Source organism: Miniopterus natalensis, chromosome 14 (assembly GCF_054644295.1).
Source record: "Miniopterus natalensis isolate mMinNat1 chromosome 14, mMinNat1.hap1, whole genome shotgun sequence".
Taxonomy (NCBI): Eukaryota; Metazoa; Chordata; class Mammalia; order Chiroptera; family Miniopteridae; genus Miniopterus; species Miniopterus natalensis.
In genome coordinates this window covers 9,866,814-10,145,387 of record NC_142094.1, presented here as the reverse complement: position 1 = coordinate 10,145,387, position 278,574 = coordinate 9,866,814, and the positions used below count along the sequence as shown (strand labels likewise).

At 40.2% G+C, this 278,574-nt stretch overlaps 3 protein-coding genes, 1 non-coding gene and 5 pseudogenes across 7 annotated transcripts; 4 read left to right on the top strand and 5 right to left on the bottom strand.

Annotated features, from left to right (window-relative positions):
• Nucleotides 1-5,466: 5,466 nt before the first annotated feature.
• LOC107527937 (enhancer of rudimentary homolog pseudogene) lies at nucleotides 5,467-5,778 on the bottom strand (annotated as a pseudogene).
• A 12,789-nt stretch (nucleotides 5,779-18,567) lies between these two features.
• On the top strand, nucleotides 18,568-19,406 carry LOC148091496 (uS5 assembly chaperone PDCD2 pseudogene; annotated as a pseudogene).
• Nucleotides 19,407-24,550: 5,144 nt separating this feature from the next.
• On the bottom strand, nucleotides 24,551-25,192 carry LOC107527936 (type 2 lactosamine alpha-2,3-sialyltransferase pseudogene; annotated as a pseudogene).
• A 32,345-nt stretch (nucleotides 25,193-57,537) lies between these two features.
• On the top strand, nucleotides 57,538-78,303 carry NCOA4 (nuclear receptor coactivator 4). 2 transcript variants are annotated; one of them, XM_016200866.2, is made up of 10 exons: nucleotides 57,538-57,624; nucleotides 69,763-69,914; nucleotides 71,128-71,268; nucleotides 71,406-71,494; nucleotides 71,796-71,904; nucleotides 72,879-72,968; nucleotides 73,499-73,645; nucleotides 74,674-75,687; nucleotides 76,075-76,215; nucleotides 76,497-78,303. In XM_016200866.2, exons 2-10 carry the CDS (start codon nucleotides 69,777-69,779, stop codon nucleotides 76,500-76,502), a joined length of 1,875 nt encoding a protein of 624 aa, XP_016056352.2. In that variant the 5' UTR covers nucleotides 57,538-57,624; nucleotides 69,763-69,776; the 3' UTR covers nucleotides 76,503-78,303. The 2 variants fall into 2 exon arrangements, with proteins under 2 accessions (XP_016056352.2, XP_016056353.2); XM_016200867.2 differs by having other exon boundaries at nucleotides 57,542-57,624; nucleotides 73,502-73,645.
• Nucleotides 77,882-109,353, bottom strand: LOC107527965 (mitochondrial import inner membrane translocase subunit Tim23). Of its 2 annotated transcripts, none has more exons than XM_016200864.2 (7): nucleotides 109,112-109,343; nucleotides 107,332-107,390; nucleotides 95,948-96,041; nucleotides 95,649-95,733; nucleotides 92,940-92,998; nucleotides 90,828-90,938; nucleotides 77,882-79,512 (listed from the first exon to the last, which is right to left on the bottom strand). In XM_016200864.2, the coding sequence occupies exons 1-7, from the start codon at nucleotides 109,215-109,217 to the stop codon at nucleotides 79,397-79,399; spliced, it is 630 nt and encodes a 209-aa protein (XP_016056350.1). In that variant the 5' UTR covers nucleotides 109,218-109,343; the 3' UTR covers nucleotides 77,882-79,396. The 2 variants fall into 2 exon arrangements, with proteins under 2 accessions (XP_016056350.1, XP_016056351.1); XM_016200865.2 differs by lacking the exon at nucleotides 77,882-79,512 and adding an exon at nucleotides 79,815-81,421 and having other exon boundaries at nucleotides 109,112-109,353.
• On the bottom strand, nucleotides 93,517-93,720 carry LOC148091495 (small nucleolar RNA SNORA74). Its single transcript, XR_015715662.1, has one exon. It is a non-coding gene; the product is annotated as a small nucleolar RNA SNORA74 (small nucleolar RNA).
• Nucleotides 109,354-109,616: 263 nt separating the features above from the next.
• On the top strand, nucleotides 109,617-252,228 carry PARG (poly(ADP-ribose) glycohydrolase). Of its 2 annotated transcripts, none has more exons than XM_087824258.1 (18): nucleotides 109,617-109,628; nucleotides 115,167-115,233; nucleotides 116,229-117,203; nucleotides 118,290-118,477; nucleotides 124,002-124,120; nucleotides 124,230-124,313; nucleotides 132,285-132,359; nucleotides 176,139-176,231; nucleotides 181,093-181,250; nucleotides 191,489-191,568; nucleotides 196,928-196,988; nucleotides 202,306-202,381; nucleotides 207,818-207,965; nucleotides 223,392-223,470; nucleotides 226,185-226,293; nucleotides 236,757-236,862; nucleotides 250,165-250,293; nucleotides 251,054-252,228. In XM_087824258.1, the coding sequence occupies exons 2-18, from the start codon at nucleotides 115,196-115,198 to the stop codon at nucleotides 251,221-251,223; spliced, it is 2,688 nt and encodes an 895-aa protein (XP_087680384.1). In that variant the 5' UTR covers nucleotides 109,617-109,628; nucleotides 115,167-115,195; the 3' UTR covers nucleotides 251,224-252,228. The 2 variants fall into 2 exon arrangements, with proteins under 2 accessions (XP_087680384.1, XP_087680383.1); XM_087824257.1 differs by lacking the exon at nucleotides 109,617-109,628 and adding an exon at nucleotides 109,654-109,908.
• LOC107527964 (RNA-splicing ligase RTCB pseudogene) lies at nucleotides 126,453-128,051 on the bottom strand (annotated as a pseudogene).
• On the top strand, nucleotides 192,533-194,708 carry LOC107527963 (calcium/calmodulin-dependent protein kinase type II subunit gamma pseudogene; annotated as a pseudogene).
• Nucleotides 252,229-278,574: the final 26,346 nt, after the last annotated feature.

Here is a 278,574-nt window from a genome sequence, read left to right as displayed (position 1 = left end):
TTCTTTTTTGTATCAAAGATTTTATCCAAGTGAGCTGGGTAGTCACCTGTCCCCCCTTTAAGCCACTCAGTATCCTTCCCTTCCCTACTGTGCGCTCCGGGGAGCTGAGCTCTACAGGCATCATTCTGGTTGCCCCTCCCCTGCCCCCTGGCTGGGTTTGGGTGGCGGAGGTAGCAGCAGCCACAGGTGTAGGAGAAGAGAGAGCCCCGAGTAGGAGTCGCTATTCCCCTGGCTCCTTCCGTGCCATAGCTGTGCCCCTTCACAAAAGGCTTCTCTCCCAGGTTCTGGTGATAGCACCCCCCCCCCCAGGCCTAGGGGGTGAGAACGCCTCCTGTTACTGCTAGTCTCCTGCAAGCTGCCCACACCCCTGTAAACAGTCACTTTGCTAAATGTCACACCTCAAGTGTGTATTTTTCTCAGCAGGACTCTGACTGATATACTAAGAAAAAAAGAAAAAAAAGTGAGGGAGAGGACACGCTGGGAAAAGGAGAATCTCTGTGCTCCAGGCACTGTTAGTTTTGCATCTTAGCTCATGTAATCCACAGCCTTGTGTGAAGATTCTGTCTTCTTTACTGCCTGAGAGATTAAACAGTTTCTTCAGATCCCTCAAAGAGTGAACAGAAGAGTTGGGGTTTAAACCAGGTCTTCCTAAAACAAAACCCATGTTCTGTCCCCCATAAATGCTGAAGGCATTATGGGAGATTCACTTCTATCTGTGCTGCAAAATCGTAATGCATTACATCAGTCGGTATCTGCAGTGGAAAGTTCCACACGAGACATTTATTTTATTTTATTAATTTTGGATTTCATTAATTACTTAAAAAAATAATTTTGTTATTTTAATGTTTTCGGAATCTAAGGGGTGGAGTGGGATGTATCTTGGTTAAGAATCTGGACTACTTCTCTCTTTCTGGGAACTAGGGGACTGACTTGTTTTGTTTTTTTAATATATCTTTATTGATTTCAATGAGACGAAGGGAGAGGGAGAGAGAGAGCCAGAGGGAGGGAGAGAGCCAGAAACGTCAATGATGAGAGAGTCATTGATCAGCTGCAGCCCGCAACCCGGGCCTGTGCCCTGACCGGGAATCGAACCCCGATCGCCTGGGTCCCAGGTCGACGCTCAGCCGCTGAGCCACGCCCAGCCGGGCTGACTTTTTTTACTTCCCTGGAGACCAGGAACCTCCTGCCCGAGTCCTGAGGGCAGCTACCTGCCCCTTCGCTGCCATGAATTCTGCCCTCTTACTTACCCTGATCTGCCATTTCTCCTTATCAGCCTCATTGTCTGAGCTTTGTTTCAGCTTTATTTAGAATTCTTTTGGGAAAAGGCACAAAATTCATCATATACGGCACTTTGCCCTGTCCGGGTTATATTGAAGGCCCTGCCTAACATCAAGGCTGGCACTCGGAGGGCAAAGCTGGCTGTAGATCATGCTGGCCGAGCAAGGAGCAGGGCGACCTGCCCCACAGCAGGAAACCAGCGACACGTGTGGACAGCGACAACGCATGCCATTGTTAATATGGACTTCAATTAAGGAAGGAACTAATATGTACACTCCGTGATTAAAATCTAAAATATAAACATCCAATGAGTAAGAAGAATTTCCTTCTCCTTTATCAAACCTTGTTTGCCCAATGCTGCTCAGATAAGGACACTCAAGAAGCCCCAAAGCTAATATTGTGGCTGACAGGTTGGTAAGATGCCAGCAATTACACGTCACCGTCTGCTCGTATTTTAGCTACAGGACAATGGAAGTTGGTTTATGGGAAATGCAAATACAAATTACTATTTCTAATGTATAGGTTTCTTTTAATAATGCCAGTTCATTCTTTGAAATCAAAGCACTGTGTGAATTTCTGGCTCCAAAATTTTGCAGAATCTGACATCTGAAAAGGCAATACTTTTTTCCTTTATAATCCTCACCCGAGGATACTTTTTTCATTGTTTCTCAGAGAGAGTGGAAGGGGGAAGAGAGAGAGAGAGAGAGACATCGATGTGAGAGAGACACATCGATTGGCTGCCCCCAGCACTTGCCCTGACCAGAGCTGGGAACTGAGCCTGTAACCGAGCTACATGCCCTTGGCCGGAATAGAACCTGGGACCTTTCAGTCCAAGGGCTGACACTCCAACCACTGAGCCAAACTGGCCAGGGTACTTTTTCTTGTGTGTGTGGGGGGGGGGGGGGGGGGGGCTTGGGTGCCCTTGTGTGTTTTTAAGAAATTTGTTTGTAGTTGGCAAAAAGTGGAAGCTGCTAGCCTGCACAGGAACTGTCCGCCACAACTGCAGATGAACTCAACAGTGGGCCAAAGGGATATAGGACAGGCATCAATAGCATCTGCCATAATACTGTTTTTAAAAAAGTAGTTATGATGCATGGAACAGACTGACAGATCTCAGAGGGGCGGGGATGAGGGGGTGGGCATAGCCCACAGACACAGACAATAGTGTGGGGAAGGCCTGGGCTGGGGTGGGGGCTGGGTGGAGGGAGGGAAAATGGGGGGCATCTGTAATACCATCACCAATAAATTTTCAAAAAAGAAAGAAAAAGTTGTTGACCTAGGGAACAATGTTTTGGGGGTTTTCAAGAACCTGGGTTGAGGTCCAAGGTTGACATGGAATTTTTCTGTCTATTATATCCCCCAAATCCCCTCCGTCCTCCCTGCCACACCCCACCCCCATCATGGAGGAACTGGCTGCCTAGTTGCAGGGTAGATGGTCAGTGGATGGCCTACAGCTGTCAGCTCTTTCAGGGTCCTTGGTTTTCAGAGTGAGCTTGGGTCCCTTTGAGGTGGCTGCCTTCCTCCAGCAACTGGGTGAAGCAGAGTGTAAAGGCCTGGCAAGTCCAGTCTGGTGGGTACTGGCTCCTCCAGGGTGCCCCCAGTAGGCTGAGGCTTTGCAGGGCCTGCATCACAGTTCAGTCTCTTCCTCTGCTCCATCCGCTTTCTTCCCCTTCCTTTCACAGGTCTAAACTCTAATAAATGTCATGCACCTCAAATTTCATCTCAGTGGTTGCTCTTGGAGAACTCAGTCCTTGACAAGGCCCCCCATATACCTCTCCCTGTCTTTATACAGAGCTCAAGGAAGGGCAACTTCCCCCAAAAGACCTTCCTGCTTATAGCACTTGACTTCTCCAAGACCAGACACTTGGCTAATTGCATTCTTCCACCCACCCCTTTTAAATGATCTGGAGTTTTTTTAATTGCTTTGGTTTTCTATTTTTTTATTTATTTATTTTTTAATATATCTTTATTGATTTCAAAGAGATGAAAGGAGAGGGAGAGAGAGAGCCAGAAACATCAGTCATTGATCGGCTGCAGCCCGCAACCCGGGCATGTGCCCTGACCAGGAATCGAACCCTGATCGCCTGGATCCTAGGTCAATGCTTAACCGCTGAGCCATGCCAGCCGTGCTTTGGTTTTTTAAATTGTGGTGAGATACACATAACATAAAATGTAACATTGTAACCATTTTTAAGTATATAGTTCAATGGCACTAAGTACATTCACACTGTTGTGCGACCATCCCCACCGTTCACCTCCAGAACTCTTTCATCTTGCAAAACTGAAACTCTGTGCTCAGCAGACACCTCCCTGTTCCCCCTCCCCTCAGCCCTGGCAACCATTCTACTTTTTGTCTGTATGAATTTGACTACTCCAGGTACGTCAGATGGGTAGAATCAGACAGCATTTCTGTTTTTGTGACTGGCTTATTTCACTCAGCATAATGTCCTCAAGGTTCATCCATGCTGCCACAGGTGCCAGAGCTTCCTTCCTTTTTAAGGCTGAGTAACATTCCACCGCGCGGCCCTGGGACGGTTTGTTTTCCGTTGCCCCACCAGGGGGCACTAGCGTTGCTTCCCCGTTGGCCATTGTGACTGTGCTGCTATGGACGTGGCTGCTCTGCTGTCTTTCGGTAAGGCACCCTAATTTTAATAATCCTTTGATACAGCGATGACATTAATAGAGTGATTACTCTGTAGAAAAAGTGAGCACATGTAAATACTAACTTAGAACTTGGTCCTGCCCAAAACAAGAAAAATAGTTCTGGCCCTAATGTAGAAGCGGGGCGGGGGCGAGGGGAATGCAGAGGCACTCCTGCAACTCCCGCAGGGCGAGTGAGGCACTTAGGCTTTCTGGCCGCCTGCCCACACGCAAGGCCGCAGTCCCGTAACTGTGACACAGCAGAGTCCTAACAGATGCGTCTCAGTTGACTGATGTCTGACCCTTGTTGGCTGAGAGCCACTATTGCCCTGGCTCCTATAAGACTGGCCCGGGACTTTCCGAGGTGTGGTTTGTTGTCCCAGGGAGTGAGTTTGAGGTTTGTCCCCGGGGGCCCGGTCTGTCCCGGCTGCGGGTTTGCCCGTGTATGCCCGCTGGCCGCCACCGGGCGAGAGCGTGGGTTTGTGTATCTTGTGCGTTCGGCCTGCCCAGGCCAAGTGAAGTCAATGTCTCATCCTCAGGCTCCACGCTTTTCTGCGGATTGTCCGCATCCAGAGTGAACCTCCCTGGCCCTGAGTGGCCACTACAGCTGGCGCAGTCTTTGGCATTATACCTCCAAAAAAACCCTGCCAAACTTATAGCACATAAAGATATTATTGGTTATCAGTCATAACAGCAGAATCAAGAACTGTCCACATACTTGATTTCTGGAGGAACAATACAGTGTATGTTCAAGTCACAGTGTGACCGCACTTCACATTAAAGCGTCACCTTTACTTTTCTGTGGCCTTTCCCTCGCCCTTATGGTGCCATACAAGAGTGGTAATCAGCATTCAATGGCTAAAGGCCAGGAGAAGGGCACGGGCTTCCCACGGACAGTACGCCACCAACGCCAAGCAACTAGCCAGGCTGCTGCTACAGACAAGCCATGTCACCGGGAAGTCTTTCATAATGTTTTCGTCCACAGTAGGTACAAACCTGGATCTACAAATGAGATTCACTTACAAGGCTAGAAAAACAAGGTAAAACCTTGCTAGTTTCACATAAATCATAGCAAAATTAAAATTCTGTAGAAGTCTGTTGGTTTTGACACTGATAATGCTTTGCAAGAAAATTGAATGTTCAGAAACCAAAAATATTAATCGGGGGTGGGGTGGGGAGGGAATATAACTAAAGAACATTTATTTGTTTTTCACTAAAATTTTATTTTAGGACATAATTAAACTGTGTCACCACCTCCCACCCCAACTTGAAGAAGGGTTATAGTGAATATTATAAAGCAGATATGAAGTTTTTAAAGGATTGGAACCAAGAGTAAATGACAAGGAAAACCTTCCTTCTAAATCATAACAATGTTTAAGTAAAAAAAAGAGAGGAGGAAAAGGGGGGTGGTTCAGATTGAACAAAATCCTCACATTTCATCTAACACATTTGGTCCTGCTAGAGTGTAACAACATGGAAACTTCCACTACAGATGGCTCTGCACACCTGCGTTCCAAGCCCACCCCAACCCCAGTGCTTCCACCACAACTAATTCCCAGCCTGTTGGGCCTGCCGATGAAGCACGTAGATCTTCTCTTAAATCCAATCTTTGTTATAAGGCTGGCATGTCTGGGTATCAGCTCAGTAAACAAGACAGCTGAGGTCTGCCAGATCATCAATAAAGTCAAACAACTGGCTGATAACATATGTGACAGACGGGCTGTTGGGATTCATTCTCTTCAGATGTTCTTCATACGTTTTACTAAGGCCTTCCATGCACTCATTCACTGATTCATAGTCAGCCTAAGTTCTGCCTTCTGGCCCCGTGGTAGGCTGTACCAGTAAAATGGTGTGAGACATCGTGCCAAGCTCTTGAGCTGCAGCCGCCTGGGACACCACCGCCACAGGCAAGCTTAACCACAACGCCGCCAACAGCCAGCGCCCAGCAGAGGAGCCGCCAGAAGCCCATGGCTGCTCTTTTCAAGATGCTTTTGACCTGCTTGTATTTTTTATATTTTTTATTGAATTTATTGGTGTGACATTGGTTAATAAAATTATATAGGTTTCAGGTGTGCAGTTCTGTAATACATCATCTGTGTGTTCACCACCCCAAGTCAAGTCTCCTTCCATCACCATTTATCCCCCTACGTGCATTCTAAGTTAGCAGGTACCACTGGTATTTGGCTTATAGACTCAGTCATTAGCCCTGATGCTCCTCAGTGGTCATGGGCTGGCCCCTCAACGCATTAACTGTGTCAGTGTAAGAACCACCAAACCTTAGAGCATTTTTACAAGATTTTATTTGAGCCAAACTGATGAATGGCGGAGAAGCAAGATCTCAAATGCTCCAGCGAATAACAGTTTGCAGCTTGTTTACACATTTGGAATTAAGGAGGGAACATAAGGAAGATTACGTGAAGGTGGGAGGGAACCAGGCAGAGATTGGATTGCAGGATAGTTAACAAGATTATGTGCTCTCCTGAGTGTGGCTAAGCTTTCGAGAGGTCTGAAAAAGAGGCATTTCAAAGGCCTAGGTGCACAAGAACAATGGACAGGGCTGGCTTAACCTTTGACTAAAGAAGTCACAGGCCTGAGGCTGCCTACCCACCATGACCTGCCCAGGTAGGAATTTATGATCAGAACACACCCTGTGAGGTTACTTTTGATCACTGAACTTGCATACTCCCATTTTTGTCCAAGACTGCACAATGGTAAGAAGTTACCCCACCTAGAAATATCCCAGGGGGTCTCTCTTCTGGGAACCTGGTGCTCTGCGGGGCAGGCCTCCCTGCAGCCTCTGTAAGAACTGGACTGTTCTCCAGCTATTGATTGAAACCTAGCTCCAGCTGGAGAATGTTCCTGGTACTCGCTGCTGAAGACGACTCCTGTGGGGCACAAGGCACGGAACATAAGCACAGGCATGGTGCTCCGGTGCTGCGCACTCGGAACTCACTGCATAAAATAGGAGCAAGATCCAGATGTCTAGCAGCAGTTCTTCTTACCCTCGGAAACTACACACTAACGCAGGCGCGATAGGATCTGATGGAAAGAACTGCGCAATAGCTCTGGTCACACTTCTTGCTCCTGGATAGTAGAACTCAGTAGACTTCAGATGGCCCCTCACTAGCTCCATGACCTAGAGTCAGCTACTTAATCTTTTTGAGAATTTGTCTCTCCATGTAATTCGGGGCTAGTGATGCCTGCCTTATAGGTCTGCGGGGAGGCTGACATGAGGCAATTATTTGAATGCCTGGTACCGATTCGGACAAATTCCAGGCATTCCAACAAGGGTAGCTGCGATATTGTAAGTTATAAAATATTTGGTCTTCATTCACAGTTTCTGGCTCCCGGAATTTCTTAAGAGTGATAAAGGTGTTTTTTCTTATACTAATAAGGTGATGTTGGGACCTCACCCAAGTGTGGGGCCTGTGGCCGGGGAAAATCAACCACGTGATTAGAAGACCAGAACTTCCAGTCCCATGGGAGCTTGACTCAACCAATTCCAGTGACTTAGTCATGACTACACAAGGACGCCTCCATAAAACCCGGGAGGACAGCCTCTTGGTGAGGGGGAGCTTCCACCTCCGGGAACCAGAACACTTTGATGTGCCGCCGAGCCCTGGTTCCCGACCTTGTCCAATGTGCCTCTCCATGTAGCTGTTGAATTTTATCTTTCAATATCCTTTGTAATAAATTCATATTCTAGTGAGTAAGCAGGTTTTCTTGAGTTCTCTGAGACATTCTAGCAAATTAGTTGAGGTGGGAGAGGGCAGATTTATAGGACTGAAAATCCTAACCTGTGGAATCTGATGCCATTTTCAGGTAGAGAGTGTTAGAATTTGTTAGAACACCCTACTAGTATCCAAGAATTGTTTGTAGCGTGTGGGGAACTACCCCCTACCCCCCTCCCCTGTTAGAAACTGGGTCCGGGAACCCCATTCAATAGCTATTATGACCCTGATAGTTATTGTTACCAGTAACTGTTAACAGCCCTTGCCTCTTTAGGGTATTTGATAACTAAGAGAGTATCTGCATACCGAGGTCACAAAATCTTGGGGAGCTTCATTGGCCTTATTATGTCCACCCACTTTATGGCGAAGGGGGAACAGCTCACGGGAATAAGCATTCCTGAAGGTTCATGTGAGAATCTGCCCGCCCAGACCACAACATCTTCCCCAGCCTTGGCTGGTCTCCCTCCATCACCTTGACAGCCCACATGCCAGAGATAAGCAGGTGGGACAGTTATCAAGAGAGACGGAAAGGGAACCTTTGCTGTTTTCTTCTTGGCTCTTTCTTTGTCTTGTGGATACTTGTCACTTTGTGGTTTCAGGCACTTGCCGGGGAGCTTTCTAAGAGTTTCCCGTGGGGCCAAGTGTTCAAAAACTCCAAGTAAGTTTCTTTAAATGCCACGTAAATCCCCATGCTTTTCCCGGTCTTCGAGTGCAGCTAAAACAAGTGCTCCTTTATGTATATCCTACATAGGCAAGAAGCACAACAGCTGTAGTTATTTGCATAGGCTCTAAACCCAAAAACAGGCTCTAGTGTCCCAAGGCACAAGGGAAATAGGAATGTGGACAGGACAGGAGGATGTTGCCCACAGATGGCGTCATAAAGAAACTTTATAAGAACAAAGGGCCCAGGCATAACCAGACAGGTGGCTTATAAGTGCTCCCCACTCTCAGCATGAGCCTTTGGAGAGCTGGAGAACAGGGACAAATACAGGGCCTGGCAGGGGACAGCAGATTTCTGGCACTTAGGAGGCCCGGTGTTATGTCAGTTCCATTTTAGCATCTACTTTTAAGAGCATATTCACCAGTGATCATGTACCTGACTATTCCTATTTTTGGTGTTTCCCATATGACAGAGGGCTAGAAATCCAGTGGACCAAATGCATGCTAGTATTATTTGTTTCCTCCCAAGTTTTTACTTTTCATTTTAAACAGCAGACATATGTCATCTGATTCAGTAGCTGTTAGTATTTTGCCACATTTGCTTTGTGTCTCTGTCTTTTGGCAGGAAGCAATTTGATGCAAATATCATGTCACTTTATGACAACATGCCAAAAACAAGAATAATCCCCCACAGAAATATAATGTAGTTATCACACTCAGGAAATTCAATACTGATACATTACTAATTCTTAGCATATTGCCCATAGTCAAAATCATCCAATTGTCCCAATAACATTCTTTCTAGCATTTCCCCCCTAATCCTGTATATAATCAAACTCCATGAGTTGCAGTTGTGTGCCGTGATTCCTGGTAGTGACTTGCTTGGTTTCCAACTTCAGAGCTGAACCACATACACTGCCTGATGACAACTGCATTTCCCATGTGCTGCATTTCCCCTTTTCCACCTGGGTCCCTGTGATCAGCCCTGATCCTGCATCTTCAAGCCAAACCCATCACTCCCCTTTGCACTTCACCAGCCCCACTCCCACTCCCACTCATAGCCAACCAAGGAAAGCCCCAAACAGCCCAGAGTCCTCTGCAGCTGTTACTTGGGGCTTTCCTCACTTTTGCCCAGCCTGCTCCAGTTCCACCCCTACCAATCATGAATTACATTTCTGAGTTTGGAACCAGTTTTAAGGCCCCTGAGCTTGGTGTGATTCTTGGTTTCCTTGTCTTTGACCATTGACAAAATACTTTGACTCAGAGTCTCTGCTCTGATTTTTCTCTAATTTGGTTGAACCATATGAAACTATTTTTTTTTAAATATATCTTTATTGATTTCAGAGAGAGGAAGGGAGAGGGAGAGAGAGATAGAGACATCAGTGATGAGAGTCATTGATCAGCTGCCTCCTGCACGCCCCCGACTGGGGATCGAGCCCGCAACCCGGGCCTGTGCCCTGACCGGGAATCGAACCCTGATCTCCTGGATCCTAGGTCAATGCTCAACAGCTGAGCCACGCCCAGCCGGGCTGAAACTGCAGTTTTTGTAGGTCAAAAAACAGACACATATTTCAATGGTTCAACAACAACAAAAAATTACTTTTTTGGGTGATTCAAACATCTAGAGACCCAAAAGCTGGCCCGAGCCCACTTGGCTAGCACTGCAGCAGGCTGGTTCCAACTCAGTATGCATTCTGTTTCAGCTTTGCTTTTCCAAAGGTCTAATTACTTTATTATACTCTCTTTTGATGCCTTGTAAGTACCTTCTTGTCCTTTTTCAGAATTATTTGGGCTCCTGTTGCTTGTTTTCCTTTTTCTTGTGTACATTAGAATCAGCTTGTCTGTACCAAAAATATACTGTAGGTGTTTTAAAAATAGATTTATAGATCAACTTAGGAAGAATTGACGTCTTTGTGTTTTTGAATGTTCCTATTCAAGAATAGAACACACCTCTCCAATTACTCAATTTAGCTATTTATTCCTTGGTAGAACTAATTCTTAGTAAAAACTTTATTGAGATATAATTGAAATATCACGAGATATACCACCTTAAACTGGACAAATCACTGGTTTTTAGTATATGTCACAGAGTTGTCTAATTATTGCCACAATCAACTTTAGAACTTTCCAACACCTCAAAAAAACAAAAAAAGAAAGAAAAGAAGGAAGGAAGGAGGAAGGGAGGGAGGGAAGAAGGAAAGAAAAGGGGCCACACACTAAACATGAAAAATTCAGGGCAGGCCTCCATGGTGGCCTTGCAAACTCAGAGACCTAAAATAACCACACAGGATGGTCTGAATTTAAAACTTTTTAAAATATATATTTTATTGATTTCAGAGAGAGGAGGAGAGAGGGAGAGATATAGAAACATCAATGATGAGAGAATCATTGATCAGCTGCCTCCTGCACGCCCCCGACTGGGGATCAAGCCTGCAACCTGGGCACGTGCCCTGACCGGGAATCGAATCTCAATCTCCTGGATCCTAGGTCAATGCTCAACCACTGAGCCACACTGGCCAGGCTGAGATGAAAACTTTGAAAAAAATAAACATAAGCAGTGTGTGGTTGGTAGCCCTGTCCTGAGGCAGTACTTTTCCCAGGCAAAGGTTAATATTCACCTTAACTAAGCCTAGGTTGTGTTTCGCATCTGAGGTAACATTCCTGTTTAACCTGCCTTTGCGAAACAAAAGCTTTTCCCCTTTTTCTGGGCTCTCAATGCACCAGGGCAGAGACCACAAATCCTCTGTCATTAACTGTTGACTGTTAACTATCCCGTACACACCCGTGTAAAAGAAGTGTGTGTCCATCATTTTACTTTTTATCCAGTCCGGAGGTTTCCCCTCTTGGCTTTCTCCCGCCTCCCTAATCTGTCACCAGTGGATTTCATGTACCCACTTACGTCTCCTCTTTTGACTGTCATGTATAAAGCGAGGTGCAAAACTGCCGTACTCCGGAGTATTCTCTCAGTCCCTTGAGATTCTGCTCCCCGGCATGTGTCGACAGTTTGACTCAAATGAACTCACAAAAAATTCTTCACAGGTTTTCAATGAATTTTTATTTTAACAAAAGAGAAAGAAAACCCACGCCCTGGCCAGGTGGCTCAGCTGGTTCGAGCGTCTTCCCCTACACCAAAAAGTTTGTGGGTTCGATTCCTGGTCAGGACACATATCTAGGTTTCGGGTTTGATCCCTGGTAGGGGCCTGTAGGGGAGGCAACTAATTGACATTTCTCTTTCACATAGAGGTTTCTCTCTCTCCCTCCCTTTCTCTCTCTCAAATCAATAAAAACATATCCTTGGGTGAGTATTAGAAAGAAAAAAGAAAACCCATACCCTTTAGCCCTTACTCCTCGGTCCCAGATTCTCCTGCCTCCTAGCAACCACTAATCTACTTTCTGTCTCTGTGAATTTGCTTACTTTAAATATTCCATAAATGGAATTACACATGGCCATTGTGATTGGCAACTGGATGAGTACTTTTGAAACCGCAGAGATGACTTGTGGTCAGGCCTGGACTGCCTGTTGCAAGAAAGCCTAACTCGGGAGGCATGTGTTCCGACTGCCAGCAAGTGGGCAGATGGGAAACTTCCCTTCTCCTCAAAAACCCCTCAGTGCAGGCCGGGGGCTTTTATGAAGGGGGAGAGTGAAATCAAAACAAAGAGATCAGGGGAGGGGTGCGGGCGAGCCTTCTCTCTGGGCTGTGAAGGCTGGGGGCCTGCCTGGGAATGAAAAGCGCTCCTCCTCCTGAGAAGGGGCGCTCCGGAGGAGAGGGGGCTGCGGAGTGTCGCTCCCCAAGCTTTCCTCTCCTGGTCTGGCTCCTGGCATTATCTTGCTCTTCAAACAGGGCTCTGTAGTTTTTATTGCGGACATCTGTGGATTTTCTGTCGATTTTCGTGGCTGGCACGGGGCATTCCCTCCTTCCCCAAAACAGCCTTCTTTGGAGCTGTAAAAAGAAGCCAGATAAGCAGGAATAACAGAGGGTTTTATTTACACTCTGTAGATACCAGAAGGTCAGCTGCAGCCTTAAAACAAATGGAATGCATAGCCTGTTTATTGCTTAATTGGAATGTTAATTTGTGGCTATACTTTATTCCTTTTTATTGATTAATTATATTTTATTTAATGGATATGTCACATCTTTTTTATCCATTCATAGTTGATGGACATTGGATTGTTTCTGCTTTTTAGCTATCACGAATTGTGTCTAGTAATTTGTTGTAGGCAGTGAGATCAGGACCAGGTGTCTGCCCGGGAGTCAGAGTGGGCCTGGGTTCAGCAACCTCGGTACTTGAGTTCTGGCTAAGAAAGAATTCAGAGCCAGAACTCCAACTGGCTAGAGAAGATTTGTTGGGAAAGCACAGAGAAAGTACACCCTGAAGAGCAATTTCTAGTGGGGGGAGGGCTAGGGCTCCTTTTAAGCTCTCAGATGGGGGGTTAACTGCTTTCTTCTTCAAACTGACCATTCAGGCCTGTCCGGTCGTCTTCTGTCCTTGTATGGAGGTTGGGTAGGCCTTTCCTCCCGCCGTCTTGTTCTCACCTAAGGGTGGGGGTCTACCATATGACTAACCATGTGCCAGGGGAGAAAAGACCTGGAGAATCTGACCTGCATGACCAGAGGCATTCTAGGGTGGAGAAGGGGTTTTGGGGGCAAGGTCTTGAATATTTCCAATATCTGCTCTACCAGTTCTTTGTCATTGCTAGGTGTCCGGGCCTTTTGGCCCCGGTGACCTTCTGTAACTGGCCCATCGTCCTTGCTCTGCTCACATCTATCTAATGCCTACTACACTTTCGCTGTGCATAGCATTTTTGCTGCAAAGATTTTCACTGCATAACTAACTAGCTGTAAGGCAAGTTTGCTGTAAACAAGATAAAATATCTGGTTGACTTTTTTCTTTTGGTTGGTTGGTTAATTTCATTTCTTCATTGACAAACCAAATAGCTGCCATAAAAGATAAACTAACTGGCTTATGCTTGGAAAGTTTTTTTTGTTTGGTTGGTTTCATTTCTCCATGACAAATCAACAACCTTCTGCAGACAAATGTACTTAAGGGAGTTTCAGTTCGGTTTCATTTCTCCTTTGATGAAGTTCTTGCAGTAACTCCCATTTTTATATCGTATATAAATTTTATGTAGTCCTCACTGTGGTCATTACAGTGATGAGCAGACGTGGCAGTGGTGAGCATTCCTTCGAGGTGCCTATGATTGGCCCCAAGAGTCTTTCTTTCTTTCTTTCTTTCTTTCTTTCTTTCTTTCTTTCTTTCTTTCTTTCTTTCTTTCTTTCTTTCTTTCTTTCTTTCTTTCTTTCTTTCTTTCCTTCTTTCCTTCTTTCCTTCTTTCTTTCCTTCTTTCTTTCCTTCTTTCTTTCCTTCTTTCTTTTCTTCTTTTCTCCCCCCCCCTTTCTTTTCAGTTAATTCTCACCAGAGGATATTTTTCCATTGATTTTTTTAGGGGAGGGGAGGGAGAGAGAGAAACCTTGCTTTGTTGTTCCACTAAGTTACAAATTCACTGGTTGTTTCTTTTTTTCTTTTTGATCCTCACCTAAGGATATTTTTCCATTCAATTTTTTTAGAGCGAGTGGAGGGGAAGGAAGAGGGAGAGAGGGAGAGAAACATCAATGTGACAGAGACACATCAATTGGTTGCCTCCCACCCGCATGCCAACCATGGCCAGGGATCGAGGCTGCAACCGAAGGACGTCCCCTTGACCGGGAATTGAACCTGGGGCCCTTCAGTCTGTGGGCCAGCACTCTAACCACTGAGCCAAACCCGCCAGGGCTTGGTTGTTTCTTTTTTTTTAATATATCTTTATTGATTTCAGAGAAAGGAAAGGAGAAGGAGAGAGAGAGAGATAGAAACATCAATGATGAGAGTCATTGCTCGGCTGCCTCCTGCATGCCCTGACCGGGAATCGAACCCCGATCGCCTGGATCCTAGGTGGACACTCAACCGCTGAGCCACGCCCGGCCGGGCTGGTTGTTTCTTATACATACCCTCACCCGGGGCGGAACCAGCAACCTTGGTGCATCAGGACTGTGGACGAAAAGGGGCCACACACTAAACCTGACAAGCTCAGGGGAGGCCAGCATGGTGGCCTTGCAAACTCAGAGACCGAAAGTAACCACATAGAGTGCTCTGAAATGAAAATGTTCTAACTAAAAGCAGTTCAGGGCCTGTAATCATGTTCTAGGCTGGTATTTTTCCCTAACAAAGATGAATTTCCACCTTAACTAAGCCGTAGTTGTCTTTCTGCATCTGAGATAATATTCCTGATTAACATGCCTTTGCAAAACAAAGTAATTTCTCTTTTCCTGTCCCTCAAAGCACAGAGCTGAGACCACAAACCCCTCATTATCATTGTAATCATGTTAATTGCTGACTGTTAACTCTCCTGCACCCACTTGAAAGAAGTGTGTGTCTATCATTTTACTTTTTATCCAGTCCGGAGGTTTCCCCTCTTGGCTTTCTCCCGCCTCCCTAATCTGTCACCAATGGATTTCATGTACCCACTTACGGCTCCTCTTTTGACTGTCATGTATAAAGCGAGGTGCAAAACTGCCTTTCTCCAGGGCATTCTCTCAGTCCCTTGAGATTCTGCTTCCCGCATGTGTTGACAGTTTGGCTCAAATGAACTCACAAAAAATTCTTCACAGGTTTAAATGTGTCCTTTTTTTTTTTTTTTAATATTTATGACTTCAGAGAGAGGAATCAATGATGAGAGAGTCATTGATCAAGCCCGCAAACCCAGGCATGTGCCCTGACCAGGAATCGAACCCTGATCGCCTGGATCCTAGGTTAATGCTCCACCGCTGAGCCACGCCGGGCAGGGCTGAATGTTTCCTACATTAACAGAACAAAGCTCTAACCAACTGGACTACCCAGCCAGGGCTGTATATAATATGTTTTTAAGTGGGGGAAGCTTGAGACCTCCAATTCATTCTTCTGTTTCAAGATTGTTGGCTATTCTGTGTGAAAATTTGGTGAAATTGCCATCTGAACAATATTAAGTATCTTGACCCATGAACATGGGATGGCTTTCAGTTTATTTACATCTTCTTTAATTTCTTTCAACAATATTTTATAGTTTTAGAGTATAGTTTTACATTCCCTTGTTAAATTTATTGCTAAGTATTAATTCTTTTCGATGCTATTGTAATTTTTTTTCAGTTTGCTCATTGCTACTGTACAGAAATGATGGGTTTCTGTATAGTCATCTTGTGTCTTGCAAGATGAACTTTTTTCCCAGTTCTAATGCTTTTTAGTGTTGCCCTAAAGTTTTCAATATACATTCACAAGTAATCCAAGTCCACTTTCAAACAACATAGGGAGTGCAAGTGCCTTATAGCAGAGTGCTCCCACAATCTTCTTCCTACCCTTTATAACATTGTCATTTATTTCACTTACCTAAGCTATAATCACAGAACACACAGTTGCTGTTATTATTTTGAACAAACTATTATCTGATAAATTAAAATTAAGAAAATTCCAGGATTTTATTCTACTGCTCTTTTATTCTTTATGTAGATCCAACTTTCTAACCTATATGTCATTTTTCCTCTCTTGAAAGGAAAGAGAGGCAGGTCTACTAGTGACAAATTCAATTTTGTTTGTTTGAAAAAGTCTTTATCTACTCTCCAATTTTGAAGGATAACTTTACTGAATACAGAATTTCAGGTTGGTTTTTCCATTTGTTTGTTTGAACAATTAAATATTTCTTTCCGCTCTGTTTTTGCTTGCCTGGTTTCTGAAGATAAGTCCAATGTAATTCTTATCTTTGTTTCCTTATAGGTTAAATGCCCCACTGCTCAGCTTTTTTCAAGGTTTTTTCTTTGTCTTTGATTTTCCAAAGGTTGAATACAATATGCTAACTATATATATCTATATCTATATATGTGTGTGTGTGTGTGTGTGTTACTTATCCTACTTGGTGTTGTCTGAGATTTCTAGATCTTTGGTTTGGTGTATGCCATTAATTTTGGTAAATTATTATCCATTGTTATTTCAAATATTTCTCTGTTCATTTCTCTCTCTTTCCTTCTGGTAGTCTGATTAAGCATGTATTATTCTTTTTGTAATTTTCCCATAGTTCTTGAAAATTCTGTTACATTTTTTTCTTTACTTTTTCTCTTTGCATTATGGGTTTGACATGTCTGGTGACATATCTTGGAGCTCAGAGATTCTTTTTTTTCTGTGTTCAAGCTGCTGCTGAGCCCATTAAAGGCATTCTTCATTTCCTTTAGTGTTTTGATTTCTAATACTTCCCTTTGATTCTTTTTCCGTATTTCCATCTCCCTGCTTACATTGTCCATCTGTTCCTGCATGCTGTCTGCTTTTCCCATTAGAGCCCTTAGCGTATTACTCAGTGTCATTTCAGATGCCAGTCTGACAATTCCGAAATCTCTGCCACGAGTGGGTCGGTTCTGATGCTTGCTTTGTTTCTTCAGACTGTGAATTTTGTTTTAACAGAACTTGTAATTTTTTTGTTGAAAGCATGGCATGACATATCAGTAAAAGGAACCAGGGTAGGTAAGCCTTTAGCGTGAGATTTTATGTTTATCTGGCTAGGAGGTAAGCTATGTTTACTGTTTTGCCGAAGCTGTATGTGAGAGAGGCTAAACTTCTCTCCAGTGTCCTTGTATTTGTCTTTCTTTTGTCTCTGGGTTTTCCTAGAGGAGCCCTACTGATATGGTGGCAAGGTGCGGGGGGTGGGGAAGCATTCTATAATCCTCTGATCTGGTTTCAGTCTTTCAGTGAGCCTGAGCTGGACATTTCCCTTCTGTGTCAGGCTCTGGTAAAATAGTTTCCCTTTAAGAGCATGCCTTGTGAAAGGAGGGCAGAGAGCTCTCGCTGATCTCAGAATAGTTACCTTTCCTCTCCGTCTGCCACGAGGAGAGGGATTTTTTCTCTAATCTTCACAGTGAGCACCTGACACCATTGTAATTTAATCTGGTTATTAAATAACTGGAGAGGAGAAAAGGGAGGGCCAAATAGTATAGGCATTCATTTGTGCAGCTTTGCCAGGAAGCTGCGGTTTAGACCCAAGCCCAGTAAAGTCCGGGTGACACAGGGAGGTACTTGCCTGTCAGTCACACCTGGGAACAGGCCACTGGCCAGAGTGTGGGTGACCACTGCGAGCGCAGAAGATTTGAGATACTTAAGCTCCTACCCAAAGGCGTTTGCTCCTTGCCAGCTTGCACTCTTGTGCTCATTTTCCTGGGACTCTTGTTGCAGGGGGTGCGCTCTCACGCTGCTGCACTTGCCCACGTGGCCCACAGCCACGTGGACCCACACAGCGGACTGACGGACTGCAGCTAGCCTAATGCTAACCCGGACCCAGCTCTACCGTGCAATGGAAACTCTGGACACTGGCTTTGCTTCCAGCTCTACTGAATCCCAGCTGCACCTCTCCCAGGACTGGATTAAGGGAAATGGGATTTTTAAAATCGAGGGATGTAATTCCATTAAAATAAAGCTTCTACTATATCTCGTCCTCCCGTGGAGGCCTCCAGATAAGCCTATTCCAATGGGACCCCAAGAACCTTACTCCCACTAGCAACAGAGAAAGGCCATCCATGCATTTCTCTGATAACAAACCCACTGGGGCTCCTGGAGATAAAACTCTTAAAAAGCACTGGGGCCTCCCTAAGGCTGGGCCTGCTTAGAGTTTTTAACTCTCAGGCTGGTCTACACTGAGCCTTCAGCAATTTATCAGCTACAGTTTAAAGTGTCCCTACCCACACTGGCTCCAACTGAAGGCCTCTGCTGTGAGGCTGATGCTCCCAGTTGGCTGCGATTCTCTGTATGTGCTTTCTGTCTCTACGGTTTTCAAGGCAGTAGTTTATCCTGTGACCTCAATATAATATGAATATGAGAAAAGTTGATTTTTTAAAAAATTTAAAATATATCTTTATTGATTTCAGAGACAGGAAGGGAGAGAGAGAGAGTTAGAAACATCAATGATGAGAGAGTCCTCATTGATCGGCTCCCTCCTACACGCCCCCACTGGGGATCGAGCCCACAACCTCGGCATGTGCCCTGACCAGGGATCCAACCTCAGTCTTCTGGATAATAGGTCAATGCTCAACCACTGAGCCATGCTGGCCAGGCGAGAACAGTTGATTTTTAGTTCATTTAGTTTTTTTCTTGTGAAAACAAAGAGTGCTGGCTTTGAAGCTCTTTATATATTGAAATGTATTGAACCAGAAAGCAGAAGTTTCAACTTTTAATCTTAATATTGTCCTGCAGTGAGATGAATCACTTCATCATGTCTCTGGGTGCTTTTAAGATTCTTTGGGACAGTTCTGTCCACCATACCCCTAGAGCGGCATGCAAGCTGCAGGGGCAAAGAGGGGCTTGGAAGAGGCGGTGCCACATCGGGGCTGTGCAGCAAACAGTCCCCAGCGAGTTGTGCGCTGGTCGCTGGCCTTCCTGCTGCAGCTCCAGGCACCCCTGCTTTGCCCCTGCCCTGCCCTGCCCGGCCAGTGCCTCCCAAGACGCCTGTTCCTTTGCTGCTGCTGCAGGCTGCTTGGGCCTGAGCCTTCTCAGAAATCAGCTACCCAGGAAAAATGACTTTTACTCATATGAACTAGACTCGGGGGATCCCCCCAGAGACAGGAGAATCACTGCACCTCCAGCTCAGGCTGGGGCTCATCTCTGGAATGTTTGCGGTTCCTTAGGCCACAGAACATGCTCCGGATGTCACAAGGCGCATTACTGCAATAAGGAGCACCAGGCTCTGGATAGGGATAAAAGTAGGCTGTACACGATTAAGTAATTTGGACAATACAGTTCCAGACCACAACTTCTTTTTCCAGAATTTGAAATCATGATAAAAAGAGAAGATGAGATAACACCAGAAGTTTCGATAAAAGAGTGTGAATCAGAGGTTACAGGGAGCACTGGTGGAGCCCCTGAGGAAGGATTAGACTCCATGGCAAAACACAAATCCAGGGAAGGTACAATTTTCCAGAAGTTTAAAACCAAAATAGCCCTAGAACCAGAACAGTTTCCTAGATATGACAGAGGGATTGCCCCATCTGGATCTCTGCTGGAAACATCCTCAAGCCTGGCAGGCATGGCTCAGTGGTTGACATCAACCAATGAACCAGGAGGTCACATTTCGATACCCAGTCTGGGCACTTGCCCAGGTTGCTGGCTCTATCTGCAGGAGGGGGACATGCAGGAGGCAGCCGATCAATGACTCTCTCATCATTATTCTTTCTATCCCTCTTTCCCTCTCCCTTCCTCTCTCTGAAATCAATAAAACATGTTTTTGTGTTTTGTTTTGTTTTTAAAAAGACATCCCTCAAGGATATCACAGATTGCCCTGTGGTGCCAAGAGGATATTTGAATTCTAGATCGTACCAGATATTAGGAAGAAAGCCAAAGGAATCAGACACTGAATCTGTGTGTTTCACCAGAAAGCTACAGCTTCACACACACCCCAGGGAAATACAGCAGTGTCCCTCCAAGGGGACTGACACCCCTCCCTTCCCCTCCAGTAAGGACTGGGGTGGGGGTGGGGGAGGAGGGGTAGATAAAGACAGGTGGAATAGGGCAGGGGAAGGTGCTTGACCATAGAGGCCTGTCAGTGTGCCTGGGAAAGGGATCCTTGGTTGGGGTGAACCCAATGGAAGCCCAGCAAAGCTTGTGAAGCTGATTGGTTATTTAGGAAAACTCCTGGTTATAGCCCCAGGTGAGTAAGGAAGCTTGCTCTCTTCCTCTCCTGCCTTCCCTAAGAGGGAAATTCATAGCATTAAAGGTTACCTCAAGAAAAAAGAAAAAGCTCTAATAAACAATCAAACTGTACACTTGAAGGAACTTGAAAAAAAACAACAAATAAAGCCCAGAGTGGGTAGAAGGAAGGAAATAATACAGATCAGAGCAGAAATAAATGACATAGAGACTAAAAGAAAATACAGAAGATCAATAAAACCAAGAGCTGGTTCTTTGAGAAGATAAATAACATTGAGGAACCTTCAGCCAGAGTCATCAAGAAGCAAAGAGAGAGGACCCAAATAAATAAAATCAAAAATGAAAGAGGTGAAGTAACAACTTACCCAACAGAAATACAAAGGATTGTAAGAAAATACTATGAACAACTATATGCCACCAAGCTGGACAACCTGGATGAAATGGAGAAATTCCTAGAAAAATACAACCTTCCAAAACTCAGGAGTCAGGGCATCTGAATAGACAGATAACAACTTGTGAAGTTGAGGCAGGAATAAAAAAACTCCCAACAGACAGAAGCCCTGGCCTGGACAGCTTCACAGTTTTTCTTCAAACATTCGAAGAAAAACTAACACCTATCCTTCCCAAACTATTCAAAAATATTCAAGAGGAGGAAGACTCCCACGCTCATTTTACGAGACCAGCCTTATCCCAATTCCAAAAACAGATAAAGACACTACAAAGAAAGAAAATTATAGACCAATATCCCTGATGAACATAGATGCTAAAATCCTCCACAAAATATTAGCAAATCAGATCCAGCAGTACATGAAAAGGTTCACACACCATGACCAAGTGGGATTTATTCCAGAGATGCAAGGTTGGCACAGTATCTGCAAAACAATGAACGTGATACATCACGTAAACAAATGAAGAATAAAAACCACATGATCATATCAATAGATGCAGAAAAAGCATTTGATAAAACCCAGCACCCATGTATGATAAAAACTCTCAACAAAGTGGGAATAGAGGGAACATTTCTAAATAGAGGGTTAAATAGAGAGAAAATTTCTAAAGAACTTAGAAGACTCAACACCAAAGAAACAATCCAATTAAAAACTGGGCAGAATACCTGAATAGACACTTCTCCAAAGAGGACGCACTGATGGCCAATCAACATATGAAAAGATGTTCAAAGTCACTAATCATGAGAGAGATGGAAATTAAAGCTACAATGAGATACCACCTCACACCTGTCAGAATGGCTACGTCAACAAATCAACAGACACGAGTGTCGGCGTGGATATAGAGAAAAGGGAATGCCGGTGGGAATGCAGACCGGTGCAGCCAATACTGTGGGAAGCAGCATGGAGTTACCTCAAAAAATTAAAAATGGAACTGCCTTATGGCCCAGCAATTCTACTTCTGGGAACTTATCCAAAGAAACCCAAAACACTAATTTGAAAGAATACATGCACCCCTATATTCGTTGCCGCATTACTTACAATAGCCAAGATTTGGAAGCAGCCCATCAGTAGATGAGTGGATAAAACAGCTACGGTACATTTGCACAATGGAATACTTCTCAGCTGCAAAAAGGAAAAAAATTTTACCCTTTGCGACAGCATGGATGGACCTGGAGAGTGTTATGAGAAGTGAAATAAGCCCGTCAGAGAAAGACAGGCACCATATGATCTCACTCATATGTGGGATAACAAGGAAAATAGAGGCAGACTCACAGATAGAGAGCAAGCAGACAGCTCTGGTGCGGGGGGGGGGGGAATGTCAGGGGTGGTGGTGGAGGACCTGAGCAAAAAAGAAGAGAGAAGAGAAAGGACTCATGGACACAGACGGCAGTGTGGTGGTTGCAGGGGGGAGGTTGGTGGGTGGAGGTGGAAGACAGTATACAGGAGATAAATGATGATTGGGGGAAAAAATAGAATTTAAAAATTTTTTTAAAGAATTAAAAGCCCTAGCCGGTTTGCCTCAGTGATTAGAGCATCGGCCTGCGGACTGAAGGGTCCCCAGGTCAATTCCGGCTGGCAGCATGTAGCTCGGTTGCAGGCTCGGGTGCATGCAGGAGGCAGCCAATTGATGTATCTCTCTCCCATCGATGCTTTACTCTCACTCCTCCTCCCTTCTACCTTCTCTGAAAAGCAATGGAAAAATTAAAGAAAATTATTTGTATAAAGTACTTAGCATAGTACCTGGCACAGAGTAAGCACTCAATAGGTGTTGGCCAGTATTAGTTGAAATTATTATTATTAATGCTTTCCCCCCCTTCTTTATTTCTTCATGCTAGAAGGGACAGGCTTTCTATTCTCTGCAGAAACTTCTCCTGTTACATATCCTCAGTATTTTTCTACTGCAAAGCCAAAATTCTATAATCAAGTCAGACTTGTTGTTTTTTTTAAAGTAAGCTCATTTATTTTATTTTTTAAATGTATATTTATTGATTTCAGAGAAAGGAAGGGAGAGAGAGAGAGAAACAATGATGAGAGAGTCATTGATCGGCTGCCTCCGGCATGCCCCTGACTGGGGATCGAACCCCGATCTGCTGGATCCTAGGTCGATGCTCAACCGCTGAGCCACGCCTGGCCGGCTAGACTTGTTTTTTAATTGTACGTAAAGCTCAAGTAGGGTGAACATACAATTTATTATACAAACTGGAGCAGTTTGTAAAACGAAAGAGAGCACTTTTTTTTATAACTTTATTGTGATAGAATTCACATATCATACAATTCAACTATTTAAAGTGTGTAATACAATCATTTTTATTATATTTAGTTCAATTTTAGAACATTTTATCAACCCCAAAAGGACACCCTGTACCTTTAGCTATAACTTTCCAGTCTTCCATCCCTCTAATCCTTGGCCCTCACTATTTTACATCTGCCTTTATATATGTCTATTCTGGATATTTCATACAAATGGAGTCATATAATATATGGTCTTTTGTGACTGGCTTCTTCCACTTAGCATAATGTTTTCAACATTCATCCATGTTCTATTAACATAGCAATACTTCATTTTTTCATTGCTGAATAATATTCCATTGTATGGATATATTACATTTTGTTTATCCGTTCATCCATTTATGAACATTTAGTCAGTTGACACCTTTTGGCCTTTGTAAATGACGCTGCTATAAACATTTATGTACAAGTGTGTATTTGAGTGATTGATTTGAATTTTCTTGAGTATGTACTGTCAAAGAACAAAATTCAACAGAGCAAATTTGAAGATCTAATTGACTTTAATAAGCGATTTATGAATTGGACAGCATCCCATCTAGCAACTAGAAGGTTTGTGCAAAATGGAAGGTTTTTATAGGCATAAGAGTGGGGCAAGGGAGAAAAAAAACGAAAGAATTATTTGGAAACCAGGACATCTTCTTTTTGCTGAAGGGATTGGCAAGGGTTTCTGTTATGCTTCTTCTTTCTGGCGGGGGAGGGAAGGAATGGAGAGGTCCACCTGACAGATGACCTCACTGGTGTTGACCAGAAAATTCCAGACCTGTTGAGTAAGATTGTTTCTGGGAGAAATTGAAACAGCAGTTAGGTTTGGTATTTAATCTTGTTTTGGTATCAGGGGCTTTAGCACAAAGACACCATTTGGGGCCTGTGGTTTTCTCTTTAACAGTACCCAGCGGTGGATCGCTGGTCTAAATGGTAACTGTGATTAACTTTTTAAGGCCTTTTAAGGCGCTGCCATCCAGTTCCTGTATTTCTTCATCCTTGGCAACAGTTGCTATTATGTCTTTTTGATTATAGCCATCCTAGTGGGTTATAAGTGGGTATCTCACTGTTTTGTGGTTTAAAAAAATTTTTTTTCTTAGTATAAATGTTTTTATTTCTTTAAAATAATGCAATCACCAGATTTTAGTAATTACAGTCTTTGGTTATTTACTCATCTAGAATTTCATGTTTAGCCTATTTCCTTTAACTTAAAAACAAAAAATACCATCTTCATACTACCTAATTATGCATCATAATCGTGGTTTACTTAATTGCAGGGGAAGGGAAGCCTAATTATACCAGTATGATCTTAGGTTTCCATAACCATCCACGCTGTCCACGCTGCTCTGTTCAGGGCTGGTTTAAAATTTAAATCAGGCTCCTTAAATAGAACAAAAAGAAACTAAAGTCAGCCAGGCATGGACCTGAAGGGCTGCCAGTTTGCCACATCAAGGCACAACCACATGCCAATTCCCCACCAATTTATACAGCCAAATGTGTCATTTTGTATTCAAGTCTGTTGCAGTGAACATAAATCCCCTTACTTATTGGGAAGTTACATCCCTTCAAAAGTCTAAAATGAAATAACTAAAAATATATTTAAAAAAACAATACAATTAAAACTTTACTCACTTCCCTGACATGGTAACTAAATATATCTTGATTTTAATAAATTAAATATATTCACAGAAATTAAGCTGGTGGTTATGAATCACCAGGCAGCTTAATATACATAATTTCTTGAGAAGTACATCCAATTTTAAAAAACAAACTAAAAATTGCAGTATAAAAATAAATCTAATACTGTCGGCATTATCTTCTCTGTCTGTAGGGTCAATCTTGAGTCAAGTTGATTACAAAGTTCTTTTCTATAATGTCCAAAAAGAGCGGCTCTGCAGTCACGTTGCGATATGTGTTGTAATTCATCAACAGCATGGGGGCTTTCCCATAATAGTGTACAGGACTCAGAAAACTTGAATCTAAAGCCAGCAAGGTGGGCTTCGTGGCATATGTGAAAGGCCATGTGGCAACGGGATGGAATAATTCCTGTCGTCGGGTGTTTGTGTTTCTAATTTCTGGGAAACACTTTAGGGAAATTAAGCAGTTCATGAAGCTGCCTTTCTGATGATGATCTAATATTCTGATTTGATATGGTGCATAAATCAGGTTTAAGGCTGGTTTGTCCCAAAAGCCATTAGTGTTTATTTTGCCACCCGTCAACAATTTCCACAGCCACTTTTAACCACGGGGCCTAAGAGCAGTGAGAATGGCCTGCTGTCAGATCACTGTGCCGCGCATCTGAAAACCCATCGTGGATACGAAAGTCGGAAGGTTGTCCTTTCTCCCAGCTTCCCCTTCGTGCCCTGAAACAGGACCGTTATTCATTCTTATTATTATATCATAGGAGTCCGTTTTTCCTCCTAATGCCTTATTCTTCAAAGCTCCGTTACCAACCCCCACGCGCCCTTTACGCGGCACCGTGTCGGCTCACCTAAGAAAACCCGCCTGCTCTGTGACCAGTGGATGTTTTGACAAATGTGTAGAGTCACGTAACTGTTGATATAAGAAATGCCCAAACCCGTACATAGTTTTTATAAGAGTTTGAGCCCAAACTGACAGGGAGCAAGATCTCAAATGCTTTTGAGAACAACAATTTTGCAATTTCTTTTATGCATTTGCAGTTCGGGAGGGAGCATAAGGAAGGTTCCGTGTAGGCGGGAGAAGGCGAGGAGGGATTGCATTGCAGGGCAGTTAAGATTATGGGCTCTCTTGGAAGGTGTGTTAACCCAGATGCGGGGAAGCAATGGACAGGGTTTCCTTAAGGGAGAGATATCTAAGCCTTTTATTAAAGAAGTGACAGAATGTGCTTAGGGCGTAATTATCCACCATGACCTGCCCAGTTAGGAATTTACGATCAGCTCACCCTGTGAGGTTACTTTCCACAGAGCCCCCTTTTCATCCACATAACCACCACCATAATAAAATTTAGAACATTTCTATCACTCCGAAAAGGTCAAAAAGGGGCCCTTCTTAATAATGTGGGACCACCCTACCCACTTTGGATCAATGGTTAGAGCATCAGCCCTTGGACTGAAGGGTCCCTGGTTCAATTTCTTCCAAGGGCGTGTACCTCAGTTGCAGGCTCCATCCCCACCCCAGTGCGGGAGGCAACCAGTCAATGTGTTTCTCTCACATCAATGTTTTTTTCTCTCTCTCTCCCTTCACTCTCTCTGAAAGCAATGGGGGAAAAATAACCTCAGGTGAGGATTAAAATAACAATAATAATAATAGTAATGATTACAATAATAATAATGTGGGACCACGGGAGCATTTGAGATCTTGCTTCCTGGCATGTCATCAGTTTGGCCAAATAAACTCATAAAGATTTAAAAAATAATGATAATGTGAGACACAGACATGGGCTAACCTAATCTTCAGGAACTTTGCACCTCTTTCTGAACAGGCCTGACCTTCAAGATCATTGTCTTGGTAGGAACCTAAAACAGAAGCCAACTTTGAGGCCAAAGCAAAACAATAGTTCCTTTGTTCAAGGTGGCACCCGCCTCCTCTCTGACTCAATGGGTGGGAGAACTTGAGGCTACAGGACTTACAGAGCATGACAACAGATCTGCAAATGCCCCCAGAGTATCCCTCCACACACTGGCTTCTTGCTTGTCCTCACTGCAGAGGGACACTTTTAGAAGTGCTCCCTCACCACCCAGGACCAGGAGACAGAGAAGCTGTGGCTCCACACGGCTGCTGTCACCACGCCCTGCAGGACAGGCATGGGCAAAGACCTCTCTTGCTCTCCCTGGGCCCCACAGGAAATAAGCACAGCTCTTCTTTCCCTGCCTGAAAATCCTTTCACTTACTGGGGGCTCTATTATCTCCACCCTCTCCTCTGCTGCCCACCCTGGGTGGGGCGATGGGTAGGACAGAGAGCTCCCTTTCAGGGGCCCACCTCACTGACTCACCCTATTGCTCCCCTCTCCAACTCTCTCTTTTCCTCAGGCCTGTGGGATCTCCATCTAGTCTGAGCAGGTGCTAAGTATTTTTTAACACTAAGTGTTCAACCTAAGAATTGGATTTGTTGGTGCCCACCACAAATCCTTTCACTCCTAAAGCTATTGTCTCTGCCTGAGCTGTGAAAGTCTATTCTGAAATTAAAAGTTGAGCATTGAGCCCGGCCGGACGTGGCTCAGTGGTAGAGCATCGACCTAGGATCCAGGCAATCAGGATTCGATTCCCGGTCAGGGCACATGCCTGGGTTGCGGGCTAGCTGATCAATGACTCTCATCATTGATGTTTCTATCCCTCTCTCTCCCTCTCCTTTCCTCTCTCTGAGATCAATAAAGGTATATTTTTAAAAATAATAATTAAAAAAAAAAAAAGTTAAGCATTGAGTCGCTTCTTGCTGAATTATTGAAGGAGGCACCCTACTCTCAGCACACGGATACCAGAAGTAGAGTAGGGTGAGAGCAAAGGGCAAACCTCATTGGCTTATATTTTCAATACCGTTCCATTAGTGTACAGTTGATTTGGGGAAATAAACACAGGACTTCATGTTTATCTCCCTTAAACATTATCATCATTTATCTATCTTAGTGCCTCCTCTTTTTGACTGTAGGGCAAATGAAATACTTATTAAATATTTATGTGCATTAGGACTTCAGGACAAACCAAATAAGGAAATAACCTTATTTACTTTTTATTTTCTGGCATTGTAGCAGGTAGGAGGGAGTCAAAGATAGAGATGAGTAGAAAGCAGCGAGAGATCAGATCCTGTGATGGGACATGGGTCTCAGCTTTGTGAAGGGCCTTTCCCAGCAGTGGGGGAGATGACGCATGTGCTGACCAATGTGTGGATCGAACTGGGAGAAAAGGAGCTGTGTCTTCCAACTTCGTATCAACCTAGGTGTGTTCATTGTACAACAGATACAACACTTGTATAAGTACATAATAATAATATTTCCACTTGTCCGAGCATCTTGGGCAGCTTCTCGGTGTTCATCCCAGACCTTAGGAATGTGGGCTTGGTTCTAGTGATTCTAGAGACTGTGCCGCCTTCACTCCTGGTGCTGAGGTCTGGGGTGTTGCTTTAAAGTGTGTGAGTTTGGAAAGGGATCTCCGTGCCCTTGGATAGAATAGATGAGCGGCAGCATGGGATATAGGAGATCTAATTTTGTCAAAAATTAGAACTGGATTTGAGTCCCTAATTAGCTCGGTCCCTTAAAGGTCCTTCAGCACGCCACCCTGCAGAATGAGTATGATTGGACCACAGGAAAAAGACAGAAGGGCAATTTAAAGAAAACCATAAAGCACTGTATAGACTGAACTCTAATTCTATTTAAGCCAGAACTAGTTTAAATGCTCCACATGCTTGCTTCCCTTTCTATACTTAAAATTCTGCTTTAGATTGCATACAACCTGGAAAGAGAACATTACCTCCGGCTGCCTCTTGGGTACTCTTACCTACACAAAGACGCACACCCCTGTTTTTATAACTTTTTTTTTAACCCTCACCAGAGGATATTTTTTCCTTTGCTTTTCAGAGAGAGTGGAAGGGACACAGAAAGAGAACTATCGATGTGAGAGAGACACATCGATTGGCTGCCCCCCGCACAGCCCTGAGGGCCATGAGATCGAGCCTGCACCTGAGGCACATGCCCTTGGCCAGAATCGAACCCGGCACCCTTCAGTCTGCAGGGCAGTGCTCTAACCACAGAGCCAAACTTTTATATTCGTGTTAAAGGCACTTGGCGTTGTTTCCCAGCTATTGACATACACAAGCTTCCATTTGAGCTTCCATTTGGTGGAATCTGCTATACACATCCCTAAGAGGGGCCCCTTGATACTCTGAGAAAGACACTGGACTTCCAGTTAGAAGGAAAGAAAAGAAATGTAACATTTATTGGGTGGAGGGTGGTAATGAGGGGAAAATGGGGAACATCTGTAATACTCTCTGTTACAAGCAGTTAGGCAGACACGAGCAGAGCAAGGACGGTGGGCCAGGTACAGAAACTCACCAGGGCAGGAAGCCCCAGATGCCTAGCAGGGGGCAAAACTGGGAAAACAAGAACCTTGTCCCCAGGGTAACCTCTCCTCCCCTAGCGTATCCCTGGTCATGCGGGTTAGAATCCCTGACCTTTCATAGAGCTGGGCCTGTGGTTTAGACACCCTGACTTTTCCTCCCTAGAGATAACATCTAGGCCTCAGTTGTGTTTCAGCTCCAGGCCCAGAAAAACAGCAAAACCAGACAGGTGACACCATGGCTGCCTCAGGACCAGCTACAGTGACTAATGACCCCCTGCCCTGGCACCAACCAAGCAGTGGAGACCACCACCCTGAAAGAGCCCATCTGGAAAGCTGCTGAATATTCTATTGAGACCCTCCCCTGACACCTCCCCTAAGATTCCCACCTGCAAGAGAGAGATAAATATGCTCTGGACAAAGGAAAGACCCAGGTGCTCTCTCTTCCCCCAGAGGAGCAACCCTGAGCCATCTTCATCCCCCTTCCTCCCTCTGAGGGGACCCCATGAGACTTGCAACCAGAGGAGCAATGGGCAGAGGCAGCTCATCCCGGACAAACCCCCCGACCCTGTCTCCAAGGCCCCTTCTCTCTCCGACTCATCAGTGAGCCAGAGCAGCCCCCCAGGCTCTCCTGTTGCTTCTTCCATGTACCTCCTTGTTTAACTGCCCTACGTATATTTTTGCTGTGGTCAATAAACTCTTGCTTACTTTGCTCCACTTTGACTCTTGCTTGAAATCTTTCCCTCAAGAAGACAAGAATGGAGGTCTTGTTGTCTCCCAGGTGACACTCTCAACAATAAAGATCAATTTTAAAAAATTAATGTAACATTTATGAGGTACAATGAGTAAAAGTTTTATCTGTATTATCTTAACCTTCCCAATAACCCTGAGGAATAGTCATAAATGCACATTGTCCTAGAACATATATGGCAGAGCCAAGATTTGAGTCCAGTTGTGTCTGGTGCACTTTTGCCTGTTCTCTTTATACTTCTGAATGCTGACTAGCTAAATCACTAAGCTTGGGTAAGTTATACTTTTTTCCAAGACTATTTACTTCTCAGGAAAATAATAGCTTCCTGGGTGTTGAGGGTGGGGTGAGTGGAGGGATTGAGCTAAAAAGAGAGAGAGCTCACGGACATGGAGAACAGTGTGGCGGTTACGGGAGCGGGGTGGGGAAGGGGGAGTGTAGGTGGAAGGGAGCACAGAGTGCATAAACGGCGATGAGAAAGAAAGAAATAAAGTTTAAAAAACAACAAAACTTCCTGAGAGAATTTAAGGTCTTGCTTCCCAGCATATCCGTTTGGCTCAAATAAATTCTTATAAAAATTCAAAAAAATAAAAATAAAATAATACTGCCCGACCGGCATGGCTCAGTGATTGAGCATCAGCCTAGGATCCAGGAGATCGAGGTTCGATTCCCAGCCAGGGCACAGGCCCGGGTTGCAGGCTCGATCCCCAGCAGGGGGGTGCAGAAGGCAGCCGATCAATGGCTCTCTCATTACTGATGCTTTTCTCTCTCTCTCCCTCTCCCTTCCTCTCTCTGAAATCCATAAAGACATATTTAAATAATAAATAAATAAATACATAAATAAATAATGAATAAAATAATACCTCCCCCCAATCTGTCCATTTTGGTATGAGACTCAATAAGCAAGTTACGAACTCTCTAATTATGCTCTTAAAAGATTCCCAACCAATATCTAACAAGTCTAAGGAAATTTCTTCAAGCAACATGAAAGGGGAAATTGGGTAGGCAGACATTCTTCACTGGCTTGCGGGCTGCCTCCCAGCTCTGCTCCCCAGGGCGGGTGCACTGGCGACGGGAGGCCCCCCGCTGCACCCCTCCCACCCCGAGGCCAGCCCAGGTTTTGGAGCAGGGAAGGCCCAGCACCCGAGCGGGCACCCAGGAGGGGTGGAGGCAGACACCCTGAGGAAGGGCCTCTGCCATCGCGTGATGGCGGGACCGTGGCAGAGCCAACAAAGGCGAAGCGCAGTCTACGGACTCATCAAGAAGCAGCCTTACCGGTGAGAAAGGAGGCCTCGGCTCTTGTCTTCTTGAGGGAAGGTTCAATCCAGAGACAGAGTGCAGGAAAGCCCGCAGGAATTTACTAACCGTGGCAAAAACATCAGGGGGTCCCTTAGAGGTTAAGGGTACGTGTCTGTGGGGGGCGGGGGGAGTGGCATGGGCAAGGCTGGGTGTTTGGGGGAGGTCTTAGGGGAGAATCAGTAGAATATTCATCAGCTTTATGCTGATGAGACAAAATGAGATTTATTCTCTTAATTTGTCCTATCCTGGGGCGTGTTGGCAAATGGCACTGATTGGATTTCTGCTGTCTCCCTGAGTGGGGTGATTTAAGGGGTTTACCCTCTATTTGGGGAGGAGTGCAAACCATTTCCTCTTAAGTCACCTTGGTTTAGGGAAGAAAGGGTTTACTAGGTGGCTGCAAGCTGCTGTTTAACTGCCTGACTCAGTTTCCCTATCCTGGAATTTTCCTAGCTTCTTACTGTTCTACTAAGTTCATAGGTGGCTATGAACTTGGTCAGTGAGAGAGTTTAAATACTGACTCCATCACAGACTAGCTGCATGTCCTTAGGCAAACTGTGCCTCAGTCTTCCTGTCTGTAAAGCGATTATAATGTGGTGTTCTGTGCTCTTTGAAAACAAAACAAACAATACATTCAATCTTAAGAAAGAATTAATAAAAGAATATCATAAAGCATATTAGTTGTGCCCAACATTACTTTTATTTAGGTACTATGTGTACATCACCTTTCCTAGTGGATATAGAATATTTAAGTCCAGGAAGCTAAGCTGAAAGTTCATATCTGCTAACTAATCAAGTTGAGACAAGGCTCAAGTAAGGCTAAACTTGACTCTGGTCTATTATAAATGACAGCTTTTCCCCTGTTGTATTTTTCTGCCGTTTGATGTAAAAAGACAAAAACTTTCTAAAATCAAAACCTAATATTTGTTAGGAATTATGAACATGACCAGCTAATTAAGAGAAAGCATAAAATATGACTGTGTAGGAGATTTTAATGGTTCATAAAGTGTTAATTACTTTCAATATGAATAGAGCTTAAAAATGGACATATTGCATTTGGATTTTTTCTTCCCCGTTGTCTTAGTCTGCTTGAGCTGCCATAACAAAACATCACAGACTGGGTGACTTAAAGTTTATATCTCAGTTCTATAGGCTGGAAAGTTCAAGATCAAGGTGTCGGCAGGGTTGGTTTCATTTGGAAGCCTCTTCTCTTGGCTGATAGACAGCCACCATGTGCTGTGTGCTCAAGTGAGCTCTCTCATGTCCCTTCTATAAGGGCACTAATCCCATCATGGAGTTCCCTCCTTCGTGACCTCATTTAACCTTAATTACTTCCATAAAGGCCTATCTAAGTTGGGGGATAAGGGCTTCAACACATACTGGGAGGTGGGAGAGGGGAGCAAAACATTTAGTCTGTAACACAGGTCTAAAACCAGTCCCTTTTGTTTTGCAATATTATAACACCCCCCCTACCCCCCCCCCCCCCCCCCCCCCCGCACCTAGGACCTCCCAGTATTTGCAAACAGCTGAGATGTATTGTCTTCCTTCTATTGGAGTTCACAATGAGCCTAAAAAAGTTAAAATGCTTTTTGCCATCTCAAAAGCAAAAGACAGTGGGAAGCTATAATTATACCTCAACAGAATTGTCCCCCTCCCACATCTAGTGCCCCTAACACTTACCTAGAACCTGGTGTTCTTCAGAAAGTTCTGCATATAGGAACTTTGTTGGAAAGAGGGAAGATAGCATTTAAATTCTAGGCCCTCTTGTCTCCATTTTTAAAAATACTGTTTATTAACATTCTTAAAAGTATAGAAATACGCAGAGAAAATAATTTAATCCCAAATCCCACTTCCCAATAACCCATGTTTTTTAAAGTAATATATACATGAGATTTGAAAAATTCAGGTGGTACAGAAAGTGAAAAGTAAAGTCTTCATCTCTGACTGTTCTAACCCTTCACCCCAAAAGTAACCATTGCTAATAAACATTCATTCATTCATTCATTCACTCATTTTAAAATACTTGCTGAGCACCTACTATGTACTGAGCCCTGTCCTGGGTGCTGGGAATACAGTGGTGGGCAAGCTATGTCATGTCTCTGCCTCTGGTGCTTGCATTTTAGTGGATAAAGCAGGTGATAAATAAATACGTATTCTGAAACTAATACAGAACAATATTGAATGTAAAATAGTGCCAGGAGTGGGCAATGGTGTGAATAAAAAGCAGGTGAAGGAAAGAGCCCTGGAGCAGGGACTTTTCTGAGCTGTGGCCTGAAGGAGGGAGTGAGGGAGCGAGCCTGTGAAACCGGGGGAAGCACATTCCAGAAAGGGAGAACACAAGGAAACAGGTGGGTGAGTTTTCTTGGTCTGAGGAACACCAAGAAGGCCAAAGTGGCCAAATCAGTAATGAAGGGGCCAGCGACAGGAGCTGAAATCCGAGAGCAAGCTGCGGGCCAGTGAGACCGAGGAGGGCGAGCACCTGGGACTGCGGTCCAGCGTGACCGAGAGCCGGGAGGGCTTGGTCGCAGGAGCCCCTGGCCGGGTCTCACCTTAGATGTCCTTTCTGGTGCCGCCAGGCAATAAGCAGCAGCAGGGTGAGAGTGCAAGCGGACTGGCCAGTTTTGAGCTATTGCCGCAGCTCAGGTGAAAGGTTCTGGGCTTCAGCTGAGGATGGGAGAAGAGGTTGGATTCGAGACATTGCAAAAACCAGTGAGCAAAGATTGCTGCTGAATTGGATGTGTGGAGTGAGAAGTAAACGGGTCCAGGATGAGTTCAAGTACTTTGGCCTGAGCAGCTCAAGGGGCCCCGTTTCCTAAACTTAGGGGACCCTGGAGCAGGTCTTTCTTTGGAGAGACTCCCAGAAATGTTTTAATGTGTATATTAGCATATAAATCCTTGTCTTCTAAAAGTATGCAAATAGGATCAAATTATACACAGGGTTACAGCTATCTGTTGCTGTGTAATAAACCACCCCAGTAGTTAGTGGCTCAAAATGACAGTTATTATTTCTCTCAACTGTGTGGGTTAACTGAGCTCAGCTGAGGGGTTGCTTCTTGGGGGCATCACTCATGCCGCTGCAAACCGGTGGCAGGGAGGTCAGGCCAGGAGGCTTGGGCTGGCGTGCACTCAGTCCCCTGGGAGCTCAGCTAAGTTGACAGAAAGGAATATCGCCAGATGGTCTCTTATGAAGCTTGTATAGCATGGCCAGTGGGTTCTGAGGAGGAGTGTCCCAAGCGTGACAAAGGCAGACGCTGCAAGTTTTTTTATGATCTAGTCTTGGAAGATCCAGCTGCCATGTTCTGTTGGCTAAGCAAGTTATTTTGCCAGTCCAGATGCAAGGGAGGGGACACAGATTTTTTCCTTGGTGGTGGGCAGAGAAGATTACATTGCAGAAGAGCAGATATTATAGCCATCTTTGGAAAGTACACTTTACCACACAGTGTTTGGCATCTTGCTTTTGAGTCTTAAAAGTATACTTGGGCCCAGCTGGCGTGGCTCAGCAGCTGAGCATCGACCTAGGATCCAGGAGATCACTGTTTGATTCCCGGTCAGGGCACGTGCAGGGTTGGGGGCTCGATCCCCAGCAGGGGGTGTGCAGGAGGCAGCCGATCAAAGACTCTCATCATTGATGTTTCTCTCTCTCTCTCCCTTTCCCTTCTTCTCTCTGAAATCAATAAAGACACATTTTTTTAAAAGTGTACCTGGAATTCTTTTATATATCAGTACATAGAGAACTGCCTCATTCTTTTTAAACATCTCTGTGGTGTCCTTTATATCTACGATAATTTCTTTAAAGAGTTCCCTGTAGATTCTCATTCTTTCTGTCTTTCTCTTTTAATAGAAGCAGTGCCCCAATGACCATTCTATTGCTTATATATTTGGCAGACTTTTGCCAATGTATCCAAAGATTAAATGCATGCATTTAGAAAGTTTTTTAGTTATTGCCTATGGATTCATTTACAAACAATAATAATATCATAAAATATCAGAAATCAGGCTTGGCCAGTGTGGCTCAGTTGGTTGGGTGTCGTCCCATGCACCAAAATGTTGCCAATTCAATTCCTGGTCGGGGTACATGCCCAGGTTGCAGACTTGGTCCCAGGTCCCCAGTCAGGGTGTATACGGGAAGCAATTGATGGGTGTTTCTCTCTCACATTGATGTTTCTTTCTCTCTCTCCCTCTACTTTTCTCTCTCTCTAAAAAATCCATTAAAAAGTATTTTAAAAATCAGCAATCAAAGATATTGTAGGCCAATATTTCTTACATGGACCTCCTGTGTCAGAATCCAGTGAGAGGCCTAGCTATAAGTGCAGATTCCCATGCTCAGACCTATGAGATTAGACTCTCCAAGGTAGGGTTCTAAGAATCTGTATTTTTAGAGATTCCTCAGTGATTTTTTAAAAAATTATTTTGGTTTTTTGTTTAGATTGTTTTATCAGAAGCATTTTATTTATTATTTAGGCATGATAACTTATTAAATTGTTTCTTTAGTTTTTAGGATAAGCAGTTTAAGAACCTAACTTTATTGTCCCTTCCATCACCAGTTATTCCCCCTTTACTCTCTTCTACCTTCCCCACCCTCCCCTTGGTGATTCTTATGCACTCTAAAGTTTCAGGATAATGATTTTGTCCAACCACCTCACTGCATAAGTGGGAAAACTGAAAGTAGATTGATGGCTATTTTGTACCTTTCTTATGTTCCTGTCATATTCTTTTACACAAAATATTCTTTTCAAAAAATGGAGTTATTGCCTGGCTGGTGTGGCTCAGTGGTTGATTATCGACCTATGAACCAGGAGTTCACTGTTTGATTCCCAGTCAGGGCACGTGCCCAGTAGTGGGAGGTGCGCAGGAGGCAGCTGATCAATGACTCTCATCACTGATGTTTCTATATCTCTTTCCCTCTCCCTTCTTCTCTCTGAAATCAATAAAAACATATTTTTTAAAAATAGAGTTATTCACGAGAGGACAGTATTAAGTATCTCAATAATCCCAGAATTTAGCACCATGCTGAGCTCAATATGGATTTGCTGGATGTCAAAATCAATTGACCACATATATAGGGTTTATTTCTGAACTCTCAGTTCTATTTCCTTGATCTGTAAGTTTCTCCTTAGGCCACTACCACACTGTCTTGATTACTGTGGCTTTTTAGTGACAAAGATTCTCTCCTTGACTAAACTAGTCAGCTGCCTCTGAGCCCTCTTTTCGACTAGGCTTCAACCTTGGCTTATGAGAACTGCAGACTCTCAGCACAACAATTCTGTCCACCACAAACACCAGCATAATTTCTAACAGCTCAAGGCTGCATACCTGAGACAAGCCAGTCAGCCAGGACAAGCAGAATAGGGAAACTGAGGCAGACAGCTGAAAAAACTGACAGAGCAATTTACAGCAGATACAGGTCACCTCCCTAGAAGGGGGTCTCAGTTGTGTTTCAGCTCCAGATCCAGAAAAGCAGCAAAAGCAGGTGGGCAACACTAGGACCAGGTGCAATGACTGATGACCCCCTGTCCTGACACTGACCAATCAGTGAAGACCACGACCCTGGAGGAGCGCACCTGGAAAACTGGAGAATATTCTGTTGAAACCATCCCCTGAGATTCCTGTCTGCAAGAGAGAAATAAAAGCCTCAAGACAAAGGAGCCGGCTCGTGCTCTCCCTTTGGGGAGCACCCCCCCTATTCCCTTTCACCTCTTCTTCCCCCTTTCTTCCCCCACAGGCAGGCATCTCCTAAACTCTAAGAATCCCCGTGAGATTGCAACCAGGGAAGCAATGGGCAGAGGCAGCTTGTCGCGGGCTAGTCCCCTGAACTTGACCCCAAGGCCTCCTTTTCTCTGACTTCCCAGAGAGCCAGGGCCGCCCAGCCTAGGCTCCCCTGTTGCTTCTCCTGTGCCAAGCCCTTTCTTGTTTTACTGTCCCCAGCTTTAATAAATGTTCCCTCATAGTCTTCAGGAGAAGGCAACCTTCACAAACCTAACAACTCTCTGAGGACCCTTGGAGCATTCGCTCCAGCCTTGGCAAGGCCTTTTTCCTAGTGGTGATGAACTGCATAGCGGCCTTGAAAGATCAGCATGCCTGCCAACACTGGAGTCTTCTTTTCCTAAAGGTTTTTTTTTAAATTTTAAGTGTTTTTATTGATTTTAGAGAGAGGAAGGGAGAAGGAGAGAGAGGTAGAAACATCAATGATGAGAGAGCCGTCATTGATCGGCTGCCTCCTGCACACTCCCTGCTGGGGATCAAGCCTGAAACCCAGGCCTGTGCCCTGACCGGGAACTGAACTGTGACCTCCTGGTTCATAGGTCGGTGCTCAGCGCTGAGCCACGCCGGCCGGGCAGCAGTAGTCTTTATTCCCTAGCAACAGGGGCCTATGGCTATTGCCCGGGCAACTGGAAACCAGCATTTTGGTTGGTAACCCACCGTCCCAAGTGCCTCCTGGTATAAAACAGTACAACTCTTATTAAATTTGGACTTTATTCCTTTACCTCCCCTTGCCTGGAACAACAGTGTGATTAACCTGTCATTGGTTTGGAGTCATTATTTCTTTATTGGGCTTATTAAGAGATATTATCCTGTATGCTCTTGGCTTATAAATTTATTATAATTCTACAGTGAACCTGTGCTAAATAAATTGCTGGCAAAGACAATTCAGGCTCTGAGCATAACTTCTGCTGCCTCCCAACCAACACTGCCGCTCGCCCCCTGCCTCAGCTCTCAGCCCCGAGGGACCTCTGGAAGGCTTGGCTCCTGGTAAGACCTCCAAGGTTGCTGACTGACCTTCTCTCCTTTCTGGTGGCCACGTTTTCTTTGCAGGTATTCTGTGATGTGGCGAGAAAGAATTGGGGCTGCTGGTGCTGGTGTGCTCCAGTTCAGAGGTGCTGGTGGACACATGGCTACTGCCCAGAGACTCCTGCATGTCCCCACTGCTGTGCTGAGTGTCCTGACCCCTCCCCACCTCGCTATGTTTTAGCATAGTAAAAGCTAGGAAAATTCGAGGACAAGTGGAATAGGGAAACTGAGACAGATCGTTAAACAGCAGTTTGCAGCCACCTAGTAAATCCTATCTTCCCTAAACCAAGGACACTTGAAAGTAATGGTTTGTGTTAGATGGTCCAGGTACCAGAAACCCAAGGTACAGAAATTAGGATACAGAAACCAAGGCAGGAAGCCCCAGGTGCCTAGCAAGGCACAAAACTGGGAAAATAAGAACCTTGTCCCCAGGGTAATCTACCCTCCCCCAGCATGTCGCTGGTCATGCAGCTTAGACTCCCCTGAGCATTTCCTCCTTTGAAAACATCTAAGCCTCACTTGTATTTCAGCTCCAGGCCCAGATAAGCAGCAAAACCAGACAGATGACACTGTGGTTACCTCAGGACCAGCTACACCGACGAATGACCCCCTGCCCTGGCACTGACCAAGCAATGGAGACCAGGACCCTGAAAGTGCACACCTGGAAAGCTGCTGAATATTCTATTGAGACCCTCCCTTGAGACCTCCCCTAAGATTCCCACCTGCAAGATATATATATATATATATACACTCAGGACAAAGGACCCAGTGCGTGCGCTCCTCCCCCGACTCCCCACCAGGGGAGCATGCACTGCCATCTCCTTCTCTCTTCTTCCATCTAAGGGACGCCATGAGACTTGCAACCAGGGCAGCAATGGGCAGTGGCAGCTCGCCCTGGCTTACCCCTGACCCTGTCTCCAAGGCCCCTTCTCTCTCTGACCTCTCAGTTGGCCAGAGCAGCACAGCCTAAGTTCTTCTGTTACTTTTAGGCCCTTCCTTGTTTCGCCATCCTAAGTATAGTTTTGCTGCGGCCAATAAATTCTTGCTGGCTTTTCTACACTTTGCCTCTTGATTGAAATCTTTCCCTCAAGAAGACAAGAACCGAGGTGTCCTCGTTGTCTCCCTGGTAACAGCTAGACACAGAAACCAAACAGGTGACACTGACACAGCAGAGTCCCCACACAGACTGCTGGCAGCTGTACTGATGGGTCGGTGATGGAGTCATGCTGGTTGTTCAACATTTTGAATTCCACCCCAGGAAGAAGGAAGAGACTATCTGTCACCAACCAAAGGCGTATTGTCATCACCTTATCTTCAAAAGAAGGCAGGCATTCACTTCACAAGGCTTAATGGCGTTGGGTTTGGGTTCTTTGTACAGTTGCTCTAAGCTGTAGACACACGACCCTTGACCAGATACTATGCTTCTGGGCCTCCTCGGGGAGGCCTGAGCCTGCCCTTCTCTGGAGCAAAATATGGCTGAGTTTCTCAGAGCTTAACCCAGGCTGTTGGCTTTGGCTCCAGCTCTGTCTGTTTTATCTGCTCTCATTGTCTTCTAGATAAGCTTTCCAATCGCCTCAAGGGGCAAACAAATATTTACCCACAGTCTTCCTGGTCCCAGGCTTCTTAACTTCAAGAACATTCTTTCGGCACCTCCCCAGGGTAGACGGGGCTCATGGCATTCCCAGTGTCCCTGGATGGAGCTGGAAAACCTATACCTGCCACAGCTCTTGCTGTTCTACTAGTGGCTTCACAGTCTTACTGCAGAATCTGTGTCTCATTGTCACCCTTGCCCAGTGCGGGGTGTTCGCCTTACAGCATCCCTGATGGTGTGGAAGACCCGCTGCTGTGTTGTTTGGCACATGGACTTGGATTTGTCTTATTGTATTAAGTAGATGGAAATACTCATTTTACATAAATGAGTACATGTAATAACATTGGCCCCTGGAGAGTGAAACCTCTATCATAAGGACTGACGTAGTCTCAATCCCTAAATCTAGAAGCTAGCTCACCTCTGGACTGAACACTTGAACCCAAAACCTTCCCTTTTGCCCATTTGAGTTCATTTTTCCAACAAGGCTGACAATATCCTAACAACTGCAGCCTCTGGCCCTGCCATGCGACATCATGAGTTTCAGACTCTAAAATGAAAAATTGGTAGGGGGTGGATCGCCCTTCAGCGAGGGTCGCTGTTTGTCTGGTTGGGAACTCGACAATTCACACATGCGGGATACTTTCCACCTGCCCCTGTAAGCCCACCGGTCACCAGGGAGGCTGAAGGAAGTCCCTGCAAAGGTGTGTGTGTGGTGGGGGTGGGGGTGCAGATCCAGGGGTCCTGACTGGCACAGGGAAGGGACCCAGAGGGGAAGTTTAAAGAGTAGGAGAAAGTGCAGGTCAAGGCCAAAGTGTAGGGGACAGGGACGGGCAGGGCAGTTCTCACCTCTGCTCCCTGTGAGATAAGCAGTGAGATTATCTTTGGGGCATGAAGGAGGCACAGGTGGGTGGGAGGTTTAAGAGACTGATAGCCGCCTGGGAAGGCCCTGGAGGACTGGAGCATGACAGGCAAGTAATCAGTTTGAAGACTGGTGAGAGGAGGCCCCACCGACCCTGGGCACCCAGCCTGGCAGCAGCCTCAGCCTGAGCAGCTCTATGGGGGCAGGGCTGGGGCGCAGGTGGCACAGTGGAGATGGGGCGCTGCGGAGTTCACACTCTGGCTGATAGCCTACAGGAGTCCAAGCTCCTTTGTGTGGCAAACTGCAGTGAGGTGAGGTAGCACCTCTTACCGCAGGAGCCAAGTTTCCCAAAGACAGCAACTTAAAAGGGATGAGTGTGCCTTCACCATTCTCGCCTGGCCTTATAGGTTCTGTGGCAAATGACCAACAGGAGCAGCGTCCATCATGAAGATTCCATTTCAAGGCCTGGCTCCCAAAGGCCACTGTACAGCAGCCTCGTAGGTTTTAGGCGGGGATCGAGGACGGCAGGCTCTCTCCCCTGCCCCCTGCTCAGTCACGTGTCCTCAGGTCTGAGCTGCTGCAGCCAAAACAGTGTTTCCCATTTCAAAGACAGCTCATCCCAAGAGATTAAAATTAGGTCAATAGTGTCCACCAACTCCTGGACATTCTTTGTTATAATTAGAGCAAGAAAAGCCTAGTTTAGAAAGAAAAGCCTAATCTTCTCAATAGCGGTGGAGGGAAACCTTCTCACTCTTCATTCGTCCTTTGCCCTGCTCCCTCACACCGTTTCCCCGGGCAGTATGTGGAACTCTGCAGTTTACTAGCCAGGACTGGATTCCCTCAATCACAGTCCTTAAAGCCAGAGCACAGTCCTCACAGGGCCTCTCCAGCTCTGAGATGCTACTGATTACAATGGCTGCTGTTTAATAGATATAATAGTTAGTTACAGTGAAACATTTTATTTTATTTATTTATTATTATTATTTTTTAAATATATCTTTATAGATTTCAGAGAGAGGAAAAGAGAGGGAGAGAGAGAGAAACATCAATGATGAGAGTCATTGGTCGGCTGCCTCCTGCACGCCCCCTACTGAGGATCCAGCCTACAGCCTGGGCATGGGCCCTGACCAGGAATCGAACCCCAAAAGCCTGGATCCTAGGTCGATGCTCAACTGCTGAGCCACGCCCGGTTGGGCCAGTGAAACATTTTAAAGGCTCATTTGTAAAATGAACTCTGCAAACAGAATAGGTACACATAAAGGTCGAGCAATATATATATTTTCCCTGTAGCATCTGTCTCCCATGGGAGGCAGAAATCTGTTAATTCCGGCCACCTATCAATTTAGCAAAAGTGAATACTCTAGGTTAAGTTAAGGAAAGTTATATTTCTGAAAATAAGAAAATCCTGGATTGGGACTTAAAAGGAAGGACTTGCTGTGCAATCAGAAGGTACTGAAGGCACCCAACAAATATTTATCAAGCGAATGCATCAAAACTCTTGCATATGCCAATACTTTCTCAAAGGCCCACCTGTGAGTTACAGAAGAGAACCAAACTACAGAAGCGAGGTGTGCAGATCATCAGAAAAGGTGGTTTACCCAGCAGATACAATGGGATGTCACAAGGTATCTTATAAGAAGGGAAATTGAGAGGAAATTTGCCTCTGAGAGGAAATCAGCAAGTAAACACCGCAGGTTCCAAGATCGCCCACCTATGCAAGACAGCTGCTCTCCCCTTTTGTCTTCCCAGGTCACCAGCTACAGACCACACGATGGGAAGGTGTGCTCCAGCTGAAGTGTGGCCTCATATGTGTGGCTTGTAGAACTGTCCCCAATTGTCCCCAGTGGAAGGCAGGTGGCACACCACAGAGACAGAACTGAGCCGGGCATCACTAACACTTCCTAGAGAAGAGGGGGCTTCGGCCAAACTCCCAGGGCAGAAGGATGCAGCAAACTGTTGCTGCCTGAAGGTGCTGCCATAATAAAAACGATGGCATCCCCCTTTATCTGGCACTGGGCTGAATGCTTTAGGCACATTGCTGATGTATTTTTATGCCAACCCTTTGGGGGAGAGATCATCACCCCTATTTAATAAATGAGTAAAATAAAGGCCAGAGGTGTTAGGAAATTTGCCCAGGGTCACACAGCTATGTGGGGGCAGAACTTGGGTTAGAATCTACTTCTGTTCTGACCTCTACCCTGAGTCTCCTTGCTCTGGCCGAGCGTGCCCTGCCTTCTCAGGCAGTGTTTCCTAAAGAGGAGACTGACCAAGACGCAAGGAGGCACAGGAAAGAGTGAGGGTGGGGAGCCGGCAGACTTAGTTCCAGTGCAGGCACTCTCGTTTATGAGCCATGGGATCAGGGGAAGGTCTTCAGTTTGCCCAGCTGTAGAGCAAGGATACTTAGAGGCTTCGCAGGGCAGACCCTTCTTCCAGGCTGCTGCAGGGCGGCCTCTCCACACGTGCTGTTCCTTTCCCTCCCCCTCCCCAGTGTGATGAAGGTACCTTGTTGGGTTGACATTTATATATGGGCTTCTTGAGTGTTTGGTACAACCCCGTAGGGTCACACAGCAGAACAAGCAGTGATTTTGTCCATATACTTAGGTGCCAAGCATCGCAGCCTAGAACACTGTGACCCAACCAGGACTATTCCTCATAAAGACCTGGCGGCCAAGCGAGCCAACCGCCCAGGAGACTTTCTTTACTTTGTCCTTTCTAAATACAGCAACATTCAATACACTGGCACAATACTCATTGCCTTGAGGGTCCATTTCAGAGCAGAGCAATGGAATATTTTCTGTCTTGAGTTAGAGCCTGGGATGGTGTGGTAAATGCTCTAGAGGCCAGTAGTAACTCAAGTGGAGGGAGAGACTGGCAAAGAGGGCACAGATTGGTGGGGCTAGGTGGAGAGGACACATGCTCCTCCAACAGCATTTATTTTATTTTATTTTTGGGTCCTCACCTGAGAACATGGTTATTTTTTAAAAATATCTTATTTATTGATTTAAGAGAGAGAAGAAGGGAGAGGGAGAGAGACAGAGAGAGAAATATCAATGAGAGAGAGTCATTGATCAGCTGCCTCCTGCATGCCCCCTGCTGGGGGTCGATCCTGCAATCAGGGCATGTGCCCTGACCAGGAATCGAACAGTGATCTCCTGGATCCTAGGTCAACTCTCAGGTGCTGAGCCACACCAGCTGGGCAGAATATGCTTATTGATTTTAGAGAGAGGGGGAGGGGACAGAGAGAGAGAGAGACCAATTCAAGAGCGAGCACTGATCGGCAGCCATCCGCATGTACTCTGACTGGACTGGGGATCAAGCCTGCAACCCTTTGCAACCAGGGACGGCACTCCAGCCAACTGAGCCGCCCGGCCAGGGCCTTCCAGCAGCAGTTACAGCGGCAAGCTGGTCGGGCAGACCACGGAGCAGAGATTTGTGTCCTGTCTGGGACAGTCTGAGTGGTTATTCCGTAACAGGCTGAGAGCTCTGTTGAGATGCAGGGACTAATCTAAACAATGAACAAAGTCTTGAGTGAGTAAAAAGGTTACCAACAAACAGCCTTGTAATAATACCTCTTGTCTCCTGTTTGTATGGCACTTTACAGTCTGCACAGCCCCTTCCACATACACGGTTCCACTTAAAGCTCACTGCAGGCCCGGCATCTGTTCCCATGTTCTCAGTGTAAACAACAGCAGCAGCCCGGCGACAGCGGCTGTCTACAGAGCATAGTATAGAGACTGTGCCTGTACATTTTGGTCACTCATTCAACAAATCCTTTTTGAGCCCCTCCCCTGTGCCAGGCACTTTTTTGAGTATTGGGCCTGAAGCCACCAACAAAAGAATCAAAGTGCTGCCCGGCTGGTGTGGCTCAGTGGTTGAGCATCAACCTAGGATCCAGGAGACCTCGGTTCAGTTCCGGGCCAGGGCACATGCCCGGGTTTTGGGCTTGATCCCCAGGAGGGGCGTGCAGGAGGCAGCCGATCAATGACTCTCTCATCATTGATGTTTCTCTCCCTTCCTCTGTCTGAAATCAATGAAGATTTTTTTGTTTTAAAAGAAGGAATCAAAGTGCCTTCTGCAAAGGAGATGACATTTTAGTTGGTGGACTGGGACAGACAATGACAATCAACAGGCAACTATGTCTTAGGAAGGGTGAAGATCACAGCCTTGTAGAAACAGAGCAGGGAAGGGGGAGAGGGAGTGTGGGGCAGGCATGTGGGTCAGGTGTCATGTAGTAGCTCAGAGAGGGATCTACTGAGAGGGTGACATTTGAGTAAAGATGTCTGAGGGCCAAAAGGAGGTGTGACAGCAGCTGGGATGGAGCGTGTAGGGGAGATAAGGCCAGAGGGGCAAGAGGGTTGAGGGTCATGCAGGAGCTGATGGGCCTGGGAAGGACTCCTGCTTGGACTGTGAGCAAGATTAGAAGCCTCTGGAGGAGAGGCCTGGTTTGACTTTATTTTTAGCAGGTTTTATCTCATTTAATTTTCAGAACAACTTCGCAAGGTAGGTACTATTACAACGCCCATAGTAGGTGAATAATTAGGCACAGAGAGGTTAAATAACTGGCCAAGATCATGTGGTAAATATTTTGGAAACAGGATCCCAGTTCTGGTCTGTCTGCCTGCACAGCCCACAGGCCTAAGCCTTGCCTAAGGGCTATCGACTTTCAAGTACGCGGAAACCACCACTCCTTTCAAGTACGTCGCCCGGGGTCACACACCCAGTAGGCCATGGAGTAGGTGGACTCACTGAAATCTTTTTTTTTCTTGGACTGATGATCTCTTATATTTGTTAATATTTTATAATTTACAATTTTATGGGAAAATGTATGGAACAAGTATGTAAAATATTTTTTAAATGGTATGAATCCTAGACTTTTCCTATGACACCAGATTAGCACACACACACACACACACACACATACACACTCACACAGAGCCACAGAAATAAATAGAATTATATCGAGGACCTTTATGAAAGCTATCTAGTGGAGTTGTCAATTATGAAGAGATTAGGCCATGTCCAATGTTACTTTGGGCAAGTGACAGAGCCAGTGTGAGGTGTCATGTGTCAGTGTGCCTCCACTTACTTAACCCTGCTTCGAAAGTAACATGGGCAGAAAAGGCCCAGAAAGCCTAGTGGGATGGTGCTAAATGGGAACTGGACACACCAAAAAGTGCATATAGAAACTAATGATCCTGGCCGGAGTGGCTCGCTCAGTTGGTTGAGTGTCGGCCAGTGTGCCTAACGGTTGCTGGTTTGATTCCCAGTCAGAGCACATACCCAGGTTACGGGTTTGATCCCCAGTTGGGGCCTGTATGAGAGGCAACTGATCGATGTTTCTCTCTCACATGATGTTCCTCTCTCTCTCTCTCTCTCTCTTCTTCTTCTTCTTCTTCTTTCTAAGCATGTTCCCAGGTGAGGATTGAAAAAAAACACACACAAAAAACTGATGAAATCAGAATAAAGTCTAAAGTTTAGATACAGTGTTGCACTATTTTACTAATGCCATCTTCTTGGTTTTGAAAATGCACTGCGGTTATTTAAGATGTTACCATGGCAGAAGATGGTACACAGGAACTCTGCACTATTTTTGCAGAGTCTTAAGTTATTTTAAGATAATAAGGTGGTTTTTTTAAAAAAATTTATTTATAGAGAGAGAGGAAGGAAGAGAGAGAAACATTGATGCGTTGTTCCACTTATTATGCATTATTGACGGATTCTGGTATGTGCCCTGACCGGGAATTGAACCCGAAACCTTGGCTTATCGGGATGATGCTCTAACCAACTTGAGCTATCCAACCAGGGCAAGATAAAAAGTTTTTTAAAAATGGGAATTTGGATCAAAGGCATGTGAACACATATTTGTAGCAGCATGATTGGTAACAGCAAAACTTGGAATCAACTTGAATAGCCCTCTCAATGACAGGAGACTGGTTATCTAAATTTTGGAACATCCATGCAGTAAGATATTAGGCAGCCATCAGAAAGAACAGAGCACTGAGAGAAGAGTGCACGGAGCAAGACACTGCGACACACTAAGAGCTGTGTGCAGCAAGCATGCGTTCTAGAGGGAGGAACTGCGAGGCTGGGAGACAGATAAGAGAGAGGCTTTTTTTTTTTTTTAAAGCAATTTTAAATAAATGTGCGTGCATTACCTATCAAAAATAAAATGTTTTAAAATGTGATGAACCTCAAAAGAAGCCTCAAGACCTTTCTAGCTATTAACCATATGTAAATAAAGGCAAGAAACCGTATAATAAATACTTGATAGATCTAAGTAAAAATTTTAAATCTTTATATGTTAAAGTCACTTTAAAGGTAAAAGCAGAAATGAGGAAAATTTCTCATTTCTTAGGTCTAAATCCAGAGTCAGTGTTCCGACTGTACCAGGCACTGTGCCAGTCACTGGGAAGGACACAGACAGGAATGAGTTATGGTCACTGTCTTGGTCACGGAGTTCTTAGTTATGAGCAACAGGACCTGCTCCAGTGTGAGCAGGAGAGGACTTTATGAAAGATGTCAGTCAGCTCATAGGCTTTGTGCAAGGCCAGAGACAGGCTTCATTGCCACAAGGCCAGATGAGTCACCCAAACCCCACTGCTGATGGCTCCAGCAAGGCCTCACTGCTCCTGCTCATAGCTGCTGCCCCTCACTGGCTGACACTGCACGCTGGACTGCAGAGCCCCTCGCCCTGGGAGCCGCACCCTCCACCATCATTCCCAGGGGCTCTACATGATGCCAGTATCCATGAATCCTCTCTGAGGGGCACCTGCTCCGTGCATCTGACTGTGGAACTCAGGTCACATGCCTGGGACAAAGAAGACCGGATGCAAACTCCCAGCTACAACATAAGTATGGTGGGACTCACACCGTGAGAAATGCTTCAAACTTGGAGCTTCAAAAGAAGCTGAGGGGCCACCAGCCACGATGAATGTGTTCCTGACTTCCAGGGCTTCGAGTCCACAGGCGGTTTAAATGTATGCAGGTGAAAACAGAAGTGTGCAGGAGCCTGTGGCAGCCCTGGTGAGTGGGGAAGCAGCTAACTCATGAGATATTGGGAGGTGGCGACACTGGTTTTAGGGGTGGTGGGGATGGCACAGGATAGAACCACTGAGGCCAGCTCCAAAGAGCTTGGAGAAACAATGGACGTTAAGAGGCCTGAGCTCTCATCTGTGGGTAGAAGGAACCCAGAGTGGGATTTTAGGCACTGTAGCAAGATATGGGGGAAACATTTGGGGATAAAATGGTGTCATGGACTGAATTGTGTCCCCCTAAGTTCATGTCGAAGTCCTAACCCCCGGTACTTCAGAATGTGACTGTATTGGAGATAGGCCCTTTAAAGAGGTAATTAAGTTTAAATGAGGCCGTTAGTTTGGGCTCTAATCCAATATGACTAGTGTCCTCATGAAAAAGGAGATAGGACACAGATGCACACAGAGGGAAGACCCTGTCAAGACACAGGGCGAAGGGGGCCATCTGCAAATTAAGGAGAGAGGCCTCAGAAGAAACCAACACTGCCAGCACCTTAATCTCAGGCTTCTGTCCTCCAGGACTGTGAGAAAATGAATTTCTGTCGTTTAAGCTGCCCAGTCTGGCGTATTTTGTTATGGCAGCCCGAGCTGACTCACGCAAATGGTGGGCCCCTTAAATATACCAGGAGGTTCTGCTTGGTGCCGCTCCCCAGAGCCATCCTGAGCATAGTGAGGGCGAGCAGGGGTTTATGAAGATCTCTGCTGAACGGAGAGAAGGCTGGCTTGGTGCGGCAGAGAGTAAAGACTTCAGGTTCAAGTTCCAGCTGCTTGAGCCCAAGAGGCTGGTCAAAGGACACGGGGCTGCAGGGTCGCTTCCTTAATCCACAGGGGCCATGTCTGCTCCTTCAGAATGGATCCTAAGGGTGCCCTGGTGGGCTGGGGGCTGACCCGCTGGACTATTCTATTGCCTCTTTGAAGTCCAGCGTCCCCGCCTGGCTGTGCGATCGGTGCCCCTGAACCTCTGTTTCCGTGTGAGATCAAATGCATGTCATGTGCCTTGCCACCCCCCAGCACAGGGGGAAGGCGCAGCAGAGGGGAGTTCTCTCCTTCCCTGCTCTGGCATGTCAAGGGCAAACGAATATCAGGGGTGGAGATGGCAAGAGTAAACACATAATTAGGGGGGAGACCTGATTTATGAATAACTCATAAATAATCTGAAAGCAGTCTACTGTTGACAGTCAACCCTCTGTAAACACCAAACATGTACTTGGCACGTTTTCCTTCCGAGGGACGCCAGGGCGCGGCAGGCCTCTGCTCTATAAGTGTGGCTCTCCCCGCGCGTACAGGCCTAGGCGGACTCTTGCTCATCACAATGGTAGATAGCTGGTTTCATACGTAAAGGTCAGAAAAAGAAAAAAACATGTACAGTATATTCCTTACTTTATTTATTTTTTATTTTTTTAATCCTGACCCGAGGATACTTTTTCCATTGCTTTTCAGAGAGAGTAGAAGGGAGAGACAGAACCGTCGATGGGAGAGAGACCCATCAATTGGTTGTCTCCCTCATGTGCCCTGACCGGGGCCAGGGATCGAGTCTGAAACCGAGGTACGTGCCCTTGGCCTGAATTGAACAGGGACCCTGTAGTCCACAGTTTGACGCTCTAACCACTGAGCCAAACCAGCCAGGACAGTATATTCTTTATTTTAAGGTGCTGTGAGGTGTCTTTCTACTGGATACAACTTAATGGTAAATGTGAGCTAATCATGACTCTTTTATTTGCAATTCAATGTGTAAAGTGTAATAAGAGGCTGGGGGCTTGAGAAAATCTTAATGAATTTAGCAATATTTATATTCTCTAAGATCAAAGCTGTTGTTTTTTCTAGTAATTTTGGGATTCAATTAGGTTTCATATGTGTCTCTAATTCTTGGGGCCTAAGTGAGTGATTGTGAGTTAAATACAATTTCAGAGCTACAGTTCTGTATCATTTTACAGATGAGAAGCGGTGCCCAAGAGGGAAGAAGCCATCCTGGAGTCTCGCTGCTGTCCTGTGGGCAGCTGAGACAGGAATCCAGGTGTCCCTCTCTCTAGGCCAGTGGCTCCCAACCGGGCTGCCCTGGGAGTCACCTGGGGTCTTTGATAAATACTGATAATTGACTCCCACACCACACGCTCTGAGTTGATTGGTTTGCAGTGTGTTCTTGGTAATTGGGGGGCGGGGGGGGGGGTGTTAAAAGCTTCCCAGGTGATTTCAATATTCTGCAAAATTTGGGAACCATCACCATAGGGCCTTTTCAATGTGTCATGTTGTATTAGGAAAAAATTCCCATCAAAATCTATAAAAACTCATCTAGCCCTCCTCTCTGTCTTCAATTCAAATTTGATCTTTCAAAAGCATCCTTTGCTAGAGCCAGTGAAAGGGAATGGACTGGGCTGCTCTTGGGGAGGGAGGAAGTGGCCAATGGGGGAGCAGAAGAGGGAGGTCGCAGGATCCTCCAAACGGACTCTGGCCTCCCTCAGCCCCACCTCAGAAACGGTCTCGGAAAGATGCTGCTAGGACTAGCAGGAAAAAGGGGGGTGGGGTCCTCCTGCTCCATGCAGACCCCTCCTCCAGCCTCAGCCTGCACTTTATAAGCTGCAGACCTGGCAACGTCCCGTCCTGCTCAGGACCCTTAAAGATGCCTGATTCCTAATCATGCGGGGAAGACCCAAGGAGCAGCAGCTTACCTGCAGGGACACTATTTCTAGGGGCACTGCCGGCCTGCTTCACTCTAAGGCTGGCATGAAGCCACACCATCTAGAAAGTCTAACTAGTGCTTTCCTCGAGGCTGCACCAGCTCCTGTGCCTGCACGTGACAGGTGCTCATCTTTACCTAACTCAGGAAAGGAAGCAAAGAAGCGAGGGAAGGGAGGCAGGGGAACAGGAAAGGACCTTGGGTCCTCTCTGCTCGCCTGGTCCTCAGCCCAGCAGCAGGGATATCACCTGGGCGCTTGCTAGAAATTAGGGCTCTTTGAGTCCCACCAAAGCAGAATCTGCATTTTATTTTATAAAATTTCCCAGGGATTCATATCCACATTAAGCAGCACTGTTTTTTTGTTTGTTTGTTTTTTAAAAAAATATGTCTTTATTGATTTCAGAGAGAGGAAGGGAGAGGGAGAGAGAGAGAAACATCAATGATGAGAGAGCCATTGATCGGCTGCCTCCTGCAGCCCCCACTGGGGATCGAGCCCGCAACCCGGGCATGTGCCCTGACTGGGAATCGAACCCCAGTCTCCTGGATCCTAGGTCGATGCTCAACCGCTGAGCCAAGCCCGGCCAGGCAGCACCGCTGGTTTTGATGTTTCTTGTGCTTCTCCCCAGGGGACTTGGTAAAGATGCAAAGGCCTTGGCCCTGTTCTTCTCCAATGAGCTTGAGACTGTGTTCCTTATTAGCAACCTGGGTTACTTTGATGCCCACCCAAGTGGGACAACCGCTGTTTTCCCAGGAGAGGAAACTGAGGGGATAGGGTGTGAAATGGGGGCTATATGTGAGATATTGTCAACTGGTTAATCTCAAAACTGAATATTTTGCTCTCTCTGGTCACCATGTTTGGACTCCATCCATGAGTCATTCGATTGGGTGCCTTTGCTCAGAGCAGCAGGAGATCTGGGCATTCGGCATCCGTCACTCACCCTGGGTTGCAGTCCTGGCTTGTGCCCACTGGTGCCTCTGTCCTCGGACTAAATAAAACTCTCATTTCCTGTGATCTCCAGATTCCTGTGATCACCAGCACATCCCAGGAACCCCCTTTCTGGACGAAGGGAGCAGAAATTCTGTCAATAAGGCTGGCTTTTTACTTTGTTTTTTGTTTGTTTTTGAGAAAAAAATTCAGGTTTACACAATGATCTTAAACTGAAGATTATGCAAAAGGATGAACCAGAGCCAGCAGGTGCAACCTCCAGTGCTGATGTGAGCTAAGTACACTGAGGGTTTACTGTAGGGATTGATTTGTTTCTTTTGGTTATAAAACCAATGCGCTTCATTATAAACAACTTAGAAAATAAGAGGAAAAGCCCAAAGAAAAATCCCACAGCTCAAAAATCACTTGTTAAAATTGGGTGCAAACATTTTAATCTCTTTCTGAGCATCTCCCTCTCCATGCATCTTTTTCACTCATAGGAATAATACCATGCACACTTTTTTGTAAACTGCCTTATTTCACTCAGTCATAATAGTGATTATTTATGTCATTTCCTATTCCCTTACCTCTTAAGTGTACCGGTGCTTTTTTTTGGAATCCCCATGTTCTCGAACAGCCCTGCTAGGGGGTGTTTGGTTGTTCCCACTTCCCGGCTGCAGTGAGCATTCCTGGGGAGAAGTCTGCCTCTGTCTCTGTGTCATCCTTCTTAGGATCAAGCCTTAGAAGCAAAAGGTAAAGTCAAATGTTGTAAACAGGTTTTTGTTGTTGTTGTTGTTTTTAAAATATGTTTTTATTGATTTTAGAGAGAGAGAAACATCAGTGTTTTGCTTCTCGCACGCCCCCTACTGGGGATCAAGCCCGCAACCGGGGCGTGTGCCCTGACCTGGAACGGAACCGGTGACCTTTTGGTGCATGGGACGCTCAACCCGCTGAGCCACACCAGGCTGGGCTGCTGATCAGTGTTAAGAGTATGGATATACACTCTCAAGTTGTGCTCCATAAAGATTATTCCACTCTAGTGGGTTTGGCTCAGTGGTTAGAGCGTCAGCCCATGGACTGAAGGGTCCTGGGTTCAATTCTGGCCAAGGGCATGTACCTCGGTTACAGGCTCGATTCCTGGCCCTGGTTGGGGCATGTGTGGGAGGCAGCCCATCAATGTGTCCCTCTCACATCGATGTTTCTCTTTCTCTCTTCCATTTTCTCTGAAAAGCAAAGGAAAAAATATCCTCGGATAAGGATTGAAAAAAGAAAAGAAAACAGATTATTCCAACATAACCCAGGCTCAGCCTTGTGCATTTCACTTCCCAGATATGCCCACATTTCCCTCCGGATATTAGAAATGAAGTAATTATTTTTGTCATCCCATTACAGTTCTGTTTTATGTACATATTTACATTTCTGATCATCAGTAAGTTGAACTTTTCCATGTGTTTGTTCATCATTTTTATTTGTGTATGTGTGTTATTTTCTTTGTCATTTTTCTATGAGGATGTTTTTCTTTTTCTTCTTGATACAGAAATTCTTCATATGATGATATTGTTCTCTAAATCTGGTAATTGCTTTTTAATTTTGTTAATGGACTTATAACTTTCATATTTTCAAATCTATTTCTTTTTCTTTTTTTTTTTAATTCCCACCCAAGGATATTTTTTCCTTTGCTTTTTCGGAGAGAGTGGAAAGGAGAGAGAGAGAGAGAGAGGGAGAAACACTGATGTGAGAGAGACACATTGGCTGCCTCCGGACACCCCGACTGGGATGGAGCCCACAATCGAGGTACGTTTTCTTGGTTAGAATTGAACCCAAGGCCCTCAGTCCACAGGCTGACACTCTAACCACTGAGCCACACTGGCTAGGGCTCTTTTTAAATATATACTTAGAATAAGATAAATGCTTATATTTTCTGTGATTAGTTTATGATCTTAAAATTTTTTTATTAAAGTATAGTTGACATACAATATTATATTAGTTTCAGGTGTATCTGTCATCGTACAAAGTTAGTTTATGATCTTATTGTAAAAATTTAACCTTAAATCCTTTTAGAATTTATTTGTGAGAGCTAAAGTAGAAAAGTAACTTTGTTTCCTTTCAAAATAGCCCACCACTTGTCCTAATACAATTTATTGAATAATCATTCTCTACAGATTTCAAAGACTAAGTGTATTTTATAAAAAACTTTTATATGTAATTATAAATATACCTTTTGGGGTTTCAAATGCTATTCCCTCTACTTCTCTTTCTATTCTTATATCAGTTACACACTACTTCAGGTAGCATCAGTTCATAATTAATTTTAGATATCATACAGAACAAGTACCCTCACCCCCACTTCTTTTTAAAAAGGTTCTTGGCAATTCCCAAGTAATGTTTGTTTATTTGGCTGGCTCATCTCAAAATGATGACAAAAGCAACTTGATACTTTTCTTAGTCCTGAAGACCCAGTGTCAGCTAGATGAACTCATATGTTCATGCAGCCGTCAATGATGACTTTATCATCTGGAAAATAAAGTTCTTAGCCTCATGGTCTAAGAACTCCAACTAGCCCAGTTAGCTCCATCAAGTCTCCTACTGTGTTTTCTTCATCTTTTTATCAATGTTTTATCTTCCTAAAAATCTCTTCCACTCCCTCATTTCTTATTTATTTCTTATTTATTTTTAACATTTTTTATTAAAAATATGTCTTTATTGATTTCAGAGAGAGGGAGAGAGGGGGGAGAGAGAGAGAAATATCGATGATAAGAGTCATTGATCGGCTGCCTCCTGCACGCCCCCCATTGGGGATCAAACCCGACACCCAGACATGTGCCCTGACCGGGATTAGAACTGCAGTCTCCTGGATCCTAGATCGATGCTCAACCACTGAACCACGCTGGCCGGGCTACTCCCTCATTTCTGTCCTTTAAATTATACACACTCTGCAAAGCAGCTAAAAATCAGCTACCTGAAAGGGTTCTGCAAACCTCCTTGGTACTAAAATAGCATACTACGCCCTGGCCGGTTGGCTCAGTCGGTCGGAGCATCGTCTCATACACCAAAAGGTCGCAGGTTCGTTTCTGGTCAGGACACATACCTAGGTCGTGGGTTCGGTCTTGGGTGTCTGGGCATGTACAAGGGGCAAACTGATCAATGTTTCTCTCTCACATCGTTTCTCTCTCTCTCCCCCTTCCTCTCTCTTGGCCCCAGAGTAGCTCAGACCTGCTTTTGGGCCTCTCAGAACTTACTTCTGTCCTGTGCATGCAGGATGGAACTTAGGAACGAGGTCAGGGGTGGGCTATGTGTTCACAGACCAGGTTCTATGTGTTCAAATCCAGGTTCCTGAAGGCAGCACTTTGGGGTTGCAAGCTAAGGGATGACCTTAAGTTGGTGAGGGGCATCCCAGACAGCCGGAGTGTGGGCTACCCTTCTAATAGGCCTTGCTCTTGTCTCAATGACAGGGTTCCTTTTCCTGTGCGTTATGACCTAGGCAAGTGCATGAAAGTCTTCCACCCCAAGACCTGCAGCTATACGGTGGTGAGGCGAAATAATCCAAAAGACATTTGTCCTGTTGAACAATGGATGACATAATGTGCTTCTGGTGGGCCCAGGGCTCCCAGCCGAGGCGCCCAGTCCTCCCAGGCCAGGCCTCATTCTCCTATGGCCTCTAAACAGCCTATGATCTTATAACACTACCTATCAGTAAAAAAACAAAAATAAAAAATACTTGAGCAAGCACTTGAATATGTGTATACTTGTAATTTATAAATTATGTGTGCATTGATTTTTATACGCATTATAAAGCATTCAAACATTTATTGGAGGGAACAAAAAATAAATATGCATAAAAGTGATATTTTTCCTGTACTCCAGTAATCGCTGTACGCCCCACTGCCGCCCGGCTGCTTCCGCGCTCCTCGTGCAGCCCTGCGCTCCGCTCCCGCTGCCCCACTACCTGGCGAATAATTCAAAACCCGATGCGTCTTCAAAGTGAAATCAGATCCCTTATTTCTGTTGAGTTTTTCATGTTTATCCTCCCTTCCTCTTCTTGGGAGAGTGTCCTGCACGCTGTGTCCCTCATGCTCCTCTGTGTTTGCCTGAGGCTGGAGCGGGTTGGACAGAACAGAACGGCCTGGAAGCAGTAGCTCTGAGACCACGTGCAGCCTGACGGGACCGCAAGGCCCAGGGCTCTGGCTTGGGACAATGGCTCAGGTGCAGGGCTTCCGGGTGGGTCCGCTGTGTCTAGCTGCATACAGACCACGGCAAAATTTAGGGACTTAAACAGTGACAATGCTGCCCTGGTCAGTGTGGCTCGGTTGGCTATCATCCCATGCCCCGAGAGGTCACCAGTTTGATTCGGGTCAGCCCTTGGCGGGGTCGCAGGCTCGACCCCAATAGGGAGCATGCAGGAGGGAGCAGATTGATCTCTCTCTCTCTCTCTCTCCCTCTGCCTTCCTCCCTCTCTAAAATCAATAAAAACATAAAAAAACAACAACCTACTAAACATCTTAATTTACAAAGGTATAATTTTAAAAAATTTAAAAAAACAACAGTGACGATGTTGATCATCTCTTGCTTCTGTGTTAGAGGGCATGTGTTCACTCAACAGGTCTTTACTAAGTGCCTAGGCCAGGAAGTGCTATGGGCCTGGGGATGCAGCAATGAACCGGAGAGACCAGGTCCCTGCTTTCCTGGGGCTTGGAGTCCGTTGTGTGCGTATGTGACAGATCACAAGCAAGCAAGCAAGCAGTCGTTGGTTGAACAATCTGTGGGCAATCGGTAAAGAGCTTTATTTTTCCTTTGCTCCCTAACCTTTTCTGTTCAAACATGTCATTGGACTGGTTGAACAATCCTAGGCAGGCCCCTTAGGTTTTTTTTGGAGTCACCCTAAGATAATAAAAGAAAGTGCTTTGGTCACTTTCAGTGAATCTGCATCTGAACTGAAAAGGGAAGGGGGGAGGGGGGAGTTAAGGGTCTGATGCAGTCTTGGCTCCCCGGTGGTGGTGCTTAGGGTGAGCACTTCCTCAAGGGGCTTCTGAGGCCTCTCTGACACTCCCTACTTACTGCTCCTTTTCCTCCATAGCTCCCCTTCCACTTAAAGGCTGTGACTACGCCTTCTTAGCTTCTGCATATGAATCTACGTTTCCTGTTGCTTTCTGCTCAGATTGCCCTGGCTCTCGAAGGAGTCACTCTTGGGTGGGATCCGTAAAACCCTATCATGGTCATTTCCTTTGTAAATCCTACTAGATGGCCCTTCACCTTTCTGGGAAAGGTGGGGCAGAGTTAGCACCAAGTATTGGGGACCTCTGTCAAAAGAGAGACAGAAAGATTCCTATTTTAACATCTGGTCACAAGTAAATAAACAAAAAGTTCCAATGTGGCTAATGCCACACTGAGCAGATTGTGAGGGGTTGTGCAGAGTGGAGGGATGTGGAGGGTAGAAAACTGTGGTGTGACAAGGTGCAAACAAATATATGCTTTGGAGTCAGATGATGTGGCTTAGAATGTGGGCTCTGACATTTACTTATTTATTTACTGAATTAAAAAAATTTTAACCATTTTAACCATTAAGTGCACAACTGAGTAGTGTTAACTACATTCACATTGTTATGCAAACATCACCACTATTCCAAACTGCCGAACTTCCCATCATCCCAATCTGAAACTTTGTACCCATTAAACAAAAATTCACCTTTCCCAAGCCTGTGGCAACCACCCTTCTGTGGTAGGCAGTTAGAGGAGAGCAGAGCAGAGCAAGGTGGGTTAGGTACAGAAGGTCTTCAGGGTGGAAAGCCCCAGGTGCCTAGCAACAAACAACTGTAGGGTGGGACTCTGCCCCCAGGGTAGCTTTTCCTTCCCTAGCATATTGTGGGTTTGGACCCCCTGACCTTTCCTCCCTAGAGATAACATCTAGGCCTCAGTTGTATTTCAGCTCCAGGCCCCCCAAAGCAACAAAACCAGGCACAGCTGACCTCAGGACCAGCTGCATTGGACAAGGACCCCGCGCTGGCAAGCCAGTCAGTGGAGACCACAACCCTGAAAGGACACACCTGGAAAGCTGCTGAATATTATAATGAGATCGTCCCCTGGGACCTCCCCTAAAATCTCCACCCTTGAAATCATTAAGACTCAGGCTCCACTGGCTCTCTCCTGGGAGCAGCCCTCCCCCCAATAAGCCAGCTGCTTATGTTGGGTAGAAGGAGGAAGGTTACATGGGAAAGTGGGAATTACAGGCCTGGGGAAGTGGGCGAGATATAATGCTGGACTGCAGGCACTGCCGCCGGGTCGAAAAGGGCGGGGGGCCTCCAGGACTCCATTGTGTGGGGAACGAGGCTGTTGCTCCTTCCGGAGGAGGGGAGGCCTCGGGAGAGAGAGAGGGCGGCCTCCCAGGGCCAGCTCCCCGGCGCACACCCTCGGCCGGGCCAGAACGCGCCCATCAGAGCCGAGCAATCTCGGTTCACAGAGCATGATCAATATTTCTTTTAACTATAGCTACTCCGCACTGTTCTACTTCTGCCCCTAACACGACTATTCTATTTCTGCCCTAAGGATACAAGTAGAATCACACACTATTTACCCTTTCGTGTCTTCTGCCATTTATTGTATCTGTACGCTAAGGCTAAATAATATCCACCTGTGAGGGCATCTGCTAGGACAGGGTCACGCAGTATATTACTTGGTACAAAGTTTGTCTTCAACAAATGTTTTTCATTTGACCTGATTATTCTGGAAGGGCGAAAGGACGGGGCCCCAGCGCACAGGCAACACCGCGCCTGCGCTCCGCCCTCTGCCGGGCACGTGAGGGCTTTGGGCCGACCGGAGCGCTCTCGCGAGACTGTCAGATGTGCGCGGTGAGGCGTGAGAGGAAGGTTGTGCTACCGCGAGAACTCCGCCTTTCGGCCCTCGGCTGGTGCCCGGCAGCTTGTGTTCACGGAAGGTCCCCTCGGATCGCCCGGAGTTCCGTTTGTAGCCGGTAAGAACGGAGTGGCGGGCGCGTCTCCTTCGGCCTCCCCGCGGCAGGCTGGTCCGGGCGCCCTGACCGCTTGCCTGACGGGCTTGGGCCTGCCCTGCGGGGCCGGCCCCCTTCTCGACGCGCCCGCCGGGGCCGCCTCCCGCCGCCTCCCCGGGCCGGGCCTGCCTTCCTCTCCCGGCCAGCGAGGCCCGCCGCGGCCGCCGCCTCCCGCCCGCCTCCCCGGGCCGGGCCTGCCTTCCTCTCCCGGCCAGCGAGGCCCTCCGCGGCCGCCGCCTCCCGCCCGCCTCCCCGGGCCGGGCCTGCCTTCCTCTCCCGGCCAGCGACGCCCGCCGGGGCCGCCGCCTCCCTGTCTCCCCGTCTCCCCGGCCTAGACGGCGCCTAGTTTTTCTTGCTCTCCCCGGCGACCCTCGGAGCAGGGGGGTTGGGAGGGGGTGTTTTCCAGAGAGTGCCCAGAATATATGTATTCCTAACCTGTTGGGAGGAAACGTGAAGAAGACAATGTTTTTATTGTATGCCAACACAACGTTACTTACTGCCTCGGGCAATTCTCCCCACGATCCCTGGGCGTAGCTTGATTATCTCCTTTTTACGGAGGAGAAGAGCCAGGCTTGCTCATTCATTGATTCATTCCACCAATAATCGTTTACTCAGTGTCTCTATGTTCGGGTGTTCAGGATACAGCAATGATAAAATAGACACAGCCCTTATTTTCGTGGAACTAAATTCTTGTGACAGGGACAGCAATAATCGTAAGTAGCCTTATTGTGTGACCTAACCGGTGATGTGGTCAAGAAGGGCAGAAGTCAGAGTGCCAGGGTCTATCTGACAGCAAAGAGCTTTTTTCACCATACCATTTTGTGTTGTTTTCTAATTGGGGTAAGGTTCATCATAACATAAAATTTTGCACCGCCCACTTGGTAATTTGGAAATATGGTTGAGTGAGCATGGGCAGGTAATCATACGTGGCTTATTTTTGCACTGCGATCCTAGTGTGACATTTCTGAGTTTTAAAAGATGTGAGATGCCTGGCCGTGTGGTTCAGTGATTGAGCTTCAACACAGGAACCAGGAGGTCTCAGTTGGATTCCTGATCAGAGCACATTCCTGGGTTGTGGATCCCCAGTAGAGGGCGTGCAGGAGGCAGCCCATCCATGATTCTCTATCATCTCTCTCTCTCTCTCTCCCTCTCTCTCTAAAAAAAAAAAAATCAATAAAAACATTTTTCAACAAAACCAAAAAGCCCCTATCAGACCCTTTGAGGAAGACTTCCCCAGATGCTGCAGTGGGGGTGGGTTGGGGGTGCATGTATCTTGTGGTTTAGGAAAGTTACTTGGTTTGCACTTTACAAGGTTTGCTAGCTTGCAAATTTGTGAAGATGATTGAGATAATATTTGTAAAGCCTAGCCCTGCTGGCGTGGCTCAGCGGTTGGGATCTCCGTTTGATTCCTGGTCAGGGCACATGCCTGGGTTGTGGGCTAGATCCCCAGTAGGGGGTGTGTAGGAGGCAGCTGATCAATGACTCATCATTGATGTTTCTCTCTCCCCCCTGTCTGTTCCTCTCTCAGAAATCAATAAACCTAAATTTAAAATATATATGTATATGTAAAGTCTAGCACGATAACATTTTATTTCTCCTTCCCCCTCTTCTATGGAACTGTTCTTTGGGTCCCTAGGGAAAATCCTAGCGGTTTCAAGTTTATGATATTTTGTGTTCAATTAAACCTTTACAATTACATTATTAATTTTAGGCAAACAGGTATTTCAAAAGTGGGAAAGCATGGGAATCTGTGTAAGGAAAGGAAGATGTGATTCTCAAAGTGGAGGAGAGATCTTATTTTAGGACTCCCCATCCCCACCCGCATTTTATTAAATCAGCTTAGCTGTTCCAGAATCTCAGGAACCTGTGTATGGGCTTCATAAAATTGCACAGGATATTTTGACACATATCCTTCCCCCCGTTGGCTAGTGCTTTATAATAATTTCCCTCATAGAGTAAGTGTGAGCATACTGGAAGACATTCATTGCTGTTTATTGCTGCTGATGGGCTTTTAAATCTTAGTCTCTTGTTCCATAGAATTAGTATTTTCTGCTTAGTTTTTGGTGAATCAGTGGCACAGTTTCTCTAGAAGGCAAGTTCACCATTATTTCCTCAGGAACTATCACTATGTGTCAGCTTAGGCACTCAATACATGTATGTTGAATGAAAACATAAAATCTTAATAACTAAATGTAACAATTCTGTTCGGTGAAGGAATGAATAACTGACAAAATAGGTTAAAACTTTTTGCATGTCTATTTGGTCATAGATAAGTAAGTCTTTTAGTACTTTGATGATTACAGGTTTCATGAGAACATAATCTTGGGTATATATTGAGTTTTATTCTGGCATTATTGCTAATCTCACAGGCTTTAGAGGAAGGAAAATATTTTATCACTTGTTTACTTATGTGGGGAAAACCACAAGATGTTTACCGTAGAAAATCAGGGATAATAGATACATAACATGTTTTTCTATCCTTGACTATATTATGGTAAGAAGTTTCAAGTTGAAGTTAGGGCACAGCCCCAGTTCTGAAAGCCTACTAAAACTTCTGTGGTGTCCACTGGAATGTTTGTGGCACTGCAAAATCTGAGAAGAAAAATCCGGAGTTGGCTGTAAGTACAGTAATGTTTCTCCTTTAACTGACAAACCTGCTGGTGCTTGTGGATCTGTTTATCTGAGCTTTGATGGGTCTGGCATCAGAAAAGACACTTTATCTCAGTGTCTGTCCTAGAATCATGGTTTCAGTGGCAGTACCCTTGCCAGTTTTATCTTGTTTGAAAGCAAACTAAAAGTAATAGAAACATTTCCACTTCTGAAAAACCTTCTTGAACCTAATGAAGGCCTTAGTGGGGCACCAAGTTGATTATCTATCTTTAAAGCAGAACTGTGCCATACTTATTATAACTGGTCTGAATTTAAGCATTTGTTCATCATTTATTCATCCGTCCACTTATCAAACATGTATTAAGCCTCCGCTGAGTTTAGGGCCACAGCATTGCACAGCTCCAGGGACACTATACTCTTTCTGTCAATTCAAAAGTGCACATAGAATGTGAAAGGAGTTGGTAATGCCAGGGTACTGATACCAGGCTATCTATTCAGCATTAGGGTGTACAAAGCCAGGTAAGACATGGTCTCTTCTCTAGACCTCTCAGGCTGTAGAGGCAGACATGTAACAATAAAGGTAACATGTTACAGGTATCATGCTGTAAACCTGTGGAGATTACAGTGGGCCCAGAGGAAGCAGCAGCTAACTCTATTGACCAAAACTATTGAGGAATGGGGTGTTTGGTCAGGAAAGATTTAGTAGTGACTATGACTTGAGCATAGTCAGAAAAATGGACAGGAAGGAACTGGCATTGGTGGCAGAGTGTGGGAGAGCCAAGCTGGACAAAGCTCAATTAGCCTGGACTATGCATGGAACGAACTGGCAGATGATGGTGTAGGGGTTGCTCTGGGGAGACTGCAGGAGAGTCAGGCTGAAGCCAGAAAATAGAGAATTTTATTGCCTTTATAAGAAATTTGGACTTTAAATGTTTTTATTTTATTTTATGATTTTAGACAGACAGGAAGGGAGAGGGAGAGAGAGACAGAAACATCGATGAGAACCTGGGACCAAGCCTGCAACCCAGGCACATGCCCCAACCTGGGATTGAATCAGCAACTTCCCCGTGCATGGGTGAAGCCACTGGAGAGTTATAGTTTATGTTCTCTCTAGATGAGCTGATCTACTAGGAAATGAGACAGTATAAAAATCTTGAAGCAGAAGAGAAGTAAAATGCTTTATGAATTTTTTCCCTTTAGAACCTAAAAATTTCATAAAGATCCAAGGGCAAGTAATGCAGTTTAAGGGAGTGAAGACGTGCTTGCAAATTGGTCTAACTGCAGAATTCTAATAGATCTTTATGATTCCCCCCCCAGTCTTTTTATGTTTATGTAATATTTAAAAAAATCACATCATTATAGTAACAGTTGAAGCTGGCATGAGCTGACAGAATAAACACTGAATCTCAGTAATTGTGTAATTCAGTGGGAATTCAAGTGAGGTTGAGCTGGAGCATTTAGGGAAGCATTGGTCATAGAGACCAATCTTTTAGAAAGGGCATAGAGATCATTGGTTATGTAGGTGATAGTCAACATTGTGACTATAGGGGCACATAGAAGAGAGATGAAAGTTCTTGGCATCAGTTACATTTTAATAGACTGAAAAAGTCCTCCTTTCTAGCCATTGACTGAAAGTACAAAGGGCCATAAAATTTTAACTTTTCATTCAGAGGTATTTCTAGTTTTTTTTTCTTGTGCCTTCACAAAATGTTATCAAATGAAAGTATTTTGAATTAAGAGAGAAATTGTTTTCTCATTATTTTTGGTAATGAATGCCTGAAATGGGATCCAAGAAACTATGCATCACAGATAAAGCAGGCTCCTCCACAAACTGTTCATCTGAAATCTGAGGGATGCTTAATTGAGGGTGATGGCCTTTAGCATTCCCTCTCCCTCCCCTTTTTTTTTAAATTCCCCACTTGAGGATGTTTTCATTGACTTAGAGAGGAATGGGAGAGCAAGAGAGCCACAACCTAGTTTTGTGCCCTGACTAGGAATTGAACCTATAGCCTTTTGGTGTTTGGGAGGACAGACACTCCAAGCAACTGAGCTATCCAGCCAGGGTTAGTTAGGGTTCCCTGTTTGGTCATGTGATTTTTTTTTTTCTCTTACTGTTTACAAAAGTAGTTTTATATGTATAGACAAAAGCAAGTATTTTACATTAAAAAAAGTTAATTGAAAGGGAATGGCTGTGCTGTCTAGATTTTGTCTTCTGGCGAGTTTGGAATACCATGCACATGATTATCATAAGACAGGAAGTACTTAATGTGTGCCAGGCACTGTCCTAAACACTTTACACATATTAATTCATGTAATTCTCATTGAGTTGGTTCCATTATTGTCCTCATTTTACAGATGGGAAACTGAGGCACAGATTGGTTAAGTGACTTGCCTAAGGTTACTTTGTATCTAAGTGGCAGGGCCAGGTTTGTACCAAAACAGGTCCATCTTCATGACGACTGTGTATTGTATTATTGCGTTTCCAGGCAGGGCTCTCAATTTCACTTCTGTAGTCACAACACCTAGAATAGTGCTCAGCATCTGGAAAGTGCTCAGTCAACTTTTGTTCAATGAAAACCATCCATGAGTGTTAAAGCAGTGCTGCACTGAGGCCGTGTAGGAGTGTGGAGTGTACGAGAGAGAGAATGATCCAGAGGGACACGTGTGTGCATGTGGCAATGGGAGGGGTGGATTACATGTACAGATGTGTCAGAGATGTGAGGAGATGTCTGAAAGCCTGAAATAAAAGCCGGGCTGACTGATAACCTGAGAGGGAGTCTTAAGCTCTTGGCCAGGAACATTCCAATAACTCGGTAAGCCTCTGATTGTCCCAAGTTTGTTATTTCTCTGTAATGATTAGCAGTAAAATCCTTAAATCATAGATGTCTTGAAGATTTGGGGCGAAGAGGGGTGGGTGGATATGTAGGAGGCGGGAATGGGACCAGGTGTTAGAACGGTGGGGTCACCAGGGACCTGGTTCAGCAACCTCACTATTTGAATTCTGGCTAGGGAAGAATTCAGAGCCAAGACTTAAACTATAAGATAACATTTATTTGGAAAATTTCAGAGGTGGAAGAAGTAATTCCTAGAAGAAATAGGCTTAGGAAACAAGTTAGAGAGGTTAAGGAAAGGCCCTTGGAGCTTGGGAGTAAGAAAGGTGATGGTTAGGTGCCTGGGGGAAGGCGCAGGGGAAAAGGCAAAGGCTGCACCAGGGGTGGGAAAGCCACTGGGTCCTCTGTCCTAAGGGTTTTAAGGGTGGAGATTTTAGGGGAGGTCCCAGGATAAGATCTTAATAGAATATTCAGCAGTTTTCCAGGTGTCCTTTCAGGGTCTAGGTCTCCACTGATTAATTGGTCGGATGGGGGGGCGGTCAGTCAATTCAATTGGTCCTGAGGCAGCCATGGGGCCACTGGTCTGGTTTTGTTGCTCTTCTGGGCCTGGAGCTGAAATACAACTGAGGCCACGATGTTATCTCTAGGGAGGTAAGGTCAGGGGGTCTAAACCACAGGACCAGTGATATGCTAGGGGAGGGAAGGTCACCCAGGGGGGGAGGTCCCACCCTACAATTGTCCTTTGTTAGGCACCCTGGGCTTTTTGCCCTGGTGACCCGTCCCTAGGCCACGGCCTAGCTCTGCTCACGCATAACTGCCTACCACACACAGGCCCGCCGCTGGAGCAGGTGGATCGGAGAGGCCGGATAGGAGCCCCTGGCGCCGGTGGGGGCTCTGCCATCCGGCTTTGCCCAAAACAGCTGGGCCGGGATGGAGATGCCCAGCCGGGGACCTAGGCGTTGTTGCAGCGACGCCGGAGCCTCTCAGGAGGCTTCGGGCCCCTCCGGCTGCCCGTAGGACCCGGCCGCCCCTGCGGCGCCGTGCGCTCCAGCCAGTCACGCGAGCGGGGCGGGGCGGGATCCTCCGCTCCGGCTCTTCCTCCCCCGGGTCCGGGTAAGGCAGCCTTGGGCTCCGCGCAGCTCGTGGCTCTCGAGGTACGTGTGCCGGCTGCGGCTCTCCAGGGGAGCCCTGGGGCGGCTGGCCTTTGCTGCTGAGCCGCGACGGGCCCCGGGACGCGGGGGTGAGCGCGGGGCTGCGGCGAGAGGCCGCGGGTCTTACAGTGTTGGGGAACCTGGGGAGCTGCGTGAGCCACTCTTGCTTTTGAGCTAGATAAGCCTTTTTGGAGTTGGATGGTAAAGACCAATTTTGTGGTCAGTTTTCAGTAACCGTTCCCGGAAGTTGATTAGCTGGGATCGATTGCTCATAATAGCTTGTATCAAGGCAGGCCAGTCTGAGTTCAGTAAGCTCTGAAATGTTAACCTTAAAATACGGTCTTGTGAATTTATTATTACCTTATTTTATGTAAGACATTAACCTTTGTGTGGTTTTAAAAAATTATGGGGAAACATTCTGAATTTCAGAAACAACTTGTCTTAATAAAGAATTAAAAGTGGGCTGGCTCTAGGATAAGATATAGAGATAAAGCCTTTTATTTTTTTTAACTGAAGGAAAGTGTGAAGTAAAGAACTGTCTCAAGGTAAAATTGAATGTGGAATATTATTGTTTTATAATTTTTCCCCCAGAAATTTTGTACCTACGGTCAAATATATGGTGGGCAAAAGTAGGTTTACAGTTGTGAGTACTCAGTTTAATTCTTGTATTATTAATTAAAATTGTATTATTTGTATTACAACTGTATACCTACTTTTGCCTACCCCTGTATGTATATTGTCTCATCAAAGATAACCAAACTGGCAGTTTTTTGAATTTATTAATCCATAGAACAGTAGGTATCTTGTGGATTGTGCTTTAAGGGGTTGTGCTTCTAGCAATGATTCGGATACCAGGAAAATAAATAAAAAGTGGAATTTTTTTAAATTTTTTTTTTTGAAAGGGATAGGTGGGAAGTGGGACAAATGGCTGGAAGCTGCAGTTATAGAGGTGATCCCTTCCAGGCCTTCATTCAGACAAACAAGTGGAACTCTGAGTGGTTGTGATACAGGTGTGGGATCAGAACCCAGGGCTCTTGCTCCTGTCCTTCGTACATGTTTGAAGTGTGTTTGGTGTGCACTGGTGTTTGGCAGTGTTTTGATTGTTTTGACATGCAAAGGTACTATTTATTTGCTAGCATTATTCAGGGAAGAAGGTTCTGAAAAATTGTCATAATTTATTGAGGGCTATGAAAATGGACTGAGAATCTTAATGGAAGTATAAATGTTACTATTTCAATGGTAATTGGAATGATAATTTTGGAATATTAATTTTAAATTCTAGTGTTGGTAAATAAAAATAGTTTATGGGTAATAATACACTAAAGGAAGAACAAGCTGGTCAGAGGGACACAATCCAGGACTAGACCTTGGAAACCCGTATCTCCCGTTTATGGCTGGCTATGGTCCTTCAGTGGGTCATTTAAACTGTCTGGGCCTTTGTGGCTTCATCTTTAAAATGACAGTAGTGTGCTAAAGTGATGGTGAAGTTTTTTCCAACTTCAAATTGTGGTTTGTGTCAGTTACACATGGGTCACAACTCTGGAAACTTTATGGTTAAACCATATGATAATGACTCAGCTTCATTAGTGGTTAGTTGCTCAATTTTGGTTCCCTGGTCTTTGGACTTGATAACTTGATTTGTGCAAAGCATTGTGCAAATATGGCATATATAGCTTGAAGAAGTCCTCTTTTGTTTTTAGGATATATGTGTGTCTTCCTCCTTCCCCCTCCCCCAAAACCTAGGAATCCTAGAGGCAGGGGAATTTTAGAAAGCACTTAAACTTTTACCTTTGTCTCAAAAACTGTATGTTTAAGGCAGTCTTCTTTGGAAGGTGGTGGTAGGGCAGTAGTTTGGATTATAAAGGTTGGAATATGAAAAGACATTTTTAGTAGTCATTCATTGATTTGAATTTTAGAATTAGAGCTGATTTGGTCCATTCTTTTTACAGGTTAGAAAGTAGGCAAACATGTGCATACTTAGACTATTGAGTTAATAAATGGCTAAATGATTATAAGTCAGGGCCTCCTCACTTCAAAGCCTTTTCTAGCATCAGTGCTGCTTTCTATAGTCAGTCCAAAGGCGGAGGTTCCTAAAGTTCCCATAACTCAGGTAAATATAATAATAACAATAAATGCAGTATTAAAAAATACAGTATGCAGGGTCTGGGTTAATGCTTATAGGCAGATAATGTCTCACTTTAACTTTACTGCAGCCCTTTGTAGCTGTTGTCATTTTCTCCATTTTTTTTTTTCCTCCAGAGGAAATTGAGGCCAGAGAAGTTAAGTAAATAAGTTCATGGGTCTCAAGCTTGCAAATGCAGCTGGAATTTTGGTTTGTCCGACCCCAGAGTAACCTGTTAACCATTACCCTTGCTTCACTGGCACTCGAACCTGAAAGAAATGGTGAATTGTTGAAAATGGCTATATGAACTAGTTACCTCAAACAAGTCTTTTTTGATGTGGCATTTCATAAACCTGGTTGAGGCTTCACCTCATTGTGATTTGAGCTCCCCTGTGTAGTGGGGTTTTGATTTCAGCTCTGAGGGCTTTTCCTCACTGCAGTACAAGAGGGCAAGCATTACACAGCTCCCCTCTTGGGATTGGGCTGTGGAAGCTGACTGCCCCATAGGGAGGAGGGGCAGAGCCAAGGGCAGCAAAGGGACATACACCCTGGGACTGGCCATAAAGAAATGAAACAGGTTTTCTTAGTGGCTGACAAATGGGCTCTAAAGACCTTGTTCTAACAAGATGATTGTTTTGAAGAGTAACACTTATTTTAATTTGAAAACTTAATAAGTATTGGGGAAAACTAGTTTTATAACTTTTAAATCTCATCCTACCTTCTGTTTACAAATGATAAAAGAAAAATCCAACTTGAGTACTTTTGCCATATTCTACTCTTATCAGGCAGTTGTATAGTGTTTGTGATTCAGTGAGAAGACTGACTTTGGGGATCTAGTGATACAGTCAGCACTGTATGCATTTGAATTTGTCTCCCATATGGCCTAGAGCTCAGGTTTTTTTGACATCTTGAAGCAGCATTTTAATTTTATTGATTAAATTTTGCACTGTGCCTGGCATTATCGCATTTCACACAAATGGTGAGGACCTAGGAGTGGGAAATTTGGCACATGTGAAATTTGGTTAATACATTTGAAAGACGGCTAAACATGCCTTGCATATAACTAACCTAAGTGCATAGTGAACCAACTTGTGCTAACGTGGGGGCACTCCAGCTCTCCAAAGCTTAGCTGACATTTCACTTGTGTTATGCAGGCCTTTTCAAAGTCCCTACAGTGTGTGCCAAGTGTACACTAATGTCTGTGCTTAAAATAGGACAGCTTATAGTATGAAAAATGAAGGCAGCAAAGTAGGTACAGCTTGGTGTTTGAAGGGTTGGAAAAAATTTCAAGGAGATTGAGGTAACAAAATAACATGGTGAAGTTAGAAAGTTTCCTGTATCTTTCAGTTTCTTATAGGAAGTCTACTTCCTGAATGTGAATCTTTTGCTGAGATGGTCAAAAGAAAGCCTACTGGGCTTCTTCCTCTCACTATTCTATTTCTGAGGATGGGGAACACAATGCCTTTCTTCCTTCCCAGCTTCTAGCTAGCCACCTGGCCCTAAACCTAGGCCTGAAGATGCAGCACAAGCCAAAGCTGCCTTTGTTCCAGGCGAGCAGTCAGCCACGTCAGGGACTACCTTGGGTAGGCTGCTGCTCAGTTGAAAGCTGGCTTCTCTGAGGTCATTGCCTTCAGGCCTGTTGGGAAGTTCTTTCATATGTTGCCTCAGATGTCTCCTTAATCCCTCCTCCCCCACTTTAGGTTATTTTGAGCAAGCTTAATTCTTCTCTTTGACATGTCTCCAAATGTTTGAGAAGAGACTTCTCTTATCAAGGTTAAACAGCTTCCCTTCTGTAGAAATTTGTCATGGGTTTGAGGCCTCTTTCCCTTTCCTAAATGCTTCTTTCTAAAGTGTGTTATTCAGAAAGAAATTTCAAATATAGTCTAATAAACATGAAACAGATTAGTCCTCTGACAAACACTGTACTTTTGATGAATTCAGTCAAATAGTGTGTTGGTTATCTCCCCTCAGGCCCAGTGCACTGCTACCTCATATAGGGCTCACTTTCAGTTTAAAATCTCCACCCTTTAAAAAATTTATGCTCTTACTTTGTCCTACCCGATTCAAGTTCAAAAAATTTACATTTTGTTTTATAAGATTTAACAGCTCTGTGGAGATTGTTTTGGAATTTGTTGCTCTCACAGTCCCATGCTATCTCCAGCTTGAATGGCTGCCTTCTGTTTTCACCCAAGGCATTAGGAAAGTGGTTGAGAAATTAGGGAAAACAGGGCCACACCTCTGAAAACTTCACAGCTGGCTTCAGTCCGTTATCCTGTGAGTACTTTGTAAAAAATTATCTTATGATTTAACCTGATTGTATTTCTGTTTAGCCCATATTCACTTTGTCCACAAAGGTAGCATACAACCTTGTCACAGATCTTACTGTTGGCCAGGCATATTGTGTCTACTACATTGACTGGCCAGCTTAATGAAACTATCCAAGGACATAACTTTGGTGTCCTAGGGCTTAGTGAACCTGAGCTGGGCTACAGCTATCATTACTTTCTTTTTCTAAGTGTTTAGAAACCATGTTTGATTCTAGATCTATCCAGGATAGACACCAGTGGCTTCTGTCAAGCCCTGCTTCATTGAATTTTTGGCTCTTCTGTCCCAGTCTTGCCTCATTGTATCATTGGTTATGTGCTATTCTTTCCACTTCTATTTCATAACTCTCGTAAACCTAAGCTTATTAGAGAACTCTGTAGCTTGCCACAGTAATTTCTGTAAGTACCTCCCTTATGTCAGAATCCTGTGAAATTAATTTGTTAGACTTAAGTTCTTGGGAGCTTCCTAGCTATGAAGCCATTCCTAAGTTGTTCCTAAATTTAAAAAAATATGTAAAAAAGAAAAGAGAATTTTAAATTCAGTCCTCTCAGTAAATTTAGGTAAATGCCAGATCTAAACAGTGTTCTAAGCTGGTTATCAAGGTTTTTTTGCAGCTTTTTTTCGAAGTACTGTAATTATGATCCTTCTAGAGCTTTTAGACTTCATCTCTAAATCTGTAAAACAAGAGCACATGCCCCTTATGACTTCATGTGGGTTATAAATAGAAACTTACACTCTATGTTCTTTTAACTTTTTGGAGGCTGTATGCCCTATTGATTCAGAAAAATTGGTGTATTTTTTCAGAAATAATCTGTTCATATGTAAAGTGTCACTAAAGTAGATGCATAGAATTTTACGGCAGGAATACAATAGTGGTGGGCAGGGAGAGGAGGCAGTATTTATTAAGAGTTTGCCATGTGCCCGGTCCTGTGATGGAAGAAATCTAAGCAGTTAGTAACTGGGAGTTGGTTGGAATGATCATTTGGGGGAGGTTTGAAAGGTGGTTTCTGGTTGTAATTATGGTGCAATTTGGATTGTTCTTTTGTTTTGTTTTCTTTTAAAGGAACAGTGAGCAGAATGAGTACCTCACAGGACCAGAATGGCTCCAGTAAGAGAGAACCCCTTTCGAGGTGTCGTGATGCACAGAGGGATTTGGATCTTGCTATTGGTGGAGTTCTCCGGGCTGAACAGCAAATAAAAGATAACTTGCGAGAGGTATGATGTGTGCTTTTCTCTTGCTGTGTCTGGATTCAGCATAGTCATGGTTAAGAGCATGGCCAAGGGTTGGCTTCTCAGTGCCAACCAAGAAGCTTCACCTCATGCCTCGCATGGTCTGCCAGAAGTGTCGATGTCTTTGATTCCAAAGGGAAATAAAGCAGATGTTAGAAGAGTCTGGAAAACCTTGTACCACTTCAGGGAATTAGCTCAGCATGCATTTTTGATTGCTTTTCCATATGGTCCCTGTGCCAAGTACTGCCATCAATAAAAAAAATAACAAAATGAATGAGCAGTGTGCTGCTTGTCTGTGTCCTTGGTGCCTAAAGGATGGCACTGGATCCTGTCCCCTACCATCTTTTAACTTGGTGGTAGCATGGTTTTGGTGGTGGCATGGCTTTGTAAATGACTGTATCAGAGCAAGCCAGAATGAAATATGTTTGCTCTGTTGTCTTAATGGTATTCTCTTGGTGAGTGGGTAGACAAAGTAATATTCTATGACTTTGAAATACAACTTTATTTTGCAGAAAAATGTGTTTGAAAGACAGTTTTTAAAAATGTGGGTTCTCATTGATGATTTATAACTGTTTTGATTTTTCCTTAGGATTTTTATATATATTCCTCTTTGAATCACTGTTTATGCTTCCAGAAACATTTAATTTACAATTTTACTTAAACTGTCCACCCTAGTGGTCTCTGGCTATTGACAGGTAGTGGCATATCTCTTTATTAAATTGGCCTACTTTCAATGGATTGCTCATTTGTAGGGTGAAAAAAGAGATAAAGGCTAGCTGTTAAGTCAGTACTCTTGTCTTATTCCAGTTATAAATTTATAAAACTATAGGTTTTCAAATTACATGAAAAAACTGAGGGGGATCAGTATTACCTGACATATTCATTAATTTTCTCTTGATTATTTTATGACACCCAAAATAAACCTGATCCTCTTAGTACTGTGGGAGAATTTTAGAGCTTAGGTATGCTTTTATGGCTGGAATTCTTAAACTGGATCCTTGGGCCTTTGGGACACTGAACCCAGAAATTACAGGCGCAATTTTGAACATATGCATTTTTCTGGGGAGGTGCTTGATAGATGTCATTCGATATCCAAAAGGATTTGTGACTCCCAAAAGTTTAAGAACCTTACTGTTCAGGGGAAATACATTTTTTGGGCTTATAACACTAGTGAAGCTACTGTGTATGTGTTTCCTAGATCAAAGCCCAGATTCACAGCTGCATAAGCCGTCACTTGGAATGCCTTCGAAGCCGCGAGGTGTGGTTGTATGAACAGGTAGATCTCATCTATCAGCTTAAAGAGGAGACACTTCAGCAGCAGGCCCAACAGCTTTCCTGGGTAAGGTGGCTGATTTCTAGAGAATGTCTTTCCTGTATTGTAGCGTGAATATAGATCCTCTGAAGTGCTATTTGTAACTTGGATATACTTGGTGCCTTTAGTATCATTGTGGCTAGATGATTTCCTCCTTCTTTCAGTTACTGGGCCAGTTCAATTGTCTTATTCATCAGCTGGAGTGCACCCAAAGCAAAGATCTGGCCAATCAAGTCTCCGTGTGCCTGGAGAGGTAAAGACTATTTTTGCTTCTTTTGAGTTTTGGCTCTTTGACTTTGGTGTATTTAAAAAAGGTCAGTTGTGTAACTTACTGCTGCACCTGTTGGATTTGACTTGACTTCTCTGTTCCTGTGATAAGATCATCTTTATATATTTAATATTATACTTGGTGCATGGTTAAGTCATCTACCTTTGGTTGAGAGTCTTAGAAAAGTACAATCACTTCAAATAATTCACAGTTTGGCTTTTGTTTTGAATGAAGTTGAAATAGATAGTCCTTAAAAATAGCCAGGTTTTATTTACTTTTTCTCCAGACTGGGCAATTTGACCCTCAAACCTGAAGATTCGACTGTCCTACTCTTTGAAGCAGACACAACTGCACTGCGCCAGGCCATCACCACGTTTGGGTCCCTCAAGACCATCGTGAGTAATACTGATCTCAGATGGTTCATAGGGTACTTCTTAGGTCTGTGAACTCACACATGGTCTTAAAAACATCACATTTTTACTATGAATAGTGGCTTTCTTGAGAATTTGGTGAACTTCAGAAATTTCACATTCTTGATTAAGTTGACAGAGCATTAGGCTGGTAGTTCTTGGGATGTGGTATTGACTCATGGATAATCTCAAGAATTCATCTGGTATCTCTTAAAACCTTTGATGTATTTCTTATAAAATTTATGGCTTGGTCTTTCATATAAAGAACTAAACATTGTCTCATTTGGGTCTTGTTAAAAGTAGTGATACTACCAGTTCTGGTTAAATTTCTTATAGTTATGTAGTAGAGAATTCTCAGATTTGATAACTACTTTGTAGGTCATTGAATTAATTAATTAAAATATATCTTTATTGATTTCAGAGAGAGGAAAGGAGAGGGAGAGAGAGAGATAGAAACACCAATGATGAGAGTCATTGATCGGCTGCCTCCTGCATGCCCCCGACTGGGGATTGAGCCCACAACCCAGGCATGTACCCTGACCGGGAATCGAACCCCAAATGCCTGGATCCTGGGTTGACGCTCAACCACTGAGCCATGCCCGGCCAGGCTGTAGGTCATTGAATTTAGTGTAAAGAATATTTATTCTATAGAAGTGGTAATGCTGCCCTGGCCAGTTTGGCTCAGTGGTTAGAGTGTTGGCCCGTGGATTGAAGGGATTCTGGCCAAGGGCATGTACTTCAGTTGCAGGCTCAGTTCCCTGTGGGAGGCAGCCAATTGATATGTCTCTCTCACATTGATGTTTCTCTCTCTCCCCTTTCCACTCTCTCTGAAAAGCAATGGGAAAAAAAAAAGGTAATGCTTTGCTTAATACTTTGGAAATTTAAGAATGACAATTTCCCCTTTTTTTGGTATGAAAGTGCAACATTAACAAACAGATTATTTTGCTTTTATATTATAGCAAATCCCTGAGCACTTGATGACTCATACTAATCCATCAAATATTGGGCCCTTCATGGAGAAAAGAGGCTATATCCCATTGCTAGAACAGGTAAAATGTAATTTTGTTTCTGATAACTGAGTTATTACTTGGCTAATATTTCTTTTGAGTTTTAACTAAATCACTTTTTTTTTTTGGCTGCCATTTATTTGTAATAAGGCACCAGTGGTAATGAGTTAGTTTATACAATTAAGTGCTTCCCTTGAGACTAATGCAAATAGAAATTTAGATGTTTTATAGGTATTAAGAGAAAGTTACTGTTATCAATTACTTCATAAGAAGTTGTCATCAGCTCTCTGTTTGGGTTGGTTCTCTCTTAAGGATCCTTTTCTTTATAATTCATAGAGATTATTTACTTCTAAAGGCAATTCAAATACAGGTTTCTAGACATTTTGAGTTGAGAACCTTGGAGTTCAGCCGTACTCCTTTTATAATTGTGAAAGTGTAGCTTAGGGAAGTCATGTAATTTCTGATGGGTCAGTGGCAAGCCAGGACTAGAGCTTAGGTCTCCTGCTTTTCCGGTGTTCTTTCTACTGCACTTGACATTGCCTCATTTAAGCAGCAAAGTATTATGTGATTAGCAGAAGTCAGCATCCATCACCACAGCTGTCCCTCTCAGTGAATGGCTCCTTGGAAGCAAACCTGCCAATGGTCATCAGGCTCCTTACATACCCAGCACCAATCTCCAGGACTGGCTGACCCAAAAGCAGACCTTCGAGAACAGTCAGGTGTGTTGCTGCTTTATTGTTTCTGAGGTAGATGTAGAAGATGGGGTTAGTTACTAACAGTATGTCTTTGTTGAAACATGTATGTTTAATAATTTGTAATTACAATAGTGACACCTCTTCACCATAAAGTTTAGAAAGAGCTATATAAAGAAATACAAACCCATAATACCAACATGCAGAGACTACTGCTGTTAACATTTTTATTTATATATTTTATTTTTGTATGCATACATATACTTTAAAAAATTATCCTGTAAGCCCTGTTTTGGCTAGCAGATTTTTTTCACTAAGAGAGCATGAATATATTTTTCTGTTATTTAGTTTCTTCCATAAAATCCTTAATAGAATATAATGTTTCATCGATTGGCTACAACTTTAATCTCCAGTTTTTAAGGATATAAACAAAGTTCCTGTAAACATCCAGGAGCTATTTGTATAAGTTCTTTTTTAGTTCCAAATTACTAGAAATTGAATGCCTAGATTACAGTTTTAGATACATATTACCAACTTGGCTTTCTAGGAAATTGGTATCAGTTTATATTCCCACCAGCAGAATATTGACTGTTCCTGCTTCCCTGAAACTTGTCTAATAGTGGTAGTTATTTATAAGTTTTTTTTCTGAATTTGACACAATTCAGAGTTTCTTTCATTTAATTAAGGAAGTTGAATAATTTTCCTGTTTATTAGCCTTTATGATTTGCCTAATTATCTTTTGCTTATTTTGCCTTCTTTATTCATAAAGGTATATTATGTAGAATTAACTTCTTTTCTATCTATGCTACAAATGCTTTCTCCTAGTTTGCATTTAATATTTTTCACTTTGCTAAATTGCAGGAATTGGTATTTTTTATGTACACAAATATATATTTTAATATTGCAACAGAGAAATTCCTTGTCTCTGTATCTTAAATTTAGAAACATTGGGCAATGCAGGGAATAGGCAAATGGAACTCTTTTATCATTGAATCATTGAATCCCAAAGCACTCCTAATATTCAGGTGAACTAATACTGCATACTTTTTGCTTAGACTTCTGCCAGAGCCTGCAATTTCTTTAATGATGTCTGGGGTAACCTAAAGAGCTTGGAAAACTGGCTCAATAAGAGTCAGCAACAAGAAGTTCCTGAAAAACCAAGTTACCAAAAGGGTAACAGCTATTCTACCACCAGTTCTTACTCCGTTGATACTGAAAAGGTTGAAGATCTAGAGCGTCTTGATGAAGATGAAATGGATCTTTCTGATTGGCTGTTGACTCCCCAGGAATCCCCAAAGCTGGAGAAGCCTGGGAATGGCAGCTGTGAAACCAGTGAGAAGTTTAAGCTCTTGTTCCAGGCGTTCCAGGAGTCCTATAGTGTGAATGATTGGCTTGTCAAGCCTGATACCTGTACCAATTGCCGGGGCAACCAGCCCAAAGGTGTGGAGATTGAAAACCTGGGCAATCTGAAGTGCTTGAATGACCACATCGAGGCCAAGAAACCCTTGTCCACTCCCAGCATGGTTATTGAGGATTGGCTTGTCCAGAACCATCAGGACCCATATAAAGTAGAGGAGGTCTGCAAAGCCAATGAGCCCTGTACAAGCTTTGCAGAGTGTGTGTGTGATGAAAATTGTGAGAGGGAAGCGGTGTGTAAGTGGCTGCTGGAGAAAGAAGGAAAGGATAAAAATGGCGTGCCTGTGGAACCAAAACCTGAGTCAGAGAAGCGCATGGATTCCCTGAGTCTGTGGCTCTGTCCTTCCAGAAGAGAGGCAACAGAACAAGCGAAGAGATCAAAGGCAGGGGCTCCTAGAATTGCTGATGCGTTCACGGCGATAAGGAACAGTCCCTTGTCAGAGTGGCTTGTCCTACCATCGTGCAAAGGAGGACATCCCAAGGAAGTGCCCAGTCCTGAGGACACAGCTGGCAAACAAAAGCTTGTGAGTCCCGTGGCCGCTTCCTGGTGTCCCTTTAACACAGCTGACTGGGTCTTGCCAGGAAAGAAGACAGGAAACCTCAGCGAGTTATCCTCGGGAGAAGACAAGTGGCTACTTCGAAAGAAGGCCAAGGTAAGCAGGTATCAAAATAGCACCATTTGAAATATATTTAATAGATTTTTACTGTCTTAATCCCAAACCTTGCAAATGGCCCAGCTCCTTAAACATGTTAAATTTGGCTTCATTATTAATTTTGGTGCAATGGTAGCAACAGAATGGAGGATTTGTGGTTCCTGAAGTTTCTGTGCATCTTCCAGGTTCACAATCCCCATCCTTCGGGGGTGGGGACACACACACACGCCCTGCCAGCCTGTTTTATTGCTATTAATGGAAAAGATTTAGGAGCAAACAGTTGTCACCTTTGTTCTTCTTAGAATGCCTAACATTTACATTATTCTTCGTAGACACTGTTACTGGGACGGTTACTTTTAGCAACTCGCTCTTTTTGTCTTCTTGCAGGAAGTATTACTTCATTCACCCCTACAGGAGGAACCTAACTTCCCCCAAGACTGTTATGACCTCCCAGCAGTCTGTGATCTCTTTGCCTGTATGCGGCTTAAAGTTGATAAAGAGAAGTGGTTGTATCGAACTCCTCTACAGGTAGGTAAACGCCACTAGTGCAAATATTACAGATTTTACTGCTTATGTTGTCTTATGAACTTTGCCCATTGAACCATGTTAATGGAATATTAGGCAAGTGAGGGTGGGAGAGAGGGAGATCATAAAATTTAATGTATTTCACTTGAACTTGCTTTATGAAATAACTAGGCCATATGTGAAAATGACATATTGAGAAATGAACATGCCAATGCTTTAAGGTGGGGAGAAATGTTTTCATGCTACAGTGAAGTGACTCTTTCTATGTGGACTTTTCTTTACAGATGTGAAGGAATGGAGTAGTGGAGTCAAGCAACTTTTTTGCAAATTATCACATTTCCATGAGCCGAGTGACTGCAGCTTGCCAAATCATTGTTTCTGGGTGTGACCAGCTAGTTTAGTTCCCTTCCTGCCTAATTTTGAACTAGTGAAGAGAAGTCATCACATTATGCGTTACTGTGTAAAAGAAAAAGGCTGTTTGTTGATGCTAAGGTGATTCAGTTCCTTCTTATTAACTTAATTTCCCCTACACTAGAAAGAAACACAGCATCTTGGTGGATATTTCTTTCATAAGCCTCCACTGCTCTTTAGATTGGGTTATTAGTACATTAAAACACTGTATTTTAAAAAATGAAATAGATCTATAATTGGGGTGTTGATTAAAGCTAGTCAACTTCCTTCACCTTTTGATTACCCTATTTGATGCTTCCCTTGCTGTGGTTTTTTCCCCATTAGTGGTGGAAGCTATTATTTTTTCTGTTTAATATATAGCATATTTCACACAAATAACCTTGAGAATATAGTGATTTTTTTTTTTTAAAACCAAAATGTGTATCAACATCTTAGCAATTTTTTTTTTTTTAATCCTCTCCTGAGGATATTTTTTCCATTGCTTTTCAGAGAGAGTGGAAGGGAAAGAGAGACACATCAATCAGGGAGACACATCAATTGGTTGCCTCCTGCACGCACCCCAACCAGGGCTGGGGATCGAGCCTGCAACTGAGGTATGTGCCCTTGGCCGGAATTGAACCCTGGACCCTTCAGTCCGCTAGCTGATGCTCTAAGCACGGAGCCAAACCAGCTGGGGCCATCTTGGCAATTTTTGACATTAATTACAAAACATTTAGCCCATACATCAGAGTCTACATTTTCTTTTGGGAGAAATTCAGCTACTGCAAATTTTGTCTTTATTTCCTTCTTTAAGTGTTATTAAATTATGTAGTGAGCTATTTTAGAAGGGCTCTGAATTGCTTCAAAATATCCTGGGTAGTTCTAACCTCTGAAAATATTCTGAAGAAATGCAGGCAAAAGATTCCCAGTGCTGCCTAACCCAGTGGCAAAAGGCAAGACATGTTAGAAATGTAGTACTCGAACCCTTCATTGTCCTAAGGGTTGGTTATTGGTGCATCCTGGAAGTTGAGCTTGACATTGACACCTGGTGCTTTTAACTAGGGAGAAGTTAAATGTTCTCTTACTGCAAGCACAGTGTACCTTTACCTCTAAAAGTACAATGCAGTGACATTTTAGTGCAGAGGCCATTCTGAACACTTGTGCCTTGAGGTGTTTATTGAAGCTTTATGAAAACTGATGTTTTCTCAAGATTCTTAAAGTCACGTCCATGCTTTAAAAAGTTTCTCTGCAGGACAGAAATGGGAATTATGTTTTTAAATTCTCTGATATAGCTGCTTCCCAGGCCTTTATTGAGCCACTCAACTTGCCTTGGTATATGATATTGGAAATACTTTTAAAGTTTGTGATGTCATCACCTAGAAAGCCCTTTTGGGGAAATTTCAGTCTGACAGTGTTGTTTGCCATAGAGCTTCATTGGAATTCTTGAACCACAGCTGGAAAAAGCAAGCCCTCTTTTTATTTTTAGTCTCCTCCAGACACCATTTAGAACTTTAATAAAGGTGGTGGGTAAAACCTTTTAAGGAGCCTTTTCGTTATCTTAGGTTGCAGGAAACTGTAGTTTTTGAGGTTGAACACTGTGTATTACTAAATTTACATTAATAATCCCTTTGCTAATGAGTATGTCAGTCTTTTGCATTGATGCATTTTGTACACCCTCCATTAAAAGTCTTAAGAGCCGTAGTCGTGTGTATTTGTAATTTGTAAAAGTACCTTGTAACAATATGTTCTAGCACATGTAAATGTGGTAAACTGTTGGTTGGTAGTTCAGCTGATAAACAACAAAAAAATTTTATATTCAATAAAATATCAATGTTGTTTATGAATCTTAAATTAGGAAGAACAGATATGTTGTTACTAACTTCCATTTTTGGTCTGTTGCTGCAAACTCTTCATGTTACTCCTTTTAATTTTTATTCTGCTAAAGTTCAGTGCTTTTCTGCCAAATCCCTCCTTACCAGAGGCATCCAAAAAGGCCCTATTTTTCCAATCAGAACCACCAGTTGTTTAGTATTTATTATGTGTATGTATATAACCTGCAGTGCAGTTTTATTTTTTCATAGATATATTTCACAGAAATAAGTTGCCCTTATTTCCTTTAGCTTTCCCAAGGCTTCCTTAAAAACTTAGAGCTCTTGTTGTGGATGAGTTAATACATACAGAATTAAGCATGATCACTGGACAGGTTGTTCTAGCACACTACTCTAACGGTATAATGTTTAATCTGAAATATCTTGAGGTTATTTAGTGTCGGCTCTGTTGGAGGAAAATCTTAACCTAGCTGTTAATACTGCCAATAACCCTTCAACAAACATGAAAACATGTTTAGCCTAGTTGGGGCACAGAAAAAAAAGCCAAGAGTAGATTTCACTTTAAACCCAGAAAGATGCTTTTAAATGGAGACACCCACTATGTTTACATTGGAGCGGACTTTGGTTCTGTTTTCACCCTTTATTGGGAATACAGGGCATTAGTTTTGGATCATTAAATGAACAAACGTGGTGACATAGTATTGACAACAAGAATGACCTGAATGATGGGAGTAAGTGGTTTTCCAGTTTAGGGGGTAACAAAGCAGGTGCAAGATCTTCAAAGAGAACCATATTACTCAGCCACCAAACTCACTAATGGCTGGAAGAAGAGCCAGTCTGGTCAACCATCTTCATCACAGCAAATCTGAATCTGCACAATTTTTCAAACTAATTGTAGATGTGAGAGAGAACTCCACATAAATTGATCTGGATGACTACTAAAGTGTCCTCTGTTCACAAGATCTTCAGAGTGACTGTTGCAGCAAGGAGCCTTTCATGTGCTCCCAGTTATTATACAGTGCATAGAGGCTAGTGAGTGTTAGTCCTGCTAGACCACCGCGTGCTACCCCTCGAAGACCACCTGGGAGAGAGAAAAAAACAGATTTGTATTTGCATAGTGTCCTAGCATCAAAGGATTAAATAAGAGTATCATAAAATTGAGACAGACCACTCATGTTTATAGATACTCCATCCCAAACAGGAGAGTGGAAGTTTTAGAAGTAATATGAGAAACCAATCAGGAGATAAATGCCCCCTAAATGACCTGTTTAATAGACATACTATATTTCATATTTAAAATCTTTTAGTGTCACAATTTTTACCTAAGATAATCAGCCTTAATTTTTTGACTTTTCTCAATCTGACTTGTTTTTATAATACTTTTAGAAAAGATCTTATGCTTATTATCACTGAAGTCTCAGCCAGATAAGTATTTCCTGCTAGTTGTACAGTTTACAGACTTCAATGACTTCAGGCTATAATAAACACAAGGCGACGCTCTCTTTGGAAACAGAGCCTTTGGACTCGGCACAGGTTCTCAAAATACTGATGATTTAAGTAGTGGTGATAAGATGGCTACAATGAAGCTTTGAGTTAGGTGCTGATGAAGCACCACTCCCCGCCCCCCATTCCCACCCCCACCCATTCCTACACTGATGTGTCAGACAATCGACGACTACTGAGCAATAAGGCTCAGCATCACGCTAGTTGAAAACATTCAAGGATTAGACTGAATTATTTTTGCTTAAAATATTTTTCATGTTGAAAATGATTAACAATAGATTATTTTGTTTGAAATGCAGAAACAAAAATGTTTCTACCAGTAATCTGAAAAAAGCCAGGTCTACTTAGACAAAGTTAAGAAACTTAAGAAGTACCTGATGTTCTCTTATAGTTTCATAAACAAGTAGGGACCATAAACTTTAGGCAGCTAATATATCATACCTACGGAGTATTTTTTTCCAGTTGTGTCAGAAAAGCAAAGGGAATGGAGCTGTGGTCCAGTGATTACCTTACTGGAGGTATGAGAGTAAATTCTGTGAAATTCAGTGATGTTGCCAAGTTCACTTCAACCATTTCTGCAATGAATGTCCTGCCAGATGGCTTCAGCTGATAGATTAAATGGCCACTCCTTCCAGAAGCCTCTCTAGTCTGAAGAGTTCTGATAGCTGACCTGCTTAGGTTTCCACTATTAAACGCCCTAATTATCTCTCTTAAACAGACCCAAACTGCATATACCACCTATAAATAGATGTCAAATACGGGGAGGGGAGAATCCAAAACATAACAAAAATAGGAGGTATCTCCTGAAGTCCAGATCTCTTTATATCAGCTTGCTATAGTTAGACTAGATATTGCAGTTGAATTTGCAACTGCATTAACGTGGCTGAAATATAAAAGTAATGTACAATCTGATCTAATTTAAAACAATCTCAGTTTAGTAAGGACCTACTTCATATCTTTGATCAGTAAGTCAATAAAAAGTTCTATGGGCTGAAAGTAAATTAGGCCAATTTCCTAAAATGGAAAAAAACCTACAAAGTACAGGAATTTAAAAGCTAAGCTATCTCCAAGAACATCACTATGGCTCAGTTATTAAACCTAAACTTTGAGTGTAATGAGGGTTCTCTCAAGCAGGAAACAAAAATGTAATGCTCTAACCCATTCTGAGTCAACACAAAGCAAAAGCTAAGGTAGCATCACTGCTGTTCATTAGGAAAACGATGGAAGGCAGGTAATTAAAAGCACAGTAATTTCTTCAGAAACTATTTCCTGGGATCAAACATTCAGACTGACTCCCCTGGACCTTTAGTTTAGTAGATTACAGATCCACAGAGCTCTGAAGTTTACCTGCGGGCTTGGAAATGGCTGCAAACTGTTTCTGCCAGTTGGCCCTTTGCTTTGAGTATCAACATCATTTCTACTTGGCCCTTTCGGAAGGATTTTCACACTAGTTTTCAGTGATCAAATAAGCCTCCTGGGCATAGGCACTGGGGTAACATAAGGAAACGGAAATGATACGGCTTTCAGATCTTTGGGACATTAATGGCATAATAAGTACTCATTAAGAACAGTATCTCCCAGAAAGCTTTCTACTTTCTGATAAAAATGAAACAAACTTAGTTCAAATCAACTAAGTTACTACTTTGAATACTAGAAAAAAATTATTTCCAGTAAGAAAACACCAAAAATATGCAGTGTTTGATTTATTAAGCACAGTTAATCCTGACTCAAGGGTAGCCTTTATCACATACCAGCCATGTTTTAGCTTTAACTCTTTAATTTCAGAGTTTTCCAACTGGTCAATCTGTTAAAAGTTTGAGGACCTTGGCTTTAGGCTTTCTGTAATCAAACAACTTCTGGCTAACTAAGCACAGGAAGTTGATTAGCAAATACAGTTGTTTTGAACACAGAGTAATAAAACAAGGCCAACGGTCAGTGTCTACAAAGCACAGCAAACAGGAGATGTGTGTTCCTTTCTATCTGGATCCTTACACAGCTCTCCAGAAAGGGCAAATACTACTTTTTCCAAACATGGGGAAACGAGGCCCAGAATATTTAAGTGCCTTTGTGAGGCAGACAGCCGGCAATTGGCAGAGCTTATACATTGAATTGCCAATTACTTTAGAGCAGGAACTGGCAAATTTTTCTTAAAATGGCCAGAAAATAAGCACTTTAGGCTTTGAGGGACCAAAGGCTATTATGTAGTACTTATATAAGCATTTAAAATGTAGCTTACAAAAAAATATAAAAAACGGGACAGGCATCTGGCAAACAGGAACTGGTGGCCCCTGCTTTAGAGGAACAGCCTTACCTATATACACACTGAGATGGCTACTAAACACCATTCCAAAAATTTTTGCATTAACTTAAAAAACTTTTGGTTAAATTTATTATTTTTAAAAATTGTGGTGAAATACACATAAAATGGCATTTACCATAAGTGCCCAGTTCAGTAGCACCAAGTACACTGGCACTGCTGTGCTACCATCATCATCCATCTCCAGAGAACCTTCATTTTGCAAAACTGAAATTGTGAACCGACTAAACAGTATCTCCCCACTTTCCCTTCCAGTCTAACGGCTAATTAAAATTTTCTGTTGACACATCTTCACTCACTTTTCTTTTTATCAAAGTAGCCCAATACGTAATTTTAGGTCAAGATAGCACCAGAAGATTTTCGTTATGCACAATAGTCTGGTGCAGTCCCTAACTCCCTGTTCCCTAATTCTCTGCTCTTTACCTTCATGGTTCTCAAGAACATGACCATCTTGCTGTATCTTGATTTTTCAATTTTAGATACTGTCTATTGACTTACTACTATGAAAACTGTTCAATCTTGTAAGAACTGTACAAAGTGTGCTTACAGCAGAAAGGAAGTCACTTGCTTTATAGAGGTACCTCATTTACAAGTCTATGAAGGGAACAGAGGTCACTCTTGTTTCATAAACAAAGAAACTGAAACTCAGACCAGACAAGATGTTTAGTGATCTAGTGATAGTCAAACCCAGTCTGACTCCAAAGTCCATAGTCTTTTTCACCATACAGAGAAAGGAGCAATCACAGCTGAGCTGGGCCTTAAGGATGAACTGGGTGTCAAATTTATCTGTATGGTCATGTGATATGTATAAGGAAGGTATGGGAGAAAAGTCTGGAAAGACAGGTTAGGATCAGAGCATGAAGGACTAGAGTGAGAAGTTTCAATTTAGCTGAAAGGCAATGTGTGGACATCTAGGGTTTCTGGATAGGAAGTGCTAGTGGCCACCTTGAGGAACATTAAGCCAGAAATGCTGAGGAGATAAGATGGAATCAGGGTAGAAGCCTACTGAGAAAGGTCAATGAAAAATCCTGTTACCGAAGTCCTTGTGATAAGGACCTCAACTCAGCAGACAGGTGGTGCGCTTCACAGCTGATGAAATGAGGGGATGGAAGAAAAAGGTGACTGGCTCACTAGAAGGCCGTTTCCTGCTTCCCTGTTTTTCTCTGCTTTGTTGTACAGTGGAAGCAGCGTGTGACTGAACACAGTGGCTGACACTTTGCTGTGCTTCCCTCAGCACAGTCCCATACATCTCTTCCATGCAATCCCAGTTTTTGTTTTTTTAAAAATGTCTTTATTGATTTCAGAGAGAGGAAGGGAGAGGGAGAGAGAGAAACATCAATGTTGAGTTATTGATCGGCTGCCTCCTGTATGCCCTCTACTGGGGATCGAGCCCACAACCCAACATGTGCCCTGACCAGGAATTGAACCTCGATCTCCTGGATCCTAGGTCGACGCTCAACCACTGAGCCATGCCAGCTGGGCCAATCCCAGGTCTTCCATGCAAACCTACATGCACTGAAGTGGCTCAGTTGTTTTTGACTCCCCACATTATTGTTCTTTTAGGACTATTTTCACCAGAGTCTTAGTTTTTTTTTTTAAACCTGCCCATAGGATATTTTTTCCATTGCTTTTCAGAGAGAGTAGAAGGGGGAGAGGGAGGGAAGGAGGGAGGGACGCAGACAGGGGGAGAGAGGGAAGGGGGGGGGATAGAAACATCGATGTGAGAGAGAGAAACACATCTATTGACTGATTCCCATATGAGCCCCGACTAGGGCCAGGGATCAAGCCTGCAATGGAGATACATGCCCTTGACCAGAATTGAACCCAAGACCTTTAGTCTGCAGGCCGACACTAACCACTGAGCTGAACCAGCTGGGGTGATCCTTAGCCTTTTTGGTGGTGGATTTTCTGTGGGTGGTAGGGAATGCCCAGACCTTTTGAGAATCTTATGGAAGTTTTAGAAGGTTTGTCAACCCTGAGTGAACATCTCCTGGTATAAACTTTGTACTCAGGAGAAGGGTGAAAGTTTAACTCTGGAAGTTACAAATACACCATTTAAGGTTTATAAGTAAAAAGAAATGCTCGTACTTAGAAGGTAAGATTAACTGATGTCCAGTTAAGCCCAATTCTTTACTGTGGCCCATGAAGCTCTATCTTCTCCATGACTTGGTCCCGTGGCGCCTTTATGACTCAATTTAACTCCTCTTCCCAATGCCTCTGAACCCACGCCTCAGGGCCTTCGAGCGTGCTGTTACCTTTACCTAAGTCACTACCTCCAGAGACCCACCTCCCATGCTCCCTCTATGCCAGTCTTTGTTCGAACAGCACCTTGTCTTGAAGTAAATCTCAAAAGCCGTGGTACACAGTTTTGCATGTAAGCCTTAGTTTGCTGCAGAATAAACTGCTGAATGTTAGATTACTTGAGCAGAGGATCCACATATTTCAAATAGTAATAATTTGAAACTGCCCTTCAAAGCACTTGCTTATCTTTTGCCAATGTTAAATGTCATCTACCATCACCTTATTTAAGCCAGTTGGTGCAAAATACTATCTTAATGTTTTATTTTGCTTTTCCTGGCTGCTTATAAGACTGAATAACTTCTATTGTTTAGCAGTCATTTGTTTTTTCCCCTGACGTGTCTGTCATATCCTCACTCCATTTTTTATTGGGTTGTTGATGTAGTGATTTGTTGAAATGTCTTATATATTATGGCAGTTAGCCCTTTGCCTATTTTATATGTTACATGCATTTTTATTTACTGGAACAATGTTGATGCCAGTAATAGAAATAAAGAAGTCATCAAGAGGCTCCTTTTGACATGAAGAATTTAATTTCGAACTCCTGGCATTCATGGATAAATACCACCTTTTAACAGCAACACTGACGATAATCACTTAATTTGATAAACTGGATTTGTGTATCTTTTTACTTTTACTTAGCTTGCCTTTTTTTTTTTTAAATATATCTTTATTGATTTTAAAGAGAGGAAAAGATAAGGAGAGAGAGATAGAAACATCAATGATGACAGAGTCACTGATCGGCTGCCTAGCCTGCAACCCGAGCATATGCCCTGACCAGGAATCGAACCCCGATAGCCTGGATCCTAGGTCGACGCTCAACCGCTGAGCCACGCCCAGCAGGGCTAGCTTGTTTTTTTAAGAGGACTTTCTTATGGGAAGAACAGAATTAACAGATCAGGGATTTTTTGTGAGTGGAAAGGGGGGACCCTCTCTTGGTTTCTGAGGCCTTGCTTCCTGAAAATAAGTAACCAGGCCTCTTAAACATTCCTAGACTTATGGATGGTAGCAAAACTATAGCTGTTCTTGTTCTGGTAGAACACTGGTCATTAAACACTTTCATGTGCCATAGGAAATCTAATAATGACATTTCATGCCCTCTGAAAAATATTTACATAATTCATTAAGTAAACATTAGGCCTGAACAAACTGAACTACCAAGCAAAATACACTCATACACAGCAGGCAGACAGCTTGGGGGTGGGGGGTGGAAGACACCATAGAGGGGATAGTGATGGAAAAAATAAAATTGCCCTGGCTGGTGTTGCTCAGTGGTTAGAGTGTGGCCTGTGCTCCAAAGGGTTGCAGGTTTGATCCCTGGCCCTGGTCAGGGCATGTGGGGGAGGCAACCAATCAATGTCCCCCCCCCCCCTTCTGCTCTAAAAATCACTGGAAAAAAATATCCTTGGGTGAGGATTAACAAAAAGTAAAATAAAATCATATCATCAGAATTATTCCTTTAAAAATTAGCGTCTCACCCCTGCCGGGTGGCTCAGTTAGTTAGAGCTTCATCCCATACCCCAAAAGGCTGCGGGTTGGAACTCCAGTAGGGACAGGTATGGGAGGCAACCAACAGATGTTTCTTTCTCCTTTCCTTTCTCTCTAAAATCAATAAACATATCCTTGGGTGAGGATTGAAAAAAATTAGCCTCTTTCTGGTCTGATAACACATTTTCTCATACAGTATTTTTCCTCATAATTTTTCTTTCTACTAAGAAGCTGCAAAAGCACTACTACTTTTGTACTAAAGTGGCTACATTGAATCATACTGCTTTCATTCTAAACTCCTTTTTTAAAAAGAATTTCTACTTTTTTTTTTTTAAAGGATGGCTGAATTAATGACTTTGAGAATTGTGTTTTTAAATATATCTTTATTGATTTCAGAGAGAGGAAAGGAGAGGGAGAGAGAGAGATAGAAACATCAATGATGAGAGAGTCATTGATCGAGCCAGCAGCCCAGGCATGTGCCCTGACCGGGAATCGAACCCTGATCGCCTGGATCCTAGGTCGATGCTTCAACCGCTGAGCTATGCCCAGTCGGGCAAGAATTTCTACTTTTGAAGAGTATACTGGGGATTGGAAATATTTTAGGTAAGCAGGAATTAGCCATTCCCTAAATGTAAAATTCTTCCCCTAACAGTTTATGCTGGCTCTAGACTAAGAGTGCCCAAACTCTTTTCCAAATCTGAAAGTAGACGTTACCTGTGTATGCCTGCCACACAAAATCAGTAAGAGACACTGATCTGCCTTTGTTAGAGTGGTGTGATGTGCTGAGCCAGGAACTGGACAGTAATGCTGGAATTCTGGTTCAGCGGATCATTTATTTTCTCTATGCTCCACAAATGAAAGGGAACTACAGCCAACACATCACCTGATAGAATTAATGGATAATGATTTTTTTGGTATAGATACCTTTTAAAAAGAATGTGTCTTTACTGATTTCAGAGAGAGGAAGTGAGAGAGAAAGAGAGACAAACATCAATGATGACAGTCATTGATTGGCTGCCTCTTACAAGCTCCCTACTGGGGATCGAGCCCGAAACCCATGCATGTGCCCTGACCGGGAATCGAACCATGATCTCCTGGATCCTAGGTCGATGCTCAACAGCTGAGCTACGCCAGAGCTGGGCAATGGATAATCTTTTTTGCTTTTTCTCTTCTGAGCCAAGGGCTTTCTATTCTATAATTTGAAACAGTTGAAGCTGTCCCAAGCTATTACTTACTGCAGGGAAGTCCTTGACACAGAAAACAAGGCTCTCATTTCTTTTGATAATATAAAGTATTCAGCCTTTCCCTTTTTATTTCTTAAATATGCATGCCTTAAATTAGATAATTTGCATTCTTATATTCTGAACTGCCCCTAACACAGGAAATGCCATAATGGCTTACTCTAAGTAGGAAAACGGAATGGTGGGAACTCAGCTGGAGTTTCAATGCCCACCCACTGGGGTAGAAGCAGCTCCTCACTCTGTTCCAGCCATTTGCTACCATACAGTGTGAGCTTGGTGTTTTCCATTTATTCAAAAGTAGCTGGAATCCCAGATTTTTGTGAAATTTCCATATATATATATATATATATATATATATATATTTTTTAATGGTATAATCTGTGATTTAAAAACCCTTGCTGGCTGCCCTAGCTGGTTTGGCTCCGTGGTTAGAACCTTGGCCCACAGACTAAAGAGTCCAGGGTTTGTACCTCAGTTGCAAGCTAGATCCCTGGCATGTACCTCAGTTGCAAGCTAGATCCCTGGCACTGGTTGGGACGTGTGGGAGGGGAACCAATTGATGTTTTTTTCTCTCTCCCTTCCACGCTCTCTGAAAAGCAATGGAAAAAAATATCCTTGTGTGAGGATTAAAAAAAAAAAAGAAATTAAAACCCTTGCTGGCTGAGTGCCACCTTTGTGCTGCCAAATAAAATTTAAAATTCTTTCGTCTGACCCTACAGATTTTCAATGTGAAAGTATTTTTAGTTTTTTTTTTTTTTTTAACCAACCAACCTAATGTATTTTCTATAGCAATAACAGAAAGGCTTCCTTGTAAGTAGAACAAGTCAATTTTAATTTTAAAATAATTTTAGTTGTTACGAATATCCTACCTGTTAAATCCCTCCCATGTTTATTTTTTACTTTTTAATCCCCTCCACCCCACCCCCAGGCCTTCCCCATACCAATGTCTGTGTCCATGGGTTATGCTTATAAACAAAACACATAGGTTCTTTGATTAATCTCTCCCCACCCACTCCCCCACCTTCCCTCTGAGATCCCTCAGTCTGTTCCATACTTCTATGTCTCTGGATCCACTTTGTTGATCAGTTTATTTTGTTTATTAAACATGTAAGTGAGATCATGTGGTGCTTGTCTTTCTCTGACTGGCTTATTTCACTTAGCATAATACTCTCCAGGTCCATCCATGCTGTCCCAAAGGATAAGAGATCCTTCTTTTTACAGCTGCGTAGTACTCCATGTGTGTGAATATCCCACATCTTTTTTATCCACTCATCTACTGATGGGCACTTGGGCTGTTTCCAGATCTTAGCTATTGTAAATTGTGCTGCTATGAACAGAGGGGTGCATAAGTTCTTTGTGATTGGTGTTTCGGTTTTCTTAGGATTTATTCCTAGAAGTGGGATCATTGGTCAAATGGCAGTTCAATTTTTCATTTTTTAAGGAACCTCCATACTGCTTTCCACAGTGGCTGCACCAGTCTGCATTCCCACCAGCAGTGGATGAGGGTTCCCTTTTCTCCACACCCTCACCAGCACTTGTCATTCGTTGATTTATTGATGGAGCCCTTTGATTACTGCTTCAACTTCATCAGCAGTTATCAGCCTATTCAGGCTTTCTAATTCTTCTTAATTGAGTTTTGGAAGGTTGTATTTTTCTAGGAATGTATCCATTTCATCCAGGTTGTCCAGCTTCGTGGCATATAGTTGTTCATAGTATTTTCTTACAATCCTTTGTATTTCTGTTGGGTAAGTTATTTCACCTCTTTCGTTTCTGATTTTATTTGGGCCCTTTCTCTTTGTTTCTTGATGAGTCTGGCTAAAGGTTCATCAATTTGTTTATCTTTTCAAAGAACCAGCTCTTGGTTTCACTGATCTTTTGTTTGTTTTTTTTAGTCCCTATGTCATTTATTTCTGCTCTGATCTGTATTATTTCCTTCCTTCTACTCTCTGGACTTTTCTTGTTGTTCTAAGTTTTTAAGCTGTAGGGTTAGAGAGCCCAGAAGTTTCTCTTGTTTTCTGAGGTAGGTCTGTAGTGCTATGAACTTCCCTCTCAGGACTGCTTTCATTGTGTCCCATAGATTTGGAGTTGTGTGTTCATTTTCATTTGTTTCCCGGAAGTTTCTGATTTCTTTCTTGATCTCTTTGGTAACTCGTTCATTAATAACATGCTATTTAGCCTCCGTGTTTGACTGTTTTTTAGTGTTTTTATTGTAGCTGATTTCTAATTTCATACCATTATTAGGTTTTTAATAAGATTTTTCTATGCCAAGGCAACATTTCATGGGCATATTCTACCTGGAAACTCTGTGTGTAAACACACCATATGTACTGCAAGAAGTTTTGTGGGCTCTTAGAAATAAAATTCCAAATCTAATCTATTTTTCAATATAGAAAAGCCTCTTACTCTAAGATATGTTAGGAAAACTTGGGACTTTATAATCATGTGAGACTTCTCTCATTTCTTTCTAGGAAAAAATGAGCAAAAATACTACCTAATATATGTGATGGAGGAATTCCTAATAAACAGAATTACTGAGTTAATCAAGTGTCTAATACATAATAAAGCAATCAACAAGTAACAGTGCTTTTCAGGGGCAGGAGTATAGAACTTATGCAGTTTAATTAAACCATTTAAAAATGAGATGATGAAAAACTTGGGGCTGTCACTGCTTATACAGGACATATTGAAAATGGTCCTTTCAATATGCTCATTATAAAGCTGGGGTGTGATTACCACTTCACAGAGTTTTGAATGAAACAAATTATTACGTGTTCATTACTGAGACTATAATCATAATTGAGTGAATGTTAATCATTTTTCCATTTTAGAGGAGAATTTGACATTTGATCTTCACCCATACCATTTTGGTTCAACTCTTAGGACTTTATCTTTTCAAAGTTGAATGGTATTTAGTTTATCCGATGTTCATTCATAACAGTATTATTCAAGGTAGCCAAAGTTGGAAGCAACCAAGTGTCCATTGAGAGATGAATGGATAAATAAAATGTGATCTATATGTACAATGGAGTACCAGTCAGCCTTAGAATGGAAAATAATTGTGACACATACTACAACATGGATGAACCTTGAGGATATTAAAGTAAATGAAATAAGCCAGTCACAAAATGACAAATACTGTATGATTCCACTTACATGAGGTAGCTAAAGTAGTCAATTTCATAGATAGAAAGAAAAAAGGTAGTTTTCAGGGGCTGAAGGGAGAAATGGGGTTGTTTAATGACTAGAGTTTCAGTTTTGCAAAATGAAGAAAAGTTCTGGAGATTGGTTGCACAACAATGTAAATATACTTAACATTACTGAATTGTAGATTTATAATATGGTTCAGATGGTTAATTTTATATGTATTTTACCAAAACTAAAAACAAAAAACACACAAAACAATCACCAGGTTTCTTAGAACACTAGATTATACTGGGGGGGGGGGGGAGAATATATATATATATATATATAAAGTTTCCTTTGAAAACTATGAATAAAAAACATACTTCAAGTGTATTAAGAGACAGTTCTCTATTCAAAATTTCCTACCTGTACATTTATACAACATGCCCGTCATAGTTCCAGCTGCTATTGTATTGAGGTCATCTTCTGCACCTCGTGTCTTCTCAATGATGACACCAAATGCACTATAAAGCAAAGCTACAGGAGAAACAAAACTGATCAGTAATAAAAAAGTGATTAAAAATCAGTATAAAATCGATATTTAGATAAATGTATCCTACATACATCATTCTGTAAGTATTCAAAAGTACATAAAAAGTGATCACTTGAACACTGTAATAGCAAAAGCCTGGGAACAAGTAAAATGCTGATCAGGAAAAGACTGATGCAGAAAGGGCTTTTCCATACGATGGATACTCTATATACTCACTTAAAAACAGAAAGGAGGATGAGCTGCGTTCACTAATACGTAATGCAGGCACGTGACTACGACTCTGGATGTGCAAAGATGTTTGAAAAGATTCATAAGAAATATTAATAGAAGCTATTTATGGAAAATACCACTGGGGAGTCCCATGAATAACATCTTTAGTTTTCACTTGTATTTTTATTTATAGTAGCTATACTTTGGATTTAGAAACAAAAACACATGTATTTCTATTATAAAAAAAATAAAACTTGAAAAAAGGTGAAGTTTGTTTCCTGCACATGTAAAAACTATAAAACTAGCACAATTTAGTTTTAACAGGATCTACTCCCTGTGCTTGTAAAGATTCCTATTAGCCATGAATGCATTAATCCAGTGATTTCCAACCATTTTCATCTTACGGCATATAATTACTGAAATTCTCTGGCACACCAAAAAAATATATTTTTTACCAATCTGACCAAAAAAATAGGTATGATTTTGATTTATTCATACCAGACGGCTATTGTTGTTGGCTGTTGTCATTTTTTTTTAAAATTGACAGTCTACGGGAACAGAGGTCAGTGCCCCTGACCAAATACTCAGATATTGCATGTTTTGAAAATTCTTGTGGTAAATCAGTTGAAAATCACATTAACCCCTTTCCTTACCCATTCTCAAAATTGCCACATTTGACCCGTCAACATTACTATACCAAGATCAGCTTTATAACTCCTTTGTTGTGATGTTTTTATAGTTTTATAAAGGCTCTTCCTGTTTCAACTTATTTATCTGAAACTAAACTTGAGCGGAACACTGTGATTGATCATATTAAAAGGGAACACAGGGTGACTGGCCATCCCCATCTGCCCAAGACTGAGAATTTCCTGGTACATGGGACCTTTGGTGCTAAAACTAAGAAAGTCCTGGTTAGAACAGAATGGCTGAGTACATATACAATCAATCAAACAGCGCAAAGGCAGGGGACTGTGTATGGGGGTGGGGGCAATGAGGACATGAGCAAAATATGGCAGCAGCTGTTTACTAGGACCCCAAATACAAGCCTGACTTTATAGTGTGAAGATGTACCACTTACAGATTTTATGAGAAGGCTGGGTTCTCACTGTGTCAAAGGCCTTTTCTACCCTTCATGAGATACCTATGTTTTTCCTACTCTATCTGTCACATTTAAAAGATTTTCAGCCTTTTACCTAAGTTATAAAGAAAACCTTGGATGTTAGGGCATAAGTGCCACCAAGAGGTTTATTTTAAGTCATGAATAAAGAGTCAATCACTCGTAAACAATATAGTAGGAATGCAGGGGGTCCTAAGTACTATAAAACTACCCCTTGTTAGAACTGCAAATGTTTTCATTATCTAAAGGCCCTACTGCAACTCTGGCAATTAAGTCTGGGAAAACTACTCAGCTAAACAGAATGTTGGACCAGCCTTAGGCAACCAGAGCAGGAGGACTGGATGAAACTATCATATCTAATTACAGCACCTTGAACCTTTCCTAACATACAAAGCCATTTGCCTTGGACCTAAATTATTTGATTTCATTTAGTTGAAACATGATTTTATTTGGTGGTATGCTTGGATAGGAGAGTGTTTAGTCTTAAAAGATTTAAAACATTCAGAAATGGTATACAAGTTAGCACCTTGGGATTATTTTATGTTGCTCCCAGTCATTTCCTAGGATACTAAAAATTTTAATTGCTCAAACTGTTCATGGTATGTGTACATTCTTTCTTTGCATTAATAATTAATTATCAAGTGAAATCTCTACTTACCTAGAGAACCTAGAGTATTAGCCCAAAGTGCCCCTTGCCTAGTCACCATGTTCAAAATCCTACAAGGGCAGAAAGACAAAGAATCTGTACTTAGAATCATTATTTCTCTAGTAATGGGAAAACCCATAATTGCAGTTATTTTAAAAGTATAAACCCAATTCCCAGTTTTCTTCATTAAAAAACTTAACACCGCTTTAGAATTCAATTAAGAATGGCTTTTACTTTATAGAAATATAAATGAAGGTAGGCTAAAAACACCAACCTTTTTGAGAAACAAGTAAATGTCTTATTAAATATATAGAGTTACTAAATATATATCAAACACATAAAGGCTTTGGATGACAGCCTGAAATATATTTTATAAGTTTAAAGGAACTTATCTGTATTTTAAAAAGGCTATGATAATGAACAAACTAGCTTACAATTAAGTGGTTTTTTTGGTGGGGGGCAGTGTATATATATTGAGAATATTAAGTAGAATCAAAGCATGGAATATTATAGAATATAAAGCAGAATTAAAAATAAATACATACTCGAAGAGAAGGAAAAAGCAAACCAGGACACATGGAGAAAGCACTGTGTCTGCTCCCACACTAGAACTAAGCAGCCAAAGTGGGCGCTTAGCACACTCTCAAGGGAGCACAGTTCTGCCTTGCACCAGTGCCTGATGCCGCCAGAACAGTGACAGAGGCAACTGGAGGAAGAAGGCAGGACATTCCTCTCCCAGCAGTGTAACACCATCACAGGAACGGTTCTGTCCGGACAGCTGACTACTGCTGGAGATTATGGAATTACAGTAACAAACAAAGAAAGGACTCATTTAAATTAATGCTTAATAATAAAAATTTGTATTACTTATAAAAGGTTGTTTATGGAGAAGTATATTGTTTTAATTATTTACTAGTATATTTAAAGTTTAGCATATTATTTTTACATTTGTCACAAGTGTTTTTGTGTTTTTTTTTTAAATTCTGTGAAAAAGAGCCACTCTTTTTTTTAATTGATTTTTAGAGAGAGAGGAAAGGAGAAGGGGAGAGAGATAGAAACATCAATGCGAGATAGAAACATCAATTGGTTGTCCCCATTACTCACCCGACCAGGGATCAAACCTGCAACCTGGGTATGTGCCCTGACCAGGAAATGAACTGGTGACCTTTCCGTGCATGGGACAACGCTCAACCAACTGAGCCACACCAGCGAGGGCTGTCACAAGCTTTTAAAACTATTAATTTTCACAGTACTATATTGCTGATAGTACTGCAAACTGGTAAAATTCTTTGGGATGCAACTGGGCAACATACCTCCACTTATTGGGCCTTTACCTACTTCTCACTTTAATCATCTCTCAACAATCCTTAAAGGCAGAAAGTATAGAAAGCTTACCTAAGATCACAAAATAGTAAGTAATAAAACTAAGCCTTTGAAGCTACAAAGGTCTGTCTAGCCCGAAACCCTACCTTCTTTCCATTTTAAAAAGCTGTCTCCCTATCTAAGAGGAGCAGCACGATTATGTAAAAAATGGTGTATAAGGTTTTTTAAAAATGCAAGCTAATCTGATTGTCTAAAAAATTAATAATTATTACTGTTTAAAAAAACAAAGGTTATCTTTTCTAGAGCTTCCAAACTGTTATTTAATGATGAAACACTGGGGATATGTTTCATAATAATATGGAAGGGGAGGAGATAGGACACAATTGGTTTTGGCTGATAGTTGTTGAACATAAGTTATGGTTCATAGATGTTCACTGTACTATTTTATCTACTTTTGTATACATTCCAAATTCTCCACAATATAAAAAGTAAAAACTTTACTGGAGTAAGGGACAAATATTAAGAATATAAATATAAGACTAGTCAAGAATCTGGGCTAGTAAAACAAGGGCAATGATCCGCACAGTAACAGGAATATGCCTTCAGGATTCCCAAGGTCTAATTCTAGCAGACACCTGCTGCCATCTGCTGGCTAAGCTAAACAACAAATGAAGACTGCATTTCAAGTGTCCTAAAACACAACCATGTGCCATTGAAGAATATATGCATACTGTGATTCTACTCACATAAAGTATAAAAACATGCAAAACTAAACAATATATTAAGGGAATATCAACAGGGACTGGTAATGTTTATTTCCTAAGGTGGGTGAAGATATACACTATATATACTTTCTTACCTTTTAAATTGCACTTTCCCTTCTCCGCAAATCAATTTTCCTAGAAGACTGTCGTATTCCTTTTGGAACTATCTCTAAATTCTAGGGATTTCACTTAAAATTTCTGCAGCTTTCCATTTAAGAAACGGAGAGTGAAGTTAAATTCAAGTCAATAGCAGATCTAGTAATTACTCTCATGTGCTTTTTATTTCTTCGCTACCATGTCCTACGGTTCTGCACACCCTTGAACAATCCAAATAATGTACTAATGATTCAATAGTTTGAAAAGCAGGTTTTATAGCCCTGCAGAATGAAACAGGTGCAGCTGAGAAGTTAGGCTGGGATAGCACCAGCTGATTGAGGGACATGGTTAAAAAATCATTCCTTTTAAAAGCTTACGAGTCAGTTACACAATTCCTTAGTTCCTTTGAGTAAGAAAAAAAATTGACCAAAAACTTATCAATACTCTCAACATTTGTAATCTCAAGGTATTGTTCATCAAGCCAACAGAGTAGAGGTTAATATTCAATCACCACATCAGATGATTATATGAGACTTACTGTACGTTTCTTGGTTTGGACCAGGCCATGTTCTGGGTTTCTTTCAATCCTAGCCGTAGACCGTTCATTGCCCCAAATGCAGCCCCTAGTAAATCATAGTAACAATTCATCCAAATAATACATCTTTATATTAAAAAACAACTACACTTCTGATTCTTTTTCATTTTTTATATAATAGAAAATGATGAAAAATGTAAATGATTTTTAAAACAACGTAAAACAATATTCTAATTGCTTTTGATCTTAAGCATCTTTGAGTACTTAGATTGAGAATATTTAAAAAAAATTATTATACTCACCTGTCATACAACATCCTCCAATGGTAAAGAAGGCCAGTTCAAATCTGCCCCGGGTTTTATTAGCTCCAGTTGGTAAAATAAACTCATCTGTATCCTAAAAGGGTAATAATGAAAACCAAGCTAAGCTCCCCTCAAGACAGAGTACTTGCAAAGTCTTTTTTAACTTGTTAAAGTAGTTTTTCACAGAAAATAACATCTTAAATTAACTAAAACTCAACTGTACTTACACAGAAATAAAACTTTCTGCAACAACATCAACACCTAAATCAAAGTAAATGGAATATACAACATATACAGTTATGCTCATTAGTTCTTAGGAGGGATTAGTTCTTAAGAGGGATTCTTGTTCAGAACCGTGCTTCTCAATGTAAATTTTACAGATTGCATGTAATCTGCTTTATGTAATAATAAATTTGAAGCAACACTGCAACAAAGTTTAGGAAGACAGCCCTAGAGAAAGGTAAACTGAAAGCTATGAGAAGTAACAGGTGACAGAATAACAATCTGGAAGGAGAAATTAACTTTCATTCCATAGCTACTATTTATCAAACACTACTTTATAATGTGTAAGACCAACTGATCATTTAAAAAAAAAAAAATAGAAACTATTAAAGCACAACAGTTTGGGTCAGTTATGCAAAGGCAAAATTTCTGTCTTATTAATTAATTATTCCTTTGATAATCTTAGAAAGCTAAAGACCCTTTTTCCAATAAATGCATAAATAAAATTCGGTATGAATCCTTGAAGATGTTATCCAAGAACCTGAGGTTGAGAAATACTACTGTAAGAGCACAGTATGAGTAATTGTGCAATACAATACACTCTTATGAAGCACACGTTCAATACACTTTTGCCAAGCTTTCCACACAAAAATGGTTGGAAAAAGACCCTGAAGGACAGCACACACATACTTGGCAACACGCCCCTTTGTGAAATACCTTTGTTTAGTCAATGCATTCCGGATTAGGAAAACCATAGTTCTGCACTGGTTTCTGATTTCTGGCTTGTGCAAACATTCTCAGCAAAAATTGCACAAATAAGCATGGACATATACTCTTATCACAAAGAAATGGTTTGTTGGGCAATAATAAGCAAACTCTGAATAGATGCCATGCTATGATTATTTATCATACATAGTTTTGTAAATTTGGGATGCTTCCTGACTTTTCAATTAATGATAATTTTAAATTGTGCTTCTGGTTTGAGCTTTGTAGAAATGCAGTATTTGATTTGATGAGGTAAATAATTCTCTTTCAATGTGGAAATGGGTCACTAATTAAAAATAGGAAATTAAAAATATGGTTCTGATGAACATTAGTAAGCACATGTGTATGTCATTACCAACTTACTCTTTGTTAGGGTCAACTATAATAAAAATACCATGAGGATTGAAAGCAAATATACATCAATTTACATAGTCACTTGAAAACAATGTGATGGTTACTTGTCACTGGGGCTTTTCAAGTTAATAAAAAGATACTGTTTTCAAGTTAATAAAAAGGCATTGGCTGGTGTGGCTCAGTTGGTTGGAGCATCATCCTGTACACTGAAAGGTCGTGGGTTTGATCGCCAGTTGGGGTGCATACAGGAGAGGACCAATCGATGTTCTCTCACATGCCTGTTTCTCTCCCCCTTCCCTTCTCTCTAAAAATCAATGAACATATCCTCAGGTGAGGATACTGTTCCATGTAACAAAAGTTTTCAAAGATCTTGAAGGAAGAAACCCTGGTCAAATTACATTAATTTGGGGTGGGGGAGGAATTCAGGAAATGAAAACTCTTGGTTTCTATAAAAATATGACTACCAATTTCCCCTACTTGTCTTCAACCCTTGTTGAAAATCTACTGACTATAAATGTGAAGTTTATTTCTGGCCTCTCAATTTTATTTTGTTGATCTATATTTAGATCTAACCATGTGCCAGCACCACAATGTCTTAATTACTATAGCTTGGGAGTAAGTTTTGAATTGGGAAGTGTGTGTGCTCCAATTTGTTCTTCTTTTCAAGATTGTTGGCTATTTCGTATCTTTGAATTTTCATACGAATTTTAAAATCAGCCAATTTATGTAAAAAAGCCTGAGATTTTGATAAGGGCTGTTGAATCTGCAGGTCGATTTGGAAATTGTTATTTCAACAATATTAAATCTTCCAAGAAACTGAAATACCTTCCAATTTATTTGTCTTAAGTTTTTTCAATAACTTTTGTAGTTTTCAGAGTGCAAGTTTTGCATTTTTATTGAAGTTAGTCCTAAATATTTTATTCTTTTTGATGTTATTATAAATGGAATTGTTTTTGCACTTTCATTTTTATGGAGTCCATTGCTATTATATAGAGAAATAATTATGTATACTGATCTTGTATCTTTCAAGATACAAGATTCTCTTTCAATGTGGAAACAGTATTTGCTGAAATTGTATTAAACTAAGTTTTTTGTGGTTTCCTTAGGATTTTCTATACACAAGATCATGATACCTGTAAATAGTTTTATTTCTTCCTTTATAAATCTGGATGCCATTCATTCTCTTGCCTAATAGCCCTGGTTAGACAATGCTGAATAGAAGTGGAGAGCAGACATCCTTGTCTTGCTCCTTCTTAGTGGGAAATATTGAGACTTTCACCACTAAGTACAACCCTAGCTTTGGACTTTCCCCAACCATGAGTTCCTTCTCTTTGGATTTTTTTAAAAACTTCATTTTTATTGTTGACACTATTACAGATATCCCCATTCCCTACTCTGCCCCGTTTGCCCACCTCCACTCAATCCCCATAGCTTTGGAAATGTTGATTAAAAAATTTATCAGATTGAAGAAGTTCCCTTTTATTCCTAGTTTATTGAGGTTTTTGTTTGCTTGTTTTTTATAAATCACAAAGGAATGTTGAATTTGATCAAAATCCTTTTCTGCATCTACTGAGCTAATCATATAGCTTCTCTCCTTTTCTGATACAGTACAGTACAATGATTTTCAAATGTTAAATCCAACCTTGCATTCCTGAGATATTCAACAAAACTCTTTGAAGTTTCTTGATCAGTTTAGTCCAGTATCCTAATAAAAAATTAAACCACCAAAAAATCAACCACAAAAAAACACACACCCCAGCCAGGCAGGAGTGGCTCAGTTGGCTGACTGTTGTCCTGAGCACCAAAGGGTTGCTGGTTTGATTCCTGGTCAGGGCACCTGGTTTGCAGTTTGATCCCCAGTGGGGGAGCATGTGGGAAGCAGCCAATCAATGTTTCTCTCTCACAAGGATGTTTCTCTCTCTCTTTCTAAGCATGTCCTCAGGTGAGGATTTAAAAAAAAAAAAAGAACAAAGCAAAACAATACTGGGCTCAATGTATAAACCTTAAAATGCATAACCCTAATTTCAATCGTTTATCCACAGACTTCTGAATAATGTTAATAATCTGATCTAATAAAATAAACTCAAGCCCAGCCGGGCGTGGCTCAGCGGTTGAGCGTCCACCTAGGATCCAGGCGATCGGGGCACATGCCCAGGTTGTGGGCTCGATCAATGACTCTCTCATCATTGATGTTTCTGTCTCTCTCTCTCCCTCTCCTTTCCTCTCCCTGAAATCAATAAAGATATATTTAAAAAACAAACAAACAAAAAACTCAAGTAATTAAGTACATTTCTATTTTAATATGTAAGGATTTGGTTCAAGATTTCGTTTAAAAAAAGATTACCAAGCTATACTTCATTTATGTTTAACTTACTATTAATGATTTCTCATAACTTTGTACTAAATCACTCCAATATTTTTACTGGAATTCTATTTAACTTGTTTTTCCATCACCATTTATCCCCCCATACCCTTATACCCCCACACCACAATGTTGTCTATGTCCATGAGGGGTTTTTTTCCGCTCAATCACTCCACCCCCACTCCCACCAGAACTATCTGCCTGCTCTCTATTAGTCTGACTCTGTTATGCTTCTTAATTCAGTTTGTTCATTAAATTCCACATGAGTAAAATCATATGGTACCTGGGTTATTTCACTTAGCATCATGTTCTCCAGGTCCATCCATGCTGTTGCAAAGGGTAAAATTTTCTTCCTTTTACAGGCGAGTAGTAGTCCACTGTGCAAATGTACCATAGCTGTTTTATCTGCTCATCTACTGATGGGCACTTGGGCTGCTTCTAAAGCTTGGCTATTATAAATAATGCTGCAATGAACACAGGGGTGCATGTATTCTTTCCAATTAGTGTTCTGGGTTTCTATGGATAAATTCCCAGAAGTGGAATTGCTGGGTCATAAGACAGTTCCATTTTTAATTTTTTGAGGTAACTCCATACTGCTTTCCACAGTGGCTGCACTAGTCAGCATTCTCATTAACAGTGCACAAGGGTTCCCCTTTCTCCACACCCTCGCCAGCACGAGTCATTTGTTGATTTGTTGATGGTAGCCATTCTGAAAGGTGTGAGGTGGTATCTCATTGTGGTTTTAATTTGCATCTCTGATGAATAGTGACTTTGTACATATTTTCATATGTTTATCGGCCAGCTGTATGTCCTCTTTGGAAAAGTATCTATTCAGGTCCGTTGCCCATTTTTTAATTGTTGGTGTGTTTTTTTGGTGTTGAGTTTTATAAGTTTTTTTATAAATTTTGGATATTAACCCCTTACCAGATATATTGGCAAATATGCTGTCCAATTCAGTGGGTTGTCTTTTCATTTTGTTGAAGGTGGAAGTCTAATTAATTCCTTGTTTCTTTTAAAAATAAATCTTTAACCTGTGCTCTGATCACTGCCTGTTGCTTATGATCACAGAGCTGCAGACAAATAAGAGCGCAACCATTGTTGTTGCATGCCCCACCTGCCGCTAAGTGACTTCCAGAAGATTTAAAGTAGAGCGGTCACATTTTTGTTTTTCCTTCTTTAGGAGCCAGACATTAAAGACTAGGATATTCAAAAGCAGCTGCATATAAAGGGAAAATTAAAAAGTGGGATGCCCAGAAAAAAGTACAGGCTCAGAAAACAACTGAGAAGAGCTTAAGTTTACACCTCAGGCTGGTTCCCAGAACAGAGACAGTCTATAATTATTTATGTACCAAAACAGTAACAACAACAATGAAAAAGCAAAACTTGGGAAAGGGGGTGAATCTGATTTCCAGTGTGTCCAGTTTTCAACAAAATCACAAGGCATACAGAAGAAATAGGAAAGTATGGCCCATTCAAAGTGAAAAAATCAACAGATATGTCCCTGAAAATAAGCTGGTGGAGACTCTATTAGGCAAAGACTTCAAAAACAACTGTATTTAATGAAGCTCTAAGAACTAAAGGAGATGTAGAGAAAGTCAAAACAATGTACAAACAAAATAGAAACAGCAAATCAATAAAGAGATGGAATACTTAATGATTGAAAACGTCCCAAATTTGATGAAAGAGATGAGTAAGAACATCCAGGGCTCAATGAACATCAAGATAATTTCAGAGGCCTACAATGAGACACATTACAATTTTTAAAAGCCAAAGACAAGGAGAGAATCATGAAAGCAGTGAGAGAAGCAACTCATCACATTTAAAGGGTCCTCAGTAAAATTACTAGCAGATTTCTCAAGAGAAACTTTAAAGGTCACAAGGCTGTGGGTCAATATATTTAAAGTGCTAAGAGGAAAAAAAATGTCACCCAAGAATCCTATATCTACTAGAACTGTCCTCCAAAAGTGAGGGAGACATTAAGACATTACTGACATTACCAGAAAAACAAAAGCCGAGGAAGTTCATGACCACTAGACCCGAGCACTACAGCCTGGCTGGTGTGGTTCAGTTGGTTGGGCATCGTCCAGTGTACTGCAAGGCTGCTGGTTTGATTCCCGGTCAGGGTACATGCCTGGGTTGTGGGCTCAATCCCCGGACAGGGGCATGCAGGAGGCAGCCAATCGATGTTTCTCTCTCCTTTACTCTTTCTCTAAAAATCAATAAAAAATCTTTTTAAAAAAAGGGGAGGGAGTACTGCAAAGTGAAATGAAAGGCCATTAGACAGTAACTCAAAGCTTTACGAAGAGAGATGATCTCAGCAAAAGCAAATACATAGGGCAGTTACAAAAGTTAGTATTATTATAACTTTGGTTTGCCACTCCACATTTTGTTTTCTATACAATTTTAGAGACGAAAGCATTTAAAAGAATTATTAGATATGTTTTTGGGGACAGAATGTATGAAGATACAATTCTGTGACATTAATTAAAGGAGGGTAGACAGAGATATAAAGGAACAAAATTTTTTATATGTTATTGAAGTTAAGCTGGTATAAATTCAAATTCGTGGTATAACTTTAGGATGTAAAATGTAATCCCCATGTTAACCACACACACAAAACAATCTATAGGTGCTCTCCAAAGCACCCTCTCCCAGGAAATAAATAAAAAACAGAACCAAAAAAACCACCTATAGATTATGTACAAAAGGAGATAAGAAAAAAACAAATATTTTACTACCAAAAAAAAAGTCAAACAAACACAAAAGACAGTAACGAAGAAAATAAGGGACAAAAAGCTAGAAGGCATATAGAAAACAGATAGCAAAATGACAAAAATCTCTCCTTACCAGCAATCACTTTTAACGTAAATGGATTAGCTCTATAACCAAAAGATAGAGAGTGGCATACTGGATTAAAAAAAACATGACCTGACTATCCAAAGACACAAAAAGATTGAAAGTCAAAGGATGGAAGAAGACATTCCATGCAAATAATAATTCAAAGAGAGCAGGGTGGCTATTCTAATATCAGAAAATATAGACTATAAATAAAAAAAAGTTACAACGCACAAGGTAGTACTTTACATTAATAAAGTAATTCGATACAGCAAGAAGATATAACAATTATAAACATTTACTTACCCAATAACAGACCATCAAAATATAATTAAGTAAAAAGTGACAGAATTAAAGGTAGATATAAAAAGTTCTACAATAATAATAGCTGGAGCCAATAGTTCACTCTCAAAAGATAGCAACCATTATAACGCGACAGAAGGAAATATAGGACTTAACACAGTAAACCTACTAGATCTAAGAGACATACACTCTATCCAATATATTGTTCTCAAGTGCATGTGAGACATTTTCCAGGATAGACCATATGTGAGGCCACAAATTAAGTGTCAACAGATATGGGAAACTTCACAAATTTGTGAAAATTAAACACCCCCTTAATCAACAAAGAAGAAATCAAAAGGGAAATTAGAAAATCCTTTAGAGGTAAGTAAAAAATGAAAAATATACCAAAACTTATGAGACTCAGCAAAAAAGGTGCTAAGGGGGAAATTTATAGTTATAGTTGCTTACATTAAAAAACAGGAAAAATCTCAAATGAACAATCTAATTTTACAACTTAAAGAATTAGAAAAAGAAAAAACTAGCCCAGCCAGTGTGGCTCAGCAGTTGAGCATTAACCTATGATCCAGGAGATCAAGGTTCAATTCCCGGTCAGGGCACATGCCTGGGTTTCTGGTTTAATCCCCAGTAGGGGGCATGCAGGAGGCAGCTGATCAATGATTCTCTCATCATTGATGTTTCTACTCTCTCTCTCCCCCTGTCCCTCGCCCTTCCTCTCTTCAAAATCAATAAAAAGACATGAAACCCCCCCCACAAAAACCAAAACCAAAAACTAAGCCCAGTGTTAGCAGAATGAAGGACATAATGAAGATCAGAGCAGAGATAAATGAAATAGAGAATAAGAAAAGAAAAAAAATCAATGAAATCCAAAGTTGCTTCTTTTAAATACCGTTAGCTAGATGGACTAAGAAAAAAAAAAGATTCAAATTATTAAAATCAGAAACAAAGGTGAGGATATCATTATCGATTCTACAGAATTAAAATAGATTATAGGTACTCTGAACAATTGTATGCCAAGAACTGGGATGAGTTTGATGAAATGTACCAATTTCTAGATACAAAAAACTCAGCAAGAAACAGAAAACCTGGATAGAGCTATAATTAGTTAGGTAACTGAATCAATAACAAAAAAATTTCACAACAAAGCAAAGCAAAGCCCTGGACCTAATGGCTTCACTGGTGAATTCTACCAAACATTTAAAGAACAACAAACTTTCTCAAACTTTTCCAAAAAACTGAAGTGCAGGAAAATACCTGGAACACTTCATAACTCTTTGCATGAGGCCAGCATTACCCTGATAATAAAGCCAGACAAAGACACTCTAAGAAAGACAACCACAGACCAATATCCCTTTTATGAACACTGACGCGAAATCCTCAACAAAATACTAGGAAACCAAATTCAGCAGTATATTAAAAGAATTATACAACACAACCAAGTGAGATTTATTCCTGGAATGCAGGATGGTCCACCATAGAAAAACTGATCAATGTTAACATACCACATCAACAAGAATGAAGGAAAGAAAAACACACAATCACCTCAATTGATGCAGAAAAAGCATTTGACAAAACCCAACACTTTTATCATAAAGGCAACTCAACAAACTAGGAATAGAAGTAAACTGCCTTAACATAATAAATACCGTATATGGAAAAGCCAGTGAACATCATACTCAAAAGTTTTCAAGACTGCCCAGCCAGGCATGGCTCAGCGGTTGAGCATCGACCTAGGATCCAGGAGATCATGGTTCGACTCTCGGTCAGGGCTCTTGTCCGGGTTGCGGGCTCGATCCCCAGTTGGGGTGTGCAGGAGGCAGCTGATCAATGACAACTCTCATCACTGATGTTTCTATTTCTTCCTCTCCCTCTTCCTTCCTCTCTCTAAAATCAATAAAGGTATATTAAAAATAAAAATTAAAAAAAAGTTTTCAAGACTCAAAGCTTTTCCTTGGAATCAGTAACAAGGCAAGGATGCCTGTCTTTGCCACTTCTATTCAACACAGTACTAGGCAAGAAGAAACAAAAGGCATCCAAATCAGAAAGAGAGAAGTAAATTTCCTTTCTTCAGAGATGACGTAGAAAATCCTAATGACTACACAAAGAAACCTCTTAGAACTAATAAAATAAGATGCATTTCTACCTAACAATGAACAATCTGAGAAAGGAATTATGAAAACAATTCTATGTACTATAAAATAAAAGATAAAATAAAGACATGAAAACATATCCCATGTTCATGGATTGGAAGACTTAATACTGTTAAGATGTCAACACTATCCAAAGCAACTGACAGATTAAATGCAATGCCTATCAAAATACCAAAGATGTTTTTGCAAAAATAGGAAAATTGATCCTAAAACTCATATGGAATCTGAGTGAACTCCTAACAGGCAAGCAATATTGAAAAAGAACAATGCTGGTGGACTCACACTTTCTGATATCAAAGCTTACTAGAAAACTACAGTAATCAAATAGTGTGGCATTAGCATAAAGACAGACATAAAGGCCAAAGAAATAGAATAGGGAGCCCAGAAATAAACCCTCACACACGGTCAAGGGATTTTAACAAATGCCAAAACTATTCCACGGGGAAAAGATAAAACTGGATATCCACATGAAAAAGTGAAGCTGGACCCTATGTAACACCATATACAAAGGTTAACTCAAAATAGATGAACGATCTAAATGTAAAACCTAAAACTATGAAACTCTTAAAAGAAAAGAGAGGAAAAGCTTCATGACACTGGATTTAACAATTATATCTCTACACAAAAGACAAAGGGAACAAAAGAAAAAATAGAAAAATTGGCCATCATGCAAATTTTAAAATTTTGTGCAAAAGAAGACAATTATTGACAGAGTAAAACAGCAACTCACAGACTGGAAGAAAATATTTTCAAATCATGCATTCGATAAGGGGTTAATATTCAGAATATATAGATAACTCAACAAAAAAAGACCTAATTCAGAGGACTTGAACAGACATTTCTCCATAGAAGACAGATAAATGGCCAATAAATAGATTTGGGGTTTCAGTAGATGCCTGAAACCCTGAATAGTACTGAACTCTATACATACTATGTTTTTCACTAACCATTAGGGAAATGCAAATCAAAACTACAATGATTCACCACCTCATACTCGTTAGAACAGCTATGATAAAAAAAAAAAACCAACCTAGAAAATAACAAGTGTTGACGAGGACGCACGGAAAGTGGAGCCCTTGCTCACTGTTGGTTGGAATGTAAAAGTAGCATAGCTGCTGTGGAACACAATATGGCAATTTCTCAGAAAATAATAGAATTACCATATGATCCAGCAATTCCACTTGTGGCTATATAACCAAAAAAACTGAAAGGGTCTGAAAGAGCTATTTATATTTGTACACCAATGTCTACAGTAGCACTAATCACAACAGCTAAAAGATGGGAGCAATTCAATGTCATGCAAAGATGAATGGATAAGCAAAATGTAGTATTATTCAATGGAATGAGATGAACCTTAAGGAAATTAGCTAAATAAAATAAGCCAGTCACAAAAAGACAAATACTATATGATTCAATTTATTTGAGATACTTACACAATATCAGAGACAGAAAGCAGGAGGGTGGTTGTCAAGGGTGGGGGAAGGGAGGAATGAGGAGTTATTCTGTAATGAGTATAGCAGTCCTCCCTTATCCATGGGTAATACGTTCCAAGACCCCCAGCAGATGCCTGAAACCCTGAATAGTACTGAATTCCATACATACTATGTTTTTTCCTATACATTTATATTTATGATAGTTTAATTTATAAATTAGGCACAGTAATAGATTAACAGCACTAACTAATAATAAAACAGGACAATTTTAACAATATACTATACTAAGTTATGTGAATGTGATGGGTCTCTCTCTCGCTCTCTCTCTGGTAACAGAGAGGGCTACTAAGTGACTAAGGGGAGAGTAGCGTATACAGTGTGGATCTGCTGGATGATTTATGTCCTGTGCGGGAGGAAGGGGGAGATTTCATCACATTACTTAGAATGGCATGTGATTTAAAATTTATGAATTGTTTATTTCTGGAATTTTCAAATTTAATATTTTAAGAGCAATGCTGACCATGGGTAACTGAAGCCATGGAGTGTGAAACTGCGGGTAAAGGTGGACTACTGTTTAGTTTCAGTTTTACAAGATGAAAGAGTTATGGATATAGTAGGTGCTGATGGTTGTACAAATGTATTTAGTAACAGTGAACATAACACTTAAAAATGGTTATCTAGTAAATTTTGTTAGTGTATTTTACCACAATTTAAAAAATATGTGGGGAAAAACCAAACCCCAAAATCCTTTAAAGAGATTTAATCAACTAGTGTCAGGGAAGAGGTGCAAGCCAAATGCCCAGGTTTGTGAGGGAAAAAAAGGGTGAATGTAGACCAGAGAACTGGTGCCTCCAAAAGTACATATTACAGATCAGGTGAACATAAATACCTGGCATTTAAAATTTTTTTAATGTAAGCAACTAACTAGTAAACTCATAAAAGGGCTAGTCTTAATCTTACCTGCACAAGATACCGTGGGTCCACATTTAAGTAAGGAGACAGAGGATTCATACCAGTCACTAGAGAGAAAACAAAGCATCATATTGCAACAAAAATTTTAAAGTTATTTTATTTAGCGTTAATTCTGGTAGTTTCATGTCTTACAATTTTGATTTACAGAAATGTGAAAATTTCTCCCACATTTCTATGCTTATTCTTCTTATTTGGCAGTTTTGGGGTTGCCTCCTCCTGCTGCCTTCAATCCCAAACCAGGTCTTGCAGGGGGGCTCAGGCTCCCACACAAAGATATTGAGAGTAACATGTACTGAATAATCAAAGTACATATAAAGAAGCATAGCTCAGGTCAATTATAATAAATGTAATTTCTTTCTATTTTGCTGCAAGAGTGCTTGCCAACTGTACAAATTGCAAAATAAGTCTGACAAGAAACCAATCAATTCCATGGAAAAAACAGCATTTGGGCTATGTGTTACGTATAAATATTTTATGGCAGTTCCATGTTAACAGTTGCTGACAGAGTTGATTTACTGTGGCGGGGTAGAGAATTTTTGGGCCATCACCACAGGGTTGGAGGTCCAGGCAAAAGAAAATGGAAACTCAAGAAGGCCAGACTTGAATCCCACTAACTGAAGTTAGGAAAACTTCACCCTTGAGCTGCTGTCCCTGACCCACTGTAAAATGGCCTCCTGCTCCCAGCACCACTGCCGTTCACACACTTTCCACTAACTGAAGTGTCTTTGTTACTTGGCTCACTTCAATAGAATGTAAACTCTATGAAAACAGCAGGCTTTTCTTCTTGTTTTTTTATTTTAACTGCTGAGTCCTGCACCCATAAAAGTCACTGGCTCACTGTAGGTGCTCAATCTCTCACTTTACCTACAATCTTGATAAAATTAATGTAACAATGCTTTGCCACATTAAGGCAGTGCCCTCTGTGCTCTAAAACTTACTATAAACTGTGTTCTAGGTTCAATTTTGACACAGGTGACACTAGGAAGTTGAAAGGACTTTTTTGTTCTTGAGCATAAAGGACCTAGCAAAATAATACAAGAATTTTCAAAGAAGTTTTATAAAGCCCTTATCCTCCACCAACTTCCTACTCTCTCTCAGTCCAAGTTCGGTTCATCCAGTCGAATGCCCACCCGCAGCGTCCGAAAGGTCTGGAATACACATTCCCAGAACTGAGGCAAGGGCAAAGGCAGGACATTCATGCCTCTGCATCCTCGATCCTGTACAGTGCCTTTCCTGACATTCTTTCTTCAGTCTGGAAGTGACCTTTAACGTGCAGCTCACTCCCCAGCTCCGCCAGTTGTCTCGACTCACGTTTCTTTGCGGCCGACACGTATTACTGAGTGTTCCGACCTCACGGCTACTTCGTGGTTGGGGACGACGCGGCTTTAAGCTAAAACGTTTTCTACGGAATCCTACTTGGAATACATTTACGTGTAAAGCTGGGCTCTCCCCTTAACGTAGGGCCAAACACACAGCCCACCACACAAGCAAATAAATGTGTGGGAGGAAAGAAAAGGCACAAAGCTCGGATATAAAGGGAAGGAAGCATGCAACATCTGAGCCCAGATCAACCACAGAGAGCGTGTCCGGGGTCCATGGCTCCAAAAACTCCTTCATGCTTGACGAAGCGACAGCGAGACACACCAAACGCACCCCTGACAGTGCAGACTGTGAACACCAACAGAAAACAGACCGCAGGGCGCGCCGCACGCCCCGCGTAGTCGCAAGAATCAGTCAGAAAAGATCGGAAGCTGCGGCCGATACTTACGCGGGACGCCGGCCAAATCCGCGTGCGAGTAACCAGCTCCGCCGGCGCCAAAAAAGCCGGCCAACCCCCCGGTGGTTTTGTTGCCGCTCCCTCCGCCGCCGTCCATGGCTCGCAGCAAACTGCCCGTCGGCCCCTCGCCACTGCCTCAGGCCGCGGTCGTCCGCTTGGCCGTCGCGCCTCAGTAACCGCGGGGAAAGCCGCGTTACTACCGACTCCTTCACACGCTGACCTTCCGGGCGCCGGTGTCCGCTAAGCATCACACTTCCGCTTTGCGACGTAGTACGACCCGGAAGCCGGGCGCGCCTAACGGCAGCTTTCCGGTGGTGGGAAAGTGAACGGAGCCAGAATCAGGGCGGCGCGTCCTGAGGCAGGCGGGTTACCTGTGGAAGAGGGAAGGCAGGCGACTGGGTAGGGCCTGGCTCGAGCAGCCGGCGGAGCAGCGCTGCAGAAGCAGGCAGCAGCAGAGAGGGAATGGTGCCCGGAGGCGCCGAGGAGGAGGCGCAGTCCGTCCCCCAGGGTTAGTGAATGAGGCTCTCCGCCCGGGCCGGCCCGGGGGCTGTGCGGTGCGGGTCCCAGCATGAGTGCGGGCCCCGGCTGTGAGCCCTGCACCAAGCGGCCCCGCTGGGGCGCCTCTGCAACTCCTCCGCCGGCCGCCTCGGACGCCCGGAGCTTCCCCCGCGGGCAGAGGCGCGCCCGCGATCCCAAGGACGCTCCGGTGCAGTTCAGGGTCCCACCTTCCGCGTCAGGCTGCGGCCCGGGGTGGGCGGGACCGCTCCGAGGCAGCACCACCTCGCTTGGTACGTGGGGAAATAAACATCCTTGCCCTTTGTCTCGGCCCAAACCTTGGTCTCTGTGTGAGGACACAGGGGCTCCAGTCACTCCTGGTCTAGTGTGCACCACTCTTGAGGTCCCTTTGCTGAGCCACGAAAGCCACTTGTGGGGAAATGGAGCCACATTTTTCCCGTTGTGGTGAGAAACCCTGATGAGCAGTCACAGGGCGGAAAATGGGAGGCTCCCCCTGTTTTCTTTACTCAGGTTTGACTGAGGAATTGTCTTAGTCATTAGGGAAATCTAATTGTGTATGTGAAACTTCAGCCTCTTGATTGAAAGAAACTACAAGGCAACTTCCGTCTATTAAGGTTCTGGTTCCCTAGGTGCAGAGCTGTTAGCCTTAGCTGGCGCTGTACTTGACTCTGGTGTATAGGGTTGAACGAGCGAGACTCATTTGGCCTCTGTCTTTAGATCCTAAAATTTACGAGGAGAGTTAGTTACATAAGTCAGCATAATAAAAGGTAATGGATGTTTTGATATCTGGTAGGAGTACCTAATCCAGTCTGGAATCAAAGATAATCTCCTAGAAGATGAGATGCTTAATCTGAGGACTGAAGAATGATGAGTGCGCTAGGTGAAAAGGATGCTTGCTGTCAGGGGAGAGCAGTGAGAGATGGGACTGAGAGCTAGGCAAAGACCAGATCCTATTGGGACTTGTAGGGTTATGCACTTCATATATAAGGGCAAAGAGAGGCTGATAAAGAGTTTTCAGTAAGGGAGTGGCTTGATCAAAGGGATATATATAATCTTTTGGGGGGTGGGGATAAAGATCTCTGTGCCTGGTGTGTGGAAAATGAAGAATGGATTGAAAGGGAGCAGAAGTGCAGGCCCAAGACTGGTTAAGGAGTTAGTCTAGGTGGAAAATAAGATCATTTTTACTTAGCTGTGGGCAATAGGGAAGGGGTGAAGTGGTTTCATGTAGGAGAGAATGGGGTATGTGGGTCTGTACTCATAAGAAGTATATCTGTGCTGTAAATGAAGGTTTGGGAGTTTTTGGCATAAACATGGTAATTGACGCTATGGAAGTTAGATCATATGAAGCATGTAGAGGAAATAAAGGTGACCTAGGATGGAAACTTTAGGAACACTACCATTTAAGAGTAGACTGACGAGAAGCAGCCAGAGAAGTAGGAGGAAAGCCTGGCTTTTGTTATGTCATGGGGGAAAGATAGCATTTCAAAAAGGAGGTCATGCAGTCCTCTGGTGAGTGGTGTACACTTTTCTCAGGATTTAGAGGCAGTGGGGAGCAGACCTAAACTAAGTTGAAATATGAGCAGGATTTGCTGCATAAATCAGAGAGAGAGCAAATTATATAGGCAGAGAGAACAGCATGTGCAGGAGGTGGTAGGACTGGAGTGCAGAATGACAGTATCAAATGACACTGGAAAAGTGGGCAAGAGCTTATCATGGACAAACTCGAGTGCCATTTCACAGTTTTTGGTTTTTATTCTGTGGCTAATGGGGAGCCACTAAAAAGCTTTTAAGAGATATCATTTGGTTAATATTCTAGAGAAGATTGCTTAGACAGTGGCCTTTGGACTTTTTAAACTGTAATCCAGTTTAAATTTCACCTAGTACACAGAGCAAGGAATATATGTCATATTTATAACAAATAAATTTTTTGTGAAATAATACTCTTACTATGTTTGATACATTTTTATGTTGTCTGAATTATTTCATTAAAAAATGTTGGTCATTTGTAGTTTATAAAACACAGAGAAAGGGAAGACTATAGGCAAAGAGACCAGTTGCAAGAAACAAGTGTAGTTGTCCAATAAGTGATGTACCTGTTCTTCTAATGTTGGTGCTGTTTTGAAGATGGAGGGGAAAGGATGGGTTTAAGACTTCAGATATAGATTTTAGAGGACTTGGTGAAGGAGAGTGGAGGGGAGGGGGAACTGAGGGTGACCTCCAGGTATTGTATCTGGCCTACATGACAAGCTAATTTGTGGTCCGATTAACTTTATTTGCAGATAAAAGAGGAAAAGTTAGTTGCAGGTGGTAGGGGGCAGTCAGTCCTCACCGGTTGGATTTTCTGCAGAAATACTTTCTGCAGAAGATGAACCAAATTAATACTTAGGCTGTACTTTATGTGTATAGATGTTTTCAGTATACCGTCACAGGATGCCAATTAACAAAACATTCAAAGTCTAAATCTACCAAGAACTGTTATTGTTTTCAAATTTTTGAATTTTTTTTAGGAACTTGGTATTTAAAATTTTTATGTATAGTTACCCTAGGAGAAGTAGGAGGGATAAGGAGGTGAATATTTTTTTCAGTATCTTTAAATTTTGTGTTATTTATCTTCCTGGGCATATTTCTTACATTGATTGAAATGTTCATATTCTGCATATAGGCAGAATCTAGCTTGCCATTCATATTCTGATCTGATAGCTATGGAATGATTTTTCCAGTTGTGTTGCTGTGGGTGCTACCTTTTTCTGCCTGTTACAGCTACCTAGAGTTTCTCTCCCCACTCCAGAAGTGGCCCAAGTGTAGGTTAGTGGTTGGTGAAAGGGGGCCTGGAGCTGGCTTGTCCACTATTCCCCATCCTTTCAGCCTTAGGGCTGTCAAAAGCATCTTCAGATCTCTTTCCTCATCTCAAAAACTCCACTACCCATTGCCCTTTGGTCTCACCACATCCTTCCTTCCCATACCTCATCTTGCTGCTGCTGGAGGAAAGAGACTTTTTGTGGAGATGCAGTGTTCCTTTGATATGCAAGCGAATTTTACAGATTTTGTACCTTTTGCCTGATACCTGTAGCACCTGAGTGATTTGCTCAGTGAAATGTGCTGATTACTGAGTGATGTTACTGATCAGGTTATGTGTAAATGGTGTGAAGTCAGAATAAAGTTGGATGACTACTGATCTCAGTGAGAAAAGTGATTGGGTGGAAGTACTGGAAGAGAATACATTTGTTGAGTTTCTGCTCTGTGAGACTGGACACTTAATATTTTCTCTCATTGATCTACATAAACCTTGGAAGTAGGTATGTTAACCACATTTTATAGATCAGAAATTAGAAGCTCAAAGAAATGATGTACTACTAAGTGACTGAGCAAAGATCACAATATAAAATCTGTTTGACTCCAGACCTTGTATTTCATCACCTGTTGCCTCCCTTTTTGTTTGCTGTGATTATTTCTAGTTAAAAGGAAGAAATTCCCAGGAAACCTGGGACGCATCATTTCATGCTTGCTTTGGAAGCCAAAAGGAGTGGTATTAGAAAGAGAAGTAGGCAAACCTTTCTATGGGGCCCCCAGAAGGACTGAGGAATGTTTTACTGGCAGGAAATATCCATCCCTCACCTGTTGCTTCTCCTCCTTCATCCTGTTCTCGGGTTTCAGGAATGGAACCATAATAGGGAGCCTGAAGCTAGAGAGGGAACCTAGGCTCAGTTGCCAGAGCTTTAGGAGAGAGCCCTGCCCTTCAACTGCGCTGGAACACTTCATAGTTTCTATGGAGTGATGTAGGCAGTCTTTAGGGTTTATAACTTGTTGCAGAGCTGTTTCACGTGTATTTAGGAACCTAGCCATTGCACGCCATTAGTGCTTACATTTATGGAAAAAAGGTGTTTTAAATATTACACTGACAAAAAGTGAAGTTTTGTCGGTTCATTGCTGGCTTATAATTTGAGGATTTTCTATACTTGCTGTATTTAATACAATGAAATTAAGTAAGCGAAAATGGAACTACAGAAAAAGTCTCAGAATCAATTGATTCATCTCTTACTCCTTTCTGACTGAAACTGATTTTTTTTGAAGCCTGATCTGCTGTAGAAGTACTAACTTAATTAAATCACTAAAGAAAAGATATTTAACAAGAAATACCAACTATATATGTAATTGCTTTTTTGAAAGAAACTTTTAAAAATGCTGAACAGATTTTTACTAGTTAGAATGTTAGTATTTTGTGGAAGGTACAAATAATGTGACACTCAATTACAGTGATAAATTGTTGATTTTCATATATTTGGGACAGCATCTGTTTTGCTCATGTTGTGTTTATGGAGACATAAGTAGATGAGAATGAATCTATGATTTAAGATGCCTAGATTCTTACATTGCAATTTAGATACTAGTTGAGACTGTTCAAGATTTTGTGTCTTTATACTAAAATATTATATACATTTAATCTACATGAAGCACATTAAATTTTGAAAGCATGCTTATTTCTGATGCTTATATAAGTTGTGGCATACATTTATTTATGTTGCATCTCTCTACTGAGTCACTGATTTTACTTTTGCTACTACTGTCTGCTGGTCATTTCTATCTAGTTATCTTACTGGCAACTCAAATTTAGTATGTTCAAAGTTGACTTAATCATAGTTCTCCCCAAGTCCAGATTCCCTCCCATATTTCTATTTAATGCTTTCGCCATCTTTTAAGTCTCTCAAGCTTAATACTTAGTGTTACCTTTAACTCCTATGATTATGAAATCTTGAATGACTTACTTCTCAACTTTTCCTCTCTGTTCTCACAAGGATTACTTCTAGTCCTTGGCCAGTAGTTCTCCAACCTAATTGGTCATCAAAATCACTTTTTGAAAAAAATACAGATTTCAGCTCCTTTCACATCTCCATCATCACACATAGATTCTGATTCAGTAGCGCTGAGTGTGGTCCTGGGACCTATTTATTAGCAGCCTCCTGATGATTCAGATACTTTGGGAACCCCTGACATAGATCAGTAGCTTTCTTGCTGGTTTCTACCAGTGGGTTTTCTTCTTGCACCTTCAGGTTTGCCCTCCAGGCTACATGTATTATGCATTACTGGGAGCTTCCTTAATTTGAATTCTGGAATTTCAGCTCTGAGTGTGACTTTTGACACTTTATTGTCATCCCAGGAGAGATACTATTAATTTGCATGTTTACAAGGTAAGGAATCTGAGACACAGAGAAAGGACTCTTCAAAATCCAGTGAGAGAGTCAGGATTTGAATGCAGGTGGTCTGATTCTAGAGCCTATACTCTCATCCATTAGGCCATACCAGCTGTTTTAGAGGCTGGTTGCTTTCTACTCTATGACAAATGTATTTATATTTATGTTCCTGTATTACCTCCCATTGCTTGAGTGTGAAAGGAGTGATTAATCTTTTTAACCCACAGAGCTTAGCATAATGCCTTACATGTATATATGCTGCTATAAGTATTGTCTCTTTGAAGGCATGTATGCATAATACATTAATGTTTTCGATGTTTTTTTGTTGTTGTTTTTAACAGTTTTCAAACAAAAGGCTATTACCAGTTGGATGGATACTAAAGGAATCAAGACAGCTGAATCAAAAAGGTACGGAAACAGAGAGAAATGAATAATATGATATGTGGGTGTTTTATCTTTTTAAAAAATAGTATGTTTTTATTGATTTTAGAAAGAGAAGAAAGGAGAGAGAGAGGAAGATACTGATGTGAGAGAGCAACATCAATTGGTTGCTTCCCATATGCACCCCAACAGGGGATCGAACCCTCAACCTGGGTATGTGCCCTGACCTGGAATTGAACTGGCGCCCATTTGGTGCATGGGATGACGCTCAGCCAGTTGAGCCACACCAGCCAGGGCTGGATCTTTTATCTTGCTTCATGTTATTTTCTCTCCTTGCTCTCTCAGTTTTTTAAATCCACAACTTTTTTTGAGTCTCCTATATGCCAAGGACTGTCCTATATACTTGAGATACAGAGTTGAAGGAGAAATAATTCTGTCTTTAAGATACTTGTGGTGGTAACAGATACAGAAACACATGATTGCAGTAAGTCCTCGCTTAACACTGTCAATAGGTTTTGCATTTTTAAGCAAAATCACATATAATGAAACCAGTTTTGCTATAGGCTAGTTGGTATAAACAAGAGTTAAGTTTGTATTGCATTTTATCAACATTATAACAAAATGACATTGAATGAAATGATGTTGTTCGAGGACCTGCTAATATTACTTTGTGTGATAAATGCAATAGTAAATGTTTAAACAAGGTACAGTAGTAGTTAGCATATAGAACAAACAATCCACTTTACCTTTGTAGGAAAGACTGCACAGGAAGTGAGTGAAGTTTAACACTTCATTCTGGAAGGTATTTACTAGGCATGTAGTTGGGGAAAGGGCATTATAGACATATGTGCAAAGCCATGGCGTCATGAAAGAATGCTGTATGCTCAGGTAATCACAAGCAATTTAATAATTGTTGTGACATTGTTGGAATATGGTTGGGTAAGTGGTTTTTTTGTATCATAAGTTCTTTCTATTATAACGTAAGTTTTATTTTGTCATTACTTCTTTCTATTTTCTTATAGTTTGCATAGTAAAGAAAACAACAATACAAGAGTAGAATCCATGATGAGTTCTGTACAAAAAGATAACTTTTATCAACATAACATGGAAAAATTAGAAAATGTTTCTCAGCTAAGTATTGATAAATCACCAGTTGAAAAAAGTACACAATATTTGAACCAGCAGCAGGCTGCCACTATGTGTAAGTGGCAAAATGAAGGAAAACACACAGAGCAGCTTTTGGAAGGTGAACCTCCAACAGTAACTCTGGTATCAGAACAGTTCAGTAATGCTAACGTTGATCAGTCACCTCAAAATGATGATCACAGTGACACATATAGTGAGGAAAGTAGAGACAATCAACAATTTTTAATACCTGTAAAGCTTGCAAATGCAAAGCAGACTACAGGTGAACAGGCCAGAGAGGCCAGAAGCCACCAGAAATGCCAGTCCTGCCACCTTGTGGAAGACTGTGCAGGTTGTCGACAGGAGGAGAGAGATGTGCCAGAGAGTCCCTTGTCAGACATTGGCTCAGAGGATGTCAGTACTGGACTGAGAAATGCCAACAAATTGAGTAGACAAGAAAGTAGCCTAGGAAATTCTCCTCCGTTTGAGAAAGAAGGCGAACTCGAGTCACCAATGGATGTAGATAATTCCAAAAATAGTTGTCAGGACTCCGAAGCAGATGAGGAGACAAGTCCAGGATTTGATGAACAAGAAGAGAGCAGTTCCTCCCAAACAGCAAGCAAACCTTCAAAGTTCCAAGCAAAAGAAGCTGACACGGAATTGAGGAAACGGTCCCCTGCTAAGGGAGGTGAAATCCGGTTGCATTTCCAATTTGAAGGAGACAGTTGTGCTGGAATGAATGATTTAAATGCTAGACTGCCTGGAAGTACTTGTAGCCTGAATGTAGAATGCAGAAATTCCAAGCAACATGGGAAAAAGGGTTCTAAGATCACAGATCATTTCATGAGAATTCCCAAAGCAGAAGACAAAAGGTAATTTTCCCATTAGGAGTATCTCCAATAGTGTAATGCGTTTTGTAATTTTTTAAGAGAGGTTTAGCAAAGGTATGGTTTACTCTGAAGCAAAAGAAACACTTGTTTCTTGTTATCTATTTATGCTAAACTTAAACTTAGACTCAAAATTTTTAATTCTAAAAAGGCCAGAAACGGGAAGGAAGGTGTAAATAAGTATTATTAATCAGATTTTTAGTTTCATGAAATTTATGTGAGTTATCAGGACATAAAAATATTTGATTGATAGCAGCTACTGTTTATTTAACCATTTCCCTATGCCATTGTATACTACATTTTTCTCTGATGCTCTGACGGGCAGTCAGGTGGTATTGTACTTGCTTCGTAAATGAGGAAATTGAAATTTGGGTTAGAGAATTCACTGAAATTATGTAATTTGTGGGTGGTAACACGGAGTTAAATCCCAGTCTGTCGAATTACAAAAAAATACTAAAAATTACATTTTTGCAGTTATTCCACATGGAACCTTAAAGCCCACTCTCTATTATTTCTGTAATTTTTTTTCTGTCAAAGTTCACTTCAGTGAAGACTACTGTCTAGTGTCCTGAGAAGTAGCTGATACTAAGAACCATGACTTATTTGGCAGTGTCCATTTTCTTAATGGTCCTTTTTTTAGAAAGTGATTTACCTGTGTTTGGAAATTCCTCCCACAGACTATTGAAAGTGAAATCTTGAGTTTTACTGTGAGCTTTATAAGTTTTTTCTTTTTTAAAAATATCTTTATTGATTTCAGAGAGAGGGAGAGGGAGAGAGAGAGAGAAAAACCTCAGTGATGAGAGAGAGTCATTGATCAGCTGCCTCCTGCACGCCCCCAGCTGGGGATCCAGCCCACAACCCGGGCATGTGTCCTGAGCGGGAATTGAACCTTGATCATAGGTCGATGCTCAACCGCTGAGCCACGCCAGATTAAGTTTTTCTCTTAATTGCCAAGGAGAAAGAACAGGTTTGGCACATTTTAAACAGTAACATTCTAGGTAAGTTTTGTACTGTGTATCCAAGTGAATTTAAACAGTGCTTTGTGACTGAATACATTTGTTTTGACCTTAGAAAAGAACAATGTGAAATCAAACATCAAAGGACAGACAGGAGGATCCCTAAATACGTTCCACCTCACCTTTCTCCAGATAAGAAATGGCTTGGAACTCCTATTGAGGAGATGAGAAGAATGCCTGGGTGTGGGATCCAGCTGCCTCTCTTGAGACCATCTGCCAGTCACACAGTAACTATTCGGGTAGGTATTACCTCTCACCTATATAGAGAGAAGGCTCTAAGTCTTGATTTCTTGCGTTACTTATTGTGTAAGACAGACCAAGGCATTGAAAGTGATTCTCTTTTGTGCTTATAAAGTACTGAGAAGTCTACAGAATGTAGAAACATCATGATAGCTTAATACAGTACTTAACAAATCTGTAAGATGAATCATTGTCAACTGATGAGTAAATTGAAATTTTTTATATTTTTAAGAAAATTTATTAGATTAGAAAATATGTATATATATTTAATTGACAATATTTATGGAGCACCCACTACATGTTAGGTACTGAATTAGTTCCTAAAATTCAAAGTTATGGTTCAGAATCTTCAAATTATTCTTCAGTTTGCCCTCTTTTCTGAGTGTTAGATCCTTCTAGACACCTCCATCACTCACTGTCCACTGGTATGTCACACTCAACATGTCTAAAACCAATCTCATTTTAAAAATTGTTAAATATATATAATATAAAATTTACCATTTTAAACATTTTAAAATGTATGTTTCATCGGCATTTAGTACATTCACAGTGCTAAACAACCATTACCGCTATCCATTTTCAGAAAGATTTCATCATCCCATACATAAAGTTGGTACCTACTAAACAATAACTTCCCATTCCTTGCAAGCCCTTGGTAGTCTCTTTCATACTTTTTGTGAGTTCCTTTATAAAAAATACATCATATTGAGATATATAAAATTGACCCATTTTAAGTGGTCTATTCAGTAATATTTAATGAATTTACTGAGTTAGACAACCACCACCACAACCCAATTTTTGAAGATTTCTATCACTCATTGGATAGTTTTAAATAGTAATCTTATTTATTAGTCAGTCTCTGTTACTAGATTTTATAGGTACTGCTTTTAAAAAATCCCTTTTATGGTACAGCTTAGTCTAGATGTGATTAAATATTTCAAAGTACAGAATTCTTTAGCATGGTTAGAGGTGGAAGCAACATTTAACAGGGTGGTGGGGTTTGAGCTGAGCTCCAAAAGATGAGCAAAAATTTCTGAGGTGGAGTTAGTAAGGCAAGAGAATCCCAAACAGAGGCATAACCTTTATAAGAAAAGCATGTGTAGTTAAAAAATATTTCTTTTAGGAATGGAAAACAGTTGGTTTACAAGAGCTTAGAATTTGGCTGGGAAATGGTAGTGGAGAAGACTTGAAAAGTGTACTGGGTTCATGCCATGGAAACTGGGCCTGACTCTGTAGGTAATGGAGATCACTAAAATGCCTGTGTAGACAGTAGTAGTGTTGTAGCAAGATTAATCAAACAGCTGTATGTAAAAAAATAAAAATAAAAAATTGGAATGAGGCTGCACTGGAAACAGGGAAAAGAAATAAGAGATGAAAAGTAAGGAGATAGTAATTATCAAAATGTGCTGCACTGAAGTGGTTTGGGGTTCTTTTGAAATTTGACTCGTTTCTTTTCTAAATTATATTTTTAACTATGAAAAACTGATAATAAAAGAACTAACAAACAATTTGAAATTGTGTTTATTAGTTTAGATTTGAAAATGCTTAATACCGTATTTAACTAATAGATTTACCAAGAGAACTCATTTTTGTACAGACAATAGAATTAAGATTCTCTTGCTACTGCTGTTTAACTGAAGTTTTTTTTAAACATCAAAATAACAGTTAAATTAGCATTTGCAACTATTTAGGTGTGTGAGTAGGATTTTCTTAATGTGTAGGAGATATAAAAAAGTAAATAGGAGCTTAAGCTGTCATCCCTAACTCCCAATTTCAAATATTTGCATTTCATAAAACAGTTATTCTCATTTATTGATGTTAGAGTAAGGAAAAGTTATTATAAAAATTATATTTATAAAAGGTTTTTATTTTCTTTTAATGATTTCATGTCAGATTTCTTAAAGAGGTATGCTATTTTAAAAAGTTTGAAGATCACTGAGATAAGGTAATAACTGTGGAGATAAAAAAGAGAAAATAGCCCAGCTGGGCGTGGCTCAGTGGTTGAGCGTCGACCTAGGATCCAGGCAATTGGGGTTTGATTCCCGGTCCGGGCACATGCCCGGGTTGTGGGCTCACAGCCGATCAATGACTGTCTCATCATTGATGTTTCTATCCCTCCCTCTCCCTCTTCCTTCCTCTCTCTGAAATCAGTAAAGATATATTTTTTTTAAAAAAGAGAGAAAATAGGTGGTCACATTATTTTGAGATAAAATTGATAGGACATGGTGAATTCTTAAAGATTGGGTGGTAAGGGAAAAGGAGGCATGGATAATGCCTGTAATATTAAGAAAAGGGTAGATGACTGAGAATATGTTAATAGTGAAGATTTGGAGAAAAGATTGGCCGGGGAGGTGATATTGTGACTTTTTCTCCCTTTACACTGTCCACAAAGAAAACCTAAAGCATCCTATACCATAATTATTTAATCTCTGTAATTATTATGTATGTATTTGTTAGATATCCAATGACCCATGAATTTTAAACATCTTAAAAAATTTTTTAAATATTATTACAAAAGTAATGCAGGGTCATTGAAAAAAATGCAACTATTATATGAAGGTATATAACATGAAATCCTTAAAATCAAAACCTAAATCTCTCTGCCCTATTCCAAGAGTTTAACATTTTGGTGTATTTTCTAATAGATTCTTTTTTCTGAATATGGTAATACAGCATATGTGTAATTAATAGTTATTAAATAAACATTTCTTAGTTGTATTTCTAAGATGCCAAATATTAATAAAGATTTTGAAGTAATAAAATAAAGCTGATATTTAGCATTAGAAATATAAGGCAGTCTGAAATTTCATGGACATGACACTCAGTGCTTGATTACCTAATACATGGATGAACACACACATAAACATACACACAAACATATGCACGTAGAGGCACACACATACACACATGCATGCACACACACAAAGCATATTCCAAAGCAAATTCTCATGTATGTATTTCCTGTGTGGAAGCTGGACTGGTACCTCTTCTGTCACCACAGATTACATGGACCATCTTTACAAAATCACCTTTGGGGTCTCCATCTGGAGGTGAAGATAATTTCAGCATAGTTGATGACTTTTTGCTCCTGACTATTCTTTCCTTCTTGGAATATGCTCATCCTTTGGCTTCAATGTCACCATATAATCCTAGCTTTCTTCCTACCTCCTTATTTACTTCTTGTGTTCCTTTAGCTCTTCTTCTCTATGTGGCTATTCCTCAAGGTTTATTCACAGGTCCTCTTCTCACTCTCTCTCTAGGTGTTCATCCACAGTTAGGATTTAAAAAAGAAAAAAAGTATGTTTTTATTGATTTTTTTTTTTTTTTTAAGAGAGAAAGGAAGGGAGAGGGATAGAGAGAAACATCAGTGAGAGAGGAACAGTGGTTGGCTGCCTCCCACACGCCCTCTACTGGAGATTGGCTCTCAGCTCAGGCATGTGCTCTGACTGGCATCAAACTGGTGACCTCTTGGGTCATGGATTGACGCTCAACCACTGAGCCACACCGACTGGGCCAGTTAGGGTTTTAGTGATTACTTATATAGGTGGCCTACAAATTTATTTCTCTTGAGTTGCAGACTTTTCGTGAAGCTGCCTATTTTTTTTTTTTTTTTTTAATTCTTACCCAGGACATGCTTAGAGAGAGGAAGGGAGAGAGATAGAAACTTTGATATGAGAGAGAAACATCAATTAGTTACCTTCTGTATGTGTCCCAACCGGGGATCAAACCTGCAACCCAGGTATGTTCCCTGACCAGGAACTGAACCTGCAACATTTCAGTGCTCAACCAACTGAGCCAGTCCAGCCAGACATGAAGCTGCCTATTTTATGGTCTTTTTTCCCATGAGCTATTCCCTTTTAGAGGAACAGTTTTTCGTTTCCTGGTTACCTTCTTTTTATCCGTTGGAGTTCAGCTCGGTTGCCGGTTCCTCAAGGCAGCCTTCTCTACACACAGTTAAGCTGAAGTTATGTAGAGTTCTTAATGCCACAGATCTCTTCTTTATAGCATATTACAGTTGAAGTTTTACATTTATTTATGTGGTTATTTGATTATCTGCAATGAAGTACCAATTTATGCTACAACATGGATGAACCTTGAAAACATATGGAAAGTGAAAGAGGCCAGACACAAAAGGCCACATATTGTATTATTCTGTTTATATGAAATGTTCAGAATAGGAAAAATGTAAAACTTTTGTGTTTTATCTATTTTTAATTTTTTTTGTTAAAATATAACAAGATTTTTTTTCATTGATTTTTAGAGAGAATGGAAGGGTGGAAGGGGAAGGGGGTAGAGAGAGAGAGAAAGAGAAACATACATCATTGTGAGAGAGACACGTCAATTGGTTGCCTCCTGCATGCACCCTGACCAGGACTGGGGATTGAACCTGTAGCCCAGGTATGTGCCTTTGACTGGGAATTGAACCCATGACCCTTCTTGCTCAGGCCAATGCTTTAACCACTGGGTGACACTGGCCAGGGCAAAACTTTTGTGTTTTAAAATATCTCCTTCCTCAATCATTTACTGAATGCTTATTATAAATAGTGTGTGTGTGTATATGCATACACACACATGTAAATGTATATATAAATGTGTATATTTACATATATGTGTATACACTATACATACAAAAACACATGCCCAGCCGGTGTGGCTTAGCAGTTGAGCATCGACCTATGATCCAGAAGATCGGGGTTCGATTCCCAGTCAGGGCACATGCCTGGGTTGCAGGCTGGATCCCCAGTGGGCGGCATGCAGGAGGCAGCCGATCAGAGTGACTCTCTCTCATCATTGATGTTTCTATCTCTCTCCTCCCCCTCCCTTTTCTGAAATCAATAAAAATATATTAAAAAAATTTAAAACAAAATAAAAACACACATGCCATTCACTTTAGTAAATATTCAGAATACAAAGTTAATATGTTTGTTATTCTCAAGTTTAGAGTCAAGCAGGGGAAGGAAAAAACTGTGCTCTAGTATGATAGTGATCTAATAAAACAAGGGAATAAAGTAGCTACCTATTTAAAGTTTCTGAAGACTTCTTAGGGGAAATAAAAATTGGGCTGAGTGTTAAAGGTCAGAATAGATATTTAACCAGATAGTGTTTGGATAAAAGAAGATGTTAAAAACTGGAAACATCATTTGGAAGTATATGCAGAGAGGAGCCATTGTAAGATTAGAAGCCTGGGAATACTTGAGAAAGATGATGTCATCCCCAAGTGAGCATGAGATGTGAAGGGGAATGAAGTCTCTGGGAACAGCTGGAGTGAGGGAAAGGGGTAGCAGGCTGTTGGCAGCAATTTAGGCAAGGAAGAGTGAGGATGGGGCCTAGGTGGCACAGGGATGCGTGCCCAGGCCTGGTGAAAGGCTGGTGAAAGGGAGGCAAGGAGTGCACGCAGCTGAAGATTTCTCAAATAGGAGCTGGTCTGTACTTTATAGCATTTGCTTTGGCTGCTTTTTTGAATTCTGGATGATACAGCTAGTTTTTATGCACTTACAGTTTTCTTGTTCATCTCTATTTCAGGTAGATCTTCTGCGAGCAGGAGAAGTTCCTAAACCTTTTCCAACACATTTTAAAGATTTGTGGGACAATAAGCATGTAAAGATGCCTTGTTCAGAACAAAACTTGTACCCTGTGGAAAATGAGGTGAAAACAAAACTGATGGTCTTTTAGCCTCTGGTAGTTTAGTACATACTTATGTTTCTGTGATGCAAAAAAACTTAGAGTAGTTTTTGTTTTTTGTTTTTCTTCAAAGAATGGTGAGCGAACAGCAGGGAGCAGGTGGGAGCTCATTCAGACTGCACTTCTTAACAAATTCACGCGACCCCAAAACCTGAAGGTATGTTCTTTTTGCTGTTCTTGCCTCTTACATGTAGTTCCTAGAGATGGGCCCTATGTCTCCTCCCTCAAAGACATTTTTTGATCTTTAACGTACTCAAGTAACAGCATTATTTATATGTAACGTGCTTGCTTCCTGAGGAACTCTACTTAGGGACATTCTTGGTTTCCATTCCATCACTAAGAAATCAGTAGAAATATTAAGAGTTATAAATGACTTGCCTGGAGCCATACAGAATAATTTGGAGAACCAGGAATTAGACCTCTGTTTCTTGATTCCCCATCCAATTTCCTTCTGTCCAAGCTTCTCTTTTATTTGTGTTTTAGAATTATCATGTTTCCAAAATGTCTTCAAAAGTAAATGAGGAAAGAATTATGATTTCAGCAATACTTGCCCAAAGGGAAGCTCAGTTTCCTAATGATTAAAGTATACATTAAACATTCTGTTTTTTATTGCTTGTAATATAGCTTCTAGTAGTTTAATAATTTATTAATCTAATAATTTATTAATCTAATATTTTGGCAATAATTTATTTGCTGATTTTTAAAAATATTTTATTTAAGATTGTAAGGGCTCTATTTCATTAGCTTGCTTTTCTAATAGCCAAAATGTGGGTGAGTACAAGTTTATTTTTGGCACTATGTAAACTTTGAAGTTTTTATAACTATAAACAGTAAGATATTTCTATACTTCTGTGTAAATGGGTTTCATTTTCTTTGAGAGACTTAATTTGTTGTGTATAGTTTCTCAGGTTTTATACTGTTTTTCCATTTATTCTTGCAAGTTATTCTTAAATTTTCTTCACCTTTCTGTAGCTCCTGTTTTTTTAAATTAACACGAAAAAACATTGATATATTGTGCCCTAATGTATTTTAAAAATTTTATTTCTTAAGGACAGTGTGTTTCAATCTTGTACTCCTTTTAAATGGAAGAAATTCTCCAGGTCTGCCACAGTTTACTTACTTTTAGTATAATGTTAATTACATACGTACAAACAAAAATCAAAATCTAAATTCTTTATAAATATAATGTAGAGCTATGTCAATTTGATTTTTTTCCATGTGAAGTGTTATGAAACATCATTTGAATTGTGTTCATTATCACAGTAAAGACAATTTGTAGTCAGTATTTCCTTTTTGCAGAGAAGTTTTTTTTGTTTTTTGTTTTTTAACAGCATACTGCAACTTTCTTAAATTTTTCTACTTCACTGGCTATTTGGGCTCAACTGAGGCCTTAGTTACCTATAACGAACATTTTCAAGGTGTCACAGTACATAACATGATGTCTAATTGGGTGGCACAAGATTAGTCAACTTGTCAACACAGAGCAATCATTAAAATCACAGATGTTAATGGTTTGATCACCCATATAAAGATATTGCTGCTGTTGTGCAAGTTATTATCCAAGAAAAGTTTGCCAGACCAGGTCTAATTAATAACAGGTACCAGTGGATGCCATTTTGCAAGTTAAGTCAAAACTCTGAGTTATATTTAGAATAAGAAAGGTAGAAAGCCTATGAAAAATTACTTTTTCTTTTGGGTCCCTATTCCTACACTCCCACACATTGCCTCCTCAGTGTGTCCCATTATCCAGTCATCTAACATCCTGACATGACCCCAAGGATATTCTCCAAATAAGAGTGGTATTTAGGATTTTGCTCAGTGCAGAGGAAGAGGGTAGATGGTGGGTGAATGGACAAAGTGACAAAAGGTGGGCAGAAAGGAAACATTCTAAAACTTTCTCATTTAATAAAATGTACTTTGTGACACCTCTCAGGATGTAAAGAGAGCTTGGTGAAAAGAAGTTCATTCTGATGACTAAAGACTTGTGTGACTGAGTAAGGCAGTTTCTTGAACTATCCCCAACCCCTAATAGATCTCCCTAAAACTCTGTGGGACAACCAGGGAGGAAGCATATGCATCCCTTTCCAAATGGGGGCCATGTGACTCCTCCCAGAAGGTAATTTTACAACACCAGCTCCTGAAGCAAGCGTCCTCCTCGTCAGCCACTTTGCAATGGGCATTTACAGCCGCATACTTTGGAACCTGTCAGGTCTCTGAGTGTTGATGTCTGAAGAGCATTTCAGTCCACTTCCACTTCAGTAAGGGTCATTGGAGTCTCGTGGCCACAGTCAGGGATCTACCCTTTGATAACAGCAATTGGTCTCAGTTTAACGGCCTTCTTGCTGATTCCAGCATCATAGCAGGTGTTCACCACATTCGTCACATTCTTATGGGACTCAAGAGCCTCTTCCATAATAACTTTGGGTGAGGCAACATGAATTGCAATTCCCGTATCTGCCAATTTGTCTGAGACATCCTGGAAATCTAACTTATATCGAGATTTTGCTGGGGACAGTGCATGGCCCACTCCATGACAGGCTGTTCCAAAGGTGTCAGTCGTGCTCTGTTCAGTGCCAGTAAGAACAGGCTACCGTGGTGCCACCAGTGAGCACTGGTTGTCCAGTGAGTTGGCAATCAACAGCAATGAGGCGATGATGAGGAGGGAAAGCTTGTGTTGATCCCTTCCTTTCCGTCCACATGCTGTTCCACTTTGGCGATATTGTGAGAGACATCATAGATCATGTGTAGGTTCAGGTCATCAGGGGTTGTGTTGAAGACCTTGCCAAAAGCCTAACAGGTCAAGAAGGTCATGGAGGAGCTGTTGACCCAGGCATAGTTAGTTCCCTGCTGCTTTCGATCCCTTCAGGTAGTCCTGACCCTCTGGAGAAGCGATTCAAACACAAGCCAATGGATGGTTATTGACTATAATATTGTCTCTCTTCCTGGCCTTTTCCATAGCAACCAGGGCATCTGTGGCTGCTTTGTGCCCTAGGTCTCTGCTTCCACTGTGGATCATCACACACAGCTGTCCTTTATGGTCAATACCCATCTTCTTAGCAGCATACTCATTGAAAATCTCATCTACAGCCTGGGTTTCTGCATAGTGGTTTCCTGCTCCCAGGAAGTGAAGAAGGCCTCTTTTTTAAAGCCCTCGCGGAGACCTTATTGGGGTCAGTTTGAAGCATTTTTCCATAATTCTCACAGTGCTCCTTGTCTTCAGCCCAGGCATGGCCTTCTCATAGCAACCAGTCCACACCCATCTCTCCAAGGCCTCTTCCAAGTCTTTGGCATTCATTAGGATAACACCTTTTGACCCCACCCCAACAGAAATGTGGTCAAACATAGCTTGGGCAAGTTGCTCCTTCACAGGCTGGACATCACTTTCATCTAAATTGGTTCTTAGCTAATGAACACCCCAGTTATTGTCAAATCTTATGCCACCTGGGAACACCACTGCTTCAAGGTCATTCATATTAAAGGCTACCATATTCCCAACAGCAAACTCATAACGTGGGACAGGCATTCCTTAATTTCTCAGACATTAATTTTTCTAGAGCATCATTCACATAGAAAACTCCTTTAACCCTCATGTTGTGTTCTCCAGCAGTTTTGTGGGTTTTTTAAAAAATCTTTTTTTAAATTGATTTTTGGAGAGAGGAAGGGAGAGAGAGAAACATTGATGTGAGATCGAAACATCGATCACCTGCCTCCCACATGCCTCCTACTGGAGATCGAGCCCATAACCCAGGCATGTACCCTGACTGGGAATTGAACTGGCTACTTTTTGGTGCACAGGACATTGCCCAGCCAGCTGAGCCACACCAGACAGTGCTCTCCAGCATTTGTTATTGATCTTTTCTAAGAACTGCAGCCCATCATTGTAGTTGTGACTCATGGCAGCAACCACATTAGCAACTCCTGGCTCCGTTGTGAAGAGCTTCAACATTGTCCTGTTGCCTGAAGTGCCACCTTCTGCACAGAAGTGTTTTAACCACTGATTTGAACCCCAAAGTAGTATGCCGAGAAACTTTAGAACGGGTGGGGAACCTTTTTTCTGCCAAGGACCATTTGTATATTTATAACATTATTTGTGGGCCATACAAAATTATCAATTTTAGAATTAGCTATGAAAAAAGCTTCTAGATTTATTGAATTTTGAGTCTCGCCTGTGGTTGCCATGGCTGGGCCAGACCAAATGATATACTGCCCATGGGCTGGACATTCCCCACCCCTGCTTTAGAAAACATGGTATAAAGAAAAATTTTTCATTTTGTATTTACTACTTTTCGTGCTAATCACAGATGCAAACTTGGGATCTGTATGCAGAACATCAGCTTGCAAATAAATATGATAGTGACCACTTTGGTCCAGATTCTTTAGAGTTTGACATCCTGTACTGCAGTGTATCTTAGGATGGCTCAATCTTTTGATCGTTGTAATCTGTTTAAAGTACCAGCCTCCATTCCTACAGTGTGTTGTGTTTTGGTCTTTGTATTCTAAAACCACAATTTAATAATGTAAACTCACAAACACTGAAACAGGCCACCCAAGAGTACTATCCAAACTCCTTCTGGGGAACACTTTCTTAAGCCTTTATGGCCTTAAAAACAGGATATTGAAGAATTTTCCTATTTTTTTAAAGCTTAAACACGGAATAATCATAGTATTCTAAAATTACATTTTCCACTCACCTTTTTAGCAATTCCTTAGTGTGCCATGAGTACTTTAGGAAGGATAACTGCTTGAATCTGAATTTCTCTTTCTTGTTTATTTTACAGTAGATTCAACAGAACATAGTAATCCATCGAGATTTTCTTCCATGACTTTTCCTTTGCTGGAAGAACAATATGAAAGGGCGGGGCAAAAGTAGGGTTACAGTTGTGAGTGTGCAAAACTTTAGAACAGAGGTGTTTGTTCTTGTATTATTATTTATTAATTACTATATTTTCCATATGAACAACTGTAAACCTACCTTGGTTGCACCTTTTGCCCATACTCTTTTTGCTGTTTTTGTGCATTTGGTGTTGATTTAAGAGACATTCGAGATGTTAAAATTTTTAAAAAGGAGCAATGTCCTCAAAAATTGACTTACACAGTAATATTTCTGTAAGTAATGTGTCTAATAATTTGCAAGGAGTGGACTTTTTTATGCTTTATCTGACTGTGCTAGTATGAATTATGAACTAAAAACTCACTTAGGAGTTGATAGCTATGAATACAGGATAGCATCCAGCTTTTCTAATGATAAGAGACCTCATGGTAGACTACTTTTGAGACCTGAAGACTGAAGTAAAAGTATTAGTTAGGAGTTAATGCTAATTATAAAACCCCATCAAGAGTGTAAATGCTACTTAAAGTGTTTTTTCTTACCAACTTTGAGGAATAATTTTTATATAAGAAAGTGCATCCTTTTATAGTATGTAGTTTGATGAGGTTTGACACTTGCATATATCTGTTAAGCCCCCACTACAGTCGATACAGTCAATCCCTGTCACTGCCAAAGATTCCTGTTACCCCTTTGTGGTTGATTCTCCTCTCTGCACTGGTACCAGGCAACTATTGATCTGGTTTGTGTGTTTTTTTGCTACAGATTAGTTTACATTTTTACATGAATAGAATCACATAGTATATACAATGAAGATTTTTGAGATTCATCGATGTTGTTGAGTGTATCAGTTGTTTGTCCCAGTATATGCATTTTTTGTCCATTCACCTGTTGATAGAAACTGCTCTTTAATACTTTGTGTGAGGTTCTGAAATCAGTTACAAGTGATTTGACAAAAATCCTTAAAATCTTTTTATTTCCTGATGGAAAATCTTGTACATGGTGTCCTGAAAAAAATGTATGTGCACTGTAACAGCTGATAGCTCAATTTTGAAAATGAAATGTAGTTTAGTAAACACTGCCTTTATAATTATTCAAAGTGTGTGTATACATTTTGTGGGACACCCTATATTACGACTGAGAAAAAGAAAACCTTTTTTTGGCCATGTTATTTTATGGTTGATGCTTTTCCACCTCCCTTTTTGAAGGAACTTGAATATCCCCCGATTCCAAGTAAATAATGTACATTTTGTTGGCTCATTTTTTAACCTAGATAGATGCTTGGTGATCTTTTATATGGCATGAAGTATTTTTCAGGAAGCTCTTTGGCAGAGTGTTACTTTTTAAAAACTTTAATGATGAAGAAGTTTGGAAGATTTATAGTAATAATCTGACAGTGTTTTTCAGATGTACCTATTAGGGTTTGCCTGTGATGAGGGCTGTGAGAGGATTCAAAACTAAAAGAAGAGATAGAGAGAGGAAGTTTACTTTACTTTCCAAGAGAGGAAAGGGCAAAGTATTGTTACTCAGTACAGGGAACAAAGGGTGGCCTGCTCTTTTAAGTAGTGGCTGTTACCTAGCCACAAGGAAGGGAGGAGATTCTGTTGAAGTTGAACAGATATCGGGGTTTTCTTGAAAAGTTAAAATTTGTTTGCTTTCCAGAAGACAGTCAGGCAGATGTCCTAAGGAGGTATTTTATTAGTATTTTCCCAAGCCTGTAAAACATGCTTAGAAGAAAAGTTATTTTCTATTCAAAAGAGGCTCGTTTGAAGGGGATGGGGGAAGGAAACTTTCCACTAATTAGAGACTCCTTGGTGTGAATTATTCCTGAGTTGTGAAAACAGCAGGGAAGAGGCGGGGATGCAAAAATGTTGCCTTGAGAGTAGCTTATCTTGCCTCACACTTTCAACAGAGGGGCTGTTTCAATCAGAGGAGCCAACAATCTTGGGGTTTAATTACCAGGTGCTTCTCATAAATTGTGGAAGGCCACAGCAAAGAAAGAGAGAGGCCTTTTTCCTGTCCTTACATCTATGCCTTCAGTAAAAAAAATTGGGGTGTGTATTTATATTAGTAGGTTTTTTATAAATTCTGCATATTTATTACTTTATTAATATATGCACATTATAAAATATAATCAAAGTAGAAATTTTAAAGGATGAGGTAAAATATAATTGTAAAAAATAGTTCTCTCTGCATAACTAGTGGGTTATCTTATCCATACCCCACTCTGGTATTAAACAAAATTCAGCTGAGTAAACTTTAAAGATCTTAATGGCTTTATTCAACAATTCATGAATTTGGGCAGCATCCTATCTAGCAGATAGAAAGGAGCTCTGAGGAACTGTACAAAATAAAGACTTTGAGGAGGAAGAAGGGAGTGGGAACAAGGAAGTTATACTAGCAAAAAGTGGATTGCTTGTTACAAGGTCACTTTCCTTCAGGGAATGGCAAGGGTTTATCAGGCAGATTACCTCACTGTTGCCAACCAGGTGATTCCTGATTGACTAGTTTAAGGATCTGTTTCTGGGAGAGCCAAAACTGTAATTAAGTTTTCAGTTTGGTGATGTGGGGCTCAGCATAAGTGACTCCATTTGGGGCCTATTGTCTTTTTTGGGTGGTGACATTGTCTTGTTTTTAATAAAACTTGGTAACTAGATTACTGCCTATTTAGACAGTTAACTGTTATACCAGTAGATGGCGGACTATTTTAACTTTTCATTGTACATAAATATGTAGTTTGTGTGAACTGCAGGGGGGGGGGATATAACTATTAATATGTAGCTTATAAAAATAGCTGATAATAAAGGGGAAATGCCATTTTATGCTTTAGGGCAATGTCAATTATTTTTTATTACTCCCCTCTCCACCAGGGATCCTTTTCAGGCATTTGTTTCCTAATTTACTGTCCCCATGAAATTTTAATGCTATAAATATGCTGTATATCTGTGTACGTAGTGTGACCCTTTCAATGGCCAGAAATCATAATATTTAATGTTTTTAAATCCCCAATATCTGATTTTTGTCTACTTGGATTGTATTACCTCACTTAGAGTGTATGCTTTAGACTAATTGTGATGTTTTTCCTGTTACTTGACCTATCTAATCTTATATTTCTTAAGTAAATAATAAATTAGTGTGCATTCTCTTTGTTCATAGCTACTGATGTGGAGTAGTTGATGGTAGTAGGAGGAAGTTTGCTCAGCATTAAGAAATTTACTGGAAGTAGTTCATAAAGGAGACAGGCTATTCATAGATAATTCACTTTACTATATCACAAGGTCTTTGTTTATGCTTTTTCCATAGGATGCTATTCTGAAATACAATGTGGCATATTCTAAGAAATGGGACTTTACAGCTTTGGTTGATTTCTGGGATAAGGTAAGAGTATGCTTATTTCTTTAACTATGAAAGTAATATGACAACTATAAAAAAGGTTAAGAAAAATATCAGTAATTCTGTTACACTAACACAATTATCATCGTTTATTTGTATGAAAAACATTTCCTGTTATTATATATGCACGTTTAGGAACTAATTTGTTTTATTCTCTTTTTCTGTTATATTGTTGTACCATTATCAGCATTATCCATGGCTGCATATTTCATGTCTAGTTTTTGAGAATTTAATAATTCCCATATTCTCAGACATCTAGGTACACACACACACACACACACACACACACACACACACACACACACACAGAGTCATGTGCCGCTTAACAAATGGCATGTGTTCTAAGAGATGCATCTTTTGGTGATTTTGTCATCATATGACCATCACAGATGTTTTGCACTTATACTAACCTGGATAGCATAGCCTACTACACACCCAGGCTCTATTGTGTAGCCTATTGCTCTTAGGCTACAAGCCTGTGCAACATATTATTGTACAAAACAAGACAGCATGAGATTAAATCAAGTAGAAGAGAAAATGTTACAATCAAGAGATGTAAACACAAAGTTATGAGGGGCTGCTGGCGGCATTTACAGACCCTTTTTTTAATCCTCACCTGAGGATACTTTTCCCATTGCTTTTTCAGAGGGAGTGGAAGGGAGAGAGAGAGTAACATCGATGTGAGAGAGACACATCAATTGGTTGCCTCCTGCACGTGCCCTGACTGGGGCTGGGGATCGAGCCTGCAACCGAGGTACGTGCCCTTGACTGGAATTGAACCCTGGACCCTTCAGTCCTCTGTCAATGCTCTAACCACTGAGCCAGACCGGCTAGGGCTACAGCACATTTTTTAGTGAGTACAAAGAGTATACACTAACGATAAGAAGTACAGTATGATAAATACATAAACCAGTAATATAGTCATTTATCACGAAGTATTGTGTTTGGTACAGAATTGTATGCACTATACTTTCATATGAATGGCAGTGCAGTAGGTTTGTTTATACCTATGTTACCATAAACACAGGAGCAATGTGTTGCTCTATATCACGATGTCACTAGGTGATAGGAATTTTTTGGCTCCATTATAATTCTTATGGGACCACCATCATATATGTAGTCTGTCGTTGACTGAAACTGTGTATGTTTTTCCAAATTTGATATTGTTTCTTTAGGTGATATCCAGAAATTATATGACTAGGTCAAAGGGCACAAAATTTGGTGCCATGGATTTATGCTATAAAATCATTTTCTGCAGGAGACTAGCAATTTAGCATGCCATCAGCAATGGGTAAAAATACTACTTTCATAGGTTGTACTTTTGGAGGAAAGGGCATCATCCATTTTGAAAAAATGGCAGTGTACCTTTTTTTTAACACTTTAAGTTGAAATAATGATAGATTCACAAGAAATTATGAAGAAATGTACAGGGAGGTTCTATACATGCTTTATGTTGATCGCTTAAGTAAGTATAATACAGTATCAGAATCGGGAAATTCACATAAAAGCTTATTTAGATTATACCAGTTACTTATGTTAAGTGCAGCTTCATGTAACCACACCATAGTCAAGATAGATAACTGTTGCATCACCACAGTGCTCACTGCTACTGCCCATTATAGCCACACCAACCCTCTTCTAACTTCTGGCAACCATTGATCTGTTCTCCATCTATAATTTTGTTATTTCAAAAAGGTTACAGTGTGTAACTTTTTAAAACTGCCTTTTCTCATTCTCTTAAATACACAAATAGTTTGTTCCTTTTTATTGCTGAGTAGTATTCCATGATGTAGATGTATCATAATTTGTTTAGTCATAGTCATATTTGAGAACATTGGGTTGTTTCCAGTTTTTGGCTGTTACAACAGATCTATATCATATACTGTCATGTGCAGGTTTTTGCATGAACGTAAGTTTTTATTTCTCTGAGATAAATAACAAAGAGTGTGATTTTAAAATTGTTTGATAAGTGTATTTTCAGTTTGCAAGGTTAGTAAGCCTCCCAAAGAAAGATACTTCATATACAATCTTTTAAAAAAATTTTTTAATAACTTTTGTTTTACATTATTTTTAGTCATTCATATTATGTATGTTTCATTTACTAGTGATATAAATTGTAAGTAATTTTTGAAATGGAAACATTTTAAATTGGAGTATTTTCAATATTACATACTTTGATTTACCTAATAGAGAATAATTATTGAACTTTGGACATGTCCTATTTTTTTTAAATTGGGGCTATTCCCTCTCCAGCCTCTTTTTCAGATAACTCTATGAGATCGAATAAGACTATTATTATCTCTATCATAAATAAGTATTTGTGAATTAGAGATGGACTTTCTTGGCCAGAGTGATGTAGATTGTCCCTGGCAGAGCAGTGTAACCCAGTCAATGTTCTTTCTACTGTTGCCTGCAATTGCAGTATGTTGTCCCTCTGCACACACCCTTGATGCCTTATTTTCTCTGCAATAACAGGCTGATATGCCCCCTTCCTCCACTTTTCTCTATTGAAATTCTATCTCCCATACTCACATTTTCCTGTCTGTTCCCTCCAAAATGAGATGTCACTTTTCTTGGAATTCCCTTGACAAATGTTTAAATATACCATGTGGCACTCTGCTCTTTGCCTGTTTTATTCTTTTTAAAAATATGTTTTTATTGATTTTTAGAGAGAGGAAGGGAGAGGGATAGAGATATAGAAACACTGATGAAGATCGTCGATCTGCTGCCTCCTGCATACTCCCTACTGGGGATCGAGTCTGCAACCCAGGCATGTGTCCTGACCAGGAATCAAACCAGTGACCTCTTGGTTCGTGGGTTCATGCTTAGCTACTGAGCCACACCAGCCAGGCTTGTTTTATTCTTGATGAAATGTTGACATCTTCTAGTACATTAAGTTTCATGGACAGAGACTATCTTTCTCAGCTTTGTGTTTCCTGTAGCACCTGTGCAATGCTTTACATATACTGACTACTTTATAAGTAGTTATGGACTGGATTTCACAGATCAGGTAGTCATATTGGTGTTCAGGGTTATGAAGGTCAGGAGAATGTTATCTAGAAGTAACGGTGCAAGTTAACAATTTTTTATGCTTCAGATTCCTGCCCCACCCCCCACCCCCCAGTCCCGCTCCCTGATCATGCTGCAAAACACACCTAAGTATAACAGCCTTCTTCTCTGAGCATTTTTAGGTAGTGACATTCTAGTGTTCTAGTCAGCTCATTTCCTCTGACATTATTGTACCTGATTTGTTTGTCCTCTGGACTGCTAGTGGTAATCCAAAAGAAAATGGTTGGTTAATTACATGGTCAGGAATCAGACATTAAGATTCTTGTGAATCCTTATAGTTACTTCCTGTTAAATAGGAAGAGCCTGAACATGTGCAAATGCCATTGACAGTAGTATATATAACACCACCACCCACTTTTTTCTGGAAGTGTTTTGACTGTCACAAACTATTTGTTGAGGCAGTATGAGGCACAGCTGTGGTTCTCAGATTTATTGTGTTTCTGAATGCTGTGGAGGGCATGTTAAAACGGATTGCTGATCACCATCTTCTTGAGTTTCTGATTACACAGGTCTGAGGTAGGACCTGAAACTTTGCATTTCTTTTTTTTTTAAAATTTGTTGCGGTGACATTGGTTAATAAAATTGTATATTGTATATTGTATATTGCATTGTGTGTTCACCACCAAAAGTCAAATCTCCTTTCAGCACTATATATTTCACTCCCATTAGCTTCCCCCCACACCCCTTTCCCTTGGGTGTGGGGGGAACTACACTGTTCTCTGTGTCTTTGAGTTTGTTTGTTTGTCTTGTTCATTTGTTGCTTTCAGTTTTATATCCCACATATGAGTGAAATCATGGCTCTTGACACTGTCCGTCTGATTTATTTCACATAGCATGATATTCTCAAAATCTGTCCATGTTGTTGCAAATAGCAGTATTTCATCTTCTCTTATGGCTGAGTAGTATTCCAATGTATATGTGCCACATCTTCTTTATCCTGTTCTCTATCAAAGGACACTTCAGTTGTTTCCATGTCTTGGCCACTGTGAATAATGCTGCAATGACCATAGGGGTACATATATCTTTGCAAATAAATGTTTTCAAATATTTGGGGGTATATACCAGAAGAGGGATTGCTGGATCATATGGTAGCTCTATTCTTAGTTTTCTGAGGAATCACCCTAATGTGTTCCATAGTGGCTGCCCCAGTCTACCTTCCCACCAGCGGTGAAGGAGGGCTCCCTTTTCTCCACAGCCTCTCCAACACTTGTTTTAACCTGTCTTCTTGATAATAGTCATTCTAATGGGTGTGAGGTGGTATCTCATTGTAGTTTTGATTTTCATTTCCCTAATAGCGAGTGAAGTTGAGCATCTTTTCATATATATGCTGGCCTTTTATATGTCTTTTTGGGAGAGGTGTCTCTTTAGGTCCTCTGCCCATGCTTTTTAAAAAAAATTTTTTTTAATATGTTTTTATTAATTTCAGAGAGGAAGGGAGAGGGAGAGAGAGATAAACATCAATAATGAGAGAGAATCTTCGACTGGCTGCCACCTGCACGCCCCCTACTGTGGATCGAGCCTGAAACCTTGGCTTGTGCCCTGAACAGGAATCGAATGGTGATCTCCTGGATCATGACAGACGCTCAACCACTGAGCAACACCAGCTGGGCCCATTTTTAAATTGGATTGTTCGTTTGCTTGGTGTTGAGTTGTATGAGTTCTTAATATATTTTGGATATTAACCCTTTGTTGAAACTGTTGTTTGCAAACATCATTTCTCATTTAGTTGGTTGCTTTTTTGTTTTGTTGTCGATTTCTTTTCCTGTGCAAAAGTTTTTTCGTTTCGTATAGTCCCATTCACTTATTTTTGCCTTTACTTCCCTTTCCTTTGGTGTCAAATTCATAAAATGTTCTCTACAGCCAAGGTCCATAAGTATAGTACCTGTGTTTTCATCTATGTAACTTATTGTTTCACATTTTATATTTAGGTCTTTGATCCATTTAGAATTAATCCTTGTACAAGGGGACAAACCGTAGTCTAGTTTCATTATTTTGTATGTGGCTTTTCAATTTTCCCAGTAGCATTTATTGAAGAGGGTTTCTTTTCTTCATTGTGTGTTTTTGGCTCCTTCGTTGAAAATTATCTACCTATATATATGTGGCTTTATGTCAGGGCTCTAAATTCTGTTCCATTGACCTATGTGTATGTTTTTCTGCCAGTATCATGATGTTTTGATTATTGTAGCTCTGTATTATAATTTGAAGTCGGGTAGTGCTGTTGCTATTTGGGGTCTTTTGTAGTTCCATACAAATCTGATGATACTTTGATCTATTGCTTTTAAAAAATGCCATTGGGATTTTGAATGGGATTGCATTAAATCTGTATATTGTTTGGGTAATATGGCCATTTTTAACTAGGTTGATTCTTCCAATCCATGAACACAGAGTATCTTTCCACTTTGTGTCTTTTTAAATCTCTTTTCATAATGCTTTGCAGTTTCCAGTTTATAGGTTCTTCACATCCTTTGTTAAGTTTATTCCTAGGTATCTTATTCTTTTTGTTGCAATTGAATTTGTTGCAAAAGAATTTTGCAGTTTCATTGTTAGTATATACAAATGCAGTGGATTTTTGCACATTGATTTTGTATCCTGCAACTTTACTGTATTTGTTTATTGTTTCTAATAGTTTTTTCAGTGGAAACTTTAGGGTTTTCTTTGTAAAGAATCATATCTGCAAAAAGTGACAATTTTATTTGTTCATTTCTAATTTGGATGCCTTTCATTTCTTACACTTGTCTGATGGCTGTGGCCAGGACTTCCAGAACTATGCTGAATAAGTGGTGAGAGTGGGCATCCTTGTCTTGTTCCTGATCTTAGAGGAAAAAGCCTTCAGTTTCAATACTGAGTGTGATATTATCCAAGGTTTTGTCACATATGACCTTTATGTTGAAGTGCTTTCCGTCTATACCCATTATGTTGAGTGTTTTAATCATAAATGGATGTTGTATTTTTGCAAATGCTTTTTCTGCATCTATTGATATGACCATATGATTTTTATCCTTTATGTTGTTAATGTGGTGCATCCCATCAGTCGATTTGTGTATGTTGAACCATCCTTGTGCCCCTGGGATGAACCCCACTTGATCATGATGTATTATCTTTTTAATATATTTGATTTGCTAGTTTTTTTGAAAAAGATTTTTGCATCTTAATCATGAGATATTGGTCTGTAGTGTTCTTTTTTATTTTTTTATTTTGGAGTGTTCTTTTTTACATTATCTTTTCCAGGTTTTGGTATCAAGGTAATTTGCCCTCATAAAACATGTTAGGAAATATTGCTTCTTCTCAGTTTTTTGGAACAGTTTGAGAAGGGCAGATATTAAGTGTTCTTTGAATGTTCGGTAGAATTCCCTGTTAAAGCCACATGGTCCTGGACTTTTCCTTTTGGGGAGGTTTTTGATGGCTTTTGAAATTTCCTCACTGATGGTAGGTGTATTTAGATTTTCTAGTTCTTTGTAATTTAGTTCTTCAGTAATGTATGTATTTCTAAGAACGTGTCCCTTTCTTCTGGGTTATTGAATTTGGTGACATACAATCTTTCACATTATTCTTTTATGATCCTTTGCATTTCTGAGTCCTTAGCAACTTCTCTTTCATTTCTGATTCTGATCTTTTCTCCTTTTTTCTTAGTGAGTTTAGCCAGACTTTTGTCAACTTTATTAATGTTTTTGAAGAACCAGCTCTTTGTTGCATTAATTTTTTTGTTTAATTCTGTTTTATTTAATTCTGCTCTAATTTTTATTACTTCCTTTCTTCTGCTTACTTCAGACTGCTTTTTTTTTTTCTAGTTCTTTAAGATGTAATGTTAGGTTGTTTACTTGGTATTTTTCTTGTTTCTTGAGATAGACTTGTAATGGTATATACTTCCCTCTTATTATTGCTTTTGCTGTATCCCAGAAGTTTTTATACGTCCTGTTGTCATTCTCAATTGTCTCTGTGTATCTTTTGATCTCTCCTTTTATTTCCTCTTTGACCCAGTCGCTCTTTAGTTGCATGTTTAATCTCCACATATTTGTGGGTTTTCCTGCTTTCTTTTTGCAGTTGATTTCCAGTTTCAAAGCATTGTGGTCAGAGAACATTCTTGGTATGACTTCAACCTTCTTAAATTTGTTGAGGCTAGTTTTGTGTTCCAATATATGGTCTCTCTTTGAGAATGTTCCATGTGCACTAGAGAAGACTGTGTAATCTGATGTTCTGGGATGAAAGGCTCTGTAATGTCAATTATGTCTGTTTGGTCTAATGTGTAATTTAAGACCAATAATTTTTTATTGACTTTCTGTTTGGATGATCTATCTACAGCTCTCAGTAGGTCCCCAACTCTGATTGTGTTTTTGTCAGTTTCTCTATTTAGTTCTGTTAGTAGTTGCTTTATATATTTCGGTGCTTCCCTGATTGGGTGCATATATATTGAGAAGTGTTATCTCTTCTTGAGGTAGTGTCCCCTTTATCATTATTAAATGTCCATCTGTGTCTCTTCTTACTTTTTTTATCTTGAAATCTGTTTTGTCAGGTGTAAGTATGGCCACACCTGCTTTTCTCTGGGTGCCATTTGCACGGAGAATCATTTTCCACTCTTTCACTTTGAGTCTAACCTTGTCTTTGTAGCTGAGATGTGTCTCCTGAACACAAAATATGGTTGGGTTTTGTTTTTTGATCCAGTCTGCTACTCTGTGCCTTTTTATTGGTGAATTCAGTCCACTTACATTTAGGGTGATTATTGATGTATGAGGATTTCCTATAACCATTTTATCTTTTGTTTTCTGGTAGCTCTGTGCCTTTATTGGTCTTTTCCCTTGTGTTTCTGTCTGTTGTTTTGGCTTGGTGGTATTCTATGATTTTTTTTCCCGTTTTTTTCTTTTTTTGTGTTACGTGTCTCAGTTCTGGATTTTTTGTGCATGGTTACCATTAGGTTTATGTAAAAGAAAGTTTACTATATACAGTAGTCCCTTTTCTTCTGAATTCATCATATCTCCATTACCCTTTGCAAATTCAGACCTTTACTTCCTCCTATTTTATGTTTTTGTTGTCACAAATTATCCCTATTTATGCTGTGTGCATTTTCAAATTGCAGTAGCTAATTGTCTTCTCTTTTTTTAATGTTTTTACCTCCTTTAACCTTTATGTTGTATTTAAGTGTATTATACCCTGTTCTGAAGAAAAAGAGTTGCAATTCCCTGCTCCTGTCTGTTAGTCTTACTCATATAGTTTTGTATTCTTTTGTCTCGTCTTGTTTAAGGTGAAATTTCCCCCTTCAGTATTTACTGTGTTGGAGGTATTGTGGTCGTAAATTTCCTCAGCTTCTGTATGTCTGGAAAAATCTTTATTTCTCATTCATATCTAAAGGATAACTTTGGTGGATATATTTTTCTTGTTTGGTAATTTCTCTTTTTTCAATAGTCTGAATATTTGATTCTCCTTTCTCCTAGCTTATAGATTTTCTGTTGAAAAATCCAATGATAATCTAATGGGATTTCCATTATGTCTGTGTTGCCATCTTTTTTTCCTGGTTGGCTTAATAATTTTTTCTTTGTCATTAATTTTGACAGTTTTAGTGTAATGTGTCATGGAGAAGGCCTTTTTGGATTGAGATATTTAGGTGTTTTGTTCGCTTCTTGGTTTTGACAATCCAGCTCTTTCCATAGGTTTTGGATGTTCTCTTCAGATCTTTGTTTGAATAGGCTCTCTGTTCCATTCTCCCTCTCTTCTCCTCCTGGAATACCCATAATTCTTGTATTGTTCTTTCTTATAGAGTCAGATAGTTCTTGTAGAGTTCTTTCTTTTCTTCTTTTTGTTTTACTCCCAAGTCTCCCTCTCGTCTTCCATCTGTGTCATTTCTAGATTTCTATTTTTCTCTCTTCGATATTGCCAATTCTTTCCTCCATCTGGGCAGCTCTATTTTCTGTGCTCACTAGTTCATTTGTCACCTCTTTTTTTGAGTCCTTCACCTTCAGAATTTCTGTTTGGTTCTTTTTTTCAAGTTTCAGTCTCTTTGGTGAAGTACTCCTTTTGTGTTTTGATTTTATTTCTGAGCTCATTAAACTGTGTTTTTTTGTATCTTGTTTAGTTTTTTCAGAACTGCAATCTTGAATTCTCTGTCTTTTAAATCACATATTTCCACCCTGACCTGGTTGCTCAATTAGTTTGAGCATTGTCCAGTACACCAAAAGGTTGTGGGTTAGATTCCCAGTTTGGGCACATACCTAGGTTGTGGTTTGATCCCATTCGGGGCTTGTACAGGAGGCAACTGATCAATATTTCTCACTCATATCTATGTCTCTCTCTCTCAAATCAATAAAAGCATATTCTTGGGTGAGGATTAAAAAAAATAAATAGCCCTGACTGCTGTTGCTCAGTGGTTAGAGCTTCAACCCACACACCTACTGGTCTCGAGCCCAATCTCCGGCCCCAGTCAGGGCACGTGCAGGAGGCAACCAGTTGATGTGTCTCTCTCACATCGATGATTCTCTCTCCCTGTCCCGCCCTCCTACTCTCTATAAATCGATGGGAAAATATCCTTGGGTGAGGATTTACAGCAACATCAATCAATCAATCAATCAATCAATCAATCACATATTTCTGTGTCTTTAAGTTTACTTTTTGGAGATTTTTCATTCTCTTTTTGAGCTTCCCCATTACTGTGGTTATTCATGGTATTTGATGGATTCTTTCTTCGCCTATATATCTATGGGAATGATATCTGCTCTTTTTTATCTTTTTAAGAGGGACCTCTATTTAGTAGGTCGCTTAAGAAGTGTTTCTTTTGTTTTCCAGTAGGTGGCATGGAAGCACAAGTTTTTATTTCTTTTGCACTGCTCTGGCTTCTCAGATCTGTTCTGGGCTGTGGAAAATATGGTCCCCTGTATTCCCTGGGCAGGTCAGCATCTCCTCTGTGACCAGGTCTCCTCCGTCTTGGCACCACTGCTGTGGGAAAATGTGGTGAGCGATGGGGTCTCTAGCCTGTGAAATTCCAGCACTGTCCCCTGCAACCAGATGTTGCTAGCAGCATTGCACTGTCAGAGGTGACCCAGGTGCTCCTACTGGGCTCAGACCAGATGGGTGGTGACTGGGTGAGCTGGGTGAAGCTGGCGGGTGCATTTCTGGCATTGTTTTCCTCCCACTAAGGGCAACTGCCAGACCTCAGCTGTCTGACCTCTTTGTCTCTACCCGTCACAGGGATTAGTTGCAGCGTGCTGCCTCTGCTGCTCAGGGTAAAATGCGTCTGGCTCTTCAGTTCTCAGGGCTGCAGATAATATGCTCTGTTGTCCGTCACTCACTGCTACAGCTTCTTCTGGGGCCCGCTTCTGGCTTTGGGAGGGTGAGGGGAGGTGGCCAGGATCTCTCCCCAACACACACTTTGTTTTTTTACTTGGCATTGGCAATGACCACGACCACAGCCCTTCGGCTCCATTTCAGCCACTGGGCTTGCCTGAAAAATGTACCGAACACTCAGGAAGGCTTACACTCACTGTATCTCTCTGCTCCTTGGGATTGTAAGCAGTAACCTGATTCCTCCCCATAAAGAGATCTGCTGTAAGTTCAGGGTAGGCTGCATGAGACGTCATATTCTGATAGATTCCTAGATTCTGCTTCTGCTGCTGGTAGTTCGGGGACCACACATTGCGAACTCCTGGTGGAGAAAAGAACATATAGAAATGAGAATCATGGGTTCTTAGTCTCAATTCTGTGTGTCTTTGGACAAACCACATGACCCCGTTTAGTTTTATTATTTGTTAAATTGGCAGAATAACTACGTTATCCACCTTATGGCATGTTTTAAAGATCCAGCTAACTAATGTATCTGAAATCGCTTTTAAAATTCTAGAGTGATAATCAAATATGTTGTTATTTTCTTACCTCTAAAAACAGTTTGTTTTGCCATTTAAAAAGTGTCCTTTATTGTTAACATATCTAAATTGCCGAAAACTTGGAAAATACAAAAAAGTAAGACAATAAAAATTGCCCATGATTTTGCTACTCAGAAACAATTACTCTTTAACATTTTTAAAAAAAGTAATTGTATCTACCTATGCATATTGAATATGGATTTTAAAAAATGTTACTGTTTCACAGTGAATATCTTGATGCCTGAATCTTTTACATTATTGATTATTTCCTCAGAATAGATTCCTAGGAATATAATTATTGGATCAAAAGGTATGTTGGTTTTAAGGCCTTTGATACATACTGCCAATTTAGCTTCCTAGAAGGTTGTACTAGTTTTCAGTTCTCATCAGCAGTGTGTGAGAGACTCTCATCACCATGCCCTCCTCACTATAATTACTTGCAAAGTATGCTAATACATAAAACACACTGTAAGGGCTTCTGCAGAGTAAGGGCTTAATATGTTTGTTAAATTTGTTGCCTAGGAAGATGTGCCTGTAACATTCAAGCTTCTTGGCAAAGCCAATTCGAAGTAATTTTCTAGCAATTATATCATATCAATGTGGGATACTATATTTTAATGATATTACTTCTCAGACTCTGAATAAATAATTTATTTTTTATTGATTTTTAGAGAGAGGAAGGGGGAGAGAGAGAAACATAGATTGGTTGCCCCCCTCCCCATGTACCTGACTGGGGATGGAACCCAAAACCTGGATGTGTCCTGACTGGGAATTGAACCCGCCACTTTCTGGTGTATGGACGACACTCCAGCCAACTGAGCCACATCGGCCAGGGCTGAATAAATAATTTTACTAATGAAGTGTGGGGTTTATAATATAAATTAAAAATTTGAAGTTATTCACTTTAAAAGTTTGGGATTATTTTTCTCTTGGATATATCCTCTGTTTTTTTTTTACAAACCTAAAGAAATGTGTTCAGTTACTTTTGAGGAAAGGAGAGAAAAAAGAAAATGGCATTTATTGAGGACATACGTGTATCTAAAGGAATATATTACTGAATTTAGTCTTCAAACACTTTTGTGAGGTATAGGTAGCACATTCAATTGAGAGGAAAATAGGTTAAATAACTGTTCAACATTAAACGGATGACTCTAGATTTAAGCCCAGTTTAGTTCTAGCACAAAATAGGTCACCAGTAACTTCGTTAAATACATGAAGGACTATTATTTTTTGTAATGATGTTTATCCCTTAAAGAACACTGAGCACATTTACATATAAGGCATTGAACTATGAGAGATACAGAAGTGATCGACAGTCTTATCCTTGGAAAGCAGGTGCGCTCACGTGTCCACGGATGACTGTAATCATTAGAGTGGGAGAAATGTCCTGTGAGAGTCTTCTTACCTTTCTATTGCTGAGTAATACTCCGTTGTGTGCATATACCACATGTTGTTTACCCGTTCATCAGTTAATGGACATTTGGGTTTCCACTTTCTGGCTCTTAGCAGTGCTGCTGCTATGAACTTTCATGTGCAGGTTTTGTTTGGGCATGTGTACTTAGGAATTACTGGGTTATGCAGGAACTCTGTCTAACATTTTCAGAAACTGCCAAATTGTTTTCCAAAGTGGATGCATCATTTTACCATCCTACCAGCAATGCGCAGGGTTTCAGTTTCTCACGGCCTCTGTTAATGTGCCCTTTTTATTTTAACCATCCTACTTGGTGTGAAGTAGTATCTCATTGTGGTTTGAATTGCATTTCAAATGACAAATGTTGAGCACTTTTCATGTGCTCATTGACCGTTTGTATATCATCTTTTGAGAAATATGCATTCAAATACATTGTCCTTTTAAAAAATTGAGTTAGGTGTCCTTTTATTATTGAGTTACAAGTGTTCTTCATATGTTCTGAATGCAAGTTCCTTATTAGATATACGATTTCCAGATATTTTCTCCCATTTTGTGGGTTGTCTTTTCATTTTCTTTGTGGTGGTCTTTGAAGCACAAAAGTTTTTAATGTTGATGAAGTCTAATTTATTTATTTTTTTCTTTTGTTTCTGTTTTTGGTGTTACAATCTAAGAAACTAATTCAAGGTTGCAGAGATTTGCTTCTATGTTTTCTTCTAAGAATTTTATGGTTTTAGCTCTTACACTTAGGTCCATAACCCATTTTGAGTTAATTTTTATATATGGTTTAAATTAGGGGTCCAATTTTATTGTTTTTCATGTGAATAGTCATTTGGTGTTCATTTTTATATATGGTGTGAGGTAGAGGTCCAATTTCATTATTTTGCATGTGGATCTCTGGTTGTCCAACACCATTTATTGAAAAAACTATTCTATCCCTATTGAGTTGTCCTGGCACCCTTTCAAGAACCAATTGACCATAAACATGAGGGTTTATTTCTGGCCTCTCAGTTTTATGTCAATGATCTGTGTGTCTTTGTTTATGCCCCTACTGTTATCAGAGAGTCAAATTTCTCCTTTGCTTGTGGGACTGGGGTGACTCTTGGGGTACAGCTGAAATGAGCACCTTCAGAAGCCCCCACTGGAGAATGAGGTGTGGTAAAAGGCTTTATTTGCATGAAGTTACATTTCTCAGGTTGCAAAGCCCCATGCCCCTTAAAGCAGTCCTGAAAAAGGTGCAGCTGGGGTTACAGTAGAGCCAAAAGCAAGGCCAGTGTCCAGAGCTTCCGTTCCATGTTACAGCTGGGTCCAGTTCAGCATTCAGGCTAATTAAAGAACATCAGTCCATTATGTGGGCTCCCCATGGCCATGAGCCACATGGGCGAATGCAGGGGAGCGCACCCCTGCAACAGAAGTCACAGGAGCACAGGCAAGCAGGAGAGGCAAGAGCCAAGAGAGCATACTCCTTTGTTCAGAAGTTTAAATATTCAGGTTTGGTGTCCTTGCAGTGGCCACGCCTATTCTGACCACTTATTTGTTCCCAGGTGTGAGTGTCAGACAGGTAGGCACTTTCCCATGTCACTCAGACCTTACTGAACATGCCTCTAAACTGCTGTTGTGCAGTCCCTTTCCCCATTTGATCTGTGGGGAACAGACTTGGAGAGTGTTATATTAGCAAAGCTGTATAAATGGCGTTCCTATAATATCTAGTCTTCCTTCTACTCCTTTCCTGTTAAATAATAACCAGATTATTACAACGGTGTCACTACCACACAGTCTTAATTGCTATAGTTTTATAGTAAGTTTTAAGTTGGGAAGTGTGAGTCCTCTAACTTTGTTCTTTTTCTAGTTTATTTTGGTAATGTAGGATCTTTTGCACTTCTGTGTGAATTTTAGGGTCAGCTAGTTAATTTCTGCAAAAAGTTAATTTCTGCAAAAAGTTAGCTGTGAAGAGCAATTTTAATAGTCATATACATAGAATCCAAACTAATTCTGCATGTTGAGATAGGACCAGTGATTTCAGGGCACCTTTTTGAGCTTTTGACCCATGTGATGTTTAGAGGCAGCCTCTGCCTGTATCAGAATACCCTCCACTCTAGGTACCTCTCACTCTTAAAGAGATGTAATTTTTGATGCAATGAAAAGTTGACCAAACTGATATAATCTTTTGTCACCTGAATTATAAGCAAAAGTGTTTCATTTGCATTATGTAATTTTCTAGGATTAAACTGGACACAGTTGTTAATTTTGGTAAGAAGTAATGTTAAATTTGATACCTTGTGATAGCAGTAAAACATGCCATTGGCTAAAATACTTCTGTCACTTTGCTATGAGGTAAAGTAGTCATTCCCCCTCTCCCTCTTCTTAATCAGACTACTCAGATAGGACCTTGTTTCCCCTTTATCTGGTGACCTTGTCCAGAAGTGTTCCTGTAAGGGTAATATATAGCAAGTTTTGGTATGTTTAGTGTAGATCATAAATATGAGATGATTACCAGGGTGCTGATGATAGTTTTACAGTTCTTTAGAGAGATAAGTCATTGCATTTTTGACCTTCTGATTTTTATTTATTTTGTAAACATACAGAGGGCTAGAGGAGTCCCTACACTGTAATTTATTCATTTGTTATTATTTCATTTAAGTTTTGCTCATATATATAATATTTTATAGTTACATCTAGATATAAAAATATTTTAAAATATTTCTGATATTTTATAAAATCCGTGTTACATAGCTTTATTTTTAATCTTAATGGTTGCATAATATTCCATCAAATTGATATATCATTTGCTTAGCCATTCCAGTATTAGAGATTTAAGGAAATTTATTTGTGAAAGAATACCTAGAGATTCAAGGATTTTCTTCCCTGTGACTTTTTTATTCTGTCATTGTCAGTGTACTTAACAGAAGACCTCAGATGTGTAATACATTTGCTTTTCTGTCCATTAAATCTCTAAAGGTATTATATAGAACTTACCATCTCCTGGCTCACAGGAATAGCATTGCCCAAGCTGCGGTGGTTAGTGAGAAGTAATATTAGACATATATGTGGGAAGGATTGGAGGAAGACAATATCTTCAGTGTAAGGGAAACAATTATTTGGCTAGATTTTGAATTATGAATGAATTCTATTTGTTTTACATTATCTATGTCCACATTTTGGAGTCAGAGTACTTCTTTAAAAGGGTTTCTTAAATGCTGCTTATTAACAATATTTGGAAATTCTTTACTTAAATATCACATTGAGCTCTAAGTGGCTTGCTTTGCTAAGGGAAAAAAAGTTCAAATTAGACATCATCAATTTAAATATTTTACAGTTAAGTTTATTTTGGGGCTGTTAATAGTTTCCTCTTTAAAGTCTTGCTTTGACTAATTCTGGGAGTAATAGATTGTGTACCCTGAACTACCTAAAACAGGAAGCTACCTAATATCAACTGTCATTTAGTGTGATTCCATGTTACAGTTATTGTCTGTCTATACACTAGTATCTAGTACAAGAAGTAAGAGACCCAGAACCCTGATAATCGTGCTGTGTGAGCATCCTTCTTTGGGGTGGAAGTGAAGAGTAGCGCCTACACTTTTATTATGTTGTCAGAGCCCAGCAAAGATCACAGAGATCAGTCTGTTATTTTGTAATTTATAGTTAAATATTTAGTTGCTACTGAGTCAAAATGGCCATTATTTAGTGTTTTTCCCATCTTGAGTGCTAACATTGGTTTTCATTGCCAGCTGTTAGAAGTGTTAGGAACAAATAATCTGTGTTTTATGGCTCTCCTGTGTGGTGTTCCACAAAATTAAATTCAAACACTTCAATAATTTGAATTCTAAATGGATCGATACACTTATTGCTGGCATTTTCCACAGGGAAGTTTAACAAAATGTCCTATATTTTAGAAAAGGTTCCCTATTAATATATTTTATGGGTATTTTAAATACTTCCATCTTACAACACCAGTGAGACTATTTTTATTCTCAGTGAATTAACTTGTAAAATTTACAGAGCACATTGAAGCCACAGTGATTAAAGATGGGTGTGGGAGTATGTTCAAGAGAGGTTACGTCTGTTTCTGTAATCCTGGCTTCTGTTTCTGGACTTGGATGATAGTTTAAAAAAGGATGTTTGCTTTATAATTGTTCATTAGGTCATGCATATAGATTTTATGTGCTTTTTGAATATATATATTTCACAATAAATGTAAATGTTAATTTATTCAGTATAGAGAGCAAACTCTATATGTATAGCAAACTTTTTTCAGTAGGTATAGCAAACTTTTACAACAAATGTCTTAGTCAAAGGAAACTGAAGGTTTTTAGTGACTTTTATTTTTCTTTCCATGTTTAGCTTTATGTCTGGGATAGAAAAGATAGGAATGAATAGACCTCTTATTTCCTCAGTTCTGTTGATTTATCAATAATGTTGCCATAAATAACAAAATGAGGGTTTTTGTTGTTTGTTTTTGTTTGTTTTAAAATAGATCTTTATTGATTTCAGAGAGAGGAAGGTAGAGAGAGAGAGAGAGAGAGACATCAATAACGAGAGTCATTGATTGGCTGCCCCCTTCACCACAGCCCCCAAGTAGGGATTGGACCCACAACCTGGGCATGTGCCCTGACTAGGAATTGAACTGTGATCTCCTGGATCCTAGGTCGATGCTCAACCACTGAGCCATGCTGGCCTGCCGTTTGTTTTGTTTTTAAATAATATCTGTGGCTGTCACAAGTGAAGAGTGAGATTTGGGAGTACAGGAATGAGAGGGCATTTCAAAATAAAATATGGAAACATTTACAGTTTAAAGTAGAAAGGCTTTGTTGCCATTGTTAGGCTATTAATATATTCCTCTTTGGAAGCCACAATTTTTTTTGTACATACATGAAATTTATACCTCAAGTCATACATAAACAGTAAATTCTTTATTGTAACTTATACATTGTGTATCTTTTGCTATAGTCACTAAAATATTGAGTATATGTTGTTCTATGACTTAACAGAGAAAGGCTGTGTAAACTGTCTTTCCCTGTAAATGAGAGTGTATGAATCTCTGTAATGACTTGCACTCTTGCTTATGTGCTAATATATTTTGAAAGGTAAATGCAGGTCATACTGAGGATGCAAATTAAGTGCAGCTGATTTTCCCTAAGTCATCTTTTCCTTCAGAGTTCATATGAAGTTTTGAATTTTATTTTTACTTTATTTTATTTTTTAAATATATCTTTATTGATTTCAGAGAGAGGAAGGAAGAGGGAGAGAGAGATCGAAACATCAATGATGAGAGAGAATCATTGATTGACTGCTTCCTGCATGCCCCCGACTGGAGACCAAGCCCGAAACCTGGGCACGTGCCCTGACTGGGAATCAAACCGTGATTTCCTGGATCCTAGGTCAATGCTCAACTGCTCAGCCATACCTGGCCAGGCAAAGTTTTGAATTTTAAAAACAGTTCATCATATTTTATTGACCCTGAAATTGAGGTGTTATTGTATACATGTGTTTAACTAAAATAACATTTTTTGAACTCATGTGACCATGAGAAATTTAAAAATTATCATTATTGACAGAACATCAGTAGAAACTCACAAAAAAACAAATATAAGCTTGTATTAAAATAGATTACCAAGTCATTCACATATATAAAGTAATGGTTAGAAGAAATTTTCAAGTTTTGATTCATATCTTTATTATATGTTAAAAGTTAAAATATAAGGTGTTGAAATTATTGGGAAAAAATTGTAGCATAAGTCACCTGTCATTAAATAGCATAAAGTACAATAGTTGTATGTTTATGCATCACTTGACCGTCAGTGCTCTCATACATCAGTGGTGTCTGTGGACTTCCTGGCCTTTGGGGAGGAGCATACAATCATGGACAGCTTATCCAATAACTATATCAAATATAGTTTTGGGAGTATTAAAAATTTTAGAACAAAAATATTATAGTATTATTTCTTTTTTCTCTCGCCAATCCCCTTCTTATCTCCATGCCTGAATCTCTGTAAACATTTCATGAAACATCAGTCGTTTTTAGAAGAGTTTGGGAAAAGCTGATGTAAGGTAATAGGTGGTTGTAACCACTGTTTCAAATCAGAACAAATTTCTTTAATAACCAGTAAAGACTGTGGTCTTCCACAGTAGCCTTTTGTTTTTTCAGTAATGCAGAAGTAAGTTTCTGAATGTATATAAACACATTACTCCTTAGCTTCCAGTTCCAAATTGAATTTCTTCATAGCTAATCTGTTTTCTGGATCTTTCTTCAAAGCTTAAAAGATTTAAAGTATCCTTGTTAAATTTGTCATAAAGAGCCTGTAGCAAATTCCTAATAAAATGAAAGCAGCCTAGCAGCCTTGAATGTTTCATAAGACTACAGCTAATGTCTTTATCTCTCTAGCTTTTGAACCTCTGGTTTGGAGGTCAGTGGAAATTTAACCTTTTTGGACTCCTTCCATTGGTGACTCACAATCTCTAGAATCAGTAAGGTCTGCATTGCTTTACAGCTTGACTTAATTTAATTCATGAGAACTGTAGGAGCCAAAAGAGAGCTAATTTGAGCCACTAAAATATTAAATGATAGATTTATATGAGATAAGTGGATTCCCCGCCCACTCGGTTTGGTTAATGTATGCTTTCGAATTGGAGCTTGCATTGACGGTCTCATGTTCATGATTTTTTGTAAGTCCTGCATATCCCATAGGACTAATTGCTCCAAATAAAAGTAGGCACCTTGCTTGATAAACTTGCTAAGTTATAATGAACGACCAATCTTAGTTAAGCTCTCCATGCACTAGATCATTGATAAAATTAGAGTTGTTATTTTGTGTTTGTGAAACACTGAGTTGTATTTATGTCTGTGGAGGACAGGGGAATGGAAATTACAGATACCCCAAAGTGGAAATCCATTCAGCATAATTCCTCCTACATTCTAATAATGAAATTAAGCTGGTACATTAATGTCCTTTAACTTCAGCCGTATTCATTTGGTTCAGATGGCTGTGAAGACATTACTTTAAATACTGCTGTGGCACTGATTATCCAGAAATCTGCTCTGTGAGAGGGGAGATAGTAATTTTATGTTTAATCTTTCCCATGACTTATATCTCTATCAACTGAGGTGGGGTTTTGTTTGTTTTTACACAATTTGACATGATATCTTTTTTTTTTAATCCTCACAGGAAGACATTTTTGCCATTGCTTTTCAGAGAGAGTGGAAGGGAGGGAGGAAGGGAAAGAGAGAAAAAGAGAGAAGGGTTGATGTGAGGCAGACACATCGGTTGGTTGGTTGTCTCCTGCACATGTCAGCCCTGACTGGGGCTGAGGTTCGAGCCTGCCACCGAGGTCTGTGCCTTTGACCGGACTCAAACCCAAAACCCTTCAGTTCACCAGCCGATGTGCTATGCTCTAACTACTGAGCAAAACCAGCAAGGGCTTGGCATGATACCTTGATTTATAATTCCTGCTACATTAATTTACATTTATTTTTCTTATGCTTCTACTTATTAAAAATAAATCCTGTATTGCTTTCGGGTAAGCTTCTAATACTTTCATCTACATATAAGATCTCATTTCACACTACAAGGATTTTTGTAGTATATATTATTTAAAGATAAAAATAAGAGGAAATAAAAACAATATAAATCTGTCTTTCAAATTTATATACTGTTGTAGTGTGTAGCCTAAATAAACAATACAGTAAACTTGGTCATAAAGACTAAACAGGTCCATTGTCCTCTTGGTGCACCATTAGCTGAATCTACTGAGGACTGAGCCAAAAGTCTTCTCCATATTTTACTGTTGGTGTTAGTGGAATTTTCTAGCCATGGTAATGATTAACTGCAGAAGGCAGTCAGGTTCTAATCTGCCTGAGCAGTTATACTTGACAGTGTTGAAGTATTTAATAAGCTGAGTGGCATAGTACCTTGTTGCCTCAGATGCTCTTTGACACATGAAAAGCACTATAAAAAGACATTTGCTGCAACAAGAACCATTTCCAGCATAGTGAAATATGGAATATTTTCAAATGAACTCCCAAATGATGCTATTGGTCTAATCTGCCTCAGCCTTGGGAAGCCCAGCTCAAAGATACACAAGGTGTTTTAATCCACTCAGATTGCTATAACAGAATACGATAGTCTGGGTGGTGGATAAACAACATGCATTTATTTCTCATAGTTCTGGAGGATAGCAAAGTCCAAGATGAAGGCCTTGGCAGATACAGTCTCTGCTCTCTTTTAGAAGGGCACTTATCCCAGTCATGAGGACTCCATGCTCATGACATCTTCCAAAAGATCCACCTCCTAATACCCTTCCATTGGGGATTAGGTTTCAACATATGAGTGTTGGGGGGACACAATCATTCAGTCTGTAGCGCAAGGGCATTTCCATCAGGAGTGGAATGTTCAGAGTGCTTACTGTCATAGCTCACTGGATCGAGCAGCCTTATACAGTCTCTTTCCCCATGGTTGACTTCTGACTCCCCTTACAAACTTTTCTTTCTTCCCGGCCTGCTGCTTAAGTTGCAGACCATTTTAGCTTCAATTCACTTGCAACTCTTATTCATTGAGAACTTAGCTCTATCTCCTCCCAGACTTCTTCTGTCCTTGTAGGTAATCTTAGTGCTTGCTGGAATATCCTATTTGATCATCTGTGGTAGAGACTGTGGTGCTTATTAATGGGAGGTTTGCTATGTACTAAGTACAGGGAAAGCAGTATATTTTATCATTTCCTCATTAGGAAGATACTATTAATATTTCCATTTTACAAGTGAACTAAATACCAAAGCTTAGAGAATTTAAGTAACTTGCTTGTGATGAAGCCAAAGATTTCAACCCAAGTGCCTCTCACTCCAGAGTGTTAGCTCTTAACTACCATGCTGTGTTATGGTAGTCCACATCTGAGTGATTCTGCTTCCCAGGAGACATTTGGCAATGCCTGGAGACATTTATGGTTCTCACAACTGGGAGGGAGTGCCACTGGCTTCTGGTGGGTAGAGGCCATGGATGCCACTAAACATCCTACAATTGTCAGCATAAGAAACGTTCAAACCTGTAAGAATTTTTTTGTGAGCTTATTTGAGCCAAACTGGTGACAATTTCGGGGAAGCAAATTTTAATGGATTGAGAAAATGCTAGTTTTGCACTTTATTTTATTCGTTACAGTCAAAGGAGGCGGCGTTAAGGGGGTTACTTGAAAGTCATTGGTGATAGGTTAGGGAGCCAGGAGAGAGTAGAGCAGGGAATCTCTGGGGTTGGATAAAAAGTAAAACAAATGACCTGTACTTCTTTTATGTAGGTAGGTGTAGGATAATTTACAATTAACATGATAATAATAACAATGAGGGGACTTGTGGTCTCTGTTCTGGTGTGGTGCTTGTGCCTTGAGGGGTGCGTAAAAAGATGACAGGCTCAGTTAAGGTAAAGATTGACCTTTGTTAGGGAAAAATACCGGCCTAGGACATGACTACCCTCCATGACTCGCTTTTAGTTAGGAAGTTTTCATTTCAGGCCATCCTGTGTGGTTACTTTCCATCTCTGAGTTTGTAAGGCCGCCATGTAGGCCTCCCCTGAGCGTGTCGGGTTTAGCATGCGGCCCCTTTTTTGTCCACACAGTGAAGAGTATACAATCCCTGTGACAGAACTACTCAGCTGCGGTGTCAGTGCCAAGACCAAGAAGCCCGGCTGTATTGCAGCGGTTCTCAGGTGTGGTTCCTGAGCCAGCGGCAACATCATCACCTGGGAACTTGTTAGAAATGTAAATTCTCCTGCTGCACCCTAGACCTACCGAATTGGAAACTCGGGGGTGAGGCCCAGCCTTCTGTGCTTTCATAAGCCCCTGGGTGGGTTTGTTATTGGAGAATTGCATGAGTGGAGTTTCTCCGTTGCTAGTGGGAATGGGGTTCTTAAAGCTATCTTGAGAAAAAGAATTTTCTAAGACTTACACCGGAGAATGAGTGATTTTTATTCAAGTGAAGTTAATCCCTTAGTTTCCAAAGCCTATTTTCCCTTAAACCAGTCCTGGAAAATATGCAGCTGGGGCTTCAAGCAGAGCCAGAAGCAGGGCCTGTATCCAAAGTTTTCATTCCGTGGCAGAGTTGAGTCTGGCACAGCATCGGCTCTTTTTTGTCCATCAGTCTATTGTGTGGAGCCCACATGACTGTGGGTCATATAGGCGAATGCAGGGGAGCGCTCCCCCTGCAACAGGAGTCCCACGAGAGGAAGAGGGCCAAGAGGGGGAATTCCCTTTGTTTCGAAACTTTGTCTCAGATTTCGCTTCCTTGCGGTGGCTACACCTATTCTGGCTAATGCTCTGTTCCCAGGTATGACTGACAAGGAAGCACCCTCTATGTCATTCATACCTTACTGGGCATGCGTCTAAATTGCAGCTTCCCTTTGCTCCTCTCCAGTTATTAATTCATAACCAGGTCATTGCAATGGTATCATTTCTGATCCCAGCCTTCTCAGTTTTTACAAACCCCCCAGGTAGTTCGAACCACTGCTCTACTCTGTCACCTTTCTCAAAGTTCTTAAATAGTATCTGTCCCACAGTTTTTTATCTTAGCCGAAGGAGCTTTTTCTATTGTCAGCTTTTCCTTCTTAAATGGAACTTATTAGAATGAAAAGTTGTTTTTCTCCTCAGCCTCTACTGCTGATTCCTGTCCAAAATTGAATTATTTGACCCTGTTCCAGCTCTGTGAAAGCCTAGGGTGATACTTGTAGACCTGGGCTCAGTTTTATTTGTGCTCTGTGGTGCATGCCATCAGAGCCAGCCTTTGACTTAGCACTCAGAGAGGAACTGAGTCATACTGTCCAAATATTAGGTCTGCTGGACGGGGCAGAATCATCATAGAAACCAATTGAAGGAAGCTAGGGAGGCCCAGTAGTCCAAAGATTTGACTTCTAGGTAGAAAGAAGAAGCCCTCAGAAAAATTCTCTAGAAAAGGTGGCGTCAGTGGCCTTTGGCCTTAGACCTGGCATCATTTAAAAGCACTGATTTAGGAAGGGTACCTGCCAAATCCAGCAGCCTTTGTTGCTTTGAAACCTTCGCCATCTGGTTATGTCCATCTTCTCATTCTTACCGCCCGTCTTTGACACTTTTTCCTCATAGCCCCTGACATCAGCTTGGCCAACTTTGGTTGGTATTCATGTTGGTGACCCTGTGCTAGTGTGACTCAGGACTGTATGTGAGACCCTCTGCTGTATTAACCCGTATGAACATGTGATCACAAGCTGGGCCTGCGTATTCTCTGGGCCAGTGCCTTCTCTAAGATTGTGAGTTCTGGATTTCCTACCATAGCCTCCGGGTTTTCTACTTTCTTATTCCTTCTCTACTTTGTTTTTAAGACTACTGCTTCTATCCCTTTTCTTCTGGGCCACTGTTTCCCAGGCTGTGTTGCTCAAATACTTTGTAAATAAAGGGTCGAATGGTCAGGTTATTATGTTGTGTGTTACAATCCTGGGAATAATCCTGAGGAGTCTTATAGTAAGGAAGCCTGCTTAGTTTTGGTTAACTAAACATTTTCCCAAGCTTATTTATGAGCAGAACCCCTTTCTGTGTAACGGCTTATGGTTTCCCTTGTAGCTAGTAGTCTGTGGAACATACCTTGCAAAACAGTTTTTGGTTCTCCTCTGCCTTCCTATCTCTAACTGCCCAATCCAATATGTGTAATCTGCCTTTTCAACTAGATCCTCCTTGACCTTTGGTATCTGCTAGCATCCAGCCACTCTGCTAGCATTCAACCACTCTGATAGCATCCAGCTACATGCTTCCTTTGCTCTTAACAAGTAGGATATATTTGTTAAAGGAGAGAGGAACGGAAGAAGGCAGGAAATAAGTTATACATTTTATTGATAGGCCTGACTGAGAGGCAGTATTACTGAACTTTAACCTGGCCTTTGGTTCTCTCTGTCATCTTTCCTGTCTTTATTACTCTATGGTTCTGCTTTTTTTCTTTGTTCCTTAATCTTTGCCAAAACTCTGCTACCCATCTGCTCCTGTCTCACAGATTCAAGACTGTCTGAAAAGGCCAATTCTTTGAGTTTCTTCATTTCATTTTAGGTTTTCAGTATTTTTCATCCCTTTCTTTGTATCTCAAGGGAAAAGCTAGTCTTACTCCATTCCTCAAACTCAGCATGTCCAAAACAGAATTAAACTTTCGGATGCACATATCACGGTATGTTTTCTGGCCTCATCCTCTCCCCAAAGGCTGGTTAACGCCTGCTTGTCCTTTAGTGTTCAGTATAGCTGTCACTTCTGTTACCGACTTTTTACTTGCTCATCCCTGTGTCTTCTTTCTTATGTCCTATCACTTAACATAGTGTCACGAGCTTTACTACTCTGTGCTTAGCACATTCAAATCTTTTATCTTCAGCTCTTTCTCTCTGTCAGCTTCTTATATAAGGACACAATAATTTTACCTCCTAAATACTTCTCAGGCCTCCCCTGTATTTCTGTTACACTTGTGTGATTTATGCCGTCATCATGACTCAGGTGGTATATTGGAACAGTTATCCGGATAGCTGACCCCTGTGTTCAGTGTTGCTCCCTTCAAATCCATCCTTCATGCTGTTCACCCACAGTGAGCTATCTGCAACATGTATCTTCAAACCTTATGTGACACCTTATCTATTTTCAGCTCTTCTAAGTGATGTTTATGATATTCCATGGCTTTGTCTCTGCCCACTTCTCCAACATCATTTTTTGCCATTTTCCTACTTCAAGCTTGATATTCTAGTGACTCTGAATTGCTTGTGGTTCTTTGACATGCAGTTTGCTTGCTCTTAATTCATTCTTTCAGATTCAGTTCAATCGTTGTCTTCCAGAGTGCTTTTCTGTCCTTCTAGCCTTTTCTAAAAACTGTGCTCGCAGTAGTACTTGTGCACGCCTCCATGAATGATAGGCAGTTAGACAGACATTAGCAGAGCAAGGAGGATGGGCAAGGTACAGAAGGTCACTAGTGCAGAAAGCCCTGGGTGCCTAGCAGTGGGTAAAACTGAAAGAACAAGGACCTCGCCTCAGGGTGACCTTTCCTCCCCGAGCATATCTCTGGTCATGCGGTTTAGAACCCCTGATCTTTCATATCGTTGATCATATGGTTTGGCCCTCCCCTGACCTTTCCTCTTAGACCCTCTTAGAGGGAGAGTGAACAAGGGGGCCGGGGAATAGTCCTTAAGCATTAAACCCCGAGGACAGTGAGGTTCTGACCCACATCAAATACATCTAGCCTCAGTTGTGTTTCAGCTCCAAGCCCAGAAAAGCAGCAAAACCAGACAAGCGAGGCCATGGCTGACCTCAGGACCAGCTGCACTGACCAGTGACCCCCTGGCACCAACCAGTTACCTGGAATGCTGATGAATATGCTATTGAGATCCTCCCCTGGGACCTCCCCTAAAATCCCTTAAAATACCTGCCCTTAAAAGCTCTTAGGAGGGAGGAACCAGTGCACTCCTTCCCAGGAGCACCCCCTCACACACACATTTTCCTTTTTTTCTCTTTCCTAAACTCCAAGGTCCCTTCTTTTGCCTCTGTAACATGTTTCCTGAGCCCATTTCTTCTACTGCTCACTTCTACTTCTGTGACTTTCTAAGTCAACTTTCTCTTATATTTTGAATCTTGACTCTGAATTCTTTCCTAGCCAGAATTCAAGTACCCAGGTCTGGTCTGACACCACTGGTCTAACTCCTGGTGCCATTCAGATGCTCAGTCGATGCAGTTGGCTGGTGGTTACCATCTTGGACAGTACAGAAGTTTTATTTTGCACTGCACTAGGTCATCTCTGAGATTCCTTCTGTTTCTGACACTGCTCTTACTACCTGGAAGCTGCTGGTGGTCAGATCTCCTCATGGGGAACTTTAGAGGCTTATCAACATTCTTTGGTCACATTTTGAATTTTTCTAGTTGGATATTACCTGAAATAATTGAGTGGCTGAGCAGAACTTGGTCAATATTTTAAAAAGATATTTTCACTGTAATAGCATTTCTTTTAATTACTAGTGCATTTGTATTTTTTTCTCCGAAGAATCTGCCACCAGGTGGTGCCCTCAAACCTTTTGGAAAATTACATTTGTTTTAGCCTTATTAATAAGAGTGAAGTTCAGACTGTAATATTGATTATTAATTCATACTGGATAATTTAAGAATTAAATTAAGAATTAAGCACTACAATATGTCTGTATGCCTATCATTTGGTTTGTATGGCAAATTATTTTCCTAGTTATGTGAATGTGAGAAGCTGTCATCGAACTATCTTAAAGATTACTTAAAAGTAAAACTAAGTACTTTAAAAGTATTTTTTATAGTTCAAAGATATACTTATTAAATTTAAAAGTATAATAAAAGATTGAAGTTGTTGATCACTCTTATATTTCTTGGACAAATTAAGTCCATTTTGCTTCTAGGACTAGAAAAGTTACATTACCATTATCTATTTCTCTGAAATCTTGTCATGTTGAATTTGATTGCCTGTCTATAAAAGATGAATAATAGTGTGACTTTATGGTATTGAAAATATCTGTTGGCTTGTATGTAATAGCATTGTGGTTTGGTGGTGTTTGCTAAAGTGATTGATGGATACGGCCATGTAGTCACAATAATGGAAATGAGAGATGAGAAAGACCTGTCAAAGCATCTTGTGCTAGTGTGGGATTATTCCCTAAGATAATCATTTACTGTAACAGTATTGAGAAGTAAATTCTTCTGTTCAGACAGCAGATAATGAGGGTGTATTTTGTTTTGTCCTTTCCAAGATAAGAATGCTCTGTGAATTTTTTTATTAGCATAAGAAAGAGATAGTGATTATCAGTAAATACTGTTTAGAGAAGAGCATCCTTCATGTTTCATAAACCTACATAACTGTTCTTCATGTATAACCTAATGAAATTTGTGTAGGTAATAGTGTGGCTGTTTTTGATTAGATGCATATTGTTTCAAGAATTGGACGAAGACGTTCTTTCTAAATTACTTGTGTTCTCAGATTAGTTGTTAATTATTTGGTGTTAGGAGTGCATGATGGTAAGATTTCTACATCTGTCTACAAAAGCCTGTAAACTTTACGCCACTGATGGCTTGTTTCTGATTGAAGTGAGAAACCAATGCATAGTTATGTCATGAGAAACAACAGTGATTGGGAGAGGCTGGATGTGGAGTTGTGAGGATTAGCAGGAGGGCTTTCTCACTTCATTCCTCCTTCCTCTTTCCTGTACTGGCTAATCAGAGCCTGGCTATGGGACGGGAAATTAATAAGAAAAGGAGATTCCATCACAGCGCACTTTCCTCCCCCTTCTGCTGGCAACCAGTGATGGAGCAGTGTCTATAGGAGCCTGATTTCTCCCATATTAAACAACTATCCAATTAATATAATGACAAAGATGATTTCCAGTGTAAGTTATAGGACAAATGCTTTAAAGCCTCTTTTGTATTTTCCTTAAAATTATTTTAGATACTTATAATGAACTGTGATTTTTATCATTGCTTCCCAGATTTGAGTCATAGGACTTTGAAAATTCATAGGGAAACTCAATAGCTATTTGAAGACGAAAATCAAACTAACCAAAAGAGGAGAGGGAGGATGGCTTCCCTGCCCAGTCTTTTTTCCTGTGGCATCACTGCTGACCCCTGTTAGCATTCAGCCTTTCATATCACCTTGACCTCTGTACCACATTCATTTTGTACCATTTTTGATGCCATAAAATAAAATATTTGGATTATTTTATTTAGGTCCACAAATTAGTTCAATAATTTGTGAAATATGCCTTCTTAAATATGAAAATATTAGGCTGACTATTTCTTAAAAACCAATTGGACTTTATTAAAATTTGGAGAACATTTTTAATGAAGCCTTAATTGTCATGGCTGATACACATGAGAGATCACTCTGTGTCTGGCCTGTCAGACTTGCATGAGTCTTCAGAAATTACGGGGAATGAGTGAGTTTGTTGTCTTGTAAGCTGTCACATTCTTTTCAGAGTGTCAGCCTGAGTCGTGAACAGATAAATGTTAGAAACATTCACCTTCTCCAGTTGATTTTTTACTCTTACATAATTTAGTACTAAAATTGTTTGTTTTCTCTGTTTAATTTTTGTAGCCTAAAAACATGCCTGAAGAATAAGTGGATCTGAAGGATCTTAATAGTTCTGACTTATGTTATTTCTTTTTAATTTTTGAAACATGAACCTGTCTGTTGTACTTTAGAAGCTCTAGAGGTAACTCCAGTAAGTTTAAGGTATATTATAGAAAGCTCAGTCCGTATGCAGTTTAACGTAATTTTTCTTTTAAAAACCAACCAACAAACAAACAACTCTAGTATTTATCCTGAGCAATAGAGATTCTGATAGGCAGTAGAGAGGAGAAAGAGAAAGGAGCTTTGTAAAATTACTTAACTGTGATAGAAAGTGTCAGCTAATTTAACAAATATTTTTATTACGAATGTTACCGATGAACATCACTGTTCTAGGTATATATAAATCTTGCCTCAAAGGAACTTCTAGTAAGCACTAGAAGGCAATCCATAAATAACTGCAACATAAAGCAAGAAGTCTTAATTGTCTTGTGAAAAGAAGTACAGATAAATTACAAGAGGGAGAGTTACCTTCTAGTTGGAAGTCAATTTGGATAGACTTTGAGCAAAACATTAAAATGTAAGTTTTAGAGCTGAGTATGAAAGATATTCCAGGTGTGATGCAAATTTTATCTTTGGAAACACAGGTAGGTGCTAGAAAAGAGTAAATTGCTGAATTGCCTAGTATGTAAAATGTACAGAAGGTAGTGTGTATGTGTGTGAGTGCGCACACATACACTTGGTAAGACTAGACAAGCATCTAGAGCCAGATCGCTTGATTATTAGCTTACTGAGTTTGTACTGTATTGAAAATGCAGTGAAAGGCCATTGAAAGCTTTCAAGTGGAGCAGGAACACACCAGGTGTACGGGGCAGAAACTGAAGGTGGGCTAGCAGCAGGGCAGCAGTTAGATTATTGTAGTGATCTTGGTGAAATTGGATGAGGAGCTATCAGGGTAGTTTGGTGGTGATTAAAAAGAGGTAATGAATGTGTAGGCCCCTGCTGGGTCAGTCGGTGGGACTCGGCAGTTAATTGATGTGGGGGCAATGGAGGAAGGAGGCGGCTCCAAACGGTGGTGAATTACTGGCCCGTTAGATAGTAATACTTTGTGTTTGTATGTGGAGCTTTAGAATTTAGAAAACACAGTAATATCTGAACTTTGTATGTGGAGCTTTAGAATTTATAAAACAGTAATATCTGAACTTTCATAACTCTAAGTTAAACAGTTAGAATTATCTTTATGGATAAAGAAATAAAGAATTCTGGGATTTTTCTGTGTTAATACAGAGAGTAAATGCAGATCTGGTCCTCTGACTGTAGTCTTCCAGTTTCTGGGCCTGTGCTCTGTTTTCTAAAATACCCTTCCTGTGGACCTGGGAAGAAAAACCCTGGCATCTGGTCCCAATGTATGCCACTGAGTTTGAATATGGGAAATTGCTTTACCTTCTTCAAGCTTCAGTTTCCTTATGCTTTTTACTTTGCAGGGATATTTTCAGGATAAAAGGTAAGGTTTTTTTAATTTTTATTAACTCTATGTTCAGCGAATAATAGTAGTATTACTCTGCTTGGTACTGGAATGCAAGATGTATAAAATACAATCCCTGCTTTTGCAGTGTTTCATAGGTCAGAGGAGGAGAGTAGAAAAACATATAAATAAATAGTTATAATAAACCGTAATAAGTGCTACAGCGGTCCAGGTACCTGTGTGTGACAGAGGAAGGAGCAGTTAGGAAAATCAGGGAAGACTTCACAGGAAGATGTGAACTAAGTTTTGATGCATAATTAGTGGCTTAACTGTAGTAAAACAGGGCAGAGGGTAAAATACGCATAATGATAATAGTAGCTGCTATTTGTTGAAAGCTTCTAAAAGCCAAGGAACCCCAAGGATTGCTGGTAGTCACCACAGGCTAGGAAGAGGCAAGGAAGGAGTCAGTCTTCTCTAGAGCCTTCAGAGGGAGCATGGTTCGGCCAACACCTTGATTTCAGACTTCTAGCCTCCAAAACAGAAAATAAATTTCTGTTGTTTTAAGCCACCCAGTTTGTGGTGCTTAGTTATAGCAGCCCAGGGAAACTAATATAGTTCCCTACTGGCATAAGAATGAAGTTAATTAATAGAAAACCCAGAAATAGACCCACGATTATACAATCATTTGATTTTTTTAAATTAAATTTATTGTGTTGACATTGGTTAATAAGATTGTATACGTTTCAAGTGTACATTTCTGTGATCATGATCTGTGTATTGTATTGTGTGCCCACCACTCAAAGTCAGATAATCTTCCATCACCATATATTTCACCCCTTATACCCTTTACTACTAACCCCCCTTTCCTCTGGTAATCACCATACTATGTTGTCTGTGTCTATAAGTTTTTGTTTGTTTTTCTTGTTTGTTCATTTGTTGCTTTCAGTTTTATATCCCACATGTGAGTGAGATCATTATGGTTCTTAACTTTTTCTCTCTGACTTACTTCGCTTAGCATGACATTCTCAAGGTCCATCCATGTTGTCACAAATGGCAGTATTTCATCTTTTCTTATGGCTGAGTAGTATTCCACTGTATATATAAGCCACAGTATAACCCACATCTTCTTTATCCAATCCTCTATCAAAGGACACTTGGATTGTTTCAAGGTGCCAAAACAACCCAGTGGGAGAAAGAAGCACCTTTTCAACAAATGGTGCTGGACCCAGAAATTTCAAAAAATGTCTAGGGTCCTCCTGGTCAGTGTTTCCTTTCATTGGACACAGCTGATGCCTGTTGTCTCTTTCCAAGGAATGTGAATTGTTTGACTAGGAAACCTCCTCTAGGTTGGGGCCTTAGGAATCAGATCCTGGGGAGAGTTCCTTCCTTCATGACTGGCTGATGCTAGTTCGGTCAGAGATGACCTCAGGGCCCACCAGATTGAACATAACTTCCCACTGGGGGGCTTTGGTTCTTGATTTTAAGCTTATGTGTTGATTCTGACCAAGAAAAGCCCATCAGGTCAGTGCTTTATAACCCAAGTTGATGCTTAATCATTTTGGCTGCTGCCTGTTAGTCTTCCTCTAGCATGCATGCAGTCCAAGGAATATAGAAACTGGCTGTGTAGGGAACCAGGGTTACTCTCATGCTCTTGAAAAACAAATTTCTAAAATTACAGTTATTTGTACTGTCATTTAAAGTTTTATCCAGTATTAACCCTTCGAGTTTTCAACCATATTACTATTTTTAAAAATTTAAAGTTTAATTTAATTTTATCTTGGTTTTATGTTGTTCTTCAGCAAATTTGTTGATGTCTGTTTTATTATTTCCACTTTTACCTCTTTTTTTAAAAAACTTGTGTTTGTTTTGTTTTGTTTTGTTTTGTTAAGAACTTCAAGAAATTCCTTAGAATTCTCTACAGATTTTGTATAGCTACCTCTTGGTAGCTTCTTAATTTGGTAATTTGTTTAGACCATTAGACGTTACTACGTCCTCTGTCCATCTTATTACGTTGTTGTAGTGATTGTGAGTTCAAAGACATAAAGAATTGGCAGCAAATAAACAAAACCCACTTCCTGTAGACCTTAAAACAAGTTTTAAAGTTACAGTTCTGTACATCTAGTACATAATGCCTTCTGTCATTAAATAATTCCTTTGGATAAAGATAATGTATTAAAAAATATTGCGACCAAAAATGCACTGGTTTCTTGACCATATATACATATGTGTGTATCTTTTTTATCCTCATCTGAGGATGTTTACTGATTTTAGAGAGAGCGAGGGCGCACGAGAGAGAAAAATAGATGCGGGAGCGCAACATTGATCACCTCCTGTAAGCGCCCAACCGGTGATAGAACCCACAACCTAGGTATGTGTCCTGACCAGGAATCGAATCTGTAATCTTTCAGTGTATGGGAGATGCTCCAACCAACTGAGCCACCTGACCAGAGCTAGATGTATATATTTTTATATTTGGTGTTTGTTTATTTTAATTACACTGAATATAGATTTGCTGAACAGTTTTTATGTTATTATTTTTGTAATAAAATTTGTTAAAGTTTAAAAAACAGCAAATGGTGCTGGAAAAACCTAGATATCCATATGGGTGAATAAAAATGAACTTCACCTCTTCCTTCACATCATACATAGAAAATAACTCTAAATGCAAAAGCTAAAAACATAAAGCTCCTAGAAGAAAGCATCTCTGTCACTTAGCAGTAGATGAAGATTTTTTTAGGACATAGAAAACATTAGCCATAAAAAAATTAATAAATACTTGTCATCAAAAGATATTAAGAAAATGAATAGACAAAGCTTAAAGACAAGGAAAAACTGTTTGCAAAATGTATTTACAATATATAAAGAATTACACTTTGTTTTTGGAGGTGTAAAATGAGACTGCCATATTGGAGAAACCTCTAGCAGTTCTTCAGAAAACTAAACATTTACCTACCCTAAGACCCATTACTTCCATTTCTTTGTATACCTACCCAAGATAAATGAAAATATGTGTACACAAAAAGTCCTATGTGTATAAAAGAATGTTTATAGTAACTTTACCTAATAGCCAATACCTCAAAGCAGCCCAGTTGTCCATCAGCAGGAGAATGAGGAAAGAAATTGTGGTTTATTCATGCCACAGTTTCATGTTCCCATAAAAGGGAACAAAACCACAAATACACACCACATAGACGCATATCAGAAGTACAGTGTTGGGTGGGAAGCCTTTCATAAAATAGTACATGTCCTATGTTTCCAATATAAGAAGTTTTACAGGAAGCATAACTAACCGATGGTAGAAGAATTTAAAGCAGTGGTAGTCTCTCAGATGTGGGGGCAGGAGTTGTCTGGGAAGGGGCATGAGGGAGCTTCTAGGGTGATGATAGTGTTCTGTATCTTGATAGGACACAAAGCCTTAAAAAAGGAAGAAGCCTATGTTTTTTGATGTAGCATTTTCACTTGTAGAGATATTCAGGCAGGTGCACGAAGATGTATGTACAGGATATTCATTGCAATGGTAATTATAGTGGAAATTGGTGACAGTTAATTTGGGAAATAAATTATGGTGTGTTCAAATAGTAAAATAATACTCAGCAATTAATAATGGTGGTGTAGGGTTATATTTATTTACATAGGAAAATGTCTACTATGTAAATGAAAACAAAATACAGACTTTAATAGTAGCCTGAAAGGATATATCCCAAAATATTAATGGATATCTTAATAGTGACTTTATGAGTGATTTTTTTATTTTAATATTCTTTTTCAATTTTTATTAAATTTATTGAGGTGACATTGCTTAATAGGATCATATAGGTTTCAAGTGTACATTTTTATGATATGAGGTCTGTATATTGCACTGTGTGCCCACCACCCAAAGTCTCAAACCATCTTCCATCACCATGTATTAGGCCTCCTCCACCCCCCACCCTCTTTCCCTATGGTAACCACCACACTGCTGTCTCTGCCCATGAGTTTCAATTTTAAAATCCCACATATGAGTGAAGCCGTATGGTTCTTAGCTTTTTCTCTTTGACTTATTTCACTTAGCATAATATTCTCAAGGTCCATCCATGTTGTCGCAAATGGCAGTATTTCATCTTTTCTTACAGCTGAGTAGTAGTATTTCATTTGGTATATGTGCCACATCTTCTTTTTCCAGTCCTCTATGGAAGAACACTTTGGTTGTCTCCATGTCTTGGCCACTGTGAATGTAGGGGTGCATATATCTTTGTGAATACATGTTTTCAAATTTTTCGGGTGTATACCCAGGAGAGGGATTGCTAGGTCATATGGCAGCTCTATTCTTAATTTTCTGAGGAACTGCCAGACTGTGTCCCATAGTGGCTGCTCAGTCTACATTCCCACCAGCAGTGAAGGAGGGCTCCCTTTTCCCCACAGCCTCTCTAACACTTGTTTTTACCTGTCTTCTTGATAATAGCCATTCTAATGGATGTGAGGTGGTATCTCATTGTAGTTTGATTTTCATTTCCCTAATAGCGAGTGAAGTTGAGCATCTTTTCATACATCTGTTGACTCTTTGTATGTCTTCTTGGGAGAGATGTCTGTTCAGGTCCTCTTCCCCTTTTTCAATTGGATTGTTTGTTTGGTGTTGAGTTATATGAGTTCTTTATATAGTTTGGATATTAATCCTTTATATAGTTTGGATATTAATCCTTTATATAGTTTGGATATTTGTTGGAGCTGTTATTTGTAAATATCATCTCCCATTGGGTTGGTTGCTTTTTGTTTTGTTGTCTGTTTCTTTTGCTGTGCAGAAGCTTTTTAGTTTCATATAATCCCATTCATTTATTTTTGCCTTTACTTCCCTTGCCTTTGGGGTCAAATTCATAAAATGTTCTCTACGACCAAGGTCCATACATTTAGTACTTCTGTTTTCTTCTATGTAATTTATTGTTTCATATTTTATATTTAGGTCTTTGACTCATTTTGAATTAATTTTTGTACATGGGGACAAACTGTAGTCTAATATAATTTGAAGTCAGGCAGTGTGGTACCTCTGTCTTTGTTCTTTCTTAGGATTGCTGTGGCTATTTGGGGTCTTTTGTGGTTTCATACAAATCTGATGATTTTTTAATCTATTGTTTTAAAAAATGCCATTGGGATTTTGAATGGAATTGCATTAAATCTGTATATTGTTTGGGTAATATGGCCGTTTTTAGCTATATTGATTCTTCCAGTTCATGAACATGAAGTATCTTTCCATTTTGTTGTGTCTTTCAATCTCTGTTAATAATGTCTTGTAGTTTTCAATGTATAGGTTCTTCACATCCTTTGTTAAGTTTATTCCTAGGTATTTTATTCTTTTTGTTGCAATTGCAAAAGGAATTGTGGGCTTTTTAAAAATTTCTTTTTCGGAAATTTTGTTGTTAGTACATAGAAAAGCAGTGGTTTTGGGGTTTTTTAAACATTGATTTTGCATCCCTCAACTGTATTGTATTTATTGTTTGTAATAGTTTTTGGTAGGGTCTTTAGGGTTTTCTTTGTACAGAATCATGCTGTCTACAAAAAGTGACACTTTTACTTCTTCCTTCCCAATTTGGATGCCTTTTATTTCTTTCTCTTGCCTGATTGCTCTGGCTAGGACTTCCAGAACTTTGTTGAATAAGAGTGGTGAGAGTGGGCATCCTTGTCTTGTTTCTGATCTTAGAGGAAAAGCTTTCACTTTTTCACCATTGAGTGTGATACTGGCTGAGTGTTTGTCACATATGGCCTTTGTTGTGTTGAGGTCCTTTCCTTCTATACCTGCTTTATTGAGTGTTTTAATCATAAATGGAGGTTGTATCTTATCAAATGCTTTTTCTGCATCTATTAATGAGATCGTAAGATTTTATCATTTCTTTTGTTAATGTGATGTATCACATTGATTGATTTGCATATGTTGAACCATCCTTGTGCCCCTGGAACAAACCCCACTTGATTGTGTTGTATTATTATTTTTAATGTATTGTTGTATTCAGTTTGCTAGTATTTTGTTTAGGATTTTTGCATCTGTATTCATCAGAGATATTGGTCTGTAGTTTTCTTTTTTTGTGTTATCCTTGTCAGGTTTTGGTATCTGGGTTAAGTGGCTTCATAAAATGTGTTAGGAAGTATTGCCTCTTCAGTTTTTTGGAAGAGTTTGAGGACAGGTTTTAACTCTTCTTTGAACATTTGGTAGAATTCACTAGCGAAGCCATCTGGTCCTGGGTTTTGATTTTTTGGGACGTTTTTGATCATTATTGTTTATGTTAATTTTCTGCAATGAAAATGTATGACTTGTTTAAAAAAAATTTTGTTTCTAGTGGTTTGTGAAAACTATATAGCAAAGTAGAAAATTCTTTTGTTGTCATATTAGTTGAAAAATAAATATTAAATTGCTTCAGCAACATGATTTTAAGTGATTTCATATGTATAAGGAGGAAAACGTAACAAGCACTTTAGTGATTAATATTTCAGAGTCATAGAATTATGAGTTTTTTCCTCTGTGTAGATTTTGGGTGACCTGCTTTTTATGGTGAAAAATTTTTTAACAAAATTTAATGTTTTAGCCCTGGCCGGTGTAACTCACTTGGTTGGAGTGTCGTCTGCCCTGTGCACTGGAAGGTTGTGAGTTCAATATCTGGTCGAGGCACATACCATTGTTGCAGTTTCAATCCCAAGTTGGGGCATGTATGGAGGCAGCCGATGGATGTCTCTCCTCATATCATTGTTTCTCACTCTCTCCCCCTTCCTCCCTCTCTAAAAATCAATTTTTAAAAATTTAATGTTTTATACTTCTTAAATAAATATTTTTCGAGAATTTTCATTAAAGAAGATTATTAGTAACCTTTCAAAATTTTACTACAATCTAATTAGGTTTAAACCAATAGATAAAATGGATTAACTTGAGGTATTTATTACATTGATTGATTTGTGACTGGTCACTTTTTAAAAGCTGTTTGCTATGAACTGTTTGAAGAGGTAGATCAGTGGAAATTTTTTTCTTCAGTAAAATGACACTAGTTTTCTAATTTTTATCAGCAACGGATTTCACTTATTCAGTTGCCATTTTTTATTTAGTACTTTCTGTTTGCCAGACACTGTACTTAGCCATGTATATGTCTTTAGTGTTAGAGCACTGTTCACAGAATTAATTTTAGTTGATCAAGTACTATTCTAAGAAAGAAGCAAAAATCACTTCTCTTTGTATACTTACCGATACTTAAATAATTTATAATTGTTTGACAGTTGGCAAATTCCATTGCTCTTTTAGTAGTTTCTCCATGTTTCTGTCTGCGGAAGAAAGAAAGAAAGATAGCCTCTCCACGGTCACTGTGATGAGGTTGCAGTAACTACTCTCCTTCAAGATTAGGGCTGACATATTGAGGGGTCACAGAAAGAGCATAGGGCTTTCTGCTGTGAGGTTAATGAGGTCAGTGATCATGTCCATTACTGTTTATGGTTCTACCTTTATTCCTGGCACAGTGTCTTGCACATAATAAATGCTTAAATATTTGTTTGTTGGCCAATTGAATGAACAAACAGATCTATCATCTAAAGAGAAGAGATGGGCAAAATAGCATTATAATTTTGAAACTCACTATCAGTTCTGAATGAGACATATACATAATCGATTTGTTAGACTAGAATAAAAAGATAAATGCACATATATGCAGAATTACGACATATAATTTTCTATACAGACTATCCAATAGAGGGCAAGGCCTAACTTATGGGAGAATTTAATGAAGCTTTCCTTTTTACCACAATATAAATGCTTATCTTCATTATGATCATCATCATCATTATTAGTATAAATAAACTGTATTATAATATATGATATATTATAAATAAATGTTTATTTATTAAGGTTTTTGCTACTCTTGAAGTTAAATGATTTACATTTTAAAAACCTTTTACTACTTATATCTTGGTTTGCATTGTATAGATTAATATTAAATAATAATTTGTAAAAGTTAGATTTGCATAAAGGTACTAATATATGAGAAGGGATAAAGTCATGCTAGTTTTTTAATTGTGCATTTCAAACAATAGTTGGGTTGGTTATGTTCTAAAATGACATTTTTCATGTTCTTATTAGTGTTTCCAAAGCAGCATTAGACATAGGTCTGAAGCACTGACAGTTTTGAAAAAGCCCAGTGCAATAATGCCCTATCCAATAAATAAGTGATATTTTAAAGCTTGTGACAGTCAGTAAAGCATGGCAGCAGCTACTCATATGTCAAATTTAAAAGACAAGGGCCTGGCCAGGCGTGGCTCAGCAGTTGAGCGTCGACCTAGGATCAAGGCGATCGGGGTTCGATTCCCAGTCAAGGCACATGCTCTGGTTGCGGGCTCGATCCCCAGTCGGGGGCATGCAGGAGGCAGCCGATCAATGACTCTCTCTCATCATTGATGTTTCTATCTCTCTCCCTCTCCTTTCCTCTCTCTGAAATCAATAAAGATACGGTTAAAAATAAATAAAATAAAGGACAAGGAAAGGTACCCAAAGGAGAAAATGCTGTCTGCCTAATTTTAGACACTTTAAGATTAAATGTCTTTGGGTTAAAAATGTTTGGATAGACACTTTTTTCTTATCCATCTTGCAAAACAGAGGTAAAACCCTGGACACTATATAAACATAAGAAGGCTTTGAAAGAGCAGAGAAGACTGCTTTTGTCTGTGGGGCCCTAGGAAAGATACAATACCAGGGTGGTATCAGCAGAGGCCTAGTGGTAAGAGCAAACTCTCACCCCCACCTAGTGGTATCAAGATGTCTCTCTTACGCCCTGGCCAGTATGACTCAGTGGTTAGAGTGTCAACCCATGAACCAAAGGGTCATGGGTTCGATTCCCAGTCAATGGCATGTACCTGGGTTGCAAGTTCAATCCCTGGCCCCGGGTGGGGTGCGTCTGGGAGGCAACCAATTGATGTGTCTCTCACATTGATGTTTCTCTCCCTCCCTCCCTCTCTCCCCCCCCCTTTCACTTTCTCTAAAAAAAAAATCAATGAAAAAAGCATCCTCAGGTGAAGATTAACAAAAAAACAAACAATGCCTCTCCCTCCTCGCTCTGGGAGTCAATAAAGGTGGAGTAGAAAACCTAAGTTTCTACTCTTAACTGGTAGTAATGAGGTGACTATCCCTTCCCCTGTCACAGATAGCCTATTAAAACAAGATTTAAATAAGATCCAGCATCTCATAACATAATACCCAAAATGTCTGGATTTCAATAAAAAATCACTCATCACAAGAACTAGGAAAATTTCAATGAAATTTGAAAAGACAATCAAAAGATGCCTACCCTGAGAAAACACAGATGTTAGCGTTATCTGACAAAGATTTGAAAGCAGCTATCACAAAAAGGCTTTGTTGTGCAATTGCAGACCTGCTTGAAACAAATGAAAAAATTGTCCCAGCAGAGAAATAGAAGTTATAAAGAACTAAATAGAAATTTTAGAACTTAAAAATACAATAGCTAACGTGAAAAATGCAATGGATGGGCTCAATGTGAGCAAGTGGGATGAGAGAGGAAAGAAGTGAGTGAGCTTGAAAATGAACAACAGAATTACTCAATCTGAATATCAGAAAGAAAATAGCCAGAAAAAAAAGATAGCAGTAGTTTAGGGACCTATGGGACTATAACAAAAGATCCATCAATTATGTCTTTTAATACTGAAAGGAGAGGAGAAAGAGGGCAGGGCTGAAAAAAATACTCAAATAAATAGTAGCTGAAAAATAGAAATAATAGCTGAAAATTTCCCGAATTTGATGAAAGACATAAACCTACAGCTTCAAGAAGTTGATCAAACCCTAAAGAGGATAAACCCAAAGAAATCCAAGCCAAGACACATCATACCCAAACTTCTTAAAACTAAAGGCAAAGAAATGAAAGCATCAAGAGAGAAATGACAATGGATTTCTCATCAGAAAACATGGAGGCCAGAAAGAGAATGGCCAGCCTAGAATTTTTTTTTTGGTAAAAACAAGCAAGAACTTATTGACCGCAGCAAAAATGTACTTAGGTGAGACAAGGAAGGGCATAGAAGCAGCAGCAGGAGAGCCCAGGCTGGGCTGCTCTGGCTCACTGGGGAGTCAGAGAGAAGAGGGCCTTGGAGACAGGTTTAGGGGGTTAGCTTAGGACAAGCTGCTGCTGCCCATTGCTCTTCTCGTTGCAAGTCTCATGGGGTCCCTTCGAGGTCAGGGGATATATACCTGTGGGAGAAGGGAATGTCACGGGTGTGCTCCCTGAAGGGAGAGAGCCCAGTGAAACTTTCTTCATGACATTCTCAGATAAGGGAATTTGTCATTAGAATCTTTAAAGGAATTTCTTGAAACAGAAAGGAAATGATAAAAGATGGAATCTTGGAACATCAGGAAGGAAGGAAGGAAGGAAGAACAAAAGAAAAAGAAAAATATAGTATAGTATAATATACTTTTCTTCTTGAATACTCTAAATTATGTTTGACATTTTCTTTTACTGTTTTCAAAAATTATAACTGTCACCCTGGCTGGAGTGGCTCAGTTGGTTGAGGTGTTGTCCCATGCACTGAAGGGTCTCGGGTTCGACTTCCGGTCAGGGCATATGCCTAGGTTGCAAATTTGATCCCTGGTTGGGGTGCATGCGAGAGGCACCCAGTCCATGATTCTCTCTCATATCGATGTTTCTCTCTCTCTCTCTCTCCCTCCCTCCCTCCTTCCTTCCCTCCCTTTCACTTCTTCTCTCAAAAAAATTAAAAAATCAAAAAAAAAAATCAATGAACATATCCTCAGGTTAGGATTAAAAAATAAATAAAATGCCCAAGATTCAAAATCAGTATGTTTAAAAAAATTATAACTGTCTAGTGTGGTTTTGAATTTTTGTAGGGAAATGTAGAAGGCAATTATATTATAAATGGGGAAGGGTAAAGGGATTTAAAGAAAGGCAAAAATTTCTGTAAGTTATATATAATGCTTAGAACAGCCAGTAAAAATATCAATTCAAAGAGATGTATTTAGAAACACTTCAGATAAATAAAAATGCAATTCTAAAATATGTCCAAGTAACTTACAGGAAGGAAGGAAAAGAAAACAAATACAAGAAATAGATTAAAAATGAAATGAATATGTCCCTATATATCAGTGATTACATATGGTCTAAATTCGCCAATTAAAATATATATGCAGAGTAGATTAAAACATGACACACTGTATGCTGATTACAAGAAATCATTTCAGACAATGATGTAAGCAGGTTGAAAGTAAAAGGCAGTTTATTTGTAATAGCTAAAAACTGGAAACAACCAGAATATCCTCAGTAAGTGAATGGTTAAACAAATTGCTATATATTCATACCATGGAATACTACCTAGGAATAGGAAGGAATTAACTACTGATACTTGCATCGATTTAAATAGATCTGAAGGGCATTGTGCTGGTTGAAAAAGGTGAATCTTAAAAGGACATATACTGTATGATTCCATTGACATAACGTGACAAAATTATAGAGATGGAAAACAGTACCGGTCGGTAGGGCTTAAGAATGGTTGGAGGAAGGAGGTTGTGACTGCAAATGGGTAGCATGAGGGAGATCTTTATTGTGGAACAGTTGTGTATCCACATGAATACACATGAATGGTTACATGAATGTACATGTGATAAAAAAGCATAAAATGATACACACACTGGTCCAGGATTAATGTCTTGGTTTAGATATTGGCCTATAGTTATGTAAAATGTAACCATTAAGGGAAACTGGGTGAAGGGCGAACTGGACCTGTCTGTATAATATTTTTGCAACTTCCTATGAATCTATAATTATTTCAAAATTAATTGTTTTAAAAACCAAAAAGATAAATTACAAATAAGAAGAGTTTGAATATTTTAAACAAATGCATTAATTTTATGTATTTTCGGGTACAGGAAAGCAAGTAGAGGTGGGAAATTATAAAAGACAAAATGGGCCATGAATGTCATTTTTGTTATGCTTCAAATTATGATTTGGAGATTGTGGTTTTAACTTCCCAAAGGTGCCCAGAAAAGAAAAAATGTTAACGTCATCTTGTGTGTCTCTAAAAGAGTAGAATGCCTTCTGTGAGTGTATTATTTTTTTAATTTAGCTTTTATTTTTATTAGCGTTAAAGAGGCTTATAATAAAGAGGCAGCCATTTAACCACTTTGAATTCTTTAGCTTTTTGTTTTTGTTAATCCTCACAGAAAGATATTTTTTCCTTTGATTTTTAGAGACAGTGGAAGGGAGGGGTGGAGGGAGGGGAGAAAGAGAGAGACATTGATGTGAGAGTGACACATTGATTGGTTGCCTTCCACATGAGCCCCAGCCCGGGCTGGGGATTGAACCAGCAACCCAGTTAGGTGCCCTTGACTGGGAATTGAACCCGTGACCCTTCAGTATGTGGCCATGCTCTAACCACCGAGCACCACTTCCCAGGCAAGCTATTTTTTTTTAATGTTTTAAACATTAGGATTTAGCTATTATTCACTTTCCCCATCACCAATAACACAAGCCTTATTTATATTTTCCCACTATAGTTACCATATTTATTTCAATTAGATTAATACTCTGTTTTTTTTAGTTGGGTGGTAAAAACACTGTATTTAGGAAGATATGATTGCTTTTCCACTCTTCTACAACTTTTGTTTTCCCCAGATTAATAATCGTGTTGTGTTCATTTGCTTAGTTTTCTGTATATTTATGATTAATAGATATATCTTCATATCCCTGAATTGCAAATATCTTTCTATTCATTTTGAATATCAGTTTCACATTGTCCTAATTTAAAGAGGGTCATAAGCATAGGTTACAATTTTAGAGCTTTGGTATAAAGACAGTTCTTAGAAACTCGCTGTAAAACCAGAGTGAACATAAATTATCTTTGTTACTTTTTCTGTTTACACACAAACCCTGTCCAGCTGCAGATAGATGAATGGATATTTTTTATTTCAGCTCATAGCAGAGGAAATCTATAGATATTTGTGGATATCTATATTCTGATAGCAGAGGAAATCCATAAATAGTTATGAAAAGTCTGTATCCATCAATCCCAAACACTGGTCCATAGTAAAGTGAGGAGGGCTGTGGAATGGAGGCGAGAACACATGGGGTTCCAGTTCTGATTAGTTGCTTAGGGTAACCTTCACAAGCTAGGATGACCGGATGACCTCCTTCACCTCAGATTTCTTTTCTAGGTAATAGTGACAGGATCAGACTGGATTATAAATGTGACCTCTTCTAGTGCACATGTGATTTCAAGTAGATAAGTGATTTGCTTTAATCTTGACTATATCTCCAAATTAAGAGTGTTGTTATCTTCAGTACTTTTAAAGAAGTATTCTTGTATTTTGAGTGAAATTGTATTAAAAGGCCTGAAGTAATTTCTGAAACAGTAGAAATGGGAAATTATAAAAGACAACTGTGGGCCACGACTGTCCTCTTCGTTGTGCTTTAAATGATGATACGGAAATTGTGGTTTTAACTTCCCACGGGTGCCTGGAAAAGGAAAACTCTAAGGTCATCAGAAACTTCACTGTCTACTGTCTAATAGGTTAGATTTGACACATTTAATATGCTCTGAAATAATGAGTCTGACTTTTATGATGATTTCTTTAACTTCTAGGCTGTTGAAGCCAGATGGGTCCTTGAAGGCTTCTGAGAGAGTTCTTGATGGTCAAGCAGTTTTTAACTGATGTAACCAAGGACAGAATGTACTATTTTTTTAATTCACAAGTCTTTTATTAATTGTGACTGCTGATATGAAAGATATTTGGGATACTTAATTAATTTTCAGAGGGCATTATGGTGAATTACATACATTTGAAAATGCTTTTATAAGTTCGCCTAAGTTCACCTTAGTACCTCTGTTGGTACTGATAATGTGCATTATTGTGGGATCCTATGAAAAGCAGGTATGTAATTTAAGTTCATAACAAACATCACTGATAACATATTTCATTGGTTTTCAGGTACTTGAAGAAGCAGAAGCCCAACATTTGTATCAGTCCATTTTGCCGGATATGGTGAAAATTGCACTCTGTCTGCCAAATATTTGCACCCAGGTTAGTGGAAATAACTTCCTCCCTAGTAGCTTTCTTGTGACTCACAATTAAACTCTTATGGCTGAAGTCAAAGAGGCAGAAGAGAGAGATGGGTAATAGTTTTTGCCAAAGAGTATGATGATTTTGCTAGAAAAGGTTAGAGGCTAAAGAGAATGCTACAAAAGAACATTAAAAATGCAGCATTCAATTTCTGAGCTTCCGTTTACACTGTTGAAGTTTGCTTACTCAGACTTCTTTTTCTCTTTTTGTTTAAATAGTTTCTAACTTAAAAAAAAAAAAAGTGGTAATTATTTCAAAACATACTAATGGTGTTAGAACATTTTATCTTCCAAATGGCTTACTACTACTCACCCATTGCTCCCCTACCCCCAAAGTGGTATATTGTATAACAAATGAGCTCATGGTACTTTCTTAACTTTTAAAAACAGAAGAAATAATCTGGTAGTATTCCATTTTGTTTGGAGTTTTTAGTTGTTTATAGCTATATAAGAAATTACTTCAAAATTTAGGGCCTTATGGGGCTCCCCCTCCATAAGCTGCTTGGGTGTCCTCATGACATGGTTGCTAACTTCCCCAGAACAAGCTACCGAAGGGAGAGAGCAAAGAAGTGTCGATGCCTTTTATGACCTAGTTTTTAAAGGCACCCAATTCACTTCTGTTATTTTTCTGTTCATTAGAAATTAGTTGCTAAATGTAGCCCACACTCAAGAAGATAGTAATTAAACTCTACCTCTTAAAAGAAGGAGTTATCAAAGAATTTGCATACATATTTTCAAACCTTCACAAGAGGTTGTTGGCTTGTTCTTCAGGATTTTCTTCCTATGTTTCTCACAACAGTGGTTTGAATTTCCTTTGTCTTTTATTTCCAGGGCCAGCCCCCTTGCTTCATGGATGCTAGCCAGGCTTCTGCTTAACACTTCTCAGAGGCCCTGGGGACATTTGGGGGTGGAGCAGTTTTTGAATGTGTGGGATGGTCTCACACATTTCATTCTGTCATTGGGGCACCCCAAAAACCACAAGTATAGTTATTAGGACAAAAACAACAACAACATGCCCAGATGCCTGCGGGCCATGCTGCTGCTTTCAGTTGAGCACCATTGAATGTTTTCAATTTTGCTCTACTTGTTAGCATTTCACTGTGGTATTTCCAATTTTCTGTAACTTTAATTTTACCTCATTAATGCATTGTGTCTGAAATAAGTTTTTCTATTGTGCAGGGTAAATATATTTCAAAACTCATCTGGTTGTTTATGTTGGAAGTTATAGGCATACCTTGAGGATGTTTCAGTTTGGTTCCAGGCCACTGCAATAAAGTGAATATCGCAGTAAAGCAAGTCACATGAGTATCTTGGATTTCTAGTGTATATAAAAGTTATGTTTACACTATATGTAGTCTATTAAATGTGCAATAGCAGTGTGTCTAAAAAAACAATGTACATACCTTAATTATAAAATACTTTATTGCTAAAAAATGCTAACCATTATCTGAGCCTATTGGAAAAATGGTGCCAATAGACTTGTTGGATGCAGGGTTGCCACAGACCTTCAGTTTGTTAAAAAAACAAGGTATCTGTGAAGTACAGTAAAGCAAAACTCAATAAAACAAGGTATGCCTATATTTGCTTGCTTAGGTTTCATGTTTATTCTTTTTCCTTTCCCTCCTTGCTTTTTTCCTTACCTGGTAAAATCTCTTACTACCTCTTAGGCTCTAATTTTTACTTCCCCTGCAAAGCCTTCCCTACCTCTCCCAGACAAATCTAATCTCTCCTGTAGCACTCAGATAATATTTAGCACATTATTTTTTAATTTATGTTCTTTATATATCTCCTCTGATTATGTTCTTCTTCCAGGGAGATCCTCTTTGTGTCCTCAAGTTTAACATGGTGCTTACTAAATGCTTTTTTATTTACTTTTTATTTGATAATTTTATTATTATTATTATCATTGTTATTATTTGTTAATCCTCACTCAAGGGTATTTTTTCCATTGATTTTTAGAGAGAGTGAACAGGAGGAATGGGGTTGGGGGAGAGAGAAGGGGAGAGAGAGACATCGACATGAAAGAGACACATCTATTGGTTGCCTCCCACACTCACCCTGACTGGGCCCGGGGATCCAACCTGAAACCCTTTGGTGCACGGACCAACACTCTAAACACTGAGCCACACTGGCCAGGACTATTTTTTATTTTTTAATTACAGTTTACATTCAGTATTATTTTGCATTAGTTTCAGGTGTACAGCATTGTTGGTAGACAATCATATACTTTACGAAGTGCCCCCACCCCTGATATTTCCAGTAACCACCTGGAACCATACATAGTTATTACAATATTATTGTCTGTAGTCCCTATGCTGTACTTTACATCCCCGTGACTATTTTGTAACTATCAACTTGTACTTCTTAATCCCTTCACCTTTTACTCTCAGTTCCCAAACCTCCTCCCCTTTGGCAACCATCAATCTATTCTCTGTATCTATGAGTCTGTTTCTGTTTTGTTTGTTCGTTTATATTGTTTAGATTCCACATAATTAAATGCTTTTTGAATTCAATGTTTAGTTCATAATTGACAGTATGTTGCCTTTATACATAAATCACTTAATCTTCTCTTCCTCTCATGCTTTAGGAGAGAATGTTTTTATATTTTATTTAATGAAATATATATTCAAAAGCATCTAAATTTGTAAGCTTTAACAAAGCACTTGGAAGACCAAAATCAGACTTGTGGCTCCCAACATTTTATCCTGATTTAAAATAGCTGTTCTTCCATTAGTGTGTTAATAGGGGGAACATTTTAATTCTGTGCTCTTCCTACTGAAAAGTAAATCTCTGCTGCACAAGTTAACATTTCAGTTTGGTATCAAAATAGATCTTTGGCAAGTTAAATTGCATATGCTGTTATTTAATGATTTATCACATTAACATTCTCTGGACCAAATCTAAATGGTAAATATTAGATTTATAAAAAGAAAATTAAAAGAAACAAATTTTAGATTGCGCTTTGGAAAGATCTTTGTTTATATTAATCAGTCTCTTATTTTATTTAGCTCAGAGCTTGATGGTAAGATTTACATCCTCTGGTTTCCTCAAATGAACTTTAAGGCATTTCTCCTCATCAAGAGAGCAGAAATCATGTATTCTATTTAAAATTGTGCTGTTTGGTTATTAGGGAAACAAGGAATGGTTGTGTTAAAGTTTGTTAAGCCTAAAATATCACCATCAACTTTTAAAATCATTTTTGTGGTTAACTTCGTAAATTAGTTAAAATCTCATTTCTTACTAAAACCAAGTACCAATTTGCTTTAAACCATTGATTGACACATTGTTACCTTTTCTAAACTTATTGCTGGATTGTAAATAAATGTGTAGGCCGGGAAATGGAGATCAATATGAGCTATTTCCTCTTTCTTAGGAATAGTGATTGCTGAGGCCTAAAATGAGAGAGAATTTTGGATACTGAAGTGAAAATAAATTCTTTATGTATCCCTTGTTTGTTTTACCTTTGTATTGTTCCAAGAGAAATTGTTAAACTGCAAGTTTCTTTTTCTAGAATATTCTTCTTCTAGCAGAGATAGGTATTTTCTGTTACTTGGAGATAAGTTAATTCTTAGAGTATTGCAGTTTTGATTTGCCTGGCTGCCTTTCCTCAGTGTCACTCCTGATGTTGATTCCTGAGACCGATCAGAACAGTTTTCCTTGCATGCTGGTTTGTGGTTAATGCAGGTGTACAGGATCCTTAGTTCTGGCTCTGATTGAAAGAAGGAAAAGCATCCTCTGGAATATTTTTAATTTAACAATTGATATATAAAGAGATGTTGGCAGTTGGTCTTTGGTGTTATCCTTGTGTCTTTAAACATATCGGTTAAACATTTAGAAAAGAATAAAACCTGCTGGATACAATAATCAGGTCCTGTGGATTATACTGAAACTAAAAGGTCAATAAATTTGGACTTGGTACAACTAGAAGGCATTTCAGACATCAAAATTTTGAAGATAAAATGTCCTGCTTCTTCTTTGACTTGGAATGAGTAGGTAGGAAATGTCTATCTTCTTACAAGTTATACATAAGTCTATATACATACATATTCTATTCTATTAATTGCTGTCATAAAATTAGATTTGAGTCTTATAAAGAAATTGTCACCCAGCTGGCATAGCTCAGTGGTTGAGCATTGGCCTATGATCCAGGAGGTCATGGTTCGATTCCTGGTCAGGGCACATGCCCGGGTTGCGGGCTCAATTCCCAGTCAGGGGCATGCAGGAGGCATCCAATCAATGACTCTCTCTCATCATTGATGCTTCTTTCTTTCTCTTTCCCTCTCCTGTCTTCTTTCTGAAATCAATTAAAAAAACCATATTTTAAAAATCTTCTTTACAAATACTGCCAATGTGAAGTGTGATTCAAATTTAGAAGGAAGACTTATTTAATTATTTTCCTTAGATTATTTTATTTAGGACTAAAAGAGAAAAGTTGCTCTGTCCAGCAATCTTTAATATAAATGAGAACAAAACTTTGCATATGCAGCAATAGTTAAACTCAGCATTGTATTTTTCTGTTTCATCCTTTGTTTTAATTTTTTATTACATGGGCAGTGTGTTTTTATTTCTTACTTGCTAAAGCAATCTTGTTTTTCACTAATAAGTAATGTTTTGTGTTCTCTTCACTATCATTATTATTGATCAGAAATCTACAGTTAGTCAAACAAGTACATATTTCTAATGGTATTGTTGATTTAAGAATTCAAGAATGGCCTGAAGTTTTTTCTACCTTAATTTAGTAAATGCCATTTGGTGCCTCTGCTTTTGAAATTGCTAAACTAATTATTGCACTTCTTGCCTGAATCTTTTGTTTCTTCTTTCAGCCAATACCGCTCCTGAAACAGAAGATGAATCATTCCATCACAATGTCACAGGAACAGATCGCCAGTCTTTTAGCTAATGCATTCTTCTGCACATTTCCACGTCGAAATGCCAAGATGAAATCAGAGTACTCCAGTTACCCAGACATTAACTTCAATCGGTATGTTTTCAGAGAGCCTCTGTTTAACTGAAACAGAGAAGTATGGAAGAACTAATAGTATTTATCGAGCAATTTGCCATAGGCCAGACACTTTCCGTATACTTATGTGACATACTCCTTACAGTAGAGTGAGTTGAGTGATATTTTTGCCATTTTGCAGGCAAGATAAGTAAAGTTTCTAGAACTTGATTAGGGTCCAGGAGCCAATAAGTCACAGAGCTGAGGTTTAATCTCAGGCCTGTCTTACTCCATGGTCCATGTTCTTTCTATCCTGTCAGATTGACCTCCTCCTGCAGTTCCCTGGATTCTTCATGCCTCTTCAGTGTGATATTCACAGGAACAGTTATTGAACATTATATTCTTTGTATGCTGAAAAATGTTAGAGCTGGAGTGCAAGTCCTCCTTTTCTTGAGGCCTGAGTTTAAAGTCATGAGGCTGACTATCTTCTAAGACTTGAAAAACGTGTGTTAAGGTGAAAAGCAAAAGTGAAAGTTGACTTTGACTTTTTATAGACTTGACTAATTTATCAGTGCAATAGTTTCAAAAGGAAGACAAAAGACTAATACATTGTGAATGTATTGATAAAGTTTTAAATTCTAACCATTTTTCCAAGTGATCACTGTCTCTATCATCTATACAAACAAAAACACTGTAAAACCTTCTTGGCAAATGAATACGATGTCCCCCCCAGGCATACTTCTGTTTGTTTCTTTTTTACCTGAGAATTATCCTTACGGCATCTATTGATAGTATATAAGTTTTCTTCCCTGATATCAGGGCCTTCAGAAAGTTGTTACAATGCATGTTCTTCTTTCCCAGTAGGCTGTGTAATGTCCTCCACTACCTCCCTCTCATTCCCATCTCCTGCCTCGGAGGCGGGGCAGTGCGGCAAGTGAGAGCAGGAGGTGCAGTCGGGGAGCAAAGTCCGCTTTTGTGTGCCATTCTGTTTGTCTTCAAAGTTGAATGGTGCATTCATTAATGACACTTATTTGAGTTTACCTTTTAAATTTTTTTTAAACTTTTTATTTTGAATTAATTTTAGATATTTAGAAAGGTGCAACAATAGTACTGAGTATTCCTGTACACAACTCACCCAGCTTCACCTTATGTTAATACTACTGTGTAACATACTATGTAACCATAGTAAACTAATCAAAACCAGGCAATTAACACTGTTACAATACTATTAACTGAACGAGGGACCTTATTTGATTTGAATTCTAGCAGTTTTTCTGCTATATTTTTCTGTTCCAGGATTCTCCCAGTTTCCACATTATATTTAGTTTTCTTTTCTCCTTCACCCTGTTCCTTAGTTTTCTTTTCTTTCATGACTTTGACAAGTTTGATGACTACTCATCAATTATTTTGTAGAATGTTCCTCAGTTTGGGTTTGGCTGACACTTTTGTACAAATGAAATGAGGTCATACATTTTGGCAGAAACACCACAGAACTGATGTTGTGTCTTTCTCAGTGCATTATGTCAGTGGGCTCATGATGTTGACATGTCTTATTACTGGTGATCACCTGATGAAGGTGGTGTCTGCTTTGGTTTTCCACCGTATAGTTACTGGCCTTTCCTTTTGGATTAATAAATATCTTGGGGGAGATATGTTGGCACTATACAAATGTTTTGCCTCACATTTCCCCCCACTAATTTTAGCATCCATTGGTAGATCTTGTCTGCAACAGTTATTACTATTGTGATTTTTAAATTCCATCTTTCCTCTTTTGTTTATTAATTGGGATTTTATTGTAAGGAAGAGCTATCCCTTCGCCTTCTCTCTCCTGTGTTTTATTGGTGTGTGTGTGTATTTTTAAAATATCTTAATGGATTTATGAATATTTATTTTATTGTGTGAGTTAAAATTTAACATTATCATTTCTTTTGCTTCTCAAATTGTCCTAGCTTTGGCCATTAAGGCTCCTTCATGTTGGCTGCTGTATTCTTTTAATAAGCCCCCACCTTTATTTTGAGCATTTCTTGCTTTCTGGCATCAGAACATGTTCCAGATTCATCTTATTTTTTCCATGGCCCAACTCTGGAATCAACCATTTTTTTCAAGAAACCCTGGTTTCTTTTATTGGAAATGGTATTTAGAAACCAAGATCTGGGTGATAGGTGTGCTCATTGCTACTAAACTGTTGTTGTCTCTAATGCCACTTACTTTATATGGGCAGGATTTCTTACAACAGCACAGGCAGTATTAAAATGGATTCAGAGTTCTCTGCAGTGACATTGAATGTTAGCCCCAAAGGCATTATTTTTAGCTTCTTGAAATTTACAATGCTTCTCTCTTTTACGGTGTTAAAAATTCTAGAATTTAGCTGGTTAGTACTTAATACATAAATTTTTATTAAAACCAAGCCATACACACCTTATACAACTTATTGCATTTTATTTTACTTATGTGTTTGGCAAATGAAAGCATAGCAGATGATTTAAATATATGAGTACTTTTAGACTAATAATTCTTGGGCTATATTTTTAAGGCTTTCGGGCATTAAAATATCAATGAAAGTTTTTGTTGTTATGTACAGTTACTCTCCATTATCAACACCAAAGAGGAGTTGGGCAACAAACAATAAAAAATAATATCATCTGTGTAAGAGAATGTGTTTTTAACCTGTTTTCCCAAATCTGTACATTAGCTAAGTTTGTTTTAAGAGAATAGTATTTAGTTTTATAGTTTAATTCCAATATACAGTGAACAGTTACAGTATTCTCCACAGTATGTTACGTGCCTTGGGATTACAAGAGAAGGGACAAGCTAATTTCTGACTGTGCCTTTCTGCCCTCCACATGGCACTTATTCTTCCTTCAGGCCTCAGTTCACCCATCCCTGTTTCTGATAGCTCTCTGATCCTGCCAGGGTAGGTTTCCTGCCCCTCTGGGTTCCTGTGACAGCCTGTGTGCACCACTGTTAATATGAAGGAGAGGTACACAGCATCATGACACTGTACTAGTAAAGGATGTAAATTGGTAAATGAAACTTTCCTGGGGGAAATAACTTTTGAACTAACCATGAAAGAGTGAGTAGGAGTTTTTACCAAGGAGGAAAGGAGAGGTGATTGCATTCTAGGCAGAGGGAACAGCATGAACAAAGGCACTATGGTGAGAAGGACACCACAGGCCCAGGAACTGATACGAAGGAGTGGGGAGAGGCCGATGTACCTGATCAGAGTTATGTTTTCAAAAGTTTGTATCGACTAGAATGTGGGAACCGAGTGGAGAGGGGCCAGAGTACAGTGAGCTTATTATTACCCAGTTGGGAAGGGAGGCTGTTGCCGTACCCCAGGAAAGAGGATGATAACTGGACAGTGTAGTGGTGGGGGTGGAACTGTGGAGACATGTGAAGGACAAGTCAGTTTGATGGAATGGACTGGATTGGTGGCTGGAGGAAGAAAGGCATCCAGCATACTTTCTAGGTTTGTATTACCAGGAATGTGCCTTCAGTTTTCTCTACTTTCTTACTGTACTGCCTACCCTGTTTTGTTATAATTGCTTGTTTAATTCTTTCAGTGGGATAGGGATCTTATCTTTCCTTTTTTGTTGTTGTTTTCATTAAATCTCATGCATTGTAGGCCTTCAGTAAATCCTTGTGGAGTGAATGAAAATAAATCTGAAGATGAAACACTTGAGAAATCAAGTGACGGGTTAGTTGCTGAGTGCTAGTGCTGTCACTTAGACTCCTTGTCCTCAGTTTGCTGTCTTTTACTTCTCAGACTGCATCTCATTCTTAGGAATTAGGAGATGTTTTATTTTTAAGCCATATGTAATTAACAGTTTTTATCTTTGATGTCTCTAGTTTTGGGGGCAGGACTGAGAGAAAACAAAGAGTATTGGTATCTGTAATTGCTGTTGTGTGAAGAATCTGTTTATTAAATACAATTTTTTGCCTATTTGAAAAATTATTAAATATTTACTATATAAGTAGGCTAATTCACTAGTAGTAAAGGACTTTGCATTTCTTGCAGGTTTTCTTAATATAGAAAAGGAAATGGTCAAGTTTTATATGTAAGAAGTAGACATGTCACTTTATAGAAATATAATTATCTGTTTCCAGATCATTTATTTTGGAATAAATGTTTGATCAGCCCTAGAATCTGCAGAGATGCTGAAAATTATAAAAATTCTATCCAAAATTCTGAAGACTGTCCTAGTGGTTCTAGGTTTTTGGTTTTGGAAAGTTGTTCTCTAATTAATAATGCTTTAAAATGAGTGCTTTAGTTGCCACTTAGAGTTAGTTTCTGTGCAAGAGTAACGGCTGATGCATGCATCTTCATGGTCCCTGGGATGACCCTTTGCTACCTTAGTTACAAGCTTTCTCAGAAGATTGATTCTTTGACTTAATTGTAGACTTAAATTTTTTTGATAAGAGTAGTATGTTCTCTTACTAAGTTAAGATTGTATCAGAAAGCCTCTTTTCTAAAAAAGTTATTTTTTAAAAATGTATTATGGCTATTTTCAAACATACCAAAAATAAAGAGAATACTATTATGAACCTGTATTTTTGTTACCCAGCTTCAATACTCTGTATTTTTTTTTCCCCTCTTTTTTTCACCTATCCAACACCACTCCCCCCCCCCGAATATTTTTAAACTATATTAAGAACTCAGTATTTAAACTCTCCACAGGTAACTTTTTGTTGTTAATTCTCACCTGAGGATATTTTTTCCATTGAGAAAGAGGAAGAGAGAGAGAAAGAAACATTGATGTGAGACACATATCGATTGGCTGCCTCCTGCACACGCCCTGACTGGGCTGAGGATCGAACCTGCAACCCACGTATGTGCCCTTGACCTGGAATCAAACCGGTGACCCTGCATTGTGCAGGCAGACACTCCGTCCACCGAGCCACACTGACTAGGGCCACAGATAACTTTAGTTCTATATCTTGTTTAGATGTTTATAGCCTCTATCTCTGAAAGGCTTAAGATTCTCTGTGGACAACTATAAATGTACATTCTTCATCAGTAAAACAAGAAAAAGCACAAGAAAGGGAGCAAAAGGTTAGGCGTGATTAGAATCAGCAATTGTAGGTTTTAACAAGGAATAAAAAATTATAAATGGAATATGATCCAATTATGTTAAAATATCTGTACCTGTTAATATCTTCTGTATTCACACCTGTGCACATAGATGTGTGAGCACGGAAATGGACCAACAAGAAATGAGTTGAAACATCATTACCACCCTGGCTGGCGGCTCCGTTCACTGAGTGTCGTCCCGTCCCCTGCACAAAGGTGTGGGCTTGATCCCGGGTTGAGGCGCACATAGGAGGCAGCTGATCGATGTTTCTCTCTATTCCCCTTTCTCTCTAAAATCAATAAAAACATATCCTTGGGTGAAAATTTAAAAAAAAATGCAGCTTGATGCAGCATTTAAAACATACGATTACCACTGATGGTGAGATAGAAACATTCAACGCCCTTACTCTCTTCTATATTTTTCAAACTGTTTATAATGAGCATATATTACTTTTATAATGAGAAGAAAAATAGTTACTTAAGAGGAAGAACAAGTCATTCATCAGAAATGAAGCAGAACTTTATTCCTTCCTAATTACAGCCCCAGTAACGTCACCTTTTACTCTGACTTTTCCGTTTAGCATGTGAGACAAACACCAGGGCTCTCTGAGGGCAGGGTCCCCGCAACACTGACAGCCTTCGTCTCTCAACCATAAAGTGGACCACAGGTTTGTTTTTCAGCTAAACCTCCGACAGGAGCACTAGGACATCTTGGGAACAGCATCTCTATCTTTCCATTGTGCGTGGTCATTTATCCTGAAGACTGAGCTGGTTGGTTCAGTGTCAGCATGTTAGGCTTGATGGGAAAAGAGGCTGAGCCACTTTTCTGAAGGAAGGGAATATGGGTTAGAACAGTGTGAGCATTTTATGTAAATGACTGTTGTTTTTTTGGTGGCTTTTGTGGAATGCCTTACGCCAGCACAAGTACCTCTGCTTGCTTAGCATTATCTGAAAATTTTTTTGCATGAGATTATCACTTTGTAATAGCTAATATTTATTAAGTATCAGCCATTTACCAATCACTGTGCTATTTTAAATTTAATTCTTATATTAATCTTATCAGTCAGTATTTTTCTCATTTTTTCAGATGAGGAGATGAAGGCTTAGAGTTAACTGGTATAATTGGGATTCAAACTCAGGAGTACAGAGGCAACCTCTCGAAGCTGTATCCCTTAACCACTCTACTATGTAGCCTCCTTTCAATGAACCATATTTATACTTCTTACCTCATAGCTTGTCAGAAATTAGAGCTACCCTTAGAAATAATTCTTGATCTATAAAATGAACCTTAGCCATTTGTCGGTCCCAAGTGACCATGAGAAATTTAAACACTGTATCCCAGTAGCATTTTCGCCAAATAAGAGTTTAAGTGGGCCTGCTGAAGAGTTAAAACAGGTATACTCTTGTCTTCCTGGCTGACGGATGTTTTTTTGGTCACCAGAACTCTGAAAATTAATTAAGGCAGGTAAAGCCTGTAGCAGTCTGTACAGTTGCTTTAGGGACTCGTCAGCAAGCAGGATGTCTGCACTTGCTTCTCATTGAGATGGTGCGTGTTTCAATACTAGCAACCAACAGGAACGAGGGTTATACATGACAGCTCACTTTGATTCTATTGATGCATGTTTCTTGGTGGGGAAGCGTCTATCCTAATAGGTTCAGTTTGAGTAAATGACTTGTGAGCAGAGCTGGGAATTGAGTATTGTCTTCTGCTCAAACTCAGTGCTCTTTCATGATGCCTTTCGTCCCCAAGAACAAAATGCTCTTGAATGTGATCCAGAAACGGAAAACAACCCAAAGTTCCCTTTTTTATGTGGCTTATGAAAGATCAAGTATACCTAATTTGATGAGCCATTTGGTAAGCTGATTATGGAACATGTTGTGTTTTCTTTGTTGCATAGTTGCTATTTATGATGATGGTTTCTGGCAGTTGGGAGCTGTGTGTGTGTATGCACACGCATGCGTATTGATTCTCACAAGAGGTATGACTAGCTAGTTGATTGAATAAGAAAAATGGTTAAGAGTATGTGGTGGGAGGCTGACGTCAATAAATTGAATAAGTCTTCCTTTTTAAATTTATTGTTGTGTTCTTCCAGCCCTGCTTAGTTATGTTAAATATCCTTGACCTTTTCCCCTGCTTGCCTTTCAGGGCCTAAACATTCATTTAAAGGCTTCCAATGTGATTAGCATTGATGCTTCTAAGATTGCTTAGAAACTGATGGCCAGAGATTAATTGTGGGCTGCAGCAGTGGTCAGCCCAGGAGGCTTTTACATCTGCCTCTTCCCTGGATTGAAAGTGCTGCTGCGGCCATATGGCAGAGTGCTGCACAGAAAAGCCAAGCTTTCTGGCTGGGTTTTGGATTACCGTTTGCTTCCATTTTAAAGTGGAGGTTATAGTGCTTTGGGCTTGATTTACTGTGTACTAAGGGGATTAATCCTTAACTTGAAATCACATAGGGGGTGTGTCTAGCATCCAGTTCCCATAATGTTATCCATATGTCATCCAGGAAAAGCTTCCTAAACTAGGTTTCTCTTCATGGAAAGGAAACTACCAGCTAATGAATATTGACCTTGTTTGACTTAATTCCCTTGAAAAATAAAAAGGTTTTTTAGAACAAAGGTAAGGTTGCCTGACTAGCTTTTTCTGTTCGCTTTCTTTAATAACCTGTAATTGTTCAGTGAAGTGTCAAAATGCCTCCCCTGCATGCAGGGGGCTATTACAGCCTAGTTTATGTTCGTGTTTACACGCATGCCTGCTGACCCAAAATATCATATCCAGGACCTGAAAATCTAACTTTAAAGAAAAATTGGTGTTGAGAAATTAAAAAAATTGGATGGTGCTTGATTATTATGAGAAGTCTAATTGTCTCCAGTCTCTTGTCTCTCTGTCCATGTTTGTCTCTCTGGGTGTCTGTGTGTGTAGTTTCTGCTTCTCACACTCCCCTGTCTCCAGCCCCATTTCTCTCTCCCTTTCTTCTCCCTCTCCCTCCTGCTCTTTCTGTTTTGCTCCTTTTTTTGGTTCTATCCTCGGTTCCTTTGTCTTCCAAAAACTGTCCCTCAGATAATACATCACTCTTCTGATCACTTTCACTCATGCTGCTTGCCTATGTTTTTATGTTATTTTTCACTTGCTTTCATACCAGGATAATTCATTTTATTTGGGTGGCTATACATAGTACTATAATATTTCACAGCGAAGTCTGAGAATTGGCGCAAGGGTTTAAACCAGCTTCATCTTCCCTGACTTTCTCTCCGCCCCCCTGTTCCTCTGCGCCTCCAACACCCCCCCACACTTCCCTGCTCCATGGGGAAGATGGGAAAGTGTATTTGGTTATAGAGTGATTTGAGATTGGGCTTTGAAACTCTCATGCAATGAATAAACAGGATACACTGAGATTCTGCTTGATTTGCACCTCCTGGGTTTGGCCCTGCAAAGTAAACAGTGGTACGCATTTGCAGTTGGTGAGAATAGCCACACAGTCTTCCAGGAAAGTCCGTATCCCTAGGGTAATCAATCTGTACTCCCACGAGGCTCCTAAGGTTAATAATTTGTCATCATGGTTATGAAATATGTGAAAGTTGATGTGATTCTACACATAGCTGACCACAGGTAGAAACTAGGGATACTTTTATGTTTGGGGAAATTATTTCTTAAGGTCAACAGCCATTTTCTTCTCACAATGCAGCAGTTCTGTGGAAGAGGAACTTTTGCTCCTTAATTGAATTGTATAGAACATGAATTCATCTCTGAGAAAAATCGGTGGCTGCCTTATATTAATACTGCTTCCTTCTACTAAGTAGTAAACCGAGAAAGGGATTTTGCAATGAATTCCCAAGGTATTCATTTAGTAAATCATATTTATTTCATACAGGATGTTTAATTAAACTGCCAAGTGGCTTCTTCATTCTATCATTTTGATTTAAACAAACTCTGTTCTGGTTGACATTGCAGAAGAAACTAAACTGAAACCCACACTCTCAAAGATCCTTTCTTTCTGCAGGGAGCTGGATTTTTAAGAATATTTATAATAAACATTTTAGAAAAATAAGTTCTCTTAGGTGAGTAAAAATTATTACTCAGTCACTATTCTTTTAAAAATTGGTTAGATTTTGTGAAAATGCTTTCTGCCATTAGTTTTCTTTTCAGGAAATAACTATTCAGATAAATTGTTTTCTCAGAAATTGACCCTGAATGCAGTATTTTAGATCACTGAAAACAGGTCATTTGAAATCTGCATTTCCTTCCGTTTTCCTAATTCATTTTATTTGCTCAATAGGATTTTCTCATGGAATTGGCTTTTTCCTTTCTGCATAGTTATATAAGCTTGCTTTTCTAATGAAATTTTTACCCATTTGACACTTGGTAAAGTGAACTTTTACTTGAACTGTTCTGGTTTTAAAGCCAGGACCCATGACTAGAGGTATATAAATAATACCTCTTCACTTATAGCCACAGAATTTCTCGGTAAATTTTAAATGCTTTTGGAAAAGTAGATCTCATGCTTAAAAACATGCTTTTGTGATTGAAATCTTTTAGTGAACTACTTACTCAGGTCTGTGCTTCTAAAGCCCTGCTTTTCTTTCCTCGGGATAAATTGCATAATGTGTTACCAATAACAATGCTACATCATTTCAGAGAAAACTAAATTAAGTAGTGCAGTCCAGGCTGCTGGAAATTGGGTGACGTAGGGTAGGCACTGTTTTAGTTGCCATGCAAAGCGTGTATTTGTTTAATTATCAAGGATTGGTCATTCCTCCAACATCTTGTCACACGCACTTGTCATTGTCCCAGTCGTTCTCGCCTCCCCCTTTGCCTCCCCAACACAAACAGTCGTGTGGATTATTTTCAGATACTATTTTTGTTCAGTCATTTAACTATCTAGTAATGTTGTGGATTATAAATAGTATTTGCCATTGGGAAAATAACTGAGCATTAACTCACTGGGTTAATTGACTTTGGGGAACCAGATGGTGCCTTGTCCCTGGAGGAAAGTAGACAAGAGAGACGGAATTGTGAGCGCCATCTGACTTGGACAATTTGTAAAGAGCCTGGTTCTAGTTGGTTTCAGTCCTCTCTGGATGCCATTTGAATCCAAACAGTTTTCCAGTTCTCTATTATTACAGAATTGCTTTCTGAAAGAATTACTTCTTTTATTACTTGGTAGTCATATAGATTTAGTTCTTTGTGATCTTTATTTTTGGTCTCTTTCAGGTTGTTTGAAGGACGTTCCTCAAGAAAACCAGAGAAGCTTAAAACGCTCTTCTGCTACTTTAGAAGAGTCACAGAGAAAAGTAAATTCCTTTCATTCTTACTATAATTTTTATCACTGATGGGGACAGTTCAGATCAAGAACATTTTGTGTTCAAAGGACACCTTCCTACCCAAACCAAATAATTCAATATTATAATCTAAATTTTATATATGTGTGTGTGTGTGTGTGTGTATAAATGTGTGCCATGAGTGTGTAGGAGTTTTATATATTCTGAAACTAGACCAACATAACCTACCATAATTTGTTCTCATGAATAGAAGCAAATTAATACTTTCAAAACAAAGTATGTTGACCAGGAAATACATTTTTGGTGTTCTTTATTTAAAGAAGCATTGGCTATTGCAATTAGTTTATTTGTAGTCATCAACCAGTTCATTGTCTTCCTACAGACCCCTCTCTTTTGTGTCCCCTTTAAACCTTTTGTACAGTTCTTATAAAGCAGTGTTTTACTTCATGTTCACATGTCTGTCTTCCTCTGTTGAACCTCAACCATCTTGTTTCCTCAGAGGCTAATTGTAGCACCTGAGGCACTGGTAAATATCTAACCAGTGCTCTTAGTGACACTCATCCTAAGAGCTGGGTGACTACAGGCAAGTTTCTTAACATCTCTAAGCCTCAATTTCTTCATCTTAATAGAATGATGATAGTTATCTCATAGGGTAGTTGTAAATATTAAGTGAGAAGTTACATGCTTAATAAACGTTAGCTGTTATCAATGGGGGGCTTTTCCTGAAAGTGGGTTATAAAGAAAACCAAAACATCTCAAAAGTTTGTTTTTGCTAAAAAGGGCAAGTCAACTCTGGTCAACTGAAATGAGTTCTTTTCAGTTTTGGTTGTCCAGGTGTAGGATTGTCTTAAAGCATATCATTTAATCGTTTAAGGTCTTTTTTCCTCACACCCTTCCTTTAGTAAGGAATCTCACATTATAGTAGGCGTGCTGGGTACCCCCACGTCTTGAAGATATTGCTATGTGGACGTTGTTCTTTTTTCTTTTTAATGGAATCAATTGTTAGGATTTTGGAATTTAAAGGGAAAAATTATATGCTGCTTTGTCTGAGGGTTATTTCTTAGCTCATCAGTTTTTAGTTTTGTGCTCTGTACTGAATGAAACGTTAAGGCAAATGAAGACTCAGACTGATACATAAAACTAAATTAGAATTTGTAATACTTCATTAGAAAAATGAGTACATTTTTTGCTATTCTAAATCTAAGTAGAATGAATTTCATTATTATACCTAAGTAATTCAGCGTTTACTTTTCTGTCCCTGGAGTCAAATCATGTATGTCTTCTCTAAAGGCTGACTTGCCTTTCTATGTTTTAGGATTTTAAATAATTTGAGAAAAAAAAATAAAGTTTTGTTTTTTCAACTAGAAATTTATAAACCATCCTAAGTGGTAGCAATCAGTCACACTAAAAAGGAAATTATAATTAGACACTTCATGTTCTGGCTTTTTCACTATATATGGTAATTTAGTTCTTTGTAGAAATATAGTGAAACACACTATAGGTTTTCAGAATGTAAAGTTACAGGCTTAAGGAGGAAATACTAAGTGGAATAAAAGAGGTTTGCAGTTTAATGATTACTTTACATAGAAGTTCTAGAGTCTACTGAATAGAAGCTATAGAGATGTATTTAGGCCTCCTCTTGGCCCCTGGGCGGGGCAGCAGTGACTGTGCACCCACGTTGCTGTGGGCTGCATCGCTGGGTCCACCCGCCCTCCTGCATGGCCACAACTGCCACCTGCACCCGCTTCACTGACAACTACCAGTTCTTTGAGGAGCTTGGAAGGGTGCTTTCTCTGTAACCCGAGGGTGTGTGAAGAAAACCTCCATGCAGGAGTATGCAGCAAAAATTGTCAATGCTAAGAAGTTGGTCTGCTCAGGATCACCAGAAACTAGAACGTTAGGCCTGGATTTGCCAACTTCTGAAACATCCAAACATTGTGTGCCCCCATGACAATATTTCTGAAGAAGGATTTCACTCCCTGTGTTTGACTTCGTTACTGGCGGAGAGCTGTTAGAAGACATCCTGGCCAGAGAATACTACAGTGAAGCCGATGCCTGCCACTGTATGCATCATATTCTGGAGAGCATTAACCACATCCACCAGCGTGACATTGTCCACCAGCACCTGAAGCCTGAGGACCTCCTGCTGGCCAGTGAAAGCAAGGGTGCCGCAGGCAGCTGGCTGGGATTGGCCTAGCCGTCCGGGTACAGGGAGAGCAGCCACCCCAGCTTACTTGTCCCTTGAGGTCTTGAGGAAAGATCCCTATGGAAAACCTGTGAATTTCAGGGCCTGCGGAGTCATCTTGTGTAGTATCCTGGGGAGATGTCCCCCCTCTGAGATGAGGACCGACACAAGCTGTATCGGCAGGTCAGGTCCGGAACCCATGATGTCCCATCTGGAGTGGGACACTGTGACTCCTGAAGTGGAGAACTGATCAGCCAGTGCTGACCACAAACCCTGCAAAACGTATCACAGCGGACCAGGCTTTCAAGCATGCATGGGTCTGCCAGCGGTCCACAGCGGCGTCCACGATACGTCAGGAGACCGTGGAGTGCTTTGCAAGTCCAGTGCCCAGAGGAAACTGAAGGGTCCCATCCTCATGACCATGCTCACCACCAGGAACTTTTTAGCCACCTAAAGCCTACTGAACAAGAAGTTGGATGGCGGTGTCCAGGAGCCACAAACCACTGTGGTATGTAACGCTACAGATGGGACCAAGGGTTCTACGGGGAACTGCAGCACCGCCACAGAACATGAGGATCTCAGAGTGCGAAAACAGAAGGAGATCATTAAAATCATGGAATGACTGATTGAGGCCATCACCGAGATTTGTGATCCAGGCCTCACTTCCTTTGAGCCTGAAGCCCTTGGTAACCTCTTCGAGGGAATGGATTTCCATAAGTTTTACTTTGAGAATCTTGTGTCCAAAAACAGCAAGCCCATTCACGCTACCTTCCTGAGCCCACATGTCCGTTTGATTGACGAGGACACAGCTTGCATCAGCTACATGCACCTCACCGAGTACGTTGATGGGCAGTGTCCACCTTGCACCAGCCAATTGGAGGAGACCTGTGTCTGGCGTTGCCGGAATGGCAAGTGGCTCAGTGTCCACTCTTAGTGCTCAGGCACCCCTGCTGCACCACTGCAGTGAGGTCAGCCACAAGGGGCATTAGGAGATCTCAGCTGGAGGCCAAACCTTTGCAGCCAGTAGCTCTGGAGAGCCTGAGTGACGGCAGCAATCCTCTTCATTTGCGGTTTAAAACAATTAAATTATAAAGCCCACCCGCTTGCCCTTCATGCCTGTCTGCTATACTGAGGTGTTTTACATTTAAGGGAAAAAATTATTTTTAAAAAAATGGAAAAAGAAATGTATTTAAAGTACCATATATTTCATCAAATCTAGGATGTTGTAGTTGTAGGAAGTGCCATTATGTTACATACCACTAAGAAGGAAAAAACACTCAGGATGGGGGGTCATAGGAGACCTCTGACAAAGCTGGTACACCAGAAGTCTGCACCCTTAGTCTAAGGGTGAATGAGGAGCTAACATGGCTGTGCAGAAAAGGAACAGTAAACAAACTGCTCTGTCAACCTTGGCACTGGGTCGGGGCGGGGGGGATCTCCCCTGAGAATTTTAATCAAGTTTGGGGTCCGAAGTCATATTACCAGTATGATCCACAAAAGCCTGAACAGAGGACTTAATTCAAACTGTCCTCAGGTTGGTGGTGCTCTTGGGTGACAGCAGAAGCAGATGCACATCCTGTCTGGAAAAATTTGACTTTATTCCAGACCAAATGCAATGGCTAGATACCTTGGGCTATGAAAGATGTATTCCATTTTCAGATATTTAATACATGAAAAAAATGTGCTTTTACAAATGATAAAATATAATTCCATCAGGACCAAACTTTTGAGTGTTGCCAAACACCAATATTTGTAATGAGGATCTTGAGACTGATTTTAAAGAGCTTTCTGAATTAAATTATTTTCAATATAGTTTTAAATAAAGTATCTTATAGATGGAGTATTTAAAAATTAATGATTCATATGCAGTATATATTTTGATTTATTAAGGGAAATATTTAATCAACCAGAATAACTTATTCTGGCATGAAAGGTACCTTTTTATGGAAAAAAGGTAATAGGCATGCTCTCAAGGTGTTTTTGTTATTAATTATATCTGAAGAACCGTATTTATCTGCCTTTTCTTGTGCTTTGCCAGCACTGTTCATTTATGAATTTTTTTTTGGTCTCTCCTAGTGTATATGAAGGACATTTAATGTTCTTACTTCTAACATTAGTTTCCTATTAATAGAATTATTTTTCTCTAGTGTTTGAATTGTTTGACTTCTTACTTGTGAGTTCTAAATAGGCTATCCATTTGTCTTAAAGATAGACACCTAAAGAATAGTTTATAACTCATTTTAACAAAATTCTGTTTTTTAATATAAATACTCCATATGATTTTTGAGTTATTACTGCTTGTGACTGAAAGCAAAGTAGAACATCCACAGGAATGAAATGATTGCTAAGCTTTCATTGAAACTCTGCTACCATTATCACTAATAGTTTCTGACATATCTCTCTTTGCTTAAGAGCTTAAAAAAAAATAAAATAGAAGAAAACAAAAATGGCCTGGCCTTTTTAGTTTATTCCTTGATTCGAATCAAACAAATTACTTTTGGTCAACTGATTTATTTGTTGCTTTTGCTACTAGTTAAAAAATAAAAAATAAACCTAACCAAAAAGGATCTTATCCTCTAAAATTTACTGCCTTTTGATCTCTTGTGTGTATTCCTACTTGAAAACTATGTCTGTCTTCTCTGACCATTTAGAACACAGTAATTCCTCCTTCTGGGTAAGGCACCTTATAAGTAGAGCAATTGCATATCGTCTAAAACCTGGATTTGGCTGTGTCACCTCCAAAGGCATTCCAGCAATTTTCATTTTTTAATCCTAGACATTTTATTTCATTATAAAATACATAAATGTGTATACATTCACCAGTTTTTAGGTGTAAGATTCTTTGAGAAGGAGTCTACAAATTAAAATTATGTTTTGTCTTTATTGTGTAAGATACACCCATTACGCATCTTTCCCCCCAATTATTTTTTAAAAGTGTTTGCAGTTTAGAAAATGTCACTAAAAAATACCAGTGCTCACATTCTCCTGTTGTGCTGTTGTTTTGTAGTTTTTTGTTTTAGTGAGGACTTATCCTACTGTAAGGATTATGTTTTAAGTCAGTCTTCTGTGTATTCCAAAACTAGTTGTATAGCCATTGTTAGACCCATTCTTTTACTGAATGTATGTATAATCTTTTCAAAATCATAATTTATTTTAAGTGTGTTTTTTCTTTTATTGCTTTTGTAGAACCTACTGGGTTGGTGACATTTACAAGACAGAGTCTTGAAGATTTTCCGGAGTGGGAAAGGTAATGATAAAAATAACTCAAGAAATCTTAGAATTAGGAGGACTGTTTTTGCCATGAGAGGGTTTTATTTTATAGCCCCTGGAAAGATGTTTTTCCAACCTCTTAAACCTTGCTGACCAACTATTTTGAACCATAACTCTCCCATGTGGCTGGCTACTTTGATCAGCAATGTGTTTAAAATGACTTAACTCGTCAGACACCCGTTATCTCATGACCAATCAGCAAAGTGTTTTAATTGCCTTTTCCTGGGGAGTTTTTTTTCATAAGCGACCCATTGAGAGCTCTCATTGTTAAAAAGTTTCTGCCTTTTGAATCTACATCTGCAGCCCTTTGACTTCTACTCTCCTGCCTTCGTTTTGTCTCCTGAAACAAAGTCCTGTTAGAATTCAGGAGTTGTGTATGTGAAGAAACTAATATTAAATGGAGCACCAATAACTAATGTTCCTTTTTACCCTCCTGTTTTGGTTCGTGTTTGTATTTTATGGCTTTTCCTCCTAGAGAACAAGATTGGGGAAAGTGTTTTATTAAACTGAATTGTAAATAGAAATGACCTAGAATCTGCCTGATAGATGAGAATTTTGAGGTTTGTCTGTCCATGTGTCCTATTGGCAGATTTTGTGGAAGTAGCTAATTTACTGTTTTGTTCTTATTATTTATCTACAAATACTGAGGAGAATAACCAATCTGAGTTCATCAGATTTGTAAATTTTCTAGTGTCTGGGAATAGTTAACACGTTTCCTACTCTAAAGTCTCCAAAGCACCTAAAGTAGAATGGATCAACTTTTTTGTTTTCAATATGTTTTCATTGATTTCCAAGAGAGGAAGGGAGAGGGAAAGAGAAACATCAATGATGAGAGAGTCATTGATCGGCCGCCTCCCACTCACACCCCTGCTGGGATCGAGCCCACAACCTGGGCATGTGTCCTGACCAGGAATCGAACCTCGATCCCCTGGGTCCTAGGTCGATGCTCAACCTCTGAGCAACGCTGACAGGGCTGGATCAGCTTTTTCAGTGCTCATGTTAGACATACAAAATGTGTATTTTGATTATGCATTCTTGTTAACGAGTGCCTACCATTTTCACTTCCCAATAATTTTTTTTTACTCCTCACCTGAGGATATGTTTTTATTGATTTCCGAGAGGGAGGAAGGGAGAAGGAGAGAGAGAGAGGGTCAGGGTTCCTTGCGTCCCATACACATCAGACCGGGGATTGAACCTGCAACCTTTTGGTGCACGGGACGTTGCTCCAACCAACTAAGCCACACTGGCCAGGGCTAATAATTTTTATTGCAGTTTGTAATTGTTTTGTTTGAAATTAGTAAGGGAAGAGACTCACTTTTAAGGGGGTTAACCTAAGAAGGCACATCTGCTTAGGTGGCTTTCCCGTGGTGTTTCATTCATCAGACATGTTTATTTGTGAGGCGAAAGCCAAACAAACTTACTTTAGGAGGCTGACTGCATTGCATGGCCGAGATGATTACTAATAGAGGGGAGTGGTGAAAGACTGCGCACCTGAAGAAAAACAAAAGAAAGGTGTGCCAGAAAGGAAGAGAACAGGTACAGCATTTTGGAATCCTGGCTTAGTAGAGATGAAAGGGACCCCAGGAAGTCATCGGGTGCAGCTGCCTGCTAAAAATACTATCAGCTCTGTAACACTTGTGACAGATGGGGACTAGACAGCTTCAGTGGCGGGAGGCTCACAACTTCACTCAGTCGGCCGCTTGTGTTATTATCTAACAATTTCATTTACTAAAAAAGTCTGGCTGTGCCATAATCCTCCTCCCATTCCTGGTTCTTCTTTCTAGAGCTACAGTAAATAAATTTAATTTTCTTTAACTTTCAGCCTTCCTTCATGTATCTTAATGCTTTCTTGATTCACCATACCTCTAACGATGCATACAGGTATATACAAACCTTACTCATTTCTTCTATTTCACATATAATATGAATTCTAAGTGCTCTTTCTCTGCTGTTTACATACCCCAGACCATTGACCCCTCTTAAAATATGGTGCTTAGAACTATAAGTAATAGTGTGCTCTGTTATCTGCCCAGGCCAGAGTACAGAATGGTGCCTTTCTTAGCTCTTCAATTAGTCTGTAATAGGAATACAGATGTTTTGTTCCCATCACTTAGGTATAGGTTTTATAGGTCATTCAGAGGGCTTGTTTTTAATTCAGCTCAGGCTCTCCACTCTGCATTTGACATTTATTTGGCACTAATGTGAAAGCACACTCATTTATACATTACCATCTGGGAGTGAAGAAATAGGTCAAAATGCAGAGAACTGCAAGGCTGTTGTGTCCGTGAGATAATTTTGCCCCTAAATAAGATCAAGATCATTCCCCTTAACTTGGATAGATAGAATTTAACTTGGTAACCTTTGTTTTAGTTCTCTGTTTTGTTTTAGCTGCCTCATAATGAGTTAGAGGATATATTAATATCAATCTCCCAGACCCCACGGAACCAGAAACATGCATTCACTTACAGAGGGAGGGTGAGGAAGAGATGAAGATTCTTGGTGTTTCCAGGAGTAAGGGGCTAAATGGGTGCCCCTTTTAGGAAGTTAGAGGCTTTTCTGATTTCCAAGTTTCTGACATGTTACAGTTAACCCTTTGATTATCAGTAAATACCTTAGCTAGGCTTTGTTAATTAATCATAGAGAGCCAGAATAAGCTATGTCTTTGATTCCTGGTACAGTGGAATGGAGAATATTCTGGGGCTAGAAGAGGAGACCTGTCAGGGAGTTGGAAGATGCTTTAAAAAAACAAAAACCCAGTTTCCAGCAATTTCATGATTTTATTGAGAACTGTACTCTAAGTTGACAGCTTTAGTCATGGAGAATTGTTAATGATAGTTGAGATTTCTGTTTCGAAGTCCTGACTGACAAGCCAGAGGTTTCTAGATCATGCTTTATCTTTTCAGTAGTATCCTCACAGGTGGTCTCCCTGTTTTCTAAGAGAGATTTGCAAAGTAGTTTTTCTAAAAGTATAGCATCCTGGTTAAGAATGTGAACTGTTCATTGATTTAGGCTGCCTGGGTTTAAATCTTTATTGCTTCATTTACTAGCCTTGAGCTTGGGCAGGTTACTCAAATACCTTCTGTGCTTTGTTTTCCCATCTGTGAAAGGAGATAATGATAGGGTTGTTGTGAGGGTTAAATGAGTTAATGCAAATTAAGCTCTTAGAATAGAACCTATACTGAATCACCTTCTAAGACTGGTCAGTCTGAAATGTTTTTGGACTCATCGAAACCAGGAAAAAGCAAATCACAGTAAGTAAATAGTAGTTCCTCAGCTAAACTGTTTTTAAAAATATATGATTTTTGCCATGGCCAGTGTGACTTAGTAGTTAGCAGGAGTGGAGAACTCCCGGGCTGTGGGCCGTATATGGCCGTAGAAATCCTTTGGTCTGGCCCTGCCAGGTAACTGTAGGCGGGACCCAAAATTCGATAAATCTAGGAGCTTTTTTTTTGCTTTTTTAAAATTCTCACCCAAAGATATTTTTTCCATTGCTTTTTCGGGGGGGGGGGGGGGGGGGAGAGACAGAGAGAGAGAGAGAGAAACATCGATTAGTTGCCTCTGGCACGCACCCCGACTGGGGCTGGGGATCGAGTCTGCAACTGAGGTATGTGCCCTTGGCCAAAACTGAACCTGGGACCCTTCAGTCCGCAGGCCGACGCACTGACCACTGACCCAAACTTGCTAGGGCTAGGAGCTTTTTTCATTGCTAATTTTTAAGTTGATAATTTTGTATGGCCCTCAAATGATGTTATAAATATCCAAATGGCCCTTGGCAGAAAAAATCTTCCCCACCCCTGAGTTAGAGCATCGGCCACGCACCAAAGGGTTGGGGGTTTTATTCCCAGTCAGGGACGCATACCTGGGTTGCAGGTTCGATCCCTGGCCCAGTACTAGCATATGCGGGAGGCAACCAATCGATGTGTCTCTCTCACATCGATGTTTCTCTCTGTCTCTCCCTCCGACTTTCCCTTCCACTTTCTCTAAAAATCAATGTACAAAACTATCCTCAGGTGAGGATTAACAACAACTATATATGTGTGTGTGTGTGTGTGTGTGTGTGTGTAATTGTTTTAAAAAACATGTAATTTCCCCTCCCAAAAAAAATCAGTGCCACCCTTGTATGAGTTAGGGATTTGGATTTCATCTTTTATATTCTATTATAATTTATATATTTATTCAGTAATCAGGGGGAGCGTCTAAGGAAAAGTGCCATCATCAAATGCTACTTATAAAATGGAACTGGTTTTTAATACAATGTTGTAAGCCAGACAAGGAAGAAAAAGGTTTTCCTTGACCCTCTTTAGTTCCTCGGCTGGGTCTGAAAATTAAACTGACCAACGCAGATTAACAGGAGAAAAGCATACAGATGTATTTTATGTAAGTTTACACGACATGGGAGCCTTCATAAGGAAATGAAGACTCCAGAAACAGACGTGCATGTGCTGAAGAGGAGACAGTCGTGGGTGGGTTAAGGAATACGAAGCAGTTGTAGTAAACGGGGAGACCACATGCCCCTTTGTCTTTGTTAGGATTCTTTCTGGGTTCCCTTTGTGTTCAAAGATAAGGACGCTTCTTTCTCCTGGATATAAGGAGGGTACCTTTCCCATGAGCGTTTTGTGAATTGTTTCAGCGAAGAAGGGAGGTTCAAATGACCTTTTTGCTTCTGCCATTTTCTCAGATCTCTTCAGCTTAAAATATTGAATATGCCAAGGTGTGGCATGTCCTGAACTTCATAAATACCTCAGTGACCATGGTTGATGAAAATGAAAGAAAATAGTTGTGACTCACAGGGACTAGGTTCATCTGTCAACTTTATTAATGTAAAAATACCATAGAAAAGAATTTCTGTGGCATGTATTTTCATCAAGACCCCCCCCACACACACACACTTATCAAACTAGTGAAATAGAGCCTATCTGAGAATCTCATGAATTACCAAATTTTTCTTTATTGTTCCTTAGGTTGTCAACTCTGGGATAATAATAAAATTTTATAGATCTTAATTCTTTTCCTTTTTTCTTAAGCTTTTCAACTCCTAAAGAAGAGGAACTTCAATATTTTGTAGGGGAAAACAGGTTTCAAAGCAGTATATTATATCATTTTAATTTAAAAATGTATATTTGTATATTTGAATTAGAAAATGTTTGAATGCCAAGAATGTTAACAGTAGGTATCTGTTTCTGGCTTTCGAGATTTGGAATGGTTTCAGTTTTTTTGGAAGCTAATTTATATTTTCTATAGTGAAATACCTGTCATTAAAAAAATAAATAAGTGAATATTTTTTTAAATTGTAGATGTGAAAAACCTCTGACTCGACTGCATGTCACATATGAAGGTACCATCGAAGGAAATGGTCAAGGCATGCTACAGGTGGGTGAAGCACAGCAGCCCGCTGCTGTTTGGGACTCACGTCCAGCTTCTGACAGCAAAGGGAGTTTGAAAGCTGTTTGTTTATCTTCTAAGCTAATTTAATGCAAAGAAGCATGATAGCAGAATGGAGAAAAACACCAAACAGATCATCTTGACAGCTGCGATAATATTGTTACTTGCCAATGTACATTCTCTGTTTCTTACATGAGCCTCTTTAAGAGCCTTTGACAGAAAATCCCAAGATCTGGACAACATCGGGCCTCTTGGTTCAGACATAGATTGTGGATTGACAGTGGTTGAAGTTCCCAGGGTGTGGTCTTGACAAGCTGTCACCAGACATTTTGTTTTTTCTTTAAAGGCTCTTGCTCTGCCCTAAATGATGACCAGCTTGAGATGTTTTTCTGCCACTAGACCTTGTTTAGGTCTAGGAGACAGGCGTCTAAAATTGATTGATAAAGTCCTTTCTCCCATATATAATCGTTTTAGGCACTTGAACCAACGATGCTTGCTGTCCTTTCCCTGTTGTAAAGCAGGTAATTTTGTCCATCTCTCAGTCTTTATTATTAATTTGTGTTACTGCCTTTACTTAAAAGAATATTTTTGGAAAAAGGAGTTAAGAAGTAAAACACCCTGTGTATCTAGCTTTAAATTGATGTAACACCTAACCTGAACACGTACTTTCCTTTTGCTTTAAAGTGATTTTTGTTTAAAGTCACTAATCAGAAAAAATGTGAGTGATTTATACTCTTATCCTGTTTCCAAGAGCGCTGTAATACCAGTTTTCTTGAAAGAATCTTGTCTGTCATCTCACTTATACTGAGAATGGCTGATTTTTCTTCTTCAATCCTTTTTTGATGCATATACAGAGTGGGGCAAAAGTATGTTTATAGTTGTTTGTATGGAAAATAAAAATAATAAATAATAATACAAGAATAAACCGTATTTTGAGTACTCACAACTGTAAACCTACTTTTGCCCCACCCTGTGTTGGGTCAAAGCTAAATAAAGCAGTTGCCTGACAATAGACTTATTTGTTTGAATAACAATATAAAATGACTGGACTGATTTGCATTGGGCTAGTTATAAGATGCTCTAAGTGCCCAATGATACAGATTCTTTTTATCACTGCCTTTAATTAGACATATTTGTAATTGAAATCTCCAAAGAGGCAAGTCATGTTTTCCTTTAAATCACCTTCTCCCAGTGATTATCTGAGATAAACAAAAATAAGATAACTGTATTGATATTTGTCCTGTATGTAACTTAAAAATTGTTTTAAATTTGTAATCAGTACCTTTTCTTCTATTTAAAACAATAATTTTGAAATATGCTTAAAATTTGTTCCAAGTGAGTATCACTCTTTCTCCACATTTTCATCTTGATGATATTCTTTCCTACGTTAAAGTCTTGGGTTAACTGAGGGACTCTTAACACACACAAAATCAACAAAGCTGCTGCTAGTTAGCACCGCAGGAATGCCGACATCTCATCACAGTACAATTTAACGGGGAGTTATTTAACAACATTCAAGGTTGAGATTCTCCCCACTTTCCTGGAACATATTATACATGAAATATGAAACCTCAGTAGATTAAAAGAATACCATAAAGGCTTCTATTAATTATCCCCCCTCCACGTGTCATGTATCCCCAGGAGAGCAGGGAATATTGTATTGCAGTGCCACAAAGCTGCTTGTGTAGCATATGAATTGCATTATGCTGAATGGCAACAACAAGAAAACCTCTAAGGAGTGTTATCATTTCTCTCTTTTCATCAAGTTATAATTCAGAAACTGAGTAATCTGAACAAGTAGCTTTAAAGTGAGTTGGAAAATGACTGGATAAAAATAAAGAAGCAGTCACATGCTGTTTTCATGTACTGGAACAGGTTTCTCACCTGTAATAGCCTTTTATTAAGAACTTTACAAGTAGAGGAAACTTTGATTTTCTAAAAGACTCCTCCTGCTTTCAAAGTCATATTGAGTTTAGTGTATTTATTTCTGTGCATACCTTTCAAGGAAAAAATGTTAGCCTTTTATGTAAAAAATGAACACGTGCATGCACATTGAATGCATTTCATTTATCATTACCCAGTAGTACATAAGTTGGATAGAGCTTATCCTTCTATTTTGGCTATTTACCTTGTTCCAGTAAAAATTAAGTTTAGCTGACCTCAAACCTTCTTTGTTTCTTATTTTTATTTATAGTGCTATACTTAGTCTCTCAGTTTTTAAGTGCTGTCCATTTTATTTCTTTGCTGAGTCTCTCTTTCCTTCCCTTTCTTTCCCGTTGACCTATTTGAGGAACTAACAGTAATTATATAAACTATGGAATAGTCATCTAACTAGCCTCTACTTTTAATTCTGTATTTTTCCGGTTTATTCTTAAACTCTTGCCTGAATTATCTCCCTAAAGCACAGGTTCTTTGTTATTACTTATCTTTTTTAGAATCTTTCCCAGAACCTTCAGAATTAAGTAAAAATTCCCTGGACCCCAGACCACCTTATCAGCAGCCATAACCCTCCACATACTCTCCATCTCCAGCAGGCGTGAGGAGTGTGCTTACCACTCTCCTCTGACAACTCTTTACATTTGGTTTCTCCTGTGTCCTTGTGCAGCTATGTTCTCAGCCTGAATGTCAGCAAAATCCGGATTGAATGACATTTCCTCTTGTAACATTCCCCATCCTCCTTCCCAGGCTCTGATTTTATCTAATTGTATTATTTGGGCAGTATCAAATTAATACAAATAAGTCCTTTAATAATTACTCTATCATTCTGCTTGTGTGCCTGACTCCCATCTCCGTGGTGAATGCTATAGAACTATGTCTTACTCATCTTTGTATCCCATGGTTCCCAGCACAAGATTCAGTCAGTATTTGTTGAACAATTTAAGCCATAGATCACCCAGTGCATCAAGACCTCATTATGTAGTAGGTAACTAATTCTAATTAATGGACTAGTTTAACCAATATTATTTTTCTACAAAAGCTAGAGAGTTACTCTTTTTTTAGCATTGATTCAGTATGCCAAAATAAAAATCCAAATATATATGATTCTCTGTGGTAACTCATGTCAAGAATTTGTCTAGTTGTAATTTTCAGTATTTTCCAAGTTCCCCTGTAGTTAAAGAATACTTTGCCGTCTGTTAATTTCTGTCTTCTCTCATATTTTTCATATCAAAAGATTCATATTCTTTTTTTACTCTTGTAAAACAGACTTCAGATTATCATTTAATGTCATAATTGCTTTAGAGAACACAAATTTTAAGAAATCTTATATTTGAAAATAGTCTGAAAATATATGTAAAATAATAGAAAATATATATTTCTTGGTTTCTGTCCCAGCTTTTGACTTGGAGCTCCTAAAATCTGGGTAACTATGTAAGTGATAAGAGCACAGGGAACATCTTTTATTCTAATATTTTGTCTTTGATTTTGATTGCTGACACAGAGCTCCTAAATCCCTTGGGATTTTCTGGATGATAGGAGTGTTTTGTTCTAAAGAAGTGACTCTTGGTGGGCTCCTGGGTAGCTTCAGGATGGGGGCTGGTCACCAGAAAGACGCAGCCATGCTTAGAAGTTTGGAACTTTCTCCCCGACCTCCCATCCTCTGGGGAGGGGAAAGGGAGTAGAGTATGAGTTCTTGATCAATCATGCCTACACACTGTAGCCACCATAAAAATCCCCACAGTGCAGGATTCAGAGAGCTTCCAGTTTGGTGAACATATGAAGGTGGTGGGAGTGTGACTGGTGGGGAGAGTGACTTGCCCAGAAACTCTGCCCTTTCCTACATCTTTGCCCTGTGTACCTCTTCATCTTGCTATTCATCTGTATCCTTTACTATAATCCTTTTTAATAAATCAGTAAATGTAAGTAAGTTTTACCTTGAGTTTTGTGAGCTACTCTGGCAAATTATCAAACCCCAGGAGGGGGTCATGGGGTTTGATAATTATTAACCATTCAACTATAAGTTAGGACTTACAGTTGGCATCTGAAGTTGAGCAGTGTTGTGGGACTGAACCCCTTAGCTGTTGGAATGCAATGCTAACTCCAAGTAGATAGTGCCAGAACTGAATTGAGTTATAGGATATCTAGGTGGTGGTACAGAATTACTATGTATGTTGAAACCCACACATTTGGTGTGAGAAGTGTTGTGAATTTAGTAGCAGTGTGAAGTTAAAGAAGAGATACAGGAATGTGGTTTTCCTGCACAGGATATAAGCCTCTCTTACATTACTTACGAAATTTGGGGGTGGGATGGGGGGGTTGTATGTATGATTATGTATGTACACAGTTGTATATGTGTGTAATATAACTCCTCAAATAGAATAATCTAAGGCAAAGTTGGAAACCATTTCTTACCTATTTCTCCATAATTTCTAGCATTGTGTGACACCTTGGAGTGCTTAGTAAGTTTAAGACAAACAAATAATGATGTCAAGTTGAGTTTGCTTTCTCTTGAGGATGGTGTATCTCATCATTATAAATAGGAGCTTGCTCGACTGGCGTGGCTCAGTGGTTGAGCATCAATCTGTGATCCAGGAGATCAAGGTTCAACTCCCAGGCAGGGCACATGCCTGGGTTGTGGGCTTGGTCCCCAGTCTGGGGCGTGCGGAGGGCAGCCGATCAGTGACTCTCTCATCATTGATGTTTCTATCTAGACTCTCTCCCTCTGCCTTCCTCTCTGAAATCAATAAAGATATATTTTTTAAAAATAAAAATAAATAAATAGGTGCTTGGGGATCCAATCTTAGTATTCCACAGAAAGCTTATGTATAGTTTTAAACTAAATTGGAAATATTTAGTTGAATCTTTATTGTTAAACTAGGTTTTGTCTTCATTTTTCCCCCTTAAGTATACTTTTAAGAAATAGTTTCTAATGTTCATGTAGTTGGGGGTTTGCAACTGAATTTGGAAGGACAAAATTTCCATCCCTTTATACTTCTGCAGAAGAAAAGGTTACGCAAGAAAGGTCAATTACTAAACTTTAAAGTTCTTTAAGAACAAGTGTTTGATTGCCATATTATATAAGAAAGGTGTAGTTAAAGTCTATGAAATACGTAAATGGAAATTGAGTAGTGAATGGTGGGGAAATGATCTTGAAATCTTTCCAGATAAAACCTTTCTTGATTTGTGGCCCTTGGAGCACAAAAAGGGTTTATAAACAAAAGTCCATATAATTACATTGAGTCTTTGCTTAAAAGCTCCATTTTCTAGGTTCCTTCTAAGGTTTTGAAATCCTAAAAAATATGCAGAAATGTTAACTGCAGCAACATGGAAAGAATACAGTCAACCACAATCTCAGGGGATTGCTAATTTGGGGATTGATTTATATGAGGGGGGAAAGCAAGATTAGATCTTAGAGGTAGTGTACTTGTTTATCATATATGTAGGCATTTTAGATCATCATTTAATGTGCCACATTTTCCCAAATAGGTGGATTTTGCAAACCGTTTTGTTGGAGGTGGTGTAACCGGTGCAGGACTTGTGCAAGAAGAAATTCGCTTTTTAATCAACCCTGAGCTGATTGTTTCACGGCTCTTTACTGAGGTGCTGGATCACAATGAATGTCTTATCATCACAGGTTAGTTTGGGGAAATCTGGACAATGGGGTAATTTTCCCCATCTATGAATATCTTAACATGAAGACTAGAGGCCACTCAGATAAGCTTTTCTCTGCCATGGGCATTATTCCCAAATTGTTATTCATTAATTTATACTTGGTGTTTTGAAATTGTTGGCCCTCTGCCTCTGCAGACTCCCAAACGGGGATTAAAAACTGTAGGTATTTATTGAAAAAAATCCACATATGTGTGGCACCATACAGTTCAAACTTGTGTTTTCAAAGTTCAACTGTAGTTTTATTTTCCTGATCTTGAGGAAGACACTTTACCCTCACCTTTCACCTGTAGGCATCATTATCTGAGGAACAAGGGGAAAACTTTTCAGTTATTCTGCAGTTTGAATTTTTATGATGTAGTGCCCTTAAAAAGAAGAAAATGAGAGGACTTTGAGCATGTATTCTATTATTTTTCTTCCATTATATTTCCAAAGTGATGTGTTATGCTTCAATATGATGACACCATATAAATGCAGAAAGCACAGTTACAATGTTTGGAGAGTCTACACCAGTGAGCTTTATAGAAGAGAAATAAATCGGTAACCTTATGGTTACCCTAATTCCTAATACTAAGGGAAAACGTGTGATTATCTTAGTTCCTACCCTTGATTTAAGTTAATAAAAAAGAGAGGGTAATACAGTCAAACTTATACTTTAGGTCAATTATTGAGATTTAATTATTTTTCTTTATTTAAGGTATTGGGGGGTTTTTACTGAGATATGTCTTAGTCTTTTCTTCTGAGTGGGCTACAGAAATTAATTGCTCTTAAGAAACTCTTAATCAGTTACCTTAGGTAGGTTAAGACTTTTATTCAAGTACCTAAAAGAACATTTTCACATAAAAGCCATAATCACTCATCAGTTGATGATACCTTTTTTCCCTCCGCAAAAGAGGATTTGTTACTTCCTTTTTTAATCTGTTGCTGCTTTGAGATTAGTGTAGGAAACTAAACATTCAACTGGGTTGGAGAATTTGGTTGATTGTTAGTCCCAAAGATTACAATGGGAGAAAAACCATCCCTGAGGAGTCACATCAAATGTATACTCAACTCTCTGACCGGTGTGGCTCATGGTTGAATGTCATCCCATGCACCGAGAGGCCATGTTTCGATTCCCATTCAGGGCACATGCTCAGGTTGCAGGCACAATCCCCTGTAGGGGGCGTGCAGGAAGCAGCCAATTGATGTTATCATCAATGTTTTTCTCTTTCTTTCTCCCTCCTTTTCTCTCTAAAATTAATAAAAGAGAGAGGAAGGGAGAGGGAGAGAGAGTTGAAACATCAATGATGAGAGACTTGTCATTGATCAACTGCCTCCTGCACACCCCCAACTGGGGATTGAGCCCGCAACCCAGGCATGTGCCCTGACTGGGAATCAAACCTCAATCTCCTGGATCCTAGGTCGATGCTCAACCACTGAGCCACACCCAGCCAGGCTATAAAAACATATTTTAAAACCAAAAAAAAGTACACTCAACTGATTCCCCTCCAAATAGGTATGTGACAGAACTAAGACTGAGGTCTCATCTTGAAAACACACACTTTCCTTCAGATATATTTGTAGGCAACCTTCAGGAGATTATCTAAATTTTATTTTGCTTTCAAGATTCTTTGTCTCTGTCTTTCCATAGCTTGATTATGATGTATTTAGGTATAGATCTATTTCACTATCCTATTTGGAGTTCATTGAGCTTCTTGAATGTTTAGATAAATTTTGTAAATATTTGTTCATTATTTCCTCAAATCTTCTTTCTGCCCCTTTTTCTCCTCTCCTCTGGGACTCCCATTATGCATATGTTGGTACATTCGATGGTGTCCCATTGGTCTCTGAAGCTGTGCTCATTTTTCTTCATTATTTTTTTCTGTTCCTCACACTGGATTACTCTCCAAAGAGGTATGTGACAAACAGCAACAAAAACACACTCTGATTTCAAGAGTTACCACTAATAAGTTCACTAAGTCTTTCTTCTGCCTACTCTAATCTGCTTTTGAATCCCGCCAGTGAAATTTTTATTTCAATTATTGTACTTTTTAATTTCATAATTTCTATTTGGTTCTTTTTAAAAACAAATTAATTTCTATCTTTTTGCTATGAGTCTCTATTTGCGAGGCATTATTCTCATACTTTCACTTAGTTCTGTAGACATAATTTTTTTATTTCTTTGAACATATTTAAAATAGCTGATTTAAAGCCTTTGTTTAGTAAGTGCAACATCTGGGCTCCTTGGGGACAGTTACTATATTGACTACTTTTGTTTTTTGAGTATGGGCCCTACTTTGTCATTTTTTGCATGTCTTAATTTTTTGTTGAAAACGGGACATTTTAAATAATGTGGTAACTCTTGAAATTGGAACGTGTTTTTGTTGCTGTTTAGTGTTATTTACTTTTCTAAACTAATTCTGTAAAGTCTGTATTCTTTTATGTGTGTGGCTGCTGAAGCCTCTGCTTGGTTATATTAGTGGTCAGCTAATGATTGGACAGAGATTTCCTTAAGTGCCTAGAACCAATAAGTCTCTCAGTCTTTGCTGAAGGACTTTTGTGCTTTTCGGTCTCAGCACTCCACCAGGCAGTTGATGCTTCACTTCATGCTTGCACAGAGCCCCAAGGTCAGATAGAGAGGAGATATTAGGACCTTCTCAGCTCTTTTCTTGAGCATGTGGATAGCCATGGGTATGTGTGTAGCTTTTTACATTCCTGGGAATATTTAGAACTTTTCCAAGCCACTTATGGAACACCTGTCTCATTCCTCAAGTTTTTCTTTGAAACCTTTAGTTAGCCTATTGTTGGCCCCAACTATTATTTACTGCCTCAGGGAGCCACAATGTTAAACAATTGCTTACAATTGTTTTCAGCAAACATCACTGGAGATTAGGCTTTTCCTACTGGTCAAGCTCCAATTCAGATCAAATAAAGATAGTCTTGTGAGTGAAATCTTCCAGGGAACCACCAGACAGGTTATATGATGACAATTCTCTGAGAATAGGGCTTTGAAGGAGCGTCAGCCCTCTTCTTCCACCTCTGGTGGCTACTAGGCTGCTGGGTTTCATTGTAATTACAGGCTGTTGGCTTTTAAGACTACCACAGAGCTTGGGAGAGTGGGAGGGCAAGTTAAAAACACCACAAGACTCACCTTTTTTACCAAGATTCAGACAGTTTTCTTTTAATAAACATTCCTTGGACTGCTTCAAGCCTTTGATTAACTCCCATAGTTCGGAAAGTGTTGATCCTCACAATTTTTACCAGTGTAAAAATTACAGAGGAGAGAATCTTCAGAGGTTTTATGCCATCATTTTTGCTAATATATTCTTATCTTTTATAAGTACTTGTAGGTAAAAAGGCTTTCAACAAATTATTCCACTTCGTTTAGATGTCCTATGTTATTTTTTATAATATCATTGTGAGCTTGCTGTTTTGGTGTGGTAGAGCAAAAAACAATTGTTAATTGTCTGAATTTATGTAGGAAATTAAGAATGGAACTTTGGCAAAGGAATTTCTTCTTCGATGGAGGTTGTGATCCAAATTGTAATGAAATAGAAAGATAAAACCCTTTTATTCTTAGCGTTGTATCAGCTCACATATTGATTTAGCTATATTTATTTGTTGTTTATTATGTATGCAGATACAAAGAATGCAGTTGGAAGGTATGGGCGGGAGAAGAGAGTACAAGGAATTACAGAACAAAAAATTAAACTGTCACAAATCCATTGCTGGGCAAATAAATACTTTGACTATTTGGCTTACACTGTTTTAGAGAGCTATGAAGGTATGGAATATGAATGTCTCCAGCATTTGGGTATATCAAATAATACTTTAAAGAATTTTAATTTTAAGCAGATAAGTTAGATTTGAACTGAAGACTCAGAAAAAAAATTCCATCAATTTTTTAAATGAATCTGTAGTTGATCCTTGAACAATCAGGTTTGAACTGCATGGATCCACTTACACATGGAGTTTTAAAAATAAATATATCAAAATATTTTGGCTATTTCCTTACTACTGTGAAGTAATTGTATCAGTTACACTAGGCTAGCATAGAACAGTCATGGTAGCCTATGATTGCCTCTTCTTTGTTATGAATGCATGAGTCTGTATGCTTTTTTCGTATTCTTTCCATTTTTGATTTCTAGTGTTAGTAATACATATAACATCTACAGTGTTTTGTATCATATAAGACAATATGATATAGGTGCTGACAGATGATTCATTCTGTACACAGACGATATAAACTCACAGTATTGATAAATACAGTACAGTACTGTAAATGTGTTTTCCTTATGATTTCCTCAGTAACATTTTTTTCTCTAGCTTACATTATTTTAGGATTACAGTATATAATACATATAACATATAAAATATGTGTTAATCAACTGCTTATGTTATTGATAAGGCTTTCAGTCAACAATAGACTATTAGTAGTTTTGGGGGAGTCAAGAGTTATATGTGGGTTTTCGACTCTGAGAGGGTTGGTACCTTTAACCTCCATGTTGTTCAAGGGTCAGCTGTACATTTTTGGAAAAAAAAAGTTGGTAGAATGCTGGGCATTTAAATTTGAAGTTAATTTGTTTCATTTCCTTCATTTATCTTATGCTAGGAAAGAAGTAAGTCTCTCGCCAACTACCATTAATGTTGCTGTAAATAAAGGATGTAATTTCCATGTAAAAGGAAAACAGAATTTTTTTCTTTTTTTTTTTTTTAATATATATTGATTTCAGAGAGGGGAAAGGCAAGGGAGGGAGAGAGATAGAAACATCAATGATGAGAGAGTCATTGATCGGCTGCCTCCTGCACGCCCCCGACTGGGGATCGAGCCCGCAACCTGGGCCTGTGCCCTGACCAGGAATCAAACCGCAATCTCCTGGATCCTAGGTCGATGCTCAACCGCTGAGCCACACCCGGCTGGGCTTTTTTTAAAGATAGTTTGTCCTCACCCCTGGCCAATGTGGCTCAGTTGGTTGGAGTATTATCTCCCATACCAGAAGGTAGTAAGTTTGATTCCCAGACAGGTCACATATCCAGGTTTCGGGTTCCATCCTGGTGCAGGTGCATGTGGGCATGGACGGGAGGCAACTGATCAATGTTTCTCTCACATCCATATTTCTCTCTCTTCCTCTCTCTTTCCCCCTTTCTCTCTCTCTCCCTCCCTTCCTCTCTCTCTCAAATTAATTTACAAAAAGATAGTTTGTCCCCAATCTCAAAAACTCCATCACTGGAGGTATGTCTGGTTTGTAACTTACCTACAGGCATTGTGAAATGAATGGAAAATTGCAGAACCATGACTCACCTTCAAATCTGTAATTGCTTCAGGCTAAGGACACCCGGGGTGACTTTTAACTCAGCATTTTTTCCCCCCACATCCTCTTAACTCTATTATAGAGCCTCCTAATTAATATCTGTGATGTGATGTTCCCTTAATGGAAATGGCCATTTCATCATCTATTTGATGTTGGATTTCTGCCATCTCCCTTCTTAGGAGACTCTTAACGGAGCACTGCAATCTATCTGCCTGATCAATTCCATTCCTTCAATGATTCATCTAGGCTCAGTGGCTGTGACTAGCTAATGGCTCTGACTGTGCTGCCTGAATCTGTAGAAGAGTTTGAGAAATTGGAAATAAATTAAATTTATCATCATTGTGGGGCATCTGGTTGGTATCAGACTTTTAATGAATATGAAACAGGTCATGCAAACAGGCAAGTACTTTTATCCAGACAGTGTTATTCCTCTATTTTCTATGATCTCTGGGGCATCCATGAGTTAAAACCTTTCAGTAAGTACAGATAGGGGGAAAGAATTGAAACGCCAGTCTTACCTCTTTTTCCTTTTTCCCTCTCTCCTGTTCCTCTGCAACACCCAGCAGTTAATAGCTTTAATACCAAACGGTATTACTCTGGTTCTAGGAGATTGTTTCATTGTCTCTGTGTGGTGAGCATATAAAGATACCTAGATGTGAAACTTACTGAGCAGAATGTTAGTACATTTAACATAAAACCTGCACTCTAATGAATCCAGTCGTCCCAGACATCGCAGGTCGTTGTATCTTTTGTGTTAGTAGAACTGATAGAAAGGACAAAAGTAGACACCATTGCTTATAGTACTGGTGCTTTTTATAGAATAACAACACTAGAGATGCCCATTACTACAAAAACAGCCCATTGCTAACTAAATGACACCAGCTCATTGGGAAAGATCCAAATTCATTTGGAGTTTGGCTTTTTTAATTCTTGTAACTCATGAGAATATAAGGCAAGATTGTTTTTATCTGCTGCATAATTACCACAATATGAATGATACTAATAAAAGCAGGGTCAGTGGCTTTCATATAAACGTTCTTTTTAAGGGCACAGTCCATTGTTAGGTAGGATATTTTTAATCTCCAAATATTTTTCCTGTGTTCATCACAAACTTTTGTTACTAGTAAGAGAAAATGAGAATGTTTTTTACTGCTAAATCTGAAATCTCATAAAGCTGTCATAAACTCTTGAAAAGATTTTAGTGGGTTCCTTCTAGTTATTTCCCTAAGTGAAGGCAGAGCTGTCAAAAAGATCATTCAGTCTTCTGACTCCTGTTTGCTGTTAGCACTGTTTACCTAAATGTTTTCATCATAGTTTGTCAATAAATTTGATTTCAAAACAAGTTAAGGGCATTCGTTTTTCAGAATAGTTGACATAATTTTGAAAGATGTCTACTTAGAAAACCCAGGACTTAATTTGTTTAGAGCAGAAGCATCTATATATGATTTTTTAAATTTCCCATAATTGAAGGAAATAAATCTAACCTTGTTTGTCTTAGGAAAGAAGACTGAAATCATTCTAACTTGAAATAGAAATATAATTGATATTTTTATTTTTCAACCACTTTTCAAAAAACAGAACAGGTATTTTTTTCATAGTTAAGAGATCAGAGTAGACTTTTTTGTTTCTTTGTTTAATATATAGTGTGCCCCCCCCCGCCCCCAAATGTATACACACACTTTGAATAATTATAAGGGCAGTGTTTATTAAAATACATTTCATTTTCAAAATTGAGCTATCGGCTGTTACAGCATGTATACATTTTTTTGCCATTGCACACCATGGCAGGGCAGAAGATGGAAAAGAAACCAGCTGTTCCTGCTGTCTCTATGCCCAGTAAGGCCAGCAGACCGGCTTGCTTTCAAGCCCCACATTCCTAGAACCATATATCTTTGATTTCTCTACCCCCTTACAAAGTTAAGTCTAATGACACCAATACTAACTCCTTTATGGTTTTTGGAAGGATTTTAAACTCATGTTATTTGGTTTTTCAAGCAATTCTATTAGGTAAACAACATAAGAATTATTAACAAAACCTGATTTTTAGATGACGAAATGAAGTCTAATGAGATTTGGTTACTTAAGGATTCACTTTGGGTTCCTTGTATCTCCTAATTTCATCGTGGTGCTCTTTTTACCCTGCCACACTCCCTTTGTAAATGTGAATTTTTTTTATATGTGTCGATTATATAGTACTTTAAAAAAAATTATTTTTATTGTAGAAAGTATTACAGATATCCCCCCTTTTTTCCTCATTGATCCCCTCCACCCTGCATCCAAACTGCCCCCCCCCCCCAAGGCCTTCACCACACTATTGTCTGTGTCCCTGGGTTATTCATATATGCATATAAGTTCTTTGATTAATCTCTCCCCACCCACTCCCCCATCACCGCCTTCCCTCTGAGATTAATCAGTCTATTCCATGCTTCTATGTCTCTGGATCTATTTTGTTCCTCAGTCCATTTTGTTCGTTAGATTCCACATATGAGTGAGATAATATAAAACTGAATCAGGAAGAATCAGAAAACCTGAATATGCTAATAACAACTGATGAAATCGAAGAAGTAATGAAAAAAAACTCCCAGCAAACAAAAACCCTGGTCCAGTCAGCTTCACAGGGGAGCTTTCTAATTCTTTAAGTTGTAGGGTTAGTTTACTAAAAATTTTTCTTGCTTTTCCTCTTAAGACTGCTTTCCTTGTGTTCTATAGGTTTGGGGCTGTTGTGTGTTCATTTTCATTTGTTTCCAGGAAGTTTTTGATTTCCTTCTTGATCTTATTGGTAACCCATTCATCGTTTAATAACATGTCATTTAGCCTTCTTGTGTTTGAATGTTTTGGAGTGTATTTACTAATTTCATGCCCTTGTGGTCTGAGATGCTTGATATGATTTCAACCTTCTTGACCTCATAGAGACTTGTTTTGTGTCCTAACACGTGTTTGCTTATTCTCGGCCTCCTCTGGCATTCCTCTGATGCGAATATTGTTACATTTCATATTGTCCCACAGCTCCCTTAGGCTGTCTTCCTGTTTTTTAATTGTTTTTTCTTTTTGGATCTTAGATTGAGTGATTTTTTTCTACCCTGTCTTCTAATTCGCTGATTCAGTCCTCAGCTTCCTCTAATCTGCTGTTTATTCCAGTGTATTCTTTACTTCTGCTATGTCATTCTTAATTTCCTTCATAGTTTCCATATCTTTGTTCATGCTGTTGAGCATCCTTACAATCAGTATCCTGAACTCTGTATCTGATAGATTGCTTATCTCTGTTTCATTTAGCTCTTTTTCTGGAGACTTCTCTTGTTCTTTCATGTAGGACTTGTTTTTTGTCTCCCCATTTTGGCTGCCTTTTGGGGTTTGTTTCTGTGTATTAGGTAGATCTGCTAGGACTCCCAGTCTTTTGGATGGTCTCTGGTGCAGGCCAATGTCAGATGCTGTTTGTGACTGACCTTGAGAACCCTGTTTGGAGGGACTAACAACCCTCAGCTTGAGGCTAGGTATGTTTGGACAGGATCAGGATTCGCACAAAGTCTGCTTTTCCAGGGTCCAGAATCAGATAGGGCAAAGATTCAAAGCACTTTGAGGTCTGCCTCTGCCTGCAGGCTGACTAATCTGATTATCTTAATGAGCCTCAGGCTGTAGAAACTCCCTGGAGTTGGGTGAGAGGTTTTCTAGCAGGGTGGGGCAATTCCTTCCCCTTCAGGCAAAAGCTGCTTGGAGGGTAAGTATCTGCCCCTGCAGTATGGGTGAATGACTCGGCACAGGAATCCAGAGGGGTGCCCTCTGAGCTTACAACCCTAGATTCTCCTCACAGAGCTCCAATCCAATCTGCCTTCCCTCTGCTGGAGCTCAAGGTGTGTGGCTGCACGATATTTTGTGTGTTGGCTCTTTAAGAGGGTGCCTGCATTCCCAGCCGTCTCTACCTGGCAGACAGAAACACGGCTGCTTCTCACAGCCAGATGTTATGTGGGGCCCTTTCTCAGTTCTGGTACTATTAGCTGGGAAGCCCAGCCTGGGGTTTAGGCCCCAGAGTCCTCAGTGGGAACCCCCACAGCTGAGATCTCCCTCTGGACCTTCAGCTGCTGCCTGTGGGAGCCCAGCCAGCCCTCTTGCCTCCACACTTCCTACCAGTCTCTATGTGGTCTTCGCTTTTCGTCCTTGCTTACGAGGGTGCTCTCTAGCTTGTCTTCAGTTGCAGTTGATTATTCAGGATGGTTTTTCTATATTTTAGTTGTAATTCCAGTTTGTTCCTGGGAGAGTGTCCGTGTAGCTTCCACTCAGTCTGCCACCATCTTTAATCTCCCAGTTATATAGTACTTTTGTAAGTATTTCTGGACTCTTTATTTTAACCTCAGTTAATACAATATTTTTCCTGTTTTGCTCATTAATTATCATGTTTCTATGGGAAATATTTAATTATCTGCTTCTATATTCTTGCATTATAAGATGCTAATGTAGGCACAAATGCTAATAATTTATAATCCATACCCTCAAGAAGCTGACAGTCTAGTGAAGGAGTTAGGTAACGTTTTTAAACTGCTTTATTGAGATATAATTGACAATAAACGGTATATTTTAAAGTGTAAAATTAAGTAAATTTAAACATACAGCTTTACACATAAAAGCACCTTTTTCCCAGTATAGCCCACTTATCAAAATTAGAACAGTTAACATTGATAAAGTACTATTAGCTACTTTCTAGTAAATACATGTATTCTAATTTTGTCAGTTATCCTAATTATATTCTCTAGGTTGTTTTCTTCCCAGGCTAATCCTATCCATGATCAGACCTTGAATGTAGTTTACATGAATCTTTTAAACTGGGACAGTTTCTCACTCCTTCCTTTTGTTTGTTCACCTTGATATTTTTAGAGTGTATAAGCCAATTACTTGGTAGAGTTTCCCTTATTTGGGGTTTGCCCAGTGTTTCTTGAAAACTAGATTTAGTTTATTCATTCTTGTAGGAATCCCTCTGTAGTGATATGTCCTCCTCAGTGTATCTTTTTTTTTAAAATAATAGAGATTTTTTTTTTTTAATATTTTTTTATTTTATTGATGTTTTTAGAGAGAGAGGAAGGGAGAGGGATAGATAGAAACATCAATGAGAGAAAGAGATCGATCAGCTCCCTCCTACACATCCCCCACTAGGAATCGAGCCTGCAACCTGGGCATGTGCCCTGACGGGGAATCAAACCGGCAACCTTTTGGTTTATGGGTCAACGCTCAACCACTGAGCCACACTGGCTGGGCCTCTGTATCTTTTGAGGAGAAGAGTAATACCATTTTGTCCTAATATTTGTGATATTAGGTATAATGAGTTGGTTAAGGTGGGATCTGCTAGGTTCCTCTTTGCCTTTGTAATTAATATGTAATTACGTATTTTACATACTTTGAAACTGTAATATCCCATCAGCAGACTTTTACCCACTAATTTCAGCAGCCCTTGATAATTTCTTTAACTTCATCATTCCGTCTACATTTGGTAGGTGGCACAAGAATTATAGATGTATGGATTCTTATTCAGTGGGTGATAGTCCATTACTATCATCTGTTTTGATGCTAAATTGTCACAGATTTGGTCAGTGAGAGCCCTTCACATTGCTTACTGTGTCCTTCGAGTGTGCCATCATTCTTGAATGCACTTCCTTCTTCTCTGGCACAGAAAGATGTTCTAGGCTCATCCCGCGTATTCCCTCCTCCAGCTCTGGTATCAGCCATTTCTCCAAGGAGTCCTGGATTTTAGTTAGTTTTTACAAATTAAGATTTGAATACTCGATGTGCTTAATTGCTACTAAGAGTGTCATTGTGTCTATGCTCTCTCATCGGACAGGCACACACCCCCAATTGAATTCTTAAGGACATCTCCCATTCCACCCAACATCAGGATGTACACTCTCATCTCCCTCTTTTCCATACTGAAACTCACTTCCCCAACAGTGGAAAATGTGGCTCCTAGTGTTGTCTATTTTTTCATTTGTTTAGGCCTAGAATACACAAAAGGTGATTTCAAACCTTCAAAGCCATGTCACTGCAAAAGCAGTGTTCACTGTTAAGTGGAGTTCAGTATTTTTGTATAGTTCACTCCCTTCTCCTCCCCCTCCCTCCCTCTCTCCCTCCCTCCCTTCTGTCCTTCTGAGATAAAACTTACACCAGCCAAAGAACACAGTGTTAAGTACATAATTTGGTGAATTTTGGCAAAGAGATACACCCTTATAATCCCACATCCCTATCAAGTGATAGAACAACATGTCCATCACCCCCAAAAATTCCCCTGGGCCCTTTTTTCTGGTCAATATCCATGCCAGTCCCAGAAACAAAAATTATTTTTCCATCATAAATTAGTTTTGTCTTTTTAGAATTTCATTGAAATAAATTTACATAGTGTGTACTCTTCTGTGCCTGGCTTCTTTTGTTCCGCATAATATATGAAAATCATCTATGTTTTTGAGTGTATCTGTGGTTTATCCCTTTTTATTACTAAGTAACACTTGTTTGTATGATTGTGCCACTTGCTAATTTCCTATTGGTAGACATTTGGATTGTTTCCATTTTTAGGCTTATGATTGTCTTTTTTATATGTCAGTGTGGCTAGGCTATAGCCCCTAGTTTCAGTCAAACACTAATCTAGGTGTTGTAAAGATATTTTATAGATGTAATTAAAGTTCATAATCAGTTGGCTTTAAATAATAGAGGTTATCCTAGATAATCTGATGGGTCTCATTCAGTCAGTTGAAAAGCCTTAAGAGCAGCACTGAAACTTCCCTGAAAAAGAAATTCCTTCTGTGAACAGCAGCCTCAACCTGTGCCTGAGAGTTCTAGCCTGTCCTTAGCACTTGCCTAGTTAGCTCCAACAATTGAATAAGTCATTTCCTTGCAATAAATCTTTTAATATGTATCTTATACTGGTTCTCTTTCTCTGGCTGAACCCTGACCAATATGAGATTATTATTAATAAAGCTGCTTATGAACATTATTGCAGTTTCAGTTTCTCTTAGATAAGTACCTATGAGTGGAATTTTTAGGTTAAGGGGATGTATTTTATAAGAAATTGCCAAACTGTTTTCTAGAATTGTTGTCTGTTTTGTGTCCTACCAGCAATATATTAGAATTCTACTTGTTCTGCATCCTTGTCAGCATTTGATGTTGTCATTCTTTATTTTAGCCATTCTTTTGGGTATGTAGTAGTATCTCGCTATGGTTATTATTTACATTTCTCTGATTCCTAATGATGTTGAGCAATATTTCATGTAGGCATTAGCCAATTGTTTACCTTCCTCTGTGAAGTTTATGTTCAAGTCTTTTGCTCTGTTTTTCAAAATTGGGTTGTTTTATTGACTTATATAGTTCTTCAAAAATTCTAAACACAAACCTTTGTCAGATATTTGTTTTCAGAGTATTTTTCCTCCAGTCTTGCCTAAGCATTTTCCTAAAGATATTTTACTATTAATCTAATGTAGTTTAAAAAAAAATTATCAGGTTACTGTCTTCCTATCCTAAGAAATCTTTACCTACCCCAGTGTCATAAAACTATTCTGTTTTCTTCTAGAGGTCTTATAGTTTTATGACTATGTTTATTATCTCTCCCAAAATAATTTTTCTTCATAATATGAGAGAACAGTTGAAATTTGTTTATTTATTTTTTCTATGAATATCTATATGTTCCAGGAACATTAAGTCAATTGACCATACAAGTGCAGAATTACCTATTAATTCTAAATTGTTCCATTGATCTATTGGTCTTTCCTTAAATGACAGCCAAGTACAGTTGAACCTTGAACAACACAGATTTGAATTACATGGGTCCACTTATATATGGATGTTTTTCAGCTAATACCTGTACTGTGTTCTTTCCTTGGTTTGGAGTCTAAGCATGTAGAGGGATGGCTGTATGTATTGGCCTATGCCATTGTGTATAGGGAACTTGAGCACCTGTGGGTTTTGTTATCTGTGGGGCGTGGGGGCGGGAGGGGACAAGCAGTCTCCCATGGATAGAAGGAGACAGCTTAAGTTTTAGAGAGTCAAAGGCTATACACAGATTTTTGGCTGTTCACGATTTGGTACCTTAACCCCTGTGTTAGGGGTCAGCTGTAAAGGTCGAATCCTCCAAGTTTGTCCTTTTTTTCAAAAATGTTTTTGCCATTCTGGGTTATTTGCATCTCTATAAATATTAGAATCGCTCTCTCAGTTACCATGAAAAAAGTCTACGAGGATTGTCAGTAGAACTGAGGAAAATTGACATTATAAAACCCCTGAACATATATAATCTTACCTTTCCATTTCTTTAGATCTTTTTAGCTTTTTTCTGATGGTGTCTTCTACACCTTTTGTTAAATTTACTAAATATTTTACGGGTTTTGACGCTATTATTAATGGATTATTTTACGTTTTATTTTCCCTTTGCTTGCTGCTAGCATATAGGTATGCCTTTGACCTTACTGCATTTACTTATGAGCTTTTCTTTTTTTTCTCTTCCTCTCTCCCCCAAACATTCTCTTTCTCTTCTTAGTGATTCCTTAGAATGTGCTATTTAAACAGTCAGGACATCTGCAAATAGCTACACTCTTCCTTACTTTTTTTTTATTTTTACTCTTTATGACTTTATTTCTTGTTTTGCCTTATTACAGTGGCTAGTGCCTTTACTATAGTGTTGAATAGAAGTGATGAGAGTGGTAATTCTTACCTTGATTTGTTAAAAAAGAGACAGCAAGCCTGAAATAGAGTCGCTTATACTAAGCCCACATCACTAAACTGAGACTTAACACCTAACTTACACTTTTTTGCCTTCCACCTGGAGTGGACTCTTAACCCAGTCAGTCTGGAATTACCATGTCCGCATTAGTGAGGAAATCTGCCCGAAAGACCCCTGCCTTCCCGGAAGGAATGTGACCTTGCCTGAAACAATCCCTCTTTGCCTTTATAACTTCCTTGTCCCATTCCCTTCTTCCTATAAAAGTCTTTCATTTTGTACAGCTTTTCGGAGCTTCTTTGTATCTGCTAGATGGGATGCTGCCTGAATGATGAATCATTAAATGAAACCATTAAGATCTTAAAATTCACTCACTTGAATTTTGTTTTGTAGCAGATCTTAAGTGGAATGTTTTCACCATTGAATATGAAGCTAGTTGTAAGGTTTTATGTAATAATCTTTACTCAGATTGAGGAAGTTCATTTTTCTCAATTTTGCTGAGTTTTAATCATGAATGAGTGTTGAATTTTATCTTTTCTGCATCTTTTGATATGTGGGGTTCTTTAATTTGTTAATATGATGGATTTCATGAATTGATTTTTTAAATGTTAAACCAAAATAAAAACATAATTGTTATGTCTTTCTGATGAGTTAACACTTTTATCATTATGAAATGTTCCACTTTATCTTTCATAATACTATTATCTAATATTAATATAACTATGGCCACTTTCTTATTATTAGTGTTTTCATGTTTGTTTCTTTTCATTTATAGGTTCCTCACTCTTTTTCTTTCCTTACCCCTTTTTTATAAGCAACCCAAACTGTCAGTCCTGTAGAGCTTCCCATGGTCTGAATTTTGCTGACTACATCTTCATGGTGGTATTTAGGATGTTCCTCTGTTCTCTGTCTATAAATTGGTAGTTAAATGTGAAGGCCATTTGTAATCTTGATCACTACATTTATTATTCTTTGTGTATAAAAGCTTCAGAGTTGTTTAAGTAAACATGTAAGAAATTAATCCAGTCCCAAAAGTGACATTAATTTGGTTTTGGATAAAGAACTGATATAATTAGCATGCCATGATTTGGTTTTATGTTCTTTTTATTTTTATTAAATATATTCTCTATTTTTATAAATTTATATTTCCTCAAACACCACATATTCTTGAATATTTTTCCCTGAATATTAAGTCTTTGTCATAAATATTTTCAGTATTGAACCTTTATTATATAAGTAGTCATTTGTTAAGAAACAGTCATTGTATGATAAACATAGTGGCTTTTGGAGGCATCATTTTATTTCTTTAACGGGAAGTAATAATCATTAAGACCAGTGGTTTTTTATTGTTTTTTTTTTTAGAAGGTGCAGCTTTTAAGAAAATATTTCTGAAAGTAATATTGACAGATTCTTTTTTCAGGTACCGAGCAGTACAGTGAATACACAGGCTATGCTGAGACGTACCGTTGGGCCCGGAGCCATGAAGATGGGAGTGAAAGGTGAGTTCATTTCTGACTTCAGTTATCACATGGCCAAAAGCTAGGGAGTGTGGCCTCATACATTCTGTCTCTCATCTACTCTTATTTAAGAAATATAATTTTCTTTTAAAATTCTGTATTACAGGTTCATTAGTAGTTAAAACAGTATTACCATATACCAAAGAGAAAAAAAGAGAAGTAAAAGCCAAAAGTCTAAATCCAGGACGAGCAGTCAATGGAAGTTAACGTCCAAGGCCAGACTTGCTTGGGATAGTTATAGTTATAACTTAAAGCCCTTAAACAGCATAAGTAGTTATCCTTAACTTTTCTGGGAGATTAGGTATGTTCAAGACAATTTGCCTACTGCTGTGAAACAATTGACAGCAAAAATTACAGTGGACTTTGCTGCTGCTATCTTCTATTTTTTATTGAAATATATTTTTACATGTTCTTGCTTCCCCACTAAATTGGTTTAACAGAGGTGAATTTTTATGGAAATGGAGCCTGAAAGCTTGTGTACGTGTGTGTTCTAATGAAAAAGAGCCAGTGTGGGCTTAAATGCTCCAATTAAAAGACATAGGGCAGCTGAATGGATAAGAAAACATGACTCATATACATCTAGTCTACAAGAGACCCACCTCAGAATGAAAGGTACAGACTAAAAATAAAGGGATGGAAAAGATATTTCATGCAAATGGAAAGGAAAAAAAAGCTGGAGCAACAATACTTGTGTCTGACAAAATAAACTTTAAAACCAAGGCTATAGTAAGAGACAGAGAAGGACAGTACATGGTGAAAAGGAGAGCAGTTCAGCCAGGGGATGGAACCCTTGTAAACATTTACGCACCAAACGTAGGAGCACCTAAATGTGGAAAGCAAATCTCATAGTAGTATTTTTTCTGATATATCTCCTCAAGCAAGGGAAACAGGAGAAAAAAATAAACAAATGGAACTACATCCAACTAAAAACCTTTTGCACGGCAAAGGAAACCATCAATAAAATGAAAAAACAACCCACTGAATGGGAGAACGTATTACCCAATGATACCTCTAATAAGGGGTTAATATCCAAAATTTATAAGCACCGCCAAAATTTATAAGGAACTTACACAACTCAGCACCAAAAAACAAACAACCCAATTAAAAAATGGGCAAAGGACCTGAAGAAACACTTCTCCAAAGAGGACACACAGATGGCCAATAGAAGTGAAAAGATGCTCAATCATCAGAGAGACGCAAGTTAAAACCACAATGAGGTCTCTCACCTCACACCTGTCAGAATGACTCCGTCAGTAAATCAGCAAACAAGTGTCAGTGAGGGTGTGGAGAAAGGGAGCCCTTCTGCACTGCTGGTGGGAATGCAGACGGGTGCAGCCACTGTGGAAACAGTATGGAGGTTCCTCAAAAAATTAAAAATGGAACTGCCTTATGACCCAGAGATTCCACTTCTGGGAATATATCCTAAGAATCCCGAAACACTAATTCAAAAGAATATATGCACCCCATGTTCATAGCAGCGCAATTTACAATAACCAAGATTTGGAAGCAGCCCAAGTGTCCATTAATAGATGAGTGGATAGAAAAGCCAGGGTACATTTACAGCATGGAATACTACTGGGCCCTTAAAAGGAAGGAAATCTTACCCTTTGTGGCATTGGTAGACCTGGAGAACATTATGCTAAGTGAAATAAGCCAGTCAGGGAATGACAAATTCCATATGACTTCACTTACATGTAGAATCTAATGAACAAAATAAACAAACAAAATAGGAACAGACTCCTAGATGGAGAACAAACTGACAGCTGTTAGGGGAAGAGGATTGTAGGACTGGGTGAAAAAGGGGAAGGGATTAAACAAAACAAAAAAGAGCCATTTTCGCAGAAAGAATCAGCTATTGCCCATGTAGCCATAGAAGTTTATTCTTTGTAATATCTCAATCCAGCCCCTGGTCTCTTTCCCTTTGTTTTGGTTAAAATGTGTGGTTGCAATAGTTATCTATGTGGATGTTTAATTTATGATAATTATTTACAGATTAACGTGAAGGTTTTTATTGCTGTTCTTCAGTGTGGAAAGTTGCTTGGCATATCAATATGTGCAAGTTTATAAGAGATGAAATATTTGGAATTTCACATTTCCAAAATCATCATCTCATCCAGTCCTTCGTATTTCCACAGGCAGTGTGTTATTTTGTCTTCTTTGAGTTATTGTCTGCTTTGCTGTCTTTGTCTTTTGAAATAATTTCACAGTCAGCACAGTAGGTAGGATGTTGTACTGAATTGCTACACATTGTAGCACTTGACTTCTTGGGATTATTTCCTGGATGATACATGGTGATGTTACATACCCAGTGACCTTTCAAAACAGAGAGGAATGAGCTTGTGTCCAAATACAAATGCCATGTCTTTAGTATTAGAGGAAAACAGAGACCTCAGTTTCTTTGTTTTCCCCGAAATCCTTTAATCTCTGAGACTCCCTGTAAATGATGTACCCGTTTACAATATGTCATATTTGTTGTCTCTCCATAATTTTTTATTTTGCTGTGTAATGCCTGGCAGTCTACAATGTGTATACCTTGGAATCTAAAATAATATGGTGTTTTCTGCCTTCTTGTTTTTCTGAGACCTATGCCATGGGCTTGTTTTTAATACTTTAACCCTATAGAGTCTCAGAAACCTTCTTTACTCTGTGAGTGCCTTTCCCTTCCCCTCATCTTTCCCTCCTCTGTCCTGCTCCAGGGACGACTGGCAGCGGCGCAGCACTGAAATTGTCGCCATCGATGCCCTTCACTTCAGACGCTACCTCGACCAGTTTGTGCCCGAGAAAATCAGACGTGAGCTTAACAAGGCCAGCAACCTTATTTCTTAGTTCATCTGGCAGCTGTCATCTATTTACTGTCATTTTATTAATGCTGAAATTAATGCTTTCTGGTAATTCTTGCAGTGTCAGTATGTCTGCCCACAGCTCTCCTGATTTAATGGATCTGTCAGCTTGTACAAGATGTACTTTCCGTTTCGTAATTGTTTGATTACTGATGCCAGATAGACTGCTGCTTGGCATTAAGCCCCACACGTGCATTTATCTCATCAAGTACCTTTAGCTGCTTTGGAACATTATCATTGTGTAACTAGATAGACGTGACTGAGCCCTGAAAATTTTTTTCGACCCACCCAGTCATCTTTTTCTCTATGAGGTATACTGTCAGGATTAAAACAGATAAACCGTAAAAGTCAAGTTAAAATTGGTCTATTGTAGGTAAGATTCCTATGAATTACTTACTGATTTAGGAATTAGACATATTTATTGTTTAATTAATTTTCTATGATGCTTAGTGCTCTCGACCATAATCATTTGCTTTTTGATTGTATTACAGAAATATAAAAATGAGCCATTCCTGTTCTTAGTTCAAATTTTCACCACTGCTAACCACAATAAGTATACTATCATACATTAGATTATTAAAACTATTCTTTAGATTTAGGGTCTTAGCAAAACAGTTGGCTTTTTCTTTAGTTCCTCAAAGTACTCTCACAGCTAAGAACACTGACCCAATTCTGAAAACCATGGTTTAACTCCTACAAGTAGGATTTAGTTATGAGACTGTTTATTGAGATAATGAGGTTTGTGGTTTTACATGGTTACAGATATGCCAGGCCCTACACAGACTTTTGATAGTGAGAGCAGACAGGGTGTATCTTTGCAAGGGGGCTGGAGTGCCTTTGGATCGCATGTCTGGCATTCAGATGTCACCTTCACATCTTCTTCCTGGGTCTCCCCACAAGAGTGGTCTCTCTGCTGGTCTGTTTATCCCAGCTCAACCGCCTTGCCTTTCATATTACTAGCAAAACAAATAACCAAATAATCTTAATTTAGTGGCTATTACAAATGTAATAATTACATTTATTATCTTATATCCTAATCTGCTTGAGAATCTAAATTATTGTTGCACATATTTTCTTATATATAATTTATTAAGTTGTTTTAATGTGAGTAATTTCACTATCCAGAAAGACTGTTCTTTGTTTTATCAGCAGTTATAATTTCTCTCTTACCTGACCTGAAAGTCAGAAACTTGCCTGAAAGATGTCTTTTATTATTCTAACTGCATTTCAAATGTATGCCTGTTTCACTGTCCTAAACTCTTGCCTTATAGCAGTTGTTTCCAAGCACGTTTTTATTATATACATCAATAGAATAAAAGGATTTATATTTAGATTTTCATCAGATGTTACTTATTAAACATGTATATGTGAATTTTTCACACGGTCCTTGATACTAGAAGTCATTTATATGAGCAGTAGGTAGTGTGGAGAGAAATATATAAAAAGGAAATGTATTTAAGCATAATCATATATTAACAGATTTGAATTTTCCTTTCTTATTGGATAAAGTCTGTATTCTCACAAATACTTTCTGAAGGAGCTAGATCATTCACTTTTAGAAATTAGCAACAAACAAGATCTTTTTTTTTTCCAATCCTTGCCGGAGGACATGCTTAGAGAGAGAAAGGAGGGGGAGGGAGGAGGAAGAGGGAGAAAGAGAGGGAGAGAGAAACGTAAATCGGCTGCCCTCCGTATGCTCCCTGACCAGGGATCGAAAGGCATGTGACCTGACTGGGAATCAAACCAGCAGCCTTTCAGTGCACAGAACAACACTGCAACCAGCTGAGCCACTCTGGCCGGACAACAAATACTATCTTTTTAAAAGATAACCCTGAGCATACATAAGTGTTACCAACACTGAAAAACATTTATTTGTAGAATATACAGACCTTATGAGATATGCTTCATACACACACACAAAAGGACTCATTAACAAAACAGAAGAAGTTTTATTTCACTCAGTTCAGTCAGTGCCTAGCACACTGCCTTGCTGATGGGAACTTCTAAAAAATATTTGTTAAACGAGTTAGTGAATGATTAATTACACTTCTTACATATTACTATAACAGTTTTTAAAGATAAACTTTTTGGATATAAACACATTATCTCAAATCACTCAAAATGTTACAGATTTATGGTTATTTCCTAAGTATTCTTCAAATGCTAAATAAAGCAAATAAAGCCCTGTAAAGCCAAGTGTCAATTGAAGTGTGAAATGGATGAAACTACATGAAGCAGACGGATTCGTTTTTAATGTACAGTAATGCAGTTCTTTATTTGTTTTCAACCTGCCATTACTTATGTCAATATGCAGTTAATCCTAATTTATATTTCGTAAAAGATTCAGTCAAATAAAATGGATGTAGAAACTTTAAAAAAGAATTATACAAGGAACAATAGTAAAAGTAATCATTAACGTTAATGATTGCTTACTGTATGTAGGAATTCTACTTAGCGCTTAATTCTAACCTCCCAGAGAGGTGTAGACACTGTTCTTATCTCCAATTTACAGAGAGTGAACTGAGCCTCAGGAAGCTGACTAACTTGCCCCAGGTCACACAGGCAGTAAATAAGCCAGGTTCCCCTTCCTTCAAATTACTTTTTATTTCATTTTTTTTTTTTTATGACTTAAATGTTTATTTTCTCACAGTTCTAGTGGCTAGAGGTTTGGTTTCTCCTGAGGCCTCTCTCCTTGGCTTTCTGGTGGCAGCCTTCTCACTGTCTCTTCATATGGTCTTTCTTCTGTGCACACATGCCCCTGGTGTCCCTTTGTGTATCCAAATTTCCTTATCTTGTAAGGACTTAGTCAGATTGGATTAGGCTCATTTTAACTTAATCCACTCCTTTTTTAAAAATATATCTTTATTGATTTCAGAGAGAAGGATGGGAAAGGGAGAGAAACATCAATGATGAGAGAGTCATTGATTGGCTGCCTCCTGCATACCCCCTATTGGGGATTGAGCCCACAACCTGGGCATGTGCCCTGACCAGGAGTTGAACCACAATCTCCTGCATCATAGGTCGATGCTCAACCGCTGAGCCACACCAGCCAGGCTTAATCCACTCTTCAAAGGCCTTTTCTTCAAAAATGGTCACATTCTGAGGTACTGGGGCTTAGCTTCAACATACAAATTTTGGGGGACACAATTCAGCCTGTAACACTTCTGTATATGGTGTGTGTGTGTCTGTCTGCTTTGAAGACTCTCTCTTTTCACTAGTTTTAAGCTACTTGATTAAGATGTGCCTTGGTATAGCTCTCTTCATGATTTTTCTGTTTTGAGTTCTCATGAATCCAAGCAGCTCAACAGAACTTATGAAGAGCTACACCAAAGCTGTCATAATCAAATTGCTTAAAATCCGTGATGAAGAGAGCAAATCTTAAATGAGCTTTTTGAATCTGTGAGTATTTAGTTTTCATTAAATTTAGAAAACATGCTGTCATTACTTTCCTGAGACTCCAATTGCACGTATTCTTAGACTGTCTTATGTTGTCCTACTGCTCATTCATCATTCATTTATCACAATATATTTATATTTATGATCTTTTTCTTATGTTTTATTTTGGATGTTTCTATTGCTATGTCTTCAAGTTATTTAATTTTTCCATCTGCAATGCCTGTCTTCAGTTAATCCTGTCTACTATAATTCTTACTTCAGAAGTTGTAATTTTCATCTTTAGAAGTTAAATTTGAGTCATTTTTGTATCTTCCATGTCTCTTTATTTTTTTAAACCTCACCCTAGGATATGTTTTCATTGATTTTTAGAGAGAAGGAGAGAGAGAGAGATCAGTTGCCTCCTATATATGCCCCCAACCAGGGATCAAACCCACAACCCAGGTATGTGCCCTGACTGGGAATCGAACCTGCAGCCCTTCCGTGCATGGGGTGACACTCTAACCAACTGAGCCACACCAGCCAGGGCCCATGTCTCTATTTAATATGGTTAATCTTTCATCTTGCTTTTGAACATATGAAATAGTTATAACTGTTACAAGGTCCTTGTCTACTAAAGTTATCATCTATGTCATTTCCAGGCCTGATTCTAGTGACTGGTGGTTCTCCTCAATATGCATTGTATTTTCTGCTTCTTTGCATACCTGAGAATTTGTGATTGGATGCCAAATGTTGTAAATTTTGCATTATTTGCTGGAGCTTTTAAATTTTTTCTTTAATTTTGAGCTTTGTTTTAGAAATAAGTTACTTGGAAACAGTCCTCTGAGGCTTGCTTTGATGCTTTGTTAGGTAAATCCTTTAGACCAGGGCTCATTTCACACCATTATTGAGGCAATACCCTTCTAAGGACTCAACAGTGCCCCAGGTGTTAGAGAGTGTTTCTCCTCTAGCCAGTGCAAACACAACACATGTATGACCCTGGATAACAGGGACTGTTCTGACACTTTCTGGTGGTCTTTTTTGACCTTGGGTTAATTTTGTCACTCATCATGAACTGATTAGCACTCAGCTAAAGAATCTAAAGCCGAAAGTCCAATAGAACTTTCTGTGATGATGGAATTGTAGTTATTGAGCATGTGAAATATGGTTAGAGCAACATGAGAAAATAAGTTTTTACCTTCAAATTACTTTTTAAAAAGGTTACTCCTCACATGTGAAGATTACTATAATATATCTGTCTTTCCAGACTTTTTACCTGTTTCAATCTTAAATCATTAAGAATATTTCCTGCATTTGTTAACACATGACTCTATAAGCATGTATGTCTGGCTTACCTCTTCTCTTTTCATCATAATCCTATATTGTGAGCAAGGTTCCAGTTGAATACTTTTCTTAGTATCCTTTTTGTTGTTTTTTTCTTTCTTTTTTTAAAATTTTATTTGTAATCCTCACCCGAGGAGATTTTTTCCATTGCTTTTTAGAGAGAGTGACAGGGAGGGAGTGAAAGGGGAAGGATAGAGAGAATGAGAGAGAGAAACATTGATGTGACAGAGACACATCAGTTGGTTGCATCCTGCACAGTCCCCTGACCAGGGCCAGGGATTGAACCTGAAACCCAGTTACAGGTCCCAGGAATAGAACCAGAGACCCTTCAGTGTGAGGGCCGATGCTCTAACCTCTGAGCAACACTAGCCAGGGCTCAGTATCCTTTTCTGTTTGATAGAGTTTTTAAAGAAAATTTGAGGAACCAACTTCTCCCCCCTTAAGAATTTAATTTTATTAAATTCCCATGAGACAAGGAAATACCACAGGCATAAAGTAGCCCATCAATACATGAGCTAACATTGAGAACACACTTAGTTCAGGGCCTGGCACATGGGAAGCCATTTGGTAAACCTGTGGCTTTTTATTTACTCCTGTATTCATAAACATTTGCTCTGTTAGCAAAGAATTCGTTTTCTCATTCTTTTCACTGGTAAAAAAGAAAGCAGTAAATGGCTTTGTTAAATGTTACTGATAATTTAATTAGAAAGCTAATCCAGATAATTTTGGGCTTTCTAAATTAAAGCATTTCATCATTTATTAGTTACACTTACCTATTAAAATAGTGTTAATTATAAATTTCAATACAAGCAACAGGGAGTTTTCCAGAAACTGACAACACAACTTGGAGAGAGTACCAAATGTTTTATATCTCCCCGTGTTTTATCAACTTAAATTTAAAGTAGAAGTCTATGTTAAATCACTTTAGAGATGACTTGCACAATATAGTTGTTGTTTTTTTTTGCATGCTAGGGAGAACGTAGACATGAATAGAAAAACTCCATTTTCCTAAATGAATCAACAAGCATAAGACCAGTTTTCACCATCAAAATTCATTGTGGATCTTTGAACTCTAGGGGCCAATCTGCTACTTTTAGCCATTGCTCACCAGGTAATAATTGAAAGGCAGCCCCACAAAGTGCTTTCTTACTTCTGGAAACAGTCTGTTCCATCTAGGCTCTACCTATCCTATTGGGCTGACATGTGACCTGCAAGTAGAGTTGGGTTTTAAAAGGAAAAGTCAGTCTCCTTTTATCCAACCTATACTATGAAGCAGTGTTTAATCCCCTGAGAGGTCAGCTGGGTGACATGCTAAAGAATTATCTTTGTGATTGGGAAGATTTATGACTCCAGCTTGCAAAAGTGGCAAATAGCTCAGCAAGGGAATAAAGAAATCACCTGTGAGAAGTCGCACTTAGCCATGGTTACACTCTTAGGTAAGAGTAAGTAATGGATATATTTTGTGGAGGCTTCTGGGTCAGAAATTTAACAAAGGGAAGAGACCATTCGGGCAGGAAAGCGTTACCATTTACCTTTTTAAAAATTGATTTATTTATTGATTTTTTTTTTTATTACTCATCACCAGATTTAGAAGGGGCTTGCTATTAAACCAGAGCTTGATTAACAAAACCAATCAATGCTTGCTGCCGATATGTCTAAGAAGTTCAGCATCTGTTCATTTATAATACTTTCTTGAAATATGTGTCACTTTACTTTTCAGGAATATTAGTTCAAAATGTATCATTTTTAGTGGGTTTTCCCTTAAGTCTCTCAGTATATAGAATCAGTAACCAAAGAGATACCTAATCTAGTCTTCGATTTCACACATGAGGAAGGAAGCTGAGGTCTGCATATTCTTTCATTTTATATTGCTTTCCTTGTTGTTGTTAATCCTCGCCCGAGGATGTTTTTTTTCCATTGTTTTTGTTTGTTTGTTTGTTTTTTTAGAGTGGGAGGGAAGGAGGTGGAGAGAGAGAGAGAGACAGGACAGCAGTGTGAGAGGGACACATCAATTGGTTGCCTCCCCCAAACACCCCAACCTGGGCCAAGGATAGAACCTGCAGCCCAGGTACATGCCCTTGACCCGGAATCGAGCCTGAGCCCCCTGCGAGGGCCAACGTGGCAAGGGCTTATATTGCAGTTTTAAAATGCAAAATCAATTTACTAATGTTACAGTTGTTTTATAGACAAAAAAGTCATCCAAATAGTTGTTTTTATTTGTATAGGTCTTTCCAAATGAATATTTAGTTTTATATAAATGTGTTCGAAAGTACCTATAATTTTGTATTTTACCTATTTAAATAACTGTATATTATAAATATTTTTCATACTTTCTAATAATCTTCATAATAATATGTTTAATGGCCATAAAATTGGTGGGATTGATAAACTGTGACTTAACTACTGTTTTGAATGATTAGGTGGTCCCAAGGTTTCTCTATTATACATGTACATACTATAGTAATAAACAACTTTATACAGTTGCTATTTAATAAAGTAACAAAAGAAATTTACAAAATTGATAATACTGAATCTAAGGATAGTTTTAAGACTCCTAATTAATATTATTCTATTCTCTTCCAAAAGATTCTTTTAAAGATTATTTAAGTATAGTTGGTATACAGTATTATACTAGTTATATTAGTTTCAGGTGTATACTATAGTGATTTAACATTTTTATACCTTGCAGTGTGATCACCTCACTAAATTTAGTAATCATCTGTCACTGCAGACTTAACACAATATTATTGACTATGTTCCCAAGCTGCTTAAGGGTCTTTTATGTTATGTTTGTTTTTAAGAAATCACAATATTCTAAAACCTCAGAAAATCAGTATCAGTACCAACTATGTATTAATTTAAGTTGAACAATTATGTTAGATTGACTTCATATAAATAAGCAACCCTTTAGGAGCAGTGTTTGCTAAATCTAATGTATTTGTAGTATAGTGGAAGACAGAGTTTAATTATATCTGCTTGAGCCTGCTAAAGTGAATGTTGCAGACTGAGACTTTACGTAAGTGTGTGCTCATGCACGTCAGTGCCGGGATGTTGGTGGCACACTGTTCCCGAGGACCCTCTGTTTTCTGGACCCATTTCTGGGCCTTAGGTTCTAACAGCTGTTTGCTTTGTTTGCTTCCTACATTTCTATCTTCACCACTTCCTGGTTGGGGTCTAGTTTTTGCCTCTAGATACCCATATTTTCCTCCTGCCTTTTGTTTCTTAAAGTGCTCATTGCTACCTTCCACCTACTGTCCTGAGGTATGAATGCTTCCTTTTTCCCCTGTTTAAAGTCGTTTATTAGTAGAAAAATAAGTAGCTCTGTCATTGGTGAATGTCACGTCAGGATGTGACTCAGGTTTAGCTGGCTTTCTCTTACTCCTGCTGCTCTCATTAATCTCAAGTGCTCTGGCTCTGGGTGGGGAAAAAATGATTTGTTGCCTGTGTGGAGCTCTTGAGAGCACCTAGTACCTTTCTCCGTGAAGTCGGAACTTGGCACCTCTTTTAAGGTCTCTGTCCTTACCAATCTTTGTTTCTTATTAAAGTGATTCAGTTACTCCTGGAAAGGAAAGGATCCCCTGCCCTGGTTTCCAACGTTTGAGGCCCCCAGCTCTTCACTGGAGAAGCAGCATGGGTTGGCTCTCCGAAGGGGATTTAGAGGAGCTGGCTACTTCTCTCCTGTTTCTGACCTTGGAAATGCTTGGCTTTAACAGAATAAAAGAATTTTGTATTTAATTATTGTAAAGTTATTTTTCATATCTAGTAATTACTATGTAATTATTTTATCTCATTTCTGATTATCTTTTTAAAGTTTTACTTGATAAAAACACCAAATGCATGTTTGTTTCAATTTTATAGTTTGTTTTCATTTTGGCCATTTTTTAAGATAGTTTTTTGTTTGTTTTTGTAAAATTGGTTAATACTTTATATTAGATTTCACTTGTAATAATCTAAATATTTCAAATTCTCTGTTGTTAGGCTTTAGTTTAGAAAGCACATTTTATTAAAGAAAAGTTAGCCCAGATATGTATAAACAGCAGTGAGGAAGAGATTAAAACCATTCTGACAGTACAAAACAGAAATGACACGAGCTAGGAAGCTAAGAAATCTCTTCATCTAGGCATGTCAGGAGAATGTGACAGGCAACCAAAGGTATATGTCCTCTGACAGAGTTTGTTCCCTTTCCTGTTGGCATAAAGGCAGAGAGACTTATATCTTTCAAGAACCTGCTCAAAAAATTGAGGTCTTGATATTTTTTACCTGAAAGAAATGTTCAGAAGCTCCTTGCATCTGATTATACAGGTCATGTGTGAGCCCTGGTGTAAGCTCTGTGCCACGTCACTGAATAATGGTCTGGTAGCAGCTTGTGATTTATACATATCAGGATTTACAGCCTAGGAGAGGTGGCAGGAATAGCCTCGTTAATGCACCCAGACAGTGGGTAAAATATACTTTTATACCTTTGTTGAAACTTCAGAGCAATTTATGTCTATTGTGAGTTTCTTAGAGCATCTTTCTTTGTCCTTGGTTCCTCTCTGGGAGCATTTGTCACAGATCATTTTTATCTCCTTTCCAGTTCTGCATAAGCTGTGTTTCTGGCTTTGTTTCCTATTGAGAGAACCCAGGGAGATTTGCTTCGCCGTTGTATTCAACCCCTTAATACAGTCCTATAGTCTTAGGAAGCTAGGAGGCCCTAGAAGGCAGGAAGGCCAGCGAGGCTGACAGCAAAAGAGTTGGAAAATCAGAGCCTCTGAGGCCGTGAGCTGCAGTCTTCTCATATACACGATGAACTGGTCACTAATTCATACTTAGCCAGCATTCTTGGGATGTATTATTCTTTTCTCAGGTTACTGAGAAGTACATTTTAAAATATTTAGTTTAAAACTGCTTAAAACTACAGACTCTTGGAGCTGGAATGGATATTAAGGTTATTTTGTAATCAGGTATAGGAATCCCTTTTATAATATAGTTGCTTGCTTATTAAGTGTTTTAGTAGCAGAAAGCACATTTAAAAGCTACTCACAGTTATTAATCTAGTCCCAATAAATCAGAGAGAGAGTGCCGAGGAAATACAATAGTAATAACCCTTTACCTTAATGAAAAAATGGTGATCAAAAGCCTTCAAATAAAGCAATGTCTTAAGTGTCTTTCCTTCCTTTAGTTAGTTCCTGTTAGTTTGTAATTGAGATGCTATCAGCTCTTGAAATATCTCTGATATTTTCATTTATATGTCTTTGAATTGAAAAAAGAAACTGAGCCTGGCCGGTGTTGCTCAGTGTTTGAGCATAAAACCATGAACCTGGAGGTCATGTTTCAATTCCTGGTCAGAGCACATGCCTGGGTTGTGGGCTCGATCCCCAGTAGGGGGTGTGCAGGAGGGAGCTGACCGATCACTCTCTCTCCCTCTCCCTCTCCCTTCCTCTCTCTCTGAAATCAGTAAAAACATATTTTAAAAAAACAAAAACGAAACTGAGACCTGTATTGGTTTAAGGGCTTTGATTTGCCCAGCATCAAAGCAAATAAATATCAGAATTAACCATTTCTTTCTTTTTTGTATAATACCACAATTTTCTGTTTTTCCCTCTATTTTGGCCCTTAAGGAGAAAAAAAAAGAGAGATAACAAGCTTGGTAATGCTCCAGATACATCTCGTCAGAAAGACTGCTAGTGTCTAGTCGACTACTCATGTGCTGAAATTTCTTTCATCCTGCAGGCTTACTGCGGATTTATCCGTCCTGGAGTTTCTTCAGAGAATCTTTCTGCAGTGGCCACGGGGAACTGGGGCTGCGGTGCTTTTGGGGGCGATGCTAGATTAAAAGGTGAGTGTATAAGTTGTTAAAAGAAGGGAGAAAGGTTAGTCCTTCAAACTGGGTTTCTGATATTCTGTCATAATAAGAAACAGAAAGATCCAAGAGAAGAGAAAAAGAATATTTGACACCATCCTCTTTTTTCTTGTTGTGTTTAAAGGAATTTTATTTACTGTTTCCCTTCAGAGGTTACTTATTTCTCTGACCTGTCAGACATGGTACTTAGTTGAATAGAAAGAAGAATCCAAAATGGCTATGAAGTTTCACACCAGAGTACCCACTCAAGCATGTTCCTTCACAGAAGTGGTTTTTTGTTTACAGAACTATTTCTTTGACTCAGTCATTCATTCACCAAACTTATGGGGCATTTGCTGTGCTCTTGGCCCAGCAAGATCGGGCCGTCACCCAGACAGACAGGAAGATAGATGCTGAGGTTTCTGGCCTCGAAACCATGCTCAAGACCAGGCTCTGTGGCTGGCTCTGAGAATACAAGGTGGGTGATGGTTCCTGCTTTGGAATTCACAGGTTAGCATATGAGAGAAGCATAGACAGATGCAGCACACAGTGATGAGTGCACAGTGTGCGGTGTAATGCTTGGGAGAGCTGCACGAATGGTACACAAGAGGCGTTTGGGTACCCAAGAAAGCTAAACATTTATTGCATTTTATTGTTTGCAGTATAAAAATCACAAAACCTGATCAACAAAGCTTTTGGACATTTACCAGATTATGACATCTACTCTCAAAAGTATCAGTTATAGAAAATAGTACTAATGTCATTAATTAGGATGCTTACCATTCTTGCCAACTCACCTGGTTTGACTACACCAACTGGTTTGTGCCCGCAATACAGTGCTGACACTGCCTACCTGGAGTTTGTGCAGACCTCACAGGGTAAGGGCAAAGTCCCCCACAAGACCACCCCTACTTCAGACTCTACCCAGAAGTCTGAGGTGAAGGGTAGGTGTCCTCCAGACCACACAAAACTCTGACCAACTGGCCACAAGTTGGGAGGTTCCCACAATTCCCCTCAGATGTAATAATTCACTAGAGTGATTCACAGAACCCAGGAAGGTGCTATTACAATTTTATTATAAAGGATACACATCAGGTGAGATCTGGGAGAAAATACAAAGCTTCCACACCCTCTCCCTGTGATGTCAGAGCAGTGACTCTCCTAGCACATCAAGGTGTTCACCAGCCAAGAAGCTCCACTGACCTTTGGTGTCCCGAGTTTTTATTGGGACTTCATACATGGGCATCGTTCATTGGAACATTGGCCACATCATTTTCAACCCTCCCTTTACTCCCTGGAGTTCAATGACTGGAAATCCCAATGCTGAAGCTATCTAGGGGCCCGCTAGGAGTCACCTCATTAGCATAACAAAGACACAACCACTCAGGAATTTCCAAGGGTTTCTAAAGTTTGTGCCTGGAACCCAGGACTAAAAGCAGACAGAATGTTTGTTATAGGGCATTTCTCAAAGTAACAGGAACACAAAGCAAACATTGAGTGGCCAGCTGGCCTTAATAGCCAAACTAGAGATTGACAGCATCCACCTTGTTGGGAATAACAGCTGAGTCTGTCATATTTGATGAGTCTCTTATTTTTATAAAAATGACGCATGTTTATTATTTTAAATCCAGAAAGTTATCCTAATGTATGTGAAAATCACCAGAATTCACTGTTAAGTTTTTGGTGACCAGCCTTTCAGACATTTCTGTGTAACAGTCTTTGTAACCACATGACATTAATAAGATCACACCATATATTCTGTGCTCTAATTCCTCATTTTGCAAACCTTACAGTCTCATGGATGGCTTTCACAACAACAAATGTGGATCTGCTGTTAACATTTTTAATAGCTGCGTGCTAGTCTGTTGTACGTACCTACGTACCATAATTTCTCTCACCAATTCTCTACTCGTAGACGGTTTATTTTCTTTATCTTATATGATAAGCAAAACTACAGTATGTAATTGTATATGCTGTATATAATTGTTTTATTAAAGTTAATTCCTAGAAGTAAGATTAATGACTCAAAAGATGTATATACTTTATATATTTTTATACTTACAGCAAATTGTCCTTCTGAATTACATTGTCTTCCTTACAGGGGTACCCTCACAAAAATGGGATTGTCAGTCTTTTAATTTCTCTGAGGTTCAACATATTTCAAGTGTTTATTCGTCATTTTTAGTAATTTTGTGAATTGCTTTTTCATGTCTTCTGCCCATTTAGCTCTTAGGGAGTTATTCTGATTTTTCATTTGCTAGTAATAACTCTTTGTATATTAAGAAATATTAATTATTTAAATGTCACATGTTTCAGGTATTTTTCTCAGTGTTTTTCATTTATTTCAGCCTGTTGGTTTGTTGTCCTGTGGAGTTAATTTTTACATGTTTGTAGTTTTGTGATATGTTTAAAAAATCTTCTCTCTTTTTTTATTCTAAAGACTTTTGCTCACATTTTCTTCAACTCAAAAATAAAAATTGCCTGTTGTTGTTTTCAGTGTTTTGAAAGTCTATGGAAAAAAATTTCTGGGCTTTATTTTATGAAATTCTTTATCATCCTGAATTTGTTTGAGGAAACCTGTTTTTCACTCTGGACTTATTGATCTTATGACACACTTTTTTCTGTTTTTCTTTTAAGTAAAATGAATGGGTACATTGATATCATCCATCCAGAAACCACGTCTGTCATAAGCTTGGTTGTTTGTGCTGGACAATTTAGGAAGCTTTATAAATGTGTTTCTTTCACTTTTTTCTTTATGGCATAAAGCCTTTCAGGCTGCTGATTGCTTCTGCTGGTGACTATCAAGTATAGTAATAAAAGATTTTCATTATGTAATTCATTTTCTCTGTTATTGAGATTTAAACTTTGGAGTGACTTTTTTACCTCTCCCTCCCCTTTATTTGCTTGAATAATCATTAAAAAATTAGAAGTAGTCACACTGTCCTTCAGGGAGGGGTTGTTTACTAAAACTGATTTTGGAAAGAAAGACGTATGGTACATCTATGCAATGGAATATTATTATTATTTTAATATATCTTTATTGATTTCAGAGAGAGGAAAGGAGAGAGAGAGAGGAGAGAGAGAAATATCAATGATGAGAGAGTCGTCATTGATCGGCTGCCTTCTGCATGACCCACACTGGGGATCGAGCCCGCAACGCGGGCATGTGCCCTGACCGGGAATGGAACCTTGGCCTCCTGGATCCTAGGTCATTGCTCAACTGCTGAGCCACACCTGGCTGGGTTTATGCAGCCGCCATTAACTGTTGCAGAAATATTACCAATGACATGGAAGGATTCTTTTAGAATCTGCCAAATTGGGGGGAAATGCACAGTATACATAATATAAATCATTTTTTAAATTAAATTATGAACACAAAGGTTCATACATAAATTTGAGGTTCTCTATGTTTTATCTGTTTGTATGCAAAGATTAACTTGGTCATCTCTAGGTGAGTGATCTAGATGTTTTTTCTTTTTAATCTGTATTTTTCTGTTCTGAGCATACAGAGTGGGACAAAAGTAGGTTTACAGTTGTGAGTATACAAAACAGAGTTTATTCTTGTATTATTATTTATTGATTATTGTATTACCTTCCATAAGAATAACTGTAAACCTACTTTTGCCATACCCTGTATATTGGTTTTGTAACAAAAAATATTATCAAAAAATTTTATGACAACATAAATAGATCTTGAGTGCATTATGCTAAATGAAATAAGTGAGACGGAGAAAAACAAATACCATATGACCTTTCTTATATGTGGAATCTAAAAACAAAACAAGAAACTGCTCATACATTCATAGATACAAAGAATAGGTTGGTGGTTGCCAGAAGTGGGAGTGGGGGTGTGAAACTGGTGAAGGGGGTCAAAAGATACCAACTTCCAGTTATAAAATAAGTAAATCATGGGGCTACAATGTACAGCATGACAACTATAGTTAATAATACTGTATTGTATATTTCAAAGTTCCTAAAACAGTAATCTTGAAAGTTCTCGTCACAAGAAAATAAATTTTTTAAATTATGTACGGAGGTGAATGTTAACTAGACTACTGTGGTGATCATTTTTTTTTTTTTAATATGTTTTTATTGACTTTATTGAGAGAAAGGGAGAGGGAGAGAGAGATAGAAACATCAACGATGAGACTCATTGATTGGCTGCTTTCTGCATGCCCCGCACTGGGGATCAAGCCTGCAACATGGGCATGTGCCCTTACCTGGAATCAAACCTCAATCTCCTGGATCCTAGGTCAACACTCAACCACTGAGCCACGCCGGCCAGGCTATTTATTTCTCAATATCAAGTCATCAAATCATTATGTTATATACCTAAAACTGATATAATGTTATAGATCAATTATATCACAATTTTTAAAAGTTAGCCATCAGAATAGTATAAGCTCTTCTTTTATAAGCTCACCTCTTATTAGTCACATCACAGACATGAGCAAAGGAGGCATTTAAATTCTAGATTAATCTCTAATAGAAGAGAGCACCAAGAAAGATATGTTTGCTAATGAACTAGTATTGAGGAGATAGAGCAGGTACATAAGTAAGAGTTAGAGGTCCTGGCCCAATCCAGAGGCTGGACAGATGATACAAAGTTGGGAAACTAACCCCCCGGAGAGCAGATAAACAGGGCCAAGATTAACATTTTCTCTACTGGCCGTCCTTATCAGTCCCTAGGTCTCACCACAGACCTTCCACAAAGACTTCTGGACCGTCAGCTGTTCTCCCTACCTTATAAGAGAAAGAAGGAAAGAAGGATAGTAAAAAAAAATCATAGAGGGAAAACATGGGGATATGTAAATTCTTAAACTTGTAATTCTCTTACTAGAAATAAGGCAAACGTTTTTAATACGTGTGTTACCTAATTGTACATGAGTTTTGCAATTTATAACAATTTAATTTTGAACTTCTTTCATTGTATATTATGCTTACAGCTATTAGGAGAATATTTTTCACATATTTATTAATTCAATAGACACTTATTAGCAATTTTCTGCCCCAGGCAGCCAATGACCCTAGAAGCCAGAGGTTAGGAAAGAAGGGACATGGCGAAGAGGGAAGGGCTTAGTGCCTGTCCCCCAGCTGGACCGTCTTTCTGAGCACCCTGTGGAGACCCATGGAAAAGTTTTTGAGTGACTGTGAACTCTTATTTCTGGGGCTCCTAGTTATTCCAAAGTGACTCTTCAGTGCACACTTGGCTTTTAACATTTTGTTAGTTGTAACTGATTTATTCTTACCCATTTGTATGGTGGCCACCTCTTCTGTGCTCTTTCAGAAATAATAGTATCTGTGTTTCTTCTTTTTTTTTTAAATAAGAGAACATTTATTTATAAAATCATAGAGGTAGAAGAAGCAATTCCTAGAAGAAATGGCTGAGGAAATGAGTTATAGAGGCAAAGGAAGGGCCCTTGGAGCTTGGGAGTGAGGAAGGTACAGTAATGGTAACACACCTGGGGTGGGGGTGAGGGAGAATGAAGAGGAGGGGACGGTGTGGGTGTGCTCCTGGGAGGGAGAGCTCCTGGTTCATCTCTTCTTGAGGGGCTTGTCAGACTGGTTATTTTGCAAACTCAGTTCCTGGTAGACTCTGGAAAAGTTACGATTCTGTAGATCACTTGGCCTTTTCTCATTGTTAAGGTGGAAGCAATATGGCTCTTTGCAGCTTTATTTATCTCACCTCAGTAGAGACGTGGAGTGGGCTCCTGCCCTGTCTACCACCAGGCACCCGTGAGATTTTTAGTAGGTAATTTAAAACCATTTCTAAATGGTAAGTGGTTTTGTTTTTGTTTAAATGTTTCTTTTATCTGTTATTCCTAATTTTATTGCATGGTAATCAAAGAGTGTAGATAATATTTCTACTTTTTGGAGAGTTTTGAGCTTCTCTTTGTGGCCTAACATAGTCCATTGTTGTAGATATTATGTTGGAAGTTGGAAGTTGCCTCTGAGTGGTATAGAACTTACTCCACATCAGTTGGATTCTGTACCGTTAGGTCAGGCCCTCTATCGCTCCAGTCTTGTCATCTCGCTTTGTGAAGGGATTGGGTGCACCAGGAAAGGTAGAGTGGTGCACTAACGTTTTTGTTTTATTGTGTTTTTGTCCATTTCTTTTTGCATTTCCTTCGGTGTTTATTTTTTCTGTTTCCATATTGTTTCCTGACTTGTGAGAGATTATGCCCTTGCTAGTTTAGCATAATTAAAATGTATCTTGATGTTGACCTTCACTACCCAAGAGTGACTTGCAAATACAGTATGCTCAGAGAATTTCTGTTTAACAAGTTTATTCAGCAACTTCTGCATGCCTTTTGTTAATCTATAGTTTTGCATTTTTTCCCCCAATTTTGCATATTCTTAAACTGTTTATATCTGGCTAATTCCTTCTGTTTTTTTAAGATTCCATTCTAGTGTTAACTATTCCACAAAGATCCCTCTTCCTTTCTCTCCTACCGTGCAAAATAGTTCTGTGTTAGGATTCTTTCAATTACAAGAGACGCTAATGTACCTTATCACTTAAGCATGAGAGGGTATTTTATTGGCCAATGTGGCTGAGAAAGGCAGAGCAGAGTTGGCCTCTGGGATGACTGGATCCTGAGGTTAGATGCTTCCTCTTATGTGTGTTGGTGCGGCCCTGCCTGCTTTTTTCAAGATGATGGCCTCCTTCTCTTCTACTTTCATTGGATATCTCCGCATGGCAGGAGCAGTGACCAAATAGTTCCAGGCTTACAATATTGCAGTAAAGTCCCTAGGGTAAAGGAGGACTCAGATTAAAAATGCTGTGGAGCCCTGGCCAGCGTGGCTCAGTGGTTAGAGTGTCAGCCCTCACACCAAAGGGTCATGGGTTCAATTCCCAGTCAAGGGAACATACCTGGGTTGCAGGTTCGATCCCTGACCTGGTCAGGGTGTGTGCCGGAGGCAACCAATCCATGTGTCTCTCTCACATCAATGTCTCTCTCTTTCCCTCTCCCTCTCTGCCCCCCCTTCCACTCTCTATTAAAAAAAAAAAAAATTCTGTGGAAATATTCTCATTTGATCAACTTAGATCACTTTCCCCTCCCTTGGACCAAATCATTGTAATCAGGGAGTCAGTAAACACTGAACACGTCCTCTAATAATATTAAGAGGATATCCAGTTGATTTTTATTATATATTTTACATTAAACAAAGTATTCTGAGATTATAGAAATTTATATAAATTTGTTTTCTTTCATAACTTAAGTCCCATTTATATCAAACCTAAATGATGTCTTTACTAGTTATTTTGCTATTTTGGAATCAAGATAGATAACTCTGGAAAAATCAATGTTCTAGAAAAGATTGGAAGCTGGACAGTGCTGATAAATCATTTTCTGTCACATTGTGCTTGGCCTGCCCGTCTCTTTGGCTGGGGTTTGGGGGAGGTCTGGTGGTGGAAGTGGGGGGGGGTGGCTATCAATATAAATGGAAGGCAGACGAGGCGCATCGTGGGCCAGCCCGCCGGCCTGTCTGCCACCGGTTCCGCTCTGCTTCCTCTGTGGGAGCGCATCGTGCCCTGCGCTTCTCTTGGCCTGGCCGCTGCGCACCGTGACCTGGGCGACACTCCTTAACCTTTCTGCATTGTTCCCTCCCGTGGCGTATTCAGAGGGACCGGGTGAGGGGAATGGTTGTTATCAGCACCTGGTAGATGATGCCACTGAGTCAGTGAATCTGGGAAATGGCTTTTGGATTTTTTTTTAACTCTGGAAGTTGCTGAGATCAGCCAGGTTTAAGAAAAGCTGCATTCTCTCCTTTAGTTTACATAGTTACTCTTCTGGTTGTAGACTCATCTTTAAGATGAGGAGACAAGGGGTGTGTGTGTGTGTGTGTTTGTTTTATTAATAATACTCACCCAAGGATATTTTTCCATTGATTTTTGAAACATCGATATGAGAGAGACACATCGATTGGTTGCCTCTGGGGGACTGGGGATCGAACCTGCTACCCAGGTACACACCCTTGACCAGGAATTGAACCTGAGACCCTTCAGTGTGAGGTCCAATGCTCTAACCACTGAGCAACACCGGCCAGGACAACCAAGGTTTTTAGAGAGACTAATAAACCTGTTCAAAGAGAGACAGCTAGTAAGTGTCAGAACCAACATTCAAATTTGGCCTGTCATCCTCAAAAACCAATATGTGTTGTTATTATTATTAAACGTGTTGAATGCATTCTGTGTTTCAGGAATTGTACTAAGGGCTTTTCTTACATTAGCTAGTAACAGCCTATTAAGTAGGTTTTATTTTTATCTTTAGAGGTGCGATAACTGAGGAACAGAGTACTAGGTAACTAGCCTGGGATCACAAGGATATTGAGTGGCAGTGCTAGAATTCAAACTAGAATTCATGCCCAAGGGCTCAGTGTCTCTGCTCTTGCTATTACTTTATCGGCCAAACTCTGTATCTGGACCTAGATTTGGGAGTTGGCATTCTAGAGATGGTGGTTGAATTCTTGTAGAGAAAGAGCTTTTAAAGCAAATGAAAGGACCAAATATTGAGCCTTTAGTAATATTCACTGGGGGGTGCGGGGGTGTAGCCAGAGGACAAGACCAATTAGAGAATGAGAGCTGGCCTGGCAGAGCAAGCTAAGGCCTTTGCGTCTGGCAGCGGTGCTTGAGCCTTCAAGATGGGCGGCCACGTGGGCTAGCGGGCAGCCTGGGTTAACAAAGGACATCAGTAGTACTTTCAACTCTGCTGTTTTAGCCCGCTTGCCAGCATGCATTTAAATAATGTAACTAAATAAACAGTTTGAGGCAATTCTTCCGACAGGCATAGGGTAAATTTGCTTGGAGTAGAGCAGAATGACTTGGCAGGGCAGCTTCACAGCATGGGGGTCAGGGCGTGAGTTTTCCAGTCAGACTGCCTGGGTTCCACCTCAGCTCCACTCCTTTTTGCCTCTGTGACCTAAAACAAATTACTTAACCTTTGGTGGCTATACTTCCTTATTTTCAAAATGAAGGTAATACTAATATTGACCCTGTTCAGTTTTTGTAAGCATTAAGTGACTTAACCGCTGTAAATCTTGAGTTTGTGCTTATGGAGCAGTCAGAACCGCTCAACGTGCTGTAGGATAGGAGATCAGAATTAGCAGCTTTTACTAACATTACCTCAGACCACACCTTGGTATGAGTATCCATCATTTTACTCATTTTTGTTTGGTTCATCTATTACAAGAGGACACTGTGAATTGTTTTTTGATGTTATTCATATTTATTTTAACTTTTTTCATAGCTTAACATTGATGCCAAAAAGAAAATTAAAACCAAGCTCCCTGCAGGTTAATTTAAGTGATTATTTTGGCACCTACTTGTGTTTCAAGTTAGATTTTGATGCTTTTGTGTCATACTTGGAGTCAGTCCACACATCCTATTAGATTTGTGATGCAAGAGAGTTCACTTAACTCATAGACACAATTCTCTAGATTTACAAAGGTCTTGAAGGTGTTATAGATAGTAGGGTCTAAAGACGATTCTATTTAAAATGATCTTTTATTAGTGCTTACTGATTTATCTAGGATTAAAAGTAACATATATTTCTGAAATTTTTATTTCTGAATTTATAGTCTAATACCCAATGGAAGAAGAAAAATTATAGCAGAGATTATGGAATTCTACACTCAGAGTCTTTAGGGATCTGATTGAACTCCTTCATTGCATAGCTGAGGAAAATACTGGAAAGAGAGTTACGTGACTTGACGAAAATCATAGAGCTGATAGGTAGCAGAAGGGTAAGGACTGAACTAGGTCTCCTCCTACCTTCAGTCTCAGCTTGTCTAACATGTTTATGTTACAACGTGCACCCAAACAGAAGTAGATGTGAAATCAAGAACGTAATGTGAATTGCTGTCTTTTCTTAGGAGCTAGCCTCCTTTTGGTGGCTGTCAAGCTTATCCCTAAGAGCCTATCCACAGGGACAAAATGGCCTGTGAAGCATGTTAAAAAAATTTTTTTATTGATTTTAGAGAGAAAGGATGTGGGGGAGAAAGAGAAAGAAAAACATGGATGTGAGAGAGAAATATGGATTTGAGAGAGAAACATCTATCAGTTGCCTACTGCTCATCCCCTACTGGGGATTGAGCCCGAAACCCATCACATGTCCTGACTGGGAATCAAACCAGCAACCTTTTGGTGCACCAGATGACACCCAACCAACTGGGCCACACTGACCAGGGCTTTTTTTTTTTTTTCTTATAAGAGTGTGTCTGAGGGGAACTGACAACATATGCCAGGAAACAAGATCTCAGATGCTCCTGGCTTGTGAAGCACTTTAAAAATAAGCTTTCTAGAGAAATTAATTTTAAACTTTTTGCCAATATTTCACTTCTTAAATGGCAAATGACCAGTTTATAGTATTTCTGTATATAAGGAGGAAATAGGACTAAAAGGACATTTCTTTAGGTCTCTCTTTCTCTCTGTTTTAAATGGGAAATACTTAAAGCTAAATATTCATTCAAACTGAAAGGTAAGAAATGACACCTCTTGGTAGAGGAAAATGACGATTCATTAGTTCCCATTTTTATATGTAGTTTAGGTTAATTAGGAACCTTTTGAAATGGCGTGTATTGAAGCTTTAATGTATGCACAAGTTGGTTGAGCAGTTTTAATTAAAACATCTCTATTTTGAGATTAATTACTTTCAGTACTCTGAGATTAATGAGGCCTAGTCATGTTGTGGATACTCAATAAATATTAGTTTGGAAATTAGGAAATACTTTGGTATTTTAGAATCTCACATGTAGTATAATGTCTTTTTAAAAACTTTATCTTTATTTATTTAAGTTTATCTTTATTGTTGAAAGTATTATAGATGTCCCCTTCCCCCCCACTACCCCTCCACTCCTACCCCCTCTTCAGGCTTTTCCCACACAATTGTCTGTCCACGGGCTAAGAATACAATGTTTTCTCTATAAAATACATTATAGTTATTAATTTCATAATTATGCATTGATAGACTTTTTTATCTACTCTATCATCTATGTTCCAATTTTGTCAGGCGGCCTAATAAAACCATTTATAGCCTTTTTGCCCTTCAATACAGAGTCTAGAGACAGGTATTGCATTTATTTGTTATGTCCTGTAGCCTCCTTTTGAATCTGGAGTGTTTCTCCAGCCTTCTTTGTCTTTTATGACATCAATATGTTTAAAGAATACAGTGTTCCTTGAGTTTGTTTGCTGTTTCCTTGTGGTCAGTGTGAGGCTCTTCATTCTCAGAGCACTGCATGGGTGATAGTGTCTAAGGCACTTGATGGCCATCTGACCCCACTGGTGGTATTAGTTCTGATCACCTAGTCAAGGTGTTGTCTGATTTCTCCACTGTCTAGATTTTAAGTTTTTCCCCTTTCTTGTAGCTAATAAGTAGTCTGTGGGAAGACACTTTAAGACAAAATTTCCCTTAGAGTTAGCATCCTTTCATGATTTTTGCCAGATCCAATCTTTGCCTTGATGGTTGCAAAAGAGGATTATCTCATTCCAGCAGTATCTCCACACTTACTGGTTAGTCTTTGGCTTTCTCCTATGAGCAAGTCCCCTCCTTCCTTTCTCTGTTTATTATGTATTATCAGTGTGGACTCAGCGATTAGTATTTTTTCAGTAGTTTGTCATTTATTACTGTGCTTAATATTTTGGTGCTTAGCTTCCAGATTTGGCTAGTGGGAGCGTCTTCAAATTGGCTCCTGTATTCATGGGACAAACTCCCATGAATTTTTTTTTTCCTGTCATTTTTTTTTTTTTTTAACATTTCCTTACTTTCTGGTATAGCAAAATATTTTGGGCTTGTCTTCTGCTTGTCCTGTTCCAACCATGGAATTAGGCATTTCCCTGAGGAATCCTACTTCTTTTAGGGGGAGTGGTATTAGATACCAAGATCTGGGCACTAGGTGTGCTCACTGCTACTGGGATGTCTTCATTTGAGCTTTTCCAGCAGACAAAGCAAGAGATGCGCTCTCTCTCTCCCTCTCCCTCCCTCTCTCTTTCCCTCTCTCTCCCCCTCTCTCTCCCCCTCCCTCTCTTTCCCTTTCTCTCTCTCTCCCTCTCTCTCTGAGACACACACACACACACACACACACGTATTTAGATGTTATGAGCACATACCAATGTCTTCCATTTCAATGCATCTGCCAGAGATTCTTGTCTTTTCCCATTAGAGAGATCCCCAGCTCCAACAATATCAACATTTACTCATTTGCTCAATCCTGAAATATATTTAAAATACTTTCAGAATTGCTTTGCCTGTACTACTGTGGTAAGCAAATAGAGTAAAAAGAGTGCGCAATTTGTTTGTAATTCTTTCCTTCATGCCCAGGACTGAGGGTATATTAGTGAAACACTGTTCGTAAGTTATGTTAGTTCTTTCTTTCACCCTCTCCTTTTTCCTTCCCCTTCAGTGTAGTTCTTTTGTTCTTTTGAAATAAAATTAGGCTCATTTGTTTTAGTTTGCTTTTAGTTATAGGCTCCTCCTCATTCCTATTCATACTGTTTTAATTTTATTTTTTGAAATGTAGAATATTAACATGTTTTCATTCAAAACTATGCAAAACTTACCCTGTTTTAGTTCAGTTTTCACCTCCTTTTTTTTTGTTAAGGAAAAAGATATATAATTAGTAAAAGGGCATTTATTGTACCTGTGTGCAGTTTTGTTATTTCAAATAAATTTTGTCTGTTGAGATGAAGATGATAAAGAAACTTAATTTTTGGAAACATACTTGTCTCAGTGATTTGTAACGTTGGTTCCTGGGGATGGTTTTCCCTTCCCGGCACACCAAGGTCACCTCCAGTGCTTCCAGTAGCATTCGCTCCACTGGCAGTGGCTGGGTAGAGGTGGGAGTGCAGGAGGAAGGAGGGTGCTTCCGTAGGGCTAACGAGGGCGTGCAGCCTCGCACCTGCAGAGACTGCGATACAGAAGACCAGTCGCTGTGTAATGAGACAAAATAATTAGGTAAGCGAACACAAGCATTTTAGTTCCAGATTAATATAAGCAGGAAGAAACACCACCTTAGTGCCTTGACTGTGCTGCCTCAAAGGCCCCTTCGTTTTCCCACGAAGGTGCTTGATGGGAATTCCGTGGCTCAGTGACAATCTCAGCGGCATGTCTGAGAAGTCGCACAACTGGATGATTTATACCCGTCCTCTAGTTGCCATTTCTAATAATGTGCGTGTTGGGTTTATAAATCTTTAATGCAGGATAAATCTCTGGCACACTGGCTATAATATAGCTGGTTGAAAGAACTAAAGGCGCTTTCATGGGGAGTGTCATAGCATAGCCATGTTTTTTCTCTTTGCTGCAGCCTTGATACAGATACTGGCAGCTGCTGTAGCTGAGCGAGACGTGGTTTATTTCACCTTTGGGGACTCGGAATTGATGAGAGACATTTACAGCATGCACACTTTTCTCACTGAACGGAAACTGACTGTTGGTAAGCAGGAGATGGTAGCTGGATAGATTTAACAGGAGGAGCACCTGCTAAACTTGGATGGATCACAGGGAATAAGAAAAAATGAAGTGGGATTTTTGAGGGTTGTGGGGGATGGTCTTAGGCAACATTTGTAGAACCATTTTTTTCTGGCAAAGTGTCATCCACAATCTTGAAAGGGTGTATCAGCTTATTAAAGTAAAGCTGAGAAGCTGGAGTCTCCCATTTCTATATCTGTATGTACAGGAAACTAAGAGAAGAGAAGGCGTGGGGGTCAGCAGCCTTGTCCCTAGTCACGTTTATCAGACACGCCGGCATGCTCAGCTAGTGTGTGCCAGCTGCGCACGAAAGGGGAGCTGAGTGTAGAATTAGAGTTGCTGCAAACCCCAAAACGATGCATGGGTAATCCACTAGACAGGGTGGGGCAAAAGTAGGTTTACAGTTTTTCATATAGAAAATGTAAGAATAAATAGTAAGAATAAGAGTGAACTCTTGTTTCATGCACTCATGACTATAAACCTACTTTTGACCGACCTTGTATATAGCCTGTTGTGATCATGAGCTAATAAATAGCTTATTTAAGTTATTTTTAAAAATTTGTCTTTCTGTCAGGAAAGCCCTGCAGGCATAAGAAATTCATACTCTATTTTCAGTAGTCAGGTGTAAGCGTATTTTCCTTAGATTACAATACAGCTGAGTGTTCTGTAGTCATTTTATCTGTCTACATACCTTAATGTGCAATTGGTCTGTCCTTTCTCCCCAGGAGAAGTGTATAAGCTGTTGCTGCGCTATTACAACGAGGAGTGTAGAAACTGTTCAAGCCCCGGACCCGACGTGAAGCTCTACCCGTTCATCTACCATGCTGCTGAGTCCTGCGCGGAGACCGCCAGCCAGCGGGACAGAGGCCCGCGGCCCGAGGAGCGCAGTGAATAGGACCTCCTCCCGCTTCTCAGCAAACAGCCCGTCTGAATCGTCAGCTGTGATATATGAACTGACTTAATATAAACGTGTGTAATCCACACTGTATGCAGGGATGCAGTCCCTCCCACACATGCAGCTGTCAGTTTGTTCCTCTAAAGCCCCCTCCGTCCTGACTTACACAGACCTGAAATTTTTCCCCATTTTTTTATTTCAGTCTTCACTCTTCGATTATCTTCCTTTCACCCATCAGATTCTGTGTGAAGTCCCTGAAAGGCTGTGCTCATCCATCAGGTCTCTTTTTCGATGCCTGTATGTTACACAAATGGCTCTGCAGCCAGCAGATGCGGTGATGCCAGGGAAGAAGTTGAAGCCCAAGAATCTCCAGCTGGGTCTGCTAAAGATCACTTCACGGGCTTCCGTCCCGGCTCCCATACGATTGCGTTGTTTGAGCTGGTCAGAGCTTTTTTCCTGCATGTTCCATAATACAGATCTCCTGGGTTAAGACAGTTTTGTATTTAAGCAGAATAATTTCCAGAAATAGTTTCTTTGACGCATCACCTCTGTCTGTCATTGTTGTCGGTCCTTTTTTCCCTGATCAGTTTTTATTGATAATGGTTTTTGAAACTGACCAAGATGGAAGAAAAGGTAGAATAAAAGAGAATTTCCCCAAATGATGTTTAAAAAAAATAGATTCAAGAGAGTTGAAGGATTTTTTGTTTCTTGAGATGTTTTCTTTTTTAATTAGGATTATTGTTTGTTCCTTGGTGCTTGAGGCATCTTCATACAACCAAAGTTTACGAACTGGGAGCTTCGTGCTGATCTGTACATACTGAGGTTTCTCTGGCATTCAAGGTTACATAGTTAATAAGTTTTCATTAACAATCATTTGTCAGAAACTCCCACATTATCTATATTTTATATATAATATAAATATATCTTCTGTAATTGTGTCTCTGGGCAACCACATAAAATCTAAATAAAACTGGAGTTGTGGAAAATGATTCCATTTAAGCTTTATCAGGGCCTCTGTTTCAGATCCTTTATTTACAATTGTGTCCATTTAAAACTCGCAACAAGCAAATAGTGAAAGCCAGTACCAATTCTGTGTTAATGGAGAGTGGAGTTCAATCACAAAAGCACTTACTTCTGTTTCTAAAATAATCCTAAACCATAATGTTGAAGTTCTACTTTATAATCAACTGTCAGAAAAAGTTATTGGAAGTCAAATCCTATTAATAAGGAGTTTTGGTAGATGGCCTGGTATCAGTATTAGCAGGGAAAGAATGGGGGCTTGGCCAATGTCTGTAACGTTTGTGTTTCTATAGATTGAGAGGTTAATGGAATTTAGCACCTGAAGGCATCTGCTTATTATTAATGAAGTTCTTTACCATAGTAACTAAGATTTTTATTCATGTCCCTAAATTGGAGATTTCTGGCTTTATTTCTGCTGGTAGTAAGGTCTCCTCCTTCCTTTCCACCCATTCTGTGCTTTGGTAAACATTCATAGTTATATTTTACTTCTTTATTCTAGCTCCATATTTCCCCCTGACCCAGCCCTAAGACTGAGGGAACAGTTCTTTAAAACACTGAAGAGTGTAGGATGGTTCCCGTGGTGGCTAAGCTGGTTACATACAGTTAAGAAGACCACCCAGAGATTACAAAATGTACCGTTTAAAAAATTACTACAAATTAGATTATGATATAACAGTGTTTAGAAGTATTTGGATTTCAGATGCCACAATGTGAAAGAAAAGTTCCTTGCGGAATTAGCGAAATATGTGAATACTCTGAAATACTGTGCCTCACACATGTCCAACAGAAGATTAGAGTACACATTTTAGGCTACAGTGGTACCTCAGTTTTCGAACGTCTCCGTTGACGAACATTTCATTTTACGAACACCGTAAACCCAGAAGGAAATGCTTCGGTTTTCAAACACACTTCAGAAGTGAACAGACCATATGGCTTCCACTGCAGGCAAGATCCTGAGGCCTAGCTGTCGGCTGTGGGTTCCTCGGTTTTCGAACATTTCAGAACTCGAGCAATCGTCCGGAACAGATTATGAAAACCGAGGGACCACTGTATTACCAATTCTATAGAGAGTATATTTCTTCCTGAATACTGAGTGTCTATGCCTAAGTTCATAGGTTACTGTCCCAAACCTTAATAGAAATCGCAACATTCTGACATGATGGTCTCCACCTTCTCACCACCAAGGACCCCTTTTATTGTTCAAGGTCCCCATATTTTGAAATACTTTGATATCAAGTAAAATGCATTTGTTAAGCTAATTGTTTTCATTTTTCATCAATTAAATGTGTGGTGTTCAGGCTGAGAGAATGTAACTCCAGCTAAAACAGAAGAAACCTCCATGTTTTTATCCCCATCTTCAACAATTACCATTCAGAGCGAATCTCACTTGCGCTGTGTCTCCCCGTTACCCACCCCGAGTTATTTGAAGTTTACCTCAGACATTCTATTTCATCTGTAAATGAATGTCTCTAAAAGACATTACCGCAATATCGTTACACACACATTAAAATGATGGAGAAAGGACTTTTGATTCCAAATTTCTTTTCCCTATCCTTCCTGCTAAGTACAGCTAAAAAATCCTGATCATGATATATAAAATATAAGACGATGAAAGGTGGGTGGGAGAGAAGAAGGCAGACTGGCCAGGGGCCTGGGGAACCAAGGAACACAGTGTGAGCTTCCGGGATTCCTTATTTCCTCATATGTCCTGTACCGATTACTGGAAAAAGTGACAACTCCAAACTTTGAGTGCAAATAAAGATCCCAGAAAATCCTGCTCTCTAGCCAAAGGACCAGAAAGGACAGCTTAACAAGACAGAGAACTTATATTTAATAACTGCTCATATCATACTTAATGTTGAGAAACTAGATACTTTTTTGCTACAATCAGGAACAAGGCAAGGATGTCCCCACTGCCCACTCCTGTGCCACATCATACTGGAATGTTCTAGCAAGTGAAATGTGACAGTAAAAGGTATATAAGGGGAAAGAAGAAATAAAACTGATTTTGTTCCCAGTGACATGATTATTTATGTAGAAAATCTTAAAGAAATGTCAAAAAACCCTCCAGTAACTAATAAGTTCATATAATAAGGTTGCAGGACACAAGGTTAATATAAAAAGAATCAATTGCATTCCAATATACCAGCAACAAACAATTGGAATGTGAAATGTAAAACAGTACCATTTGCATTAGCACCCCGAAAATAAAATGCGTAGGTATAAGTCTCAACAAATACGTACAACATCCGTCTGAGGAAAGCGACAGAACTCTGATGAAAACAGATCAAAGGCAAAGTGAATGGAGAGATGTTCCATGTTCACAGATAGGAAGACTCAGTATTAAGGTGGCACAGCTTGGTCCATACGTTCAGTGCAAGCTCAGTCAAAATCGCAGTAATTTTTGGATGTAGACAAACTGATTCTAAAGTTTATCTGGGAAGACAAAAGGCCCAGAATAGGCAGCACAGTACTGAACACGAAGAGCAATATCAGCCTGGCCAGTTTTCTCAGTGGTTAGAGCATCGGGCTGTGGACTGAAGGGTCCCTGGTTCCACTGCGGCCAAGGGCACGCACCTCGGTTGCAGGCTAGGCCCCGGTCGGCGCGTGTGGGAGGCAACTGATCGGTGTGTCTCACATCGATGTTTCTCTCTCCCCCTTCCACTCTCTCTGAAAAGCAATGGGAAAAATATCCTCGGGTGAGGGTTTAAAAGAAAGGCAACATCAGCAGACTGACAAGACCTGACTTCAGGGTACAGTGATCAAGACAATGTCATTAGCAAAAGAGATGAAGAGTGGAACAGAGTAGTCAGCCCAGAGAGAGAACACCGTGTAACCAGCTGATCTTTGAGAAAGGAGCAAAGGCAATGCAATGGAGAAAGGATGGTCTTTCCAACAAATGTTCAAACTGGACACCCGCATGCAAAAAAACCTAGACACTGGCCTTATACCTTTCATAGAATTAACTAAAAATAGATCATAAACTAATGTAAAATACAAAACTGTAAGATCTCTTGAAGATAACACAAGCCAAAACCTGGGTGACTTTGGCTTGGTGATGAATTTTTAGATACAACACCTTTAAAAACATGCATGAAATAAAAAATAGGCTGGACCTCATTAAAATGAATAACTTCACAAAAGACACTATAAAAGAAATGAAAAGGCAAGCTACGGCTAGGAGAAAACATTTGCATGACACACCTGATAAAAGACTGTATCCAAAATGTACAAAGAACTCTTAAACTCAACAATAACAAAACAGCCCAATTAAAAAGAATCACTAGCCTGGCCAGGCGTGGCTCAGTGGTTGAGCGTCGACCCAGGATCCAGGCGATCGGGGTTCGATTCCCGGTCAGGGCACTTGCCCGGGTTGTGGGCTCGATCCCCAGTTGGGGGCGTGCAGGAGGCAGCTGATCAATGACTCATCATTGATGTTTCTATCTCTATCTCTCTCCTTGCCTCTCTATGAAATCAATAAAGACATTTGAAAAGAAACAGCAGCAAGATACTGCTGCACATGTACTGACAATTCCAAGTGCTGGCGAGGATATACAGGATCTCTCATTCCCTGCTGGTGAGAATGCAAAATGGTGCAGCCCCTTTGGAAGACAGCTTGGCGGTTTCTTACAAAGGTAGACATAGTCTTGCCATACGATCCAATGATTGCATTCCTAGATATTTCCCCAAATGATTTGAAAATGTGTATCCACAGAAAATCCTGCACGTGAATGGGTATGGCAGCTTCATTCATTATTGCCAAACTGGAGGCAGCCAAGGTGTCCTTCAGCGAGTGAGTGGGTAAACTGTGGTACATCCAAATATTGGAATATTAGTGCAAAAACAATGAGCTATTAAATCACAAAAACACATGGAATACCCTTAAATGCACATTGCTGTGTACTGTAAGGTTCCAACTATATGACATAGAGATAGTGAAAAGATCAGTGATTGCCAGGAGCCTGGAGTGGGGCACGGTGAGAAGTTGGAGCATGGGATTGTTAGGGTATTGAGACTATAACCTTATGATAATGTGGCGGTGGACACATGACATTATGCACTTGTCAAACCTGTACAACTGTACAACACAAAGGGAAACTAACAAATACAGGCTTTAATTAATAATATCAGTTTTGGCTTATCAGTTACAAACATGCTACACTAATGCAAGATGTCAAGAATAGTGGAAACTAGGGAAGGGGCAACTAACTCTGTATTATCTGCTTGACTTTTTGTAAATGTTAAACTTCTCTAGAAAAGAAAGTCTCTTTTAGAAAAGAGAACGAGAATAGTATGAATTGATTATGGGAGACTTCGGATGGCATTGAGCCACATTGAAGATTTCAGTTTCTAAGGACCAGGAGCCATTGGTAGGACTGGAGTGCCCAGTACTAAAGTTCTATGATTGAGCCTATATTTCTGGGCCTTTTGATGATGACGAAGGTCATGAGACTTTTATTAGTCTATTGAAATGTAATAATTCTCTACGCCTTTATGCATCTATGAAAATATCATCTCCTCCATTCCTTTTTTAAAAGTAGTAAGCCCAGCCCGGCCGGGCGTGGCTCAGCAGTTGAGGGTCGACCTAGGATCCAGGCGATCGGGGTTCGATTCCCAGTCAGGGCACATGCCCGGGTTGTGGGCTCGATCAATGACTCTCTCATCATTGATGTTTCTATCTCTCTCTCTCCCTCTCCTTTCCTCTCTCTGAAATCAATAAAGATATATTTTTAAAAATAAATAAATACAAAATAAAAGTAGTAAGCCTAAATTCAATAAACATTTGCTCCATATACTAGATTTTTAGTTTACTGACATTGGGGATATGAAGGGGTCCAGAGAATTCTGCTTCGAACGGTAAGGTGGAGTAAACGCTGAAAGCAACTATATTCTAGATATAACATGCCTTTATGGCGTTTTGTTCTTGAAACATGCCCTTCCAAATAGCAAATGGTAAGCAAATGAGGGAGACAGGGTTATCTAAGGGCAGGCGCCAATGACTGCAATATAATTTGCATTAATACATTTTGGGCCAATACAAAAATGGGAATAACTGGGAAGATTAGAAAAAGCTTAAACTAAAAGCTAAAGAAACTGAGTATAAAATTGGTTAAATAATTGAGATCTGGCTGATGTATCTGAAGAGATTACTAAAAGTGAGATACAGAGAGGCAAGTCAATGGATAAAATTTAAAATAATTAAGAGATGGTGCATTTGAAGGCCCCACGGATCTGTCTCTTAATTCAACAGCATTTGGATGGAAGATACTGCAGGCCTATTCTGCTTCTAGGCTCTGACCACCCCCCAGTCTCCTGTCCAGCCTCAGCTTCCAGGCTGCCTCTCAGATAGCCCATGGCTGCGACACCAGGAACCTTGGATTTTTATGATTAGTGCCTTGTTTCCAGCAAGAGCTCCCAGAACCTTCAGAATTATTCAAATGAAGCCAAGGCCACTCTCCGCTACCTGGCCAGCCTGTGTTTGTGAACCTCCAACGTCTAACTCTCTTTGGATTACTATTTTAATTGCAACGCATGGCCCTAAAGGGTGTGTGCCACTTCTGTGAATTGGCAAGGCAAAAATACAAGGGTACCAACAGTGCCTTCTTAGAAGATAGGCAGAAGCTGTCTCAGGATGAATCGGGTCACACTTCGGATTCCTTGGAGGCCTTCATGGTTCTAGGTTTGAATCTTCAGCTGGCCCTGCTGGATCTGCACCCTGGGGCTGTGCTAACTCAGCCCTCCCCTCTGTGGCTTCCTGAAGAACCGCTACCTAGAGCAGGAAGTGCCGCTCATCCAGATGGGCTCTACCTCAGCAGTCGCCGCAGGCCAACCCTGGGTAGCACCTCTGCGAAAGCCCCCTCTCAGGTGTGATTAAAGGCCTCTTTAACTCATTGGCCATCGAAGGGTAGTTGCAGCCCCCTGGCCTTGGGAATTCCACCTGAATTTCTGCCTTCATCCCCAGGGCAGTTGCTTACAGCCCCCCAGACATTATTCTAAGCTATGGACCAGTGGAAACGGTAGATTTTTTAGCCCTGGCCAGTTTAGCTCAGTGGTTAGAGCATCAGGCTGTGGACTGGAGGGTCCTGGTTTCAATTCTGGCCAAAGGCATGTACCTGGGTTTAGGGCTCCATCTCTGGCCCCAGTTGGGGCGCGTGTCGGAGGCAACCAATCAATGTGTCTCTCTCACATTGATGTTTCTCTCCCTCTCTCTCTCTCTCACATTGATGTTTCTCTCCCCCCCTCTCTCTCTCTCTCTCACATTGATGTTTCTCTCTCTCTCTCCGAAAAGCAATAAAAAATATTCTCGGGTGAAAATTAAAAAAAAAAAAGAAGGAAGGGGGGTGGAGGGTGGGAAGAGATTAACCAAAGAAGTTATATGCATAACCTATGGACACAGTTAATAATGGGGTGAAGGCTTGGGAAGGGGGTGGGAGGAAAGTCGATGAGATCAATTGGGGGGGTGGAAATGGGATACCTGTAATACTCTCAACAATAAAGATAAATTTTAAAAGTAAAACAAACAAATTAACTGAAGATGTGTAAGACCTATACACTAAAAATCACAAAACCTTGCTGAAAAGAATTAAAGGAGATATAAATAAGTAGAGATTTATACCATGCTCATGGGTTGGCAGGTTCAATATTGTTGACATTCTCCTCAAACTGATTCACAGATTCAACATAATCCTAATAAAAATCCCATCAGAAATATTGTAGAAATTAACAAGCTGATTCTAAAATGTATATAGAGATGAAAAGAACCTAGAATATACAAAGCAAAGTTGAAAAAAAATAAAGTTGTTAGAATTAACTACTCAACTTCAAGAGTTGTTAGAACATTACAAGAAGCAGGACAGTTTGATACTATAATAAGGGTCAAGAAATAGGCCAATGGAACAGAATAGAGAGCCAGAAGTAGATCCCTAAGTTATACGTCATTTATTTTCAACAAAGTTGCCTGAAAAATCCAATGGGGAAAGGAAAGTCTTTTCAACAAACTATACTGGAATAACTGGGTAACCATATGGGAAAAAATGAGCACTAACCCCTACCTCACACAGCAGACACAACATTTAATTTGAGATCAACCACAGACTTAAACATAAAAGTTAAAACCATAAAGCTTTTAAAGGAAACTTGAGTATCTTCATGACTTGAATGCAGGTGAAAATTTCCCAGGCAGTTTAAAGACACATTAAGCATAAGAGATAAAATCGATTAATTAGACTCAAAATTAACTGTTTCTGCTCTGTAAAAGACACATTAAGAAAATGAATAGGGAAGCTACAGAGTAGGAATAAATATTTGCAAACATATCTGATAAAGAAATGCTATCAAAATGTATGAATTCTTACAACTCAAAGAGAAATAACTCAATAAAATTGGGCAAGTTTTCAACTTCACCAAAGAAGACTTACAAATGGCTAAAATTAAAAACACTGACAACATCACAAGTTGGTAAGGTTGCAGATCCTCCAACATTATTGGTGGGAGTGTAAAATTGTACAACTGCTTTGAATAAATTAACAAGCTGATTCTAAAATGTATATAGAGCTCAATTCCACTCCTCATATTTACCTAATAGAAAAGAAACAAATACATGCAAAAATACTTGCACAAGAATATTCACAGTTGCTATTTCCTAATAGCCTCAAATTGGAAATAACCCCAAAGTCTATGAACCAGAGAATAAAGAATCTCTGCTATGTTCATACAATAAAACACTACTCAGAAATAAAAAGAAATTAATTACTGATAAAGTAAAAGTAACATGAATGAATCTCAAAAACATTACACTGAGAGAAATAAGCCTACACAAAAGAGTATATACCATTTATATGAAATTCTAGAACAGGTAAAACTAATCCATGCTGGAAAAATCAGAACAATGTTGTGTCTGTGAGTATGGGGTAGAGGGTTTATTGGGAAGGGGCATAAGGGAAATGTCTAGGGTGATGGTGATGTTCTATATCTTGATAGGGATTTGGGTTACACAGATATATGCAGTTGTTAAAATTTAGAAAATATAAACTAAATATTAGGCATTTCATTATGTATGGTATATGTTACATTAACTTGTAAAGAAGTATTGAGCTCTATTTAAAAATATACATAATAAAGTATTTAAGGCAAAATGTACAGATGTGGACAATTAACTTTGAAATGTATCAAAACTAAAATGCATTAATTGATGGTTAGAAGGATAGTTTCACCAATATGTGATAGGCAAAAATTATAAAATGTCAATTCATAGTATCCCAGTGATAAATATGAGTGGTGGCCGAAAAATTATTTAAACTTTTCTGTAGATTTCAACATCCTCACAAAAATCCTAGAAAAAGGAGAATTACTTGAATTCTGGATAGTAGAAGGAAAACAATTAACAAGAGAGGGAAATATAGAATCTTGGAAGACAAAAGAGACAAAATATCCAAAAATGCACATATGCCCTTCCCTCAAACCATCTATGAAGAAAAATGCACTTAGCTGCACTGACAGAAGAAAGAGGGGGTTTGGGGTGGGGATCTTGTAAACGCCACCGTCACCACGAGGCCTGCTCATGGAATGCACAGGCATATGCAGCTTTCATCTACACAAAGCGACAATGAGAATGAGAACATGTCAGTTGATGAAAATCTCCCTGAAACCACTAAGCAGAAGAAAACTGTAACACAACATTCCAACCTGTATTAACCTAAAACAGGAACATCAAGATTTGAAAAACACCTTGGATCAGAAATTAAAAACTTAAGAGAAATGAGCAAAGAAAATAAGAATTGAAACAAGAGTTGATTGAATTCAAGGAAGAGGGAGTCATATCAGAAGTGAAAACTGAATTTCAGAAGTGCCCAAGGGGTGAATAGAGTCAAATAAACATTTTATAAAGAATATTGAAGAAAAGCAGGAAAATAGCCAAGAAAATAAAACTGAAACTAAAAAAGTGAAAAAGGTCCAGAGAGAAAATGGGTTAAACAGAAGACAAGCAAAGAAGAGACAACATACGTATATTAGGAACCCTGAAGAAGAAAAACAAAGAATAGAGCCCGGCCGGGCGTGGCTCAGCGGTTGAGCGTCGACCTAGGATCCAGGCGATCGGGGTTCGATTCCCGGTCAGGGCACATGCCCGGGTTGTGGGCTCGATCAATGACTCTCTCATCATTGATGTTTCTGTCTCTCTCTCTCCCTTTCCTTTCCTCTCTCTGAAATCAATAAAGGTATATTAAAAAAAAAGAAAAAAGAAAAAAAGAAAAGAAAAAGAATAGAACTAATATTTAAAACTATAATCCAAGAAAACTTTCCAGAGATAAGTTAACACTGGACCCTATTTGATTCAAAGGCCCTCTGGGTACCATGTAAAATTGACTTACAATGTTCAACTCCAAGACAAATCTTAGTAATTACTAAGTATGAGACTTTAAAGATGAGGTATTTTCAGAGCTTCTGGGTTTGGAAAGACTAAACAACTTATAAGAGCAAGAGACTTAGACTGACCTCAGACTTCCCAAAAGAAACATATGAAGCAAGGTATCGTTGGAGTAGTATTTAAAAATAAACTCAGCCCGGCCGGGTGTGGCTCGGCGGTTGAGCATCGAACTAGGATCCAGGCGATTGGGGTTCGATTCTCGGTCAGGGCACATGCCCGGGTTGAGGGCTTGATCAATGACTCTCTCATTACTGGTGTTTCTGTCTCTCTCTCTCCCTCTCCTTTCCTCTCTCTGAAATCAATAAAGATATATTAAAAAGTAAATAAATAAACTCAGAGCTCACCTAGGTCACAAAAAGGCAGACCACCTTAAATGAAAGTAAGCAAACAATAACAACTTTATATCCAGCCGGTCTGTCGTTCAAGAGTTGATACTATAGAAAACAATTTTAAATATGCAACAACTCAGGCTCATATGCACATGGAAACTTGGTTTATGAGCAGAGGGGGAAGGTGGCTTTTTGAATAAATGGCGTTTAGATGATTTACTAGCCACACGGATAAAAACTGATCTTCACCCTCACTTCACATCATACAGAAAAATCAATTTAAGGTGCAGTGTAAATATAAATGTTAAAGTCAAAATCATGAAGCACTTAGAATTTGATAAAGGAGAATAGCTTTTTGACCTCAGGTTAGATGAAAACTTCTTAAACAAGACCACAAAACACCAAGCAAAAAGAAAAGATTGATAAATGGGACTACATTAAAATTACAGACTTACTTTCATCAAAAGACACCAATTGCAGAGGGAAGAGCAAGCCCCTGAGTAGATGCTTGCAGCCCAGAGTTGACAAAGAGAGAATATAAAGGACTACTGCATATCAGTAAGAAAAAGACGGACAAACTCCGGGGAAAATGAACAGGATACTCCCAATAGGCAGTTCACAAAAGGGAAATAAAAATTGTCAATAAACTTAAGAAAAGGTGCTAAATATGATTAATTATCAGGGGAGTACAAATTCAAACTGCAATGAGATACTATTACACATCCATTACATTGGCTACTAAAAGAAAAAAGACTAACAATGCCAGCTGTTGGCAAAAGTGTGGAACGTTCACTGCTGGTGAGAGTATAAATTGTTACCATCAGTTCACTAAATAAGTTTGGCATTGTCTGTTAGAGTGGAAGATATGCACACTGCATGACCCAGCAATTCCAGTCCTAAGTATTTACTTACCAGGACTGCTTGCACGTGCCCCCTGAGACACATGGGCCATGGGATAGGTAAGAGAATTACCAGGAGTGTTTGTAATCGCAAAGTGATAAATATTTCAATGCCCATCAATAGTAAAATAATTAAACAAACTGTGGCTTATTCATACAGTGATATAATCCAGAACAATAATTTAGAAATGACAGCTACACAAAACAACAGAAATGAATATTTTCAAAGTCAAACTTATTGATATATAAATTCACCCCAAGAAGGTGTAGAGTTGAATGTGTTGACAAGTGTAAACAGTCACGTAACTGATGCCACAGTCAAGACACAGTATATTTTACTGATGCCAGAAGGTCTCGGTTGCCCCTTGAAGTCAATCCCATAACCCCGCTCCAGCCCCTAGAATACACTGGTCAGCTGTGTTCCTGTGAATTTGCCTTTTTCACGGCATGATGGAGTCCCTCGGTGCACAGCCTTTCTTACATGACTTCTTTCACCCGGCAGATGTTTTTGAGGTGCGCCCACGTTGTCGCATGAGCGCCAGCAGCTCACTGCTCTTCACCGGTGAGCAGTGTCCCTGGAATAGAAGCACCGCACTTGTTTACTCACTTTCCAGTTGACCGGCACTGGGTTTTCCAGTTTTTCATGATTATGAATAAAACTCCTCTAAATATTTGGACTTTGTGTGGATATATGTTCTCACTTCTCCTGGGAATGTCCTTAGGGATGAGATCACTGGGCTCCGGGATAAGCGTATGTTCAGCTTTATGAGAAACTGCCAGACTGTTCTCCAAAGTGTTTGTACTGCGTTTTCCTCCCACCAGAAACGTGTGCGAGTGGCATTGGCTCTGCCTACTCACTCACGGGGTACTGTCAGGTTTCTTAATTTTAGCCATAATAGTTGGTATTATTAAATTTTGAGAATTTTTATGTATTCTGGACAGAAGTCACTTATTAGTTCTGTATTTTTCAAATATTTTCTTCAGTCTGTGGTTTGTTTTTTCATTTATCCAAAACATTCTTAATGGGTCGAGCTATTTGTGTCCTATCTAGAAAAATTTTGCCTCACCAAAGTTCACAAAAATTCTTTGTCCTGATTTTTTTCTCTAAAATTTTGGGAGTTTTAGGTTTTACAGTAAGGCCTATAATCCATTTCAAGTTAATTTTTATATAACGGTTAAGGCTCTCTTTCTTTGTTATATAGATGTTTATGGATTTTGATCACTTGTTGAAAAGGCTTTTATTTCTACATTGAATTACCGTGGCAATTTCATCAAAAACCAGTGAAGGTTTGTGACTCTATTTCTGGACTCTATTCTCATAAACATGTTGAATGAAAGAAACCAGACACAAAAGTAGACATAATGTATGAATATCTATATCTGTATCTATGTCTATATCTAGATCTATATCTATGTCTATATCTGTATCTGTATCTCTATCCCTATCTATATCTATATCATCTATATCTACCTGTATCATCTATATCTGTATCATCTATATCTCTACATCTATATATCTATATATCTATTTCAAAACAAGCAAAACTAACATGAAGTATTTAGGGACACACACTTAGTGTTAAAACTATAGAGAAAAGTTAGGAGGTGGCTCCATAGAAGCAAGCCTAGCTGGTTTTGGAGGTGAAGGTGGGGGCTGTGGGTGAGAAGAGGCTGTGCGTGTGGGCGAGCCGACTGGGGAGCTGGCAATATTCCATGCATTGACCTGAGCAGTGGTAGCATGCGTGCTTGTTGAGCATTTATGTGGTTTTTAAAAAAATATGTTTTGATTCATTTTAGAGAGAGGAAGGAGAGGGAGAGAGATCAAGCCCACAACCTGGGCATTTGCACTGACCGGGAATCGAACCAGGGACCTCCTGGGGCATGGGACAACACTCAGCCAACTGGGCCACATGGGCCGGGCAAACATTTATGTTTTAAATGCTCACCTGTGCTCAAGAGTTTGGCAGGAGAGTAAGGGAAACAGAGAAAGATAGGAAGGGAAGGAAAGGAAGGGAAGGAAGTAAAGATAGGAAAGGAGGAAGGAAGGAAGGAAAGGAAGAATAAAAGAAAAATCATTTTACTAAAGCCGCTGTGTGGAGTCCTGGCCGGTGTGGCTCAGGCGGCCGGGCCCTCCCGCGCCCAGGGCGCAGGTTCCATCCAGCCGGGCTCGGGCCCTAGTTGCGGCTCGGTCCCGGCAGGGGCGCTCCGGAGGCAGCGCCGACGCTGCGCCCCCACATCGATGTTTCTCCCTCTCCCTCTCGCTTCCTCTCTCTCTAAAAATCAACTATTCTTTTAAAATCAAACAAAGCAGCTGTATTGAGGTATAATTTGCATGGCATGAAATTCACTTGTGTTAAGTGTACACGTCAATGATTTTTAGTCTATTGTCAGAAGTGGGCAACCATCACTACAATCTAATTTTACAATATTCGCGTCTTTCCAAAAGAAACGTCCTGGCCACTTACTCCCCACCCTCACCTCCAGTCCTCTCTTGCTCTGTGCCTTTCCTGGGCATTTCAGATAAATCAGATCAGACAGTATGTGGTCTTTGCGTGTGACTTCCGTGCATAGTGCTTCTGAGGTTCACTCTCCTTGCAGCCTGCATAGCACTTGCTCCCCTTTCGTGGCTGAGTAATATTCCACTGCACGGACACAGGCCACGTCTTGTTGCTCTGTTATCGGGCTGGTGGATTTGGGCTGTTTTCCCTGTTCTGGCTCTTGTGGATAACGCTGCTGTGAGCATTCACGTTCAAGTCTTTGTATGAACATGTATATATTTTTTCTCTTGGAGAACGTTTCTAAAAAAGTAATTGCAAGGTCATAGATATATATTTAACATTTTGAGAAACAATTTTTCACAGTGGCTGCACCATTTTACAATCCTACAAGCAGTGTATGAGGATTTTAGTTCTCCACATCCTTGCCAATACTTGTTACTGACTTTTAAAAAAATTATAGCCACTCCAGTCTGTGTAAAGCGGCATCTCACTGTGGTTTTGATTTGAAATTCCTTAGTGACACATAAGGTTGAACATCTTTTTATGTGTTTACTGGCCATTCATATGTCTTCTTTGGAGAACTGTTTCTTTAAATCTTTCGCCCATTTTAAAATTGGTCTTTTTGTCTTTTCTTGATTGAGTTGTAAAAGTTTTAAAAAGCCATTCTAGACATAAGTCCTCATTGGATGTATCACATACATATACAGGCAGACGTCACAGGCCTCCCCAGTGCATATAAAAACTATGTCTACACTATAATATAGTCTATTAAGTGTGTAATAGCATTATGTCTAAAAAAATGAGCACACCTTGCCCCGGCCAGTGTGGCTCAGTGGTTGAGTGTCGACCCATGAACCAAGAGGTCACAGTTCAATTCCCAGTCAGGGCACATGCTTGGGTTTCAGGCTCAATCCTCAGTCAGGGGCATGCAGGCGGCAGCCCATCAAAGACTCATCATTGATGTTTTTGCCTCTCTGCCTCTCCTTGCCTCTCTCTGAAATCAATAAAAACATATTTAAAATAAAATAAATAAAAAATACTTTATTGCTAAAAAACGCTAAACATCTTCTGAGCCTGTTGGAAAATGATGCTGATAGACTTGCTCCACACAGGGTTGCCCCAGGCCTTCCATCTGTAACGAAGGCAACAAAGACGCACAATAAAGCAGGCGTGATGGTAAATATGTTCTCCAGTCTGGAGGATGTTTTTTCCGTCCTTGATGGTGGTGTTTGAAGTGCAAAACTTAAAATTTTTGATTAAATTCAATTTATCAGTTTTTTATCATTGTGTTCTTGGTATTGTACCTGAGGAATATTGCTTAACCCAAGATCACAGGTTTATTTGTGTATTTTCTTCTAAGAGTTTTCTAGCTTCATCACATTTAGGTCTGTGGTCCATTTTGAGTTAATGTTTACTTATGGTGTGTGGTGGGGGCCCTGCTTCTGATTTAACAAACTTTAGTTCATTTGCAAATGTTTCTTCAAATTCAAATTAGGCCACTTACTCGTCCCCAAATAGGTCTTCCTCTATGCTTTTGTTTGGGTCTAATAAATGCACTCTCTTTGAGCCTTTCAACATCTATTTCCCTTCCAAACCCAGCAAGGAGTCTGGGCTCTGCAAAGCTTTCCCTCACCTCCTGTCCCTGATCCTGGCTCTCCTTTCTGGGCCTCCTCTGAATACCAGTTAGTCTGGTAAAACCTGTATCTCTCTTTTTCTTTAATTTTTCTCCTACTGTCACTAACATAAAAATCGGTGCCTTTAGTTAATTCTTTACTTGTTTGAACATCCCCTGCTGGAGAGATACCTCTTTAGATCAGGACCCTGTCCCTCACTGTTTCTCTTCTAAGATTTAGCACAGCGTCTTTAATGGAGTAAATAATAGACAAATGCTTACTGGTTTATTATTACTGTGTCTCAAGGGACCAGATGGATTCACAGATTTGCATTTATGCGAAATACTCATTCATCTATAAAACAGAGACATGAAAACTGTTACGGAAAAAGTACAGGCTAAATATCTGTAAACAGACCATCTCGGGTCATTTAGAAGCTGGAACTAGAAAACCCATGCTGGAGCCTTTTATAAAGTGAAGCTTTTTAAGTAAAACTATCGCTGTTATAAATGATTGCATATAATCTACACATCTTATATCACTTAGTGACCGCTGCTCACTAATCTGCGGTGCCGTGTGGACTCTGTGCTGCTGTGTCGTGAGTTTCCCGAAGGGCAGACAAGCCTGCGGCCAACCTGCGGCTCCTGGGCCCCCGAGCAGCAGTGCGGCCGCGGCAGGAGCGGGCGGCGGGCGGCGGGCAGCGGGCAAGTCCCACCTGCGCGCGAGTCACAGCCCTGCGTCCCTGGGATGAGCCCCAGGCTCGTATCTGGATTTGGGGCTGGCGGCAGCTGTCTTGCTGGGCTCTGGAGGGAATGGGAGGCGAGCGCGGGTTGGGCCCACCGTGGCGCCGCGGCGGGCGGGCTAGGCCTGGGCGCGCAGCAGGATTGAGCCCCCGCTGCGGCTCTGCTTTACTTCTCACGCGCTTTCCCTCTGGGTGAGGAAAGTCCCAGGGCTCCCGGGCTTCTGCTACAACGGGGCACCTGCAGATGCCGGAATCCGCCTCTCTCTAGAGGTGGGGCTGTCGGAATTTTCCCCGCGAGACTCGGTGAGCTTATTCCACTCTCGCAGGACCACTTAAGAAATCAGTAACCAGAACAGCCGAGTAGGACAAATGTCTCCTACCACTTTCAAGGCCCCAGTGGCTTTCTCTGGTGCACCACTGAGATAACCCGGCCCATTGGAGGTGGAAGGCAGGCCTGGGCCGGCTTGGGGGTGGCAGTCACACCCGCAGCCAAGACCCTGGGTGACCACTCAGCATCCGACGACCTGGATAGTACAACCTAGTTTATCAGAACACCAGACTTTCAGTCCTGAGTGGGAACTAAGTTTCCGCCAAAGTGAGGCAAGAATTCTCTCCGCTTTGGCTTTTCATGGGGTTGTCTAAAAGATTAAACAGTTGCTACTTTGCCTCTAAGGAAAATTATTTTCCAGTCCCTTGGCACCATGTTTGTTTAATACTATTTAGAGGAATCAATAATTTCCTTGCCTTTATTGCCTTCAGAAAAAACTGTCCTTAGATGGAAATGTCCTTTTCTGTTTCAAACTCAGGGACATTCGCACCCTCTGTGAGCCACCGTGGAGAGCACTGGCCTGCCCTGATTTTCCCCCCTGAAAACATGCTCCCACAGCGCCCAAGGCCTCAGTGCCTGCGCTGGGCAGTGCACGCCCTCCCACTGACAAACAGCAGGTGCCTGGAGGACCTTCCCCATCCTTAGGGAGCAAAACCAGAAATTCCTTAATACGGCAGGTAAGGATCTTCAGAGCCAGAGCCCAGCCCGTGTTTGCAGTTCAGCTTCACCCCTCGGCCTGCTGCCTTTTCACCTGTCCCTCCTCTGCTTGGACCACGCTTCCCAAGTTCCCACTCGCCTCTGAAGGTCTGGCCCCGACCTGAGGACCTCGAGGAAGCCTTTCCTGACCCCCAGCCAGCCAGCCCCCTCCCAAAGCCACGCGGCCCACAGCCCCCGCCACATCAACCAGGCTCCTAAATCTGAGGGGCTGTTAACATGCACGTTCTGGTTCTGGGGCATCTCCAACAACACCCCAGGTGGCTCTGATGCTGGTGGCCCTGGGGGCACATTGAGTGATAAGAACAGAGCTCTAAGCACAGGGTTTGTTCTTACCCGAGTGTGTGTGTGTTTGTGAGTGTGTGTGTGAGTGTGTGTGTATGTGTGAGTGTGTGTGAGTGTGTGTGTGTCTTTCTGCTCCAGCAGGACAGCGCTGGCTGTTTCACCTCTGAGAGCCCAGCACTGAGGGCAGAGCCAACGGCACCGTCCTGGGGGTTTGTAGACTGAAGATCGGGGCCCCTCACACTTGCTAAATCAGCTTCGCTGCCTCCACCTTTACAAACACGTCATCGGGTTTGGCACTATTGTCTTTTTTTCTTTTTCTCTGTGGCAGGTCTTTTGTTTTGGGGATTCACTTTACTTTGAGGCAAACAAAGGCTGCTGGCTGCCTCTCACCCAGGAAACAGATGCGTGGAGGAGAGGCCCACCGGGCCCAGCGGGCTTACGGAGGCGAGCGCCAGAGGCCTGGAGCGGGCGAGCGGCTTCGGGCCCGTTGCGGGCTCCGTTCTCAGTCTGCACCCTTCAGGCTTTTAGTCGCTGCTGGTGACCGGCTCAGGTCCAGGGGAGGTGGGACTTGAATTTCGTGCTGGTTTGAGCCCAGTTGACCAGCGTGTACCCTAGTTTTAGATGTACTTTGAGGGTGGTGGAGGAAGGATCAAGTTTGTGAAAGGATGGGTGGCACCTGCCTGCCCCTCCCAGGACAGTCTGGGGTACCCTTTGCATGACACGTCCTCAGAGTTAAAGGGCCTCACGTTTCACCAGCCCCCCAAATGTTTCCTGCATCCCGGCTACTCGGAGGCCCCCTTGGGCTCTGCAAGCTAATTTTCCTTTTTTAGGTTCCAGGTGTATCAGTATTTGCTCAGAGTTTCTCTTCTTCTCTTGACGCATGTTATGCCAGCCTCAACTTCCTTCTTGGGCCCTGGGCCCTGCAGGTTCCATCAGATTTGACTGACCACTCTGTGATTTCCTGTTTACTTCTCTGTCTCCACCCCCAGACTGTGAGCCTCTTGAGGGCAGGGATTAGGCCATGTTCCCTGTCCCCAGCACAGTGTCTGGCACATAGCATAGCTCAGTACAATGAGAACCCTCTTGTCAGGAAAAGGAGAGCCTTAGCGATCAGGTGGCATTCACATGCTAGTCGCCGTCTAGTGCCTGGCTGCAGGCCCAGCCAGCCTCTTGGAGAAGGGAGCTCTTAGGCTCTGGCCCAGGAACTAGGGTATTAAGCCCCATTTTCCCTCTTCTGGTCTCTTTCATGTGACTCATGCATCTTCTAAACTGCTGTTAGTGCTCAGAAGTAGCTAAGCTACAATATTCTGAGAAATAGCGAAGGAAACCATAATTCATCAAAGCAAAAGCCACCATACATCTGCCAGCCATTCGTAGAAGTGATCAGATTTCAATGACCAAAAATTGTATCTTATAGGACGGTTGCAGGCCTTTATCCAGCTCTGGAGGCGCTCCCCAAACCTCCCAGTGGGCTGTCATCCACAGCCTACGCTAGAGATTGTGACTTGACCAGGATGACTCAGCGACAGATCCGGGGTTTAGATTTAAGTCCTCAGTCGCTCCTTTATCATGGCTGTTCTCTTATGATAAAGCGCCGATTAACTGTGGTAAAGACGTGGGCTCCTAACAGTTTGGATGTGAAGCTTTCAGGGTACCCTTAACTATTACAGGATCAAGAGCACAGCTCATCAGCCTCTCCACAGATGTATTTCTTCCCATGCCCTCAACAAGGGGACAGTTCCACGCACAGCCTGGCCCCTTTCTCTGAGTCCGGGTGTGGTTGAAGAAATGTAGCTAGCCATAAATGCTTACCAACAGTAAAAGCTTTGGAGATGTATTTGCTAAAAACTTGATGCAAACCTTCCTAAGAAGGCATGTCTCTGACTCACACACAGGCAAGACCCTCACATTTCATATTTCTCTGATCTTCCATAAAAGTCACAGTAGGAAACACTCCCCAGCAGCACTGGGTAGAAAAATAATTTCATCCTGGAAAGAGGAAAAGGAAAGATATTCTCAAAGATTGGAATTCTTGACCATATAGTCAATTTTTCTGGAGGTAAAGGACTGAAGGCTTCTTGACGTTACGGAGAGCAGTGCTTCTCAAATTCAGTGTGGATATCACTTGAGGCTGCTGTTCAAATATGATTCTGACTGAGCCAGTCTGGGGTGGGGGCTGCCAACAAGCCCCAGGTGATGCTGACGCTCTGGTTTATAGACCCCACCAGAGGAGCGAGGCTGAAGACAAGCCCAGTTCCTAGGAGATGTGAGCACCTGTGCTTCTGGTTCTCTGAGCTCAAAACATAAGGCCTGTTCCCCAAAGTGTCCTTAGAGGTCAGCAGAGACCCTCTTCCAAACTGTGACTCACAGACAAATACCTCCTTCCCTCTCCTGGGTCGACCACTGAGAATGTATTGCAAACTCTCCTCTCTCTCTCTCTCTGCTGGAGTTTAAATAAGGAGACAATATCTCTATCTGATGTTTCAATAGCTCAGTTTTTCCTCATAAAATAAATCTGAACCCAATAAAAAATGGCATTGATTACTCCCTCAGGCTGCCATCTCTCACCCACATGCTCCATGTAACATAGGAGATGATCCCACACTTATTAACCAACCCCGGCCCACACTTTCTCCTCGCTTCCACTGGAAGTTAATTAGACTGCTGTAGTCTCTTTTCCCCTTTTAAATGTGTTTATTGGTGATTTTGGTTTAATTAAAATATATATATATATATTTTTTCAGTACCATTTATCCCCCCATAACCTCCTCCACCCTAACCCTTCCCCCGCATCACCACACGGTAGTCCGTGTCCATGAGTTCTCTTTTTTGTAGTTACTTAGTCACTGTACTTATAATTCCTTAAATATTTTTCAGAAAAAAAGATTAATAATGAAGCCAGGCTTCTTAACTTCTATAGTAATGCAAAGGATAAGTAGACCAAGTGGCTTTTGCATTAAAAAGTTATAGTCACTGGAATTTGAAGGTCAGATATTGAGCTGAAGCTGGCAGCCGAGATGAGGGTGGCCTGTTCAACACTGCAACGTTCAAAGTGACCAGGGAGTGTTTGTTACATACTGGGAAACACTTTGAGGTATTTTGAAGTGAAAGGGGGCTCTGCAAGTTGTGCAGACAGTAGAGTAGTCCCCCCTTATCCACAGGGGACACCTTCCAAGACCCCCATGGATGCCTGAAACCACGAATAGTGCCAGACCCTATAAATACTATTGTTTTTCCTACATACTGTTGACCCCAAGAAGAATATACCTGCCAGAAAGGGCTCCTCGTGGTTAATTGGGCTCAAATTCATACCCGGAGTCTAGCAGCCATTGATTGCAGAGGTCCCTCATGCAGGCTGCGGTTCAGGGAAAAGCCACAGACTGGCTGCCAAGCCTCCTGCACTGTGCTCTGCTGTCTGAGTCGCGCTTATAAGACAGGGCCTAGGATCTATTTTAACCAATAGGACCAAGGCTTTCCCCATCCAATCAGAGCTGCACAGCTATATCCTGATTTGCATCTTCACCAACCAATCAGAACTCCTCCATTCCAACTATCAGGACAGTGCTCTTTGGATCAATCTAATTGTGAAGATTTAAAGTCCTCATTTGCATAAAAACAGACCAATCAGGAACTGGGGGCGGGGACTATTGTGTCCACCCCCAGTTCCCGATTGGTCTGTTTTCTGCATAAGCCAGCTTCACTTCTGCCTCCAGCAGGGTGCACTTTCAGTTCCAGGAGGACCTTAACCCTTGGGCTGGGGCTGTAATACCAGAGTGGAGCAGTGCCGTCTTCCTGAGCAGACCTGTAGGGAAGCTGTGTCACCAGGGCCACCTCATCCAGAATTCCTGGCCCAGGCTGTTCCACAGCCGTGCTGTATCACAACCGAGCTGTTTGTGGTGCATAAAGTCTCCCCCTTCACCGCACTCCAAGTTGGGGACTCCTGTTGGTGCTTAATTGGTGATGATGACCTTTGTTTGACAATTCATACATACCTACGATAAAGTTTAACTTATAAATTAGCACTGTAAGGGATTAATAGCAATAACTAATAAAATAGAAAAATTAAAGCTATAGAGTATAATAAAAGTTGCGTAAGTGTGGTCCCACTCAGAAAACTAGCATGAATCTTTTCCTTCTTCACAATTTCGTGGGTAGAAAACTTGATGTTACTGTAGATCTTAACCTCAGCATACCATTATTTTCTTTTCCTTATTAAGTTGAGAGTTTTCACCTTTCACTTAAAGGGTGCACTTTATGGCCTGACTGGAGTGGCTCTGTTGGTTAAGCATTGTTTTGTACACCATAAGGTTGCAGGTTTGATTCCTGGTCAGGGCTCATACCTGGGTTCGAGCCCTGGTTGGGGCTCATACAGAAGGCAACCAACCAATGTTTCCCTCTCTTTCTGTCTTTAAGCACGTCCTCAGGTAAGGATTTAAAAACAGAAAAGAAGCACTTTATGGCCTCTCTTTGGCATATCTGAATCGCCAGCAACACTACTCTTGCACTTTGGGACCACTGTTAAGTAAAATAAGGGCTACATAAGCGTAAGCCCTGTGGTATGGTGAGTCAACCCAATAACTGAGACTAAGGAGTGGGGAGCTGGACAAAGGGATGATTAATGTCCCAGGCAGGATGGAACAGGACGGCCTGAGATTTCATCACACTCCTCAGAACTACAGCCAATTTAAAACTCATGAGTTTATTTCTGGAATTTTCTATGTAATATTTTTGGACTGCAGTTGAGCAGAGTTAACTAAAACCGAGGAAAGCAAAACCTCAGATAAGAGGGCTTCAGGGGTGGGCACAGGTTTGGCTCTCAGGTGCCCATTCCCACAAAGAGTGGGCACTGTCAGCCATGCCCAACCCATGGTCCTTGGCGCCAATTCAACAGGAACAGGATCCATGTTTGGGATGTGGTGAGGAAGGAAACTGTATTTAGTGTTAACAGCTCAATTGTGATAGGGCACAGCCGTGAGGCAGCCCTGGGGCCGAGCCCTTGCGGACAGTTCTGCTCGGCTCCTTGATCTGCTGGGCGCTGGCGGGCTTGGGTCTGCCCTGGCCCGTGGCCTCTGCTCCTCGGGCAGGACGCCTCTGCTGGTCCAGCTCAGCCGGGAAAGGGCCGGGGGAGAGGAAAACTCCGCGCCAGAGGGGCGCCGGCTCACACAGACAGAGGCTCCAGCCTGGGTCCCTGATTGGCCGCCCTCATCTAAGGAGGCCTCCACATCTTCAGTTTGATTGGTCCAAAAGACACTGTGCTGATTGGTCAGATAGAGCCGCTCTGGGCGGGAGCTGCGCAGCTCTGATTGGATGCTGAAACCCTCATCCTATTGGTTGGAAAGGGATCCAGGAGCTCCTTATGAGGGGGCTCCTGCCGCAGAAACCACGCGGGCGGCGGTTCAGAGCGGAGGCTGCTGGTTCAGTGCGGGTTGTCGGTTTTTACAAATTGGCGCCCAGTTAGCCACCAGGAGCCCTTCTTCGTAGGTACCTTCAGTCTCAGGGTCCACAGCACCTATGCGTCCAGCTCTCCATCTGCCCTCCAGCTCAGAGCCAGCTCCCAGCCCCGTTAAAGGGGCGCATTGGAGCAAGGGCCCTGGGTGGAGGTGGAGCAGAGAGAGGATTAGGGGAGGTAGAATGGGGGGGGGGTCTTTTGTTGCGCAGAGGTTGGCTTCTAGTCCTCCAGAAAGAGGGCGAGCTCACTGAGGGGCAGCTCTGCAGGGGAGGGTGTGGGCAGATCGCCCCGGTCCACGGCGGGGCTGGTGCCCTGGGGCCCCGCGTCTGCCCCGCGACACAGCCCGGGGAGGGGTCTGGCCCACACCTGCCTCTGCAGCCGCCCCTCCCTTCTCTGCCTCCTGCGAAACCCACGCTCCGGGGATCGACCCTGCATCCCTTAGACAGGCGAGGCCGCCGCTGCCTGCCTGCCTCGCCGGTCACCGGTCACCGCCTGGGACACTTAGTCCCGGCTCAGCCTGACGGCCCGTCCCCACCCCACAAGCTCCGATGTCGTGCACTGATACGGGCTGGCCCACCTGCGGCCCGCTCGCGTTTGGGAGACAGTGGTTTACCCGCGGGATGCCCGTCTGACGGCGTCCACAGCGGGACAGGCAGGAAAGCGAGCTGGCGGCGGTGGCGGCGGTGGCGGTGCCAACTCACTGGGCGCCCTCGCTCCCGGGGGGCCGGCCCTGCTGAGAGCGCCCATGAGGGGCCCTGGCAGGGGCCGGGGCCTGCGGAGGGCAGCGCCCGGCGGTGGCTGCCTCGTCCCGCGGACCTGCTGCCACGCGCGGCGGATGCTCGGGAGGCGGCCGCGCAGTCCTCGCAGGTGGGAAGCTGCAGAGGCCGGGGCCGCCCTCGAGCCTGGGTCCTGCTGAGTCGCTGCGGGCCCCGGGCCCCCGCGGGCCTGGGCGGGGCGGGAAGGTCAGCTGGAGGCGGAGACGCGATGCGGGCCGGCGGCACCGGCCCATCTCCGGGATGCGGGTCTCAGCCGTCCCTGGGGAAGGGACCAGGCCCAGTGCTGGGGCCGGAGAGGCTGTGGGCGCTGCTCTCCGTGCTCCCGGGACCTTCTGAAGGAACTGACCGCCCCGGCCTCCGGCCAGGCTTCTGAGCGTCGCAGGGCTGTCAGGGGAGGCCTGCCCTCCACTCTGGGGGCCCACGGACGGTTTTTAATATGCCCGAGGTCTTGGCACAGCTTGTATTTCTTGATGGTAAAAGTTCCCCTTTTGGTTTGTTTTTGGGGTCATGAAATGTTCTAAAACTGATTGTGGTGATGGTTGCACAACTTGGGAATATGCTAAAGCCCCTGAACAGTGCATTCTAATGAGCGAATTTGGTGGTGTGTGAATTACACCCCGATAAAGCTCAGCCCATTCATGGAGCCACAAATATGCCCAAATGAGTTTCAAGAAAAAGTGTAGAAGTGATTCAGTGGAAAAAGAAGAGCTTTTCAGCAAATGCTGCTGGAGCAATTGGGCATCTATAGGCCAAAAAAAATAAAAATAAAAAAAGGAAAGGAAAAAAAAAGCCCAAACCTCAATCTAAGTGTCACCCCTTATACAAAAATTAACTCAAAATGAATGATGGGCTTAAGTATAAAATGTAAAAGTAAAACACGTTTAGAAAAAATAGAGGAGAAAATCTTCAGGATCTAGGGTTAGGCGAAAAGTTGTTAGACTGGAAACCAAATGCATAAAATGAAAACTGATCAATTGGACTTCATTAAAATTAAAAACATTTGCTCAATGCAAGACCCTTTTAAAAGGAGGCAAAGACAAGCTACAGAGTGGGAGAAAACATGTGCAAATCACATCTCTGACCAAGTACTAGTATCTGATGATTAGTGGCATCGAGCATCTTCTCGTATGTCTGTTGGCCACCTGTATGTCCTCTTAGGAGAAATTTCCGTTCAGGTCCTCTGCCCATTTTTTAATTGGATTGTTTTTTTGGTGTTACGTTGTATGAGTTCTTTACAATTTTTGAATATTAACTCGTTATGGAATGTATCATTGGCAAATATCTTTTCCCAATTGGTAGATTATATTTTCACTTTATTGAGGGTTTCCTTGCTGTGCAAAAACGTTTCAGTTTGATGTAGCCCATTTGTTTATTCTTTCTTTTGTTTCCCTTGTCAGAGGAGGTATATCAGAAAAAACATTACTAAGGGCAATGTCAGAGAGTTTACTGCCTATGTTTTCTTTTAGGAGTTTTATGGTTTCAGGTCTTACATTTAGGTCTTTACTCAATTTTGAGTTTATTCTTGTATATGGTGTGAAAAGGTGGTCTAGTTTCAGTTTTTGTATGTATCTCTCCAATTTTCAAACACCCCGTGTTGAATAGACTGGTTTTAACCCACTGCATATTCTTGCTTCCTTTGTCCTAAATTAATCGGCTATATAGGTGTGGGATTACTCTGTTCTGTTCCATTGATCCATGTGTCTGCTTTTATGCCAGTGACATGCTGTTTTAAATTATTATAGGTTTGCCGTATAGTTTGATTTTAGGTAGCATAATACTTCCAACTTAGTTTTTCTTTCTCAAGATTGCTTTGACTATTTTGAGTCTTTGGTTCCATATACATTTAGAATTATTTGTCCTAGTTCTGTGAAAAATGCATTGGTATTTTGACAGAGATTTCATTGAATCTATTGTTTGCTTTGGGTAGATTGGACGTGTGAACGATGATAATTCTTTCTGCCCATCAGCAATTTCTTTCCTCAATGTCTTCTACGTTCTTGGTTAAACTTATTCCTAGGTATTTTATTTTTTGGGTGCAATTGTAAATGGGATTGCTTTCTTAATTTCTCTTTCTGATGGTTCATTATTAGTGTAAAAAAATGCAACAGATTCTGAATATTAATTTGTGTCCTGCTACTGTACTGAATTCATTAGTCAGTTCTAATAGTTTTTGGTAAAATATTTAGGACTTTTTCCATATTGTATCATGTCTTCTCAAATAATGAGAGTTTTACTTCTTCCTCTCTATCTGGATGCCTGGTCATTTCTTTTTCTTGTCTAATTGCTGTGGCTAGGGCTTCCAATACTATGTTGACTAAGAGTGGTGAAAGCAGACACCCCTGTCTTGTTCCTGATCTTAAGGGAAATGCTTTTAGTTTTTTGCTGTTGAGTATGATGTTGGCTGTGGGTTTGTCACATTGGCCTTTACTATGTTGAGGTATGGTCCCTGTATTCCCACATTGCTAAGAGTTTTTACCATAAATGAGTCCTGAAATTTTCAAGGACTTTTTCTGCATCTATTGATATGATCATATGATTTTTAGTCTTTATTTTGTTTATGTGGTGTATCACATTAATTGATCTGCAGATATTGAACCAAATCTGCATCTCAGGAATAAATCCCACTTGCCAATGGTGTATGATTTTCTTGATGTATTGCTAAATTCAGTGTGCCAATGTTTTGTTAAGGATTTTTGCATCTATATTTATCAGGGATATTGGCCTATAATTTTCTTTCTTTCTTTCTTTCTTTTGGTAGTGTCTTTGTCTGGTTTTGTAATCAGGGTAATGTTGGCCTCATAAAATGAGTTTAGCTTGGAAGCCATTCCTTTTCTGAATTTTTCTGTATATTTTGAGAAGGATAGATATTAATTCTTTTTTAAATATTTGGTTACATATACCTGTTGGAGTTTAAACTGATTCGTTATTGTTGCTAATAATCAATCTGTTCAGATTTTCTGTTTCTTCTTGATTCAGTCTTGGAAGATTGGGTATTTCTAGGAATTTATCTATTTAGTCCAAATTGTCCAATTTGCTGGCATATAAGTGTTTGCAGTATTTTCCTATAATTATTTGTATTTCTGTGGTGTCAGTTGTCACTTGTCCTCGGTCATTTCCGACTTTGTTGTTTTGGGCCCTCTCTCTTTTTTCTTGATGATATCTGGTTAAAGGATTATTAATCTCTCCAGTCTTTTCAAAAAATCAGATTTTGGTTTCATTGATCTTTGATATTGTTTTTTAGACTGTATTTCATTTATTTCTGCTCTGATCTTTA

Excerpts from the sequence above, each read along its gene's own strand:
- NCOA4 (XM_016200866.2), top strand. The coding sequence starts at position 69,777 with ATGAGTACCTCACAGGACCAGAATGGCTCCAGTAAGAGAGAACCCCTT. Across the intron at positions 71,269-71,405 it reads AGGCCCAACAGCTTTCCTGG|TTACTGGGCCAGTTCAATTG; the intron begins GTAAGGTGGCTG and ends TCCTTCTTTCAG. Across the intron at positions 75,688-76,074 it reads TACTTCGAAAGAAGGCCAAG|GAAGTATTACTTCATTCACC; the intron begins GTAAGCAGGTAT and ends GTCTTCTTGCAG.
- PARG (XM_087824257.1), top strand. The coding sequence starts at position 109,689 with ATGAGTGCGGGCCCCGGCTGTGAGCCCTGCACCAAGCGGCCCCGCTGG. Across the intron at positions 223,471-226,184 it reads CATGAAGATGGGAGTGAAAG|GGACGACTGGCAGCGGCGCA; the intron begins GTGAGTTCATTT and ends GTCCTGCTCCAG. Across the intron at positions 250,294-251,053 it reads TGAACGGAAACTGACTGTTG|GAGAAGTGTATAAGCTGTTG; the intron begins GTAAGCAGGAGA and ends CTTTCTCCCCAG.
- LOC107527965 (XM_016200864.2), bottom strand. The coding sequence starts at position 109,217 with ATGGACGGCGGCGGAGGGAGCGGCAACAAAACCACCGGGGGGTTGGCC. Across the intron at positions 107,391-109,111 it reads GGATTTGGCCGGCGTCCCGC|TGACTGGTATGAATCCTCTG; the intron begins GTAAGTATCGGC and ends TTTTCTCTCTAG. Across the intron at positions 90,939-92,939 it reads TAATACTCTAGGTTCTCTAG|CTTTGCTTTATAGTGCATTT; the intron begins GTAAGTAGAGAT and ends TTTCTCCTGTAG.